Source organism: Schistocerca americana, chromosome 7, assembly GCF_021461395.2.
Source record: "Schistocerca americana isolate TAMUIC-IGC-003095 chromosome 7, iqSchAmer2.1, whole genome shotgun sequence".
Taxonomy (NCBI): domain Eukaryota; kingdom Metazoa; phylum Arthropoda; class Insecta; order Orthoptera; family Acrididae; genus Schistocerca; species Schistocerca americana.
The window spans coordinates 45,703,878-45,949,811 of NC_060125.1; the positions used below are offsets into that span (position 1 = coordinate 45,703,878).

Sequence of the window (245,934 nt, forward strand, 5' to 3'; positions counted from 1 at the left end):
GCACTGCCCCGGTGGTACCGACGCGTACATACTGAAACGTCTTTGGATCGTCAGTGAGTACTTCATATTAGAAATTTCGTGTTCGCCCTGATGTGCATTAAAGGGCAGATTCTTCAGTAAAAGTTAGTTCTGCGCTCAGTTTCAGTATATGGCCCTAGCAGCACCAGGAAAACGGGTTCAGATGTGCTCGCCTTCCACTCGGCGTTGAGCGCCTACAGCGAGATTGCCTTCGGCCTCTGGCGCCAGGAGGGAAGGCGACACATCACGGCGCAAGCAGCGCGTAGCAGAAGGCGGTGGTGGTGTGTCGGTCAGCATGATTGCTTCCCAAGTAGCTGACCCGGGTTCGAAACCCGGACACCGCACGGAAGTTGTCTTCTTTACTCAGGAGAGTGTTTCCAACGCTCGCGATCGTCGAATTTCCGAATTGTCGTGTTACGAATGGTTTTCCTTCGCCACTCGTCCCGCTCCGCGTAGGCTAGTACGGATTGCAATTCACAGCATCGTGTGTCCCCATGTGTCGACTTGTCTCGACTTTGCTCGGCTGACGCGAAAGCTGACGCTTGCAAATGGGCGTATATGTAGAGGACAGGCGCTAGAAACGACTGGGAGAGACCAACTCGACAAACGCACAACGGACCCTTTCATTTGACTGTGGCCGCAGGTTCGCGAATTTGCGTCCCGAGAGGCAAGAGAGGGGTCAGCGTGCTGGACCGTATCATTACCTCGCAGCAACACCGAAAACTAAGGGAAAAGGCAAAATTAAAGAATCCAACAGCACGCAGACTTCCTAGTTAGCCACCGAGCCGTGTACTAAGCACGTAAAAACGCTGCTTAACTTCGGTGATCGGACGAGAACCCGTGTCGTCAGCGTGGCACACAAGTCGGCGAGAACGTTTCCAGACGTGCGGACATCCTAGTCCTTGTACAGATCACTTGGGATTTGCCTGGCAGTCTCTCGCGCTGCCTTTTAGGGAAGCAATATGGAATAGCCCTTGGTGATATCTAACCCATAGCCTTCCCGTTGTTAGCATGACACACTAACTTAGTGAGCTTACTGCCCAAGCTATACGGCCGCTTCAGAACTCCAGCACCTGAGCCACCGTTTCATCTATCTTTATTAAGGCCTTTCGATTCATTTAAACACGTATGCGTTGCTGTTGAGGTTTTCTCGCTGTCGCTTGGAACCCAGGGCCACAGCACAACAACAACGGAGACGTCCGTGAGAAGAGCTACACCTCGACGCAGGAAAAGTATGTTCCGCTATTTCTTTTCGACCGCTCGGGCTGTCACTGTCGTCTCGAGTTAAATCTGCATGGCGTGTTTCTGCATAATTTACTTGTTCTGAAAGATCAAGGGAGTATGTTAGTTTCAGAATGTTTAAAATGCATTGTCAGATGTGTGGTTCGCACCCACGCTCCCTTACGGGAACCAGAGCTTAAATCTGGCGCCTTAGACCGCTCGCCCAATCTGACGTGCGAGGAAAGAGCTCCAGAGACTTCAATCTCTAGCAATATCTCAAAGAACCTCGCTGCGAAACCTGTTTCTTTTTTCGGTAGGATGGAATTATGTCAGTTTTAGAAAATTTAAGACGCAATGTCAGACGTGGCGTAGGAAATGCACCCTCCCTTTCGGGAACCAATGTGGCGCGTTGGACCGCATTCTTCCGTCGTTTCCAGTTTGAACTGTAACTAGCAAAACTGTATTTAGTAATAGGAACATTTTCACAATGATGCAAAGAAAACTAGATATTAGCCAACGGCAAATAAGGCCGTTTCCTAGCAACAGCCACGCTGTGCATTACGCACTCGTGGGAAGCCAATGAAATACTTCCCGTGAGGCTCAAACTGTCGTCCTTCACTTTACAATACTTAGGCACTGCCCCGGTGGTACCGACGCGTACATACTGAAACGTCTTTGGATCGTCAGTGAGTACTTCATATTAGAAATTTCGTGTTCGCCCTGATGTGCATTAAAGGGCAGATTCTTCAGTAAAAGTTAGTTCTGCGCTCAGTTTCAGTATATGGCCCTAGCAGCACCAGGAAAACGGGTTCAGATGTGCTCGCCTTCCACTCGGCGTTGAGCGCCTACAGCGAGATTGGCTTCGGCCTCTGGCGCCAGGAGGGAAGGCGACACATCACGGCGCAAGCAGCGCGTAGCAGAAGGCGGTGGTGGTGTGTCGGTCAGCATGATTGCTTCCCAAGTAGCTGACCCGGGTTCGAAACCCGGACACCGCACGGAAGTTGTCTTCTTTACTCAGGAGAGTGTTTCCAACGCTCGCGATCGTCGAATTTCCGAATTGTCGTGTTACGAATGGTTTTCCTTCGCCACTCGTCCCGCTCCGCGTAGGCTAGTACGGATTGCAATTCACAGCATCGTGTGTCCCCATGTGTCGACTTGTCTCGACTTTGCTCGGCTGACGCGAAAGCTGACGCTTGCAAATGGGCGTATATGTAGAGGACAGGCGCTAGAAACGACTGGGAGAGACCAACTCGACAAACGCACAACGGACCCTTTCATTTGACTGTGGCCGCAGGTTCGCGAATTTGCGTCCCGAGAGGCAAGAGAGGGGTCAGCGTGCTGGACCGTATCATTACCTCGCAGCAACACCGAAAACTACGGGAAAAGGCAAAATTAAAGAATCCAACAGCACGCAGACTTCCTAGTTAGCCACCGAGCCGTGTACTAAGCACGTAAAAACGCTGCTTAACTTCGGTGATCGGACGAGAACCCGTGTCGTCAGCGTGGCACACAAGTCGGCGAGAACGTTTCCAGACGTGCGGACATCCTAGTCCTTGTACAGATCACTTGGGATTTGCCTGGCAGTCTCTCGCGCTGCCTTTTAGGGAAGCAATATGGAATAGCCCTTGGTGGGATCTAACCCATAGCCTTCCCGTTGTTAGCATGACACACTAACTTAGTGAGCTTACTGCCCACGCAATACGGCCGCTTCAGAACTCCAGCACCTGAGCCACCGTTTCATCTATCTTTATTAAGGCCTTTCGATTCATTTAAACACGTATGCGTTGCTGTTGAGGTTTTCTCGCTGTCGCTTGGAACCCAGGGCCACAGCACAACAACAACGGAGACGTCCGTGAGAAGAGCTACACCTCGACGCAGGAAAAGTATGTTCCGCTATTTCTTTTCGACCGCTCGGGCTGTCACTGTCGTCTCTAGTTAAATCTGCATGGCGTGTTTCTGCATAATTTACTTGTTCTGAAAGATCAAGGGAGTATGTTAGTTTCAGAATGTTTAAAATGCATTGTCAGATGTGTGGTTCGCACCCACGCTCCCTTACGGGAACCAGAGCTTAAATCTGGCGCCTTAGACCGCTCGGCCAATCTGACGTGCGAGGAAAGAGCTCCAGAGACTTCAATCTCTAGCAATATCTCAAAGAACCTCGCTGCGAAACCTGTTTCTTTTTTCGGTAGGATGGAATTATGTCAGTTTTAGAAAATTTAAGACGCAATGTCAGACGTGGCGTAGGAAATGCACCCTCCCTTTCGGGAACCAATGTGGCGCGTTGGACCGCATTCTTCCGTCGTTTCCAGTTTGAACTGTAACTAGCAAAACTGTATTTAGTAATAGGAACATTTTCACAATGATGCAAAGAAAACTAGATATTAGCCAACGGCAAATAAGGCCGTTTCCTAGCAACAGCCACGCTGTGCATTACGCACTCGTGGGAAGCCAATGAAATACTTCCCGTGAGGCTCAAACTGTCGTCCTTCACTTTACAATACTTAGGCACTGCCCCGGTGGTACCGACGCGTACATACTGAAACGTCTTTGGATCGTCAGTGAGTACTTCATATTAGAAATTTCGTGTTCGCCCTGATGTGCATTAAAGGGCAGATTCTTCAGTAAAAGTTAGTTCTGCGCTCAGTTTCAGTATATGGCCCTAGCAGCACCAGGAAAACGGGTTCAGATGTGCTCGCCTTCCACTCGGCGTTGAGCGCCTACAGCGAGATTGCCTTCGGCCTCTGGCGCCAGGAGGGAAGGCGACACATCACGGCGCAAGCAGCGCGTAGCAGAAGGCGGTGGTGGTGTGTCGGTCAGCATGATTGCTTCCCAAGTAGCTGACCCGGGTTCGAAACCCGGACACCGCACGGAAGTTGTCTTCTTTACTCAGGAGAGTGTTTCCAACGCTCGCGATCGTCGAATTTCCGAATTGTCGTGTTACGAATGGTTTTCCTTCGCCACTCGTCCCGCTCCGCGTAGGCTAGTACGGATTGCAATTCACAGCATCGTGTGTCCCCATGTGTCGACTTGTCTCGACTTTGCTCGGCTGACGCGAAAGCTGACGCTTGCAAATGGGCGTATATGTCGAGGACAGGCGCTAGAAACGACTGGGAGAGACCAACTCGACAAACGCACAACGGACCCTTTCATTTGACTGTGGCCGCAGGTTCGCGAATTTGCGTCCCGAGAGGCAAGAGAGGGGTCAGCGTGCTGGACCGTATCATTACCTCGCAGCAACACCGAAAACTAAGGGAAAAGGCAAAATTAAAGAATCCAACAGCACGCAGACTTCCTAGTTAGCCACCGAGCCGTGTACTAAGCACGTAAAAACGCTGCTTAACTTCGGTGATCGGACGAGAACCCGTGTCGTCAGCGTGGCACACAAGTCGGCGAGAACGTTTCCAGACGTGCGGACATCCTAGTCCTTGTACAGATCACTTGGGATTTGCCTGGCAGTCTCTCGCGCTGCCTTTTAGGGAAGCAATATGGAATAGCCCTTGGTGGGATCTAACCCATAGCCTTCCCGTTGTTAGCATGACACACTAACTTAGTGAGCTTACTGCCCAAGCTATACGGCCGCTTCAGAACTCCAGCACCTGAGCCACCGTTTCATCTATCTTTATTAAGGCCTTTCGATTCATTTAAACACGTATGCGTTGCTGTTGAGGTTTTCTCGCTGTCGCTTGGAACCCAGGGCCACAGCACAACAACAACGGAGACGTCCGTGAGAAGAGCTACACCTCGACGCAGGAAAAGTATGTTCCGCTATTTCTTTTCGACCGCTCGGGCTGTCACTGTCGTCTCTAGTTAAATCTGCATGGCGTGTTTCTGCATAATTTACTTGTTCTGAAAGATCAAGGGAGTATGTTAGTTTCAGAATGTTTAAAATGCATTGTCAGATGTGTGGTTCGCACCCACGCTCCCTTACGGGAACCAGAGCTTAAATCTGGCGCCTTAGACCGCTCGCCCAATCTGACGTGCGAGGAAAGAGCTCCAGAGACTTCAATCTCTAGCAATATCTCAAAGAACCTCGCTGCGAAACCTGTTTCTTTTTTCGGTAGGATGGAATTATGTCAGTTTTAGAAAATTTAAGACGCAATGTCAGACGTGGCGTAGGAAATGCACCCTCCCTTTCGGGAACCAATGTGGCGCGTTGGACCGCATTCTTCCGTCGTTTCCAGTTTGAACTGTAACTAGCAAAACTGTATTTAGTAATAGGAACATTTTCACAATGATGCAAAGAAAACTAGATATTAGCCAACGGCAAATAAGGCCGTTTCCTAGCAACAGCCACGCTGTGCATTACGCACTCGTGGGAAGCCAATGAAATACTTCCCGTGAGGCTCAAACTGTCGTCCTTCACTTTACAATACTTAGGCACTGCCCCGGTGGTACCGACGCGTACATACTGAAACGTCTTTGGATCGTCAGTGAGTACTTCATATTAGAAATTTCGTGTTCGCCCTGATGTGCATTAAAGGGCAGATTCTTCAGTAAAAGTTAGTTCTGCGCTCAGTTTCAGTATATGGCCCTAGCAGCACCAGGAAAACGGGTTCAGATGTGCTCGCCTTCCACTCGGCGTTGAGCGCCTACAGCGAGATTGGCTTCGGCCTCTGGCGCCAGGAGGGAAGGCGACACATCACGGCGCAAGCAGCGCGTAGCAGAAGGCGGTGGTGGTGTGTCGGTCAGCATGATTGCTTCCCAAGTAGCTGACCCGGGTTCGAAACCCGGACACCGCACGGAAGTTGTCTTCTTTACTCAGGAGAGTGTTTCCAACGCTCGCGATCGTCGAATTTCCGAATTGTCGTGTTACGAATGGTTTTCCTTCGCCACTCGTCCCGCTCCGCGTAGGCTAGTACGGATTGCAATTCACAGCATCGTGTGTCCCCATGTGTCGACTTGTCTCGACTTTGCTCGGCTGACGCGAAAGCTGACGCTTGCAAATGGGCGTATATGTCGAGGACAGGCGCTAGAAACGACTGGGAGAGACCAACTCGACAAACGCACAACGGACCCTTTCATTTGACTGTGGCCGCAGGTTCGCGAATTTGCGTCCCGAGAGGCAAGAGAGGGGTCAGCGTGCTGGACCGTATCATTACCTCGCAGCAACACCGAAAACTAAGGGAAAAGGCAAAATTAAAGAATCCAACAGCACGCAGACTTCCTAGTTAGCCACCGAGCCGTGTACTAAGCACGTAAAAACGCTGCTTAACTTCGGTGATCGGACGAGAACCCGTGTCGTCAGCGTGGCACACAAGTCGGCGAGAACGTTTCCAGACGTGCGGACATCCTAGTCCTTGTACAGATCACTTGGGATTTGCCTGGCAGTCTCTCGCGCTGCCTTTTAGGGAAGCAATATGGAATAGCCCTTGGTGGGATCTAACCCATAGCCTTCCCGTTGTTAGCATGACACACTAACTTAGTGAGCTTACTGCCCAAGCTATACGGCCGCTTCAGAACTCCAGCACCTGAGCCACCGTTTCATCTATCTTTATTAAGGCCTTTCGATTCATTTAAACACGTATGCGTTGCTGTTGAGGTTTTCTCGCTGTCGCTTGGAACCCAGGGCCACAGCACAACAACAACGGAGACGTCCGTGAGAAGAGCTACACCTCGACGCAGGAAAAGTATGTTCCGCTATTTCTTTTCGACCGCTCGGGCTGTCACTGTCGTCTCTAGTTAAATCTGCATGGCGTGTTTCTGCATAATTTACTTGTTCTGAAAGATCAAGGGAGTATGTTAGTTTCAGAATGTTTAAAATGCATTGTCAGATGTGTGGTTCGCACCCACGCTCCCTTACGGGAACCAGAGCTTAAATCTGGCGCCTTAGACCGCTCGCCCAATCTGACGTGCGAGGAAAGAGCTCCAGAGACTTCAATCTCTAGCAATATCTCAAAGAACCTCGCTGCGAAACCTGTTTCTTTTTTCGGTAGGATGGAATTATGTCAGTTTTAGAAAATTTAAGACGCAATGTCAGACGTGGCGTAGGAAATGCACCCTCCCTTTCGGGAACCAATGTGGCGCGTTGGACCGCATTCTTCCGTCGTTTCCAGTTTGAACTGTAACTAGCAAAACTGTATTTAGTAATAGGAACATTTTCACAATGATGCAAAGAAAACTAGATATTAGCCAACGGCAAATAAGGCCGTTTCCTAGCAACAGCCACGCTGTGCATTACGCACTCGTGGGAAGCCAATGAAATACTTCCCGTGAGGCTCAAACTGTCGTCCTTCACTTTACAATACTTAGGCACTGCCCCGGTGGTACCGACGCGTACATACTGAAACGTCTTTGGATCGTCAGTGAGTACTTCATATTAGAAATTTCGTGTTCGCCCTGATGTGCATTAAAGGGCAGATTCTTCAGTAAAAGTTAGTTCTGCGCTCAGTTTCAGTATATGGCCCTAGCAGCACCAGGAAAACGGGTTCAGATGTGCTCGCCTTCCACTCGGCGTTGAGCGCCTACAGCGAGATTGGCTTCGGCCTCTGGCGCCAGGAGGGAAGGCGACACATCACGGCGCAAGCAGCGCGTAGCAGAAGGCGGTGGTGGTGTGTCGGTCAGCATGATTGCTTCCCAAGTAGCTGACCCGGGTTCGAAACCCGGACACCGCACGGAAGTTGTCTTCTTTACTCAGGAGAGTGTTTCCAACGCTCGCGATCGTCGAATTTCCGAATTGTCGTGTTACGAATGGTTTTCCTTCGCCACTCGTCCCGCTCCGCGTAGGCTAGTACGGATTGCAATTCACAGCATCGTGTGTCCCCATGTGTCGACTTGTCTCGACTTTGCTCGGCTGACGCGAAAGCTGACGCTTGCAAATGGGCGTATATGTCGAGGACAGGCGCTAGAAACGACTGGGAGAGACCAACTCGACAAACGCACAACGGACCCTTTCATTTGACTGTGGCCGCAGGTTCGCGAATTTGCGTCCCGAGAGGCAAGAGAGGGGTCAGCGTGCTGGACCGTATCATTACCTCGCAGCAACACCGAAAACTAAGGGAAAAGGCAAAATTAAAGAATCCAACAGCACGCAGACTTCCTAGTTAGCCACCGAGCCGTGTACTAAGCACGTAAAAACGCTGCTTAACTTCGGTGATCGGACGAGAACCCGTGTCGTCAGCGTGGCACACAAGTCGGCGAGAACGTTTCCAGACGTGCGGACATCCTAGTCCTTGTACAGATCACTTGGGATTTGCCTGGCAGTCTCTCGCGCTGCCTTTTAGGGAAGCAATATGGAATAGCCCTTGGTGGGATCTAACCCATAGCCTTCCCGTTGTTAGCATGACACACTAACTTAGTGAGCTTACTGCCCAAGCTATACGGCCGCTTCAGAACTCCAGCACCTGAGCCACCGTTTCATCTATCTTTATTAAGGCCTTTCGATTCATTTAAACACGTATGCGTTGCTGTTGAGGTTTTCTCGCTGTCGCTTGGAACCCAGGGCCACAGCACAACAACAACGGAGACGTCCGTGAGAAGAGCTACACCTCGACGCAGGAAAAGTATGTTCCGCTATTTCTTTTCGACCGCTCGGGCTGTCACTGTCGTCTCTAGTTAAATCTGCATGGCGTGTTTCTGCATAATTTACTTGTTCTGAAAGATCAAGGGAGTATGTTAGTTTCAGAATGTTTAAAATGCATTGTCAGATGTGTGGTTCGCACCCACGCTCCCTTACGGGAACCAGAGCTTAAATCTGGCGCCTTAGACCGCTCGCCCAATCTGACGTGCGAGGAAAGAGCTCCAGAGACTTCAATCTCTAGCAATATCTCAAAGAACCTCGCTGCGAAACCTGTTTCTTTTTTCGGTAGGATGGAATTATGTCAGTTTTAGAAAATTTAAGACGCAATGTCAGACGTGGCGTAGGAAATGCACCCTCCCTTTCGGGAACCAATGTGGCGCGTTGGACCGCATTCTTCCGTCGTTTCCAGTTTGAACTGTAACTAGCAAAACTGTATTTAGTAATAGGAACATTTTCACAATGATGCAAAGAAAACTAGATATTAGCCAACGGCAAATAAGGCCGTTTCCTAGCAACAGCCACGCTGTGCATTACGCACTCGTGGGAAGCCAATGAAATACTTCCCGTGAGGCTCAAACTGTCGTCCTTCACTTTACAATACTTAGGCACTGCCCCGGTGGTACCGACGCGTACATACTGAAACGTCTTTGGATCGTCAGTGAGTACTTCATATTAGAAATTTCGTGTTCGCCCTGATGTGCATTAAAGGGCAGATTCTTCAGTAAAAGTTAGTTCTGCGCTCAGTTTCAGTATATGGCCCTAGCAGCACCAGGAAAACGGGTTCAGATGTGCTCGCCTTCCACTCGGCGTTGAGCGCCTACAGCGAGATTGGCTTCGGCCTCTGGCGCCAGGAGGGAAGGCGACACATCACGGCGCAAGCAGCGCGTAGCAGAAGGCGGTGGTGGTGTGTCGGTCAGCATGATTGCTTCCCAAGTAGCTGACCCGGGTTCGAAACCCGGACACCGCACGGAAGTTGTCTTCTTTACTCAGGAGAGTGTTTCCAACGCTCGCGATCGTCGAATTTCCGAATTGTCGTGTTACGAATGGTTTTCCTTCGCCACTCGTCCCGCTCCGCGTAGGCTAGTACGGATTGCAATTCACAGCATCGTGTGTCCCCATGTGTCGACTTGTCTCGACTTTGCTCGGCTGACGCGAAAGCTGACGCTTGCAAATGGGCGTATATGTCGAGGACAGGCGCTAGAAACGACTGGGAGAGACCAACTCGACAAACGCACAACGGACCCTTTCATTTGACTGTGGCCGCAGGTTCGCGAATTTGCGTCCCGAGAGGCAAGAGAGGGGTCAGCGTGCTGGACCGTATCATTACCTCGCAGCAACACCGAAAACTAAGGGAAAAGGCAAAATTAAAGAATCCAACAGCACGCAGACTTCCTAGTTAGCCACCGAGCCGTGTACTAAGCACGTAAAAACGCTGCTTAACTTCGGTGATCGGACGAGAACCCGTGTCGTCAGCGTGGCACACAAGTCGGCGAGAACGTTTCCAGACGTGCGGACATCCTAGTCCTTGTACAGATCACTTGGGATTTGCCTGGCAGTCTCTCGCGCTGCCTTTTAGGGAAGCAATATGGAATAGCCCTTGGTGGGATCTAACCCATAGCCTTCCCGTTGTTAGCATGACACACTAACGTAGTGAGCTTACTGCCCAAGCTATACGGCCGCTTCAGAACTCCAGCACCTGAGCCACCGTTTCATCTATCTTTATTAAGGCCTTTCGATTCATTTAAACACGTATGCGTTGCTGTTGAGGTTTTCTCGCTGTCGCTTGGAACCCAGGGCCACAGCACAACAACAACGGAGACGTCCGTGAGAAGAGCTACACCTCGACGCAGGAAAAGTATGTTCCGCTATTTCTTTTCGACCGCTCGGGCTGTCACTGTCGTCTCTAGTTAAATCTGCATGGCGTGTTTCTGCATAATTTACTTGTTCTGAAAGATCAAGGGAGTATGTTAGTTTCAGAATGTTTAAAATGCATTGTCAGATGTGTGGTTCGCACCCACGCTCCCTTACGGGAACCAGAGCTTAAATCTGGCGCCTTAGACCGCTCGGCCAATCTGACGTGCGAGGAAAGAGCTCCAGAGACTTCAATCTCTAGCAATATCTCAAAGAACCTCGCTGCGAAACCTGTTTCTTTTTTCGGTAGGATGGAATTATGTCAGTTTTAGAAAATTTAAGACGCAATGTCAGACGTGGCGTAGGAAATGCACCCTCCCTTTCGGGAACCAATGTGGCGCGTTGGACCGCATTCTTCCGTCGTTTCCAGTTTGAACTGTAACTAGCAAAACTGTATTTAGTAATAGGAACATTTTCACAATGATGCAAAGAAAACTAGATATTAGCCAACGGCAAATAAGGCCGTTTCCTAGCAACAGCCACGCTGTGCATTACGCACTCGTGGGAAGCCAATGAAATACTTCCCGTGAGGCTCAAACTGTCGTCCTTCACTTTACAATACTTAGGCACTGCCCCGGTGGTACCGACGCGTACATACTGAAACGTCTTTGGATCGTCAGTGAGTACTTCATATTAGAAATTTCGTGTTCGCCCTGATGTGCATTAAAGGGCAGATTCTTCAGTAAAAGTTAGTTCTGCGCTCAGTTTCAGTATATGGCCCTAGCAGCACCAGGAAAACGGGTTCAGATGTGCTCGCCTTCCACTCGGCGTTGAGCGCCTACAGCGAGATTGGCTTCGGCCTCTGGCGCCAGGAGGGAAGGCGACACATCACGGCGCAAGCAGCGCGTAGCAGAAGGCGGTGGTGGTGTGTCGGTCAGCATGATTGCTTCCCAAGTAGCTGACCCGGGTTCGAAACCCGGACACCGCACGGAAGTTGTCTTCTTTACTCAGGAGAGTGTTTCCAACGCTCGCGATCGTCGAATTTCCGAATTGTCGTGTTACGAATGGTTTTCCTTCGCCACTCGTCCCGCTCCGCGTAGGCTAGTACGGATTGCAATTCACAGCATCGTGTGTCCCCATGTGTCGACTTGTCTCGACTTTGCTCGGCTGACGCGAAAGCTGACGCTTGCAAATGGGCGTGTATGTCGAGGACAGGCGCTAGAAACGACTGGGAGAGACCAACTCGACAAACGCACAACGGACCCTTTCATTTGACTGTGGCCGCAGGTTCGCGAATTTGCGTCCCGAGAGGCAAGAGAGGGGTCAGCGTGCTGGACCGTATCATTACCTCGCAGCAACACCGAAAACTAAGGGAAAAGGCAAAATTAAAGAATCCAACAGCACGCAGACTTCCCAGTTAGCCACCGAGCCGTGTACTAAGCACGTAAAAACGCTGCTTAACTTCGGTGATCGGACGAGAACCCGTGTCGTCAGCGTGGCACACAAGTCGGCGAGAACGTTTCCAGACGTGCGGACATCCTAGTCCTTGTACAGATCACTTGGGATTTGCCTGGCAGTCTCTCGCGCTGCCTTTTAGGGAAGCAATATGGAATAGCCCTTGGTGGGATCTAACCCATAGCCTTCCCGTTGTTAGCATGACACACTAACTTAGTGAGCTTACTGCCCAAGCTATACGGCCGCTTCAGAACTCCAGCACCTGAGCCACCGTTTCATTTATCTTTATTAAGGCCTTTCGATTCATTTAAACACGTATGCGTTGCTGTTGAGGTTTTCTCGCTGTCGCTTGGAACCCAGGGCCACAGCACAACAACAACGGAGACGTCCGTGAGAAGAGCTACACCTCGACGCAGGAAAAGTATGTTCCGCTATTTCTTTTCGACCGCTCGGGCTGTCACTGTCGTCTCTAGTTAAATCTGCATGGCGTGTTTCTGCATAATTTACTTGTTCTGAAAGATCAAGGGAGTATGTTAGTTTCAGAATGTTTAAAATGCATTGTCAGATGTGTGGTTCGCACCCACGCTCCCTTACGGGAACCAGAGCTTAAATCTGGCGCCTTAGACCGCTCGGCCAATCTGACGTGCGAGGAAAGAGCTCCAGAGACTTCAATCTCTAGCAATATCTCAAAGAACCTCGCTGCGAAACCTGTTTCTTTTTTCGGTAGGATGGAATTATGTCAGTTTTAGAAAATTTAAGACGCAATGTCAGACGTGGCGTAGGAAATGCACCCTCCCTTTCGGGAAGCAATGTGGCGCGTTGGACCGCATTCTTCCGTCGTTTCCAGTTTGAACTGTAACTAGCAAAACTGTATTTAGTAATAGGAACATTTTCACAATGATGCAAAGAAAACTAGATATTAGGCAACGGCAAATAAGGCCGTTTCCTAGCAACAGCCACGCTGTGCATTACGCACTCGTGGGAAGCCAATGATATACTTCCCGTGAGGCTCAAACTGTCGTCCTTCACTTTACAATACTTAGGCACTGCCCCGGTGGTACCGACGCGTACATACTGAAACGTCTTTGGATCGTCAGTGAGTACTTCATATTAGAAATTTCGTGTTCGCCCTGATGTGCATTAAAGGGCAGATTCTTCAGTAAAAGTTAGTTCTGCGCTCAGTTTCAGTATATGGCCCTAGCAGCACCAGGAAAACGGGTTCAGATGTGCTCGCCTTCCACTCGGCGTTGAGCGCCTACAGCGAGATTGGCTTCGGCCTCTGGCGCCAGGAGGGAAGGCGACACATCACGGCGCAAGCAGCGCGTAGCAGAAGGCGGTGGTGGTGTGTCGGTCAGCATGATTGCTTCCCAAGTAGCTGACCCGGGTTCGAAACCCGGACACCGCACGGAAGTTGTCTTCTTTACTCAGGAGAGTGTTTCCAACGCTCGCGATCGTCGAATTTCCGAATTGTCGTGTTACGAATGGTTTTCCTTCGCCACTCGTCCCGCTCCGCGTAGGCTAGTACGGATTGCAATTCACAGCATCGTGTGTCCCCATGTGTCGACTTGTCTCGACTTTGCTCGGCTGACGCGAAAGCTGACGCTTGCAAATGGGCGTATATGTAGAGGACAGGCGCTAGAAACGACTGGGAGAGACCAACTCGACAAACGCACAACGGACCCTTTCATTTGACTGTGGCCGCAGGTTCGCGAATTTGCGTCCCGAGAGGCAAGAGAGGGGTCAGCGTGCTGGACCGTATCATTACCTCGCAGCAACACCGAAAACTAAGGGAAAAGGCAAAATTAAAGAATCCAACAGCACGCAGACTTCCTAGTTAGCCACCGAGCCGTGTACTAAGCACGTAAAAACGCTGCTTAACTTCGGTGATCGGACGAGAACCCGTGTCGTCAGCGTGGCACACAAGTCGGCGAGAACGTTTCCAGACGTGCGGACATCCTAGTCCTTGTACAGATCACTTGGGATTTGCCTGGCAGTCTCTCGCGCTGCCTTTTAGGGAAGCAATATGGAATAGCCCTTGGTGGGATCTAACCCATAGCCTTCCCGTTGTTAGCATGACACACTAACTTAGTGAGCTTACTGCCCAAGCTATACGGCCGCTTCAGAACTCCATCACCTGAGCCACCGTTTCATCTATCTTTATTAAGGCCTTTCGATTCATTTAAACACGTATGCGTTGCTGTTGAGGTTTTCTCGCTGTCGCTTGGAACCCAGGGCCACAGCACAACAACAACGGAGACGTCCGTGAGAAGAGCTACACCTCGACGCAGGAAAAGTATGTTCCGCTATTTCTTTTCGACCGCTCGGGCTGTCACTGTCGTCTCTAGTTAAATCTGCATGGCGTGTTTCTGCATAATTTACTTGTTCTGAAAGATCAAGGGAGTATGTTAGTTTCAGAATGTTTAAAATGCATTGTCAAATGTGTGGTTCGAACCCACGCTCCCTTACGGGAACCAGAGCTTAAATCTGGCGCCTTAGACCGCTCGGCCAATCTGACGTGCGAGGAAAGAGCTCCAGAGACTTCAATCTCTAGCAATATCTCAAAGAACCTCGCTGCGAAACCTGTTTCTTTTTTCGGTAGGATGGAATTATGTCAGTTTTAGAAAATTTAAGACGCAATGTCAGACGTGGCGTAGGAAATGCACCCTCCCTTTCGGGAACCAATGTGGCGCGTTGGACCGCATTCTTCCGTCGTTTCCAGTTTGAACTGTAACTAGCAAAACTGTATTTAGTAATAGGAACATTTTCACAATGATGCAAAGAAAACTAGATATTAGCCAACGGCAAATAAGGCCGTTTCCTAGCAACAGCCACGCTGTGCATTACGCACTCGTGGGAAGCCAATGAAATACTTCCCGTGAGGCTCAAGCTGTCGTCCTTCACTTTACAATACTTAGGCACTGCCCCGGTGGTACCGACGCGTACATACTGAAACGTCTTTGGATCGTCAGTGAGTACTTCATATTAGAAATTTCGTGTTCGCCCTGATGTGCATTAAAGGGCAGATTCTTCAGTAAAAGTTAGTTCTGCGCTCAGTTTCAGTATATGGCCCTAGCAGCACCAGGAAAACGGGTTCCGATGTGCTCGCCTTCCACTCGGCGTTGAGCGCCTACAGCGAGATTGCCTTCGGCCTCTGGCGCCAGGAGGGAAGGCGACACATCACGGCGCAAGCAGCGCGTAGCAGAAGGCGGTGGTGGTGTGTCGGTCAGCATGATTGCTTCCCAAGTAGCTGACCCGGGTTCGAAACCCGGACACCGCACGGAAGTTGTCTTCTTTACTCAGGAGAGTGTTTCCAACGCTCGCGATCGTCGAATTTCCGAACTGTCGTGTTAAGTATGGTTTTCCTTCGCCACTCGTCCCGCTCCGCCTAGGCTAGTACGGATTGCAATTCACAGCATCGTGTGTCCCCATGTGTCGACTTGTCTCGACTTTGCTCGGCTGACGCGAAAGCTGACGCTTGCAAATGGGCGTATATGTAGAGGATAGGCGCTAGAAACGACTGGGAGAGACCAACTCGACAAACGCACAACGGACCCTTTCATTTGACTGTGGCCGCAGGTTCGCGAATTTGCGTCCCGAGAGGCAAGAGAGGGGTAGGCGTGCTGGACCGTATCATTACCTCGCAGCAACACCGAAAACTAAGGGAAAAGGCAAAATTAAAGAATCCAACAGCACGCAGACTTCTTAGTTAGCCACCGAGCCGTGTACTAAGCACGTAAAAACGCTGCTTAACTTCGGTGATCGGACGAGAACCCGTGTCGCCAGCGTGGCACACAAGTCGGCGAGAACGTTTCCAGACGTGCGGACATCCTAGTCCTTGTACAGATCACTTGGGATTTGCCTGGCAGTCTCTCGCGCTGCCTTTTAGGGAAGCAATATGGAATAGCCCTTGGTGGGATCTAACCCATAGCCTTCCCGTTGTTAGCATGACACACTAACTTAGTGAGCTTACTGCCCACGCAATACGGCCGCTTCAGAACTCCAGCACCTGAGCCACCGTTTCATCTATCTTTATTAAGGCCTTTCGATTCATTTAAACACGTATGCGTTGCTGTTGAGGTTTTCTCGCTGTCGCTTGGAACCCAGGGCCACAGCACAACAACAACGGAGACGTCCGTGAGAAGAGCTACACCTCGACGCAGGAAAAGTATGTTCCGCTATTTCTTTTCGACCGCTCGGGCTGTCACTGTCGTCTCTAGTTAAATCTGCATGGCGTGTTTCTGCATAATTTACTTGTTCTGAAAGATCAAGGGAGTATGTTAGTTTCAGAATGTTTAAAATGCATTGTCAAATGTGTGGTTCGCACCCACGCTCCCTTACGGGAACCAGAGCTTAAATCTGGCGCCTTAGACCGCTCGGCCAATCTGACGTGCGAGGAAAGAGCTCCAGAGACTTCAATCTCTAGCAATATCTCAAAGAACCTCGCTGCGAAACCTGTTTCTTTTTTCGGTAGGATGGAATTATGTCAGTTTTAGAAAATTTAAGACGCAATGTCAGACGTGGCGTAGGAAATGCACCCTCCCATTCGGGAACCAATGTGGCGCGTTGGACCGCATTCTTCCGTCGTTTCCAGTTTGAACTGTAACTAGCAAAACTGTATTTAGTAATAGGAACATTTTCACAATGATGCAAAGAAAACTAGATATTAGCCAACGGCAAATAAGGCCGTTTCCTAGCAACAGCCACGCTGTGCATTACGCACTCGTGGGAAGCCAATGAAATACTTCCCGTGAGGCTCAAACTGTCGTCCTTCACTTTACAATACTTAGGCACTGCCCCGGTGGTACCGACGCGTACATACTGAAACGTCTTTGGATCGTCAGTGAGTACTTCATATTAGAAATTTCGTGTTCGCCCTGATGTGCATTAAAGGGCAGATTCTTCAGTAAAAGTTAGTTCTGCGCTCAGTTTCAGTATATGGCCCTAGCAGCACCAGGAAAACGGGTTCAGATGTGCTCGCCTTCCACTCGGCGTTGAGCGCCTACAGCGAGATTGCCTTCGGCCTCTGGCGCCAGGAGGGAAGGCGACACATCACGGCGCAAGCAGCGCGTAGCAGAAGGCGGTGGTGGTGTGTCGGTCAGCATGATTGCTTCCCAAGTAGCTGACCCGGGTTCGAAACCCGGACACCGCACGGAAGTTGTCTTCTTTACTCAGGAGAGTGTTTCCAACGCTCGCGATCGTCGAATTTCCGAACTGTCGTGTTACGAATGGTTTTCCTTCGCCACTCGTCCCGCTCCGCCTAGGCTAGTACGGATTGCAATTCACAGCATCGTGTGTCCCCATGTGTCGACTTGTCTCGACTTTGCTCGGCTGACGCGAAAGCTGACGCTTGCAAATGGGCGTATATGTAGAGGACAGGCGCTAGAAACGACTGGGAGAGACCAACTCGACAAACGCACAACGGACCCTTTCATTTGACTGTGGCCGCAGGTTCGCGAATTTGCGTCCCGAGAGGCAAGAGAGGGGTCAGCGTGCTGGACCGTATCATTACCTCGCAGCAACACCGAAAACTAAGGGAAAAGGCAAAATTAAAGAATCCAACAGCACGCAGACTTCCTAGTTAGCCACCGAGCCGTGTACTAAGCACGTAAAAACGCTGCTTAACTTCGGTGATCGGACGAGAACCCGTGTCGTCAGCGTGGCACACAAGTCGGCGAGAACGTTTCCAGACGTGCGGACATCCTAGTCCTTGTACAGATCACTTGGGATTTGCCTGGCAGTCTCTCGCGCTGCCTTTTAGGGAAGCAATATGGAATAGCCCTTGGTGGGATCTAACCCATAGCCTTCCCGTTGTTAGCATGACACACTAACTTAGTGAGCTTACTGCCCAAGCTATACGGCCGCTTCAGAACTCCAGCACCTGAGCCACCGTTTCATTTATCTTTATTAAGGCCTTTCGATTCATTTAAACACGTATGCGTTGCTGTTGAGGTTTTCTCGCTGTCGCTTGGAACCCAGGGCCACAGCACAACAACAACGGAGACGTCCGTGAGAAGAGCTACACCTCGACGCAGGAAAAGTATGTTCCGCTATTTCTTTTCGACCGCTCGGGCTGTCACTGTCGTCTCTAGTTAAATCTGCATGGCGTGTTTCTGCATAATTTACTTGTTCTGAAAGATCAAGGGAGTATGTTAGTTTCAGAATGTTTAAAATGCATTGTCAGATGTGTGGTTCGCACCCACGCTCCCTTACGGGAACCAGAGCTTAAATCTGGCGCCTTAGACCGCTCGGCCAATCTGACGTGCGAGGAAAGAGCTCCAGAGACTTCAATCTCTAGCAATATCTCAAAGAACCTCGCTGCGAAACCTGTTTCTTTTTTCGGTAGGATGGAATTATGTCAGTTTTAGAAAATTTAAGACGCAATGTCAGACGTGGCGTAGGAAATGCACCCTCCCTTTCGGGAAGCAATGTGGCGCGTTGGACCGCATTCTTCCGTCGTTTCCAGTTTGAACTGTAACTAGCAAAACTGTATTTAGTAATAGGAACATTTTCACAATGATGCAAAGAAAACTAGATATTAGCCAACGGCAAATAAGGCCGTTTCCTAGCAACAGCCACGCTGTGCATTACGCACTCGTGGGAAGCCAATGATATACTTCCCGTGAGGCTCAAACTGTCGTCCTTCACTTTACAATACTTAGGCACTGCCCCGGTGGTACCGACGCGTACATACTGAAACGTCTTTGGATCGTCAGTGAGTACTTCATATTAGAAATTTCGTGTTCGCCCTGATGTGCATTAAAGGGCAGATTCTTCAGTAAAAGTTAGTTCTGCGCTCAGTTTCAGTATATGGCCCTAGCAGCACCAGGAAAACGGGTTCAGATGTGCTCGCCTTCCACTCGGCGTTGAGCGCCTACAGCGAGATTGGCTTCGGCCTCTGGCGCCAGGAGGGAAGGCGACACATCACGGCGCAAGCAGCGCGTAGCAGAAGGCGGTGGTGGTGTGTCGGTCAGCATGATTGCTTCCCAAGTAGCTGACCCGGGTTCGAAACCCGGACACCGCACGGAAGTTGTCTTCTTTACTCAGGAGAGTGTTTCCAACGCTCGCGATCGTCGAATTTCCGAATTGTCGTGTTACGAATGGTTTTCCTTCGCCACTCGTCCCGCTCCGCGTAGGCTAGTACGGATTGCAATTCACAGCATCGTGTGTCCCCATGTGTCGACTTGTCTCGACTTTGCTCGGCTGACGCGAAAGCTGACGCTTGCAAATGGGCGTATATGTAGAGGACAGGCGCTAGAAACGACTGGGAGAGACCAACTCGACAAACGCACAACGGACCCTTTCATTTGACTGTGGCCGCAGGTTCGCGAATTTGCGTCCCGAGAGGCAAGAGAGGGGTCAGCGTGCTGGACCGTATCATTACCTCGCAGCAACACCGAAAACTAAGGGAAAAGGCAAAATTAAAGAATCCAACAGCACGCAGACTTCCTAGTTAGCCACCGAGCCGTGTACTAAGCACGTAAAAACGCTGCTTAACTTCGGTGATCGGACGAGAACCCGTGTCGTCAGCGTGGCACACAAGTCGGCGAGAACGTTTCCAGACGTGCGGACATCCTAGTCCTTGTACAGATCACTTGGGATTTGCCTGGCAGTCTCTCGCGCTGCCTTTTAGGGAAGCAATATGGAATAGCCCTTGGTGGGATCTAACCCATAGCCTTCCCGTTGTTAGCATGACACACTAACTTAGTGAGCTTACTGCCCAAGCTATACGGCCGCTTCAGAACTCCATCACCTGAGCCACCGTTTCATCTATCTTTATTAAGGCCTTTCGATTCATTTAAACACGTATGCGTTGCTGTTGAGGTTTTCTCGCTGTCGCTTGGAACCCAGGGCCACAGCACAACAACAACGGAGACGTCCGTGAGAAGAGCTACACCTCGACGCAGGAAAAGTATGTTCCGCTATTTCTTTTCGACCGCTCGGGCTGTCACTGTCGTCTCTAGTTAAATCTGCATGGCGTGTTTCTGCATAATTTACTTGTTCTGAAAGATCAAGGGAGTATGTTAGTTTCAGAATGTTTAAAATGCATTGTCAAATGTGTGGTTCGAACCCACGCTCCCTTACGGGAACCAGAGCTTAAATCTGGCGCCTTAGACCGCTCGGCCAATCTGACGTGCGAGGAAAGAGCTCCAGAGACTTCAATCTCTAGCAATATCTCAAAGAACCTCGCTGCGAAACCTGTTTCTTTTTTCGGTAGGATGGAATTATGTCAGTTTTAGAAAATTTAAGACGCAATGTCAGACGTGGCGTAGGAAATGCACCCTCCCTTTCGGGAACCAATGTGGCGCGTTGGACCGCATTCTTCCGTCGTTTCCAGTTTGAACTGTAACTAGCAAAACTGTATTTAGTAATAGGAACATTTTCACAATGATGCAAAGAAAACTAGATATTAGCCAACGGCAAATAAGGCCGTTTCCTAGCAACAGCCACGCTGTGCATTACGCACTCGTGGGAAGCCAATGAAATACTTCCCGTGAGGCTCAAGCTGTCGTCCTTCACTTTACAATACTTAGGCACTGCCCCGGTGGTACCGACGCGTACATACTGAAACGTCTTTGGATCGTCAGTGAGTACTTCATATTAGAAATTTCGTGTTCGCCCTGATGTGCATTAAAGGGCAGATTCTTCAGTAAAAGTTAGTTCTGCGCTCAGTTTCAGTATATGGCCCTAGCAGCACCAGGAAAACGGGTTCCGATGTGCTCGCCTTCCACTCGGCGTTGAGCGCCTACAGCGAGATTGCCTTCGGCCTCTGGCGCCAGGAGGGAAGGCGACACATCACGGCGCAAGCAGCGCGTAGCAGAAGGCGGTGGTGGTGTGTCGGTCAGCATGATTGCTTCCCAAGTAGCTGACCCGGGTTCGAAACCCGGACACCGCACGGAAGTTGTCTTCTTTACTCAGGAGAGTGTTTCCAACGCTCGCGATCGTCGAATTTCCGAACTGTCGTGTTAAGAATGGTTTTCCTTCGCCACTCGTCCCGCTCCGCCTAGGCTAGTACGGATTGCAATTCACAGCATCGTGTGTCCCCATGTGTCGACTTGTCTCGACTTTGCTCGGCTGACGCGAAAGCTGACGCTTGCAAATGGGCGTATATGTAGAGGATAGGCGCTAGAAACGACTGGGAGAGACCAACTCGACAAACGCACAACGGACCCTTTCATTTGACTGTGGCCGCAGGTTCGCGAATTTGCGTCCCGAGAGGCAAGAGAGGGGTAGGCGTGCTGGACCGTATCATTACCTCGCAGCAACACCGAAAACTAAGGGAAAAGGCAAAATTAAAGAATCCAACAGCACGCAGACTTCTTAGTTAGCCACCGAGCCGTGTACTAAGCACGTAAAAACGCTGCTTAACTTCGGTGATCGGACGAGAACCCGTGTCGCCAGCGTGGCACACAAGTCGGCGAGAACGTTTCCAGACGTGCGGACATCCTAGTCCTTGTACAGATCACTTGGGATTTGCCTGGCAGTCTCTCGCGCTGCCTTTTAGGGAAGCAATATGGAATAGCCCTTGGTGGGATCTAACCCATAGCCTTCCCGTTGTTAGCATGACACACTAACTTAGTGAGCTTACTGCCCACGCAATACGGCCGCTTCAGAACTCCAGCACCTGAGCCACCGTTTCATCTATCTTTATTAAGGCCTTTCGATTCATTTAAACACGTATGCGTTGCTGTTGAGGTTTTCTCGCTGTCGCTTGGAACCCAGGGCCACAGCACAACAACAACGGAGACGTCCGTGAGAAGAGCTACACCTCGACGCAGGAAAAGTATGTTCCGCTATTTCTTTTCGACCGCTCGGGCTGTCACTGTCGTCTCTAGTTAAATCTGCATGGCGTGTTTCTGCATAATTTACTTGTTCTGAAAGATCAAGGGAGTATGTTAGTTTCAGAATGTTTAAAATGCATTGTCAAATGTGTGGTTCGAACCCACGCTCCCTTACGGGAACCAGAGCTTAAATCTGGCGCCTTAGACCGCTCGGCCAATCTGACGTGCGAGGAAAGAGCTCCAGAGACTTCAATCTCTAGCAATATCTCAAAGAACCTCGCTGCGAAACCTGTTTCTTTTTTCGGTAGGATGGAATTATGTCAGTTTTAGAAAATTTAAGACGCAATGTCAGACGTGGCGTAGGAAATGCACCCTCCCTTTCGGGAACCAATGTGGCGCGTTGGACCGCATTCTTCCGTCGTTTCCAGTTTGAACTGTAACTAGCAAAACTGTATTTAGTAATAGGAACATTTTCACAATGATGCAAAGAAAACTAGATATTAGCCAACGGCAAATAAGGCCGTTTCCTAGCAACAGCCACGCTGTGCATTACGCACTCGTGGGAAGCCAATGAAATACTTCCCGTGAGGCTCAAGCTGTCGTCCTTCACTTTACAATACTTAGGCACTGCCCCGGTGGTACCGACGCGTACATACTGAAACGTCTTTGGATCGTCAGTGAGTACTTCATATTAGAAATTTCGTGTTCGCCCTGATGTGCATTAAAGGGCAGATTCTTCAGTAAAAGTTAGTTCTGCGCTCAGTTTCAGTATATGGCCCTAGCAGCACCAGGAAAACGGGTTCCGATGTGCTCGCCTTCCACTCGGCGTTGAGCGCCTACAGCGAGATTGCCTTCGGCCTCTGGCGCCAGGAGGGAAGGCGACACATCACGGCGCAAGCAGCGCGTAGCAGAAGGCGGTGGTGGTGTGTCGGTCAGCATGATTGCTTCCCAAGTAGCTGACCCGGGTTCGAAACCCGGACACCGCACGGAAGTTGTCTTCTTTACTCAGGAGAGTGTTTCCAACGCTCGCGATCGTCGAATTTCCGAACTGTCGTGTTAAGAATGGTTTTCCTTCGCCACTCGTCCCGCTCCGCCTAGGCTAGTACGGATTGCAATTCACAGCATCGTGTGTCCCCATGTGTCGACTTGTCTCGACTTTGCTCGGCTGACGCGAAAGCTGACGCTTGCAAATGGGCGTATATGTAGAGGATAGGCGCTAGAAACGACTGGGAGAGACCAACTCGACAAACGCACAACGGACCCTTTCATTTGACTGTGGCCGCAGGTTCGCGAATTTGCGTCCCGAGAGGCAAGAGAGGGGTAGGCGTGCTGGACCGTATCATTACCTCGCAGCAACACCGAAAACTAAGGGAAAAGGCAAAATTAAAGAATCCAACAGCACGCAGACTTCTTAGTTAGCCACCGAGCCGTGTACTAAGCACGTAAAAACGCTGCTTAACTTCGGTGATCGGACGAGAACCCGTGTCGCCAGCGTGGCACACAAGTCGGCGAGAACGTTTCCAGACGTGCGGACATCCTAGTCCTTGTACAGATCACTTGGGATTTGCCTGGCAGTCTCTCGCGCTGCCTTTTAGGGAAGCAATATGGAATAGCCCTTGGTGGGATCTAACCCATAGCCTTCCCGTTGTTAGCATGACACACTAACTTAGTGAGCTTACTGCCCACGCAATACGGCCGCTTCAGAACTCCAGCACCTGAGCCACCGTTTCATCTATCTTTATTAAGGCCTTTCGATTCATTTAAACACGTATGCGTTGCTGTTGAGGTTTTCTCGCTGTCGCTTGGAACCCAGGGCCACAGCACAACAACAACGGAGACGTCCGTGAGAAGAGCTACACCTCGACGCAGGAAAAGTATGTTCCGCTATTTCTTTTCGACCGCTCGGGCTGTCACTGTCGTCTCTAGTTAAATCTGCATGGCGTGTTTCTGCATAATTTACTTGTTCTGAAAGATCAAGGGAGTATGTTAGTTTCAGAATGTTTAAAATGCATTGTCAAATGTGTGGTTCGCACCCACGCTCCCTTACGGGAACCAGAGCTTAAATCTGGCGCCTTAGACCGCTCGGCCAATCTGACGTGCGAGGAAAGAGCTCCAGAGACTTCAATCTCTAGCAATATCTCAAAGAACCTCGCTGCGAAACCTGTTTCTTTTTTCGGTAGGATGGAATTATGTCAGTTTTAGAAAATTTAAGACGCAATGTCAGACGTGGCGTAGGAAATGCACCCTCCCATTCGGGAACCAATGTGGCGCGTTGGACCGCATTCTTCCGTCGTTTCCAGTTTGAACTGTAACTAGCAAAACTGTATTTAGTAATAGGAACATTTTCACAATGATGCAAAGAAAACTAGATATTAGCCAACGGCAAATAAGGCCGTTTCCTAGCAACAGCCACGCTGTGCATTACGCACTCGTGGGAAGCCAATGAAATACTTCCCGTGAGGCTCAAACTGTCGTCCTTCACTTTACAATACTTAGGCACTGCCCCGGTGGTACCGACGCGTACATACTGAAACGTCTTTGGATCGTCAGTGAGTACTTCATATTAGAAATTTCGTGTTCGCCCTGATGTGCATTAAAGGGCAGATTCTTCAGTAAAAGTTAGTTCTGCGCTCAGTTTCAGTATATGGCCCTAGCAGCACCAGGAAAACGGGTTCAGATGTGCTCGCCTTCCACTCGGCGTTGAGCGCCTACAGCGAGATTGCCTTCGGCCTCTGGCGCCAGGAGGGAAGGCGACACATCACGGCGCAAGCAGCGCGTAGCAGAAGGCGGTGGTGGTGTGTCGGTCAGCATGATTGCTTCCCAAGTAGCTGACCCGGGTTCGAAACCCGGACACCGCACGGAAGTTGTCTTCTTTACTCAGGAGAGTGTTTCCAACGCTCGCGATCGTCGAATTTCCGAACTGTCGTGTTACGAATGGTTTTCCTTCGCCACTCGTCCCGCTCCGCCTAGGCTAGTACGGATTGCAATTCACAGCATCGTGTGTCCCCATGTGTCGACTTGTCTCGACTTTGCTCGGCTGACGCGAAAGCTGACGCTTGCAAATGGGCGTATATGTAGAGGACAGGCGCTAGAAACGACTGGGAGAGACCAACTCGACAAACGCACAACGGACCCTTTCATTTGACTGTGGCCGCAGGTTCGCGAATTTGCGTCCCGAGAGGCAAGAGAGGGGTCAGCGTGCTGGACCGTATCATTACCTCGCAGCAACACCGAAAACTAAGGGAAAAGGCAAAATTAAAGAATCCAACAGCACGCAGACTTCTTAGTTAGCCACCGAGCCGTGTACTAAGCACGTAAAAACGCTGCTTAACTTCGGTGATCGGACGAGAACCCGTGTCGTCAGCGTGGCACACAAGTCGGCGAGAACGTTTCCAGACGTGCGGACATCCTAGTCCTTGTACAGATCACTTGGGATTTGCCTGGCAGTCTCTCGCGCTGCCTTTTAGGGAAGCAATATGGAATAGCCCTTGGTGGGATCTAACCCATAGCCTTCCCGTTGTTAGCATGACACACTAACTTAGTGAGCTTACTGCCCACGCAATACGGCCGCTTCAGAACTCCAGCACCTGAGCCACCGTTTCATCTATCTTTATTAAGGCCTTTCGATTCATTTAAACACGTATGCGTTGCTGTTGAGGTTTTCTCGCTGTCGCTTGGAACCCAGGGCCACAGCACAACAACAACGGAGACGTCCGTGAGAAGAGCTACACCTCGACGCAGGAAAAGTATGTTCCGCTATTTCTTTTCGACCGCTCGGGCTGTCACTGTCGTCTCTAGTTAAATCTGCATGGCGTGTTTCTGCATAATTTACTTGTTCTGAAAGATCAAGGGAGTATGTTAGTTTCAGAATGTTTAAAATGCATTGTCAAATGTGTGGTTCGCACCCACGCTCCCTTACGTGAACCAGAGGTTAAATCTGGCGCCTTAGACCGCTCGGCCAATCTGACGTGCGAGGAAAGAGCTCCAGAGACTTCAATCTCTAGCAATATCTCAAAGAACCTCGCTGCGAAACCTGTTTCTTTTTTCGGTAGGATGGAATTATGTCAGTTTTAGAAAATTTAAGACGCAATGTCAGACGTGGCGTAGGAAATGCACCCTCCCATTCGGGAACCAATGTGGCGCGTTGGACCGCATTCTTCCGTCGTTTCCAGTTTGAACTGTAACTAGCAAAACTGTATTTAGTAATAGGAACATTTTCACAATGATGCAAAGAAAACTAGATATTAGCCAACGGCAAATAAGGCCGTTTCCTAGCAACAGCCACGCTGTGCATTACGCACTCGTGGGAAGCCAATGAAATACTTCCCGTGAGGCTCAAACTGTCGTCCTTCACTTTACAATACTTAGGCACTGCCCCGGTGGTACCGACGCGTACATACTGTAACGTCTTTGGATCGTCAGTGAGTACTTCATATTAGAAATTTCGTGTTCGCCCTGATGTGCATTAAAGGGCAGATTCTTCAGTAAAAGTTAGTTCTGCGCTCAGTTTCAGTATATGGCCCTAGCAGCACCAGGAAAACGGGTTCAGATGTGCTCGCCTTCCACTCGGCGTTGAGCGCCTACAGCGAGATTGCCTTCGGCCTCTGGCGCCAGGAGGGAAGGCGACACATCACGGCGCAAGCAGCGCGTAGCAGAAGGCGGTGGTGGTGTGTCGGTCAGCATGATTGCTTCCCAAGTAGCTGACCCGGGTTCGAAACCCGGACACCGCACGGAAGTTGTCTTCTTTACTCAGGAGAGTGTTTCCAACGCTCGCGATCGTCGAATTTCCGAACTGTCGTGTTACGAATGGTTTTCCTTCGCCACTCGTCCCGCTCCGCCTAGGCTAGTACGGATTGCAATTCACAGCATCGTGTGTCCCCATGTGTCGACTTGTCTCGACTTTGCTCGGCTGACGCGAAAGCTGACGCTTGCAAATGGGCGTATATGTAGAGGACAGGCGCTAGAAACGACTGGGAGAGACCAACTCGACAAACGCACAACGGACCCTTTCATTTGACTGTGGCCGCAGGTTCGCGAATTTGCGTCCCGAGAGGCAAGAGAGGGGTCAGCGTGCTGGACCGTATCATTACCTCGCAGCAACACCGAAAACTAAGGGAAAAGGCAAAATTAAAGAATCCAACAGCACGCAGACTTCTTAGTTAGCCACCGAGCCGTGTACTAAGCACGTAAAAACGCTGCTTAACTTCGGTGATCGGACGAGAACCCGTGTCGTCAGCGTGGCACACAAGTCGGCGAGAACGTTTCCAGACGTGCGGACATCCTAGTCCTTGTACAGATCACTTGGGATTTGCCTGGCAGTCTCTCGCGCTGCCTTTTAGGGAAGCAATATGGAATAGCCCTTGGTGGGATCTAACCCATAGCCTTCCCGTTGTTAGCATGACACACTAACTTAGTGAGCTTACTGCCCACGCAATACGGCCGCTTCAGAACTCCAGCACCTGAGCCACCGTTTCATCTATCTTTATTAAGGCCTTTCGATTCATTTAAACACGTATGCGTTGCTGTTGAGGTTTTCTCGCTGTCGCTTGGAACCCAGGGCCACAGCACAACAACAACGGAGACGTCCGTGAGAAGAGCTACACCTCGACGCAGGAAAAGTATGTTCCGCTATTTCTTTTCGACCGCTCGGGCTGTCACTGTCGTCTCTAGTTAAATCTGCATGGCGTGTTTCTGCATAATTTACTTGTTCTGAAAGATCAAGGGAGTATGTTAGTTTCAGAATGTTTAAAATGCATTGTCAAATGTGTGGTTCGCACCCACGCTCCCTTACGTGAACCAGAGGTTAAATCTGGCGCCTTAGACCGCTCGGCCAATCTGACGTGCGAGGAAAGAGCTCCAGAGACTTCAATCTCTAGCAATATCTCAAAGAACCTCGCTGCGAAACCTGTTTCTTTTTTCGGTAGGATGGAATTATGTCAGTTTTAGAAAATTTAAGACGCAATGTCAGACGTGGCGTAGGAAATGCACCCTCCCATTCGGGAACCAATGTGGCGCGTTGGACCGCATTCTTCCGTCGTTTCCAGTTTGAACTGTAACTAGCAAAACTGTATTTAGTAATAGGAACATTTTCACAATGATGCAAAGAAAACTAGATATTAGCCAACGGCAAATAAGGCCGTTTCCTAGCAACAGCCACGCTGTGCATTACGCACTCGTGGGAAGCCAATGAAATACTTCCCGTGAGGCTCAAACTGTCGTCCTTCACTTTACAATACTTAGGCACTGCCCCGGTGGTACCGACGCGTACATACTGTAACGTCTTTGGATCGTCAGTGAGTACTTCATATTAGAAATTTCGTGTTCGCCCTGATGTGCATTAAAGGGCAGATTCTTCAGTAAAAGTTAGTTCTGCGCTCAGTTTCAGTATATGGCCCTAGCAGCACCAGGAAAACGGGTTCAGATGTGCTCGCCTTCCACTCGGCGTTGAGCGCCTACAGCGAGATTGCCTTCGGCCTCTGGCGCCAGGAGGGAAGGCGACACATCACGGCGCAAGCAGCGCGTAGCAGAAGGCGGTGGTGGTGTGTCGGTCAGCATGATTGCTTCCCAAGTAGCTGACCCGGGTTCGAAACCCGGACACCGCACGGAAGTTGTCTTCTTTACTCAGGAGAGTGTTTCCAACGCTCGCGATCGTCGAATTTCCGAACTGTCGTGTTACGAATGGTTTTCCTTCGCCACTCGTCCCGCTCCGCCTAGGCTAGTACGGATTGCAATTCACAGCATCGTGTGTCCCCATGTGTCGACTTGTCTCGACTTTGCTCGGCTGACGCGAAAGCTGACGCTTGCAAATGGGCGTATATGTAGAGGACAGGCGCTAGAAACGACTGGGAGAGACCAACTCGACAAACGCACAACGGACCCTTTCATTTGACTGTGGCCGCAGGTTCGCGAATTTGCGTCCCGAGAGGCAAGAGAGGGGTCAGCGTGCTGGACCGTATCATTACCTCGCAGCAACACCGAAAACTAAGGGAACAGGCAAAATTAAAGAATCCAACAGCACGCAGACTTCTTAGTTAGCCACCGAGCCGTGTACTAAGCACGTAAAAACGCTGCTTAACTTCGGTGATCGGACGAGAACCCGTGTCGTCAGCGTGGCACACAAGTCGGCGAGAACGTTTCCAGACGTGCGGACATCCTAGTCCTTGTACAGATCACTTGGGATTTGCCTGGCAGTCTCTCGCGCTGCCTTTTAGGGAAGCAATATGGAATAGCCCTTGGTGGGATCTAACCCATAGCCTTCCCGTTGTTAGCATGACACACTAACTTAGTGAGCTTACTGCCCACGCAATACGGCCGCTTCAGAACTCCAGCACCTGAGCCACCGTTTCATCTATCTTTATTAAGGCCTTTCGATTCATTTAAACACGTATGCGTTGCTGTTGAGGTTTTCTCGCTGTCGCTTGGAACCCAGGGCCACAGCACAACAACAACGGAGACGTCCCCGAGAAGAGCTACACCTCGACGCAGGAAAAGTATGTTCCGCTATTTCTTTTCGACCGCTCGGGCTGTCACTGTCGTCTCTAGTTAAATCTGCATGGCGTGTTTCTGCATAATTTACTTGTTCTGAAAGATCAAGGGAGTATGTTAGTTTCAGAATGTTTAAAATGCATTGTCAAATGTGTGGTTCGCACCCACGCTCCCTTACGTGAACCAGAGGTTAAATCTGGCGCCTTAGACCGCTCGGCCAATCTGACGTGCGAGGAAAGAGCTCCAGAGACTTCAATCTCTAGCAATATCTCAAAGAACCTCGCTGCGAAACCTGTTTCTTTTTTCGGTAGGATGGAATTATGTCAGTTTTAGAAAATTTAAGACGCAATGTCAGACGTGGCGTAGGAAATGCACCCTCCCATTCGGGAACCAATGTGGCGCGTTGGACCGCATTCTTCCGTCGTTTCCAGTTTGAACTGTAACTAGCAAAACTGTATTTAGTAATAGGAACATTTTCACAATGATGCAAAGAAAACTAGATATTAGCCAACGGCAAATAAGGCCGTTTCCTAGCAACAGCCACGCTGTGCATTACGCACTCGTGGGAAGCCAATGAAATACTTCCCGTGAGGCTCAAACTGTCGTCCTTCACTTTACAATACTTAGGCACTGCCCCGGTGGTACCGACGCGTACATACTGTAACGTCTTTGGATCGTCAGTGAGTACTTCATATTAGAAATTTCGTGTTCGCCCTGATGTGCATTAAAGGGCAGATTCTTCAGTAAAAGTTAGTTCTGCGCTCAGTTTCAGTATATGGCCCTAGCAGCACCAGGAAAACGGGTTCAGATGTGCTCGCCTTCCACTCGGCGTTGAGCGCCTACAGCGAGATTGCCTTCGGCCTCTGGCGCCAGGAGGGAAGGCGACACATCACGGCGCAAGCAGCGCGTAGCAGAAGGCGGTGGTGGTGTGTCGGTCAGCATGATTGCTTCCCAAGTAGCTGACCCGGGTTCGAAACCCGGACACCGCACGGAAGTTGTCTTCTTTACTCAGGAGAGTGTTTCCAACGCTCGCGATCGTCGAATTTCCGAACTGTCGTGTTACGAATGGTTTTCCTTCGCCACTCGTCCCGCTCCGCCTAGGCTAGTACGGATTGCAATTCACAGCATCGTGTGTCCCCATGTGTCGACTTGTCTCGACTTTGCTCGGCTGACGCGAAAGCTGACGCTTGCAAATGGGCGTATATGTAGAGGACAGGCGCTAGAAACGACTGGGAGAGACCAACTCGACAAACGCACAACGGACCCTTTCATTTGACTGTGGCCGCAGGTTCGCGAATTTGCGTCCCGAGAGGCAAGAGAGGGGTCAGCGTGCTGGACCGTATCATTACCTCGCAGCAACACCGAAAACTAAGGGAAAAGGCAAAATTAAAGAATCCAACAGCACGCAGACTTCTTAGTTAGCCACCGAGCCGTGTACTAAGCACGTAAAAACGCTGCTTAACTTCGGTGATCGGACGAGAACCCGTGTCGTCAGCGTGGCACACAAGTCGGCGAGAACGTTTCCAGACGTGCGGACATCCTAGTCCTTGTACAGATCACTTGGGATTTGCCTGGCAGTCTCTCGCGCTGCCTTTTAGGGAAGCAATATGGAATAGCCCTTGGTGGGATCTAACCCATAGCCTTCCCGTTGTTAGCATGACACACTAACTTAGTGAGCTTACTGCCCACGCAATACGGCCGCTTCAGAACTCCAGCACCTGAGCCACCGTTTCATCTATCTTTATTAAGGCCTTTCGATTCATTTAAACACGTATGCGTTGCTGTTGAGGTTTTCTCGCTGTCGCTTGGAACCCAGGGCCACAGCACAACAACAACGGAGACGTCCGTGAGAAGAGCTACACCTCGACGCAGGAAAAGTATGTTCCGCTATTTCTTTTCGACCGCTCGGGCTGTCACTGTCGTCTCTAGTTAAATCTGCATGGCGTGTTTCTGCATAATTTACTTGTTCTGAAAGATCAAGGGAGTATGTTAGTTTCAGAATGTTTAAAATGCATTGTCAAATGTGTGGTTCGCACCCACGCTCCCTTACGGGAACCAGAGCTTAAATCTGGCGCCTTAGACCGCTCGGCCAATCTGACGTGCGAGGAAAGAGCTCCAGAGACTTCAATCTCTAGCAATATCTCAAAGAACCTCGCTGCGAAACCTGTTTCTTTTTTCGGTAGGATGGAATTATGTCAGTTTTAGAAAATTTAAGACGCAATGTCAGACGTGGCGTAGGAAATGCACCCTCCCATTCGGGAACCAATGTGGCGCGTTGGACCGCATTCTTCCGTCGTTTCCAGTTTGAACTGTAACTAGCAAAACTGTATTTAGTAATAGGAACATTTTCACAATGATGCAAAGAAAACTAGATATTAGCCAACGGCAAATAAGGCCGTTTCCTAGCAACAGCCACGCTGTGCATTACGCACTCGTGGGAAGCCAATGAAATACTTCCCGTGAGGCTCAAACTGTCGTCCTTCACTTTACAATACTTAGGCACTGCCCCGGTGTTACCGACGCGTACATACTGTAACGTCTTTGGATCGTCAGTGAGTACTTCATATTAGAAATTTCGTGTTCGCCCTGATGTGCATTAAAGGGCAGATTCTTCAGTAAAAGTTAGTTCTGCGCTCAGTTTCAGTATATGGCCCTAGCAGCACCAGGAAAACGGGTTCAGATGTGCTCGCCTTCCACTCGGCGTTGAGCGCCTACAGCGAGATTGCCTTCGGCCTCTGGCGCCAGGAGGGAAGGCGACACATCACGGCGCAAGCAGCGCGTAGCAGAAGGCGGTGGTGGTGTGTCGGTCAGCATGATTGCTTCCCAAGTAGCTGACCCGGGTTCGAAACCCGGACACCGCACGGAAGTTGTCTTCTTTACTCAGGAGAGTGTTTCCAACGCTCGCGATCGTCGAATTTCCGAACTGTCGTGTTACGAATGGTTTTCCTTCGCCACTCGTCCCGCTCCGCCTAGGCTAGTACAGATTGCAATTCACAGCATCGTGTGTCCCCATGTGTCGACTTGTCTCGACTTTGCTCGGCTGACGCGAAAGCTGACGCTTGCAAATGGGCGTATATGTAGAGGACAGGCGCTAGAAACGACTGGGAGAGACCAACTCGACAAACGCACAACGGACCCTTTCATTTGACTGTGGCCGCAGGTTCGCGAATTTGCGTCCCGAGAGGCAAGAGAGGGGTCAGCGTGCTGGACCGTATCATTACCTCGCAGCAACACCGAAAACTAAGGGAAAAGGCAAAATTAAAGAATCCAACAGCACGCAGACTTCTTAGTTAGCCACCGAGCCGTGTACTTAGCACGTAAAAACGCTGCTTAACTTCGGTGATCGGACGAGAACCCGTGTCGTCAGCGTGGCACACAAGTCGGCGAGAACGTTTCCAGACGTGCGGACATCCTAGTCCTTGTACAGATCACTTGGGATTTGCCTGGCAGTCTCTCGCGCTGCCTTTTAGGGAAGCAATATGGAATAGCCCTTGGTGGGATCTAACCCATAGCCTTCCCGTTGTTAGCATGACACACTAACTTAGTGAGCTTACTGCCCACGCAATACGGCCGCTTCAGAACTCCAGCACCTGAGCCACCGTTTCATCTATCTTTATTAAGGCCTTTCGATTCATTTAAACACGTATGCGTTGCTGTTGAGGTTTTCTCGCTGTCGCTTGGAACCCAGGGCCACAGCACAACAACAACGGAGACGTCCGTGAGAAGAGCTACACCTCGACGCAGGAAAAGTATGTTCCGCTATTTCTTTTCGACCGCTCGGGCTGTCACTGTCGTCTCTAGTTAAATCTGCATGGCGTGTTTCTGCATAATTTACTTGTTCTGAAAGATCAAGGGAGTATGTTAGTTTCAGAATGTTTAAAATGCATTGTCAAATGTGTGGTTCGCACCCACGCTCCCTTACGGGAACCAGAGCTTAAATCTGGCGCCTTAGACCGCTCGGCCAATCTGACGTGCGAGGAAAGAGCTCCAGAGACTTCAATCTCTAGCAATATCTCAAAGAACCTCGCTGCGAAACCTGTTTCTTTTTTCGGTAGGATGGAATTATGTCAGTTTTAGAAAATTTAAGACGCAATGTCAGACGTGGCGTAGGAAATGCACCCTCCCATTCGGGAACCAATGTGGCGCGTTGGACCGCATTCTTCCGTCGTTTCCAGTTTGAACTGTAACTAGCAAAACTGTATTTAGTAATAGGAACATTTTCACAATGATGCAAAGAAAACTAGATATTAGCCAACGGCAAATAAGGCCGTTTCCTAGCAACAGCCACGCTGTGCATTACGCACTCGTGGGAAGCCAATGAAATACTTCCCGTGAGGCTCAAACTGTCGTCCTTCACTTTACAATACTTAGGCACTGCCCCGGTGGTACCGACGCGTACATACTGTAACGTCTTTGGATCGTCAGTGAGTACTTCATATTAGAAATTTCGTGTTCGCCCTGATGTGCATTAAAGGGCAGATTCTTCAGTAAAAGTTAGTTCTGCGCTCAGTTTCAGTATATGGCCCTAGCAGCACCAGGAAAACGGGTTCAGATGTGCTCGCCTTCCACTCGGCGTTGAGCGCCTACAGCGAGATTGCCTTCGGCCTCTGGCGCCAGGAGGGAAGGCGACACATCACGGCGCAAGCAGCGCGTAGCAGAAGGCGGTGGTGGTGTGTCGGTCAGCATGATTGCTTCCCAAGTAGCTGACCCGGGTTCGAAACCCGGACACCGCACGGAAGTTGTCTTCTTTACTCAGGAGAGTGTTTCCAACGCTCGCGATCGTCGAATTTCCGAACTGTCGTGTTACGAATGGTTTTCCTTCGCCACTCGTCCCGCTCCGCCTAGGCTAGTACGGATTGCAATTCACAGCATCGTGTGTCCCCATGTGTCGACTTGTCTCGACTTTGCTCGGCTGACGCGAAAGCTGACGCTTGCAAATGGGCGTATATGTAGAGGACAGGCGCTAGAAACGACTGGGAGAGACCAACTCGACAAACGCACAACGGACCCTTTCATTTGACTGTGGCCGCAGGTTCGCGAATTTGCGTCCCGAGAGGCAAGAGAGGGGTCAGCGTGCTGGACCGTATCATTACCTCGCAGCAACACCGAAAACTAAGGGAAAAGGCAAAATTAAAGAATCCAACAGCACGCAGACTTCTTAGTTAGCCACCGAGCCGTGTACTAAGCACGTAAAAACGCTGCTTAACTTCGGTGATCGGACGAGAACCCGTGTCGTCAGCGTGGCACACAAGTCGGCGAGAACGTTTCCAGACGTGCGGACATCCTAGTCCTTGTACAGATCACTTGGGATTTGCCTGGCAGTCTCTCGCGCTGCCTTTTAGGGAAGCAATATGGAATAGCCCTTGGTGGGATCTAACCCATAGCCTTCCCGTTGTTAGCATGACACACTAACTTAGTGAGCTTACTGCCCACGCAATACGGCCGCTTCAGAACTCCAGCACCTGAGCCACCGTTTCATCTATCTTTATTAAGGCCTTTCGATTCATTTAAACACGTATGCGTTGCTGTTGAGGTTTTCTCGCTGTCGCTTGGAACCCAGGGCCACAGCACAACAACAACGGAGACGTCCGTGAGAAGAGCTACACCTCGACGCAGGAAAAGTATGTTCCGCTATTTCTTTTCGACCGCTCGGGCTGTCACTGTCGTCTCTAGTTAAATCTGCATGGCGTGTTTCTGCATAATTTACTTGTTCTGAAAGATCAAGGGAGTATGTTAGTTTCAGAATGTTTAAAATGCATTGTCAAATGTGTGGTTCGCACCCACGCTCCCTTACGGGAACCAGAGCTTAAATCTGGCGCCTTAGACCGCTCGGCCAATCTGACGTGCGAGGAAAGAGCTCCAGAGACTTCAATCTCTAGCAATATCTCAAAGAACCTCGCTGCGAAACCTGTTTCTTTTTTCGGTAGGATGGAATTATGTCAGTTTTAGAAAATTTAAGACGCAATGTCAGACGTGGCGTAGGAAATGCACCCTCCCATTCGGGAACCAATGTGGCGCGTTGGACCGCATTCTTCCGTCGTTTCCAGTTTGAACTGTAACTAGCAAAACTGTATTTAGTAATAGGAACATTTTCACAATGATGCAAAGAAAACTAGATATTAGCCAACGGCAAATAAGGCCGTTTCCTAGCAACAGCCACGCTGTGCATTACGCACTCGTGGGAAGCCAATGAAATACTTCCCGTGAGGCTCAAACTGTCGTCCTTCACTTTACAATACTTAGGCACTGCCCCGGTGGTACCGACGCGTACATACTGTAACGTCTTTGGATCGTCAGTGAGTACTTCATATTAGAAATTTCGTGTTCGCCCTGATGTGCATTAAAGGGCAGATTCTTCAGTAAAAGTTAGTTCTGCGCTCAGTTTCAGTATATGGCCCTAGCAGCACCAGGAAAACGGGTTCAGATGTGCTCGCCTTCCACTCGGCGTTGAGCGCCTACAGCGAGATTGCCTTCGGCCTCTGGCGCCAGGAGGGAAGGCGACACATCACGGCGCAAGCAGCGCGTAGCAGAAGGCGGTGGTGGTGTGTCGGTCAGCATGATTGCTTCCCAAGTAGCTGACCCGGGTTCGAAACCCGGACACCGCACGGAAGTTGTCTTCTTTACTCAGGAGAGTGTTTCCAACGCTCGCGATCGTCGAATTTCCGAACTGTCGTGTTACGAATGGTTTTCCTTCGCCACTCGTCCCGCTCCGCCTAGGCTAGTACGGATTGCAATTCACAGCATCGTGTGTCCCCATGTGTCGACTTGTCTCGACTTTGCTCGGCTGACGCGAAAGCTGACGCTTGCAAATGGGCGTATATGTAGAGGACAGGCGCTAGAAACGACTGGGAGAGACCAACTCGACAAACGCACAACGGACCCTTTCATTTGACTGTGGCCGCAGGTTCGCGAATTTGCGTCCCGAGAGGCAAGAGAGGGGTCAGCGTGCTGGACCGTATCATTACCTCGCAGCAACACCGAAAACTAAGGGAAAAGGCAAAATTAAAGAATCCAACAGCACGCAGACTTCTTAGTTAGCCACCGAGCCGTGTACTAAGCACGTAAAAACGCTGCTTAACTTCGGTGATCGGACGAGAACCCGTGTCGTCAGCGTGGCACACAAGTCGGCGAGAACGTTTCCAGACGTGCGGACATCCTAGTCCTTGTACAGATCACTTGGGATTTGCCTGGCAGTCTCTCGCGCTGCCTTTTAGGGAAGCAATATGGAATAGCCCTTGGTGGGATCTAACCCATAGCCTTCCCGTTGTTAGCATGACACACTAACTTAGTGAGCTTACTGCCCACGCAATACGGCCGCTTCAGAACTCCAGCACCTGAGCCACCGTTTCATCTATCTTTATTAAGGCCTTTCGATTCATTTAAACACGTATGCGTTGCTGTTGAGGTTTTCTCGCTGTCGCTTGGAACCCAGGGCCACAGCACAACAACAACGGAGACGTCCGTGAGAAGAGCTACACCTCGACGCAGGAAAAGTATGTTCCGCTATTTCTTTTCGACCGCTCGGGCTGTCACTGTCGTCTCTAGTTAAATCTGCATGGCGTGTTTCTGCATAATTTACTTGTTCTGAAAGATCAAGGGAGTATGTTAGTTTCAGAATGTTTAAAATGCATTGTCAAATGTGTGGTTCGCACCCACGCTCCCTTACGGGAACCAGAGCTTAAATCTGGCGCCTTAGACCGCTCGGCCAATCTGACGTGCGAGGAAAGAGCTCCAGAGACTTCAATCTCTAGCAATATCTCAAAGAACCTCGCTGCGAAACCTGTTTCTTTTTTCGGTAGGATGGAATTATGTCAGTTTTAGAAAATTTAAGACGCAATGTCAGACGTGGCGTAGGAAATGCACCCTCCCATTCGGGAACCAATGTGGCGCGTTGGACCGCATTCTTCCGTCGTTTCCAGTTTGAACTGTAACTAGCAAAACTGTATTTAGTAATAGGAACATTTTCACAATGATGCAAAGAAAACTAGATATTAGCCAACGGCAAATAAGGCCGTTTCCTAGCAACAGCCACGCTGTGCATTACGCACTCGTGGGAAGCCAATGAAATACTTCCCGTGAGGCTCAAACTGTCGTCCTTCACTTTACAATACTTAGGCACTGCCCCGGTGGTACCGACGCGTACATACTGTAACGTCTTTGGATCGTCAGTGAGTACTTCATATTAGAAATTTCGTGTTCGCCCTGATGTGCATTAAAGGGCAGATTCTTCAGTAAAAGTTAGTTCTGCGCTCAGTTTCAGTATATGGCCCTAGCAGCACCAGGAAAACGGGTTCAGATGTGCTCGCCTTCCACTCGGCGTTGAGCGCCTACAGCGAGATTGCCTTCGGCCTCTGGCGCCAGGAGGGAAGGCGACACATCACGGCGCAAGCAGCGCGTAGCAGAAGGCGGTGGTGGTGTGTCGGTCAGCATGATTGCTTCCCAAGTAGCTGACCCGGGTTCGAAACCCGGACACCGCACGGAAGTTGTCTTCTTTACTCAGGAGAGTGTTTCCAACGCTCGCGATCGTCGAATTTCCGAACTGTCGTGTTACGAATGGTTTTCCTTCGCCACTCGTCCCGCTCCGCCTAGGCTAGTACGGATTGCAATTCACAGCATCGTGTGTCCCCATGTGTCGACTTGTCTCGACTTTGCTCGGCTGACGCGAAAGCTGACGCTTGCAAATGGGCGTATATGTAGAGGACAGGCGCTAGAAACGACTGGGAGAGACCAACTCGACAAACGCACAACGGACCCTTTCATTTGACTGTGGCCGCAGGTTCGCGAATTTGCGTCCCGAGAGGCAAGAGAGGGGTCAGCGTGCTGGACCGTATCATTACCTCGCAGCAACACCGAAAACTAAGGGAAAAGGCAAAATTAAAGAATCCAACAGCACGCAGACTTCTTAGTTAGCCACCGAGCCGTGTACTAAGCACGTAAAAACGCTGCTTAACTTCGGTGATCGGACGAGAACCCGTGTCGTCAGCGTGGCACACAAGTCGGCGAGAACGTTTCCAGACGTGCGGACATCCTAGTCCTTGTACAGATCACTTGGGATTTGCCTGGCAGTCTCTCGCGCTGCCTTTTAGGGAAGCAATATGGAATAGCCCTTGGTGGGATCTAACCCATAGCCTTCCCGTTGTTAGCATGACACACTAACTTAGTGAGCTTACTGCCCACGCAATACGGCCGCTTCAGAACTCCAGCACCTGAGCCACCGTTTCATCTATCTTTATTAAGGCCTTTCGATTCATTTAAACACGTATGCGTTGCTGTTGAGGTTTTCTCGCTGTCGCTTGGAACCCAGGGCCACAGCACAACAACAACGGAGACGTCCGTGAGAAGAGCTACACCTCGACGCAGGAAAAGTATGTTCCGCTATTTCTTTTCGACCGCTCGGGCTGTCACTGTCGTCTCTAGTTAAATCTGCATGGCGTGTTTCTGCATAATTTACTTGTTCTGAAAGATCAAGGGAGTATGTTAGTTTCAGAATGTTTAAAATGCATTGTCAAATGTGTGGTTCGCACCCACGCTCCCTTACGGGAACCAGAGCTTAAATCTGGCGCCTTAGACCGCTCGGCCAATCTGACGTGCGAGGAAAGAGCTCCAGAGACTTCAATCTCTAGCAATATCTCAAAGAACCTCGCTGCGAAACCTGTTTCTTTTTTCGGTAGGATGGAATTATGTCAGTTTTAGAAAATTTAAGACGCAATGTCAGACGTGGCGTAGGAAATGCACCCTCCCATTCGGGAACCAATGTGGCGCGTTGGACCGCATTCTTCCGTCGTTTCCAGTTTGAACTGTAACTAGCAAAACTGTATTTAGTAATAGGAACATTTTCACAATGATGCAAAGAAAACTAGATATTAGCCAACGGCAAATAAGGCCGTTTCCTAGCAACAGCCACGCTGTGCATTACGCACTCGTGGGAAGCCAATGAAATACTTCCCGTGAGGCTCAAACTGTCGTCCTTCACTTTACAATACTTAGGCACTGCCCCGGTGGTACCGACGCGTACATACTGTAACGTCTTTGGATCGTCAGTGAGTACTTCATATTAGAAATTTCGTGTTCGCCCTGATGTGCATTAAAGGGCAGATTCTTCAGTAAAAGTTAGTTCTGCGCTCAGTTTCAGTATATGGCCCTAGCAGCACCAGGAAAACGGGTTCAGATGTGCTCGCCTTCCACTCGGCGTTGAGCGCCTACAGCGAGATTGCCTTCGGCCTCTGGCGCCAGGAGGGAAGGCGACACATCACGGCGCAAGCAGCGCGTAGCAGAAGGCGGTGGTGGTGTGTCGGTCAGCATGATTGCTTCCCAAGTAGCTGACCCGGGTTCGAAACCCGGACACCGCACGGAAGTTGTCTTCTTTACTCAGGAGAGTGTTTCCAACGCTCGCGATCGTCGAATTTCCGAACTGTCGTGTTACGAATGGTTTTCCTTCGCCACTCGTCCCGCTCCGCCTAGGCTAGTACGGATTGCAATTCACAGCATCGTGTGTCCCCATGTGTCGACTTGTCTCGACTTTGCTCGGCTGACGCGAAAGCTGACGCTTGCAAATGGGCGTATATGTAGAGGACAGGCGCTAGAAACGACTGGGAGAGACCAACTCGACAAACGCACAACGGACCCTTTCATTTGACTGTGGCCGCAGGTTCGCGAATTTGCGTCCCGAGAGGCAAGAGAGGGGTCAGCGTGCTGGACCGTATCATTACCTCGCAGCAACACCGAAAACTAAGGGAAAAGGCAAAATTAAAGAATCCAACAGCACGCAGACTTCTTAGTTAGCCACCGAGCCGTGTACTAAGCACGTAAAAACGCTGCTTAACTTCGGTGATCGGACGAGAACCCGTGTCGTCAGCGTGGCACACAAGTCGGCGAGAACGTTTCCAGACGTGCGGACATCCTAGTCCTTGTACAGATCACTTGGGATTTGCCTGGCAGTCTCTCGCGCTGCCTTTTAGGGAAGCAATATGGAATAGCCCTTGGTGGGATCTAACCCATAGCCTTCCCGTTGTTAGCATGACACACTAACTTAGTGAGCTTACTGCCCACGCAATACGGCCGCTTCAGAACTCCAGCACCTGAGCCACCGTTTCATCTATCTTTATTAAGGCCTTTCGATTCATTTAAACACGTATGCGTTGCTGTTGAGGTTTTCTCGCTGTCGCTTGGAACCCAGGGCCACAGCACAACAACAACGGAGACGTCCGTGAGAAGAGCTACACCTCGACGCAGGAAAAGTATGTTCCGCTATTTCTTTTCGACCGCTCGGGCTGTCACTGTCGTCTCTAGTTTTATCTGCATGGCGTGTTTCTGCATAATTTACTTGTTCTGAAAGATCAAGGGAGTATGTTAGTTTCAGAATGTTTAAAATGCATTGTCAAATGTGTGGTTCGCACCCACGCTCCCTTACGGGAACCAGAGCTTAAATCTGGCGCCTTAGACCGCTCGGCCAATCTGACGTGCGAGGAAAGAGCTCCAGAGACTTCAATCTCTAGCAATATCTCAAAGAACCTCGCTGCGAAACCTGTTTCTTTTTTCGGTAGGATGGAATTATGTCAGTTTTAGAAAATTTAAGACGCAATGTCAGACGTGGCGTAGGAAATGCACCCTCCCATTCGGGAACCAATGTGGCGCGTTGGACCGCATTCTTCCGTCGTTTCCAGTTTGAACTGTAACTAGCAAAACTGTATTTAGTAATAGGAACATTTTCACAATGATGCAAAGAAAACTAGATATTAGCCAACGGCAAATAAGGCCGTTTCCTAGCAACAGCCACGCTGTGCATTACGCACTCGTGGGAAGCCAATGAAATACTTCCCGTGAGGCTCAAACTGTCGTCCTTCACTTTACAATACTTAGGCACTGCCCCGGTGGTACCGACGCGTACATACTGTAACGTCTTTGGATCGTCAGTGAGTACTTCATATTAGAAATTTCGTGTTCGCCCTGATGTGCATTAAAGGGCAGATTCTTCAGTAAAAGTTAGTTCTGCGCTCAGTTTCAGTATATGGCCCTAGCAGCACCAGGAAAACGGGTTCAGATGTGCTCGCCTTCCACTCGGCGTTGAGCGCCTACAGCGAGATTGCCTTCGGCCTCTGGCGCCAGGAGGGAAGGCGACACATCACGGCGCAAGCAGCGCGTAGCAGAAGGCGGTGGTGGTGTGTCGGTCAGCATGATTGCTTCCCAAGTAGCTGACCCGGGTTCGAAACCCGGACACCGCACGGAAGTTGTCTTCTTTACTCAGGAGAGTGTTTCCAACGCTCGCGATCGTCGAATTTCCGAACTGTCGTGTTACGAATGGTTTTCCTTCGCCACTCGTCCCGCTCCGCCTAGGCTAGTACGGATTGCAATTCACAGCATCGTGTGTCCCCATGTGTCGACTTGTCTCGACTTTGCTCGGCTGACGCGAAAGCTGACGCTTGCAAATGGGCGTATATGTAGAGGACAGGCGCTAGAAACGACTGGGAGAGACCAACTCGACAAACGCACAACGGACCCTTTCATTTGACTGTGGCCGCAGGTTCGCGAATTTGCGTCCCGAGAGGCAAGAGAGGGGTCAGCGTGCTGGACCGTATCATTACCTCGCAGCAACACCGAAAACTAAGGGAAAAGGCAAAATTAAAGAATCCAACAGCACGCAGACTTCTTAGTTAGCCACCGAGCCGTGTACTAAGCACGTAAAAACGCTGCTTAACTTCGGTGATCGGACGAGAACCCGTGTCGTCAGCGTGGCACACAAGTCGGCGAGAACGTTTCCAGACGTGCGGACATCCTAGTCCTTGTACAGATCACTTGGGATTTGCCTGGCAGTCTCTCGCGCTGCCTTTTAGGGAAGCAATATGGAATAGCCCTTGGTGGGATCTAACCCATAGCCTTCCCGTTGTTAGCATGACACACTAACTTAGTGAGCTTACTGCCCACGCAATACGGCCGCTTCAGAACTCCAGCACCTGAGCCACCGTTTCATCTATCTTTATTAAGGCCTTTCGATTCATTTAAACACGTATGCGTTGGTGTTGAGGTTTTCTCGCTGTCGCTTGGAACCCAGGGCCACAGCACAACAACAACGGAGACGTCCGTGAGAAGAGCTACACCTCGACGCAGGAAAAGTATGTTCCGCTATTTCTTTTCGACCGCTCGGGCTGTCACTGTCGTCTCTAGTTAAATCTGCATGGCGTGTTTCTGCATAATTTACTTGTTCTGAAAGATCAAGGGAGTATGTTAGTTTCAGAATGTTTAAAATGCATTGTCAAATGTGTGGTTCGAACCCACGCTCCCTTACGGGAACCAGAGCTTAAATCTGGCGCCTTAGACCGCTCGGCCAATCTGACGTGCGAGGAAAGAGCTCCAGAGACTTCAATCTCTAGCAATATCTCAAAGAACCTCGCTGCGAAACCTGTTTCTTTTTTCGGTAGGATGGAATTATGTCAGTTTTAGAAAATTTAAGACGCAATGTCAGACGTGGCGTAGGAAATGCACCCTCCCTTTCGGGAAGCAATGTGGCGCGTTGGACCGCATTCTTCCGTCGTTTCCAGTTTGAACTGTAACTAGCAAAACTGTATTTAGTAATAGGAACATTTTCACAATGATGCAAAGAAAACTAGATATTAGCCAACGGCAAATAAGGCCGTTTCCTAGCAACAGCCACGCTGTGCATTACGCACTCGTGGGAAGCCAATGAAATACTTCCCGTGAGGCTCAAACTGTCGTCCATCACTTTACAATACTTAGGCACTGCCCCGGTGGTACCGACGCGTACATACTGAAACGTCTTTGGATCGTCAGTGAGTACTTCATATTAGAAATTTCGTGTTCGCCCTGATGTGCATTAAAGGGCAGATTCTTCAGTAAAAGTTAGTTCTGCGCTCAGTTTCAGTATATGGCCCTAGCAGCACCAGGAAAACGGGTTCAGATGTGCTCGCCTTCCACTCGGCGTTGAGCGCCTACAGCGAGATTGCCTTCGGCCTCTGGCGCCAGGAGGGAAGGCGACACATCACGGCGCAAGCAGCGCGTAGCAGAAGGCGGTGGTGGTGTGTCGGTCAGCATGATTGCTTCCCAAGTAGCTGACCCGGGTTCGAAACCCGGACACCGCACGGAAGTTGTCTTCTTTACTCAGGAGAGTGTTTCCAACGCTCGCGATCGTCGAATTTCCGAACTGTCGTGTTAAGAATGGTTTTCCTTCGCCACTCGTCCCGCTCCGCCTAGGCTAGTACGGATTGCAATTCACAGCATCGTGTGTCCCCATGTGTCGACTTGTCTCGACTTTGCTCGGCTGACGCGAAAGCTGACGCTTGCAAATGGGCGTATATGTAGAGGATAGGCGCTAGAAACGACTGGGAGAGACCAACTCGACAAACGCACAACGGACCCTTTCATTTGACTGTGGCCGCAGGTTCGCGAATTTGCGTCCCGAGAGGCAAGAGAGGGGTAGGCGTGCTGGACCGTATCATTACCTCGCAGCAACACCGAAAACTAAGGGAAAAGGCAAAATTAAAGAATCCAACAGCACGCAGACTTCTTAGTTAGCCACCGAGCCGTGTACTAAGCACGTAAAAACGCTGCTTAACTTCGGTGATCGGACGAGAACCCGTGTCGCCAGCGTGGCACACAAGTCGGCGAGAACGTTTCCAGACGTGCGGACATCCTAGTCCTTGTACAGATCACTTGGGATTTGCCTGGCAGTCTCTCGCGCTGCCTTTTAGGGAAGCAATATGGAATAGCCCTTGGTGGGATCTAACCCATAGCCTTCCCGTTGTTAGCATGACACACTAACTTAGTGAGCTTACTGCCCACGCAATACGGCCGCTTCAGAACTCCAGCACCTGAGCCACCGTTTCATCTATCTTTATTAAGGCCTTTCGATTCATTTAAACACGTATGCGTTGCTGTTGAGGTTTTCTCGCTGTCGCTTGGAACCCAGGGCCACAGCACAACAACAACGGAGACGTCCGTGAGAAGAGCTACACCTCGACGCAGGAAAAGTATGTTCCGCTATTTCTTTTCGACCGCTCGGGCTGTCACTGTCGTCTCTAGTTAAATCTGCATGGCGTGTTTCTGCATAATTTACTTGTTCTGAAAGATCAAGGGAGTATGTTAGTTTCAGAATGTTTAAAATGCATTGTCAAATGTGTGGTTCGCACCCACGCTCCCTTACGGGAACCAGAGCTTAAATCTGGCGCCTTAGACCGCTCGGCCAATCTGACGTGCGAGGAAAGAGCTCCAGAGACTTCAATCTCTAGCAATATCTCAAAGAACCTCGCTGCGAAACCTGTTTCTTTTTTCGGTAGGATGGAATTATGTCAGTTTTAGAAAATTTAAGACGCAATGTCAGACGTGGCGTAGGAAATGCACCCTCCCATTCGGGAACCAATGTGGCGCGTTGGACCGCATTCTTCCGTCGTTTCCAGTTTGAACTGTAACTAGCAAAACTGTATTTAGTAATAGGAACATTTTCACAATGATGCAAAGAAAACTAGATATTAGCCAACGGCAAATAAGGCCGTTTCCTAGCAACAGCCACGCTGTGCATTACGCACTCGTGGGAAGCCAATGAAATACTTCCCGTGAGGCTCAAACTGTCGTCCTTCACTTTACAATACTTAGGCACTGCCCCGGTGGTACCGACGCGTACATACTGAAACGTCTTTGGATCGTCAGTGAGTACTTCATATTAGAAATTTCGTGTTCGCCCTGATGTGCATTAAAGGGCAGATTCTTCAGTAAAAGTTAGTTCTGCGCTCAGTTTCAGTATATGGCCCTAGCAGCACCAGGAAAACGGGTTCAGATGTGCTCGCCTTCCACTCGGCGTTGAGCGCCTACAGCGAGATTGCCTTCGGCCTCTGGCGCCAGGAGGGAAGGCGACACATCACGGCGCAAGCAGCGCGTAGCAGAAGGCGGTGGTGGTGTGTCGGTCAGCATGATTGCTTCCCAAGTAGCTGACCCGGGTTCGAAACCCGGACACCGCACGGAAGTTTTCTTCTTTACTCAGGAGAGTGTTTCCAACGCTCGCGATCGTCGAATTTCCGAACTGTCGTGTTACGAATGGTTTTCCTTCGCCACTCGTCCCGCTCCGCCTAGGCTAGTACGGATTGCAATTCACAGCATCGTGTGTCCCCATGTGTCGACTTGTCTCGACTTTGCTCGGCTGACGCGAAAGCTGACGCTTGCAAATGGGCGTATATGTAGAGGATAGGCGCTAGAAACGACTGGGAGAGACCAACTCGACAAACGCACAACGGACCCTTTCATTTGACTGTGGCCGCAGGTTCGCGAATTTGCGTCCCGAGAGGCAAGAGAGGGGTAGGCGTGCTGGACCGTATCATTACCTCGCAGCAACACCGAAAACTAAGGGAAAAGGCAAAATTAAAGAATCCAACAGCACGCAGACTTCTTAGTTAGCCACCGAGCCGTGTACTAAGCACGTAAAAACGCTGCTTAACTTCGGTGATCGGACGAGAACCCGTGTCGCCAGCGTGGCACACAAGTCGGCGAGAACGTTTCCAGACGTGCGGACATCCTAGTCCTTGTACAGATCACTTGGGATTTGCCTGGCAGTCTCTCGCGCTGCCTTTTAGGGAAGCAATATGGAATAGCCCTTGGTGGGATCTAACCCATAGCCTTCCCGTTGTTAGCATGACACACTAACTTAGTGAGCTTACTGCCCACGCAATACGGCCGCTTCAGAACTCCAGCACCTGAGCCACCGTTTCATCTATCTTTATTAAGGCCTTTCGATTCATTTAAACACGTATGCGTTGCTGTTGAGGTTTTCTCGCTGTCGCTTGGAACCCAGGGCCACAGCACAACAACAACGGAGACGTCCGTGAGAAGAGCTACACCTCGACGCAGGAAAAGTATGTTCCGCTATTTCTTTTCGACCGCTCGGGCTGTCACTGTCGTCTCTAGTTAAATCTGCATGGCGTGTTTCTGCATAATTTACTTGTTCTGAAAGATCAAGGGAGTATGTTAGTTTCAGAATGTTTAAAATGCATTGTCAAATGTGTGGTTCGCACCCACGCTCCCTTACGGGAACCAGAGCTTAAATCTGGCGCCTTAGACCGCTCGGCCAATCTGACGTGCGAGGAAAGAGCTCCAGAGACTTCAATCTCTAGCAATATCTCAAAGAACCTCGCTGCGAAACCTGTTTCTTTTTTCGGTAGGATGGAATTATGTCAGTTTTAGAAAATTTAAGACGCAATGTCAGACGTGGCGTAGGAAATGCACCCTCCCATTCGGGAACCAATGTGGCGCGTTGGACCGCATTCTTCCGTCGTTTCCAGTTTGAACTGTAACTAGCAAAACTGTATTTAGTAATAGGAACATTTTCACAATGATGCAAAGAAAACTAGATATTAGCCAACGGCAAATAAGGCCGTTTCCTAGCAACAGCCACGCTGTGCATTACGCACTCGTGGGAAGCCAATGAAATACTTCCCGTGAGGCTCAAACTGTCGTCCTTCACTTTACAATACTTAGGCACTGCCTCGGTGGTACCGACGCGTACATACTGAAACGTCTTTGGATCGTCAGTGAGTACTTCATATTAGAAATTTCGTGTTCGCCCTGATGTGCATTAAAGGGCAGATTCTTCAGTAAAAGTTAGTTCTGCGCTCAGTTTCAGTATATGGCCCTAGCAGCACCAGGAAAACGGGTTCAGATGTGCTCGCCTTCCACTCGGCGTTGAGCGCCTACAGCGAGATTGCCTTCGGCCTCTGGCGCCAGGAGGGAAGGCGACACATCACGGCGCAAGCAGCGCGTAGCAGAAGGCGGTGGTGGTGTGTCGGTCAGCATGATTGCTTCCCAAGTAGCTGACCCGGGTTCGAAACCCGGACACCGCACGGAAGTTGTCTTCTTTACTCAGGAGAGTGTTTCCAACGCTCGCGATCGTCGAATTTCCGAACTGTCGTGTTAAGAATGGTTTTCCTTCGCCACTCGTCCCGCTCCGCCTAGGCTAGTACGGATTGCAATTCACAGCATCGTGTGTCCCCATGTGTCGACTTGTCTCGACTTTGCTCGGCTGACGCGAAAGCTGACGCTTGCAAATGGGCGTATATGTAGAGGATAGGCGCTAGAAACGACTGGGAGAGACCAACTCGACAAACGCACAACGGACCCTTTCATTTGACTGTGGCCGCAGGTTCGCGAATTTGCGTCCCGAGAGGCAAGAGAGGGGTAGGCGTGCTGGACCGTATCATTACCTCGCAGCAACACCGAAAACTAAGGGAAAAGGCAAAATTAAAGAATCCAACAGCACGCAGACTTCTTAGTTAGCCACCGAGCCGTGTACTAAGCACGTAAAAACGCTGCTTAACTTCGGTGATCGGACGAGAACCCGTGTCGCCAGCGTGGCACACAAGTCGGCGAGAACGTTTCCAGACGTGCGGACATCCTAGTCCTTGTACAGATCACTTGGGATTTGCCTGGCAGTCTCTCGCGCTGCCTTTTAGGGAAGCAATATGGAATAGCCCTTGGTGGGATCTAACCCATAGCCTTCCCGTTGTTAGCATGACACACTAACTTAGTGAGCTTACTGCCCACGCAATACGGCCGCTTCAGAACTCCAGCACCTGAGCCACCGTTTCATCTATCTTTATTAAGGCCTTTCGATTCATTTAAACACGTATGCGTTGGTGTTGAGGTTTTCTCGCTGTCGCTTGGAACCCAGGGCCACAGCACAACAACAACGGAGACGTCCGTGAGAAGAGCTACACCTCGACGCAGGAAAAGTATGTTCCGCTATTTCTTTTCGACCGCTCGGGCTGTCACTGTCGTCTCTAGTTAAATCTGCATGGCGTGTTTCTGCATAATTTACTTGTTCTGAAAGATCAAGGGAGTATGTTAGTTTCAGAATGTTTAAAATGCATTGTCAAATGTGTGGTTCGCACCCACGCTCCCTTACGGGAACCAGAGCTTAAATCTGGCGCCTTAGACCGCTCGGCCAATCTGACGTGCGAGGAAAGAGCTCCAGAGACTTCAATCTCTAGCAATATCTCAAAGAACCTCGCTGCGAAACCTGTTTCTTTTTTCGGTAGGATGGAATTATGTCAGTTTTAGAAAATTTAAGACGCAATGTCAGACGTGGCGTAGGAAAAGCACCCTCCCTTTCGGGAAGCAATGTGGCGCGTTGGACCGCATTCTTCCGTCGTTTCCAGTTTGAACTGTAACTAGCAAAACTGTATTTAGTAATAGGAACATTTTCACAATGATGCAAAGAAAACTAGATATTAGCCAACGGCAAATAAGGCCGTTTCCTAGCAACAGCCACGCTGTGCATTACGCACTCGTGGGAAGCCAATGAAATACTTCCCGTGAGGCTCAAACTGTCGTCCATCACTTTACAATACTTAGGCACTGCCCCGGTGGTACCGACGCGTACATACTGAAACGTCTTTGGATCGTCAGTGAGTACTTCATATTAGAAATTTCGTGTTCGCCCTGATGTGCATTAAAGGGCAGATTCTTCAGTAAAAGTTAGTTCTGCGCTCAGTTTCAGTATATGGCCCTAGCAGCACCAGGAAAACGGGTTCAGATGTGCTCGCCTTCCACTCGGCGATGAGCGCCTACAGCGAGATTGCCTTCGGCCTCTGGCGCCAGGAGGGAAGACGACACATCACGGCGCAAGCAGCGCGTAGCAGAAGGCGGTGGTGGTGTGTCGGTCAGCATGATTGCTTCCCAAGTAGCTGACCCGGGTTCGAAACCCGGACACCGCACGGAAGTTGTCTTCTTTACTCAGGAGAGTGTTTCCAACGCTCGCGATCGTCGAATTTCCGAACTGTCGTGTTAAGAATGGTTTTCCTTCGCCACTCGTCCCGCTCCGCCTAGGCTAGTACGGATTGCAATTCACAGCATCGTGTGTCCCCATGTGTCGACTTGTCTCGACTTTGCTCGGCTGACGCGAAAGCTGACGCTTGCAAATGGGCGTATATGTAGAGGATAGGCGCTAGAAACGACTGGGAGAGACCAACTCGACAAACGCACAACGGACCCTTTCATTTGACTGTGGCCGCAGGTTCGCGAATTTGCGTCCCGAGAGGCAAGAGAGGGGTAGGCGTGCTGGACCGTATCATTACCTCGCAGCAACACCGAAAACTAAGGGAAAAGGCAAAATTAAAGAATCCAACAGCACGCAGACTTCTTAGTTAGCCACCGAGCCGTGTACTAAGCACGTAAAAACGCTGCTTAACTTCGGTGATCGGACGAGAACCCGTGTCGCCAGCGTGGCACACAAGTCGGCGAGAACGTTTCCAGACGTGCGGACATCCTAGTCCTTGTACAGATCACTTGGGATTTGCCTGGCAGTCTCTCGCGCTGCCTTTTAGGGAAGCAATATGGAATAGCCCTTGGTGGGATCTAACCCATAGCCTTCCCGTTGTTAGCATGACACACTAACTTAGTGAGCTTACTGCCCACGCAATACGGCCGCTTCAGAACTCCAGCACCTGAGCCACCGTTTCATCTATCTTTATTAAGGCCTTTCGATTCATTTAAACACGTATGCGTTGCTGTTGAGGTTTTCTCGCTGTCGCTTGGAACCCAGGGCCACAGCACAACAACAACGGAGACGTCCGTGAGAAGAGCTACACCTCGACGCAGGAAAAGTATGTTCCGCTATTTCTTTTCGACCGCTCGGGCTGTCACTGTCGTCTCTAGTTAAATCTGCATGGCGTGTTTCTGCATAATTTACTTGTTCTGAAAGATCAAGGGAGTATGTTAGTTTCAGAATGTTTAAAATGCATTGTCAAATGTGTGGTTCGCACCCACGCTCCCTTACGGGAACCAGAGCTTAAATCTGGCGCCTTAGACCGCTCGGCCAATCTGACGTGCGAGGAAAGAGCTCCAGAGACTTCAATCTCTAGCAATATCTCAAAGAACCTCGCTGCGAAACCTGTTTCTTTTTTCGGTAGGATGGAATTATGTCAGTTTTAGAAAATTTAAGACGCAATGTCAGACGTGGCGTAGGAAATGCACCCTCCCATTCGGGAACCAATGTGGCGCGTTGGACCGCATTCTTCCGTCGTTTCCAGTTTGAACTGTAACTAGCAAAACTGTATTTAGTAATAGGAACATTTTCACAATGATGCAAAGAAAACTAGATATTAGCCAACGGCAAAGAAGGCCGTTTCCTAGCAACAGCCACGCTGTGCATTACGCACTCGTGGGAAGCCAATGAAATACTTCCCGTGAGGCTCAAACTGTCGTCCTTCACTTTACAATACTTAGGCACTGCCCCGGTGGTACCGACGCGTACATACTGAAACGTCTTTGGATCGTCAGTGAGTACTTCATATTAGAAATTTCGTGTTCGCCCTGATGTGCATTAAAGGGCAGATTCTTCAGTAAAAGTTAGTTCTGCGCTCAGTTTCAGTATATGGCCCTAGCAGCACCAGGAAAACGGGTTCAGATGTGCTCGCCTTCCACTCGGCGTTGAGCGCCTACAGCGAGATTGCCTTCGGCCTCTGGCGCCAGGAGGGAAGGCGACACATCACGGCGCAAGCAGCGCGTAGCAGAAGGCGGTGGTGGTGTGTCGGTCAGCATGATTGCTTCCCAAGTAGCTGACCCGGGTTCGAAACCCGGACACCGCACGGAAGTTGTCTTCTTTACTCAGGAGAGTGTTTCCAACGCTCGCGATCGTCGAATTTCCGAACTGTCGTGTTACGAATGGTTTTCCTTCGCCACTCGTCCCGCTCCGCGTAGGCTAGTACGGATTGCAATTCACAGCATCGTGTGTCCCCATGTGTCGACTTGTCTCGACTTTGCTCGGCTGACGCGAAAGCTGACGCTTGCAAATGGGCGTATATGTAGAGGACAGGCGCTAGAAACGACTGGGAGAGACCAACTCGACAAACGCACAACGGACCCTTTCATTTGACTGTGGCCGCAGGTTCGCGAATTTGCGTCCCGAGAGGCAAGAGAGGGGTCAGCGTGCTGGACCGTATCATTACCTCGCAGCAACACCGAAAACTAAGGGAAAAGGCAAAATTAAAGAATCCAACAGCACGCAGACTTCTTAGTTAGCCACCGAGCCGTGTACTAAGCACGTAAAAACGCTGCTTAACTTCGGTGATCGGACGAGAACCCGTGTCGCCAGCGTGGCACACAAGTCGGCGAGAACGTTTCCAGACGTGCGGACATCCTAGTCCTTGTACAGATCACTTGGGATTTGCCTGGCAGTCTCTCGCGCTGCCTTTTAGGGAAGCAATATGGAATAGCCCTTGGTGGGATCTAACCCATAGCCTTCCCGTTGTTAGCATGACACACTAACTTAGTGAGCTTACTGCCCACGCAATACGGCCGCTTCAGAACTCCAGCACCTGAGCCACCGTTTCATCTATCTTTATTAAGGCCTTTCGATTCATTTAAACACGTATGCGTTGCTGTTGAGGTTTTCTCGCTGTCGCTTGGAACCCAGGGCCACAGCACAACAACAACGGAGACGTCCGTGAGAAGAGCTACACCTCGACGCAGGAAAAGTATGTTCCGCTATTTCTTTTCGACCGCTCGGGCTGTCACTGTCGTCTCTAGTTAAATCTGCATGGCGTGTTTCTGCATAATTTACTTGTTCTGAAAGATCAAGGGAGTATGTTAGTTTCAGAATGTTTAAAATGCATTGTCAAATGTGTGGTTCGCACCCACGCTCCCTTACGGGAACCAGAGCTTAAATCTGGCGCCTTAGACCGCTCGGCCAATCTGACGTGCGAGGAAAGAGCTCCAGAGACTTCAATCTCTAGCAATATCTCAAAGAACCTCGCTGCGAAACCTGTTTCTTTTTTCGGTAGGATGGAATTATGTCAGTTTTAGAAAATTTAAGACGCAATGTCAGACGTGGCGTAGGAAATGCACCCTCCCTTTCGGGAACCAATGTGGCGCGTTGGACCGCATTCTTCCGTCGTTTCCAGTTTGAACTGTAACTAGCAAAACTGTATTTAGTAATAGGAACATTTTCACAATGATGCAAAGAAAACTAGATATTAGCCAACGGCAAATAAGGCCGTTTCCTAGCAACAGCCACGCTGTGCATTACGCACTCGTGGGAAGCCAATGAAATACTTCCCGTGAGGCTCAAACTGTCGTCCTTCACTTTACAATACTTAGGCACTGCCCCGGTGGTACCGACGCGTACATACTGAAACGTCTTTGGATCGTCAGTGAGTACTTCATATTAGAAATTTCGTGTTCGCCCTGATGTGCATTAAAGGGCAGATTCTTCAGTAAAAGTTAGTTCTGCGCTCAGTTTCAGTATATGGCCCTAGCAGCACCAGGAAAACGGGTTCAGATGTGCTCGCCTTCCACTCGGCGTTGAGCGCCTACAGCGAGATTGCCTTCGGCCTCTGGCGCCAGGAGGGAAGGCGACACATCACGGCGCAAGCAGCGCGTAGCAGAAGGCGGTGGTGGTGTGTCGGTCAGCATGATTGCTTCCCAAGTAGCTGACCCGGGTTCGAAACCCGGACACCGCACGGAAGTTGTCTTCTTTACTCAGGAGAGTGTTTCCAACGCTCGCGATCGTCGAATTTCCGAACTGTCGTGTTAAGAATGGTTTTCCTTCGCCACTCGTCCCGCTCCGCCTAGGCTAGTACGGATTGCAATTCACAGCATCGTGTGTCCCCATGTGTCGACTTGTCTCGACTTTGCTCGGCTGACGCGAAAGCTGACGCTTGCAAATGGGCGTATATGTAGAGGACAGGCGCTAGAAACGACTGGGAGAGACCAACTCGACAAACGCACAACGGACCCTTTCATTTGACTGTGGCCGCAGGTTCGCGAATTTGCGTCCCGAGAGGCAAGAGAGGGGTCAGCGTGCTGGACCGTATCATTACCTCGCAGCAACACCGAAAACTAAGGGAAAAGGCAAAATTAAAGAATCCAACAGCACGCAGACTTCTTAGTTAGCCACCGAGCCGTGTACTAAGCACGTAAAAACGCTGCTTAACTTCGGTGATCGGACGAGAACCCGTGTCGTCAGCGTGGCACACAAGTCGGCGAGAACGTTTCCAGACGTGCGGACATCCTAGTCCTTGTACAGATCACTTGGGATTTGCCTGGCAGTCTCTCGCGCTGCCTTTTAGGGAAGCAATATGGAATAGCCCTTGGTGGGATCTAACCCATAGCCTTCCCGTTGTTAGCATGACACACTAACTTAGTGAGCTTACTGCCCACGCAATACGGCCGCTTCAGAACTCCAGCACCTGAGCCACCGTTTCATCTATCTTTATTAAGGCCTTTCGATTCATTTAAACACGTATGCGTTGCTGTTGAGGTTTTCTCGCTGTCGCTTGGAACCCAGGGCCACAGCACAACAACAACGGAGACGTCCGTGAGAAGAGCTACACCTCGACGCAGGAAAAGTATGTTCCGCTATTTCTTTTCGACCGCTCGGGCTGTCACTGTCGTCTCTAGTTAAATCTGCATGGCGTGTTTCTGCATAATTTACTTGTTCTGAAAGATCAAGGGAGTATGTTAGTTTCAGAATGTTTAAAATGCATTGTCAAATGTGTGGTTCGAACCCACGCTCCCTTACGGGAACCAGAGCTTAAATCTGGCGCCTTAGACCGCTCGGCCAATCTGACGTGCGAGGAAAGAGCTCCAGAGACTTCAATCTCTAGCAATATCTCAAAGAACCTCGCTGCGAAACCTGTTTCTTTTTTCGGTAGGATGGAATTATGTCAGTTTTAGAAAATTTAAGACGCAATGTCAGACGTGGCGTAGGAAATGCACCCTCCCTTTCGGGAACCAATGTGGCGCGTTGGACCGCATTCTTCCGTCGTTTCCAGTTTGAACTGTAACTAGCAAAACTGTATTTAGTAATAGGAACATTTTCACAATGATGCAAAGAAAACTAGATATTAGCCAACGGCAAATAAGGCCGTTTCCTAGCAACAGCCACGCTGTGCATTACGCACTCGTGGGAAGCCAATGAAATACTTCCCGTGAGGCTCAAACTGTCGTCCTTCACTTTACAATACTTAGGCACTGCCCCGGTGGTACCGACGCGTACATACTGAAACGTCTTTGGATCGTCAGTGAGTACTTCATATTAGAAATTTCGTGTTCGCCCTGATGTGCATTAAAGGGCAGATTCTTCAGTAAAAGTTAGTTCTGCGCTCAGTTTCAGTATATGGCCCTAGCAGCACCAGGAAAACGGGTTCAGATGTGCTCGCCTTCCACTCGGCGTTGAGCGCCTACAGCGAGATTGCCTTCGGCCTCTGGCGCCAGGAGGGAAGGCGACACATCACGGCGCAAGCAGCGCGTAGCAGAAGGCGGTGGTGGTGTGTCGGTCAGCATGATTGCTTCCCAAGTAGCTGACCCGGGTTCGAAACCCGGACACCGCACGGAAGTTGTCTTCTTTACTCAGGAGAGTGTTTCCAACGCTCGCGATCGTCGAATTTCCGAACTGTCGTGTTACGAATGGTTTTCCTTCGCCACTCGTCCCGCTCCGCCTAGGCTAGTACGGATTGCAATTCACAGCATCGTGTGTCCCCATGTGTCGACTTGTCTCGACTTTGCTCGGCTGACGCGAAAGCTGACGCTTGCAAATGGGCGTATATGTAGAGGATAGGCGCTAGAAACGACTGGGAGAGACCAACTCGACAAACGCACAACGGACCCTTTCATTTGACTGTGGCCGCAGGTTCGCGAATTTGCGTCCCGAGAGGCAAGAGAGGGGTAGGCGTGCTGGACCGTATCATTACCTCGCAGCAACACCGAAAACTAAGGGAAAAGGCAAAATTAAAGAATCCAACAGCACGCAGACTTCTTAGTTAGCCACCGAGCCGTGTACTAAGCACGTAAAAACGCTGCTTAACTTCGGTGATCGGACGAGAACCCGTGTCGTCAGCGTGGCACACAAGTCGGCGAGAACGTTTCCAGACGTGCGGACATCCTAGTCCTTGTACAGATCACTTGGGATTTGCCTGGCAGTCTCTCGCGCTGCCTTTTAGGGAAGCAATATGGAATAGCCCTTGGTGGGATCTAACCCATAGCCTTCCCGTTGTTAGCATGACACACTAACTTAGTGAGCTTACTGCCCACGCAATACGGCCGCTTCAGAACTCCAGCACCTGAGCCACCGTTTCATCTATCTTTATTAAGGCCTTTCGATTCATTTAAACACGTATGCGTTGCTGTTGAGGTTTTCTCGCTGTCGCTTGGAACCCAGGGCCACAGCACAACAACAACGGAGACGTCCGTGAGAAGAGCTACACCTCGACGCAGGAAAAGTATGTTCCGCTATTTCTTTTCGACCGCTCGGGCTGTCACTGTCGTCTCTAGTTAAATCTGCATGGCGTGTTTCTGCATAATTTACTTGTTCTGAAAGATCAAGGGAGTATGTTAGTTTCAGAATGTTTAAAATGCATTGTCAAATGTGTGGTTCGAACCCACGCTCCCTTACGGGAACCAGAGCTTAAATCTGGCGCCTTAGACCGCTCGGCCAATCTGACGTGCGAGGAAAGAGCTCCAGAGACTTCAATCTCTAGCAATATCTCAAAGAACCTCGCTGCGAAACCTGTTTCTTTTTTCGGTAGGATGGAATTATGTCAGTTTTAGAAAATTTAAGACGCAATGTCAGACGTGGCGTAGGAAATGCACCCTCCCTTTCGGGAACCAATGTGGCGCGTTGGACCGCATTCTTCCGTCGTTTCCAGTTTGAACTGTAACTAGCAAAACTGTATTTAGTAATAGGAACATTTTCACAATGATGCAAAGAAAACTAGATATTAGCCAACGGCAAATAAGGCCGTTTCCTAGCAACAGCCACGCTGTGCATTACGCACTCGTGGGAAGCCAATGAAATACTTCCCGTGAGGCTCAAACTGTCGTCCATCACTTTACAATACTTAGGCACTGCCCCGGTGGTACCGACGCGTACATACTGAAACGTCTTTGGATCGTCAGTGAGTACTTCATATTAGAAATTTCGTGTTCGCCCTGATGTGCATTAAAGGGCAGATTCTTCAGTAAAAGTTAGTTCTGCGCTCAGTTTCAGTATATGGCCCTAGCAGCACCAGGAAAACGGGTTCAGATGTGCTCGCCTTCCACTCGGCGTTGAGCGCCTACAGCGAGATTGCCTTCGGCCTCTGGCGCCAGGAGGGAAGGCGACACATCACGGCGCAAGCAGCGCGTAGCAGAAGGCGGTGGTGGTGTGTCGGTCAGCATGATTGCTTCCCAAGTAGCTGACCCGGGTTCGAAACCCGGACACCGCACGGAAGTTGTCTTCTTTACTCAGGAGAGTGTTTCCAACGCTCGCGATCGTCGAATTTCCGAACTGTCGTGTTACGAATGGTTTTCCTTCGCCACTCGTCCCGCTCCGCCTAGGCTAGTACGGATTGCAATTCACAGCATCGTGTGTCCCCATGTGTCGACTTGTCTCGACTTTGCTCGGCTGACGCGAAAGCTGACGCTTGCAAATGGGCGTATATGTAGAGGATAGGCGCTAGAAACGACTGGGAGAGACCAACTCGACAAACGCACAACGGACCCTTTCATTTGACTGTGGCCGCAGGTTCGCGAATTTGCGTCCCGAGAGGCAAGAGAGGGGTAGGCGTGCTGGACCGTATCATTACCTCGCAGCAACACCGAAAACTAAGGGAAAAGGCAAAATTAAAGAATCCAACAGCACGCAGACTTCTTAGTTAGCCACCGAGCCGTGTACTAAGCACGTAAAAACGCTGCTTAACTTCGGTGATCGGACGAGAACCCGTGTCGCCAGCGTGGCACACAAGTCGGCGAGAACGTTTCCAGACGTGCGGACATCCTAGTCCTTGTACAGATCACTTGGGATTTGCCTGGCAGTCTCTCGCGCTGCCTTTTAGGGAAGCAATATGGAATAGCCCTTGGTGGGATCTAACCCATAGCCTTCCCGTTGTTAGCATGACACACTAACTTAGTGAGCTTACTGCCCACGCAATACGGCCGCTTCAGAACTCCAGCACCTGAGCCACCGTTTCATCTATCTTTATTAAGGCCTTTCGATTCATTTAAACACGTATGCGTTGCTGTTGAGGTTTTCTCGCTGTCGCTTGGAACCCAGGGCCACAGCACAACAACAACGGAGACGTCCGTGAGAAGAGCTACACCTCGACGCAGGAAAAGTATGTTCCGCTATTTCTTTTCGACCGCTCGGGCTGTCACTGTCGTCTCTAGTTAAATCTGCATGGCGTGTTTCTGCATAATTTACTTGTTCTGAAAGATCAAGGGAGTATGTTAGTTTCAGAATGTTTAAAATGCATTGTCAAATGTGGGGTTCGCACCCACGCTCCCTTACGGGAACCAGAGCTTAAATCTGGCGCCTTAGACCGCTCGGCCAATCTGACGTGCGAGGAAAGAGCTCCAGAGACTTCAATCTCTAGCAATATCTCAAAGAACCTCGCTGCGAAACCTGTTTCTTTTTTCGGTAGGATGGAATTATGTCAGTTTTAGAAAATTTAAGACGCAATGTCAGACGTGGCGTAGGAAATGCACCCTCCCTTTCGGGAACCAATGTGGCGCGTTGGACCGCATTCTTCCGTCGTTTCCAGTTTGAACTGTAACTAGCAAAACTGTATTTAGTAATAGGAACATTTTCACAATGATGCAAAGAAAACTAGATATTAGCCAACGGCAAATAAGGCCGTTTCCTAGCAACAGCCACGCTGTGCATTACGCACTCGTGGGAAGCCAATGAAATACTTCCCGTGAGGCTCAAACTGTCGTCCTTCACTTTACAATACTTAGGCACTGCCCCGGTGGTACCGACGCGTACATACTGAAACGTCTTTGGATCGTCAGTGAGTACTTCATATTAGAAATTTCGTGTTCGCCCTGATGTGCATTAAAGGGCAGATTCTTCAGTAAAAGTTAGTTCTGCGCTCAGTTTCAGTATATGGCCCTAGCAGCACCAGGAAAACGGGTTCAGATGTGCTCGCCTTCCACTCGGCGTTGAGCGCCTACAGCGAGATTGCCTTCGGCCTCTGGCGCCAGGAGGGAAGGCGACACATCACGGCGCAAGCAGCGCGTAGCAGAAGGCGGTGGTGGTGTGTCGGTCAGCATGATTGCTTCCCAAGTAGCTGACCCGGGTTCGAAACCCGGACACCGCACGGAAGTTGTCTTCTTTACTCAGGAGAGTGTTTCCAACGCTCGCGATCGTCGAATTTCCGAACTGTCGTGTTACGAATGGTTTTCCTTCGCCACTCGTCCCGCTCCGCCTAGGCTAGTACGGATTGCAATTCACAGCATCGTGTGTCCCCATGTGTCGACTTGTCTCGACTTTGCTCGGCTGACGCGAAAGCTGACGCTTGCAAATGGGCGTATATGTAGAGGACAGGCGCTAGAAACGACTGGGAGAGACCAACTCGACAAACGCACAACGGACCCTTTCATTTGACTGTGGCCGCAGGTTCGCGAATTTGCGTCCCGAGAGGCAAGAGAGGGGTCAGCGTGCTGGACCGTATCATTACCTCGCAGCAACACCGAAAACTAAGGGAAAAGGCAAAATTAAAGAATCCAACAGCACGCAGACTTCTTAGTTAGCCACCGAGCCGTGTACTAAGCACGTAAAAACGCTGCTTAACTTCGGTGATCGGACGAGAACCCGTGTCGTCAGCGTGGCACACAAGTCGGCGAGAACGTTTCCAGACGTGCGGACATCCTAGTCCTTGTACAGATCACTTGGGATTTGCCTGGCAGTCTCTCGCGCTGCCTTTTAGGGAAGCAATATGGAATAGCCCTTGGTGGGATCTAACCCATAGCCTTCCCGTTGTTAGCATGACACACTAACTTAGTGAGCTTACTGCCCACGCAATACGGCCGCTTCAGAACTCCAGCACCTGAGCCACCGTTTCATCTATCTTTATTAAGGCCTTTCGATTCATTTAAACACGTATGCGTTGCTGTTGAGGTTTTCTCGCTGTCGCTTGGAACCCAGGGCCACAGCACAACAACAACGGAGACGTCCGTGAGAAGAGCTACACCTCGACGCAGGAAAAGTATGTTCCGCTATTTCTTTTCGACCGCTCGGGCTGTCACTGTCGTCTCTAGTTAAATCTGCATGGCGTGTTTCTGCATAATTTACTTGTTCTGAAAGATCAAGGGAGTATGTTAGTTTCAGAATGTTGAAAATGCATTGTCAAATGTGGGGTTCGCACCCACGCTCCCTTACGGGAACCAGAGCTTAAATCTGGCGCCTTAGACCGCTCGGCCAATCTGACGTGCGAGGAAAGAGCTCCAGAGACTTCAATCTCTAGCAATATCTCAAAGAACCTCGCTGCGAAACCTGTTTCTTTTTTCGGTAGGATGGAATTATGTCAGTTTTAGAAAATTTAAGACGCAATGTCAGACGTGGCGTAGGAAATGCACCCTCCCTTTCGGGAACCAATGTGGCGCGTTGGACCGCATTCTTCCGTCGTTTCCAGTTTGAACTGTAACTAGCAAAACTGTATTTAGTAATAGGAACATTTTCACAATGATGCAAAGAAAACTAGATATTAGCCAACGGCAAATAAGGCCGTTTCCTAGCAACAGCCACGCTGTGCATTACGCACTCGTGGGAAGCCAATGAAATACTTCCCGTGAGGCTCAAACTGTCGTCCTTCACTTTACAATACTTAGGCACTGCCCCGGTGGTACCGACGCGTACATACTGAAACGTCTTTGGATCGTCAGTGAGTACTTCATATTAGAAATTTCGTGTTCGCCCTGATGTGCATTAAAGGGCAGATTCTTCAGTAAAAGTTAGTTCTGCGCTCAGTTTCAGTATATGGCCCTAGCAGCACCAGGAAAACGGGTTCAGATGTGCTCGCCTTCCACTCGGCGTTGAGCGCCTACAGCGAGATTGCCTTCGGCCTCTGGCGCCAGGAGGGAAGGCGACACATCACGGCGCAAGCAGCGCGTAGCAGAAGGCGGTGGTGGTGTGTCGGTCAGCATGATTGCTTCCCAAGTAGCTGACCCGGGTTCGAAACCCGGACACCGCACGGAAGTTGTCTTCTTTACTCAGGAGAGTGTTTCCAACGCTCGCGATCGTCGAATTTCCGAACTGTCGTGTTACGAATGGTTTTCCTTCGCCACTCGTCCCGCTCCGCCTAGGCTAGTACGGATTGCAATTCACAGCATCGTGTGTCCCCATGTGTCGACTTGTCTCGACTTTGCTCGGCTGACGCGAAAGCTGACGCTTGCAAATGGGCGTATATGTAGAGGATAGGCGCTAGAAACGACTGGGAGAGACCAACTCGACAAACGCACAACGGACCCTTTCATTTGACTGTGGCCGCAGGTTCGCGAATTTGCGTCCCGAGAGGCAAGAGAGGGGTAGGCGTGCTGGACCGTATCATTACCTCGCAGCAACACCGAAAACTAAGGGAAAAGGCAAAATTAAAGAATCCAACAGCACGCAGACTTCTTAGTTAGCCACCGAGCCGTGTACTAAGCACGTAAAAACGCTGCTTAACTTCGGTGATCGGACGAGAACCCGTGTCGCCAGCGTGGCACACAAGTCGGCGAGAACGTTTCCAGACGTGCGGACATCCTAGTCCTTGTACAGATCACTTGGGATTTGCCTGGCAGTCTCTCGCGCTGCCTTTTAGGGAAGCAATATGGAATAGCCCTTGGTGGGATCTAACCCATAGCCTTCCCGTTGTTAGCATGACACACTAACTTAGTGAGCTTACTGCCCACGCAATACGGCCGCTTCAGAACTCCAGCACCTGAGCCACCGTTTCATCTATCTTTATTAAGGCCTTTCGATTCATTTAAACACGTATGCGTTGCTGTTGAGGTTTTCTCGCTGTCGCTTGGAACCCAGGGCCACAGCACAACAACAACGGAGACGTCCGTGAGAAGAGCTACACCTCGACGCAGGAAAAGTATGTTCCGCTATTTCTTTTCGACCGCTCGGGCTGTCACTGTCGTCTCTAGTTAAATCTGCATGGCGTGTTTCTGCATAATTTACTTGTTCTGAAAGATCAAGGGAGTATGTTAGTTTCAGAATGTTTAAAATGCATTGTCAAATGTGGGGTTCGCACCCACGCTCCCTTACGGGAACCAGAGCTTAAATCTGGCGCCTTAGACCGCTCGGCCAATCTGACGTGCGAGGAAAGAGCTCCAGAGACTTCAATCTCTAGCAATATCTCAAAGAACCTCGCTGCGAAACCTGTTTCTTTTTTCGGTAGGATGGAATTATGTCAGTTTTAGAAAATTTAAGACGCAATGTCAGACGTGGCGTAGGAAATGCACCCTCCCTTTCGGGAACCAATGTGGCGCGTTGGACCGCATTCTTCCGTCGTTTCCAGTTTGAACTGTAACTAGCAAAACTGTATTTAGTAATAGGAACATTTTCACAATGATGCAAAGAAAACTAGATATTAGCCAACGGCAAATAAGGCCGTTTCCTAGCAACAGCCACGCTGTGCATTACGCACTCGTGGGAAGCCAATGAAATACTTCCCGTGAGGCTCAAACTGTCGTCCTTCACTTTACAATACTTAGGCACTGCCCCGGTGGTACCGACGCGTACATACTGAAACGTCTTTGGATCGTCAGTGAGTACTTCATATTAGAAATTTCGTGTTCGCCCTGATGTGCATTAAAGGGCAGATTCTTCAGTAAAAGTTAGTTCTGCGCTCAGTTTCAGTATATGGCCCTAGCAGCACCAGGAAAACGGGTTCAGATGTGCTCGCCTTCCACTCGGCGTTGAGCGCCTACAGCGAGATTGCCTTCGGCCTCTGGCGCCAGGAGGGAAGGCGACACATCACGGCGCAAGCAGCGCGTAGCAGAAGGCGGTGGTGGTGTGTCGGTCAGCATGATTGCTTCCCAAGTAGCTGACCCGGGTTCGAAACCCGGACACCGCACGGAAGTTGTCTTCTTTACTCAGGAGAGTGTTTCCAACGCTCGCGATCGTCGAATTTCCGAACTGTCGTGTTACGAATGGTTTTCCTTCGCCACTCGTCCCGCTCCGCCTAGGCTAGTACGGATTGCAATTCACAGCATCGTGTGTCCCCATGTGTCGACTTGTCTCGACTTTGCTCGGCTGACGCGAAAGCTGACGCTTGCAAATGGGCGTATATGTAGAGGACAGGCGCTAGAAACGACTGGGAGAGACCAACTCGACAAACGCACAACGGACCCTTTCATTTGACTGTGGCCGCAGGTTCGCGAATTTGCGTCCCGAGAGGCAAGAGAGGGGTCAGCGTGCTGGACCGTATCATTACCTCGCAGCAACACCGAAAACTAAGGGAAAAGGCAAAATTAAAGAATCCAACAGCACGCAGACTTCTTAGTTAGCCACCGAGCCGTGTACTAAGCACGTAAAAACGCTGCTTAACTTCGGTGATCGGACGAGAACCCGTGTCGTCAGCGTGGCACACAAGTCGGCGAGAACGTTTCCAGACGTGCGGACATCCTAGTCCTTGTACAGATCACTTGGGATTTGCCTGGCAGTCTCTCGCGCTGCCTTTTAGGGAAGCAATATGGAATAGCCCTTGGTGGGATCTAACCCATAGCCTTCCCGTTGTTAGCATGACACACTAACTTAGTGAGCTTACTGCCCACGCAATACGGCCGCTTCAGAACTCCAGCACCTGAGCCACCGTTTCATCTATCTTTATTAAGGCCTTTCGATTCATTTAAACACGTATGCGTTGCTGTTGAGGTTTTCTCGCTGTCGCTTGGAACCCAGGGCCACAGCACAACAACAACGGAGACGTCCGTGAGAAGAGCTACACCTCGACGCAGGAAAAGTATGTTCCGCTATTTCTTTTCGACCGCTCGGGCTGTCACTGTCGTCTCTAGTTAAATCTGCATGGCGTGTTTCTGCATAATTTACTTGTTCTGAAAGATCAAGGGAGTATGTTAGTTTCAGAATGTTGAAAATGCATTGTCAAATGTGGGGTTCGCACCCACGCTCCCTTACGGGAACCAGAGCTTAAATCTGGCGCCTTAGACCGCTCGGCCAATCTGACGTGCGAGGAAAGAGCTCCAGAGACTTCAATCTCTAGCAATATCTCAAAGAACCTCGCTGCGAAACCTGTTTCTTTTTTCGGTAGGATGGAATTATGTCAGTTTTAGAAAATTTAAGACGCAATGTCAGACGTGGCGTAGGAAATGCACCCTCCCTTTCGGGAACCAATGTGGCGCGTTGGACCGCATTCTTCCGTCGTTTCCAGTTTGAACTGTAACTAGCAAAACTGTATTTAGTAATAGGAACATTTTCACAATGATGCAAAGAAAACTAGATATTAGCCAACGGCAAATAAGGCCGTTTCCTAGCAACAGCCACGCTGTGCATTACGCACTCGTGGGAAGCCAATGAAATACTTCCCGTGAGGCTCAAACTGTCGTCCTTCACTTTACAATACTTAGGCACTGCCCCGGTGGTACCGACGCGTACATACTGAAACGTCTTTGGATCGTCAGTGAGTACTTCATATTAGAAATTTCGTGTTCGCCCTGATGTGCATTAAAGGGCAGATTCTTCAGTAAAAGTTAGTTCTGCGCTCAGTTTCAGTATATGGCCCTAGCAGCACCAGGAAAACGGGTTCAGATGTGCTCGCCTTCCACTCGGCGTTGAGCGCCTACAGCGAGATTGCCTTCGGCCTCTGGCGCCAGGAGGGAAGGCGACACATCACGGCGCAAGCAGCGCGTAGCAGAAGGCGGTGGTGGTGTGTCGGTCAGCATGATTGCTTCCCAAGTAGCTGACCCGGGTTCGAAACCCGGACACCGCACGGAAGTTGTCTTCTTTACTCAGGAGAGTGTTTCCAACGCTCGCGATCGTCGAATTTCCGAACTGTCGTGTTACGAATGGTTTTCCTTCGCCACTCGTCCCGCTCCGCCTAGGCTAGTACGGATTGCAATTCACAGCATCGTGTGTCCCCATGTGTCGACTTGTCTCGACTTTGCTCGGCTGACGCGAAAGCTGACGCTTGCAAATGGGCGTATATGTAGAGGATAGGCGCTAGAAACGACTGGGAGAGACCAACTCGACAAACGCACAACGGACCCTTTCATTTGACTGTGGCCGCAGGTTCGCGAATTTGCGTCCCGAGAGGCAAGAGAGGGGTAGGCGTGCTGGACCGTATCATTACCTCGCAGCAACACCGAAAACTAAGGGAAAAGGCAAAATTAAAGAATCCAACAGCACGCAGACTTCTTAGTTAGCCACCGAGCCGTGTACTAAGCACGTAAAAACGCTGCTTAACTTCGGTGATCGGACGAGAACCCGTGTCGCCAGCGTGGCACACAAGTCGGCGAGAACGTTTCCAGACGTGCGGACATCCTAGTCCTTGTACAGATCACTTGGGATTTGCCTGGCAGTCTCTCGCGCTGCCTTTTAGGGAAGCAATATGGAATAGCCCTTGGTGGGATCTAACCCATAGCCTTCCCGTTGTTAGCATGACACACGAACTTAGTGAGCTTACTGCCCACGCAATACGGCCGCTTCAGAACTCCAGCACCTGAGCCACCGTTTCATCTATCTTTATTAAGGCCTTTCGATTCATTTAAACACGTATGCGTTGCTGTTGAGGTTTTCTCGCTGTCGCTTGGAACCCAGGGCCACAGCACAACAACAACGGAGACGTCCGTGAGAAGAGCTACACCTCGACGCAGGAAAAGTATGTTCCGCTATTTCTTTTCGACCGCTCGGGCTGTCACTGTCGTCTCTAGTTAAATCTGCATGGCGTGTTTCTGCATAATTTACTTGTTCTGAAAGATCAAGGGAGTATGTTAGTTTCAGAATGTTGAAAATGCATTGTCAAATGTGGGGTTCGCACCCACGCTCCCTTACGGGAACCAGAGCTTAAATCTGGCGCCTTAGACCGCTCGGCCAATCTGACGTGCGAGGAAAGAGCTCCAGAGACTTCAATCTCTAGCAATATCTCAAAGAACCTCGCTGCGAAACCTGTTTCTTTTTTCGGTAGGATGGAATTATGTCAGTTTTAGAAAATTTAAGACGCAATGTCAGACGTGGCGTAGGAAATGCACCCTCCCTTTCGGGAACCAATGTGGCGCGTTGGACCGCATTCTTCCGTCGTTTCCAGTTTGAACTGTAACTAGCAAAACTGTATTTAGTAATAGGAACATTTTCACAATGATGCAAAGAAAACTAGATATTAGCCAACGGCAAATAAGGCCGTTTCCTAGCAACAGCCACGCTGTGCATTACGCACTCGTGGGAAGCCAATGAAATACTTCCCGTGAGGCTCAAACTGTCGTCCTTCACTTTACAATACTTAGGCACTGCCCCGGTGGTACCGACGCGTACATACTGAAACGTCTTTGGATCGTCAGTGAGTACTTCATATTAGAAATTTCGTGTTCGCCCTGATGTGCATTAAAGGGCAGATTCTTCAGTAAAAGTTAGTTCTGCGCTCAGTTTCAGTATATGGCCCTAGCAGCACCAGGAAAACGGGTTCAGATGTGCTCGCCTTCCACTCGGCGTTGAGCGCCTACAGCGAGATTGCCTTCGGCCTCTGGCGCCAGGAGGGAAGGCGACACATCACGGCGCAAGCAGCGCGTAGCAGAAGGCGGTGGTGGTGTGTCGGTCAGCATGATTGCTTCCCAAGTAGCTGACCCGGGTTCGAAACCCGGACACCGCACGGAAGTTGTCTTCTTTACTCAGGAGAGTGTTTCCAACGCTCGCGATCGTCGAATTTCCGAACTGTCGTGTTACGAATGGTTTTCCTTCGCCACTCGTCCCGCTCCGCCTAGGCTAGTACGGATTGCAATTCACAGCATCGTGTGTCCCCATGTGTCGACTTGTCTCGACTTTGCTCGGCTGACGCGAAAGCTGACGCTTGCAAATGGGCGTATATGTAGAGGATAGGCGCTAGAAACGACTGGGAGAGACCAACTCGACAAACGCACAACGGACCCTTTCATTTGACTGTGGCCGCAGGTTCGCGAATTTGCGTCCCGAGAGGCAAGAGAGGGGTCAGCGTGCTGGACCGTATCATTACCTCGCAGCAACACCGAAAACTAAGGGAAAAGGCAAAATTAAAGAATCCAACAGCACGCAGACTTCTTAGTTAGCCACCGAGCCGTGTACGAAGCACGTAAAAACGCTGCTTAACTTCGGTGATCGGACGAGAACCCGTGTCGTCAGCGTGGCACACAAGTCGGCGAGAACGTTTCCAGACGTGCGGACATCCTAGTCCTTGTACAGATCACTTGGGATTTGCCTGGCAGTCTCTCGCGCTGCCTTTTAGGGAAGCAATATGGAATAGCCCTTGGTGGGATCTAACCCATAGCCTTCCCGTTGTTAGCATGACACACTAACTTAGTGAGCTTACTGCCCACGCAATACGGCCGCTTCAGAACTCCAGCACCTGAGCCACCGTTTCATCTATCTTTATTAAGGCCTTTCGATTCATTTAAACACGTATGCGTTGCTGTTGAGGTTTTCTCGCTGTCGCTTGGAACCCAGGGCCACAGCACAACAACAACGGAGACGTCCGTGAGAAGAGCTACACCTCGACGCAGGAAAAGTATGTTCCGCTATTTCTTTTCGACCGCTCGGGCTGTCACTGTCGTCTCTAGTTAAATCTGCATGGCGTGTTTCTGCATAATTTACTTGTTCTGAAAGATCAAGGGAGTATGTTAGTTTCAGAATGTTTAAAATGCATTGTCAAATGTGTGGTTCGAACCCACGCTCCCTTACGGGAACCAGAGCTTAAATCTGGCGCCTTAGACCGCTCGGCCAATCTGACGTGCGAGGAAAGAGCTCCAGAGACTTCAATCTCTAGCAATATCTCAAAGAACCTCGCTGCGAAACCTGTTTCTTTTTTCGGTAGGATGGAATTATGTCAGTTTTAGAAAATTTAAGACGCAATGTCAGACGTGGCGTAGGAAATGCACCCTCCCTTTCGGGAACCAATGTGGCGCGTTGGACCGCATTCTTCCGTCGTTTCCAGTTTGAACTGTAACTAGCAAAACTGTATTTAGTAATAGGAACATTTTCACAATGATGCAAAGAAAACTAGATATTAGCCAACGGCAAATAAGGCCGTTTCCTAGCAACAGCCACGCTGTGCATTACGCACTCGTGGGAAGCCAATGAAATACTTCCCGTGAGGCTCAAACTGTCGTCCATCACTTTACAATACTTAGGCACTGCCCCGGTGGTACCGACGCGTACATACTGAAACGTCTTTGGATCGTCAGTGAGTACTTCATATTAGAAATTTCGTGTTCGCCCTGATGTGCATTAAAGGGCAGATTCTTCAGTAAAAGTTAGTTCTGCGCTCAGTTTCAGTATATGGCCCTAGCAGCACCAGGAAAACGGGTTCAGATGTGCTCGCCTTCCACTCGGCGTTGAGCGCCTACAGCGAGATTGCCTTCGGCCTCTGGCGCCAGGAGGGAAGGCGACACATCACGGCGCAAGCAGCGCGTAGCAGAAGGCGGTGGTGGTGTGTCGGTCAGCATGATTGCTTCCCAAGTAGCTGACCCGGGTTCGAAACCCGGACACCGCACGGAAGTTGTCTTCTTTACTCAGGAGAGTGTTTCCAACGCTCGCGATCGTCGAATTTCCGAACTGTCGTGTTACGAATGGTTTTTCTTCGCCACTCGTCCCGCTCCGCCTAGGCTAGTACGGATTGCAATTCACAGCATCGTGTGTCCCCATGTGTCGACTTGTCTCGACTTTGCTCGGCTGACGCGAAAGCTGACGCTTGCAAATGGGCGTATATGTAGAGGATAGGCGCTAGAAACGACTGGGAGAGACCAACTCGACAAACGCACAACGGACCCTTTCATTTGACTGTGGCCGCAGGTTCGCGAATTTGCGTCCCGAGAGGCAAGAGAGGGGTAGGCGTGCTGGACCGTATCATTACCTCGCAGCAACACCGAAAACTAAGGGAAAAGGCAAAATTAAAGAATCCAACAGCACGCAGACTTCTTAGTTAGCCACCGAGCCGTGTACTAAGCACGTAAAAACGCTGCTTAACTTCGGTGATCGGACGAGAACCCGTGTCGCCAGCGTGGCACACAAGTCGGCGAGAACGTTTCCAGACGTGCGGACATCCTAGTCCTTGTACAGATCACTTGGGATTTGCCTGGCAGTCTCTCGCGCTGCCTTTTAGGGAAGCAATATGGAATAGCCCTTGGTGGGATCTAACCCATAGCCTTCCCGTTGTTAGCATGACACACTAACTTAGTGAGCTTACTGCCCACGCAATACGGCCGCTTCAGAACTCCAGCACCTGAGCCACCGTTTCATCTATCTTTATTAAGGCCTTTCGATTCATTTAAACACGTATGCGTTGCTGTTGAGGTTTTCTCGCTGTCGCTTGGAACCCAGGGCCACAGCACAACAACAACGGAGACGTCCGTGAGAAGAGCTACACCTCGACGCAGGAAAAGTATGTTCCGCTATTTCTTTTCGACCGCTCGGGCTGTCACTGTCGTCTCTAGTTAAATCTGCATGGCGTGTTTCTGCATAATTTACTTGTTCTGAAAGATCAAGGGAGTATGTTAGTTTCAGAATGTTTAAAATGCATTGTCAAATGTGGGGTTCGCACCCACGCTCCCTTACGGGAACCAGAGCTTAAATCTGGCGCCTTAGACCGCTCGGCCAATCTGACGTGCGAGGAAAGAGCTCCAGAGACTTCAATCTCTAGCAATATCTCAAAGAACCTCGCTGCGAAACCTGTTTCTTTTTTCGGTAGGATGGAATTATGTCAGTTTTAGAAAATTTAAGACGCAATGTCAGACGTGGCGTAGGAAATGCACCCTCCCTTTCGGGAACCAATGTGGCGCGTTGGACCGCATTCTTCCGTCGTTTCCAGTTTGAACTGTAACTAGCAAAACTGTATTTAGTAATAGGAACATTTTCACAATGATGCAAAGAAAACTAGATATTAGCCAACGGCAAATAAGGCCGTTTCCTAGCAACAGCCACGCTGTGCATTACGCACTCGTGGGAAGCCAATGAAATACTTCCCGTGAGGCTCAAACTGTCGTCCTTCACTTTACAATACTTAGGCACTGCCCCGGTGGTACCGACGCGTACATACTGAAACGTCTTTGGATCGTCAGTGAGTACTTCATATTAGAAATTTCGTGTTCGCCCTGATGTGCATTAAAGGGCAGATTCTTCAGTAAAAGTTAGTTCTGCGCTCAGTTTCAGTATATGGCCCTAGCAGCACCAGGAAAACGGGTTCAGATGTGCTCGCCTTCCACTCGGCGTTGAGCGCCTACAGCGAGATTGCCTTCGGCCTCTGGCGCCAGGAGGGAAGGCGACACATCACGGCGCAAGCAGCGCGTAGCAGAAGGCGGTGGTGGTGTGTCGGTCAGCATGATTGCTTCCCAAGTAGCTGACCCGGGTTCGAAACCCGGACACCGCACGGAAGTTGTCTTCTTTACTCAGGAGAGTGTTTCCAACGCTCGCGATCGTCGAATTTCCGAACTGTCGTGTTACGAATGGTTTTCCTTCGCCACTCGTCCCGCTCCGCCTAGGCTAGTACGGATTGCAATTCACAGCATCGTGTGTCCCCATGTGTCGACTTGTCTCGACTTTGCTCGGCTGACGCGAAAGCTGACGCTTGCAAATGGGCGTATATGTAGAGGACAGGCGCTAGAAACGACTGGGAGAGACCAACTCGACAAACGCACAACGGACCCTTTCATTTGACTGTGGCCGCAGGTTCGCGAATTTGCGTCCCGAGAGGCAAGAGAGGGGTCAGCGTGCTGGACCGTATCATTACCTCGCAGCAACACCGAAAACTAAGGGAAAAGGCAAAATTAAAGAATCCAACAGCACGCAGACTTCTTAGTTAGCCACCGAGCCGTGTACTAAGCACGTAAAAACGCTGCTTAACTTCGGTGATCGGACGAGAACCCGTGTCGTCAGCGTGGCACACAAGTCGGCGAGAACGTTTCCAGACGTGCGGACATCCTAGTCCTTGTACAGATCACTTGGGATTTGCCTGGCAGTCTCTCGCGCTGCCTTTTAGGGAAGCAATATGGAATAGCCCTTGGTGGGATCTAACCCATAGCCTTCCCGTTGTTAGCATGACACACTAACTTAGTGAGCTTACTGCCCACGCAATACGGCCGCTTCAGAACTCCAGCACCTGAGCCACCGTTTCATCTATCTTTATTAAGGCCTTTCGATTCATTTAAACACGTATGCGTTGCTGTTGAGGTTTTCTCGCTGTCGCTTGGAACCCAGGGCCACAGCACAACAACAACGGAGACGTCCGTGAGAAGAGCTACACCTCGACGCAGGAAAAGTATGTTCCGCTATTTCTTTTCGACCGCTCGGGCTGTCACTGTCGTCTCTAGTTAAATCTGCATGGCGTGTTTCTGCATAATTTACTTGTTCTGAAAGATCAAGGGAGTATGTTAGTTTCAGAATGTTTAAAATGCATTGTCAAATGTGTGGTTCGAACCCACGCTCCCTTACGGGAACCAGAGCTTAAATCTGGCGCCTTAGACCGCTCGGCCAATCTGACGTGCGAGGAAAGAGCTCCAGAGACTTCAATCTCTAGCAATATCTCAAAGAACCTCGCTGCGAAACCTGTTTCTTTTTTCGGTAGGATGGAATTATGTCAGTTTTAGAAAATTTAAGACGCAATGTCAGACGTGGCGTAGGAAATGCACCCTCCCTTTCGGGAACCAATGTGGCGCGTTGGACCGCATTCTTCCGTCGTTTCCAGTTTGAACTGTAACTAGCAAAACTGTATTTAGTAATAGGAACATTTTCACAATGATGCAAAGAAAACTAGATATTAGCCAACGGCAAATAAGGCCGTTTCCTAGCAACAGCCACGCTGTGCATTACGCACTCGTGGGAAGCCAATGAAATACTTCCCGTGAGGCTCAAACTGTCGTCCTTCACTTTACAATACTTAGGCACTGCCCCGGTGGTACCGACGCGTACATACTGAAACGTCTTTGGATCGTCAGTGAGTACTTCATATTAGAAATTTCGTGTTCGCCCTGATGTGCATTAAAGGGCAGATTCTTCAGTAAAAGTTAGTTCTGCGCTCAGTTTCAGTATATGGCCCTAGCAGCACCAGGAAAACGGGTTCAGATGTGCTCGCCTTCCACTCGGCGTTGAGCGCCTACAGCGAGATTGCCTTCGGCCTCTGGCGCCAGGAGGGAAGGCGACACATCACGGCGCAAGCAGCGCGTAGCAGAAGGCGGTGGTGGTGTGTCGGTCAGCATGATTGCTTCCCAAGTAGCTGACCCGGGTTCGAAACCCGGACACCGCACGGAAGTTGTCTTCTTTACTCAGGAGAGTGTTTCCAACGCTCGCGATCGTCGAATTTCCGAACTGTCGTGTTATGAATGGTTTTTCTTCGCCACTCGTCCCGCTCCGCCTAGGCTAGTACGGATTGCAATTCACAGCATCGTGTGTCCCCATGTGTCGACTTGTCTCGACTTTGCTCGGCTGACGCGAAAGCTGACGCTTGCAAATGGGCGTATATGTAGAGGATAGGCGCTAGAAACGACTGGGAGAGACCAACTCGACAAACGCACAACGGACCCTTTCATTTGACTGTGGCCGCAGGTTCGCGAATTTGCGTCCCGAGAGGCAAGAGAGGGGTAGGCGTGCTGGACCGTATCATTACCTCGCAGCAACACCGAAAACTAAGGGAAAAGGCAAAATTAAAGAATCCAACAGCACGCAGACTTCTTAGTTAGCCACCGAGCCGTGTACTAAGCACGTAAAAACGCTGCTTAACTTCGGTGATCGGACGAGAACCCGTGTCGCCAGCGTGGCACACAAGTCGGCGAGAACGTTTCCAGACGTGCGGACATCCTAGTCCTTGTACAGATCACTTGGGATTTGCCTGGCAGTCTCTCGCGCTGCCTTTTAGGGAAGCAATATGGAATAGCCCTTGGTGGGATCTAACCCATAGCCTTCCCGTTGTTAGCATGACACACTAACTTAGTGAGCTTACTGCCCACGCAATACGGCCGCTTCAGAACTCCAGCACCTGAGCCACCGTTTCATCTATCTTTATTAAGGCCTTTCGATTCATTTAAACACGTATGCGTTGCTGTTGAGGTTTTCTCGCTGTCGCTTGGAACCCAGGGCCACAGCACAACAACAACGGAGACGTCCGTGAGAAGAGCTACACCTCGACGCAGGAAAAGTATGTTCCGCTATTTCTTTTCGACCGCTCGGGCTGTCACTGTCGTCTCTAGTTAAATCTGCATGGCGTGTTTCTGCATAATTTACTTGTTCTGAAAGATCAAGGGAGTATGTTAGTTTCAGAATGTTTAAAATGCATTGTCAAATGTGTGGTTCGCACCCACGCTCCCTTACGGGAACCAGAGCTTAAATCTGGCGCCTTAGACCGCTCGGCCAATCTGACGTGCGAGGAAAGAGCTCCAGAGACTTCAATCTCTAGCAATATCTCAAAGAACCTCGCTGCGAAACCTGTTTCTTTTTTCGGTAGGATGGAATTACGTCAGTTTTAGAAAATTTAAGACGCAATGTCAGACGTGGCGTAGGAAATGCACCCTCCCTTTCGGGAACCAATGTGGCGCGTTGGACCGCATTCTTCCGTCGTTTCCAGTTTGAACTGTAACTAGCAAAACTGTATTTAGTAATAGGAACATTTTCACAATGATGCAAAGAAAACTAGATATTAGCCAACGGCAAATAAGGCCGTTTCCTAGCAACAGCCACGCTGTGCATTACGCACTCGTGGGAAGCCAATGAAATACTTCCCGTGAGGCTCAAACTGTCGTCCTTCACTTTACAATACTTAGGCACTGCCCCGGTGGTACCGACGCGTACATACTGAAACGTCTTTGGATCGTCAGTGAGTACTTCATATTAGAAATTTCGTGTTCGCCCTGATGTGCATTAAAGGGCAGATTCTTCAGTAAAAGTTAGTTCTGCGCTCAGTTTCAGTATATGGCCCTAGCAGCACCAGGAAAACGGGTTCAGATGTGCTCGCCTTCCACTCGGCGTTGAGCGCCTACAGCGAGATTGCCTTCGGCCTCTGGCGCCAGGAGGGAAGGCGACACATCACGGCGCAAGCAGCGCGTAGCAGAAGGCGGTGGTGGTGTGTCGGTCAGCATGATTGCTTCCCAAGTAGCTGACCCGGGTTCGAAACCCGGACACCGCACGGAAGTTGTCTTCTTTACTCAGGAGAGTGTTTCCAACGCTCGCGATCGTCGAATTTCCGAACTGTCGTGTTACGAATGGTTTTCCTTCGCCACTCGTCCCGCTCCGCCTAGGCTAGTACGGATTGCAATTCACAGCATCGTGTGTCCCCATGTGTCGACTTGTCTCGACTTTGCTCGGCTGACGCGAAAGCTGACGCTTGCAAATGGGCGTATATGTAGAGGATAGGCGCTAGAAACGACTGGGAGAGACCAACTCGACAAACGCACAACGGACCCTTTCATTTGACTGTGGCCGCAGGTTCGCGAATTTGCGTCCCGAGAGGCAAGAGAGGGGTAGGCGTGCTGGACCGTATCATTACCTCGCAGCAACACCGAAAACTAAGGGAAAAGGCAAAATTAAAGAATCCAACAGCACGCAGACTTCTTAGTTAGCCACCGAGCCGTGTACTAAGCACGTAAAAACGCTGCTTAACTTCGGTGATCGGACGAGAACCCGTGTCGCCAGCGTGGCACACAAGTCGGCGAGAACGTTTCCAGACGTGCGGACATCCTAGTCCTTGTACAGATCACTTGGGATTTGCCTGGCAGTCTCTCGCGCTGCCTTTTAGGGAAGCAATATGGAATAGCCCTTGGTGGGATCTAACCCATAGCCTTCCCGTTGTTAGCATGACACACTAACTTAGTGAGCTTACTGCCCACGCAATACGGCCGCTTCAGAACTCCAGCACCTGAGCCACCGTTTCATCTATCTTTATTAAGGCCTTTCGATTCATTTAAACACGTATGCGTTGCTGTTGAGGTTTTCTCGCTGTCGCTTGGAACCCAGGGCCACAGCACAACAACAACGGAGACGTCCGTGAGAAGAGCTACACCTCGACGCAGGAAAAGTATGTTCCGCTATTTCTTTTCGACCGCTCGGGCTGTCACTGTCGTCTCTAGTTAAATCTGCATGGCGTGTTTCTGCATAATTTACTTGTTCTGAAAGATCAAGGGAGTATGTTAGTTTCAGAATGTTTAAAATGCATTGTCAAATGTGTGGTTCGCACCCACGCTCCCTTACGGGAACCAGAGCTTAAATCTGGCGCCTTAGACCGCTCGGCCAATCTGACGTGCGAGGAAAGAGCTCCAGAGACTTCAATCTCTAGCAATATCTCAAAGAACCTCGCTGCGAAACCTGTTTCTTTTTTCGGTAGGATGGAATTATGTCAGTTTTAGAAAATTTAAGACGCAATGTCAGACGTGGCGTAGGAAATGCACCCTCCCTTTCGGGAACCAATGTGGCGCGTTGGACCGCATTCTTCCGTCGTTTCCAGTTTGAACTGTAACTAGCAAAACTGTATTTAGTAATAGGAACATTTTCACAATGATGCAAAGAAAACTAGATATTAGCCAACGGCAAATAAGGCCGTTTCCTAGCAACAGCCACGCTGTGCATTACGCACTCGTGGGAAGCCAATGAAATACTTCCCGTGAGGCTCAAACTGTCGTCCTTCACTTTACAATACTTAGGCACTGCCCCGGTGGTACCGACGCGTACATACTGAAACGTCTTTGGATCGTCAGTGAGTACTTCATATTAGAAATTTCGTGTTCGCCCTGATGTGCATTAAAGGGCAGATTCTTCAGTAAAAGTTAGTTCTGCGCTCAGTTTCAGTATATGGCCCTAGCAGCACCAGGAAAACGGGTTCAGATGTGCTCGCCTTCCACTCGGCGTTGAGCGCCTACAGCGAGATTGCCTTCGGCCTCTGGCGCCAGGAGGGAAGGCGACACATCACGGCGCAAGCAGCGCGTAGCAGAAGGCGGTGGTGGTGTGTCGGTCAGCATGATTGCTTCCCAAGTAGCTGACCCGGGTTCGAAACCCGGACACCGCACGGAAGTTGTCTTCTTTACTCAGGAGAGTGTTTCCAACGCTCGCGATCGTCGAATTTCCGAACTGTCGTGTTACGAATGGTTTTCCTTCGCCACTCGTCCCGCTCCGCCTAGGCTAGTACGGATTGCAATTCACAGCATCGTGTGTCCCCATGTGTCGACTTGTCTCGACTTTGCTCGGCTGACGCGAAAGCTGACGCTTGCAAATGGGCGTATATGTAGAGGATAGGCGCTAGAAACGACTGGGAGAGACCAACTCGACAAACGCACAACGGACCCTTTCATTTGACTGTGGCCGCAGGTTCGCGAATTTGCGTCCCGAGAGGCAAGAGAGGGGTAGGCGTGCTGGACCGTATCATTACCTCGCAGCAACACCGAAAACTAAGGGAAAAGGCAAAATTAAAGAATCCAACAGCACGCAGACTTCTTAGTTAGCCACCGAGCCGTGTACTAAGCACGTAAAAACGCTGCTTAACTTCGGTGATCGGACGAGAACCCGTGTCGCCAGCGTGGCACACAAGTCGGCGAGAACGTTTCCAGACGTGCGGACATCCTAGTCCTTGTACAGATCACTTGGGATTTGCCTGGCAGTCTCTCGCGCTGCCTTTTAGGGAAGCAATATGGAATAGCCCTTGGTGGGATCTAACCCATAGCCTTCCCGTTGTTAGCATGACACACTAACTTAGTGAGCTTACTGCCCACGCAATACGGCCGCTTCAGAACTCCAGCACCTGAGCCACCGTTTCATCTATCTTTATTAAGGCCTTTCGATTCATTTAAACACGTATGCGTTGCTGTTGAGGTTTTCTCGCTGTCGCTTGGAACCCAGGGCCACAGCACAACAACAACGGAGACGTCCGTGAGAAGAGCTACACCTCGACGCAGGAAAAGTATGTTCCGCTATTTCTTTTCGACCGCTCGGGCTGTCACTGTCGTCTCTAGTTAAATCTGCATGGCGTGTTTCTGCATAATTTACTTGTTCTGAAAGATCAAGGGAGTATGTTAGTTTCAGAATGTTTAAAATGCATTGTCAAATGTGTGGTTCGAACCCACGCTCCCTTACGGGAACCAGAGCTTAAATCTGGCGCCTTAGACCGCTCGGCCAATCTGACGTGCGAGGAAAGAGCTCCAGAGACTTCAATCTCTAGCAATATCTCAAAGAACCTCGCTGCGAAACCTGTTTCTTTTTTCGGTAGGATGGAATTATGTCAGTTTTAGAAAATTTAAGACGCAATGTCAGACGTGGCGTAGGAAATGCACCCTCCCTTTCGGGAACCAATGTGGCGCGTTGGACCGCATTCTTCCGTCGTTTCCAGTTTGAACTGTAACTAGCAAAACTGTATTTAGTAATAGGAACATTTTCACAATGATGCAAAGAAAACTAGATATTAGCCAACGGCAAATAAGGCCGTTTCCTAGCAACAGCCACGCTGTGCATTACGCACTCGTGGGAAGCCAATGAAATACTTCCCGTGAGGCTCAAACTGTCGTCCATCACTTTACAATACTTAGGCACTGCCCCGGTGGTACCGACGCGTACATACTGAAACGTCTTTGGATCGTCAGTGAGTACTTCATATTAGAAATTTCGTGTTCGCCCTGATGTGCATTAAAGGGCAGATTCTTCAGTAAAAGTTAGTTCTGCGCTCAGTTTCAGTATATGGCCCTAGCAGCACCAGGAAAACGGGTTCAGATGTGCTCGCCTTCCACTCGGCGTTGAGCGCCTACAGCGAGATTGCCTTCGGCCTCTGGCGCCAGGAGGGAAGGCGACACATCACGGCGCAAGCAGCGCGTAGCAGAAGGCGGTGGTGGTGTGTCGGTCAGCATGATTGCTTCCCAAGTAGCTGACCCGGGTTCGAAACCCGGACACCGCACGGAAGTTGTCTTCTTTACTCAGGAGAGTGTTTCCAACGCTCGCGATCGTCGAATTTCCGAACTGTCGTGTTACGAATGGTTTTCCTTCGCCACTCGTCCCGCTCCGCCTAGGCTAGTACGGATTGCAATTCACAGCATCGTGTGTCCCCATGTGTCGACTTGTCTCGACTTTGCTCGGCTGACGCGAAAGCTGACGCTTGCAAATGGGCGTATATGTAGAGGACAGGCGCTAGAAACGACTGGGAGAGACCAACTCGACAAACGCACAACGGACCCTTTCATTTGACTGTGGCCGCAGGTTCGCGAATTTGCGTCCCGAGAGGCAAGAGAGGGGTCAGCGTGCTGGACCGTATCATTACCTCGCAGCAACACCGAAAACTAAGGGAAAAGGCAAAATTAAAGAATCCAACAGCACGCAGACTTCTTAGTTAGCCACCGAGCCGTGTACTAAGCACGTAAAAACGCTGCTTAACTTCGGTGATCGGACGAGAACCCGTGTCGTCAGCGTGGCACACAAGTCGGCGAGAACGTTTCCAGACGTGCGGACATCCTAGTCCTTGTACAGATCACTTGGGATTTGCCTGGCAGTCTCTCGCGCTGCCTTTTAGGGAAGCAATATGGAATAGCCCTTGGTGGGATCTAACCCATAGCCTTCCCGTTGTTAGCATGACACACTAACTTAGTGAGCTTACTGCCCACGCAATACGGCCGCTTCAGAACTCCAGCACCTGAGCCACCGTTTCATCTATCTTTATTAAGGCCTTTCGATTCATTTAAACACGTATGCGTTGCTGTTGAGGTTTTCTCGCTGTCGCTTGGAACCCAGGGCCACAGCACAACAACAACGGAGACGTCCGTGAGAAGAGCTACACCTCGACGCAGGAAAAGTATGTTCCGCTATTTCTTTTCGACCGCTCGGGCTGTCACTGTCGTCTCTAGTTAAATCTGCATGGCGTGTTTCTGCATAATTTACTTGTTCTGAAAGATCAAGGGAGTATGTTAGTTTCAGAATGTTTAAAATGCATTGTCAAATGTGTGGTTCGAACCCACGCTCCCTTACGGGAACCAGAGCTTAAATCTGGCGCCTTAGACCGCTCGGCCAATCTGACGTGCGAGGAAAGAGCTCCAGAGACTTCAATCTCTAGCAATATCTCAAAGAACCTCGCTGCGAAACCTGTTTCTTTTTTCGGTAGGATGGAATTATGTCAGTTTTAGAAAATTTAAGACGCAATGTCAGACGTGGCGTAGGAAATGCACCCTCCCTTTCGGGAACCAATGTGGCGCGTTGGACCGCATTCTTCCGTCGTTTCCAGTTTGAACTGTAACTAGCAAAACTGTATTTAGTAATAGGAACATTTTCACAATGATGCAAAGAAAACTAGATATTAGCCAACGGCAAATAAGGCCGTTTCCTAGCAACAGCCACGCTGTGCATTACGCACTCGTGGGAAGCCAATGAAATACTTCCCGTGAGGCTCAAACTGTCGTCCATCACTTTACAATACTTAGGCACTGCCCCGGTGGTACCGACGCGTACATACTGAAACGTCTTTGGATCGTCAGTGAGTACTTCATATTAGAAATTTCGTGTTCGCCCTGATGTGCATTAAAGGGCAGATTCTTCAGTAAAAGTTAGTTCTGCGCTCAGTTTCAGTATATGGCCCTAGCAGCACCAGGAAAACGGGTTCAGATGTGCTCGCCTTCCACTCGGCGTTGAGCGCCTACAGCGAGATTGCCTTCGGCCTCTGGCGCCAGGAGGGAAGGCGACACATCACGGCGCAAGCAGCGCGTAGCAGAAGGCGGTGGTGGTGTGTCGGTCAGCATGATTGCTTCCCAAGTAGCTGACCCGGGTTCGAAACCCGGACACCGCACGGAAGTTGTCTTCTTTACTCAGGAGAGTGTTTCCAACGCTCGCGATCGTCGAATTTCCGAACTGTCGTGTTACGAATGGTTTTCCTTCGCCACTCGTCCCGCTCCGCCTAGGCTAGTACGGATTGCAATTCACAGCATCGTGTGTCCCCATGTGTCGACTTGTCTCGACTTTGCTCGGCTGACGCGAAAGCTGACGCTTGCAAATGGGCGTATATGTAGAGGACAGGCGCTAGAAACGACTGGGAGAGACCAACTCGACAAACGCACAACGGACCCTTTCATTTGACTGTGGCCGCAGGTTCGCGAATTTGCGTCCCGAGAGGCAAGAGAGGGGTCAGCGTGCTGGACCGTATCATTACCTCGCAGCAACACCGAAAACTAAGGGAAAAGGCAAAATTAAAGAATCCAACAGCACGCAGACTTCTTAGTTAGCCACCGAGCCGTGTACTAAGCACGTAAAAACGCTGCTTAACTTCGGTGATCGGACGAGAACCCGTGTCGTCAGCGTGGCACACAAGTCGGCGAGAACGTTTCCAGACGTGCGGACATCCTAGTCCTTGTACAGATCACTTGGGATTTGCCTGGCAGTCTCTCGCGCTGCCTTTTAGGGAAGCAATATGGAATAGCCCTTGGTGGGATCTAACCCATAGCCTTCCCGTTGTTAGCATGACACACTAACTTAGTGAGCTTACTGCCCACGCAATACGGCCGCTTCAGAACTCCAGCACCTGAGCCACCGTTTCATCTATCTTTATTAAGGCCTTTCGATTCATTTAAACACGTATGCGTTGCTGTTGAGGTTTTCTCGCTGTCGCTTGGAACCCAGGGCCACAGCACAACAACAACGGAGACGTCCGTGAGAAGAGCTACACCTCGACGCAGGAAAAGTATGTTCCGCTATTTCTTTTCGACCGCTCGGGCTGTCACTGTCGTCTCTAGTTAAATCTGCATGGCGTGTTTCTGCATAATTTACTTGTTCTGAAAGATCAAGGGAGTATGTTAGTTTCAGAATGTTTAAAATGCATTGTCAAATGTGTGGTTCGAACCCACGCTCCCTTACGGGAACCAGAGCTTAAATCTGGCGCCTTAGACCGCTCGGCCAATCTGACGTGCGAGGAAAGAGCTCCAGAGACTTCAATCTCTAGCAATATCTCAAAGAACCTCGCTGCGAAACCTGATTCTTTTTTCGGTAGGATGGAATTATGTCAGTTTTAGAAAATTTAAGACGCAATGTCAGACGTGGCGTAGGAAATGCACCCTCCCTTTCGGGAACCAATGTGGCGCGTTGGACCGCATTCTTCCGTCGTTTCCAGTTTGAACTGTAACTAGCAAAACTGTATTTAGTAATAGGAACATTTTCACAATGATGCAAAGAAAACTAGATATTAGCCAACGGCAAATAAGGCCGTTTCCTAGCAACAGCCACGCTGTGCATTACGCACTCGTGGGAAGCCAATGAAATACTTCCCGTGAGGCTCAAACTGTCGTCCTTCACTTTACAATACTTAGGCACTGCCCCGGTGGTACCGACGCGTACATACTGAAACGTCTTTGGATCGTCAGTGAGTACTTCATATTAGAAATTTCGTGTTCGCCCTGATGTGCATTAAAGGGCAGATTCTTCAGTAAAAGTTAGTTCTGCGCTCAGTTTCAGTATATGGCCCTAGCAGCACCAGGAAAACGGGTTCAGATGTGCTCGCCTTCCACTCGGCGTTGAGCGCCTACAGCGAGATTGCCTTCGGCCTCTGGCGCCAGGAGGGAAGGCGACACATCACGGCGCAAGCAGCGCGTAGCAGAAGGCGGTGGTGGTGTGTCGGTCAGCATGATTGCTTCCCAAGTAGCTGACCCGGGTTCGAAACCCGGACACCGCACGGAAGTTGTCTTCTTTACTCAGGAGAGTGTTTCCAACGCTCGCGATCGTCGAATTTCCGAACTGTCGTGTTACGAATGGTTTTCCTTCGCCACTCGTCCCGCTCCGCCTAGGCTAGTACGGATTGCAATTCACAGCATCGTGTGTCCCCATGTGTCGACTTGTCTCGACTTTGCTCGGCTGACGCGAAAGCTGACGCTTGCAAATGGGCGTATATGTAGAGGACAGGCGCTAGAAACGACTGGGAGAGACCAACTCGACAAACGCACAACGGACCCTTTCATTTGACTGTGGCCGCAGGTTCGCGAATTTGCGTCCCGAGAGGCAAGAGAGGGGTCAGCGTGCTGGACCGTATCATTACCTCGCAGCAACACCGAAAACTAAGGGAAAAGGCAAAATTAAAGAATCCAACAGCACGCAGACTTCTTAGTTAGCCACCGAGCCGTGTACTAAGCACGTAAAAACGCTGCTTAACTTCGGTGATCGGACGAGAACCCGTGTCGTCAGCGTGGCACACAAGTCGGCGAGAACGTTTCCAGACGTGCGGACATCCTAGTCCTTGTACAGATCACTTGGGATTTGCCTGGCAGTCTCTCGCGCTGCCTTTTAGGGAAGCAATATGGAATAGCCCTTGGTGGGATCTAACCCATAGCCTTCCCGTTGTTAGCATGACACACTAACTTAGTGAGCTTACTGCCCACGCAATACGGCCGCTTCAGAACTCCAGCACCTGAGCCACCGTTTCATCTATCTTTATTAAGGCCTTTCGATTCATTTAAACACGTATGCGTTGCTGTTGAGGTTTTCTCGCTGTCGCTTGGAACCCAGGGCCACAGCACAACAACAACGGAGACGTCCGTGAGAAGAGCTACACCTCGACGCAGGAAAAGTATGTTCCGCTATTTCTTTTCGACCGCTCGGGCTGTCACTGTCGTCTCTAGTTAAATCTGCATGGCGTGTTTCTGCATAATTTACTTGTTCTGAAAGATCAAGGGAGTATGTTAGTTTCAGAATGTTTAAAATGCATTGTCAAATGTGTGGTTCGAACCCACGCTCCCTTACGGGAACCAGAGCTTAAATCTGGCGCCTTAGACCGCTCGGCCAATCTGACGTGCGAGGAAAGAGCTCCAGAGACTTCAATCTCTAGCAATATCTCAAAGAACCTCGCTGCGAAACCTGTTTCTTTTTTCGGTAGGATGGAATTATGTCAGTTTTAGAAAATTTAAGACGCAATGTCAGACGTGGCGTAGGAAATGCACCCTCCCTTTCGGGAACCAATGTGGCGCGTTGGACCGCATTCTTCCGTCGTTTCCAGTTTGAACTGTAACTAGCAAAACTGTATTTAGTAATAGGAACATTTTCACAATGATGCAAAGAAAACTAGATATTAGCCAACGGCAAATAAGGCCGTTTCCTAGCAACAGCCACGCTGTGCATTACGCACTCGTGGGAAGCCAATGAAATACTTCCCGTGAGGCTCAAACTGTCGTCCATCACTTTACAATACTTAGGCACTGCCCCGGTGGTACCGACGCGTACATACTGAAACGTCTTTGGATCGTCAGTGAGTACTTCATATTAGAAATTTCGTGTTCGCCCTGATGTGCATTAAAGGGCAGATTCTTCAGTAAAAGTTAGTTCTGCGCTCAGTTTCAGTATATGGCCCTAGCAGCACCAGGAAAACGGGTTCAGATGTGCTCGCCTTCCACTCGGCGTTGAGCGCCTACAGCGAGATTGCCTTCGGCCTCTGGCGCCAGGAGGGAAGGCGACACATCACGGCGCAAGCAGCGCGTAGCAGAAGGCGGTGGTGGTGTGTCGGTCAGCATGATTGCTTCCCAAGTAGCTGACCCGGGTTCGAAACCCGGACACCGCACGGAAGTTGTCTTCTTTACTCAGGAGAGTGTTTCCAACGCTCGCGATCGTCGAATTTCCGAACTGTCGTGTTACGAATGGTTTTCCTTCGCCACTCGTCCCGCTCCGCCTAGGCTAGTACGGATTGCAATTCACAGCATCGTGTGTCCCCATGTGTCGACTTGTCTCGACTTTGCTCGGCTGACGCGAAAGCTGACGCTTGCAAATGGGCGTATATGTAGAGGACAGGCGCTAGAAACGACTGGGAGAGACCAACTCGACAAACGCACAACGGACCCTTTCATTTGACTGTGGCCGCAGGTTCGCGAATTTGCGTCCCGAGAGGCAAGAGAGGGGTCAGCGTGCTGGACCGTATCATTACCTCGCAGCAACACCGAAAACTAAGGGAAAAGGCAAAATTAAAGAATCCAACAGCACGCAGACTTCTTAGTTAGCCACCGAGCCGTGTACTAAGCACGTAAAAACGCTGCTTAACTTCGGTGATCGGACGAGAACCCGTGTCGTCAGCGTGGCACACAAGTCGGCGAGAACGTTTCCAGACGTGCGGACATCCTAGTCCTTGTACAGATCACTTGGGATTTGCCTGGCAGTCTCTCGCGCTGCCTTTTAGGGAAGCAATATGGAATAGCCCTTGGTGGGATCTAACCCATAGCCTTCCCGTTGTTAGCATGACACACTAACTTAGTGAGCTTACTGCCCACGCAATACGGCCGCTTCAGAACTCCAGCACCTGAGCCACCGTTTCATCTATCTTTATTAAGGCCTTTCGATTCATTTAAACACGTATGCGTTGCTGTTGAGGTTTTCTCGCTGTCGCTTGGAACCCAGGGCCACAGCACAACAACAACGGAGACGTCCGTGAGAAGAGCTACACCTCGACGCAGGAAAAGTATGTTCCGCTATTTCTTTTCGACCGCTCGGGCTGTCACTGTCGTCTCTAGTTAAATCTGCATGGCGTGTTTCTGCATAATTTACTTGTTCTGAAAGATCAAGGGAGTATGTTAGTTTCAGAATGTTTAAAATGCATTGTCAAATGTGTGGTTCGCACCCACGCTCCCTTACGGGAACCAGAGCTTAAATCTGGCGCCTTAGACCGCTCGGCCAATCTGACGTGCGAGGAAAGAGCTCCAGAGACTTCAATCTCTAGCAATATCTCAAAGAACCTCGCTGCGAAACCTGTTTCTTTTTTCGGTAGGATGGAATTATGTCAGTTTTAGAAAATTTAAGACGCAATGTCAGACGTGGCGTAGGAAATGCACCCTCCCTTTCGGGAACCAATGTGGCGCGTTGGACCGCATTCTTCCGTCGTTTCCAGTTTGAACTGTAACTAGCAAAACTGTATTTAGTAATAGGAACATTTTCACAATGATGCAAAGAAAACTAGATATTAGCCAACGGCAAATAAGGCCGTTTCCTAGCAACAGCCACGCTGTGCATTACGCACTCGTGGGAAGCCAATGAAATACTTCCCGTGAGGCTCAAACTGTCGTCCTTCACTTTACAATACTTAGGCACTGCCCCGGTGGTACCGACGCGTACATACTGAAACGTCTTTGGATCGTCAGTGAGTACTTCATACTAGAAATTTCGTGTTCGCCTTGATGTGCATTAAAGGGCAGATTCTTCAGTAAAAGTTAGTTCTGCGCTCAGTTTCAGTATATGGCCCTAGCAGCACCAGGAAAACGGGTTCAGATGTGCTCGCCTTCCACTCGGCGTTGAGCGCCTACAGCGAGATTGCCTTCGGCCTCTGGCGCCAGGAGGGAAGGCGACACATCACGGCGCAAGCAGCGCGTAGCAGAAGGCGGTGGTGGTGTGTCGGTCAGCATGATCGCTTCCCAAGTAGCTGACCCGGGTTCGAAACCCGGACACCGCACGGAAGTTGTCTTCTTTACTCAGGAGAGTGTTTCCAACGCTCGCGATCGTCGAATTTCCGAACTGTCGTGTTACGAATGGTTTTCCTTCGCCACTCGTCCCGCTCCGCCTAGGCTAGTACGGATTGCAATTCACAGCATCGTGTGTCCCCATGTGTCGACTTGTCTCGACTTTGCTCGGCTGACGCGAAAGCTGACGCTTGCAAATGGGCGTATATGTAGAGGACAGGCGCTAGAAACGACTGGGAGAGACCAACTCGACAAACGCACAACGGACCCTTTCATTTGACTGTGGCCGCAGGTTCGCGAATTTGCGTCCCGAGAGGCAAGAGAGGGGTCAGCGTGCTGGACCGTATCATTACCTCGCAGCAACACCGAAAACTAAGGGAAAAGGCAAAATTAAAGAATCCAACAGCACGCAGACTTCTTAGTTAGCCACCGAGCCGTGTACTAAGCACGTAAAAACGCTGCTTAACTTCGGTGATCGGACGAGAACCCGTGTCGTCAGCGTGGCACACAAGTCGGCGAGAACGTTTCCAGACGTGCGGACATCCTAGTCCTTGTACAGATCACTTGGGATTTGCCTGGCAGTCTCTCGCGCTGCCTTTTAGGGAAGCAATATGGAATAGCCCTTGGTGGGATCTAACCCATAGCCTTCCCGTTGTTAGCATGACACACTAACTTAGTGAGCTTACTGCCCACGCAATACGGCCGCTTCAGAACTCCAGCACCTGAGCCACCGTTTCATCTATCTTTATTAAGGCCTTTCGATTCATTTAAACACGTATGCGTTGCTGTTGAGGTTTTCTCGCTGTCGCTTGGAACCCAGGGCCACAGCACAACAACAACGGAGACGTCCGTGAGAAGAGCTACACCTCGACGCAGGAAAAGTATGTTCCGCTATTTCTTTTCGACCGCTCGGGCTGTCACTGTCGTCTCTAGTTAAATCTGCATGGCGTGTTTCTGCATAATTTACTTGTTCTGAAAGATCAAGGGAGTATGTTAGTTTCAGAATGTTTAAAATGCATTGTCAAATGTGTGGTTCGCACCCACGCTCCCTTACGGGAACCAGAGCTTAAATCTGGCGCCTTAGACCGCTCGGCCAATCTGACGTGCGAGGAAAGAGCTCCAGAGACTTCAATCTCTAGCAATATCTCAAAGAACCTCGCTGCGAAACCTGTTTCTTTTTTCGGTAGGATGGAATTATGTCAGTTTTAGAAAATTTAAGACGCAATGTCAGACGTGGCGTAGGAAATGCACCCTCCCTTTCGGGAACCAATGTGGCGCGTTGGACCGCATTCTTCCGTCGTTTCCAGTTTGAACTGTAACTAGCAAAACTGTATTTAGTAATAGGAACATTTTCACAATGATGCAAAGAAAACTAGATATTAGCCAACGGCAAATAAGGCCGTTTCCTAGCAACAGCCACGCTGTGCATTACGCACTCGTGGGAAGCCAATGAAATACTTCCCGTGAGGCTCAAACTGTCGTCCTTCACTTTACAATACTTAGGCACTGCCCCGGTGGTACCGACGCGTACATACTGAAACGTCTTTGGATCGTCAGTGAGTACTTCATACTAGAAATTTCGTGTTCGCCCTGATGTGCATTAAAGGGCAGATTCTTCAGTAAAAGTTAGTTCTGCGCTCAGTTTCAGTATATGGCCCTAGCAGCACCAGGAAAACGGGTTCAGATGTGCTCGCCTTCCACTCGGCGTTGAGCGCCTACAGCGAGATTGCCTTCGGCCTCTGGCGCCAGGAGGGAAGGCGACACATCACGGCGCAAGCAGCGCGTAGCAGAAGGCGGTGGTGGTGTGTCGGTCAGCATGATCGCTTCCCAAGTAGCTGACCCGGGTTCGAAACCCGGACACCGCACGGAAGTTGTCTTCTTTACTCAGGAGAGTGTTTCCAACGCTCGCGATCGTCGAATTTCCGAACTGTCGTGTTACGAATGGTTTTCCTTCGCCACTCGTCCCGCTCCGCGTAGGCTAGTACGGATTGCAATTCACAGCATCGTGTGTCCCCATGTGTCGACTTGTCTCGACTTTGCTCGGCTGACGCGAAAGCTGACGCTTGCAAATGGGCGTATATGTAGAGGATAGGCGCTAGAAACGACTGGGAGAGACCAACTCGACAAACGCACAACGGACCCTTTCATTTGACTGTGGCCGCAGGTTCGCGAATTTGCGTCCCGAGAGGCAAGAGAGGGGTAGGCGTGCTGGACCGTATCATTACCTCGCAGCAACACCGAAAACTAAGGGAAAAGGCAAAATTAAAGAATCCAACAGCACGCAGACTTCTTAGTTAGCCACCGAGCCGTGTACTAAGCACGTAAAAACGCTGCTTAACTTCGGTGATCGGACGAGAACCCGTGTCGCCAGCGTGGCACACAAGTCGGCGAGAACGTTTCCAGACGTGCGGACATCCTAGTCCTTGTACAGATCACTTGGGATTTGCCTGGCAGTCTCTCGCGCTGCCTTTTAGGGAAGCAATATGGAATAGCCCTTGGTGGGATCTAACCCATAGCCTTCCCGTTGTTAGCATGACACACTAACTTAGTGAGCTTACTGCCCACGCAATACGGCCGCTTCAGAACTCCAGCACCTGAGCCACCGTTTCATCTATCTTTATTAAGGCCTTTCGATTCATTTAAACACGTATGCGTTGCTGTTGAGGTTTTCTCGCTGTCGCTTGGAACCCAGGGCCACAGCACAACAACAACGGAGACGTCCGTGAGAAGAGCTACACCTCGACGCAGGAAAAGTATGTTCCGCTATTTCTTTTCGACCGCTCGGGCTGTCACTGTCGTCTCTAGTTAAATCTGCATGGCGTGTTTCTGCATAATTTACTTGTTCTGAAAGATCAAGGGAGTATGTTAGTTTCAGAATGTTTAAAATGCATTGTCAAATGTGTGGTTCGCACCCACGCTCCCTTACGGGAACCAGAGCTTAAATCTGGCGCCTTAGACCGCTCGGCCAATCTGACGTGCGAGGAAAGAGCTCCAGAGACTTCAATCTCTAGCAATATCTCAAAGAACCTCGCTGCGAAACCTGTTTCTTTTTTCGGTAGGATGGAATTATGTCAGTTTTAGAAAATTTAAGACGCAATGTCAGACGTGGCGTAGGAAATGCACCCTCCCTTTCGGGAACCAATGTGGCGCGTTGGACCGCATTCTTCCGTCGTTTCCAGTTTGAACTGTAACTAGCAAAACTGTATTTAGTAATAGGAACATTTTCACAATGATGCAAAGAAAACTAGATATTAGCCAACGGCAAATAAGGCCGTTTCCTAGCAACAGCCACGCTGTGCATTACGCACTCGTGGGAAGCCAATGAAATACTTCCCGTGAGGCTCAAACTGTCGTCCTTCACTTTACAATACTTAGGCACTGCCCCGGTGGTACCGACGCGTACATACTGAAACGTCTTTGGATCGTCAGTGAGTACTTCATACTAGAAATTTCGTGTTCGCCCTGATGTGCATTAAAGGGCAGATTCTTCAGTAAAAGTTAGTTCTGCGCTCAGTTTCAGTATATGGCCCTAGCAGCACCAGGAAAACGGGTTCAGATGTGCTCGCCTTCCACTCGGCGTTGAGCGCCTACAGCGAGATTGCCTTCGGCCTCTGGCGCCAGGAGGGAAGGCGACACATCACGGCGCAAGCAGCGCGTAGCAGAAGGCGGTGGTGGTGTGTCGGTCAGCATGATTGCTTCCCAAGTAGCTGACCCGGGTTCGAAACCCGGACACCGCACGGAAGTTGTCTTCTTTACTCAGGAGAGTGTTTCCAACGCTCGCGATCGTCGAATTTCCGAACTGTCGTGTTACGAATGGTTTTCCTTCGCCACTCGTCCCGCTCCGCCTAGGCTAGTACGGATTGCAATTCACAGCATCGTGTGTCCCCATGTGTCGACTTGTCTCGACTTTGCTCGGCTGACGCGAAAGCTGACGCTTGCAAATGGGCGTATATGTAGAGGATAGGCGCTAGAAACGACTGGGAGAGACCAACTCGACAAACGCACAACGGACCCTTTCATTTGACTGTGGCCGCAGGTTCGCGAATTTGCGTCCCGAGAGGCAAGAGAGGGGTAGGCGTGCTGGACCGTATCATTACCTCGCAGCAACACCGAAAACTAAGGGAAAAGGCAAAATTAAAGAATCCAACAGCACGCAGACTTCTTAGTTAGCCACCGAGCCGTGTACTAAGCACGTAAAAACGCTGCTTAACTTCGGTGATCGGACGAGAACCCGTGTCGCCAGCGTGGCACACAAGTCGGCGAGAACGTTTCCAGACGTGCGGACATCCTAGTCCTTGTACAGATCACTTGGGATTTGCCTGGCAGTCTCTCGCGCTGCCTTTTAGGGAAGCAATATGGAATAGCCCTTGGTGGGATCTAACCCATAGCCTTCCCGTTGTTAGCATGACACACTAACTTAGTGAGCTTACTGCCCACGCAATACGGCCGCTTCAGAACTCCAGCACCTGAGCCACCGTTTCATCTATCTTTATTAAGGCCTTTCGATTCATTTAAACACGTATGCGTTGCTGTTGAGGTTTTCTCGCTGTCGCTTGGAACCCAGGGCCACAGCACAACAACAACGGAGACGTCCGTGAGAAGAGCTACACCTCGACGCAGGAAAAGTATGTTCCGCTATTTCTTTTCGACCGCTCGGGCTGTCACTGTCGTCTCTAGTTAAATCTGCATGGCGTGTTTCTGCATAATTTACTTGTTCTGAAAGATCAAGGGAGTATGTTAGTTTCAGAATGTTTAAAATGCATTGTCAAATGTGTGGTTCGCACCCACGCTCCCTTACGGGAACCAGAGCTTAAATCTGGCGCCTTAGACCGCTCGGCCAATTTGACGTGCGAGGAAAGAGCTCCAGAGACTTCAATCTCTAGCAATATCTCAAAGAACCTCGCTACGAAACCTGTTTCTTTTTTCGGTAGGATGGAATTATGTCAGTTTTAGAAAATTTAAGACGCAATGTCAGACGTGGCGTAGGAAATGCACCCTCCCTTTCGGGAACCAATGTGGCGCGTTGGACCGCATTCTTCCGTCGTTTCCAGTTTGAACTGTAACTAGCAAAACTGTATTTAGTAATAGGAACATTTTCACAATGATGCAAAGAAAACTAGATATTAGCCAACGGCAAATAAGGCCGTTTCCTAGCAACAGCCACGCTGTGCATTACGCACTCGTGGGAAGCCAATGAAATACTTCCCGTGAGGCTCAAACTGTCGTCCTTCACTTTACAATACTTAGGCACTGCCCCGGTGGTACCGACGCGTACATACTGAAACGTCTTTGGATCGTCAGTGAGTACTTCATACTAGAAATTTCGTGTTCGCCCTGATGTGCATTAAAGGGCAGATTCTTCAGTAAAAGTTAGTTCTGCGCTCAGTTTCAGTATATGGCCCTAGCAGCACCAGGAAAACGGGTTCAGATGTGCTCGCCTTCCACTCGGCGTTGAGCGCCTACAGCGAGATTGCCTTCGGCCTCTGGCGCCAGGAGGGAAGGCGACACATCACGGCGCAAGCAGCGCGTAGCAGAAGGCGGTGGTGGTGTGTCGGTCAGCATGATTGCTTCCCAAGTAGCTGACCCGGGTTCGAAACCCGGACACCGCACGGAAGTTGTCTTCTTTACTCAGGAGAGTGTTTCCAACGCTCGCGATCGTCGAATTTCCGAACTGTCGTGTTACGAATGGTTTTCCTTCGCCACTCGTCCCGCTCCGCCTAGGCTAGTACGGATTGCAATTCACAGCATCGTGTGTCCCCATGTGTCGACTTGTCTCGACTTTGCTCGGCTGACGCGAAAGCTGACGCTTGCAAATGGGCGTATATGTAGAGGATAGGCGCTAGAAACGACTGGGAGAGACCAACTCGACAAACGCACAACGGACCCTTTCATTTGACTGTGGCCGCAGGTTCGCGAATTTGCGTCCCGAGAGGCAAGAGAGGGGTAGGCGTGCTGGACCGTATCATTACCTCGCAGCAACACCGAAAACTAAGGGAAAAGGCAAAATTAAAGAATCCAACAGCACGCAGACTTCTTAGTTAGCCACCGAGCCGTGTACTAAGCACGTAAAAACGCTGCTTAACTTCGGTGATCGGACGAGAACCCGTGTCGCCAGCGTGGCACACAAGTCGGCGAGAACGTTTCCAGACGTGCGGACATCCTAGTCCTTGTACAGATCACTTGGGATTTGCCTGGCAGTCTCTCGCGCTGCCTTTTAGGGAAGCAATATGGAATAGCCCTTGGTGGGATCTAACCCATAGCCTTCCCGTTGTTAGCATGACACACTAACTTAGTGAGCTTACTGCCCACGCAATACGGCCGCTTCAGAACTCCAGCACCTGAGCCACCGTTTCATCTATCTTTATTAAGGCCTTTCGATTCATTTAAACACGTATGCGTTGCTGTTGAGGTTTTCTCGCTGTCGCTTGGAACCCAGGGCCACAGCACAACAACAACGGAGACGTCCGTGAGAAGAGCTACACCTCGACGCAGGAAAAGTATGTTCCGCTATTTCTTTTCGACCGCTCGGGCTGTCACTGTCGTCTCTAGTTAAATCTGCATGGCGTGTTTCTGCATAATTTACTTGTTCTGAAAGATCAAGGGAGTATGTTAGTTTCAGAATGTTTAAAATGCATTGTCAAATGTGTGGTTCGCACCCACGCTCCCTTACGGGAACCAGAGCTTAAATCTGGCGCCTTAGACCGCTCGGCCAATTTGACGTGCGAGGAAAGAGCTCCAGAGACTTCAATCTCTAGCAATATCTCAAAGAACCTCGCTACGAAACCTGTTTCTTTTTTCGGTAGGATGGAATTATGTCAGTTTTAGAAAATTTAAGACGCAATGTCAGACGTGGCGTAGGAAATGCACCCTCCCTTTCGGGAACCAATGTGGCGCGTTGGACCGCATTCTTCCGTCGTTTCCAGTTTGAACTGTAACTAGCAAAACTGTATTTAGTAATAGGAACATTTTCACAATGATGCAAAGAAAACTAGATATTAGCCAACGGCAAATAAGGCCGTTTCCTAGCAACAGCCACGCTGTGCATTACGCACTCGTGGGAAGCCAATGAAATACTTCCCGTGAGGCTCAAACTGTCGTCCTTCACTTTACAATACTTAGGCACTGCCCCGGTGGTACCGACGCGTACATACTGAAACGTCTTTGGATCGTCAGTGAGTACTTCATACTAGAAATTTCGTGTTCGCCCTGATGTGCATTAAAGGGCAGATTCTTCAGTAAAAGTTAGTTCTGCGCTCAGTTTCAGTATATGGCCCTAGCAGCACCAGGAAAACGGGTTCAGATGTGCTCGCCTTCCACTCGGCGTTGAGCGCCTACAGCGAGATTGCCTTCGGCCTCTGGCGCCAGGAGGGAAGGCGACACATCACGGCGCAAGCAGCGCGTAGCAGAAGGCGGTGGTGGTGTGTCGGTCAGCATGATTGCTTCCCAAGTAGCTGACCCGGGTTCGAAACCCGGACACCGCACGGAAGTTGTCTTCTTTACTCAGGAGAGTGTTTCCAACGCTCGCGATCGTCGAATTTCCGAACTGTCGTGTTACGAATGGTTTTCCTTCGCCACTCGTCCCGCTCCGCCTAGGCTAGTACGGATTGCAATTCACAGCATCGTGTGTCCCCATGTGTCGACTTGTCTCGACTTTGCTCGGCTGACGCGAAAGCTGACGCTTGCAAATGGGCGTATATGTAGAGGATAGGCGCTAGAAACGACTGGGAGAGACCAACTCGACAAACGCACAACGGACCCTTTCATTTGACTGTGGCCGCAGGTTCGCGAATTTGCGTCCCGAGAGGCAAGAGAGGGGTAGGCGTGCTGGACCGTATCATTACCTCGCAGCAACACCGAAAACTAAGGGAAAAGGCAAAATTAAAGAATCCAACAGCACGCAGACTTCTTAGTTAGCCACCGAGCCGTGTACTAAGCACGTAAAAACGCTGCTTAACTTCGGTGATCGGACGAGAACCCGTGTCGCCAGCGTGGCACACAAGTCGGCGAGAACGTTTCCAGACGTGCGGACATCCTAGTCCTTGTACAGATCACTTGGGATTTGCCTGGCAGTCTCTCGCGCTGCCTTTTAGGGAAGCAATATGGAATAGCCCTTGGTGGGATCTAACCCATAGCCTTCCCGTTGTTAGCATGACACACTAACTTAGTGAGCTTACTGCCCACGCAATACGGCCGCTTCAGAACTCCAGCACCTGAGCCACCGTTTCATCTATCTTTATTAAGGCCTTTCGATTCATTTAAACACGTATGCGTTGCTGTTGAGGTTTTCTCGCTGTCGCTTGGAACCCAGGGCCACAGCACAACAACAACGGAGACGTCCGTGAGAAGAGCTACACCTCGACGCAGGAAAAGTATGTTCCGCTATTTCTTTTCGACCGCTCGGGCTGTCACTGTCGTCTCTAGTTAAATCTGCATGGCGTGTTTCTGCATAATTTACTTGTTCTGAAAGATCAAGGGAGTATGTTAGTTTCAGAATGTTTAAAATGCATTGTCAAATGTGTGGTTCGCACCCACGCTCCCTTACGGGAACCAGAGCTTAAATCTGGCGCCTTAGACCGCTCGGCCAATCTGACGTGCGAGGAAAGAGCTCCAGAGACTTCAATCTCTAGCAATATCTCAAAGAACCTCGCTACGAAACCTGTTTCTTTTTTCGGTAGGATGGAATTATGTCAGTTTTAGAAAATTTAAGACGCAATGTCAGACGTGGCGTAGGAAATGCACCCTCCCTTTCGGGAACCAATGTGGCGCGTTGGACCGCATTCTTCCGTCGTTTCCAGTTTGAACTGTAACTAGCAAAACTGTATTTAGTAATAGGAACATTTTCACAATGATGCAAAGAAAACTAGATATTAGCCAACGGCAAATAAGGCCGTTTCCTAGCAACAGCCACGCTGTGCATTACGCACTCGTGGGAAGCCAATGAAATACTTCCCGTGAGGCTCAAACTGTCGTCCTTCACTTTACAATACTTAGGCACTGCCCCGGTGGTACCGACGCGTACATACTGAAACGTCTTTGGATCGTCAGTGAGTACTTCATACTAGAAATTTCGTGTTCGCCCTGATGTGCATTAAAGGGCAGATTCTTCAGTAAAAGTTAGTTCTGCGCTCAGTTTCAGTATATGGCCCTAGCAGCACCAGGAAAACGGGTTCAGATGTGCTCGCCTTCCACTCGGCGTTGAGCGCCTACAGCGAGATTGCCTTCGGCCTCTGGCGCCAGGAGGGAAGGCGACACATCACGGCGCAAGCAGCGCGTAGCAGAAGGCGGTGGTGGTGTGTCGGTCAGCATGATTGCTTCCCAAGTAGCTGACCCGGGTTCGAAACCCGGACACCGCACGGAAGTTGTCTTCTTTACTCAGGAGAGTGTTTCCAACGCTCGCGATCGTCGAATTTCCGAACTGTCGTGTTACGAATGGTTTTCCTTCGCCACTCGTCCCGCTCCGCCTAGGCTAGTACGGATTGCAATTCACAGCATCGTGTGTCCCCATGTGTCGACTTGTCTCGACTTTGCTCGGCTGACGCGAAAGCTGACGCTTGCAAATGGGCGTATATGTAGAGGATAGGCGCTAGAAACGACTGGGAGAGACCAACTCGACAAACGCACAACGGACCCTTTCATTTGACTGTGGCCGCAGGTTCGCGAATTTGCGTCCCGAGAGGCAAGAGAGGGGTCAGCGTGCTGGACCGTATCATTACCTCGCAGCAACACCGAAAACTAAGGGAAAAGGCAAAATTAAAGAATCCAACAGCACGCAGACTTCTTAGTTAGCCACCGAGCCGTGTACTAAGCACGTAAAAACGCTGCTTAACTTCGGTGATCGGACGAGAACCCGTGTCGCCAGCGTGGCACACAAGTCGGCGAGAACGTTTCCAGACGTGCGGACATCCTAGTCCTTGTACAGATCACTTGGGATTTGCCTGGCAGTCTCTCGCGCTGCCTTTTAGGGAAGCAATATGGAATAGCCCTTGGTGGGATCTAACCCATAGCCTTCCCGTTGTTAGCATGACACACTAACTTAGTGAGCTTACTGCCCACGCAATACGGCCGCTTCAGAACTCCAGCACCTGAGCCACCGTTTCATCTATCTTTATTAAGGCCTTTCGATTCATTTAAACACGTATGCGTTGCTGTTGAGGTTTTCTCGCTGTCGCTTGGAACCCAGGGCCACAGCACAACAACAACGGAGACGTCCGTGAGAAGAGCTACACCTCGACGCAGGAAAAGTATGTTCCGCTATTTCTTTTCGACCGCTCGGGCTGTCACTGTCGTCTCTAGTTAAATCTGCATGGCGTGTTTCTGCATAATTTACTTGTTCTGAAAGATCAAGGGAGTATGTTAGTTTCAGAATGTTTAAAATGCATTGTCAAATGTGTGGTTCGCACCCACGCTCCCTTACGGGAACCAGAGCTTAAATCTGGCGCCTTAGACCGCTCGGCCAATCTGACGTGCGAGGAAAGAGCTCCAGAGACTTCAATCTCTAGCAATATCTCAAAGAACCTCGCTACGAAACCTGTTTCTTTTTTCGGTAGGATGGAATTATGTCAGTTTTAGAAAATTTAAGACGCAATGTCAGACGTGGCGTAGGAAATGCACCCTCCCTTTCGGGAACCAATGTGGCGCGTTGGACCGCATTCTTCCGTCGTTTCCAGTTTGAACTGTAACTAGCAAAACTGTATTTAGTAATAGGAACATTTTCACAATGATGCAAAGAAAACTAGATATTAGCCAACGGCAAATAAGGCCGTTTCCTAGCAACAGCCACGCTGTGCATTACGCACTCGTGGGAAGCCAATGAAATACTTCCCGTGAGGCTCAAACTGTCGTCCTTCACTTTACAATACTTAGGCACTGCCCCGGTGGTACCGACGCGTACATACTGAAACGTCTTTGGATCGTCAGTGAGTACTTCATACTAGAAATTTCGTGTTCGCCCTGATGTGCATTAAAGGGCAGATTCTTCAGTAAAAGTTAGTTCTGCGCTCAGTTTCAGTATATGGCCCTAGCAGCACCAGGAAAACGGGTTCAGATGTGCTCGCCTTCCACTCGGCGTTGAGCGCCTACAGCGAGATTGCCTTCGGCCTCTGGCGCCAGGAGGGAAGGCGACACATCACGGCGCAAGCAGCGCGTAGCAGAAGGCGGTGGTGGTGTGTCGGTCAGCATGATTGCTTCCCAAGTAGCTGACCCGGGTTCGAAACCCGGACACCGCACGGAAGTTGTCTTCTTTACTCAGGAGAGTGTTTCCAACGCTCGCGATCGTCGAATTTCCGAACTGTCGTGTTACGAATGGTTTTCCTTCGCCACTCGTCCCGCTCCGCCTAGGCTAGTACGGATTGCAATTCACAGCATCGTGTGTCCCCATGTGTCGACTTGTCTCGACTTTGCTCGGCTGACGCGAAAGCTGACGCTTGCAAATGGGCGTATATGTAGAGGATAGGCGCTAGAAACGACTGGGAGAGACCAACTCGACAAACGCACAACGGACCCTTTCATTTGACTGTGGCCGCAGGTTCGCGAATTTGCGTCCCGAGAGGCAAGAGAGGGGTCAGCGTGCTGGACCGTATCATTACCTCGCAGCAACACCGAAAACTAAGGGAAAAGGCAAAATTAAAGAATCCAACAGCACGCAGACTTCTTAGTTAGCCACCGAGCCGTGTACTAAGCACGTAAAAACGCTGCTTAACTTCGGTGATCGGACGAGAACCCGTGTCGCCAGCGTGGCACACAAGTCGGCGAGAACGTTTCCAGACGTGCGGACATCCTAGTCCTTGTACAGATCACTTGGGATTTGCCTGGCAGTCTCTCGCGCTGCCTTTTAGGGAAGCAATATGGAATAGCCCTTGGTGGGATCTAACCCATAGCCTTCCCGTTGTTAGCATGACACACTAACTTAGTGAGCTTACTGCCCACGCAATACGGCCGCTTCAGAACTCCAGCACCTGAGCCACCGTTTCATCTATCTTTATTAAGGCCTTTCGATTCATTTAAACACGTATGCGTTGCTGTTGAGGTTTTCTCGCTGTCGCTTGGAACCCAGGGCCACAGCACAACAACAACGGAGACGTCCGTGAGAAGAGCTACACCTCGACGCAGGAAAAGTATGTTCCGCTATTTCTTTTCGACCGCTCGGGCTGTCACTGTCGTCTCTAGTTAAATCTGCATGGCGTGTTTCTGCATAATTTACTTGTTCTGAAAGATCAAGGGAGTATGTTAGTTTCAGAATGTTTAAAATGCATTGTCAAATGTGTGGTTCGCACCCACGCTCCCTTACGGGAACCAGAGCTTAAATCTGGCGCCTTAGACCGCTCGGCCAATCTGACGTGCGAGGAAAGAGCTCCAGAGACTTCAATCTCTAGCAATATCTCAAAGAACCTCGCTACGAAACCTGTTTCTTTTTTCGGTAGGATGGAATTATGTCAGTTTTAGAAAATTTAAGACGCAATGTCAGACGTGGCGTAGGAAATGCACCCTCCCTTTCGGGAACCAATGTGGCGCGTTGGACCGCATTCTTCCGTCGTTTCCAGTTTGAACTGTAACTAGCAAAACTGTATTTAGTAATAGGAACATTTTCACAATGATGCAAAGAAAACTAGATATTAGCCAACGGCAAATAAGGCCGTTTCCTAGCAACAGCCACGCTGTGCATTACGCACTCGTGGGAAGCCAATGAAATACTTCCCGTGAGGCTCAAACTGTCGTCCTTCACTTTACAATACTTAGGCACTGCCCCGGTGGTACCGACGCGTACATACTGAAACGTCTTTGGATCGTCAGTGAGTACTTCATACTAGAAATTTCGTGTTCGCCCTGATGTGCATTAAAGGGCAGATTCTTCAGTAAAAGTTAGTTCTGCGCTCAGTTTCAGTATATGGCCCTAGCAGCACCAGGAAAACGGGTTCAGATGTGCTCGCCTTCCACTCGGCGTTGAGCGCCTACAGCGAGATTGCCTTCGGCCTCTGGCGCCAGGAGGGAAGGCGACACATCACGGCGCAAGCAGCGCGTAGCAGAAGGCGGTGGTGGTGTGTCGGTCAGCATGATTGCTTCCCAAGTAGCTGACCCGGGTTCGAAACCCGGACACCGCACGGAAGTTGTCTTCTTTACTCAGGAGAGTGTTTCCAACGCTCGCGATCGTCGAATTTCCGAACTGTCGTGTTACGAATGGTTTTCCTTCGCCACTCGTCCCGCTCCGCCTAGGCTAGTACGGATTGCAATTCACAGCATCGTGTGTCCCCATGTGTCGACTTGTCTCGACTTTGCTCGGCTGACGCGAAAGCTGACGCTTGCAAATGGGCGTATATGTAGAGGATAGGCGCTAGAAACGACTGGGAGAGACCAACTCGACAAACGCACAACGGACCCTTTCATTTGACTGTGGCCGCAGGTTCGCGAATTTGCGTCCCGAGAGGCAAGAGAGGGGTCAGCGTGCTGGACCGTATCATTACCTCGCAGCAACACCGAAAACTAAGGGAAAAGGCAAAATTAAAGAATCCAACAGCACGCAGACTTCTTAGTTAGCCACCGAGCCGTGTACTAAGCACGTAAAAACGCTGCTTAACTTCGGTGATCGGACGAGAACCCGTGTCGCCAGCGTGGCACACAAGTCGGCGAGAACGTTTCCAGACGTGCGGACATCCTAGTCCTTGTACAGATCACTTGGGATTTGCCTGGCAGTCTCTCGCGCTGCCTTTTAGGGAAGCAATATGGAATAGCCCTTGGTGGGATCTAACCCATAGCCTTCCCGTTGTTAGCATGACACACTAACTTAGTGAGCTTACTGCCCACGCAATACGGCCGCTTCAGAACTCCAGCACCTGAGCCACCGTTTCATCTATCTTTATTAAGGCCTTTCGATTCATTTAAACACGTATGCGTTGCTGTTGAGGTTTTCTCGCTGTCGCTTGGAACCCAGGGCCACAGCACAACAACAACGGAGACGTCCGTGAGAAGAGCTACACCTCGACGCAGGAAAAGTATGTTCCGCTATTTCTTTTCGACCGCTCGGGCTGTCACTGTCGTCTCTAGTTAAATCTGCATGGCGTGTTTCTGCATAATTTACTTGTTCTGAAAGATCAAGGGAGTATGTTAGTTTCAGAATGTTTAAAATGCATTGTCAAATGTGTGGTTCGCACCCACGCTCCCTTACGGGAACCAGAGCTTAAATCTGGCGCCTTAGACCGCTCGGCCAATCTGACGTGCGAGGAAAGAGCTCCAGAGACTTCAATCTCTAGCAATATCTCAAAGAACCTCGCTGCGAAACCTGTTTCTTTTTTCGGTAGGATGGAATTATGTCAGTTTTAGAAAATTTAAGACGCAATGTCAGACGTGGCGTAGGAAATGAACCCTCCCTTTCGGGAACCAATGTGGCGCGTTGGACCGCATTCTTCCGTCGTTTCCAGTTTGAACTGTAACTAGCAAAACTGTATTTAGTAATAGGAACATTTTCACAATGATGCAAAGAAAACTAGATATTAGCCAACGGCAAATAAGGCCGTTTCCTAGCAACAGCCACGCTGTGCATTACGCACTCGTGGGAAGCCAATGAAATACTTCCCGTGAGGCTCAAACTGTCGTCCTTCACTTTACAATACTTAGGCACTGCCCCGGTGGTACCGACGCGTACATACTGAAACGTCTTTGGATCGTCAGTGAGTACTTCATATTAGAAATTTCGTGTTCGCCCTGATGTGCATTAAAGGGCAGATTCTTCAGTAAAAGTTAGTTCTGCGCTCAGTTTCAGTATATGGCCCTAGCAGCACCAGGAAAACGGGTTCAGATGTGCTCGCCTTCCACTCGGCGTTGAGCGCCTACAGCGAGATTGCCTTCGGCCTCTGGCGCCAGGAGGGAAGGCGACACATCACGGCGCAAGCAGCGCGTAGCAGAAGGCGGTGGTGGTGTGTCGGTCAGCATGATTGCTTCCCAAGTAGCTGACCCGGGTTCGAAACCCGGACACCGCACGGAAGTTGTCTTCTTTACTCAGGAGAGTGTTTCCAACGCTCGCGATCGTCGAATTTCCGAACTGTCGTGTTACGAATGGTTTTCCTTCGCCACTCGTCCCGCTCCGCCTAGGCTAGTACGGATTGCAATTCACAGCATCGTGTGTCCCCATGTGTCGACTTGTCTCGACTTTGCTCGGCTGACGCGAAAGCTGACGCTTGCAAATGGGCGTATATGTAGAGGATAGGCGCTAGAAACGACTGGGAGAGACCAACTCGACAAACGCACAACGGACCCTTTCATTTGACTGTGGCCGCAGGTTCGCGAATTTGCGTCCCGAGAGGCAAGAGAGGGGTAGGCGTGCTGGACCGTATCATTACCTCGCAGCAACACCGAAAACTAAGGGAAAAGGCAAAATTAAAGAATCCAACAGCACGCAGACTTCTTAGTTAGCCACCGAGCCGTGTACTAAGCACGTAAAAACGCTGCTTAACTTCGGTGATCGGACGAGAACCCGTGTCGCCAGCGTGGCACACAAGTCGGCGAGAACGTTTCCAGACGTGCGGACATCCTAGTCCTTGTACAGATCACTTGGGATTTGCCTGGCAGTCTCTCGCGCTGCCTTTTAGGGAAGCAATATGGAATAGCCCTTGGTGGGATCTAACCCATAGCCTTCCCGTTGTTAGCATGACACACTAACTTAGTGAGCTTACTGCCCACGCAATACGGCCGCTTCAGAACTCCAGCACCTGAGCCACCGTTTCATCTATCTTTATTAAGGCCTTTCGATTCATTTAAACACGTATGCGTTGCTGTTGAGGTTTTCTCGCTGTCGCTTGGAACCCAGGGCCACAGCACAACAACAACGGAGACGTCCGTGAGAAGAGCTACACCTCGACGCAGGAAAAGTATGTTCCGCTATTTCTTTTCGACCGCTCGGGCTGTCACTGTCGTCTCTAGTTAAATCTGCATGGCGTGTTTCTGCATAATTTACTTGTTCTGAAAGATCAAGGGAGTATGTTAGTTTCAGAATGTTTAAAATGCATTGTCAAATGTGTGGTTCGCACCCACGCTCCCTTACGGGAACCAGAGCTTAAATCTGGCGCCTTAGACCGCTCGGCCAATCTGACGTGCGAGGAAAGAGCTCCAGAGACTTCAATCTCTAGCAATATCTCAAAGAACCTCGCTGCGAAACCTGTTTCTTTTTTCGGTAGGATGGAATTATGTCAGTTTTAGAAAATTTAAGACGCAATGTCAGACGTGGCGTAGGAAATGAACCCTCCCTTTCGGGAACCAATGTGGCGCGTTGGACCGCATTCTTCCGTCGTTTCCAGTTTGAACTGTAACTAGCAAAACTGTATTTAGTAATAGGAACATTTTCACAATGATGCAAAGAAAACTAGATATTAGCCAACGGCAAATAAGGCCGTTTCCTAGCAACAGCCACGCTGTGCATTACGCACTCGTGGGAAGCCAATGAAATACTTCCCGTGAGGCTCAAACTGTCGTCCTTCACTTTACAATACTTAGGCACTGCCCCGGTGGTACCGACGCGTACATACTGAAACGTCTTTGGATCGTCAGTGAGTACTTCATATTAGAAATTTCGTGTTCGCCCTGATGTGCATTAAAGGGCAGATTCTTCAGTAAAAGTTAGTTCTGCGCTCAGTTTCAGTATATGGCCCTAGCAGCACCAGGAAAACGGGTTCAGATGTGCTCGCCTTCCACTCGGCGTTGAGCGCCTACAGCGAGATTGCCTTCGGCCTCTGGCGCCAGGAGGGAAGGCGACACATCACGGCGCAAGCAGCGCGTAGCAGAAGGCGGTGGTGGTGTGTCGGTCAGCATGATTGCTTCCCAAGTAGCTGACCCGGGTTCGAAACCCGGACACCGCACGGAAGTTGTCTTCTTTACTCAGGAGAGTGTTTCCAACGCTCGCGATCGTCGAATTTCCGAACTGTCGTGTTACGAATGGTTTTCCTTCGCCACTCGTCCCGCTCCGCCTAGGCTAGTACGGATTGCAATTCACAGCATCGTGTGTCCCCATGTGTCGACTTGTCTCGACTTTGCTCGGCTGACGCGAAAGCTGACGCTTGCAAATGGGCGTATATGTAGAGGATAGGCGCTAGAAACGACTGGGAGAGACCAACTCGACAAACGCACAACGGACCCTTTCATTTGACTGTGGCCGCAGGTTCGCGAATTTGCGTCCCGAGAGGCAAGAGAGGGGTAGGCGTGCTGGACCGTATCATTACCTCGCAGCAACACCGAAAACTAAGGGAAAAGGCAAAATTAAAGAATCCAACAGCACGCAGACTTCTTAGTTAGCCACCGAGCCGTGTACTAAGCACGTAAAAACGCTGCTTAACTTCGGTGATCGGACGAGAACCCGTGTCGCCAGCGTGGCACACAAGTCGGCGAGAACGTTTCCAGACGTGCGGACATCCTAGTCCTTGTACAGATCACTTGGGATTTGCCTGGCAGTCTCTCGCGCTGCCTTTTAGGGAAGCAATATGGAATAGCCCTTGGTGGGATCTAACCCATAGCCTTCCCGTTGTTAGCATGACACACTAACTTAGTGAGCTTACTGCCCACGCAATACGGCCGCTTCAGAACTCCAGCACCTGAGCCACCGTTTCATCTATCTTTATTAAGGCCTTTCGATTCATTTAAACACGTATGCGTTGCTGTTGAGGTTTTCTCGCTGTCGCTTGGAACCCAGGGCCACAGCACAACAACAACGGAGACGTCCGTGAGAAGAGCTACACCTCGACGCAGGAAAAGTATGTTCCGCTATTTCTTTTCGACCGCTCGGGCTGTCACTGTCGTCTCTAGTTAAATCTGCATGGCGTGTTTCTGCATAATTTACTTGTTCTGAAAGATCAAGGGAGTATGTTAGTTTCAGAATGTTTAAAATGCATTGTCAAATGTGTGGTTCGCACCCACGCTCCCTTACGGGAACCAGAGCTTAAATCTGGCGCCTTAGACCGCTCGGCCAATCTGACGTGCGAGGAAAGAGCTCCAGAGACTTCAATCTCTAGCAATATCTCAAAGAACCTCGCTGCGAAACCTGTTTCTTTTTTCGGTAGGATGGAATTATGTCAGTTTTAGAAAATTTAAGACGCAATGTCAGACGTGGCGTAGGAAATGCACCCTCCCTTTCGGGAACCAATGTGGCGCGTTGGACCGCATTCTTCCGTCGTTTCCAGTTTGAACTGTAACTAGCAAAACTGTATTTAGTAATAGGAACATTTTCACAATGATGCAAAGAAAACTAGATATTAGCCAACGGCAAATAAGGCCGTTTCCTAGCAACAGCCACGCTGTGCATTACGCACTCGTGGGAAGCCAATGAAATACTTCCCGTGAGGCTCAAACTGTCGTCCTTCACTTTACAATACTTAGGCACTGCCCCGGTGGTACCGACGCGTACATACTGAAACGTCTTTGGATCGTCAGTGAGTACTTCATATTAGAAATTTCGTGTTCGCCCTGATGTGCATTAAAGGGCAGATTCTTCAGTAAAAGTTAGTTCTGCGCTCAGTTTCAGTATATGGCCCTAGCAGCACCAGGAAAACGGGTTCAGATGTGCTCGCCTTCCACTCGGCGTTGAGCGCCTACAGCGAGATTGCCTTCGGCCTCTGGCGCCAGGAGGGAAGGCGACACATCACGGCGCAAGCAGCGCGTAGCAGAAGGCGGTGGTGGTGTGTCGGTCAGCATGATTGCTTCCCAAGTAGCTGACCCGGGTTCGAAACCCGGACACCGCACGGAAGTTGTCTTCTTTACTCAGGAGAGTGTTTCCAACGCTCGCGATCGTCGAATTTCCGAACTGTCGTGTTACGAATGGTTTTCCTTCGCCCCTCGTCCCGCTCCGCGTAGGCTACTACGGATTGCAATTCACAGCATCGTGTGTCCCCATGTGTCGACTTGTCTCGACTTTGCTCGGCTGACGCGAAAGCTGACGCTTGCAAATGGGCGTATATGTAGAGGACAGGCGCTAGAAACGACTGGGAGAGACCAACTCGACAAACGCACAACGGACCCTTTCATTTGACTGTGGCCGCAGGTTCGCGAATTTGCGTCCCGAGAGGCAAGAGAGGGGTCAGCGTGCTGGACCGTATCATTACCTCGCAGCAACACCGAAAACTAAGGGAAAAGGCAAAATTAAAGAATCCAACAGCACGCAGACTTCCTAGTTAGCCACCGAGCCGTGTACTAAGCACGTAAAAACGCTGCTTAACTTCGGTGATCGGACGAGAACCCGTGTCGTCAGCGTGGCACACAAGTCGGCGAGAACGTTTCCAGACGTGCGGACATCCAAGTCCTTGTACAGATCACTTGGGATTTGCCTGGCAGTCTCTCGCGCTGCCTTTTAGGGAAGCAATATGGAATAGCCCTTGGTGGGATCTAACCCATAGCCTTCCCGTTGTTAGCATGACACACTAACTTAGTGAGCTTACTGCCCACGCAATACGGCCGCTTCAGAACTCCAGCACCTGAGCCACCGTTTCATCTATCTTTATTAAGGCCTTTCGATTCATTTAAACACGTATGCGTTGCTGTTGAGGTTTTCTCGCTGTCGCTTGGAACCCAGGGCCACAGCACAACAACAACGGAGACGTCCGTGAGAAGAGCTACACCTCGACGCAGGAAAAGTATGTTCCGCTATTTCTTTTCGACCGCTCGGGCTGTCACTGTCGTCTCTAGTTAAATCTGCATGGCGTGTTTCTGCATAATTTACTTGTTCTGAAAGATCAAGGGAGTATGTTAGTTTCAGAATGTTTAAAATGCATTGTCAAATGTGTGGTTCGCACCCACGCTCCCTTACGGGAACCAGAGCTTAAATCTGGCGCCTTAGACCGCTCGGCCAATCTGACGTGCGAGGAAAGAGCTCCAGAGACTTCAATCTCTAGCAATATCTCAAAGAACCTCGCTGCGAAACCTGTTTCTTTTTTCGGTAGGATGGAATTATGTCAGTTTTAGAAAATTTAAGACGCAATGTCAGACGTGGCGTAGGAAATGCACCCTCCCTTTCGGGAACCAATGTGGCGCGTTGGACCGCATTCTTCCGTCGTTTCCAGTTTGAACTGTAACTAGCAAAACTGTATTTAGTAATAGGAACATTTTCACAATGATGCAAAGAAAACTAGATATTAGCCAACGGCAAATAAGGCCGTTTCCTAGCAACAGCCACGCTGTGCATTACGCACTCGTGGGAAGCCAATGAAATACTTCCCGTGAGGCTCAAACTGTCGTCCTTCACTTTACAATACTTAGGCACTGCCCCGGTGGTACCGACGCGTACATACTGAAACGTCTTTGGATCGTCAGTGAGTACTTCATATTAGAAATTTCGTGTTCGCCCTGATGTGCATTAAAGGGCAGATTCTTCAGTAAAAGTTAGTTCTGCGCTCAGTTTCAGTATATGGCCCTAGCAGCACCAGGAAAACGGGTTAAGATGTGCTCGCCTTCCACTCGGCGTTGAGCGCCTACAGCGAGATTGCCTTCGGCCTCTGGCGCCAGGAGGGAAGGCGACACATCACGGCGCAAGCAGCGCGTAGCAGAAGGCGGTGGTGGTGTGTCGGTCAGCATGATTGCTTCCCAAGTAGCTGACCCGGGTTCGAAACCCGGACACCGCACGGAAGTTGTCTTCTTTACTCAGGAGAGTGTTTCCAACGCTCGCGATCGTCGAATTTCCGAACTGTCGTGTTACGAATGGTTTTCCTTCGCCACTCGTCCCGCTCCGCCTAGGCTAGTACGGATTGCAATTCACAGCATCGTGTGTCCCCATGTGTCGACTTGTCTCGACTTTGCTCGGCTGACGCGAAAGCTGACGCTTGCAAATGGGCGTATATGTAGAGGATAGGCGCTAGAAACGACTGGGAGAGACCAACTCGACAAACGCACAACGGACCCTTCCATTTGACTGTGGCCGCAGGTTCGCGAATTTGCGTCCCGAGAGGCAAGAGAGGGGTAGGCGTGCTGGACCGTATCATTACCTCGCAGCAACACCGAAAACTAAGGGAAAAGGCAAAATTAAAGAATCCAACAGCACGCAGACTTCCTAGTTAGCCACCGAGCCGTGTACTAAGCACGTAAAAACGCTGCTTAACTTCGGTGATCGGACGAGAACCCGTATCGTCAGCGTGGCACACAAGTCGGCGAGAACGTTTCCAGACGTGCGGACATCCAAGTCCTTGTACAGATCACTTGGGATTTGCCTGGCAGTCTCTCGCGCTGCCTTTTAGGGAAGCAATATGGAATAGCCCTTGGTGGGATCTAACCCATAGCCTTCCCGTTGTTAGCATGACACACTAACTTAGTGAGCTTACTGCCCACGCAATACGGCCGCTTCAGAACTCCAGCACCTGAGCCACCGTTTCATCTATCTTTATTAAGGCCTTTCGATTCATTTAAACACGTATGCGTTGCTGTTGAGGTTTTCTCGCTGTCGCTTGGAACCCAGGGCCACAGCACAACAACAACGGAGACGTCCGTGAGAAGAGCTACACCTCGACGCAGGAAAAGTATGTTCCGCTATTTCTTTTCGACCGCTCGGGCTGTCACTGTCGTCTCTAGTTAAATCTGCATGGCGTGTTTCTGCATAATTTACTTGTTCTGAAAGATCAAGGGAGTATGTTAGTTTCAGAATGTTTAAAATGCATTGTCAAATGTGTGGTTCGCACCCACGCTCCCTTACGGGAACCAGAGCTTAAATCTGGCGCCTTAGACCGCTCGGCCAATCTGACGTGCGAGGAAAGAGCTCCAGAGACTTCAATCTCTAGCAATATCTCAAAGAACCTCGCTGCGAAACCTGTTTCTTTTTTCGGTAGGATGGAATTATGTCAGTTTTAGAAAATTTAAGACGCAATGTCAGACGTGGCGTAGGAAATGCACCCTCCCTTTCGGGAACCAATGTGGCGCGTTGGACCGCATTCTTCCGTCGTTTCCAGTTTGAACTGTAACTAGCAAAACTGTATTTAGTAATAGGAACATTTTCACAATGATGCAAAGAAAACTAGATATTAGCCAACGGCAAATAAGGCCGTTTCCTAGCAACAGCCACGCTGTGCATTACGCACTCGTGGGAAGCCAATGAAATACTTCCCGTGAGGCTCAAACTGTCGTCCTTCACTTTACAATACTTAGGCACTGCCCCGGTGGTACCGACGCGTACATACTGAAACGTCTTTGGATCGTCAGTGAGTACTTCATATTAGAAATTTCGTGTTCGCCCTGATGTGCATTAAAGGGCAGATTCTTCAGTAAAAGTTAGTTCTGCGCTCAGTTTCAGTATATGGCCCTAGCAGCACCAGGAAAACGGGTTAAGATGTGCTCGCCTTCCACTCGGCGTTGAGCGCCTACAGCGAGATTGCCTTCGGCCTCTGGCGCCAGGAGGGAAGGCGACACATCACGGCGCAAGCAGCGCGTAGCAGAAGGCGGTGGTGGTGTGTCGGTCAGCATGATTGCTTCCCAAGTAGCTGACCCGGGTTCGAAACCCGGACACCGCACGGAAGTTGTCTTCTTTACTCAGGAGAGTGTTTCCAACGCTCGCGATCGTCGAATTTCCGAACTGTCGTGTTACGAATGGTTTTCCTTCGCCACTCGTCCCGCTCCGCCTAGGCTAGTACGGATTGCAATTCACAGCATCGTGTGTCCCCATGTGTCGACTTGTCTCGACTTTGCTCGGCTGACGCGAAAGCTGACGCTTGCAAATGGGCGTATATGTAGAGGATAGGCGCTAGAAACGACTGGGAGAGACCAACTCGACAAACGCACAACGGACCCTTCCATTTGACTGTGGCCGCAGGTTCGCGAATTTGCGTCCCGAGAGGCAAGAGAGGGGTAGGCGTGCTGGACCGTATCATTACCTCGCAGCAACACCGAAAACTAAGGGAAAAGGCAAAATTAAAGAATCCAACAGCACGCAGACTTCCTAGTTAGCCACCGAGCCGTGTACTAAGCACGTAAAAACGCTGCTTAACTTCGGTGATCGGACGAGAACCCGTATCGTCAGCGTGGCACACAAGTCGGCGAGAACGTTTCCAGACGTGCGGACATCCAAGTCCTTGTACAGATCACTTGGGATTTGCCTGGCAGTCTCTCGCGCTGCCTTTTAGGGAAGCAATATGGAATAGCCCTTGGTGGGATCTAACCCATAGCCTTCCCGTTGTTAGCATGACACACTAACTTAGTGAGCTTACTGCCCACGCAATACGGCCGCTTCAGAACTCCAGCACCTGAGCCACCGTTTCATCTATCTTTATTAAGGCCTTTCGATTCATTTAAACACGTATGCGTTGCTGTTGAGGTTTTCTCGCTGTCGCTTGGAACCCAGGGCCACAGCACAACAACAACGGAGACGTCCGTGAGAAGAGCTACACCTCGACGCAGGAAAAGTATGTTCCGCTATTTCTTTTCGACCGCTCGGGCTGTCACTGTCGTCTCTAGTTAAATCTGCATGGCGTGTTTCTGCATAATTTACTTGTTCTGAAAGATCAAGGGAGTATGTTAGTTTCAGAATGTTTAAAATGCATTGTCAAATGTGTGGTTCGCACCCACGCTCCCTTACGGGAACCAGAGCTTAAATCTGGCGCCTTAGACCGCTCGGCCAATCTGACGTGCGAGGAAAGAGCTCCAGAGACTTCAATCTCTAGCAATATCTCAAAGAACCTCGCTGCGAAACCTGTTTCTTTTTTCGGTAGGATGGAATTATGTCAGTTTTAGAAAATTTAAGACGCAATGTCAGACGTGGCGTAGGAAATGCACCCTCCCTTTCGGGAACCAATGTGGCGCGTTGGACCGCATTCTTCCGTCGTTTCCAGTTTGAACTGTAACTAGCAAAACTGTATTTAGTAATAGGAACATTTTCACAATGATGCAAAGAAAACTAGATATTAGCCAACGGCAAATAAGGCCGTTTCCTAGCAACAGCCACGCTGTGCATTACGCACTCGTGGGAAGCCAATGAAATACTTCCCGTGAGGCTCAAACTGTCGTCCTTCACTTTACAATACTTAGGCACTGCCCCGGTGGTACCGACGCGTACATACTGAAACGTCTTTGGATCGTCAGTGAGTACTTCATATTAGAAATTTCGTGTTCGCCCTGATGTGCATTAAAGGGCAGATTCTTCAGTAAAAGTTAGTTCTGCGCTCAGTTTCAGTATATGGCCCTAGCAGCACCAGGAAAACGGGTTCAGATGTGCTCGCCTTCCACTCGGCGTTGAGCGCCTACAGCGAGATTGCCTTCGGCCTCTGGCGCCAGGAGGGAAGGCGACACATCACGGCGCAAGCAGCGCGTAGCAGAAGGCGGTGGTGGTGTGTCGGTCAGCATGATTGCTTCCCAAGTAGCTGACCCGGGTTCGAAACCCGGACACCGCACGGAAGTTGTCTTCTTTACTCAGGAGAGTGTTTCCAACGCTCGCGATCGTCGAATTTCCGAACTGTCGTGTTACGAATGGTTTTCCTTCGCCACTCGTCCCGCTCCGCCTAGGCTAGTACGGATTGCAATTCACAGCATCGTGTGTCCCCATGTGTCGACTTGTCTCGACTTTGCTCGGCTGACGCGAAAGCTGACGCTTGCAAATGGGCGTATATGTAGAGGATAGGCGCTAGAAACGACTGGGAGAGACCAACTCGACAAACGCACAACGGACCCTTTCATTTGACTGTGGCCGCAGGTTCGCGAATTTGCGTCCCGAGAGGCAAGAGAGGGGTAGGCGTGCTGGACCGTATCATTACCTCGCAGCAACACCGAAAACTAAGGGAAAAGGCAAAATTAAAGAATCCAACAGCACGCAGACTTCTTAGTTAGCCACCGAGCCGTGTACTAAGCACGTAAAAACGCTGCTTAACTTCGGTGATCGGACGAGAACCCGTGTCGCCAGCGTGGCACACAAGTCGGCGAGAACGTTTCCAGACGTGCGGACATCCTAGTCCTTGTACAGATCACTTGGGATTTGCCTGGCAGTCTCTCGCGCTGCCTTTTAGGGAAGCAATATGGAATAGCCCTTGGTGGGATCTAACCCATAGCCTTCCCGTTGTTAGCATGACACACTAACTTAGTGAGCTTACTGCCCACGCAATACGGCCGCTTCAGAACTCCAGCACCTGAGCCACCGTTTCATCTATCTTTATTAAGGCCTTTCGATTCATTTAAACACGTATGCGTTGCTGTTGAGGTTTTCTCGCTGTCGCTTGGAACCCAGGGCCACAGCACAACAACAACGGAGACGTCCGTGAGAAGAGCTACACCTCGACGCAGGAAAAGTATGTTCCGCTATTTCTTTTCGACCGCTCGGGCTGTCACTGTCGTCTCTAGTTAAATCTGCATGGCGTGTTTCTGCATAATTTACTTGTTCTGAAAGATCAAGGGAGTATGTTAGTTTCAGAATGTTTAAAATGCATTGTCAAATGTGTGGTTCGCACCCACGCTCCCTTACGGGAACCAGAGCTTAAATCTGGCGCCTTAGACCGCTCGGCCAATTTGACGTGCGAGGAAAGAGCTCCAGAGACTTCAATCTCTAGCAATATCTCAAAGAACCTCGCTGCGAAACCTGTTTCTTTTTTCGGTAGGATGGAATTATGTCAGTTTTAGAAAATTTAAGACGCAATGTCAGACGTGGCGTAGGAAATGCACCCTCCCTTTCGGGAACCAATGTGGCGCGTTGGACCGCATTCTTCCGTCGTTTCCAGTTTGAACTGTAACTAGCAAAACTGTATTTAGTAATAGGAACATTTTCACAATGATGCAAAGAAAACTAGATATTAGCCAACGGCAAATAAGGCCGTTTCCTAGCAACAGCCACGCTGTGCATTACGCACTCGTGGGAAGCCAATGAAATACTTCCCGTGAGGCTCAAACTGTCGTCCTTCACTTTACAATACTTAGGCACTGCCCCGGTGGTACCGACGCGTACATACTGAAACGTCTTTGGATCGTCAGTGAGTACTTCATATTAGAAATTTCGTGTTCGCCCTGATGTGCATTAAAGGGCAGATTCTTCAGTAAAAGTTAGTTCTGCGCTCAGTTTCAGTATATGGCCCTAGCAGCACCAGGAAAACGGGTTCAGATGTGCTCGCCTTCCACTCGGCGTTGAGCGCCTACAGCGAGATTGCCTTCGGCCTCTGGCGCCAGGAGGGAAGGCGACACATCACGGCGCAAGCAGCGCGTAGCAGAAGGCGGTGGTGGTGTGTCGGTCAGCATGATTGCTTCCCAAGTAGCTGACCCGGGTTCGAAACCCGGACACCGCACGGAAGTTGTCTTCTTTACTCAGGAGAGTGTTTCCAACGCTCGCGATCGTCGAATTTCCGAACTGTCGTGTTACGAATGGTTTTCCTTCGCCACTCGTCCCGCTCCGCCTAGGCTAGTACGGATTGCAATTCACAGCATCGTGTGTCCCCATGTGTCGACTTGTCTCGACTTTGCTCGGCTGACGCGAAAGCTGACGCTTGCAAATGGGCGTATATGTAGAGGATAGGCGCTAGAAACGACTGGGAGAGACCAACTCGACAAACGCACAACGGACCCTTTCATTTGACTGTGGCCGCAGGTTCGCGAATTTGCGTCCCGAGAGGCAAGAGAGGGGTAGGCGTGCTGGACCGTATCATTACCTCGCAGCAACACCGAAAACTAAGGGAAAAGGCAAAATTAAAGAATCCAACAGCACGCAGACTTCTTAGTTAGCCACCGAGCCGTGTACTAAGCACGTAAAAACGCTGCTTAACTTCGGTGATCGGACGAGAACCCGTGTCGCCAGCGTGGCACACAAGTCGGCGAGAACGTTTCCAGACGTGCGGACATCCTAGTCCTTGTACAGATCACTTGGGATTTGCCTGGCAGTCTCTCGCGCTGCCTTTTAGGGAAGCAATATGGAATAGCCCTTGGTGGGATCTAACCCATAGCCTTCCCGTTGTTAGCATGACACACTAACTTAGTGAGCTTACTGCCCACGCAATACGGCCGCTTCAGAACTCCAGCACCTGAGCCACCGTTTCATCTATCTTTATTAAGGCCTTTCGATTCATTTAAACACGTATGCGTTGCTGTTGAGGTTTTCTCGCTGTCGCTTGGAACCCAGGGCCACAGCACAACAACAACGGAGACGTCCGTGAGAAGAGCTACACCTCGACGCAGGAAAAGTATGTTCCGCTATTTCTTTTCGACCGCTCGGGCTGTCACTGTCGTCTCTAGTTAAATCTGCATGGCGTGTTTCTGCATAATTTACTTGTTCTGAAAGATCAAGGGAGTATGTTAGTTTCAGAATGTTTAAAATGCATTGTCAAATGTGTGGTTCGCACCCACGCTCCCTTACGGGAACCAGAGCTTAAATCTGGCGCCTTAGACCGCTCGGCCAATTTGACGTGCGAGGAAAGAGCTCCAGAGACTTCAATCTCTAGCAATATCTCAAAGAACCTCGCTGCGAAACCTGTTTCTTTTTTCGGTAGGATGGAATTATGTCAGTTTTAGAAAATTTAAGACGCAATGTCAGACGTGGCGTAGGAAATGCACCCTCCCTTTCGGGAACCAATGTGGCGCGTTGGACCGCATTCTTCCGTCGTTTCCAGTTTGAACTGTAACTAGCAAAACTGTATTTAGTAATAGGAACATTTTCACAATGATGCAAAGAAAACTAGATATTAGCCAACGGCAAATAAGGCCGTTTCCTAGCAACAGCCACGCTGTGCATTACGCACTCGTGGGAAGCCAATGAAATACTTCCCGTGAGGCTCAAACTGTCGTCCTTCACTTTACAATACTTAGGCACTGCCCCGGTGGTACCGACGCGTACATACTGAAACGTCTTTGGATCGTCAGTGAGTACTTCATATTAGAAATTTCGTGTTCGCCCTGATGTGCATTAAAGGGCAGATTCTTCAGTAAAAGTTAGTTCTGCGCTCAGTTTCAGTATATGGCCCTAGCAGCACCAGGAAAACGGGTTCAGATGTGCTCGCCTTCCACTCGGCGTTGAGCGCCTACAGCGAGATTGCCTTCGGCCTCTGGCGCCAGGAGGGAAGGCGACACATCACGGCGCAAGCAGCGCGTAGCAGAAGGCGGTGGTGGTGTGTCGGTCAGCATGATTGCTTCCCAAGTAGCTGACCCGGGTTCGAAACCCGGACACCGCACGGAAGTTGTCTTCTTTACTCAGGAGAGTGTTTCCAACGCTCGCGATCGTCGAATTTCCGAACTGTCGTGTTACGAATGGTTTTCCTTCGCCACTCGTCCCGCTCCGCCTAGGCTAGTACGGATTGCAATTCACAGCATCGTGTGTCCCCATGTGTCGACTTGTCTCGACTTTGCTCGGCTGACGCGAAAGCTGACGCTTGCAAATGGGCGTATATGTAGAGGATAGGCGCTAGAAACGACTGGGAGAGACCAACTCGACAAACGCACAACGGACCCTTTCATTTGACTGTGGCCGCAGGTTCGCGAATTTGCGTCCCGAGAGGCAAGAGAGGGGTAGGCGTGCTGGACCGTATCATTACCTCGCAGCAACACCGAAAACTAAGGGAAAAGGCAAAATTAAAGAATCCAACAGCACGCAGACTTCTTAGTTAGCCACCGAGCCGTGTACTAAGCACGTAAAAACGCTGCTTAACTTCGGTGATCGGACGAGAACCCGTGTCGCCAGCGTGGCACACAAGTCGGCGAGAACGTTTCCAGACGTGCGGACATCCTAGTCCTTGTACAGATCACTTGGGATTTGCCTGGCAGTCTCTCGCGCTGCCTTTTAGGGAAGCAATATGGAATAGCCCTTGGTGGGATCTAACCCATAGCCTTCCCGTTGTTAGCATGACACACTAACTTAGTGAGCTTACTGCCCACGCAATACGGCCGCTTCAGAACTCCAGCACCTGAGCCACCGTTTCATCTATCTTTATTAAGGCCTTTCGATTCATTTAAACACGTATGCGTTGCTGTTGAGGTTTTCTCGCTGTCGCTTGGAACCCAGGGCCACAGCACAACAACAACGGAGACGTCCGTGAGAAGAGCTACACCTCGACGCAGGAAAAGTATGTTCCGCTATTTCTTTTCGACCGCTCGGGCTGTCACTGTCGTCTCTAGTTAAATCTGCATGGCGTGTTTCTGCATAATTTACTTGTTCTGAAAGATCAAGGGAGTATGTTAGTTTCAGAATGTTTAAAATGCATTGTCAAATGTGTGGTTCGCACCCACGCTCCCTTACGGGAACCAGAGCTTAAATCTGGCGCCTTAGACCGCTCGGCCAATCTGACGTGCGAGGAAAGAGCTCCAGAGACTTCAATCTCTAGCAATATCTCAAAGAACCTCGCTGCGAAACCTGTTTCTTTTTTCGGTAGGATGGAATTATGTCAGTTTTAGAAAATTTAAGACGCAATGTCAGACGTGGCGTAGGAAATGCACCCTCCCTTTCGGGAACCAATGTGGCGCGTTGGACCGCATTCTTCCGTCGTTTCCAGTTTGAACTGTAACTAGCAAAACTGTATTTAGTAATAGGAACATTTTCACAATGATGCAAAGAAAACTAGATATTAGCCAACGGCAAATAAGGCCGTTTCCTAGCAACAGCCACGCTGTGCATTACGCACTCGTGGGAAGCCAATGAAATACTTCCCGTGAGGCTCAAACTGTCGTCCTTCACTTTACAATACTTAGGCACTGCCCCGGTGGTACCGACGCGTACATACTGAAACGTCTTTGGATCGTCAGTGAGTACTTCATATTAGAAATTTCGTGTTCGCCCTGATGTGCATTAAAGGGCAGATTCTTCAGTAAAAGTTAGTTCTGCGCTCAGTTTCAGTATATGGCCCTAGCAGCACCAGGAAAACGGGTTCAGATGTGCTCGCCTTCCACTCGGCGTTGAGCGCCTACAGCGAGATTGCCTTCGGCCTCTGGCGCCAGGAGGGAAGGCGACACATCACGGCGCAAGCAGCGCGTAGCAGAAGGCGGTGGTGGTGTGTCGGTCAGCATGATTGCTTCCCAAGTAGCTGACCCGGGTTCGAAACCCGGACACCGCACGGAAGTTGTCTTCTTTACTCAGGAGAGTGTTTCCAACGCTCGCGATCGTCGAATTTCCGAACTGTCGTGTTACGAATGGTTTTCCTTCGCCACTCGTCCCGCTCCGCCTAGGCTAGTACGGATTGCAATTCACAGCATCGTGTGTCCCCATGTGTCGACTTGTCTCGACTTTGCTCGGCTGACGCGAAAGCTGACGCTTGCAAATGGGCGTATATGTAGAGGATAGGCGCTAGAAACGACTGGGAGAGACCAACTCGACAAACGCACAACGGACCCTTTCATTTGACTGTGGCCGCAGGTTCGCGAATTTGCGTCCCGAGAGGCAAGAGAGGGGTAGGCGTGCTGGACCGTATCATTACCTCGCAGCAACACCGAAAACTAAGGGAAAAGGCAAAATTAAAGAATCCAACAGCACGCAGACTTCTTAGTTAGCCACCGAGCCGTGTACTAAGCACGTAAAAACGCTGCTTAACTTCGGTGATCGGACGAGAACCCGTGTCGCCAGCGTGGCACACAAGTCGGCGAGAACGTTTCCAGACGTGCGGACATCCTAGTCCTTGTACAGATCACTTGGGATTTGCCTGGCAGTCTCTCGCGCTGCCTTTTAGGGAAGCAATATGGAATAGCCCTTGGTGGGATCTAACCCATAGCCTTCCCGTTGTTAGCATGACACACTAACTTAGTGAGCTTACTGCCCACGCAATACGGCCGCTTCAGAACTCCAGCACCTGAGCCACCGTTTCATCTATCTTTATTAAGGCCTTTCGATTCATTTAAACACGTATGCGTTGCTGTTGAGGTTTTCTCGCTGTCGCTTGGAACCCAGGGCCACAGCACAACAACAACGGAGACGTCCGTGAGAAGAGCTACACCTCGACGCAGGAAAAGTATGTTCCGCTATTTCTTTTCGACCGCTCGGGCTGTCACTGTCGTCTCTAGTTAAATCTGCATGGCGTGTTTCTGCATAATTTACTTGTTCTGAAAGATCAAGGGAGTATGTTAGTTTCAGAATGTTTAAAATGCATTGTCAAATGTGTGGTTCGCACCCACGCTCCCTTACGGGAACCAGAGCTTAAATCTGGCGCCTTAGACCGCTCGGCCAATCTGACGTGCGAGGAAAGAGCTCCAGAGACTTCAATCTCTAGCAATATCTCAAAGAACCTCGCTGCGAAACCTGTTTCTTTTTTCGGTAGGATGGAATTATGTCAGTTTTAGAAAATTTAAGACGCAATGTCAGACGTGGCGTAGGAAATGCACCCTCCCTTTCGGGAACCAATGTGGCGCGTTGGACCGCATTCTTCCGTCGTTTCCAGTTTGAACTGTAACTAGCAAAACTGTATTTAGTAATAGGAACATTTTCACAATGATGCAAAGAAAACTAGATATTAGCCAACGGCAAATAAGGCCGTTTCCTAGCAACAGCCACGCTGTGCATTACGCACTCGTGGGAAGCCAATGAAATACTTCCCGTGAGGCTCAAACTGTCGTCCTTCACTTTACAATACTTAGGCACTGCCCCGGTGGTACCGACGCGTACATACTGAAACGTCTTTGGATCGTCAGTGAGTACTTCATATTAGAAATTTCGTGTTCGCCCTGATGTGCATTAAAGGGCAGATTCTTCAGTAAAAGTTAGTTCTGCGCTCAGTTTCAGTATATGGCCCTAGCAGCACCAGGAAAACGGGTTCAGATGTGCTCGCCTTCCACTCGGCGTTGAGCGCCTACAGCGAGATTGCCTTCGGCCTCTGGCGCCAGGAGGGAAGGCGACACATCACGGCGCAAGCAGCGCGTAGCAGAAGGCGGTGGTGGTGTGTCGGTCAGCATGATTGCTTCCCAAGTAGCTGACCCGGGTTCGAAACCCGGACACCGCACGGAAGTTGTCTTCTTTACTCAGGAGAGTGTTTCCAACGCTCGCGATCGTCGAATTTCCGAACTGTCGTGTTACGAATGGTTTTCCTTCGCCACTCGTCCCGCTCCGCCTAGGCTAGTACGGATTGCAATTCACAGCATCGTGTGTCCCCATGTGTCGACTTGTCTCGACTTTGCTCGGCTGACGCGAAAGCTGACGCTTGCAAATGGGCGTATATGTAGAGGATAGGCGCTAGAAACGACTGGGAGAGACCAACTCGACAAACGCACAACGGACCCTTTCATTTGACTGTGGCCGCAGGTTCGCGAATTTGCGTCCCGAGAGGCAAGAGAGGGGTAGGCGTGCTGGACCGTATCATTACCTCGCAGCAACACCGAAAACTAAGGGAAAAGGCAAAATTAAAGAATCCAACAGCACGCAGACTTCTTAGTTAGCCACCGAGCCGTGTACTAAGCACGTAAAAACGCTGCTTAACTTCGGTGATCGGACGAGAACCCGTGTCGCCAGCGTGGCACACAAGTCGGCGAGAACGTTTCCAGACGTGCGGACATCCTAGTCCTTGTACAGATCACTTGGGATTTGCCTGGCAGTCTCTCGCGCTGCCTTTTAGGGAAGCAATATGGAATAGCCCTTGGTGGGATCTAACCCATAGCCTTCCCGTTGTTAGCATGACACACTAACTTAGTGAGCTTACTGCCCACGCAATACGGCCGCTTCAGAACTCCAGCACCTGAGCCACCGTTTCATCTATCTTTATTAAGGCCTTTCGATTCATTTAAACACGTATGCGTTGCTGTTGAGGTTTTCTCGCTGTCGCTTGGAACCCAGGGCCACAGCACAACAACAACGGAGACGTCCGTGAGAAGAGCTACACCTCGACGCAGGAAAAGTATGTTCCGCTATTTCTTTTCGACCGCTCGGGCTGTCACTGTCGTCTCTAGTTAAATCTGCATGGCGTGTTTCTGCATAATTTACTTGTTCTGAAAGATCAAGGGAGTATGTTAGTTTCAGAATGTTTAAAATGCATTGTCAAATGTGTGGTTCGCACCCACGCTCCCTTACGGGAACCAGAGCTTAAATCTGGCGCCTTAGACCGCTCGGCCAATCTGACGTGCGAGGAAAGAGCTCCAGAGACTTCAATCTCTAGCAATATCTCAAAGAACCTCGCTGCGAAACCTGTTTCTTTTTTCGGTAGGATGGAATTATGTCAGTTTTAGAAAATTTAAGACGCAATGTCAGACGTGGCGTAGGAAATGCACCCTCCCTTTCGGGAACCAATGTGGCGCGTTGGACCGCATTCTTCCGTCGTTTCCAGTTTGAACTGTAACTAGCAAAACTGTATTTAGTAATAGGAACATTTTCACAATGATGCAAAGAAAACTAGATATTAGCCAACGGCAAATAAGGCCGTTTCCTAGCAACAGCCACGCTGTGCATTACGCACTCGTGGGAAGCCAATGAAATACTTCCCGTGAGGCTCAAACTGTCGTCCTTCACTTTACAATACTTAGGCACTGCCCCGGTGGTACCGACGCGTACATACTGAAACGTCTTTGGATCGTCAGTGAGTACTTCATATTAGAAATTTCGTGTTCGCCCTGATGTGCATTAAAGGGCAGATTCTTCAGTAAAAGTTAGTTCTGCGCTCAGTTTCAGTATATGGCCCTAGCAGCACCAGGAAAACGGGTTCAGATGTGCTCGCCTTCCACTCGGCGTTGAGCGCCTACAGCGAGATTGCCTTCGGCCTCTGGCGCCAGGAGGGAAGGCGACACATCACGGCGCAAGCAGCGCGTAGCAGAAGGCGGTGGTGGTGTGTCGGTCAGCATGATTGCTTCCCAAGTAGCTGACCCGGGTTCGAAACCCGGACACCGCACGGAAGTTGTCTTCTTTACTCAGGAGAGTGTTTCCAACGCTCGCGATCGTCGAATTTCCGAACTGTCGTGTTACGAATGGTTTTCCTTCGCCACTCGTCCCGCTCCGCCTAGGCTAGTACGGATTGCAATTCACAGCATCGTGTGTCCCCATGTGTCGACTTGTCTCGACTTTGCTCGGCTGACGCGAAAGCTGACGCTTGCAAATGGGCGTATATGTAGAGGATAGGCGCTAGAAACGACTGGGAGAGACCAACTCGACAAACGCACAACGGACCCTTTCATTTGACTGTGGCCGCAGGTTCGCGAATTTGCGTCCCGAGAGGCAAGAGAGGGGTCAGCGTGCTGGACCGTATCATTACCTCGCAGCAACACCGAAAACTAAGGGAAAAGGCAAAATTAAAGAATCCAACAGCACGCAGACTTCCTAGTTAGCCACCGAGCCGTGTACTAAGCACGTAAAAACGCTGCTTAACTTCGGTGATCGGACGAGAACCCGTGTCGTCAGCGTGGCACACAAGTCGGCGAGAACGTTTCCAGACGTGCGGACATCCTAGTCCTTGTACAGATCACTTGGGATTTGCCTGGCAGTCTCTCGCGCTGCCTTTTAGGGAAGCAATATGGAATAGCCCTTGGTGGGATCTAACCCATAGCCTTCCCGTTGTTAGCATGACACACTAACTTAGTGAGCTTACTGCCCACGCAATACGGCCGCTTCAGAACTCCAGCACCTGAGCCACCGTTTCATCTATCTTTATTAAGGCCTTTCGATTCATTTAAACACGTATGCGTTGCTGTTGAGGTTTTCTCGCTGTCGCTTGGAACCCAGGGCCACAGCACAACAACAACGGAGACGTCCGTGAGAAGAGCTACACCTCGACGCAGGAAAAGTATGTTCCGCTATTTCTTTTCGACCGCTCGGGCTGTCACTGTCGTCTCTAGTTAAATCTGCATGGCGTGTTTCTGCATAATTTACTTGTTCTGAAAGATCAAGGGAGTATGTTAGTTTCAGAATGTTTAAAATGCATTGTCAAATGTGTGGTTCGCACCCACGCTCCCTTACGGGAACCAGAGCTTAAATCTGGCGCCTTAGACCGCTCGGCCAATCTGACGTGCGAGGAAAGAGCTCCAGAGACTTCAATCTCTAGCAATATCTCAAAGAACCTCGCTGCGAAACCTGTTTCTTTTTTCGGTAGGATGGAATTATGTCAGTTTTAGAAAATTTAAGACGCAATGTCAGACGTGGCGTAGGAAATGCACCCTCCCTTTCGGGAACCAATGTGGCGCGTTGGACCGCATTCTTCCGTCGTTTCCAGTTTGAACTGTAACTAGCAAAACTGTATTTAGTAATAGGAACATTTTCACAATGATGCAAAGAAAACTAGATATTAGCCAACGGCAAATAAGGCCGTTTCCTAGCAACAGCCACGCTGTGCATTACGCACTCGTGGGAAGCCAATGAAATACTTCCCGTGAGGCTCAAACTGTCGTCCTTCACTTTACAATACTTAGGCACTGCCCCGGTGGTACCGACGCGTACATACTGAAACGTCTTTGGATCGTCAGTGAGTACTTCATATTAGAAATTTCGTGTTCGCCCTGATGTGCATTAAAGGGCAGATTCTTCAGTAAAAGTTAGTTCTGCGCTCAGTTTCAGTATATGGCCCTAGCAGCACCAGGAAAACGGGTTCAGATGTGCTCGCCTTCCACTCGGCGTTGAGCGCCTACAGCGAGATTGCCTTCGGCCTCTGGCGCCAGGAGGGAAGGCGACACATCACGGCGCAAGCAGCGCGTAGCAGAAGGCGGTGGTGGTGTGTCGGTCAGCATGATTGCTTCCCAAGTAGCTGACCCGGGTTCGAAACCCGGACACCGCACGGAAGTTGTCTTCTTTACTCAGGAGAGTGTTTCCAACGCTCGCGATCGTCGAATTTCCGAACTGTCGTGTTACGAATGGTTTTCCTTCGCCACTCGTCCCGCTCCGCCTAGGCTAGTACGGATTGCAATTCACAGCATCGTGTGTCCCCATGTGTCGACTTGTCTCGACTTTGCTCGGCTGACGCGAAAGCTGACGCTTGCAAATGGGCGTATATGTAGAGGATAGGCGCTAGAAACGACTGGGAGAGACCAACTCGACAAACGCACAACGGACCCTTTCATTTGACTGTGGCCGCAGGTTCGCGAATTTGCGTCCCGAGAGGCAAGAGAGGGGTCAGCGTGCTGGACCGTATCATTACCTCGCAGCAACACCGAAAACTAAGGGAAAAGGCAAAATTAAAGAATCCAACAGCACGCAGACTTCCTAGTTAGCCACCGAGCCGTGTACTAAGCACGTAAAAACGCTGCTTAACTTCGGTGATCGGACGAGAACCCGTGTCGTCAGCGTGGCACACAAGTCGGCGAGAACGTTTCCAGACGTGCGGACATCCTAGTCCTTGTACAGATCACTTGGGATTTGCCTGGCAGTCTCTCGCGCTGCCTTTTAGGGAAGCAATATGGAATAGCCCTTGGTGGGATCTAACCCATAGCCTTCCCGTTGTTAGCATGACACACTAACTTAGTGAGCTTACTGCCCACGCAATACGGCCGCTTCAGAACTCCAGCACCTGAGCCACCGTTTCATCTATCTTTATTAAGGCCTTTCGATTCATTTAAACACGTATGCGTTGCTGTTGAGGTTTTCTCGCTGTCGCTTGGAACCCAGGGCCACAGCACAACAACAACGGAGACGTCCGTGAGAAGAGCTACACCTCGACGCAGGAAAAGTATGTTCCGCTATTTCTTTTCGACCGCTCGGGCTGTCACTGTCGTCTCTAGTTAAATCTGCATGGCGTGTTTCTGCATAATTTACTTGTTCTGAAAGATCAAGGGAGTATGTTAGTTTCAGAATGTTTAAAATGCATTGTCAAATGTGTGGTTCGCACCCACGCTCCCTTACGGGAACCAGAGCTTAAATCTGGCGCCTTAGACCGCTCGGCCAATCTGACGTGCGAGGAAAGAGCTCCAGAGACTTCAATCTCTAGCAATATCTCAAAGAACCTCGCTGCGAAACCTGTTTCTTTTTTCGGTAGGATGGAATTATGTCAGTTTTAGAAAATTTAAGACGCAATGTCAGACGTGGCGTAGGAAATGCACCCTCCCTTTCGGGAACCAATGTGGCGCGTTGGACCGCATTCTTCCGTCGTTTCCAGTTTGAACTGTAACTAGCAAAACTGTATTTAGTAATAGGAACATTTTCACAATGATGCAAAGAAAACTAGATATTAGCCAACGGCAAATAAGGCCGTTTCCTAGCAACAGCCACGCTGTGCATTACGCACTCGTGGGAAGCCAATGAAATACTTCCCGTGAGGCTCAAACTGTCGTCCTTCACTTTACAATACTTAGGCACTGCCCCGGTGGTACCGACGCGTACATACTGAAACGTCTTTGGATCGTCAGTGAGTACTTCATATTAGAAATTTCGTGTTCGCCCTGATGTGCATTAAAGGGCAGATTCTTCAGTAAAAGTTAGTTCTGCGCTCAGTTTCAGTATATGGCCCTAGCAGCACCAGGAAAACGGGTTCAGATGTGCTCGCCTTCCACTCGGCGTTGAGCGCCTACAGCGAGATTGCCTTCGGCCTCTGGCGCCAGGAGGGAAGGCGACACATCACGGCGCAAGCAGCGCGTAGCAGAAGGCGGTGGTGGTGTGTCGGTCAGCATGATTGCTTCCCAAGTAGCTGACCCGGGTTCGAAACCCGGACACCGCACGGAAGTTGTCTTCTTTACTCAGGAGAGTGTTTCCAACGCTCGCGATCGTCGAATTTCCGAACTGTCGTGTTACGAATGGTTTTCCTTCGCCACTCGTCCCGCTCCGCCTAGGCTAGTACGGATTGCAATTCACAGCATCGTGTGTCCCCATGTGTCGACTTGTCTCGACTTTGCTCGGCTGACGCGAAAGCTGACGCTTGCAAATGGGCGTATATGTAGAGGATAGGCGCTAGAAACGACTGGGAGAGACCAACTCGACAAACGCACAACGGACCCTTTCATTTGACTGTGGCCGCAGGTTCGCGAATTTGCGTCCCGAGAGGCAAGAGAGGGGTCAGCGTGCTGGACCGTATCATTACCTCGCAGCAACACCGAAAACTAAGGGAAAAGGCAAAATTAAAGAATCCAACAGCACGCAGACTTCCTAGTTAGCCACCGAGCCGTGTACTAAGCACGTAAAAACGCTGCTTAACTTCGGTGATCGGACGAGAACCCGTGTCGTCAGCGTGGCACACAAGTCGGCGAGAACGTTTCCAGACGTGCGGACATCCTAGTCCTTGTACAGATCACTTGGGATTTGCCTGGCAGTCTCTCGCGCTGCCTTTTAGGGAAGCAATATGGAATAGCCCTTGGTGGGATCTAACCCATAGCCTTCCCGTTGTTAGCATGACACACTAACTTAGTGAGCTTACTGCCCACGCAATACGGCCGCTTCAGAACTCCAGCACCTGAGCCACCGTTTCATCTATCTTTATTAAGGCCTTTCGATTCATTTAAACACGTATGCGTTGCTGTTGAGGTTTTCTCGCTGTCGCTTGGAACCCAGGGCCACAGCACAACAACAACGGAGACGTCCGTGAGAAGAGCTACACCTCGACGCAGGAAAAGTATGTTCCGCTATTTCTTTTCGACCGCTCGGGCTGTCACTGTCGTCTCTAGTTAAATCTGCATGGCGTGTTTCTGCATAATTTACTTGTTCTGAAAGATCAAGGGAGTATGTTAGTTTCAGAATGTTTAAAATGCATTGTCAAATGTGTGGTTCGCACCCACGCTCCCTTACGGGAACCAGAGCTTAAATCTGGCGCCTTAGACCGCTCGGCCAATCTGACGTGCGAGGAAAGAGCTCCAGAGACTTCAATCTCTAGCAATATCTCAAAGAACCTCGCTGCGAAACCTGTTTCTTTTTTCGGTAGGATGGAATTATGTCAGTTTTAGAAAATTTAAGACGCAATGTCAGACGTGGCGTAGGAAATGCACCCTCCCTTTCGGGAACCAATGTGGCGCGTTGGACCGCATTCTTCCGTCGTTTCCAGTTTGAACTGTAACTAGCAAAACTGTATTTAGTAATAGGAACATTTTCACAATGATGCAAAGAAAACTAGATATTAGCCAACGGCAAATAAGGCCGTTTCCTAGCAACAGCCACGCTGTGCATTACGCACTCGTGGGAAGCCAATGAAATACTTCCCGTGAGGCTCAAACTGTCGTCCTTCACTTTACAATACTTAGGCACTGCCCCGGTGGTACCGACGCGTACATACTGAAACGTCTTTGGATCGTCAGCGAGTACTTCATATTAGAAATTTCGTGTTCGCCCTGATGTGCATTAAAGGGCAGATTCTTCAGTAAAAGTTAGTTCTGCGCTCAGTTTCAGTATATGGCCCTAGCAGCACCAGGAAAACGGGTTCAGATGTGCTCGCCTTCCACCCGGCGTTGAGCGCCTACAGCGAGATTGCCTTCGGCCTCTGGCGCCAGGAGGGAAGGCGACACATCACGGCGCAAGCAGCGCGTAGCAGAAGGCGGTGGTGGTGTGTCGGTCAGCATGATTGCTTCCCAAGTAGCTGACCCGGGTTCGAAACCCGGACACCGCACGGAAGTTGTCTTCTTTACTCAGGAGAGTGTTTCCAACGCTCGCGATCGTCGAATTTCCGAACTGTCGTGTTACGAATGGTTTTCCTTCGCCACTCGTCCCGCTCCGCCTAGGCTAGTACGGATTGCAATTCACAGCATCGTGTGTCCCCATGTGTCGACTTGTCTCGACTTTGCTCGGCTGACGCGAAAGCTGACGCTTGCAAATGGGCGTATATGTAGAGGATAGGCGCTAGAAACGACTGGGAGAGACCAACTCGACAAACGCACAACGGACCCTTTCATTTGACTGTGGCCGCAGGTTCGCGAATTTGCGTCCCGAGAGGCAAGAGAGGGGTCAGCGTGCTGGACCGTATCATTACCTCGCAGCAACACCGAAAACTAAGGGAAAAGGCAAAATTAAAGAATCCAACAGCACGCAGACTTCCTAGTTAGCCACCGAGCCGTGTACTAAGCACGTAAAAACGCTGCTTAACTTCGGTGATCGGACGAGAACCCGTGTCGTCAGCGTGGCACACAAGTCGGCGAGAACGTTTCCAGACGTGCGGACATCCTAGTCCTTGTACAGATCACTTGGGATTTGCCTGGCAGTCTCTCGCGCTGCCTTTTAGGGAAGCAATATGGAATAGCCCTTGGTGGGATCTAACCCATAGCCTTCCCGTTGTTAGCATGACACACTAACTTAGTGAGCTTACTGCCCACGCAATACGGCCGCTTCAGAACTCCAGCACCTGAGCCACCGTTTCATCTATCTTTATTAAGGCCTTTCGATTCATTTAAACACGTATGCGTTGCTGTTGAGGTTTTCTCGCTGTCGCTTGGAACCCAGGGCCACAGCACAACAACAACGGAGACGTCCGTGAGAAGAGCTACACCTCGACGCAGGAAAAGTATGTTCCGCTATTTCTTTTCGACCGCTCGGGCTGTCACTGTCGTCTCTAGTTAAATCTGCATGGCGTGTTTCTGCATAATTTACTTGTTCTGAAAGATCAAGGGAGTATGTTAGTTTCAGAATGTTTAAAATGCATTGTCAAATGTGTGGTTCGCACCCACGCTCCCTTACGGGAACCAGAGCTTAAATCTGGCGCCTTAGACCGCTCGGCCAATCTGACGTGCGAGGAAAGAGCTCCAGAGACTTCAATCTCTAGCAATATCTCAAAGAACCTCGCTGCGAAACCTGTTTCTTTTTTCGGTAGGATGGAATTATGTCAGTTTTAGAAAATTTAAGACGCAATGTCAGACGTGGCGTAGGAAATGCACCCTCCCTTTCGGGAACCAATGTGGCGCGTTGGACCGCATTCTTCCGTCGTTTCCAGTTTGAACTGTAACTAGCAAAACTGTATTTAGTAATAGGAACATTTTCACAATGATGCAAAGAAAACTAGATATTAGCCAACGGCAAATAAGGCCGTTTCCTAGCAACAGCCACGCTGTGCATTACGCACTCGTGGGAAGCCAATGAAATACTTCCCGTGAGGCTCAAACTGTCGTCCTTCACTTTACAATACTTAGGCACTGCCCCGGTGGTACCGACGCGTACATACTGAAACGTCTTTGGATCGTCAGCGAGTACTTCATATTAGAAATTTCGTGTTCGCCCTGATGTGCATTAAAGGGCAGATTCTTCAGTAAAAGTTAGTTCTGCGCTCAGTTTCAGTATATGGCCCTAGCAGCACCAGGAAAACGGGTTCAGATGTGCTCGCCTTCCACCCGGCGTTGAGCGCCTACAGCGAGATTGCCTTCGGCCTCTGGCGCCAGGAGGGAAGGCGACACATCACGGCGCAAGCAGCGCGTAGCAGAAGGCGGTGGTGGTGTGTCGGTCAGCATGATTGCTTCCCAAGTAGCTGACCCGGGTTCGAAACCCGGACACCGCACGGAAGTTGTCTTCTTTACTCAGGAGAGTGTTTCCAACGCTCGCGATCGTCGAATTTCCGAACTGTCGTGTTACGAATGGTTTTCCTTCGCCACTCGTCCCGCTCCGCCTAGGCTAGTACGGATTGCAATTCACAGCATCGTGTGTCCCCATGTGTCGACTTGTCTCGACTTTGCTCGGCTGACGCGAAAGCTGACGCTTGCAAATGGGCGTATATGTAGAGGATAGGCGCTAGAAACGACTGGGAGAGACCAACTCGACAAACGCACAACGGACCCTTTCATTTGACTGTGGCCGCAGGTTCGCGAATTTGCGTCCCGAGAGGCAAGAGAGGGGTCAGCGTGCTGGACCGTATCATTACCTCGCAGCAACACCGAAAACTAAGGGAAAAGGCAAAATTAAAGAATCCAACAGCACGCAGACTTCCTAGTTAGCCACCGAGCCGTGTACTAAGCACGTAAAAACGCTGCTTAACTTCGGTGATCGGACGAGAACCCGTGTCGTCAGCGTGGCACACAAGTCGGCGAGAACGTTTCCAGACGTGCGGACATCCTAGTCCTTGTACAGATCACTTGGGATTTGCCTGGCAGTCTCTCGCGCTGCCTTTTAGGGAAGCAATATGGAATAGCCCTTGGTGGGATCTAACCCATAGCCTTCCCGTTGTTAGCATGACACACTAACTTAGTGAGCTTACTGCCCACGCAATACGGCCGCTTCAGAACTCCAGCACCTGAGCCACCGTTTCATCTATCTTTATTAAGGCCTTTCGATTCATTTAAACACGTATGCGTTGCTGTTGAGGTTTTCTCGCTGTCGCTTGGAACCCAGGGCCACAGCACAACAACAACGGAGACGTCCGTGAGAAGAGCTACACCTCGACGCAGGAAAAGTATGTTCCGCTATTTCTTTTCGACCGCTCGGGCTGTCACTGTCGTCTCTAGTTAAATCTGCATGGCGTGTTTCTGCATAATTTACTTGTTCTGAAAGATCAAGGGAGTATGTTAGTTTCAGAATGTTTAAAATGCATTGTCAAATGTGTGGTTCGCACCCACGCTCCCTTACGGGAACCAGAGCTTAAATCTGGCGCCTTAGACCGCTCGGCCAATCTGACGTGCGAGGAAAGAGCTCCAGAGACTTCAATCTCTAGCAATATCTCAAAGAACCTCGCTGCGAAACCTGTTTCTTTTTTCGGTAGGATGGAATTATGTCAGTTTTAGAAAATTTAAGACGCAATGTCAGACGTGGCGTAGGAAATGCACCCTCCCTTTCGGGAACCAATGTGGCGCGTTGGACCGCATTCTTCCGTCGTTTCCAGTTTGAACTGTAACTAGCAAAACTGTATTTAGTAATAGGAACATTTTCACAATGATGCAAAGAAAACTAGATATTAGCCAACGGCAAATAAGGCCGTTTCCTAGCAACAGCCACGCTGTGCATTACGCACTCGTGGGAAGCCAATGAAATACTTCCCGTGAGGCTCAAACTGTCGTCCTTCACTTTACAATACTTAGGCACTGCCCCGGTGGTACCGACGCGTACATACTGAAACGTCTTTGGATCGTCAGCGAGTACTTCATATTAGAAATTTCGTGTTCGCCCTGATGTGCATTAAAGGGCAGATTCTTCAGTAAAAGTTAGTTCTGCGCTCAGTTTCAGTATATGGCCCTAGCAGCACCAGGAAAACGGGTTCAGATGTGCTCGCCTTCCACCCGGCGTTGAGCGCCTACAGCGAGATTGCCTTCGGCCTCTGGCGCCAGGAGGGAAGGCGACACATCACGGCGCAAGCAGCGCGTAGCAGAAGGCGGTGGTGGTGTGTCGGTCAGCATGATTGCTTCCCAAGTAGCTGACCCGGGTTCGAAACCCGGACACCGCACGGAAGTTGTCTTCTTTACTCAGGAGAGTGTTTCCAACGCTCGCGATCGTCGAATTTCCGAACTGTCGTGTTACGAATGGTTTTCCTTCGCCACTCGTCCCGCTCCGCCTAGGCTAGTACGGATTGCAATTCACAGCATCGTGTGTCCCCATGTGTCGACTTGTCTCGACTTTGCTCGGCTGACGCGAAAGCTGACGCTTGCAAATGGGCGTATATGTAGAGGATAGGCGCTAGAAACGACTGGGAGAGACCAACTCGACAAACGCACAACGGACCCTTTCATTTGACTGTGGCCGCAGGTTCGCGAATTTGCGTCCCGAGAGGCAAGAGAGGGGTAGGCGTGCTGGACCGTATCATTACCTCGCAGCAACACCGAAAACTAAGGGAAAAGGCAAAATTAAAGAATCCAACAGCACGCAGACTTCTTAGTTAGCCACCGAGCCGTGTACTAAGCACGTAAAAACGCTGCTTAACTTCGGTGATCGGACGAGAACCCGTGTCGCCAGCGTGGCACACAAGTCGGCGAGAACGTTTCCAGACGTGCGGACATCCTAGTCCTTGTACAGATCACTTGGGATTTGCCTGGCAGTCTCTCGCGCTGCCTTTTAGGGAAGCAATATGGAATAGCCCTTGGTGGGATCTAACCCATAGCCTTCCCGTTGTTAGCATGACACACTAACTTAGTGAGCTTACTGCCCACGCAATACGGCCGCTTCAGAACTCCAGCACCTGAGCCACCGTTTCATCTATCTTTATTAAGGCCTTTCGATTCATTTAAACACGTATGCGTTGCTGTTGAGGTTTTCTCGCTGTCGCTTGGAACCCAGGGCCACAGCACAACAACAACGGAGACGTCCGTGAGAAGAGCTACACCTCGACGCAGGAAAAGTATGTTCCGCTATTTCTTTTCGACCGCTCGGGCTGTCACTGTCGTCTCTAGTTAAATCTGCATGGCGTGTTTCTGCATAATTTACTTGTTCTGAAAGATCAAGGGAGTATGTTAGTTTCAGAATGTTTAAAATGCATTGTCAAATGTGTGGTTCGCACCCACGCTCCCTTACGGGAACCAGAGCTTAAATCTGGCGCCTTAGACCGCTCGGCCAATCTGACGTGCGAGGAAAGAGCTCCAGAGACTTCAATCTCTAGCAATATCTCAAAGAACCTCGCTGCGAAACCTGTTTCTTTTTTCGGTAGGATGGAATTATGTCAGTTTTAGAAAATTTAAGACGCAATGTCAGACGTGGCGTAGGAAATGCACCCTCCCTTTCGGGAACCAATGTGGCGCGTTGGACCGCATTCTTCCGTCGTTTCCAGTTTGAACTGTAACTAGCAAAACTGTATTTAGTAATAGGAACATTTTCACAATGATGCAAAGAAAACTAGATATTAGCCAACGGCAAATAAGGCCGTTTCCTAGCAACAGCCACGCTGTGCATTACGCACTCGTGGGAAGCCAATGAAATACTTCCCGTGAGGCTCAAACTGTCGTCCTTCACTTTACAATACTTAGGCACTGCCCCGGTGGTACCGACGCGTACATACTGAAACGTCTTTGGATCGTCAGTGAGTACTTCATATTAGAAATTTCGTGTTCGCCCTGATGTGCATTAAAGGGCAGATTCTTCAGTAAAAGTTAGTTCTGCGCTCAGTTTCAGTATATGGCCCTAGCAGCACCAGGAAAACGGGTTCAGATGTGCTCGCCTTCCACTCGGCGTTGAGCGCCTACAGCGAGATTGCCTTCGGCCTCTGGCGCCAGGAGGGAAGGCGACACATCACGGCGCAAGCAGCGCGTAGCAGAAGGCGGTGGTGGTGTGTCGGTCAGCATGATTGCTTCCCAAGTAGCTGACCCGGGTTCGAAACCCGGACACCGCACGGAAGTTGTCTTCTTTACTCAGGAGAGTGTTTCCAACGCTCGCGATCGTCGAATTTCCGAACTGTCGTGTTACGAATGGTTTTCCTTCGCCACTCGTCCCGCTCCGCCTAGGCTAGTACGGATTGCAATTCACAGCATCGTGTGTCCCCATGTGTCGACTTGTCTCGACTTTGCTCGGCTGACGCGAAAGCTGACGCTTGCAAATGGGCGTATATGTAGAGGATAGGCGCTAGAAACGACTGGGAGAGACCAACTCGACAAACGCACAACGGACCCTTTCATTTGACTGTGGCCGCAGGTTCGCGAATTTGCGTCCCGAGAGGCAAGAGAGGGGTAGGCGTGCTGGACCGTATCATTACCTCGCAGCAACACCGAAAACTAAGGGAAAAGGCAAAATTAAAGAATCCAACAGCACGCAGACTTCTTAGTTAGCCACCGAGCCGTGTACTAAGCACGTAAAAACGCTGCTTAACTTCGGTGATCGGACGAGAACCCGTGTCGCCAGCGTGGCACACAAGTCGGCGAGAACGTTTCCAGACGTGCGGACATCCTAGTCCTTGTACAGATCACTTGGGATTTGCCTGGCAGTCTCTCGCGCTGCCTTTTAGGGAAGCAATATGGAATAGCCCTTGGTGGGATCTAACCCATAGCCTTCCCGTTGTTAGCATGACACACTAACTTAGTGAGCTTACTGCCCACGCAATACGGCCGCTTCAGAACTCCAGCACCTGAGCCACCGTTTCATCTATCTTTATTAAGGCCTTTCGATTCATTTAAACACGTATGCGTTGCTGTTGAGGTTTTCTCGCTGTCGCTTGGAACCCAGGGCCACAGCACAACAACAACGGAGACGTCCGTGAGAAGAGCTACACCTCGACGCAGGAAAAGTATGTTCCGCTATTTCTTTTCGACCGCTCGGGCTGTCACTGTCGTCTCTAGTTAAATCTGCATGGCGTGTTTCTGCATAATTTACTTGTTCTGAAAGATCAAGGGAGTATGTTAGTTTCAGAATGTTTAAAATGCATTGTCAAATGTGTGGTTCGCACCCACGCTCCCTTACGGGAACCAGAGCTTAAATCTGGCGCCTTAGACCGCTCGGCCAATCTGACGTGCGAGGAAAGAGCTCCAGAGACTTCAATCTCTAGCAATATCTCAAAGAACCTCGCTGCGAAACCTGTTTCTTTTTTCGGTAGGATGGAATTATGTCAGTTTTAGAAAATTTAAGACGCAATGTCAGACGTGGCGTAGGAAATGCACCCTCCCTTTCGGGAACCAATGTGGCGCGTTGGACCGCATTCTTCCGTCGTTTCCAGTTTGAACTGTAACTAGCAAAACTGTATTTAGTAATAGGAACATTTTCACAATGATGCAAAGAAAACTAGATATTAGCCAACGGCAAATAAGGCCGTTTCCTAGCAACAGCCACGCTGTGCATTACGCACTCGTGGGAAGCCAATGAAATACTTCCCGTGAGGCTCAAACTGTCGTCCTTCACTTTACAATACTTAGGCACTGCCCCGGTGGTACCGACGCGTACATACTGAAACGTCTTTGGATCGTCAGTGAGTACTTCATATTAGAAATTTCGTGTTGGCCCTGATGTGCATTAAAGGGCAGATTCTTCAGTAAAAGTTAGTTCTGCGCTCAGTTTCAGTATATGGCCCTAGCAGCACCAGGAAAACGGGTTCAGATGTGCTCGCCTTCCACTCGGCGTTGAGCGCCTACAGCGAGATTGCCTTCGGCCTCTGGCGCCAGGAGGGAAGGCGACACATCACGGCGCAAGCAGCGCGTAGCAGAAGGCGGTGGTGGTGTGTCGGTCAGCATGATTGCTTCCCAAGTAGCTGACCCGGGTTCGAAACCCGGACACCGCACGGAAGTTGTCTTCTTTACTCAGGAGAGTGTTTCCAACGCTCGCGATCGTCGAATTTCCGAACTGTCGTGTTACGAATGGTTTTCCTTCGCCACTCGTCCCGCTCCGCCTAGGCTAGTACGGATTGCAATTCACAGCATCGTGTGTCCCCATGTGTCGACTTGTCTCGACTTTGCTCGGCTGACGCGTAAGCTGACGCTTGCAAATGGGCGTATATGTAGAGGATAGGCGCTAGAAACGACTGGGAGAGACCAACTCGACAAACGCACAACGGACCCTTTCATTTGACTGTGGCCGCAGGTTCGCGAATTTGCGTCCCGAGAGGCAAGAGAGGGGTAGGCGTGCTGGACCGTATCATTACCTCGCAGCAACACCGAAAACTAAGGGAAAAGGCAAAATTAAAGAATCCAACAGCACGCAGACTTCTTAGTTAGCCACCGAGCCGTGTACTAAGCACGTAAAAACGCTGCTTAACTTCGGTGATCGGACGAGAACCCGTGTCGCCAGCGTGGCACACAAGTCGGCGAGAACGTTTCCAGACGTGCGGACATCCTAGTCCTTGTACAGATCACTTGGGATTTGCCTGGCAGTCTCTCGCGCTGCCTTTTAGGGAAGCAATATGGAATAGCCCTTGGTGGGATCTAACCCATAGCCTTCCCGTTGTTAGCATGACACACTAACTTAGTGAGCTTACTGCCCACGCAATACGGCCGCTTCAGAACTCCAGCACCTGAGCCACCGTTTCATCTATCTTTATTAAGGCCTTTCGATTCATTTAAACACGTATGCGTTGCTGTTGAGGTTTTCTCGCTGTCGCTTGGAACCCAGGGCCACAGCACAACAACAACGGAGACGTCCGTGAGAAGAGCTACACCTCGACGCAGGAAAAGTATGTTCCGCTATTTCTTTTCGACCGCTCGGGCTGTCACTGTCGTCTCTAGTTAAATCTGCATGGCGTGTTTCTGCATAATTTACTTGTTCTGAAAGATCAAGGGAGTATGTTAGTTTCAGAATGTTTAAAATGCATTGTCAAATGTGTGGTTCGCACCCACGCTCCCTTACGGGAACCAGAGCTTAAATCTGCCGCCTTAGACCGCTCGGCCAATCTGACGTGCGAGGAAAGAGCTCCAGAGACTTCAATCTCTAGCAATATCTCAAAGAACCTCGCTGCGAAACCTGTTTCTTTTTTCGGTAGGATGGAATTATGTCAGTTTTAGAAAATTTAAGACGCAATGTCAGACGTGGCGTAGGAAATGCACCCTCCCTTTCGGGAACCAATGTGGCGCGTTGGACCGCATTCTTCCGTCGTTTCCAGTTTGAACTGTAACTAGCAAAACTGTATTTAGTAATAGGAACATTTTCACAATGATGCAAAGAAAACTAGATATTAGCCAACGGCAAATAAGGCCGTTTCCTAGCAACAGCCACGCTGTGCATTACGCACTCGTGGGAAGCCAATGAAATACTTCCCGTGAGGCTCAAACTGTCGTCCTTCACTTTACAATACTTAGGCACTGCCCCGGTGGTACCGACGCGTACATACTGAAACGTCTTTGGATCGTCAGTGAGTACTTCATATTAGAAATTTCGTGTTGGCCCTGATGTGCATTAAAGGGCAGATTCTTCAGTAAAAGTTAGTTCTGCGCTCAGTTTCAGTATATGGCCCTAGCAGCACCAGGAAAACGGGTTCAGATGTGCTCGCCTTCCACTCGGCGTTGAGCGCCTACAGCGAGATTGCCTTCGGCCTCTGGCGCCAGGAGGGAAGGCGACACATCACGGCGCAAGCAGCGCGTAGCAGAAGGCGGTGGTGGTGTGTCGGTCAGCATGATTGCTTCCCAAGTAGCTGACCCGGGTTCGAAACCCGGACACCGCACGGAAGTTGTCTTCTTTACTCAGGAGAGTGTTTCCAACGCTCGCGATCGTCGAATTTCCGAACTGTCGTGTTACGAATGGTTTTCCTTCGCCACTCGTCCCGCTCCGCCTAGGCTAGTACGGATTGCAATTCACAGCATCGTGTGTCCCCATGTGTCGACTTGTCTCGACTTTGCTCGGCTGACGCGTAAGCTGACGCTTGCAAATGGGCGTATATGTAGAGGATAGGCGCTAGAAACGACTGGGAGAGACCAACTCGACAAACGCACAACGGACCCTTTCATTTGACTGTGGCCGCAGGTTCGCGAATTTGCGTCCCGAGAGGCAAGAGAGGGGTAGGCGTGCTGGACCGTATCATTACCTCGCAGCAACACCGAAAACTAAGGGAAAAGGCAAAATTAAAGAATCCAACAGCACGCAGACTTCTTAGTTAGCCACCGAGCCGTGTACTAAGCACGTAAAAACGCTGCTTAACTTCGGTGATCGGACGAGAACCCGTGTCGCCAGCGTGGCACACAAGTCGGCGAGAACGTTTCCAGACGTGCGGACATCCTAGTCCTTGTACAGATCACTTGGGATTTGCCTGGCAGTCTCTCGCGCTGCCTTTTAGGGAAGCAATATGGAATAGCCCTTGGTGGGATCTAACCCATAGCCTTCCCGTTGTTAGCATGACACACTAACTTAGTGAGCTTACTGCCCACGCAATACGGCCGCTTCAGAACTCCAGCACCTGAGCCACCGTTTCATCTATCTTTATTAAGGCCTTTCGATTCATTTAAACACGTATGCGTTGCTGTTGAGGTTTTCTCGCTGTCGCTTGGAACCCAGGGCCACAGCACAACAACAACGGAGACGTCCGTGAGAAGAGCTACACCTCGACGCAGGAAAAGTATGTTCCGCTATTTCTTTTCGACCGCTCGGGCTGTCACTGTCGTCTCTAGTTAAATCTGCATGGCGTGTTTCTGCATAATTTACTTGTTCTGAAAGATCAAGGGAGTATGTTAGTTTCAGAATGTTTAAAATGCATTGTCAAATGTGTGGTTCGCACCCACGCTCCCTTACGGGAACCAGAGCTTAAATCTGCCGCCTTAGACCGCTCGGCCAATCTGACGTGCGAGGAAAGAGCTCCAGAGACTTCAATCTCTAGCAATATCTCAAAGAACCTCGCTGCGAAACCTGTTTCTTTTTTCGGTAGGATGGAATTATGTCAGTTTTAGAAAATTTAAGACGCAATGTCAGACGTGGCGTAGGAAATGCACCCTCCCTTTCGGGAACCAATGTGGCGCGTTGGACCGCATTCTTCCGTCGTTTCCAGTTTGAACTGTAACTAGCAAAACTGTATTTAGTAATAGGAACATTTTCACAATGATGCAAAGAAAACTAGATATTAGCCAACGGCAAATAAGGCCGTTTCCTAGCAACAGCCACGCTGTGCATTACGCACTCGTGGGAAGCCAATGAAATACTTCCCGTGAGGCTCAAACTGTCGTCCTTCACTTTACAATACTTAGGCACTGCCCCGGTGGTACCGACGCGTACATACTGAAACGTCTTTGGATCGTCAGTGAGTACTTCATATTAGAAATTTCGTGTTCGCCCTGATGTGCATTAAAGGGCAGATTCTTCAGTAAAAGTTAGTTCTGCGCTCAGTTTCAGTATATGGCCCTAGCAGCACCAGGAAAACGGGTTCAGATGTGCTCGCCTTCCACTCGGCGTTGAGCGCCTACAGCGAGATTGCCTTCGGCCTCTGGCGCCAGGAGGGAAGGCGACACATCACGGCGCAAGCAGCGCGTAGCAGAAGGCGGTGGTGGTGTGTCGGTCAGCATGATTGCTTCCCAAGTAGCTGACCCGGGTTCGAAACCCGGACACCGCACGGAAGTTGTCTTCTTTACTCAGGAGAGTGTTTCCAACGCTCGCGATCGTCGAATTTCCGAACTGTCGTGTTACGAATGGTTTTCCTTCGCCACTCGTCCCGCTCCGCCTAGGCTAGTACGGATTGCAATTCACAGCATCGTGTGTCCCCATGTGTCGACTTGTCTCGACTTTGCTCGGCTGACGCGAAAGCTGACGCTTGCAAATGGGCGTATATGTAGAGGATAGGCGCTAGAAACGACTGGGAGAGACCAACTCGACAAACGCACAACGGACCCTTTCATTTGACTGTGGCCGCAGGTTCGCGAATTTGCGTCCCGAGAGGCAAGAGAGGGGTAGGCGTGCTGGACCGTATCATTACCTCGCAGCAACACCGAAAACTAAGGGAAAAGGCAAAATTAAAGAATCCAACAGCACGCAGACTTCTTAGTTAGCCACCGAGCCGTGTACTAAGCACGTAAAAACGCTGCTTAACTTCGGTGATCGGACGAGAACCCGTGTCGCCAGCGTGGCACACAAGTCGGCGAGAACGTTTCCAGACGTGCGGACATCCTAGTCCTTGTACAGATCACTTGGGATTTGCCTGGCAGTCTCTCGCGCTGCCTTTTAGGGAAGCAATATGGAATAGCCCTTGGTGGGATCTAACCCATAGCCTTCCCGTTGTTAGCATGACACACTAACTTAGTGAGCTTACTGCCCACGCAATACGGCCGCTTCAGAACTCCAGCACCTGAGCCACCGTTTCATCTATCTTTATTAAGGCCTTTCGATTCATTTAAACACGTATGCGTTGCTGTTGAGGTTTTCTCGCTGTCGCTTGGAACCCAGGGCCACAGCACAACAACAACGGAGGCGTCCGTGAGAAGAGCTACACCTCGACGCAGGAAAAGTATGTTCCGCTATTTCTTTTCGACCGCTCGGGCTGTCACTGTCGTCTCTAGTTAAATCTGCATGGCGTGTTTCTGCATAATTTACTTGTTCTGAAAGATCAAGGGAGTATGTTAGTTTCAGAATGTTTAAAATGCATTGTCAAATGTGTGGTTCGCACCCACGCTCCCTTACGGGAACCAGAGCTTAAATCTGGCGCCTTAGACCGCTCGGCCAATCTGACGTGCGAGGAAAGAGCTCCAGAGACTTCAATCTCTAGCAATATCTCAAAGAACCTCGCTGCGAAACCTGTTTCTTTTTTCGGTAGGATGGAATTATGTCAGTTTTAGAAAATTTAAGACGCAATGTCAGACGTGGCGTAGGAAATGCACCCTCCCTTTCGGGAACCAATGTGGCGCGTTGGACCGCATTCTTCCGTCGTTTCCAGTTTGAACTGTAACTAGCAAAACTGTATTTAGTAATAGGAACATTTTCACAATGATGCAAAGAAAACTAGATATTAGCCAACGGCAAATAAGGCCGTTTCCTAGCAACAGCCACGCTGTGCATTACGCACTCGTGGGAAGCCAATGAAATACTTCCCGTGAGGCTCAAACTGTCGTCCTTCACTTTACAATACTTAGGCACTGCCCCGGTGGTACCGACGCGTACATACTGAAACGTCTTTGGATCGTCAGTGAGTACTTCATATTAGAAATTTCGTGTTCGCCCTGATGTGCATTAAAGGGCAGATTCTTCAGTAAAAGTTAGTTCTGCGCTCAGTTTCAGTATATGGCCCTAGCAGCACCAGGAAAACGGGTTCAGATGTGCTCGCCTTCCACTCGGCGTTGAGCGCCTACAGCGAGATTGCCTTCGGCCTCTGGCGCCAGGAGGGAAGGCGACACATCACGGCGCAAGCAGCGCGTAGCAGAAGGCGGTGGTGGTGTGTCGGTCAGCATGATTGCTTCCCAAGTAGCTGACCCGGGTTCGAAACCCGGACACCGCACGGAAGTTGTCTTCTTTACTCAGGAGAGTGTTTCCAACGCTCGCGATCGTCGAATTTCCGAACTGTCGTGTTACGAATGGTTTTCCTTCGCCACTCGTCCCGCTCCGCCTAGGCTAGTACGGATTGCAATTCACAGCATCGTGTGTCCCCATGTGTCGACTTGTCTCGACTTTGCTCGGCTGACGCGAAAGCTGACGCTTGCAAATGGGCGTATATGTAGAGGATAGGCGCTAGAAACGACTGGGAGAGACCAACTCGACAAACGCACAACGGACCCTTTCATTTGACTGTGGCCGCAGGTTCGCGAATTTGCGTCCCGAGAGGCAAGAGAGGGGTAGGCGTGCTGGACCGTATCATTACCTCGCAGCAACACCGAAAACTAAGGGAAAAGGCAAAATTAAAGAATCCAACAGCACGCAGACTTCTTAGTTAGCCACCGAGCCGTGTACTAAGCACGTAAAAACGCTGCTTAACTTCGGTGATCGGACGAGAACCCGTGTCGCCAGCGTGGCACACAAGTCGGCGAGAACGTTTCCAGACGTGCGGACATCCTAGTCCTTGTACAGATCACTTGGGATTTGCCTGGCAGTCTCTCGCGCTGCCTTTTAGGGAAGCAATATGGAATAGCCCTTGGTGGGATCTAACCCATAGCCTTCCCGTTGTTAGCATGACACACTAACTTAGTGAGCTTACTGCCCACGCAATACGGCCGCTTCAGAACTCCAGCACCTGAGCCACCGTTTCATCTATCTTTATTAAGGCCTTTCGATTCATTTAAACACGTATGCGTTGCTGTTGAGGTTTTCTCGCTGTCGCTTGGAACCCAGGGCCACAGCACAACAACAACGGAGACGTCCGTGAGAAGAGCTACACCTCGACGCAGGAAAAGTATGTTCCGCTATTTCTTTTCGACCGCTCGGGCTGTCACTGTCGTCTCTAGTTAAATCTGCATGGCGTGTTTCTGCATAATTTACTTGTTCTGAAAGATCAAGGGAGTATGTTAGTTTCAGAATGTTTAAAATGCATTGTCAAATGTGTGGTTCGCACCCACGCTCCCTTACGGGAACCAGAGCTTAAATCTGGCGCCTTAGACCGCTCGGCCAATCTGACGTGCGAGGAAAGAGCTCCAGAGACTTCAATCTCTAGCAATATCTCAAAGAACCTCGCTGCGAAACCTGTTTCTTTTTTCGGTAGGATGGAATTATGTCAGTTTTAGAAAATTTAAGACGCAATGTCAGACGTGGCGTAGGAAATGCACCCTCCCTTTCGGGAACCAATGTGGCGCGTTGGACCGCATTCTTCCATCGTTTCCAGTTTGAACTGTAACTAGCAAAACTGTATTTAGTAATAGGAACATTTTCACAATGATGCAAAGAAAACTAGATATTAGCCAACGGCAAATAAGGCCGTTTCCTAGCAACAGCCACGCTGTGCATTACGCACTCGTGGGAAGCCAATGAAATACTTCCCGTGAGGCTCAAACTGTCGTCCTTCACTTTACAATACTTAGGCACTGCCCCGGTGGTACCGACGCGTACATACTGAAACGTCTTTGGATCGTCAGTGAGTACTTCATATTAGAAATTTCGTGTTCGCCCTGATGTGCATTAAAGGGCAGATTCTTCAGTAAAAGTTAGTTCTGCGCTCAGTTTCAGTATATGGCCCTAGCAGCACCAGGAAAACGGGTTCAGATGTGCTCGCCTTCCACTCGGCGTTGAGCGCCTACAGCGAGATTGCCTTCGGCCTCTGGCGCCAGGAGGGAAGGCGACACATCACGGCGCAAGCAGCGCGTAGCAGAAGGCGGTGGTGGTGTGTCGGTCAGCATGATTGCTTCCCAAGTAGCTGACCCGGGTTCGAAACCCGGACACCGCACGGAAGTTGTCTTCTTTACTCAGGAGAGTGTTTCCAACGCTCGCGATCGTCGAATTTCCGAACTGTCGTGTTACGAATGGTTTTCCTTCGCCACTCGTCCCGCTCCGCCTAGGCTAGTACGGATTGCAATTCACAGCATCGTGTGTCCCCATGTGTCGACTTGTCTCGACTTTGCTCGGCTGACGCGAAAGCTGACGCTTGCAAATGGGCGTATATGTAGAGGATAGGCGCTAGAAACGACTGGGAGAGACCAACTCGACAAACGCACAACGGACCCTTTCATTTGACTGTGGCCGCAGGTTCGCGAATTTGCGTCCCGAGAGGCATGAGAGGGGTAGGCGTGCTGGACCGTATCATTACCTCGCAGCAACACCGAAAACTAAGGGAAAAGGCAAAATTAAAGAATCCAACAGCACGCAGACTTCTTAGTTAGCCACCGAGCCGTGTACTAAGCACGTAAAAACGCTGCTTAACTTCGGTGATCGGACGAGAACCCGTGTCGCCAGCGTGGCACACAAGTCGGCGAGAACGTTTCCAGACGTGCGGACATCCTAGTCCTTGTACAGATCACTTGGGATTTGCCTGGCAGTCTCTCGCGCTGCCTTTTAGGGAAGCAATATGGAATAGCCCTTGGTGGGATCTAACCCATAGCCTTCCCGTTGTTAGCATGACACACTAACTTAGTGAGCTTACTGCCCACGCAATACGGCCGCTTCAGAACTCCAGCACCTGAGCCACCGTTTCATCTATCTTTATTAAGGCCTTTCGATTCATTTAAACACGTATGCGTTGCTGTTGAGGTTTTCTCGCTGTCGCTTGGAACCCAGGGCCACAGCACAACAACAACGGAGGCGTCCGTGAGAAGAGCTACACCTCGACGCAGGAAAAGTATGTTCCGCTATTTCTTTTCGACCGCTCGGGCTGTCACTGTCGTCTCTAGTTAAATCTGCATGGCGTGTTTCTGCATAATTTACTTGTTCTGAAAGATCAAGGGAGTATGTTAGTTTCAGAATGTTTAAAATGCATTGTCAAATGTGTGGTTCGCACCCACGCTCCCTTACGGGAACCAGAGCTTAAATCTGGCGCCTTAGACCGCTCGGCCAATCTGACGTGCGAGGAAAGAGCTCCAGAGACTTCAATCTCTAGCAATATCTCAAAGAACCTCGCTGCGAAACCTGTTTCTTTTTTCGGTAGGATGGAATTATGTCAGTTTTAGAAAATTTAAGACGCAATGTCAGACGTGGCGTAGGAAATGCACCCTCCCTTTCGGGAACCAATGTGGCGCGTTGGACCGCATTCTTCCGTCGTTTCCAGTTTGAACTGTAACTAGCAAAACTGTATTTAGTAATAGGAACATTTTCACAATGATGCAAAGAAAACTAGATATTAGCCAACGGCAAATAAGGCCGTTTCCTAGCAACAGCCACGCTGTGCATTACGCACTCGTGGGAAGCCAATGAAATACTTCCCGTGAGGCTCAAACTGTCGTCCTTCACTTTACAATACTTAGGCACTGCCCCGGTGGTACCGACGCGTACATACTGAAACGTCTTTGGATCGTCAGTGAGTACTTCATATTAGAAATTTCGTGTTCGCCCTGATGTGCATTAAAGGGCAGATTCTTCAGTAAAAGTTAGTTCTGCGCTCAGTTTCAGTATATGGCCCTAGCAGCACCAGGAAAACGGGTTCAGATGTGCTCGCCTTCCACTCGGCGTTGAGCGCCTACAGCGAGATTGCCTTCGGCCTCTGGCGCCAGGAGGGAAGGCGACACATCACGGCGCAAGCAGCGCGTAGCAGAAGGCGGTGGTGGTGTGTCGGTCAGCATGATTGCTTCCCAAGTAGCTGACCCGGGTTCGAAACCCGGACACCGCACGGAAGTTGTCTTCTTTACTCAGGAGAGTGTTTCCAACGCTCGCGATCGTCGAATTTCCGAACTGTCGTGTTACGAATGGTTTTCCTTCGCCACTCGTCCCGCTCCGCCTAGGCTAGTACGGATTGCAATTCACAGCATCGTGTGTCCCCATGTGTCGACTTGTCTCGACTTTGCTCGGCTGACGCGAAAGCTGACGCTTGCAAATGGGCGTATATGTAGAGGATAGGCGCTAGAAACGACTGGGAGAGACCAACTCGACAAACGCACAACGGACCCTTTCATTTGACTGTGGCCGCAGGTTCGCGAATTTGCGTCCCGAGAGGCAAGAGAGGGGTAGGCGTGCTGGACCGTATCATTACCTCGCAGCAACACCGAAAACTAAGGGAAAAGGCAATATTAAAGAATCCAACAGCACGCAGACTTCTTAGTTAGCCACCGAGCCGTGTACTAAGCACGTAAAAACGCTGCTTAACTTCGGTGATCGGACGAGAACCCGTGTCGCCAGCGTGGCACACAAGTCGGCGAGAACGTTTCCAGACGTGCGGACATCCTAGTCCTTGTACAGATCACTTGGGATTTGCCTGGCAGTCTCTCGCGCTGCCTTTTAGGGAAGCAATATGGAATAGCCCTTGGTGGGATCTAACCCATAGCCTTCCCGTTGTTAGCATGACACACTAACTTAGTGAGCTTACTGCCCACGCAATACGGCCGCTTCAGAACTCCAGCACCTGAGCCACCGTTTCATCTATCTTTATTAAGGCCTTTCGATTCATTTAAACACGTATGCGTTGCTGTTGAGGTTTTCTCGCTGTCGCTTGGAACCCAGGGCCACAGCACAACAACAACGGAGGCGTCCGTGAGAAGAGCTACACCTCGACGCAGGAAAAGTATGTTCCGCTATTTCTTTTCGACCGCTCGGGCTGTCACTGTCGTCTCTAGTTAAATCTGCATGGCGTGTTTCTGCATAATTTACTTGTTCTGAAAGATCAAGGGAGTATGTTAGTTTCAGAATGTTTAAAATGCATTGTCAAATGTGTGGTTCGCACCCACGCTCCCTTACGGGAACCAGAGCTTAAATCTGGCGCCTTAGACCGCTCGGCCAATCTGACGTGCGAGGAAAGAGCTCCAGAGACTTCAATCTCTAGCAATATCTCAAAGAACCTCGCTGCGAAACCTGTTTCTTTTTTCGGTAGGATGGAATTATGTCAGTTTTAGAAAATTTAAGACGCAATGTCAGACGTGGCGTAGGAAATGCACCCTCCCTTTCGGGAACCAATGTGGCGCGTTGGACCGCATTCTTCCGTCGTTTCCAGTTTGAACTGTAACTAGCAAAACTGTATTTAGTAATAGGAACATTTTCACAATGATGCAAAGAAAACTAGATATTAGCCAACGGCAAATAAGGCCGTTTCCTAGCAACAGCCACGCTGTGCATTACGCACTCGTGGGAAGCCAATGAAATACTTCCCGTGAGGCTCAAACTGTCGTCCTTCACTTTACAATACTTAGGCACTGCCCCGGTGGTACCGACGCGTACATACTGAAACGTCTTTGGATCGTCAGTGAGTACTTCATATTAGAAATTTCGTGTTCGCCCTGATGTGCATTAAAGGGCAGATTCTTCAGTAAAAGTTAGTTCTGCGCTCAGTTTCAGTATATGGCCCTAGCAGCACCAGGAAAACGGGTTCAGATGTGCTCGCCTTCCACTCGGCGTTGAGCGCCTACAGCGAGATTGCCTTCGGCCTCTGGCGCCAGGAGGGAAGGCGACACATCACGGCGCAAGCAGCGCGTAGCAGAAGGCGGTGGTGGTGTGTCGGTCAGCATGATTGCTTCCCAAGTAGCTGACCCGGGTTCGAAACCCGGACACCGCACGGAAGTTGTCTTCTTTACTCAGGAGAGTGTTTCCAACGCTCGCGATCGTCGAATTTCCGAACTGTCGTGTTACGAATTGTTTTCCTTCGCCACTCGTCCCGCTCCGCCTAGGCTAGTACGGATTGCAATTCACAGCATCGTGTGTCCCCATGTGTCGACTTGTCTCGACTTTGCTCGGCTGACGCGAAAGCTGACGCTTGCAAATGGGCGTATATGTAGAGGACAGGCGCTAGAAACGACTGGGAGAGACCAACTCGACAAACGCACAACGGACCCTTTCATTTGACTGTGGCCGCAGGTTCCCGAATTTGCGTCCCGAGAGGCAAGAGAGGGGTCAGCGTGCTGTACCGTATCATTACCTCGCAGCAACACCGAAAACTAAGGGAAAAGGCAAAATTAAAGAATCCAACAGCACGCAGACTTCTTAGTTAGCCACCGAGCCGTGTACTAAGCACGTAAAAACGCTGCTTAACTTCGGTGATCGGACGAGAACCCGTGTCGTCAGCGTGGCACACAAGTCGGCGAGAACGTTTCCAGACGTGCGGACATCCTAGTCCTTGTACAGATCACTTGGGATTTGCCTGGCAGTCTCTCGCGCTGCCTTTTAGGGAAGCAATATGGAATAGCCCTTGGTGGGATCTAACCCATAGCCTTCCCGTTGTTAGCATGACACACTAACTTAGTGAGCTTACTGCCCACGCAATACGGCCGCTTCAGAACTCCAGCACCTGAGCCACCGTTTCATCTATCTTTATTAAGGCCTTTCGATTCATTTAAACACGTATGCGTTGCTGTTGAGGTTTTCTCGCTGTCGCTTGGAACCCAGGGCCACAGCACAACAACAACGGAGACGTCCGTGAGAAGAGCTACACCTCGACGCAGGAAAAGTATGTTCCGCTATTTCTTTTCGACCGCTCGGGCTGTCACTGTCGTCTCTAGTTAAATCTGCATGGCGTGTTTCTGCATAATTTACTTGTTCTGAAAGATCAAGGGAGTATGTTAGTTTCAGAATGTTTAAAATGCATTGTCAGATGTGTGGTTCGCACCCACGCTCCCTTACGGGAACCAGAGCTTAAATCTGGCGCCTTAGACCGCTCGGCCAATCTGACGTGCGAGGAAAGAGCTCCAGAGACTTCAATCTCTAGCAATATCTCAAAGAACCTCGCTGCGAAACCTGTTTCTTTTTTCGGTAGGATGGAATTATGTCAGTTTTAGAAAATTTAAGACGCAATGTCAGACGTGGCGTAGGAAATGCACCCTCCCTTTCGGGAACCAATGTGGCGCGTTGGACCGCATTCTTCCGTCGTTTCCAGTTTGAACTGTAACTAGCAAAACTGTATTTAGTAATAGGAACATTTTCACAATGATGCAAAGAAAACTAGATATTAGCCAACGGCAAATAAGGCCGTTTCCTAGCAACAGCCACGCTGTGCATTACGCACTCGTGGGAAGCCAATGAAATACTTCCCGTGAGGCTCAAACTGTCGTCCTTCACTTTACAATACTTAGGCACTGCCCCGGTGGTACCGACGCGTACATACTGAAACGTCTTTGGATCGTCAGTGAGTACTTCATATTAGAAATTTCGTGTTCGCCCTGATGTGCATTAAAGGGCAGATTCTTCAGTAAAAGTTAGTTCTGCGCTCAGTTTCAGTATATGGCCCTAGCAGCACCAGGAAAACGGGTTCAGATGTGCTCGCCTTCCACTCGGCGTTGAGCGCCTACAGCGAGATTGCCTTCGGCCTCTGGCGCCAGGAGGGAAGGCGACACATCACGGCGCAAGCAGCGCGTAGCAGAAGGCGGTGGTGGTGTGTCGGTCAGCATGATTGCTTCCCAAGTAGCTGACCCGGGTTCGAAACCCGGACACCGCACGGAAGTTGTCTTCTTTACTCAGGAGAGTGTTTCCAACGCTCGCGATCGTCGAATTTCCGAACTGTCGTGTTACGAATGGTTTTCCTTCGCCACTCGTCCCGCTCCGCCTAGGCTAGTACGGATTGCAATTCACAGCATCGTGTGTCCCCATGTGTCGACTTGTCTCGACTTTGCTCGGCTGACGCGAAAGCTGACGCTTGCAAATGGGCGTATATGTAGAGGATAGGCGCTAGAAACGACTGGGAGAGACCAACTCGACAAACGCACAACGGACCCTTTCATTTGACTGTGGCCGCAGGTTCGCGAATTTGCGTCCCGAGAGGCAAGAGAGGGGTAGGCGTGCTGGACCGTATCATTACCTCGCAGCAACACCGAAAACTAAGGGAAAAGGCAAAATTAAAGAATCCAACAGCACGCAGACTTCTTAGTTAGCCACCGAGCCGTGTACTAAGCACGTAAAAACGCTGCTTAACTTCGGTGATCGGACGAGAACCCGTGTCGCCAGCGTGGCACACAAGTCGGCGAGAACGTTTCCAGACGTGCGGACATCCTAGTCCTTGTACAGATCACTTGGGATTTGCCTGGCAGTCTCTCGCGCTGCCTTTTAGGGAAGCAATATGGAATAGCCCTTGGTGGGATCTAACCCATAGCCTTCCCGTTGTTAGCATGACACACTAACTTAGTGAGCTTACTGCCCACGCAATACGGCCGCTTCAGAACTCCAGCACCTGAGCCACCGTTTCATCTATCTTTATTAAGGCCTTTCGATTCATTTAAACACGTATGCGTTGCTGTTGAGGTTTTCTCGCTGTCGCTTGGAACCCAGGGCCACAGCACAACAACAACGGAGACGTCCGTGAGAAGAGCTACACCTCGACGCAGGAAAAGTATGTTCCGCTATTTCTTTTCGACCGCTCGGGCTGTCACTGTCGTCTCTAGTTAAATCTGCATGGCGTGTTTCTGCATAATTTACTTGTTCTGAAAGATCAAGGGAGTATGTTAGTTTCAGAATGTTTAAAATGCATTGTCAAATGTGTGGTTCGCACCCACGCTCCCTTACGGGAACCAGAGCTTAAATCTGGCGCCTTAGACCGCTCGGCCAATCTGACGTGCGAGGAAAGAGCTCCAGAGACTTCAATCTCTAGCAATATCTCAAAGAACCTCGCTGCGAAACCTGTTTCTTTTTTCGGTAGGATGGAATTATGTCAGTTTTAGAAAATTTAAGACGCAATGTCAGACGTGGCGTAGGAAATGCACCCTCCCTTTCGGGAACCAATGTGGCGCGTTGGACCGCATTCTTCCGTCGTTTCCAGTTTGAACTGTAACTAGCAAAACTGTATTTAGTAATAGGAACATTTTCACAATGATGCAAAGAAAACTAGATATTAGCCAACGGCAAATAAGGCCGTTTCCTAGCAACAGCCACGCTGTGCATTACGCACTCGTGGGAAGCCAATGAAATACTTCCCGTGAGGCTCAAACTGTCGTCCTTCACTTTACAATACTTAGGCACTGCCCCGGTGGTACCGACGCGTACATACTGAAACGTCTTTGGATCGTCAGTGAGTACTTCATATTAGAAATTTCGTGTTCGCCCTGATGTGCATTAAAGGGCAGATTCTTCAGTAAAAGTTAGTTCTGCGCTCAGTTTCAGTATATGGCCCTAGCAGCACCAGGAAAACGGGTTCAGATGTGCTCGCCTTCCACTCGGCGTTGAGCGCCTACAGCGAGATTGCCTTCGGCCTCTGGCGCCAGGAGGGAAGGCGACACATCACGGCGCAAGCAGCGCGTAGCAGAAGGCGGTGGTGGTGTGTCGGTCAGCATGATTGCTTCCCAAGTAGCTGACCCGGGTTCGAAACCCGGACACCGCACGGAAGTTGTCTTCTTTACTCAGGAGAGTGTTTCCAACGCTCGCGATCGTCGAATTTCCGATCTGTCGTGTTACGAATGGTTTTCCTTCGCCACTCGTCCCGCTCCGCCTAGGCTAGTACGGATTGCAATTCACAGCATCGTGTGTCCCCATGTGTCGACTTGTCTCGACTTTGCTCGGCTGACGCGAAAGCTGACGCTTGCAAATGGGCGTATATGTAGAGGATAGGCGCTAGAAACGACTGGGAGAGACCAACTCGACAAACGCACAACGGACCCTTTCATTTGACTGTGGCCGCAGGTTCGCGAATTTGCGTCCCGAGAGGCAAGAGAGGGGTAGGCGTGCTGGACCGTATCATTACCTCGCAGCAACACCGAAAACTAAGGGAAAAGGCAAAATTAAAGAATCCAACAGCACGCAGACTTCTTAGTTAGCCACCGAGCCGTGTACTAAGCACGTAAAAACGCTGCTTAACTTCGGTGATCGGACGAGAACCCGTGTCGCCAGCGTGGCACACAAGTCGGCGAGAACGTTTCCAGACGTGCGGACATCCTAGTCCTTGTACAGATCACTTGGGATTTGCCTGGCAGTCTCTCGCGCTGCCTTTTAGGGAAGCAATATGGAATAGCCCTTGGTGGGATCTAACCCATAGCCTTCCCGTTGTTAGCATGACACACTAACTTAGTGAGCTTACTGCCCACGCAATACGGCCGCTTCAGAACTCCAGCACCTGAGCCACCGTTTCATCTATCTTTATTAAGGCCTTTCGATTCATTTAAACACGTATGCGTTGCTGTTGAGGTTTTCTCGCTGTCGCTTGGAACCCAGGGCCACAGCACAACAACAACGGAGACGTCCGTGAGAAGAGCTACACCTCGACGCAGGAAAAGTATGTTCCGCTATTTCTTTTCGACCGCTCGGGCTGTCACTGTCGTCTCTAGTTAAATCTGCATGGCGTGTTTCTGCATAATTTACTTGTTCTGAAAGATCAAGGGAGTATGTTAGTTTCAGAATGTTTAAAATGCATTGTCAAATGTGTGGTTCGCACCCACGCTCCCTTACGGGAACCAGAGCTTAAATCTGGCGCCTTAGACCGCTCGGCCAATCTGACGTGCGAGGAAAGAGCTCCAGAGACTTCAATCTCTAGCAATATCTCAAAGAACCTCGCTGCGAAACCTGTTTCTTTTTTCGGTAGGATGGAATTATGTCAGTTTTAGAAAATTTAAGACGCAATGTCAGACGTGGCGTAGGAAATGCACCCTCCCTTTCGGGAACCAATGTGGCGCGTTGGACCGCATTCTTCCGTCGTTTCCAGTTTGAACTGTAACTAGCAAAACTGTATTTAGTAATAGGAACATTTTCACAATGATGCAAAGAAAACTAGATATTAGCCAACGGCAAATAAGGCCGTTTCCTAGCAACAGCCACGCTGTGCATTACGCACTCGTGGGAAGCCAATGAAATACTTCCCGTGAGGCTCAAACTGTCGTCCTTCACTTTACAATACTTAGGCACTGCCCCGGTGGTACCGACGCGTACATACTGAAACGTCTTTGGATCGTCAGTGAGTACTTCATATTAGAAATTTCGTGTTCGCCCTGATGTGCATTAAAGGGCAGATTCTTCAGTAAAAGTTAGTTCTGCGCTCAGTTTCAGTATATGGCCCTAGCAGCACCAGGAAAACGGGTTCAGATGTGCTCGCCTTCCACTCGGCGTTGAGCGCCTACAGCGAGATTGCCTTCGGCCTCTGGCGCCAGGAGGGAAGGCGACACATCACGGCGCAAGCAGCGCGTAGCAGAAGGCGGTGGTGGTGTGTCGGTCAGCATGATTGCTTCCCAAGTAGCTGACCCGGGTTCGAAACCCGGACACCGCACGGAAGTTGTCTTCTTTACTCAGGAGAGTGTTTCCAACGCTCGCGATCGTCGAATTTCCGATCTGTCGTGTTACGAATGGTTTTCCTTCGCCACTCGTCCCGCTCCGCCTAGGCTAGTACGGATTGCAATTCACAGCATCGTGTGTCCCCATGTGTCGACTTGTCTCGACTTTGCTCGGCTGACGCGAAAGCTGACGCTTGCAAATGGGCGTATATGTAGAGGATAGGCGCTAGAAACGACTGGGAGAGACCAACTCGACAAACGCACAACGGACCCTTTCATTTGACTGTGGCCGCAGGTTCGCGAATTTGCGTCCCGAGAGGCAAGAGAGGGGTAGGCGTGCTGGACCGTATCATTACCTCGCAGCAACACCGAAAACTAAGGGAAAAGGCAAAATTAAAGAATCCAACAGCACGCAGACTTCTTAGTTAGCCACCGAGCCGTGTACTAAGCACGTAAAAACGCTGCTTAACTTCGGTGATCGGACGAGAACCCGTGTCGCCAGCGTGGCACACAAGTCGGCGAGAACGTTTCCAGACGTGCGGACATCCTAGTCCTTGTACAGATCACTTGGGATTTGCCTGGCAGTCTCTCGCGCTGCCTTTTAGGGAAGCAATATGGAATAGCCCTTGGTGGGATCTAACCCATAGCCTTCCCGTTGTTAGCATGACACACTAACTTAGTGAGCTTACTGCCCACGCAATACGGCCGCTTCAGAACTCCAGCACCTGAGCCACCGTTTCATCTATCTTTATTAAGGCCTTTCGATTCATTTAAACACGTATGCGTTGCTGTTGAGGTTTTCTCGCTGTCGCTTGGAACCCAGGGCCACAGCACAACAACAACGGAGACGTCCGTGAGAAGAGCTACACCTCGACGCAGGAAAAGTATGTTCCGCTATTTCTTTTCGACCGCTCGGGCTGTCACTGTCGTCTCTAGTTAAATCTGCATGGCGTGTTTCTGCATAATTTACTTGTTCTGAAAGATCAAGGGAGTATGTTAGTTTCAGAATGTTTAAAATGCATTGTCAAATGTGTGGTTCGCACCCACGCTCCCTTACGGGAACCAGAGCTTAAATCTGGCGCCTTAGACCGCTCGGCCAATCTGACGTGCGAGGAAAGAGCTCCAGAGACTTCAATCTCTAGCAATATCTCAAAGAACCTCGCTGCGAAACCTGTTTCTTTTTTCGGTAGGATGGAATTATGTCAGTTTTAGAAAATTTAAGACGCAATGTCAGACGTGGCGTAGGAAATGCACCCTCCCTTTCGGGAACCAATGTGGCGCGTTGGACCGCATTCTTCCGTCGTTTCCAGTTTGAACTGTAACTAGCAAAACTGTATTTAGTAATAGGAACATTTTCACAATGATGCAAAGAAAACTAGATATTAGCCAACGGCAAATAAGGCCGTTTCCTAGCAACAGCCACGCTGTGCATTACGCACTCGTGGGAAGCCAATGAAATACTTCCCGTGAGGCTCAAACTGTCGTCCTTCACTTTACAATACTTAGGCACTGCCCCGGTGGTACCGACGCGTACATACTGAAACGTCTTTGGATCGTCAGTGAGTACTTCATATTAGAAATTTCGTGTTCGCCCTGATGTGCATTAAAGGGCAGATTCTTCAGTAAAAGTTAGTTCTGCGCTCAGTTTCAGTATATGGCCCTAGCAGCACCAGGAAAACGGGTTCAGATGTGCTCGCCTTCCACTCGGCGTTGAGCGCCTACAGCGAGATTGCCTTCGGCCTCTGGCGCCAGGAGGGAAGGCGACACATCACGGCGCAAGCAGCGCGTAGCAGAAGGCGGTGGTGGTGTGTCGGTCAGCATGATTGCTTCCCAAGTAGCTGACCCGGGTTCGAAACCCGGACACCGCACGGAAGTTGTCTTCTTTACTCAGGAGAGTGTTTCCAACGCTCGCGATCGTCGAATTTCCGAACTGTCGTGTTACGAATGGTTTTCCTTCGCCACTCGTCCCGCTCCGCCTAGGCTAGTACGGATTGCAATTCACAGCATCGTGTGTCCCCATGTGTCGACTTGTCTCGACTTTGCTCGGCTGACGCGAAAGCTGACGCTTGCAAATGGGCGTATATGTAGAGGATAGGCGCTAGAAACGACTGGGAGAGACCAACTCGACAAACGCACAACGGACCCTTTCATTTGACTGTGGCCGCAGGTTCGCGAATTTGCGTCCCGAGAGGCAAGAGAGGGGTAGGCGTGCTGGACCGTATCATTACCTCGCAGCAACACCGAAAACTAAGGGAAAAGGCAAAATTAAAGAATCCAACAGCACGCAGACTTCTTAGTTAGCCACCGAGCCGTGTACTAAGCACGTAAAAACGCTGCTTAACTTCGGTGATCGGACGAGAACCCGTGTCGCCAGCGTGGCACACAAGTCGGCGAGAACGTTTCCAGACGTGCGGACATCCTAGTCCTTGTACAGATCACTTGGGATTTGCCTGGCAGTCTCTCGCGCTGCCTTTTAGGGAAGCAATATGGAATAGCCCTTGGTGGGATCTAACCCATAGCCTTCCCGTTGTTAGCATGACACACTAACTTAGTGAGCTTACTGCCCACGCAATACGGCCGCTTCAGAACTCCAGCACCTGAGCCACCGTTTCATCTATCTTTATTAAGGCCTTTCGATTCATTTAAACACGTATGCGTTGCTGTTGAGGTTTTCTCGCTGTCGCTTGGAACCCAGGGCCACAGCACAACAACAACGGAGACGTCCGTGAGAAGAGCTACACCTCGACGCAGGAAAAGTATGTTCCGCTATTTCTTTTCGACCGCTCGGGCTGTCACTGTCGTCTCTAGTTAAATCTGCATGGCGTGTTTCTGCATAATTTACTTGTTCTGAAAGATCAAGGGAGTATGTTAGTTTCAGAATGTTTAAAATGCATTGTCAAATGTGTGGTTCGCACCCACGCTCCCTTACGGGAACCAGAGCTTAAATCTGGCGCCTTAGACCGCTCGGCCAATCTGACGTGCGAGGAAAGAGCTCCAGAGACTTCAATCTCTAGCAATATCTCAAAGAACCTCGCTGCGAAACCTGTTTCTTTTTTCGGTAGGATGGAATTATGTCAGTTTTAGAAAATTTAAGACGCAATGTCAGACGTGGCGTAGGAAATGCACCCTCCCTTTCGGGAACCAATGTGGCGCGTTGGACCGCATTCTTCCGTCGTTTCCAGTTTGAACTGTAACTAGCAAAACTGTATTTAGTAATAGGAACATTTTCACAATGATGCAAAGAAAACTAGATATTAGCCAACGGCAAATAAGGCCGTTTCCTAGCAACAGCCACGCTGTGCATTACGCACTCGTGGGAAGCCAATGAAATACTTCCCGTGAGGCTCAAACTGTCGTCCTTCACTTTACAATACTTAGGCACTGCCCCGGTGGTACCGACGCGTACATACTGAAACGTCTTTGGATCGTCAGTGAGTACTTCATATTAGAAATTTCGTGTTCGCCCTGATGTGCATTAAAGGGCAGATTCTTCAGTAAAAGTTAGTTCTGCGCTCAGTTTCAGTATATGGCCCTAGCAGCACCAGGAAAACGGGTTCAGATGTGCTCGCCTTCCACTCGGCGTTGAGCGCCTACAGCGAGATTGCCTTCGGCCTCTGGCGCCAGGAGGGAAGGCGACACATCACGGCGCAAGCAGCGCGTAGCAGAAGGCGGTGGTGGTGTGTCGGTCAGCATGATTGCTTCCCAAGTAGCTGACCCGGGTTCGAAACCCGGACACCGCACGGAAGTTGTCTTCTTTACTCAGGAGAGTGTTTCCAACGCTCGCGATCGTCGAATTTCCGAACTGTCGTGTTACGAATGGTTTTCCTTCGCCACTCGTCCCGCTCCGCCTAGGCTAGTACGGATTGCAATTCACAGCATCGTGTGTCCCCATGTGTCGACTTGTCTCGACTTTGCTCGGCTGACGCGAAAGCTGACGCTTGCAAATGGGCGTATATGTAGAGGATAGGCGCTAGAAACGACTGGGAGAGACCAACTCGACAAACGCACAACGGACCCTTTCATTTGACTGTGGCCGCAGGTTCGCGAATTTGCGTCCCGAGAGGCAAGAGAGGGGTAGGCGTGCTGGACCGTATCATTACCTCGCAGCAACACCGAAAACTAAGGGAAAAGGCAAAATTAAAGAATCCAACAGCACGCAGACTTCTTAGTTAGCCACCGAGCCGTGTACTAAGCACGTAAAAACGCTGCTTAACTTCGGTGATCGGACGAGAACCCGTGTCGCCAGCGTGGCACACAAGTCGGCGAGAACGTTTCCAGACGTGCGGACATCCTAGTCCTTGTACAGATCACTTGGGATTTGCCTGGCAGTCTCTCGCGCTGCCTTTTAGGGAAGCAATATGGAATAGCCCTTGGTGGGATCTAACCCATAGCCTTCCCGTTGTTAGCATGACACACTAACTTAGTGAGCTTACTGCCCACGCAATACGGCCGCTTCAGAACTCCAGCACCTGAGCCACCGTTTCATCTATCTTTATTAAGGCCTTTCGATTCATTTAAACACGTATGCGTTGCTGTTGAGGTTTTCTCGCTGTCGCTTGGAACCCAGGGCCACAGCACAACAACAACGGAGACGTCCGTGAGAAGAGCTACACCTCGACGCAGGAAAAGTATGTTCCGCTATTTCTTTTCGACCGCTCGGGCTGTCACTGTCGTCTCTAGTTAAATCTGCATGGCGTGTTTCTGCATAATTTACTTGTTCTGAAAGATCAAGGGAGTATGTTAGTTTCAGAATGTTTAAAATGCATTGTCAAATGTGTGGTTCGCACCCACGCTCCCTTACGGGAACCAGAGCTTAAATCTGGCGCCTTAGACCGCTCGGCCAATCTGACGTGCGAGGAAAGAGCTCCAGAGACTTCAATCTCTAGCAATATCTCAAAGAACCTCGCTGCGAAACCTGTTTCTTTTTTCGGTAGGATGGAATTATGTCAGTTTTAGAAAATTTAAGACGCAATGTCAGACGTGGCGTAGGAAATGCACCCTCCCTTTCGGGAACCAATGTGGCGCGTTGGACCGCATTCTTCCGTCGTTTCCAGTTTGAACTGTAACTAGCAAAACTGTATTTAGTAATAGGAACATTTTCACAATGATGCAAAGAAAACTAGATATTAGCCAACGGCAAATAAGGCCGTTTCCTAGCAACAGCCACGCTGTGCATTACGCACTCGTGGGAAGCCAATGAAATACTTCCCGTGAGGCTCAAACTGTCGTCCTTCACTTTACAATACTTAGGCACTGCCCCGGTGGTACCGACGCGTACATACTGAAACGTCTTTGGATCGTCAGTGAGTACTTCATATTAGAAATTTCGTGTTCGCCCTGATGTGCATTAAAGGGCAGATTCTTCAGTAAAAGTTAGTTCTGCGCTCAGTTTCAGTATATGGCCCTAGCAGCACCAGGAAAACGGGTTCAGATGTGCTCGCCTTCCACTCGGCGTTGAGCGCCTACAGCGAGATTGCCTTCGGCCTCTGGCGCCAGGAGGGAAGGCGACACATCACGGCGCAAGCAGCGCGTAGCAGAAGGCGGTGGTGGTGTGTCGGTCAGCATGATTGCTTCCCAAGTAGCTGACCCGGGTTCGAAACCCGGACACCGCACGGAAGTTGTCTTCTTTACTCAGGAGAGTGTTTCCAACGCTCGCGATCGTCGAATTTCCGAACTGTCGTGTTACGAATGGTTTTCCTTCGCCACTCGTCCCGCTCCGCCTAGGCTAGTACGGATTGCAATTCACAGCATCGTGTGTCCCCATGTGTCGACTTGTCTCGACTTTGCTCGGCTGACGCGAAAGCTGACGCTTGCAAATGGGCGTATATGTAGAGGATAGGCGCTAGAAACGACTGGGAGAGACCAACTCGACAAACGCACAACGGACCCTTTCATTTGACTGTGGCCGCAGGTTCGCGAATTTGCGTCCCGAGAGGCAAGAGAGGGGTAGGCGTGCTGGACCGTATCATTACCTCGCAGCAACACCGAAAACTAAGGGAAAAGGCAAAATTAAAGAATCCAACAGCACGCAGACTTCTTAGTTAGCCACCGAGCCGTGTACTAAGCACGTAAAAACGCTGCTTAACTTCGGTGATCGGACGAGAACCCGTGTCGCCAGCGTGGCACACAAGTCGGCGAGAACGTTTCCAGACGTGCGGACATCCTAGTCCTTGTACAGATCACTTGGGATTTGCCTGGCAGTCTCTCGCGCTGCCTTTTAGGGAAGCAATATGGAATAGCCCTTGGTGGGATCTAACCCATAGCCTTCCCGTTGTTAGCATGACACACTAACTTAGTGAGCTTACTGCCCACGCAATACGGCCGCTTCAGAACTCCAGCACCTGAGCCACCGTTTCATCTATCTTTATTAAGGCCTTTCGATTCATTTAAACACGTATGCGTTGCTGTTGAGGTTTTCTCGCTGTCGCTTGGAACCCAGGGCCACAGCACAACAACAACGGAGACGTCCGTGAGAAGAGCTACACCTCGACGCAGGAAAAGTATGTTCCGCTATTTCTTTTCGACCGCTCGGGCTGTCACTGTCGTCTCTAGTTAAATCTGCATGGCGTGTTTCTGCATAATTTACTTGTTCTGAAAGATCAAGGGAGTATGTTAGTTTCAGAATGTTTAAAATGCATTGTCAGATGTGTGGTTCGCACCCACGCTCCCTTACGGGAACCAGAGCTTAAATCTGGCGCCTTAGACCGCTCGGCCAATCTGACGTGCGAGGAAAGAGCTCCAGAGACTTCAATCTCTAGCAATATCTCAAAGAACCTCGCTGCGAAACCTGTTTCTTTTTTCGGTAGGATGGAATTATGTCAGTTTTAGAAAATTTAAGACGCAATGTCAGACGTGGCGTAGGAAATGCACCCTCCCTTTCGGGAACCAATGTGGCGCGTTGGACCGCATTCTTCCGTCGTTTCCAGTTTGAACTGTAACTAGCAAAACTGTATTTAGTAATAGGAACATTTTCACAATGATGCAAAGAAAACTAGATATTAGCCAACGGCAAAGAAGGCCGTTTCCTAGCAACAGCCACGCTGTGCATTACGCACTCGTGGGAAGCCAATGAAATACTTCCCGTGAGGCTCAAACTGTCGTCCTTCACTTTACAATACTTAGGCACTGCCCCGGTGGTACCGACGCGTACATACTGAAACGTCTTTGGATCGTCAGTGAGTACTTCATATTAGAAATTTCGTGTTCGCCCTGATGTGCATTAAAGGGCAGATTCTTCAGTAAAAGTTAGTTCTGCGCTCAGTTTCAGTATATGGCCCTAGCAGCACCAGGAAAACGGGTTCAGATGTGCTCGCCTTCCACTCGGCGTTGAGCGCCTACAGCGAGATTGCCTTCGGCCTCTGGCGCCAGGAGGGAAGGCGACACATCACGGCGCAAGCAGCGCGTAGCAGAAGGCGGTGGTGGTGTGTCGGTCAGCATGATTGCTTCCCAAGTAGCTGACCCGGGTTCGAAACCCGGACACCGCACGGAAGTTGTCTTCTTTACTCAGGAGAGTGTTTCCAACGCTCGCGATCGTCGAATTTCCGAACTGTCGTGTTACGAATGGTTTTCCTTCGCCACTCGTCCCGCTCCGCCTAGGCTAGTACGGATTGCAATTCACAGCATCGTGTGTCCCCATGTGTCGACTTGTCTCGACTTTGCTCGGCTGACGCGAAAGCTGACGCTTGCAAATGGGCGTATATGTAGAGGATAGGCGCTAGAAACGACTGGGAGAGACCAACTCGACAAACGCACAACGGACCCTTTCATTTGACTGTGGCCGCAGGTTCGCGAATTTGCGTCCCGAGAGGCAAGAGAGGGGTAGGCGTGCTGGACCGTATCATTACCTCGCAGCAACACCGAAAACTAAGGGAAAAGGCAAAATTAAAGAATCCAACAGCACGCAGACTTCTTAGTTAGCCACCGAGCCGTGTACTAAGCACGTAAAAACGCTGCTTAACTTCGGTGATCGGACGAGAACCCGTGTCGCCAGCGTGGCACACAAGTCGGCGAGAACGTTTCCAGACGTGCGGACATCCTAGTCCTTGTACAGATCACTTGGGATTTGCCTGGCAGTCTCTCGCGCTGCCTTTTAGGGAAGCAATATGGAATAGCCCTTGGTGGGATCTAACCCATAGCCTTCCCGTTGTTAGCATGACACACTAACTTAGTGAGCTTACTGCCCACGCAATACGGCCGCTTCAGAACTCCAGCACCTGAGCCACCGTTTCATCTATCTTTATTAAGGCCTTTCGATTCATTTAAACACGTATGCGTTGCTGTTGAGGTTTTCTCGCTGTCGCTTGGAACCCAGGGCCACAGCACAACAACAACGGAGACGTCCGTGAGAAGAGCTACACCTCGACGCAGGAAAAGTATGTTCCGCTATTTCTTTTCGACCGCTCGGGCTGTCACTGTCGTCTCTAGTTAAATCTGCATGGCGTGTTTCTGCATAATTTACTTGTTCTGAAAGATCAAGGGAGTATGTTAGTTTCAGAATGTTTAAAATGCATTGTCAAATGTGTGGTTCGCACCCACGCTCCCTTACGGGAACCAGAGCTTAAATCTGGCGCCTTAGACCGCTCGGCCAATCTGACGTGCGAGGAAAGAGCTCCAGAGACTTCAATCTCTAGCAATATCTCAAAGAACCTCGCTGCGAAACCTGTTTCTTTTTTCGGTAGGATGGAATTATGTCAGTTTTAGAAAATTTAAGACGCAATGTCAGACGTGGCGTAGGAAATGCACCCTCCCTTTCGGGAACCAATGTGGCGCGTTGGACCGCATTCTTCCGTCGTTTCCAGTTTGAACTGTGACTAGCAAAACTGTATTTAGTAATAGGAACATTTTCACAATGATGCAAAGAAAACTAGATATTAGCCAACGGCAAATAAGGCCGTTTCCTAGCAACAGCCACGCTGTGCATTACGCACTCGTGGGAAGCCAATGAAATACTTCCCGTGAGGCTCAAACTGTCGTCCTTCACTTTACAATACTTAGGCACTGCCCCGGTGGTACCGACGCGTACATACTGAAACGTCTTTGGATCGTCAGTGAGTACTTCATATTAGAAATTTCGTGTTCGCCCTGATGTGCATTAAAGGGCAGATTCTTCAGTAAAAGTTAGTTCTGCGCTCAGTTTCAGTATATGGCCCTAGCAGCACCAGGAAAACGGGTTCAGATGTGCTCGCCTTCCACTCGGCGTTGAGCGCCTACAGCGAGATTGCCTTCGGCCTCTGGCGCCAGGAGGGAAGGCGACACATCACGGCGCAAGCAGCGCGTAGCAGAAGGCGGTGGTGGTGTGTCGGTCAGCATGATTGCTTCCCAAGTAGCTGACCCGGGTTCGAAACCCGGACACCGCACGGAAGTTGTCTTCTTTACTCAGGAGAGTGTTTCCAACGCTCGCGATCGTCGAATTTCCGAACTGTCGTGTTACGAATGGTTTTCCTTCGCCACTCGTCCCGCTCCGCCTAGGCTAGTACGGATTGCAATTCACAGCATCGTGTGTCCCCATGTGTCGACTTGTCTCGACTTTGCTCGGCTGACGCGAAAGCTGACGCTTGCAAATGGGCGTATATGTAGAGGATAGGCGCTAGAAACGACTGGGAGAGACCAACTCGACAAACGCACAACGGACCCTTTCATTTGACTGTGGCCGCAGGTTCGCGAATTTGCGTCCCGAGAGGCAAGAGAGGGGTAGGCGTGCTGGACCGTATCATTACCTCGCAGCAACACCGAAAACTAAGGGAAAAGGCAAAATTAAAGAATCCAACAGCACGCAGACTTCTTAGTTAGCCACCGAGCCGTGTACTAAGCACGTAAAAACGCTGCTTAACTTCGGTGATCGGACGAGAACCCGTGTCGCCAGCGTGGCACACAAGTCGGCGAGAACGTTTCCAGACGTGCGGACATCCTAGTCCTTGTACAGATCACTTGGGATTTGCCTGGCAGTCTCTCGCGCTGCCTTTTAGGGAAGCAATATGGAATAGCCCTTGGTGGGATCTAACCCATAGCCTTCCCGTTGTTAGCATGACACACTAACTTAGTGAGCTTACTGCCCACGCAATACGGCCGCTTCAGAACTCCAGCACCTGAGCCACCGTTTCATCTATCTTTACTAAGGCCTTTCGATTCATTTAAACACGTATGCGTTGCTGTTGAGGTTTTCTCGCTGTCGCTTGGAACCCAGGGCCACAGCACAACAACAACGGAGACGTCCGTGAGAAGAGCTACACCTCGACGCAGGAAAAGTATGTTCCGCTATTTCTTTTCGACCGCTCGGGCTGTCACTGTCGTCTCTAGTTAAATCTGCATGGCGTGTTTCTGCATAATTTACTTGTTCTGAAAGATCAAGGGAGTATGTTAGTTTCAGAATGTTTAAAATGCATTGTCAGATGTGTGGTTCGCACCCACGCTCCCTTACGGGAACCAGAGCTTAAATCTGGCGCCTTAGACCGCTCGGCCAATCTGACGTGCGAGGAAAGAGCTCCAGAGACTTCAATCTCTAGCAATATCTCAAAGAACCTCGCTGCGAAACCTGTTTCTTTTTTCGGTAGGATGGAATTATGTCAGTTTTAGAAAATTTAAGACGCAATGTCAGACGTGGCGTAGGAAATGCACCCTCCCTTTCGGGAACCAATGTGGCGCGTTGGACCGCATTCTTCCGTCGTTTCCAGTTTGAACTGTAACTAGCAAAACTGTATTTAGTAATAGGAACATTTTCACAATGATGCAAAGAAAACTAGATATTAGCCAACGGCAAAGAAGGCCGTTTCCTAGCAACAGCCACGCTGTGCATTACGCACTCGTGGGAAGCCAATGAAATACTTCCCGTGAGGCTCAAACTGTCGTCCTTCACTTTACAATACTTAGGCACTGCCCCGGTGGTACCGACGCGTACATACTGAAACGTCTTTGGATCGTCAGTGAGTACTTCATATTAGAAATTTCGTGTTCGCCCTGATGTGCATTAAAGGGCAGATTCTTTAGTAAAAGTTAGTTCTGCGCTCAGTTTCAGTATATGGCCCTAGCAGCACCAGGAAAACGGGTTCAGATGTGCTCGCCTTCCACTCGGCGTTGAGCGCCTACAGCGAGATTGCCTTCGGCCTCTGGCGCCAGGAGGGAAGGCGACACATCACGGCGCAAGCAGCGCGTAGCAGAAGGCGGTGGTGGTGTGTCGGTCAGCATGATTGCTTCCCAAGTAGCTGACCCGGGTTCGAAACCCGGACACCGCACGGAAGTTGTCTTCTTTACTCAGGAGAGTGTTTCCAACGCTCGCGATCGTCGAATTTCCGAACTGTCGTGTTACGAATGGTTTTCCTTCGCCACTCGTCCCGCTCCGCCTAGGCTAGTACGGATTGCAATTCACAGCATCGTGTGTCCCCATGTGTCGACTTGTCTCGACTTTGCTCGGCTGACGCGAAAGCTGACGCTTGCAAATGGGCGTATATGTAGAGGATAGGCGCTAGAAACGACTGGGAGAGACCAACTCGACAAACGCACAACGGACCCTTTCATTTGACTGTGGCCGCAGGTTCGCGAATTTGCGTCCCGAGAGGCAAGAGAGGGGTAGGCGTGCTGGACCGTATCATTACCTCGCAGCAACACCGAAAACTAAGGGAAAAGGCAAAATTAAAGAATCCAACAGCACGCAGACTTCTTAGTTAGCCACCGAGCCGTGTACTAAGCACGTAAAAACGCTGCTTAACTTCGGTGATCGGACGAGAACCCGTGTCGCCAGCGTGGCACACAAGTCGGCGAGAACGTTTCCAGACGTGCGGACATCCTAGTCCTTGTACAGATCACTTGGGATTTGCCTGGCAGTCTCTCGCGCTGCCTTTTAGGGAAGCAATATGGAATAGCCCTTGGTGGGATCTAACCCATAGCCTTCCCGTTGTTAGCATGACACACTAACTTAGTGAGCTTACTGCCCACGCAATACGGCCGCTTCAGAACTCCAGCACCTGAGCCACCGTTTCATCTATCTTTATTAAGGCCTTTCGATTCATTTAAACACGTATGCGTTGCTGTTGAGGTTTTCTCGCTGTCGCTTGGAACCCAGGGCCACAGCACAACAACAACGGAGACGTCCGTGAGAAGAGCTACACCTCGACGCAGGAAAAGTATGTTCCGCTATTTCTTTTCGACCGCTCGGGCTGTCACTGTCGTCTCTAGTTAAATCTGCATGGCGTGTTTCTGCATAATTTACTTGTTCTGAAAGATCAAGGGAGTATGTTAGTTTCAGAATGTTTAAAATGCATTGTCAGATGTGTGGTTCGCACCCACGCTCCCTTACGGGAACCAGAGCTTAAATCTGGCGCCTTAGACCGCTCGGCCAATCTGACGTGCGAGGAAAGAGCTCCAGAGACTTCAATCTCTAGCAATATCTCAAAGAACCTCGCTGCGAAACCTGTTTCTTTTTTCGGTAGGATGGAATTATGTCAGTTTTAGAAAATTTAAGACGCAATGTCAGACGTGGCGTAGGAAATGCACCCTCCCTTTCGGGAACCAATGTGGCGCGTTGGACCGCATTCTTCCGTCGTTTCCAGTTTGAACTGTAACTAGCAAAACTGTATTTAGTAATAGGAACATTTTCACAATGATGCAAAGAAAACTAGATATTAGCCAACGGCAAAGAAGGCCGTTTCCTAGCAACAGCCACGCTGTGCATTACGCACTCGTGGGAAGCCAATGAAATACTTCCCGTGAGGCTCAAACTGTCGTCCTTCACTTTACAATACTTAGGCACTGCCCCGGTGGTACCGACGCGTACATACTGAAACGTCTTTGGATCGTCAGTGAGTACTTCATATTAGAAATTTCGTGTTCGCCCTGATGTGCATTAAAGGGCAGATTCTTTAGTAAAAGTTAGTTCTGCGCTCAGTTTCAGTATATGGCCCTAGCAGCACCAGGAAAACGGGTTCAGATGTGCTCGCCTTCCACTCGGCGTTGAGCGCCTACAGCGAGATTGCCTTCGGCCTCTGGCGCCAGGAGGGAAGGCGACACATCACGGCGCAAGCAGCGCGTAGCAGAAGGCGGTGGTGGTGTGTCGGTCAGCATGATTGCTTCCCAAGTAGCTGACCCGGGTTCGAAACCCGGACACCGCACGGAAGTTGTCTTCTTTACTCAGGAGAGTGTTTCCAACGCTCGCGATCGTCGAATTTCCGAACTGTCGTGTTACGAATGGTTTTCCTTCGCCACTCGTCCCGCTCCGCCTAGGCTAGTACGGATTGCAATTCACAGCATCGTGTGTCCCCATGTGTCGACTTGTCTCGACTTTGCTCGGCTGACGCGAAAGCTGACGCTTGCAAATGGGCGTATATGTAGAGGATAGGCGCTAGAAACGACTGGGAGAGACCAACTCGACAAACGCACAACGGACCCTTTCATTTGACTGTGGCCGCAGGTTCGCGAATTTGCGTCCCGAGAGGCAAGAGAGGGGTAGGCGTGCTGGACCGTATCATTACCTCGCAGCAACACCGAAAACTAAGGGAAAAGGCAAAATTAAAGAATCCAACAGCACGCAGACTTCTTAGTTAGCCACCGAGCCGTGTACTAAGCACGTAAAAACGCTGCTTAACTTCGGTGATCGGACGAGAACCCGTGTCGCCAGCGTGGCACACAAGTCGGCGAGAACGTTTCCAGACGTGCGGACATCCTAGTCCTTGTACAGATCACTTGGGATTTGCCTGGCAGTCTCTCGCGCTGCCTTTTAGGGAAGCAATATGGAATAGCCCTTGGTGGGATCTAACCCATAGCCTTCCCGTTGTTAGCATGACACACTAACTTAGTGAGCTTACTGCCCACGCAATACGGCCGCTTCAGAACTCCAGCACCTGAGCCACCGTTTCATCTATCTTTATTAAGGCCTTTCGATTCATTTAAACACGTATGCGTTGCTGTTGAGGTTTTCTCGCTGTCGCTTGGAACCCAGGGCCACAGCACAACAACAACGGAGACGTCCGTGAGAAGAGCTACACCTCGACGCAGGAAAAGTATGTTCCGCTATTTCTTTTCGACCGCTCGGGCTGTCACTGTCGTCTCTAGTTAAATCTGCATGGCGTGTTTCTGCATAATTTACTTGTTCTGAAAGATCAAGGGAGTATGTTAGTTTCAGAATGTTTAAAATGCATTGTCAGATGTGTGGTTCGCACCCACGCTCCCTTACGGGAACCAGAGCTTAAATCTGGCGCCTTAGACCGCTCGGCCAATCTGACGTGCGAGGAAAGAGCTCCAGAGACTTCAATCTCTAGCAATATCTCAAAGAACCTCGCTGCGAAACCTGTTTCTTTTTTCGGTAGGATGGAATTATGTCAGTTTTAGAAAATTTAAGACGCAATGTCAGACGTGGCGTAGGAAATGCACCCTCCCTTTCGGGAACCAATGTGGCGCGTTGGACCGCATTCTTCCGTCGTTTCCAGTTTGAACTGTAACTAGCAAAACTGTATTTAGTAATAGGAACATTTTCACAATGATGCAAAGAAAACTAGATATTAGCCAACGGCAAAGAAGGCCGTTTCCTAGCAACAGCCACGCTGTGCATTACGCACTCGTGGGAAGCCAATGAAATACTTCCCGTGAGGCTCAAACTGTCGTCCTTCACTTTACAATACTTAGGCACTGCCCCGGTGGTACCGACGCGTACATACTGAAACGTCTTTGGATCGTCAGTGAGTACTTCATATTAGAAATTTCGTGTTCGCCCTGATGTGCATTAAAGGGCAGATTCTTCAGTAAAAGTTAGTTCTGCGCTCAGTTTCAGTATATGGCCCTAGCAGCACCAGGAAAACGGGTTCAGATGTGCTCGCCTTCCACTCGGCGTTGAGCGCCTACAGCGAGATTGCCTTCGGCCTCTGGCGCCAGGAGGGAAGGCGACACATCACGGCGCAAGCAGCGCGTAGCAGAAGGCGGTGGTGGTGTGTCGGTCAGCATGATTGCTTCCCAAGTAGCTGACCCGGGTTCGAAACCCGGACACCGCACGGAAGTTGTCTTCTTTACTCAGGAGAGTGTTTCCAACGCTCGCGATCGTCGAATTTCCGAACTGTCGTGTTACGAATGGTTTTCCTTCGCCACTCGTCCCGCTCCGCCTAGGCTAGTACGGATTGCAATTCACAGCATCGTGTGTCCCCATGTGTCGACTTGTCTCGACTTTGCTCGGCTGACGCGAAAGCTGACGCTTGCAAATGGGCGTATATGTAGAGGATAGGCGCTAGAAACGACTGGGAGAGACCAACTCGACAAACGCACAACGGACCCTTTCATTTGACTGTGGCCGCAGGTTCGCGAATTTGCGTCCCGAGAGGCAAGAGAGGGGTAGGCGTGCTGGACCGTATCATTACCTCGCAGCAACACCGAAAACTAAGGGAAAAGGCAAAATTAAAGAATCCAACAGCACGCAGACTTCTTAGTTAGCCACCGAGCCGTGTACTAAGCACGTAAAAACGCTGCTTAACTTCGGTGATCGGACGAGAACCCGTGTCGCCAGCGTGGCACACAAGTCGGCGAGAACGTTTCCAGACGTGCGGACATCCTAGTCCTTGTACAGATCACTTGGGATTTGCCTGGCAGTCTCTCGCGCTGCCTTTTAGGGAAGCAATATGGAATAGCCCTTGGTGGGATCTAACCCATAGCCTTCCCGTTGTTAGCATGACACACTAACTTAGTGAGCTTACTGCCCACGCAATACGGCCGCTTCAGAACTCCAGCACCTGAGCCACCGTTTCATCTATCTTTATTAAGGCCTTTCGATTCATTTAAACACGTATGCGTTGCTGTTGAGGTTTTCTCGCTGTCGCTTGGAACCCAGGGCCACAGCACAACAACAACGGAGACGTCCGTGAGAAGAGCTACACCTCGACGCAGGAAAAGTATGTTCCGCTATTTCTTTTCGACCGCTCGGGCTGTCACTGTCGTCTCTAGTTAAATCTGCATGGCGTGTTTCTGCATAATTTACTTGTTCTGAAAGATCAAGGGAGTATGTTAGTTTCAGAATGTTTAAAATGCATTGTCAGATGTGTGGTTCGCACCCACGCTCCCTTACGGGAACCAGAGCTTAAATCTGGCGCCTTAGACCGCTCGGCCAATCTGACGTGCGAGGAAAGAGCTCCAGAGACTTCAATCTCTAGCAATATCTCAAAGAACCTCGCTGCGAAACCTGTTTCTTTTTTCGGTAGGATGGAATTATGTCAGTTTTAGAAAATTTAAGACGCAATGTCAGACGTGGCGTAGGAAATGCACCCTCCCTTTCGGGAACCAATGTGGCGCGTTGGACCGCATTCTTCCGTCGTTTCCAGTTTGAACTGTAACTAGCAAAACTGTATTTAGTAATAGGAACATTTTCACAATGATGCAAAGAAAACTAGATATTAGCCAACGGCAAAGAAGGCCGTTTCCTAGCAACAGCCACGCTGTGCATTACGCACTCGTGGGAAGCCAATGAAATACTTCCCGTGAGGCTCAAACTGTCGTCCTTCACTTTACAATACTTAGGCACTGCCCCGGTGGTACCGACGCGTACATACTGAAACGTCTTTGGATCGTCAGTGAGTACTTCATATTAGAAATTTCGTGTTGGCCCTGATGTGCATTAAAGGGCAGATTCTTCAGTAAAAGTTAGTTCTGCGCTCAGTTTCAGTATATGGCCCTAGCAGCACCAGGAAAACGGGTTCAGATGTGCTCGCCTTCCACTCGGCGTTGAGCGCCTACAGCGAGATTGCCTTCGGCCTCTGGCGCCAGGAGGGAAGGCGACACATCACGGCGCAAGCAGCGCGTAGCAGAAGGCGGTGGTGGTGTGTCGGTCAGCATGATTGCTTCCCAAGTAGCTGACCCGGGTTCGAAACCCGGACACCGCACGGAAGTTGTCTTCTTTACTCAGGAGAGTGTTTCCAACGCTCGCGATCGTCGAATTTCCGAACTGTCGTGTTACGAATGGTTTTCCTTCGCCACTCGTCCCGCTCCGCCTAGGCTAGTACGGATTGCAATTCACAGCATCGTGTGTCCCCATGTGTCGACTTGTCTCGACTTTGCTCGGCTGACGCGAAAGCTGACGCTTGCAAATGGGCGTATATGTAGAGGATAGGCGCTAGAAACGACTGGGAGAGACCAACTCGACAAACGCACAACGGACCCTTTCATTTGACTGTGGCCGCAGGTTCGCGAATTTGCGTCCCGAGAGGCAAGAGAGGGGTAGGCGTGCTGGACCGTATCATTACCTCGCAGCAACACCGAAAACTAAGGGAAAAGGCAAAATTAAAGAATCCAACAGCACGCAGACTTCTTAGTTAGCCACCGAGCCGTGTACTAAGCACGTAAAAACGCTGCTTAACTTCGGTGATCGGACGAGAACCCGTGTCGCCAGCGTGGCACACAAGTCGGCGAGAACGTTTCCAGACGTGCGGACATCCTAGTCCTTGTACAGATCACTTGGGATTTGCCTGGCAGTCTCTCGCGCTGCCTTTTAGGGAAGCAATATGGAATAGCCCTTGGTGGGATCTAACCCATAGCCTTCCCGTTGTTAGCATGACACACTAACTTAGTGAGCTTACTGCCCACGCAATACGGCCGCTTCAGAACTCCAGCACCTGAGCCACCGTTTCATCTATCTTTATTAAGGCCTTTCGATTCATTTAAACACGTATGCGTTGCTGTTGAGGTTTTCTCGCTGTCGCTTGGAACCCAGGGCCACAGCACAACAACAACGGAGACGTCCGTGAGAAGAGCTACACCTCGACGCAGGAAAAGTATGTTCCGCTATTTCTTTTCGACCGCTCGGGCTGTCACTGTCGTCTCTAGTTAAATCTGCATGGCGTGTTTCTGCATAATTTACTTGTTCTGAAAGATCAAGGGAGTATGTTAGTTTCAGAATGTTTAAAATGCATTGTCAAATGTGTGGTTCGCACCCACGCTCCCTTACGGGAACCAGAGCTTAAATCTGGCGCCTTAGACCGCTCGGCCAATCTGACGTGCGAGGAAAGAGCTCCAGAGACTTCAATCTCTAGCAATATCTCAAAGAACCTCGCTGCGAAACCTGTTTCTTTTTTCGGTAGGATGGAATTATGTCAGTTTTAGAAAATTTAAGACGCAATGTCAGACGTGGCGTAGGAAATGCACCCTCCCTTTCGGGAACCAATGTGGCGCGTTGGACCGCATTCTTCCGTCGTTTCCAGTTTGAACTGTAACTAGCAAAACTGTATTTAGTAATAGGAACATTTTCACAATGATGCAAAGAAAACTAGATATTAGCCAACGGCAAAGAAGGCCGTTTCCTAGCAACAGCCACGCTGTGCATTACGCACTCGTGGGAAGCCAATGAAATACTTCCCGTGAGGCTCAAACTGTCGTCCTTCACTTTACAATACTTAGGCACTGCCCCGGTGGTACCGACGCGTACATACTGAAACGTCTTTGGATCGTCAGTGAGTACTTCATATTAGAAATTTCGTGTTGGCCCTGATGTGCATTAAAGGGCAGATTCTTCAGTAAAAGTTAGTTCTGCGCTCAGTTTCAGTATATGGCCCTAGCAGCACCAGGAAAACGGGTTCAGATGTGCTCGCCTTCCACTCGGCGTTGAGCGCCTACAGCGAGATTGCCTTCGGCCTCTGGCGCCAGGAGGGAAGGCGACACATCACGGCGCAAGCAGCGCGTAGCAGAAGGCGGTGGTGGTGTGTCGGTCAGCATGATTGCTTCCCAAGTAGCTGACCCGGGTTCGAAACCCGGACACCGCACGGAAGTTGTCTTCTTTACTCAGGAGAGTGTTTCCAACGCTCGCGATCGTCGAATTTCCGAACTGTCGTGTTACGAATGGTTTTCCTTCGCCACTCGTCCCGCTCCGCCTAGGCTAGTACGGATTGCAATTCACAGCATCGTGTGTCCCCATGTGTCGACTTGTCTCGACTTTGCTCGGCTGACGCGAAAGCTGACGCTTGCAAATGGGCGTATATGTAGAGGATAGGCGCTAGAAACGACTGGGAGAGACCAACTCGACAAACGCACAACGGACCCTTTCATTTGACTGTGGCCGCAGGTTCGCGAATTTGCGTCCCGAGAGGCAAGAGAGGGGTAGGCGTGCTGGACCGTATCATTACCTCGCAGCAACACCGAAAACTAAGGGAAAAGGCAAAATTAAAGAATCCAACAGCACGCAGACTTCTTAGTTAGCCACCGAGCCGTGTACTAAGCACGTAAAAACGCTGCTTAACTTCGGTGATCGGACGAGAACCCGTGTCGCCAGCGTGGCACACAAGTCGGCGAGAACGTTTCCAGACGTGCGGACATCCTAGTCCTTGTACAGATCACTTGGGATTTGCCTGGCAGTCTCTCGCGCTGCCTTTTAGGGAAGCAATATGGAATAGCCCTTGGTGGGATCTAACCCATAGCCTTCCCGTTGTTAGCATGACACACTAACTTAGTGAGCTTACTGCCCACGCAATACGGCCGCTTCAGAACTCCAGCACCTGAGCCACCGTTTCATCTATCTTTATTAAGGCCTTTCGATTCATTTAAACACGTATGCGTTGCTGTTGAGGTTTTCTCGCTGTCGCTTGGAACCCAGGGCCACAGCACAACAACAACGGAGACGTCCGTGAGAAGAGCTACACCTCGACGCAGGAAAAGTATGTTCCGCTATTTCTTTTCGACCGCTCGGGCTGTCACTGTCGTCTCTAGTTAAATCTGCATGGCGTGTTTCTGCATAATTTACTTGTTCTGAAAGATCAAGGGAGTATGTTAGTTTCAGAATGTTTAAAATGCATTGTCAAATGTGTGGTTCGCACCCACGCTCCCTTACGGGAACCAGAGCTTAAATCTGGCGCCTTAGACCGCTCGGCCAATCTGACGTGCGAGGAAAGAGCTCCAGAGACTTCAATCTCTAGCAATATCTCAAAGAACCTCGCTGCGAAACCTGTTTCTTTTTTCGGTAGGATGGAATTATGTCAGTTTTAGAAAATTTAAGACGCAATGTCAGACGTGGCGTAGGAAATGCACCCTCCCTTTCGGGAACCAATGTGGCGCGTTGGACCGCATTCTTCCGTCGTTTCCAGTTTGAACTGTAACTAGCAAAACTGTATTTAGTAATAGGAACATTTTCACAATGATGCAAAGAAAACTAGATATTAGCCAACGGCAAAGAAGGCCGTTTCCTAGCAACAGCCACGCTGTGCATTACGCACTCGTGGGAAGCCAATGAAATACTTCCCGTGAGGCTCAAACTGTCGTCCTTCACTTTACAATACTTAGGCACTGCCCCGGTGGTACCGACGCGTACATACTGAAACGTCTTTGGATCGTCAGTGAGTACTTCATATTAGAAATTTCGTGTTGGCCCTGATGTGCATTAAAGGGCAGATTCTTCAGTAAAAGTTAGTTCTGCGCTCAGTTTCAGTATATGGCCCTAGCAGCACCAGGAAAACGGGTTCAGATGTGCTCGCCTTCCACTCGGCGTTGAGCGCCTACAGCGAGATTGCCTTCGGCCTCTGGCGCCAGGAGGGAAGGCGACACATCACGGCGCAAGCAGCGCGTAGCAGAAGGCGGTGGTGGTGTGTCGGTCAGCATGATTGCTTCCCAAGTAGCTGACCCGGGTTCGAAACCCGGACACCGCACGGAAGTTGTCTTCTTTACTCAGGAGAGTGTTTCCAACGCTCGCGATCGTCGAATTTCCGAACTGTCGTGTTACGAATGGTTTTCCTTCGCCACTCGTCCCGCTCCGCCTAGGCTAGTACGGATTGCAATTCACAGCATCGTGTGTCCCCATGTGTCGACTTGTCTCGACTTTGCTCGGCTGACGCGAAAGCTGACGCTTGCAAATGGGCGTATATGTAGAGGATAGGCGCTAGAAACGACTGGGAGAGACCAACTCGACAAACGCACAACGGACCCTTTCATTTGACTGTGGCCGCAGGTTCGCGAATTTGCGTCCCGAGAGGCAAGAGAGGGGTAGGCGTGCTGGACCGTATCATTACCTCGCAGCAACACCGAAAACTAAGGGAAAAGGCAAAATTAAAGAATCCAACAGCACGCAGACTTCTTAGTTAGCCACCGAGCCGTGTACTAAGCACGTAAAAACGCTGCTTAACTTCGGTGATCGGACGAGAACCCGTGTCGCCAGCGTGGCACACAAGTCGGCGAGAACGTTTCCAGACGTGCGGACATCCTAGTCCTTGTACAGATCACTTGGGATTTGCCTGGCAGTCTCTCGCGCTGCCTTTTAGGGAAGCAATATGGAATAGCCCTTGGTGGGATCTAACCCATAGCCTTCCCGTTGTTAGCATGACACACTAACTTAGTGAGCTTACTGCCCACGCAATACGGCCGCTTCAGAACTCCAGCACCTGAGCCACCGTTTCATCTATCTTTATTAAGGCCTTTCGATTCATTTAAACACGTATGCGTTGCTGTTGAGGTTTTCTCGCTGTCGCTTGGAACCCAGGGCCACAGCACAACAACAACGGAGACGTCCGTGAGAAGAGCTACACCTCGACGCAGGAAAAGTATGTTCCGCTATTTCTTTTCGACCGCTCGGGCTGTCACTGTCGTCTCTAGTTAAATCTGCATGGCGTGTTTCTGCATAATTTACTTGTTCTGAAAGATCAAGGGAGTATGTTAGTTTCAGAATGTTTAAAATGCATTGTCAGATGTGTGGTTCGCACCCACGCTCCCTTACGGGAACCAGAGCTTAAATCTGGCGCCTTAGACCGCTCGGCCAATCTGACGTGCGAGGAAAGAGCTCCAGAGACTTCAATCTCTAGCAATATCTCAAAGAACCTCGCTGCGAAACCTGTTTCTTTTTTCGGTAGGATGGAATTATGTCAGTTTTAGAAAATTTAAGACGCAATGTCAGACGTGGCGTAGGAAATGCACCCTCCCTTTCGGGAACCAATGTGGCGCGTTGGACCGCATTCTTCCGTCGTTTCCAGTTTGAACTGTAACTAGCAAAACTGTATTTAGTAATAGGAACATTTTCACAATGATGCAAAGAAAACTAGATATTAGCCAACGGCAAAGAAGGCCGTTTCCTAGCAACAGCCACGCTGTGCATTACGCACTCGTGGGAAGCCAATGAAATACTTCCCGTGAGGCTCAAACTGTCGTCCTTCACTTTACAATACTTAGGCACTGCCCCGGTGGTACCGACGCGTACATACTGAAACGTCTTTGGATCGTCAGTGAGTACTTCATATTAGAAATTTCGTGTTCGCCCTGATGTGCATTAAAGGGCAGATTCTTCAGTAAAAGTTAGTTCTGCGCTCAGTTTCAGTATATGGCCCTAGCAGCACCAGGAAAACGGGTTCAGATGTGCTCGCCTTCCACTCGGCGTTGAGCGCCTACAGCGAGATTGCCTTCGGCCTCTGGCGCCAGGAGGGAAGGCGACACATCACGGCGCAAGCAGCGCGTAGCAGAAGGCGGTGGTGGTGTGTCGGTCAGCATGATTGCTTCCCAAGTAGCTGGTCCGGGTTCGAAACCCGGACACCGCACGGAAGTTGTCTTCTTTACTCAGGAGAGTGTTTCCAACGCTCGCGATCGTCGAATTTCCGAACTGTCGTGTTACGAATGGTTTTCCTTCGCCACTCGTCCCGCTCCGCCTAGGCTAGTACGGATTGCAATTCACAGCATCGTGTGTCCCCATGTGTCGACTTGTCTCGACTTTGCTCGGCTGACGCGAAAGCTGACGCTTGCAAATGGGCGTATATGTAGAGGACAGGCGCTAGAAACGACTGGGAGAGACCAACTCGACAAACGCACAACGGACCCTTTCATTTGACTGTGGCCGCAGGTTCGCGAATTTGCGTCCCGAGAGGCAAGAGAGGGGTCAGCGTGCTGGACCGTATCATTACCTCGCAGCAACACCGAAAACTAAGGGAAAAGGCAAAATTAAAGAATCCAACAGCACGCAGACTTCTTAGTTAGCCACCGAGCCGTGTACTAAGCACGTAAAAACGCTGCTTAACTTCGGTGATCGGACGAGAACCCGTGTCGTCAGCGTGGCACACAAGTCGGCGAGAACGTTTCCAGACGTGCGGACATCCTAGTCCTTGTACAGATCACTTGGGATTTGCCTGGCAGTCTCTCGCGCTGCCTTTTAGGGAAGCAATATGGAATAACCCTTGGTGGGATCTAACCCATAGCCTTCCCGTTGTTAGCATGACACACTAACTTAGTGAGCTTACTGCCCACGCAATACGGCCGCTTCAGAACTCCAGCACCTGAGCCACCGTTTCATCTATCTTTATTAAGGCCTTTCGATTCATTTAAACACGTATGCGTTGCTGTTGAGGTTTTCTCGCTGTCGCTTGGAACCCAGGGCCACAGCACAACAACAACGGAGACGTCCGTGAGAAGAGCTACACCTCGACGCAGGAAAAGTATGTTCCGCTATTTCTTTTCGACCGCTCGGGCTGTCACTGTCGTCTCTAGTTAAATCTGCATGGCGTGTTTCTGCATAATTTACTTGTTCTGAAAGATCAAGGGAGTATGTTAGTTTCAGAATGTTTAAAATGCATTGTCAGATGTGTGGTTCGCACCCACGCTCCCTTACGGGAACCAGAGCTTAAATCTGGCGCCTTAGACCGCTCGGCCAATCTGACGTGCGAGGAAAGAGCTCCAGAGACTTCAATCTCTAGCAATATCTGAAAGAACCTCGCTGCGAAACCTGTTTCTTTTTTCGGTAGGATGGAATTATGTCAGTTTTAGAAAATTTAAGACGCAATGTCAGACGTGGCGTAGGAAATGCACCCTCCCTTTCGGGAACCAATGTGGCGCGTTGGACCGCATTCTTCCGTCGTTTCCAGTTTGAACTGTAACTAGCAAAACTGTATTTAGTAATAGGAACATTTTCACAATGATGCAAAGAAAACTAGATATTAGCCAACGGCAAATAAGGCCGTTTCCTAGCAACAGCCACGCTGTGCATTACGCACTCGTGGGAAGCCAATGAAATACTTCCCGTGAGGCTCAAACTGTCGTCCTTCACTTTACAATACTTAGGCACTGCCCCGGTGGTACCGACGCGTACATACTGAAACGTCTTTGGATCGTCAGTGAGTACTTCATATTAGAGCCACCGTTTCATCTATCTTTAGTAAGGAATTTCGATTCATTTAAACACGTATGCGTTGCTGTTGAGGTTTTCTCGCTGTCGCTTGGAACTCAGGGCCACAGCACAACAACAACAGAGACGTCCGTGAGAAGAGCTACACCTCGACGCAGGAAAAGTATGTTCCGCTAAATCTTTTCGACCGCTCGGGCTGTCACTGTCGTCTCTAGTTAAATCTGCATGGCGTGTTTCTGCATAATTTACATGTTCTGAAAGATCAAGGGAGTATGTTAGTTTCAGAATGTTTAAAATGCATTGTCAGATGTGTGGTTCGAACCCACGCTCCCTTACGGGAACCAGAGCTTACGTCTGGCGCCTTAGACCGCTCGGCCAATCTGACGTGCGAGGAAAGAGCTCCAGAGACTTCAATCTCTAGCAATATCTCAAAGAACCTCGCTGCGAAACCTGTTTCTTTTTTCGGTAGGATGGAATTATGTCAGTTTTAGAAAATTTGAGACGCAATGTCAGACGTGGCGCAGGAAATGCACCCTCCCTTTCGGGAACCATTGTGGCGCGTTGGACCGCATTCTTCCGTCGTTTCCAGTTTGAACTGTAACTAGCAAAACTGTATTTAGTAATAGGAGCATTTTCACAATGATGCAAAGAAAACTAGATATTAGCCAACGGCAAATAAGGCCGTTTCCTAGCAACAGCCACGCTGTTCATTACGCACTCGTGGGAAGCCAATGAATTACTTCCCGTGAGGCTCAAACTGTCGTCCTTCAATTTACAATACTTAGGCACTGCCCCGGTGGTACCGACGCGTACATACTGAAACGTCTTTAGATCGTCAGTGAGTACTTCATATTAGAAATTTCGTGTTCGCCCTGATGTGCATTAAAGGGCAGATTCTTCAGTAAAAGTTAGTTCTGCGCTCAGTTTCAGTATATGGCCCTAGCAGCACCAGGAAAACGGGTTCAGATGTGCTCGCCTTCCACTCGGCGTTGAGCGTCTACAGCGAGATTGCCTTCGGCCTCTGGCGCCAGGAGGGAAGGCGACACATCACGGCGCAAGCAGCGCGTAGCAGAAGGCGGTGGTGGTGTGTCGGTCAGCATGGTTGCTTCCCAAGTAGCTGGTCCGGGTTCGAAACCCGGACACCGCACGGAAGTTGTCTTCTTTACTCCGGAGAGTGTTTCCAACGCTCGCGATCGTCGAATTTCCCAACTGTCGTGTTACGAACGGTTTTCCTTCGCCACTCGTCCCGCTCCGCATAGGCTAGTGCAGATTGCAATTCACAGCATTGTGTGTCCCCATGTGTCGACTTGTCTCGACTTTGCTAGGCTGACGCGAAAGCTGACGCTTGCAAATGGGCGTATATGTAGAGGACAGGCGCTAGAAACGACTGGGAGAGACCAACTCGACAAACGCACAACGGACCCTTTCATTTGACTGTGGCCGCAGGTTCGCGAATTTGCGTCCCGAGAGGCAAGAGAGGGGTCAGCGTGCTGGACCGTATCATTACCTCGCAGCAACACCGAAAACTAAGGGAAAAGGAAAATTAAAGAATCCAACAGCACGCAGACTTCCTAGTTAGCCACCGAGCCGTGTACTAAGCACGTAAGATCGCTCCTTAACTTCGGTGATCGGACGAGAACCCGTGTCGTCAGCGTGGCACACAAGTCGGCGAGAACGTTTCCAGACGTGTGGACATCTTAGTCCTTGTACAGATCACTTGGGATTTGCCTGGCAGTCTCTCGCGCTGCCTTTTTGGGAAGCAATATGGAATAGCCCTTGGTGGGATCTAACCCATAGCCTTCCCGTTGTTAGCATGACACACTAACTTAGTGAGCTTACTGCCCACGCAATACGGCCGCTTCAGAACTCCAGCACCTGAGCCACCGTTTCATCTATCTTTAGTAAGGAATTTCGATTCATTTAAACACGTATGCGTTGCTGTTGAGGTTTTCTCGCTGTCGCTTGGAACTCAGGGCCACAGCACAACAACAACAGAGACGTCCGTGAGAAGAGCTACACCTCGACGCAGGAAAAGTATGTTCCGCTAAATCTTTTCGACCGCTCGGGCTGTCACTGTCGTCTCTAGTTAAATCTGCATGGCGTGTTTCTGCATAATTTACATGTTCTGAAAGATCAAGGGAGTATATTAGTTTCAGAATGTTTAAAATGCATTGTCAGATGTGTGGTTCGAACCCACGCTCCCTTACGGGAACCAGAGCTTACGTCTGGCGCCTTAGACCGCTCGGCCAATCTGACGTGCGAGTAAAGAGCTCCAGAGACTTCAATCTCTAGCAATATCTCAAAGAACCTCGCTGCGAAACCTGTTTCTTTTTTCGGTAGGATGGAATTATGTCAGTTTTAGAAAATTTAAGACGCAATGTCAGACGTGGCGCAGGAAATGCACCCTCCCTTTCGGGAACCATTGTGGCGCGTTGGACCGCATTCTTCCGTCGTTTCCAGTTTGAACTGTAACTAGCAAAACTGTATTTAGTAATAGGAGCATTTTCACAATGATGCAAAGAAAACTAGATATTAGCCAACGGCAAATAAGGCCGTTTCCTAGCAACAGCCACGCTGTTCATTACGCACTCGTGGGAAGCCAATGAAATACTTCCCGTGAGGCTCAAACTGTCGTCCTTCAATTTACAATACTTAGGCACTGCCCCGGTGGTACCGACGCGTACATACTGAAACGTCTTTGGATCGTCAGTGAGTACTTCATATTAGAAATTTCGTGTTCGCCCTGATGTGCATTAAAGGGCAGATTCTTCAGTAAAAGTTAGTTCTGCGCTCAGTTTCAGTATATGGCCCTAGCAGCACCAGGAAAACGGGTTCAGATGTGCTCGCCTTCCACTCGGCGTTGAGCGTCTACAGCGAGATTGCCTTCGGCCTCTGGCGCCAGGAGGGAAGGCGACACATCACGGCGCAAGCAGCGCGTAGCAGAAGGCGGTGGTGGTGTGTCGGTCAGCATGGTTGCTTCCCAAGTAGCTGGTCCGGGTTCGAAACCCGGACACCGCACGGAAGTTGTCTTCTTTACTCCGGAGAGTGTTTCCAACGCTCGCGATCGTCGAATTTCCCAACTGTCGTGTTACGAACGGTTTTCCTTCGCCACTCGTCCCGCTCCGCATAGGCTAGTGCAGATTGCAATTCACAGCATTGTGTGTCCCCATGTGTCGACTTGTCTCGACTTTGCTAGGCTGACGCGAAAGCTGACGCTTGCAAATGGGCGTATATGTAGAGGACAGGCGCTAGAAACGACTGGGAGAGACCAACTCGACAAACGCACAACGGACCCTTTCATTTGACTGTGGCCGCAGGTTCGCGAATTTGCGTCCCGAGAGGCAAGAGAGGGGTCAGCGTGCTGGACCGTATCATTACCTCGCAGCAACACCGAAAACTAAGGGAAAAGGAAAATTAAAGAATCCAACAGCACGCAGACTTCCTAGTTAGCCACCGAGCCGTGTACTAAGCACGTAAGATCGCTCCTTAACTTCGGTGATCGGACGAGAACCCGTGTCGTCAGCGTGGCACACAAGTCGGCGAGAACGTTTCCAGACGTGTGGACATCTTAGTCCTTGTACAGATCACTTGGGATTTGCCTGGCAGTCTCTCGCGCTGCCTTTTTGGGAAGCAATATGGAATAGCCCTTGGTGGGATCTAACCCATAGCCTTCCCGTTGTTAGCATGACACACTAACTTAGTGAGCTTACTGCCCACGCAATACGGCCGCTTCAGAACTCCAGCACCTGAGCCACCGTTTCATCTATCTTTAGTAAGGAATTTCGATTCATTTAAACACGTATGCGTTGCTGTTGAGGTTTTCTCGCTGTCGCTTGGAACTCAGGGCCACAGCACAACAACAACAGAGACGTCCGTGAGAAGAGCTACACCTCGACGCAGGAAAAGTATGTTCCGCTAAATCTTTTCGACCGCTCGGGCTGTCACTGTCGTCTCTAGTTAAATCTGCATGGCGTGTTTCTGCATAATTTACATGTTCTGAAAGATCAAGGGAGTATGTTAGTTTCAGAATGTTTAAAATGCATTGTCAGATGTGTGGTTCGAACCCACGCTCCCTTACGGGAACCAGAGCTTACGTCTGGCGCCTTAGACCGCTCGGCCAATCTGACGTGCGAGGAAAGAGCTCCAGAGACTTCAATCTCTAGCAATATCTCAAAGAACCTCGCTGCGAAACCTGTTTCTTTTTTCGGTAGGATGGAATTATGTCAGTTTTAGAAAATTTGAGACGCAATGTCAGACGTGGCGCAGGAAATGCACCCTCCCTTTCGGGAACCATTGTGGCGCGTTGGACCGCATTCTTCCGTCGTTTCCAGTTTGAACTGTAACTAGCAAAACTGTATTTAGTAATAGGAGCATTTTCACAATGATGCAAAGAAAACTAGATATTAGCCAACGGCAAATAAGGCCGTTTCCTAGCAACAGCCACGCTGTTCATTACGCACTCGTGGGAAGCCAATGAATTACTTCCCGTGAGGCTCAAACTGTCGTCCTTCAATTTACAATACTTAGGCACTGCCCCGGTGGTACCGACGCGTACATACTGAAACGTCTTTAGATCGTCAGTGAGTACTTCATATTAGAAATTTCGTGTTCGCCCTGATGTGCATTAAAGGGCAGATTCTTCAGTAAAAGTTAGTTCTGCGCTCAGTTTCAGTATATGGCCCTAGCAGCACCAGGAAAACGGGTTCAGATGTGCTCGCCTTCCACTCGGCGTTGAGCGTCTACAGCGAGATTGCCTTCGGCCTCTGGCGCCAGGAGGGAAGGCGACACATCACGGCGCAAGCAGCGCGTAGCAGAAGGCGGTGGTGGTGTGTCGGTCAGCATGGTTGCTTCCCAAGTAGCTGGTCCGGGTTCGAAACCCGGACACCGCACGGAAGTTGTCTTCTTTACTCCGGAGAGTGTTTCCAACGCTCGCGATCGTCGAATTTCCCAACTGTCGTGTTACGAACGGTTTTCCTTCGCCACTCGTCCCGCTCCGCATAGGCTAGTGCAGATTGCAATTCACAGCATTGTGTGTCCCCATGTGTCGACTTGTCTCGACTTTGCTAGGCTGACGCGAAAGCTGACGCTTGCAAATGGGCGTATATGTAGAGGACAGGCGCTAGAAACGACTGGGAGAGACCAACTCGACAAACGCACAACGGACCCTTTCATTTGACTGTGGCCGCAGGTTCGCGAATTTGCGTCCCGAGAGGCAAGAGAGGGGTCAGCGTGCTGGACCGTATCATTACCTCGCAGCAACACCGAAAACTAAGGGAAAAGGAAAATTAAAGAATCCAACAGCACGCAGACTTCCTAGTTAGCCACCGAGCCGTGTACTAAGCACGTAAGATCGCTCCTTAACTTCGGTGATCGGACGAGAACCCGTGTCGTCAGCGTGGCACACAAGTCGGCGAGAACGTTTCCAGACGTGTGGACATCTTAGTCCTTGTACAGATCACTTGGGATTTGCCTGGCAGTCTCTCGCGCTGCCTTTTTGGGAAGCAATATGGAATAGCCCTTGGTGGGATCTAACCCATAGCCTTCCCGTTGTTAGCATGACACACTAACTTAGTGAGCTTACTGCCCACGCAATACGGCCGCTTCAGAACTCCAGCACCTGAGCCACCGTTTCATCTATCTTTAGTAAGGAATTTCGATTCATTTAAACACGTATGCGTTGCTGTTGAGGTTTTCTCGCTGTCGCTTGGAACTCAGGGCCACAGCACAACAACAACAGAGACGTCCGTGAGAAGAGCTACACCTCGACGCAGGAAAAGTATGTTCCGCTAAATCTTTTCGACCGCTCGGGCTGTCACTGTCGTCTCTAGTTAAATCTGCATGGCGTGTTTCTGCATAATTTACATGTTCTGAAAGATCAAGGGAGTATATTAGTTTCAGAATGTTTAAAATGCATTGTCAGATGTGTGGTTCGAACCCACGCTCCCTTACGGGAACCAGAGCTTACGTCTGGCGCCTTAGACCGCTCGGCCAATCTGACGTGCGAGTAAAGAGCTCCAGAGACTTCAATCTCTAGCAATATCTCAAAGAACCTCGCTGCGAAACCTGTTTCTTTTTTCGGTAGGATGGAATTATGTCAGTTTTAGAAAATTTAAGACGCAATGTCAGACGTGGCGCAGGAAATGCACCCTCCCTTTCGGGAACCATTGTGGCGCGTTGGACCGCATTCTTCCGTCGTTTCCAGTTTGAACTGTAACTAGCAAAACTGTATTTAGTAATAGGAGCATTTTCACAATGATGCAAAGAAAACTAGATATTAGCCAACGGCAAATAAGGCCGTTTCCTAGCAACAGCCACGCTGTTCATTACGCACTCGTGGGAAGCCAATGAAATACTTCCCGTGAGGCTCAAACTGTCGTCCTTCAATTTACAATACTTAGGCACTGCCCCGGTGGTACCGACGCGTACATACTGAAACGTCTTTGGATCGTCAGTGAGTACTTCATATTAGAAATTTCGTGTTCGCCCTGATGTGCATTAAAGGGCAGATTCTTCAGTAAAAGTTAGTTCTGCGCTCAGTTTCAGTATATGGCCCTAGCAGCACCAGGAAAACGGGTTCAGATGTGCTCGCCTTCCACTCGGCGTTGAGCGTCTACAGCGAGATTGCCTTCGGCCTCTGGCGCCAGGAGGGAAGGCGACACATCACGGCGCAAGCAGCGCGTAGCAGAAGGCGGTGGTGGTGTGTCGGTCAGCATGGTTGCTTCCCAAGTAGCTGGTCCGGGTTCGAAACCCGGACACCGCACGGAAGTTGTCTTCTTTACTCCGGAGAGTGTTTCCAACGCTCGCGATCGTCGAATTTCCCAACTGTCGTGTTACGAACGGTTTTCCTTCGCCACTCGTCCCGCTCCGCATAGGCTAGTGCAGATTGCAATTCACAGCATCGTGTGTCCCCATGTGTCGACTTGTCTCGACTTTGCTCGGCTGACGCGAAAGCTGACGCTTGCAAATGGGCGTATATGTAGAGGACAGGCGCTAGAAACGACTGGGAGAGACCAACTCGACAAACGCACCGCACAACGGACCCTTTCATTTGACTGTGGCCGCAGGTTCGCGAATTTGCGTCCCGAGAGGCAAGAGAGGGGACAGCGTGCTGGACCGTATCATTACCTCGCAGCAACACCGAAAACTAAGGGAAAAGGCAAAATTAAAGAATCCAACAGCACGCAGACTTCCTAGTTAGCCACCGAGCCGTGTACTAAGCACGTAAAAACGCTGCTTAACTTCGGTGATCGGACGAGAACCCGTGTCGTCAGCGTGGCACCCAAGTCGGCGAGAACGTTTCCAGACGTGCGGACATCTTAGTCCTTGTACAGATCACTTGGGATTTGCCTGGAAGTCTCTCGCGCTGCCTTTTAGGGAAGCAATATGGAATAGCCCTTGGTGGGATCTAACCCATAGCCTTCCCGTTGTTAGCATGACACACTAACTTAGTGAGCTTACTGCCCACGCAATACGGCCGCTTCAGAACTCCAGCACCTGAGCCACCGTTTCATCTATCTTTATTAAGGCCTTTCGATTCATTTAAACACGTATGCGTTGCTGTTGAGGTTTTCTCGCTGTCGCTTGGAACCCAGGGCCACAGCACAACAACAACGGAGACGTCCGTGAGAAGAGCTACACCTCGACGCAGGAAAAGTATGTTCCGCTAAATCTTTTCGACCGCTCGGGCTGTCACTGTCGTCTCTAGTTAAATCTGCATGGCGTGTTTCTGCATAATTTACTTGTTCTGAAAGATCAAGGGAGTATGTTAGTTTCAGAATGTTTAAAATGCATTGTCAGATGTGTGGTTCGAACCCACGCTCCCTTACGGGAACCAGAGCTTAAATCTGGCGCCTTAGACCGCTCGGCCAATCTGACGTGCGAGGAAAGAGCTCCAGAGACTTCAATCTCTAGCAATATCTCAAAGAACCTCGCTGCGAAACCTGTTTCTTTTTTCGGTAGGATGGAATTATGTCAGTTTTAGAAAATTTAAGACGCAATGTCAGACGTGGCGCAGGAAATGCACCCTCCCTTTCGGGAACCATTGTGGCGCCTTGGACCGCATTCTTCCGTCGTTTCCAGTTTGAACTGTAACTAGCAAAACTGTATTTAGTAATAGGAACATTTTCACAATGATGCAAAGAAAACTAGATATTAGCCAACGGCAAATAAGGCCGTTTCCTAGCAACAGCCACGCTGTTCATTACGCACTCGTGGGAAGCCAATGAAATACTTCCCGTGAGGCTCAAACTGTCGTCCTTCAATTTACAATACTTAGGCACTGCCCCGGTGGTACCGACGCGCACATACTGAAACGTCTTTGGATCGTCAGTGAGTACTTCATATTAGAAATTTCGTGTTCGCCCTGATGTGCATTAAAGGGCAGATTCTTCAGTAAAAGTTAGTTCTGCGCTCAGTTTCAGTATATGGCCCTAGCAGCACCAGGAAAACGGGTTCAGATGTGTTCGCCTTCCACTCGGCGTTGAGCGCCTACAGCGAGATTGCCTTCGGCCTCTGGCGCCAGGAGGGAAGGCGACACATCACGGCGCAAGCAGCGCGTAGCAGAAGGCGGTGGTGGTGTGTCGGTCAGCATGATTGCTTCCCAAGTAGCTGGTCCGGGTTCGAAACCCGGATACCGCACGGAAGTTGTCTTCTTTACTCAGGAGAGTGTTTCCAACGCTCGCGATCTTCGAATTTTCGAACTGTCGTGTTACGAATCGTTTTCCTTCGCCCCTCGTCCCGCTCCGCGTAGGCTAGTGCGGATTGCAATTCACAGCATCGTGTGTCCCCATGTGTCGACTTGTCTCGACTTTGCTCGGCTGACGCGAAAGCTGACGCTTGCAAATGGGCGTATATGTAGAGGACAGGCGCTAGAAACGACTGGGAGAGACCAACTCGACAAACGCACAACGGACCCTTTCATTTGACTGTGGCCGCAGGTTCGCGAATTTGCGTCCCGAGAGGCAAGAGAGGGGACAGCGTGCTGGACCGTATCATTACCTCGCAGCAACACCGAAAACTAAGGGAAAAGGCAAAATTAAAGAATCCAACAGCACGCAGACTTCCTAGTTAGCCACCGAGCCGTGTACTAAGCACGTAAAAACGCTGCTTAACTTCGGTGATCGGACGAGAACCCGTGTCGTCAGCGTGGCACCCAAGTCGGCGAGAACGTTTCCAGACGTGCGGACATCTTAGTCCTTGTACAGATCACTTGGGATTTGCCTGGAAGTCTCTCGCGCTGCCTTTTAGGGAAGCAATATGGAATAGCCCTTGGTGGGATCTAACCCATAGCCTTCCCGTTGTTAGCATGACACACTAACTTAGTGAGCTTACTGCCCACGCAATACGGCCGCTTCAGAACTCCAGCACCTGAGCCACCGTTTCATCTATCTTTATTAAGGCCTTTCGATTCATTTAAACACGTATGCGTTGCTGTTGAGGTTTTCTCGCTGTCGCTTGGAACCCAGGGCCACAGCACAACAACAACGGAGACGTCCGTGAGAAGAGCTACACCTCGACGCAGGAAAAGTATGTTCCGCTAAATCTTTTCGACCGCTCGGGCTGTCACTGTCGTCTCTAGTTAAATCTGCATGGCGTGTTTCTGCATAATTTACTTGTTCTGAAAGATCAAGGGAGTATGTTACTTTCAGAATGTTTAAAATGCATTGTCAGATGTGTGGTTCGCACCCACGCTCCCTTACGGGAACCAGAGCTTAAATCTGGCGCCTTAGACCGCTCGGCCAATCTGACGTGCGAGGAAAGAGCTCCAGAGACTTCAATCTCTAGCAATATCTCAAAGAACCTCGCTGCGAAACCTGTTTCTTTTTTCGGTAGGATGGAATTATGTCAGTTTTAGAAAATTTAAGACGCAATGTCAGACGTGGCGTAGGAAATGCACCCTCCCTTTCGGGAACCAATGTGGCGCGTTGGACCGCATTCTTCCGTCGTTTCCAGTTTGAACTGTAACTAGCAAAACTGTATTTAGTAATAGGAACATTTTCACAATGATGCAAAGAAAACTAGATATTAGCCAACGGCAAATAAGGCCGTTTCCTAGCAACAGCCACGCTGTGCATTACGCACTCGTGGGAAGCCAATGAAATACTTCCCGTGAGGCTCAAACTGTCGTCCTTCACTTTACAATACTTAGGCACTGCCCCGGTGGTACCGACGCGTACATACTGAAACGTCTTTGGATCGTCAGTGAGTACTTCATATTAGAAATTTCGTGTTCGCCCTGATGTGCATTAAAGGGCAGATTCTTCAGTAAAAGTTAGTTCTGCGCTCAGTTTCAGTATATGGCCCTAGCAGCACCAGGAAAACGGGTTCAGATGTGCTCGCCTTCCACTCGGCGTTGAGCGCCTACAGCGAGATTGCCTTCGGCCTCTGGCGCCAGGAGGGAAGGCGACACATCACGGCGCAAGCAGCGCGTAGCAGAAGGCGGTGGTGGTGTGTCGGTCAGCATGATTGCTTCCCAAGTAGCTGACCCGGGTTCGAAACCCGGACACCGCACGGAAGTTGTCTTCTTTACTCAGGAGAGTGTTTCCAACGCTCGCGATCGTCGAATTTCCGAACTGTCGTGTTACGAATGGTTTTCCTTCGCCACTCGTCCCGCTCCGCCTAGGCTAGTACGGATTGCAATTCACAGCATCGTGTGTCCCCATGTGTCGACTTGTCTCGACTTTGCTCGGCTGACGCGAAAGCTGACGCTTGCAAATGGGCGTATATGTAGAGGATAGGCGCTAGAAACGACTGGGAGAGACCAACTCGACAAACGCACAACGGACCCTTTCATTTGACTGTGGCCGCAGGTTCGCGAATTTGCGTCCCGAGAGGCAAGAGAGGGGTAGGCGTGCTGGACCGTATCATTACCTCGCAGCAACACCGAAAACTAAGGGAAAAGGCAAAATTAAAGAATCCAACAGCACGCAGACTTCTTAGTTAGCCACCGAGCCGTGTACTAAGCACGTAAAAACGCTGCTTAACTTCGGTGATCGGACGAGAACCCGTGTCGCCAGCGTGGCACACAAGTCGGCGAGAACGTTTCCAGACGTGCGGACATCCTAGTCCTTGTACAGATCACTTGGGATTTGCCTGGCAGTCTCTCGCGCTGCCTTTTAGGGAAGCAATATGGAATAGCCCTTGGTGGGATCTAACCCATAGCCTTCCCGTTGTTAGCATGACACACTAACTTAGTGAGCTTACTGCCCACGCAATACGGCCGCTTCAGAACTCCAGCACCTGAGCCACCGTTTCATCTATCTTTATTAAGGCCTTTCGATTCATTTAAACACGTATGCGTTGCTGTTGAGGTTTTCTCGCTGTCGCTTGGAACCCAGGGCCACAGCACAACAACAACGGAGACGTCCGTGAGAAGAGCTACACCTCGACGCAGGAAAAGTATGTTCCGCTATTTCTTTTCGACCGCTCGGGCTGTCACTGTCGTCTCTAGTTAAATCTGCATGGCGTGTTTCTGCATAATTTACTTGTTCTGAAAGATCAAGGGAGTATGTTAGTTTCAGAATGTTTAAAATGCATTGTCAAATGTGTGGTTCGCACCCACGCTCCCTTACGGGAACCAGAGCTTAAATCTGGCGCCTTAGACCGCTCGGCCAATCTGACGTGCGAGGAAAGAGCTCCAGAGACTTCAATCTCTAGCAATATCTCAAAGAACCTCGCTGCGAAACCTGTTTCTTCTTTCGGTAGGATGGAATTATGTCAGTTTTAGAAAATTTAAGACGCAATGTCAGACGCGGCGTAGGAAATGCACCCTCCCTTTCGGGAACCAATGTGGCGCGTTGGACCGCATTCTTCCGTCGTTTCCAGTTTGAACTGTAACTAGCAAAACTGTATTTAGTAATAGGAACATTTTCACAATGATGCAAAGAAAACTAGATATTAGCCAACGGCAAATAAGGCCGTTTCCTAGCAACAGCCACGCTGTGCATTACGCACTCGTGGGAAGCCAATGAAATACTTCCCGTGAGGCTCAAACTGTCGTCCTTCACTTTACAATACTTAGGCACTGCCCCGGTGGTACCGACGCGTACATACTGAAACGTCTTTGGATCGTCAGTGAGTACTTCATATTAGAAATTTCGTGTTCGCCCTGATGTGCATTAAAGGGCAGATTCGTCAGTAAAAGTTAGTTCTGCGCTCAGTTTCAGTATATGGCCCTAGCAAGACCAGGAAAACGGGTTCAGATGTGCTCGCCTTCCACTCGGCGTTGAGCGCCTACAGCGAGATTGCCTTCGGCCTCTGGCGCCAGGAGGGAAGGCGACACATCACGGCGCAAGCAGCGCGTAGCAGGAGGCGGTGGTGGTGTGTCGCTCAGCATGATTGCTTCCCAAGTAGCTGACCCGGGTTCGAAGCCCGGACACCGCACGGAAGTTGTCTTCTTTACTCAGGAGAGTGTTTCCAACGCTCGCGATCGTCGAATTTCCGAACTGTCGTGTTACGAATGGTTTTCCTTCGCCCCTCGTCCCGCTCCGCGTAGGCTAGTACGGATTGCAATTCACAGCATCGCGTGTTCCCATGTGTCGACTTGTCTCGACTTTGCTCGGCTGACGCTTGCAAATGGGCGTATATGTAGAGGACAGGTGCTAGAAACGACTGGGAGAGACCAACTCGACAAACGCACAACGGACCCTTTCATTTGACTGTGGCCGCAGGTTCGCGAATTTGCGTCCCGAGAGGCAAGAGAGGGGTCAGCGTGCTGGACCGTATCATTACCTCGCAGCAACACCGAAAACTAAGGGAAAAGGCAAAATTAAAGAATCCAACAGCACGCAGACTTCCTAGTTAGCCACCGAGCCGTGTACTAAGCACGTAAAAACGCTGCTTAACTTCGGTGATCGGACGAGAACCCGTGTCGTCAGCGTGGCACACAAGTCGGCGAGAACGTTTCCAGACGTGCGGACATCCAAGTCCTTGTACAGATCACTTGGGATTTGCCTGGCAGTCTCTCGCGCTGCCTTTTAGGGAAGCAATATGGAATATCCCTTGGTGGGATCTAACCCATAGCCTTCCCGTTGTTAGCATGACACACTAACTTAGTGAGCTTACTGCCCACGCAATACGGCCGCTTCAGAACTCCAGCACCTGAGCCACCGTTTCATCTATCTTTATTAAGGCCTTTCGATTCATTTAAACACGTATGCGTTGCTGTTGAGGTTCTCTCGCTGTCGCTTGGAACCCAGGGCCACAGCACAACAACAACGGAGACGTCCGTGAGAAGAGCTACACCTCGACGCAGGAAAAGTATGTTCCGCTATTTCTTTTCGACCGCTCGGGCTGTCACTGTCGTCTCTAGTTAAATCTGCATGGCGTGTTTCTGCATAATTTACTTGTTCTGAAAGATCAAGGGAGTATGTTAGTTTCAGAATGTTTAAAATGCATTGTCAGATGTGCGGTTCGAACCCACGCTCCCTTACGCGAACCAGAGCTTAAATCTGGCGCCTTAGACCGCTCGGCCAATCTGACGTGCGTGGAAAGAGCTCCAGAGACTTCAATCTCTAGCAATATCTCAAAGAACCTCGCTGCGAAACCTGTTTGTTTTTTCGGTAGGATGGAATTATGTCAGTTTTAGAAAATTTAAGACGCAATGTCAGACGTGGCGTAGGAAATGCACCCTCCCTTTCGGGAATCAATGTGGCGCGTTGGACCGCATTCTTCCGTCGTTTCCAGTTTGAACTGTAACTAGGAAAACTGTATTTAGTAATAGGAACATTTTCACAATGATGCAAAGAAAACTAGATATTAGCCAACGGCAAATAAGGCCGTTTCCTAGCAACAGCCACGCTGTGCATTACGCACTCGTGGGAAGCCAATGAAATACTTCCCGTGAGGCTCAAACTGTCGTCCTTCACTTTACAATACTTAGGCACTGCCCCGGTGGTACCGACGCGTACATACTGAAACGTCTTTGGATCGTCAGTGAGTACTTCATATTAGAAATTTAGTGTTCGCCCGGATGTGCATTAAAGGGCAGATTCTTCAGTAAAAGTTAGTTCTGCGCTCAGTTTCAGTATGTGGCCCTAGCAGCACCAGGAAAACGGGTTCAGATGTGCTCGCCTTCCACTCGGCGTTGAGCGCCTACAGCGAGATTGCCTTCGGCCTCTGGCGCAAGGAGGGAAGGCGACACATCACGGCGCAAGCAGCGCGTAGCAGAAGGCGGTGGTGGTGTGTCGGTCAGCATGATTGCTTCCCAAGTAGCTGACCCGGGTTCGAAACCCGGACACCGCACGGAAGTTGTCTTCTTTACTCAGGAGAGTGTTTCCAACGCTCGCGATCGTCGAATTTCCGAACTGTCGTGTTACGAATGGTTTTCCTTCGCCCCTCGTCCCGCTCCGCGTAGGCTAGTACGGATTGCAATTCACAGCATCGCGTGTCCCCATGTGTCGACTTGTCTCGACTTTGCTCGGCTGACGCTTGCAAATGGGCGTATATGTAGAGGACAGGTGCTAGAAACGACTGGGAGAGACCAACTCGACAAACGCACAACGGACCCTTTCATTTGACTGTGGCCGCAGGTTCGCGAATTTGCCTCCCGAGAGGCAAGAGAGGGGTCAGCGTGCTGGACCGTATCATTACCTCGCAGCAACACCGAAAACTAAGGGAAAAGGCAAAATTAAAGAATCCAACAGCACGCAGACTTCCTAGTTAGCCACCGAGCCGTGTACTAAGCACGTAAAAACGCTGCTTAACTTCGGTGATCGGACGAGAACCCGTGTCGTCAGCGTGGCACACAAGTCGGCGAGAACGTTTCCAGACGTGCGGACATCCAAGTCCTTGTACAGATCACTTGGGATTTGCCTGGCAGTCTCTCGCGCTGCCTTTTAGGGAAGCAATATGGAATATCCCTTGGTGGGATCTAACCCATAGCCTTCCCGTTGTTAGCATGACACACTAACTTAGTGAGCTTACTGCCCACGCAATACGGCCGCTTCAGAACTCCAGCACCTGAGCCACCGTTTCATCTATCTTTATTAAGGCCTTTCGATTCATTTAAACACGTATGCGTTGCTGTTGAGGTTCTCTCGCTGTCGCTTGGAACCCAGGGCCACAGCACAACAACAACGGAGACGTCCGTGAGAAGAGCTACACCTCGACGCAGGAAAAGTATGTTCCGCTATTTCTTTTCGACCGCTCGGGCTGTCACTGTCGTCTCTAGTTAAATCTGCATGGCGTGTTTCTGCATAATTTACTTGTTCTGAAAGATCAAGGGAGTATGTTAGTTTCAGAATGTTTAAAATGCATTGTCATGTGCGGTTCGAACCCACGCTCCCTTACGCGAACCAGAGCTTAAATCTGGCGCCTTAGACCGCTCGGCCAATCTGACGTGCGAGGAAAGAGCTCCAGAGACTTCAATCTCTAGCAATATCTCAAAGAACCTCGCTGCGAAACCTGTTTGTTTTTTCGGTAGGATGGAATTATGTCAGTTTTAGAAAATTTAAGACGCAATGTCAGACGTGGCGTAGGAAATGCACCCTCCCTTTCGGGAATCAATGTGGCGCGTTGGACCGCATTCTTCCGTCGTTTCCAGTTTGAACTGTAACTAGGAAAACTGTATTTAGTAATAGGAACATTTTCACAATGATGCAAAGAAAACTAGATATTAGCCAACGGCAAATAAGGCCGTTTCCTAGCAACAGCCACGCTGTGCATTACGCACTCGTGGGAAGCCAATGAAATACTTCCCGTGAGGCTCAAACTGTCGTCCTTCACTTTACAATACTTAGGCACTGCCCCGGTGGTACCGACGCGTACATACTGAAACGTCTTTGGATCGTCAGTGAGTACTTCATATTAGAAATTTAGTGTTCGCCCGGATGTGCATTAAAGGGCAGATTCTTCAGTAAAAGTTAGTTCTGCGCTCAGTTTCAGTATGTGGCCCTAGCAGCACCAGGAAAACGGGTTCAGATGTGCTCGCCTTCCACTCGGCGTTGAGCGCCTACAGCGAGATTGCCTTCGGCCTCTGGCGCAAGAAGGGAAGGCGACACATCACGGCGCAAGCAGCGCGTAGCAGAAGGCGGTGGTGGTGTGTCGGTCAGCATGATTGCTTCCCAAGTAGCTGACCCGGGTTCGAAACCCGGACACCGCACGGAAGTTGTCTTCTTTACTCAGGAGAGTGTTTCCAACGCTCGCGATCGTCGAATTTCCGAACTGTCGTGTTACGAATGGTTTTCCTTCGCCCCTCGTCCCGCTCCGCGTAGGCTAGTACGGATTGCAATTCACAGCATCGTGTGTCCCCATGTGTCGACTTGTCTCGACTTTGCTCGGCTGACGCGAAAGCTGACGCTTGCAAATGGGCGTATATGTAGAGGACAGGCGCTAGAAACGACTGGGAGAGCACAACTCGACAAACGCACAACAGACCTTTTCATTTGACTGTGGCCGCAGGTTCGCGAATTTGCTTCCCGAGAGGCAAGAGAGGGGTCAGCGTGCTGGACCGTATCATTACCTCGCAGCAACACCGAAAACTAAGGAAAAGGCAAAATTAAAGAATCCAACAGCACGCAGACTTCCTAGTTAGCCACCGAGCCGTGTACTAAGCACGTAAAAACGCTGCTTAACTTCGGTGATCGGACGAGAACCCGTGTCGTCAGCGTGGCACACAAGTCGGCGAGAACGTTTCCAGACGTGCGGACATCCTAGTCCTTGTACAGATCACTTGGGATTTGCCTGGCAGTCTCTCGCGCTGCCTTTTAGGGAAGCAATATGGAATAGCCCTTGGTGGGATCTAACCCATAGCCTTCCCGTTGTTAGCATGACACACTAACTTAGTGAGCTTACTGCCCACGCAATACGGCCGCTTCAGAACTCCAGCACCTGAGCCACCGTTTCATCTATCTTTATTAAGGCCTTTCGATTCATTTAAACACGTATGCGTTGCTGTTGAGGTTCTCTCGCTGTCGCTTGGAACCCAGGGCCACAGCACAACAACAACGGAGACGTCCGTGAGAAGAGCTACACCTCGACGCAGGAAAGGTATGTTCCGCTATTTCTTTTCGACCGCTCGGGCTGTCACTGTCGTCTCTAGTTAAATCTGCATGGCGTGTTTCTGCATAATTTACTTGTTCTGAAAGATCAAGGGAGTATGTTAAATTCAGAATGTTTAAAATGCATTGTCAGATGTGTGGTTCGAACCCACGCTCCCTTACGGGAACCAGAGCTTACGTCTGGCGCCTTAGACCGCTCGGCCAATCTGACGTGCGAGGAAAGAGCTCCAGAGACTTCAATCTCTAGCAATATCTCAAAGAACCTCGCTGCGAAACCTGTTTCTTTTTTCGGTAGGATGGAATTATGTCAGTTTTAGAAAATTTAAGACGCAATGTCAGACGTGGCGTAGGAAATACACCCTCCCTTTCGGGAACCAATGTGGCGCGTTGGACCGCATTCTTCCGTCGTTTCCAGTTTGAACTGTAACTAGCAAAACTGTATTTAGTAATAGGAGCATTTTCACAATGATGCAAAGAAAACTAGACATTAGCCAACGGCAAATAATGCCTTTTCCTAGCAACAGCCACGCTGTGCATTACGCACTCGTGGGAAGCCAATGAAATACTTCCCGTGAGGCTCAAACTGTCGTCCTTCAATTTACAATACTTAGGCACTGCCCCGGTGGTACCGACGCGTACATACTGAAACGTCTTTGGATCGTCAGTGAGTACTTCATATTAGAAATTTCGTGTTCGCCCTGATGTGCATTAAAGGGCAGATTCTTCAGTAAAAGTTAGTTCTGCGCACAGTTTCAGTATATGGCCCTAGCAGCACCAGGAAAACGGGTTCAGATGTGCTCGCCTTCCACTCGGCGTTGAGCGCCTACACCGAGATTGCCTTCGGCCTCTGGCGCCAGGAGGGAAGGCGACACATCACGGCGCAAGCAGCGCGTAGCAGAAGGCGGTGGTGGTGTGTCGGTCAGCATGATTGCTTCCCAAGTAGCTGACCCGGGTTCGAAACCCGGACACCGCACGGAAGTTGTCTTCTTTACTCTGGAGAGTGTTTCCAACGCTCGCGATCGTCGAATTTCCGAACTGTCGTGTTACGAATGGTTTTCCTTCGCCCCTCGTCCCGCTCCGCGTAGGCTAGTACGGATTGCAATTCACAGCATCGTGTGTCCCCATGTGTCGACTTGTCTCGACTTTGCTCGGCTGACGCTTGCAAATGGGCGTATATGTAGAGGACAGGTGCTAGAAACGACTGGGAGAGACCAACTCGACAAACGCACAACGGACCCTTTCATTTGACTGTGGCCGCAGGTTCGCGAATTTGCGTCCCGAGAGGCAAGAGAGGGGTCAGCGTGCTGGACCGTATCATTACCTCGCAGCAACACCGAAAAATAAGGGAAAAGGCAAAATTAAAGAATCCAACAGCACGCAGACTTCCTAGTTAGCCACCGAGCCGTGTACTAAGCACGTAAAAACGCTGCTTAACTTCGGTGATCGGACGAGAACCCGTGTCGTCAGCGTGGCACACAAGTCGGCGAGAACGTTTCCAGACGTGCGGACATCTTAGTCCTTGTACAGATCACTTGGGATTTGCCTGGCAGTCTCTCGCGCTGCCTTTTAGGGAAGCAATATGGAATAGCCCTTGGTGGGATCTAACCCATAGCCTTCCCGTTGTTAGCATGACACACTAACTTAGTGAGCTTACTGCCCACGAAATACGGCCGCTTCAGAACTCCAGCACCTGAGCCACCGTTTCATCTATCTTTATTAAGGCCTTTCGATTCATTTAAACACGTATGCGTTGCTGTTGAGGTTTTCTCGTTGTCGCTTGGAACCCAGGGCCACAGCACAACAACAACGGAGACGTCCGTGAGAAGAGCTACACCTCGACGCTGGAAAAGTATGTTCCGCTATTTCTTTTCGACCGCTCGGGCTGTCACTGTCGGCTCTAGTTAAATCTGCATGGCGTGTTTCTGCTTAATTTACTTGTTCTGAAAGATCAAGGGAGTATGTTAGTTTCAGAATGTTTAAAATGCATTGTCAGATGTGTGGTTCGAACCCACGCTCCCTTACGGGAACCAGAGCTTAAATCTGGCGCCTTAGACCGCTCGGCCAATCTGACGTGCGAGGGAAGAGCTCCAGAGACTTCAATCTCTAGCAATATCTCAAAGAACCTCGCTGCGAAACCTGTTTCTTTTTTCGGTAGGATGGAATTATGTCAGTTTTAGAAAATTTCTGACGCAATGTCAGACGTGGCGTAGGAAATACACCCTCCCTTTCGGGAACCAATGTGGCGCGTTGGACCGCATTCTTCCGTCGTTTCCAGTTTGAACTGTAACTAGCAAAACTGTATTTAGTAATAGGAACATTTTCACAATGATGCAAAGAAAACTAGATATTAGCCAACGGCAAATAAGGCCGTTTCCTAGCAACAGCCACGCTGTGCATTACGCACTCGTGGGAAGCCAATGAAATACTTCCCGTGAGGCTCAAACTGTCGTCCTTCACTTTACAATACTTAGGCACTGCCCCGGTGGTACCGACGCGTACATACTGAAACGTCTTTGGATCGTCAGTGAGTACTTCATATTAGAAATTTCGTGTTCGCCCTGATGTGCATTAAAGGGCAGATTCTTCAGTAAAAGTTAGTTCTGCGCTCAGTTTCAGTATATGGCCCTAGCAGCACCAGGCAAACGGGTTCAGATGTGCTCGCCTTCCACTCGGCGTTGAGCGCCTACAGCGAGATTGCCTTCGGCCTCTGGCGCCAGGAGGGAAGGCGACACATCACGGCGCAAGCAGCGCGTAGCAGAAGGCGGTGGTGGTGTGTCGGTCAGCATGATCGCTTCCCAAGTAGCTGACCCGGGTTCGAAACCCGGACACCGCACGGAAGTTGTCTTCTTTACTCAGGAGAGTGTTTCCAACGCTCGCGATCGTCGAATTTCCGAACTGTCGTGTTACGAATGGTTTTCCTTCGCCCCTCGTCCCGCTCCGCGTAGGCTAGTACGGATTGCAATTCACAGCATCGTGTGTCCCCATGTGTCGACTTGTCTCGACTTTGCTCGGCTGACGCGAAAGCTGACGCTTGCAAATGGGCGTATATGTAGAGGACAGGCGCTAGAAACGACTGGGAGAGCCCAACTCGACAAACGCACAACGGACCCTTTCATTTGACTGTGGCCGCAGGTTCGCGAATTTGCGTCCCGAGAGGCAAGAGAGGGGTCAGCGTGCTGGACCGTATCATTACCTCGCAGCAACACCGAAAACTAAGGGAAAAGGCAAAATAAAAGAATCCAACAGCACGCAGACTTCCTAGTTAGCCACCGAGCCGTGTACTAAGCACGTAAAAACGCTGCTTAACTTCGGTGTTCGGACGAGAACCCGTGTCGTCAGCGTGGCACACAAGTCGGCGAGAACGTTTCCAGACGTGCGGACATCTTAGTCCTTGTACAGATCACTTGGGATTTGCCTGGCAGTCTCTCGCGCTGCCTTTTAGGGAAGCAATATGGCATAGCTCTTGGTGGGATCTAACCCATAGCCTTCCCGTTGTTAGCATGACACAGTAACTTAGTGAGCTTACTGCCCACGCAATACGGCCGCTTCAGAACTCCAGCACCTGATCCACCGTTTCATCTATCTTTATTAAGGCCTTTCGATTCATTTCAACATTTATGCGTTGCTGTTGAGGTTTTTTCGCTGTCGCCTGGAACCCAGGGCCACAGCACAACAACAACGGAGACGTCCGTGCGAAGAGCTACACCTCGACGCAGGAAAAGTATGTTCCGCTATTTCTTTTCGACCGCTCGGGCTGTCACTGTCGTCTCTAGTTAAATCTGCATGGCGTGTTTCTCCGTAATTTACTTGTTCTGAAAGATCAAGGGAGTATGTTAGTTTCAGAATGTTTAAAATGCATTGTCAGATGTGTGGTTCGAACCCACGCTCCCTTACGGGAACCAGAGCTTAAATCTGGCGCCTTAGACCGCTCGGCCAATCTGACGTGCGAGGAAAGAGCTCCAGAGACTTCAATCTCTAGCAATATCTCAAAGAACCTCGCTGCGAGACCTGTTTCTTTTTTCGGTAGGAGGGAATTATGTCAGTTTTAGAAAATTTAAGACGCAATGTCAGACGTGGCGTAGGAAATGCACCCTCCCTTTCAGGAACCAATGTGGCGCGTTGGGCCGCATTCTTCCGTCGTTTCCAGTTTGAACTGTAACTAGCAAAACTGTATTTAGTAATAGGAACATTTTCACAATGATGCAAAGAAAACTAGATATTAGCCAACGGCAAATAATGCCGTTTCCTAGCAACAGCCACGCTGTGCATTACGAACTCGTGGGAAGCCAATGAAATACTTCCCGTGAGGCTCAAACTGTCGTCCTTCAATTTACAATACTTAGGCACTGCCCCGGTGGTACCGACGCGTACATACTGAAACGTCTTTGGATCGTCAGTGAGTACTTCATATTAGAAATTTCGTGTTCGCCCTGATGTGCATTAAAGGGCAGATTCTTCAGTAAAAGTTAGTTCTGCGCTCAGTTTAAGTATATGGCCCTAGCAGGACCAGGAAAACGGTTTCAGATGTGCTCGCCTTCCACTCGGCGTTGAGCGCCTACAGCGAGATTGCCTTCGGCCTCTGGCGCCAGGAGGGAAGGCGACACATCACGGCGCAAGCAGCGCGTAGCAGAAGGCGGTGGTGGTGTGTCGGTCAGCATGATTGCTTCCCAAGTAGCTGACCCGGGTTCGAAACACGGACACCGCACGGAAGTTGTCTTCTTTACTCAGGAGAGTGTTTCCAACGCTCGCGATCGTCGAATTTCCGAACTGTCGTGTTACGAATGGTTCTCCTTCGCCCCTCGTCCCGCTCCGCGTAGGCTAGTACGGATTGCAATTCACAGCATCGTGTGTCCCCATGTGTCGACTTGTCTCGATTTTGCTCGGCTGACGCTTGCAAAAGGGCGTATATGTATAGGACAGGTGCTAGAAACGACTGGGAGAGACCAACTCGACAAACGCACAACGGACCCTTTCATTTGACTGTGGCCGCAGGTTCGCGAATTTGCGTCCCGAGAGGCAAGAGAGGGGTCAGCGTGCTGGACCGTATCATTACCTCGCAGCAACACCGAAAACTAAGGGAAAAGGCAAAATTAAAGAATCCAACAGCACGCAGACTTCCTAGTTAGCCACCGAGCCGTGTACTAAGCACGTATAAACGCTGCTTAACTTCGGTGATCGGACGAGAACCCGTGTCGTCAGCGTGGCACACAAGTCGGCGAGAACGTTTCCAGAAGTGCGGACATCTTAGTCCTTGTACAGATCACTTGGGATTTGCCTGGCAGTCTCTCGCGCTGCCTTTTAGGGAAGCAATATGGAATAGCCCTTGGTGGGATCTAACCCATAGCCTTCCCGTTGTTAGCATGACACACTAACTTAGTGAGCTTACTGCCCACGAAATACGGCCGCTTCAGAACTCCAGCACCTGAGCCACCGTTTCATCTATCTTTATTAAGGCCTTTCGATTCATTTAAACACGTATGCGTTGCTGTTGAGGTTTTCTCGCTGTCGCTTGGAACCCAGGGCCACAACACAACAACAACGGAGACGTCCGTGAGAAGAGCTACACCTCGACGCAGGAAAAGTATGTTCCGCTATTTCTTTTCGACCGCTCGGGCTGTCACTGTCGTCTCTAGTTAAATCTGCATGGCGTGTTTCTGCTTAATTTACTTGTTCTGAAAGATCAAGGGAGTATGTTAGTTTCAGAATGTTTAAAATGCATTGTCAGATGTGTGGTTCGTACCCACGCTCCCTTACGGGAACCAGAGCTTAAATCTGGCGCCTTAGACCGCTCGGCCAATCTGACGTGCGAGGAAAGAGCTCCAGAGACTTCAATCTCTAGCAATATCTCAAAGAACCTCGCTGCGAAACCTGTTTCTTTTTTCGGTAGGATGGAATTATGTCAGTTTTAGAAAATTTAAGACGCAATGTCAGACGTGGCGTAGGAAATACACCCTCCCTCTCGGGAACCAATGTGGCGCGTTGGACTGCATTCTTCCGTCGTTTCCAGTTTGAACTGTAACTAGCAAAACTGTATTTAGTAATAGGAACATTTTCACAATGATGCAAGGAAAACTAGATATTAGCCAACGGCAAATAAGGCCGTTTCCTAGCAACAGCCACGCTGTGCATTACGCACTCGTGGGAAGCCAATGAAATACTTCCCGTGAGGCTCAAACTGTCGTCCTTCACTTTACAATACTTAGGCACTGCCCCGGTGGTACCGACGCGTACATACTGAAACGTCTTTGGATCGTCAGTGAGTACTTCATATTAGAAATTTCGTGTTCGCCCTGATGTGCATTAAAGGGCAGATTGTTCAGTAAAAGTTAGTTCTGCGCTCAGTTTCAGTATATGGCCCTAGCAGCACCAGGAAAACGGGTTCAGATGTGCTCGCCTTCCACTCGGCGTTGAGCGCCTACACCGAGATTGCCTTCGGCCTCTGGCGCCAGGAGGGAAGGCGACACATCACGGCGCAAGCAGCGCGTAGCAGAAGGCGGTGGTGGTGTGTCGGTCAGCATGATTGCTTCCCAAGTAGCTGACCCGGGTTCGAAACACGGACACCGCACGGAAGTTGTCTTCTTTACTCAGGAGAGTGTTTCCAACGCTCGCGATCGTCGAATTTCCGAACTGTCGTGTTACGAATGGTTTTCCTTCGCCCCTCGTCCCGCTCCGCGTAGGCTAGTACGGATTGCAATTCACAGCATCGTGTTTGCCCATGTGTCGACTTGTCTCGACTTTGCTCGGCTGACGCGAAAGCTGACGCTTGCAAATGGGCGTATATGTAGAGGACAGGCGCTAGAAACGACTGGGAGAGCCCAACTCGACAAACGCACAACGGACCCTTTCATTTGACTGTGGCCGCAGGTTCGCGAATTTGCGTCCCGAGAGGCAAGAGAGGGGTCAGCGTGCTGGACCGTATCATTACCTCGCAGCAACACCGAAAACTAAGGGAAAAGGCAAAATTAAAGAATCCAACAGCACGCAGACTTCCTAGTTAGCCACCGAGCCGTGTACTAAGCACGTAAAAACGCTGCTTAACTTCGGTGATCGGACGAGAACCCGTGTCGTCAGCGTGGCACACAAGTCGGCGAGAACGTTTCCAGACGTGCGGACATCTTAGTCCTTGTACAGATCACTTGGGATTTGCCTGGCAGTCTCTCGCGCTGCCTTTTAGGGAAGCAATATGGAATAGCCCTTGGTGGGATCTAACCCATAGCCTTCCCGTTGTTAGCATGACACACTAACTTAGTGAGCTTACTGCCCACGCAATACGGCCGCTTCAGAACTCCAGCACCTGAGCCACCGTTTCATCTATCTTTATTAAGGCCTTTCGATTCATTTCAACATTTATGCGTTGCTGTTGAGGTTTTTTCGCTGTCGCTTGGAACCCAGGGCCACAGCACAACAACAACGGAGACGTCCGTGAGAAGAGCTACATCTCGACGCAGGAAAAGTATGTTCCGCTATTTCTTTTCGACCGCTCGGGCTGTCACTGTCGTCTCTAGTTAAATCTGCATGGCGTGTTTCTGCATAATTTACTTGTTCTGAAAGATCAAGGGAGTATGTTAGTTTCAGAATGTTTAAAATGCATTGTCAGATGTGTGGTTCGAACCCACGCTCCCTTACGGGAACCAGAGCTTAAATCTGGCGCCTTAGACCGCTCGGCCAATCTGACGTGCGAGGAAAGAGCTCCAAAGACTTCAATCTCTAGCAATATCTCAAAGAACCTCGCTGCGAAACCTGTTTCTTTTTTCGGTACGATGGAATTATGTCGGTTTTAGAAAATTTAAGACGCAATGTCAGACGTGGCGTAGGAAATGCACCCTCCCTTTCGGGAAACAATGTGGCGCGTTGGACCGCATTCTTCCGTCGTTTCCAGTTTGAACTGTAACTAGCAAAACTGTATTTAGTAATAGGAACATTTTCACAATGATGCAAAGAAAACTAGATATTAGCCAACGGCAAATAATGCCGTTTCCTAGCAACAGCCACGCTGTGCATTGCGCACTCGTGGGAAGCCAATGAAATACTTCCCGTGAGGCTCAAACTGTCGTCCTTCAATTTACAATACTTAGGCACTGCCCCGGTGGTACCGACGCGTACATACTGAAACGTCTTTGGATCGTCAGTGAGTACTTCATATTAGAAATTTCGTGTTCGCCCTGATGTGCATTAAAGGGCAGATTCTTCAGTAAAAGTTAGTTCTGCGCTCAGTTTCAGTATATGGCCCTAGCAGCACCAGGAAAACGGGTTCAGATGTGCTCGCCTTCCACTCGGCGTTGAGCGCCTACAGCGAGATTGCCTTCGGCCTCTGGCGCCAGGAGGGAAGGCGACACATCACGGCGCAAGCAGCGCGTAGCAGAAGGTGGTAGTGGTGTGTCGGTCAGCATGATTGCTTCCCAAGTAGCTGACCCGGGTTCGAAACCCGGACACCGCACGGAAGTTGTCTTCTTTACTCAGGAGAGTGTTTCCAATGCTCGCGATCGTCGAATTTCCGAACTGTCGTGTTACGAATGGTTTTCCATCGCCCCTCATCCCGCTCCGCGTAGGCTAGTACGGATTGTAATTCACAGTCTCGACTTTGCTCGGGTGACGCGAAAGCTGACGCTTGCAAATGGGCGTATATGTATAGGACAGGCGCTAGAAACGACTGGGAGAGACCAACTCGACAAACGCACAACGGACCCTTTCATTTGACTGTGGCCGCAGGTTCGCGAATTTGCGTCCCGAGAGGCAAGAGAGGGGTCAGCGTGCTGGACCGTATCATTACCTCGCAGCAACACCGAAAACTAAGGGAAAAGGCAAAATTAAAGAATCCAACAGCACGCAGACTTCCTAGTTAGCCACCGAGCCGTGTACTAAGCACGTAAAAACGCTGCTTAACTTCGGTGATCGGACGAGAACCCGTGTCGTCAGCGTGGCACACAAGTCGGCGAGAACGTTTCCAGACGTGCGGACATCTCAGTCCTTGTACAGATCACTTGGGATTTGCCTGGCAGTCTCTCGCGCTGCCTTTTAGGGAAGCAATATGGAATAGCCCTTGGTGGGATCTAACCCATAGCCTTCCCGTTGTTAGCATGACACACTAACTTAGTGAGCTTACTGCCCACGCAATACGGCCGCTTCAGAACTCCAGCACCTGAGCCACCGTTTCATCTATCTTTATTAAGGCCTTTCGATTCATTTCAACATTTATGCGTTGCTGTTGAGGTTTTTTCGCTGTCGCTTGGAACCCAGGGCCACAGCACAACAACAACGGAGACGTCCGTGAGAAGAGCTACACCTCGACGCAGGAAAAGTATGTTCCGCTATTTCTTGTCGACCGCTCGGGCTGTCACTGTCGTCTCTAGTTAAATCTGCATGGCGTGTTTCTGCATAATTTACTTGTTCTGAAAGATCAAGGGAGTATGTTAGTTTCAGAATGTTTAAAATGCATTGTCAGATGTGTGGTTCGAACCCACGCTCCCTTACGGGAACCAGAGCTTAAATCTGGCGCCTTAGACCGCTCGGCCAATCTGACGTGCGAGGAAAGAGCTCCAGAGACTTCAATCTCTAGCAATATCTCAAAGAACCTCGCTGCGAAACCTGTTTCTTTTTTCGGTAGGATGGAATTATGTCGGTTTTAGAAAATTTAAGACGCAATGTCAGACGTGGCGTAGGAAATGCACCCTCCCTTTCGGGAAACAATGTGGCGCGTTGGACCGCATTCTTCCGTCGTTTCCAGTTTGAACTGTAACTATCAAAACTGTATTTAGTAATAGGAACATTTTCACAATGATGCAAAGAAAACTAGATATTAGCCAACGGCAAATAATGCCGTTTCCTAGCAACAGCCACGCTGTGCATTACGCACTCGTGGGAAGCCAATGAAATACTTCCCGTGAGGCTCAAACTGTCGTCCTTCAATTTACAATACTTAGGCACTGCCCCGGTGGTACCGACGCGTACATACTGAAACGTCTTTGGATCGTCAGTGAGTACTTCATATTAGAAATTTCGTGTTCGCCCTGATGTGCATTAAAGGGCAGATTCTTCAGTAAAAGTTAGTTCTGCGCTCAGTTTCAGTATATGGCCCTAGCAGCACCAGGAAAACGGGTTCAGATGTGCTCGCCTTCCACTCGGCGTTGAGCGCCTACAGCGAGATTGCCTTCGGCCTCTGGCGCCAGGAGGGAAGGCGACACATCACGGCGCAAGCAGCGCGTAGCAGAAGGCGGTGGTGGTGTGTCGGTCAGCATGATTGCTTCCCAAGTAGCTGACCCGGGTTCGAAATCCGGACACCGCACGGAAGTTGTCTTCTTTACCCAGGAGAGTGTTTCCAACGCTCGCGATCGTCGAATTTCCGAACTGTCGTGTTACGAATGGTTTTCCTTCGCCCCTCGTCCCGCTCCGCGTGGGCTAGTACGGATTGTTATTCACAGTCTCGACTTTGCTCGGCTGACGCGAAAGCTGACGCTTGCAAATGGGCGTATATGTATAGGACAGGCGCTAGAAACGACTGGGAGCGACCAACTCGACAAACGCACAACGGAACCTTTCATTTGACTGTGGCCTCAGGTTTGCGAATTTGCGTCCCGAGAGGCAAGAGAGCGGTCAGCGTGTTGGACCGTATCATTACCTCGCAGCAACACCGAAAACTAAGGGAAAAGGCAAAATTAAAGAATCCAACAGCACGCAGACTTCCTAGTTAGCCACCGAGCCGTGTACTAAGCACGTAAAAACTATGCTTAACTTCGGTGATCGGACGAGAACCCGTGTCGTCAGCGTGGCACACAAGTCGGCGAGAACGTTTCCAGACGTGCGGACATCCTAGTCCTTGTACAGATCACTTGGGATTTGCCTGGAAGTCTCTCGCGCTGCCTTTTAGTGAAGCAATATGGAATAGCCCTTGGTGGGATCTAACCCATAGCCTTCCCGTTGTTAGCATGACACACTAACTTAGTGAGCTTACTGCCCACGCAATACGGCCGCTTCAGAACTCCAGCACCTGAGCCACCGTTTCATCTATCTTTATTAAGGCCTTTCGATTCATTTAAACACGTATGCGTTGCTGTTGAGGTTTTCTCGCTGTCGCTTGGAACCCAGGGCCACAGCACAACAACAACGGAGACGTCCGTGAGAAGAGCTACACCTCGACGCAGGAAACGTATGTTCCGCTATTACTTTTCGACCGCTCGGGCTGTCACTGTCGTCTCTAGTTAAATCTGCATGGCGTGTTTCTGCATAATTTACTTGTTCTGAAAGATCAAGGGAGTATGTTAGTTTCAGAATGTTTAAAATGCATTGTCAGATGTGTGGTTCGAACCCACGCTCCCTTACGGGAACCAGAGCTTAAATCTGGCGCCTTAGACCGCTCGGCCAATCTGACGTGCGAGGAAAGAGCTCCAGAGACTTCAATCTCTAGCAATATCTCAAAGAACCTCGCTGCGAAACCTGTTTCTTTTTTCGGTAGGATGGAATTATGTCAGTTTTAGAAAATTTAAGACGCAATGTCAGACGTGGCGTAGGAAATGCACCCTCCCTTTCGGGAACCAATGTGGCGCGTTGGACCGCTTTCTTCCGTCGTTTCCAGTTTGAACTGTAACTAGCAAAACTGTATTTAGTAATAGGAACATTTTCACAATGATGCAAAGAAAACCAGATATTAGCCAACGGCAAATGAGGCCGTTTCCTAGCAACAGCCACGCTGTGCATTACGCACTCGTGGGAAGCCAATGAAATACTTCCCGTGAGGCTCAAACTGTCGTCCTTCAATTTACAATACTTAGGCACTGCCCCGGTGGTACCGCCGCGTACATACTGAAACGTCAGTGAGTACTTCGTATTAGAAATTTCGTGTTCGCCCTGATGTGCATTAAAGGGCAGATTCTTCAGTAAAAGTTAGTTCTGCGCTCAGTTTCAGTATATGGCCCTAGCAGCACCAGGAAATCGGGTTCAGATGTGCTCGCCTTCCACTCGGCGTTGAGCGCCTACACCGAGATTGCCTTCGGCCTCTGGCGCCAGGAGGGAAGGCGACACATCACGGCGCAAGCAGCGTGTAGCAGAAGGCGGTGGTGGTGTGTCTGTCAGCATGATTGCTTCCCAAGTAGCTGACCCGGGTTCGAAACCCGGACACCGCACGGAAGTTGTCTTCTTTACTCAGGAGAGTGTTTCCAACGCTCGCGATCGTCGAATTTCCGAACTGTCGTGTTACGAATCGTTTTCCTTCGCCCCTCGTCCCGCTCCGCGTAGGCTAGTACGGATTGTAATTCACAGTCTCGACTTTGCTCGGCTGACGCGAAAGCTGACGCATGCAAATGGGCGTATATGTAGAGGACAGGCGCTAGAAACGACTGGGAGAGACCAACTCGTCAAACGCACAACGGACCCTTTCATTTGACTGTGGCCGCAGGTTCTCGAATTTGCGTGCCGAGAGGCAAGAGAGGGGTCAGCGTGCTGGACCGTATCATTACCTTGCAGCAAAACCGAAAACTAAGGGAAAAGGCAAAATTAAAGAATCCAACAGCACGCAGACTTCCTAGTTAGCCACCGAGCCGTGTACTAAGCACGTAAAGACGCTGCTTAACTTCGGTGATCGGACGAGAACCCGTGTCGTCAGCGTGGCACACAAGTCGGCGAGAACGTTTCCAGACGTGCGGACATCCTAGTCCTTGTACAGATCACTTGGGATTTGCCTGGCAGTCTCTCGCGCTGCCTTTTAGGGAAGCAATATGGAATAGCCCTTGCTGGGATCTAACCCATAGCCTTCCCGTTGTTAGCATGACACACTAACTTAGTGAGCTTACTGCCGACGCATTACGGCCGCTTCAGAACTCCAGCACCTGAGCCACCGTTTCATCTATCTTTATTAAGGCCTTTCGATTCATTTAAACACGTATGCTTTGCTGTTGAGGTTTTCTCGCTGTCGCTTGGAACCCAGAACCACAGCACAACAACAACGGAGACGTCCGTGAGAAGAGCTACACCTCGACGCAGGAAAAGTATGTTCCGCTATTTCTTGTCGACCGCTCGGGCTGTCACTGTCGTCTCTAGTAAAATCTGCATGTCGTGTTTCTGCATAATTTACTTGTTCTGAAAGATCAAGGGAGTGTGTTAGTTTCAGAATGTTTAAAATGCATTGTCAGATGTGGGGTTCGAACCCACGCTCCCTTACGGGAACCAGAGCTTAAATCTGGCGCCTTAGACCGCTCGGCCAATCTGACGTGCGAGGAAAGAGCTCCAGAGACTTCAATATCTAGCAATATCTCACAGAACCTCACTGCGAAACCTGTTTCTTTTTTCGGTAGGATGGAGTTATGTCAGTTTTAGAAATTTTAAGACGCAATGTCAGACGTGGCGTAGGAAATGCACCCTCCCTTTCGGGAACCAATGTGGCGCGTTGGACCGCTTTCTTCCGTCGTTTCCAGTTTGAACTGTAACTAGCAAAACTGTATTTAGTAATAGGAACATTTTCACATTGATGCAAAGAAAACTAGATATTAGCCAACGGTAAATAAGGCCGTTTCCTAGCAACAGCCACGCTGTGCATTACGCACTCGTGGGAAGCCAATGAAATACTTCCCGTGAGGCTCAAACTGTCGTCCTTCACTTTACAATACTTAGGCACTGCCCCGGTGGTACCGACGCGTACATACTGAAACGTCTTTGGATCGTCAGTGAGTACTTCATATTAGAAATTTCGTGTTCGCCCTGATGTGCATTAAAGGGCAGATTCTTCAGTAAAAGTTAGTTCTGCGCTCAGTTTCAGTATATGGCCCTAGCAGCACCAGGAAAACGGGTTCAGATGTGCTCGCCTTCCACTCGGCGTTGAGCGCCTACAGCGAGATTGCCTTCGGCCTCTGGCGCCAGGAAGGAAGGCGACACATCACGGCGCAAGCAGCGCGTAGCAGAAGGCGGTGGTGGTGTGTCGGTCAGCATGGTTGCTTCCCAAGTAGCTGATCCGGGTTCGAAACCCGGACACCGCACGGAAGTTGTCTTCTTTACTCAGGAGAGTGTTTCCTACGCTCGCGATCGTCGAATTTCCGAACTGTCGTGTTACGAATGGTTTTCCTTCGCCCCTCGTCCCGCTCCGCGTAGGCTAGTGCGGATTGCAATTCACAGCATCGTGTGTCCCCATGTGCCGACTTGTCTCGACTTTGCTCGGCCGACGCGAAAGCTGACGCTTGCAAATGGGCGTATATGTTGAGGACAGGCGCTAGAAACGACTGGGAGAGACCAACTCGACAAACGCACAACGGACCTTTTCATTTGACTGTGGCCGCAGGTTCGCGAATTTGCGTCCCGAGAGGCAAGAGAGGGGTCAGCGTGCTGGACCGTATCATTACCTCGCAGCAACACCGAAAACTAAGGGAAAAGGAAAAATTAAAGAATCCAACAGCACGCAGACTTCCTAGTTAGCCACCGAGCCGTGTACTAAGCACGTAAAAACGCTGCTTAACTTCGGTGATCGGACGAGAACCCGTGTCGTCAGCGTGGCACACAAGTCGGCGAGAACGTTGCCAGACGTGCGGACGTCTTAGTCCATGTACAGATCACTTGGGATTTGCCTGACAGTCTCTCGCATTGCCTTTTAGTGAAGGAAAATGGAATAGCCCTGAGCCACAACACAACGACCACGGAAACTTCCGTGGGGAGAGCTAAAACTCGGCACGAGAAAAATATGGTCCGCTATTTCTTTTCGACCGCTCGGGCTATCATACGTGCGACGCCTGCACTGCTGTCACTGTCGTCTCTAGTAAAATCTCCACGGCGTGTTTCTGCGTAATTTACTTGTTCTATAGGATCAAGGGAGTACGTTAGTTTCTGAATGTTTAAAGAGCATTGTCAGTCGTGGGCTTAAATCTGGCACCTTTATTTTTGTTGTTTGTGTTTTCTTTTTCTTTTTTTTTTTTTTAGACGCCTTAACCACTTTTTTTCTATGAGAAACTACCCTTAACCTTCTAAGAAAATAAATAGGAATGGTAAAAATGACAACGAAATGACTTCGCCCTTGGGCAAAGTAGATTTGCTTCTCGAAGAATAAACGTAACATAAACACAGCTTCTTATCTACCTCAATGAAAGTTCCTGTGGCCAGCGTGCAGCGAGTCAGTGAAGGCCTCAGTGTAAGGGGAGGTCAGGACGCGACACAGAAGCAGTGAGGCCTCTTCGCGGCACTACTGGTGTCCCGCGTCCCGGCCTCTCCCCCGTACACTCAGTGGACCTATCCGATACCCATGCGATGAAACGCTATTTTAAGCATATTGCCGAAGAGTTTCTCATGATTTGGGTACGCGCATGTTTTGGCGAATTTGATATCCATAAACGTCTTGAATTCCAAATAATTTTCAGCGCCAAATTTATTAAAGTCGTAGCTGGAATAGGTACCCAGCAACCACATAACTGAATTATTTTTCGTCTGCGGATAAAATTGCACATCGGGACGAGACAGTAGTGTTGACGAAACATTGGCGGTTGTAGTCCTGGTAATAAGAGCAATTTTTTCTCGAAGCCAAACCCAGTGCTGGAGACGTTCCCCGCAGGTGTAACGGTGCATAACTGTATCCGTCAGTTTGCAGCGATGACAGAGAGGGGCGTCACTGAGCCCGATTTTATGTAACCTCTCGTTCGTGCTAATCACATCATTGATGGCTTTGTACCAGGCAGCGCGAGCATCGGAACTGAGGGCACTGGAACTAACATTGCGCCATACGATATCCCAGTTCTTGTCACCGAGCTTCGTTGCCAATGGATTCTTTCCTTCGTGTTGTCTCCAGTCGGCTATTATGGCTTGTGCAGTTAAATGTTGAGAATTTGTGACCTCTTTACTGATGTAGCTCCGTGAAAGGTAATAATCTCTGATATGTTTTAATCGATAGCTGATGGGCTGAATATTCAGCGATGGATCAAGACTTTGCGGCCTGACGGCAGTGAATAATTGCGCTGTAATGCCGTAAGGATCATTGTTAATTGTAGCGGCCGTCCTTCTAACATAGAGAGCCACCGCTTTCACCCTGATATCTACTAATCCCATCCCTCCATTCTGGGGGGTGGAGTGTCGCAGTTTTGGCAGACACGCGAAAAATTTCCCCTCTCCAAATAAAATTTGTTACCTTCGACATAATTTGCTTAGCAATTACTGCAGGCAGTGGCAGGAGCTGCGCCGTGTAGAAGGCTTTTGCTAAAATACAGGAGTTGACCAGATGGATCCGTTCAAATTGATTGAGGCTTCTGTGGGAATTGTCAATGAGAGCACCGTTAAGTTTACGCACTATTTCCCTCGAGTTAGCCGCCGCCATCTTTAAAGAGGACGCCGTCAATATGATGCCGAGAGCCTTGTGGACGCTGACTTCCTGAGCGTAGCCAACTCGCAAATGCTGGAGGCCACAGAGGTTAATAAATTTACTTTTCTTGTCATTCAATTTAGCCCCCGACGCCAAACAGTATTGCTGGAGGTGAGCCGCTAAAGTGGTGACATCATTCTCATTGCGGACAGCCACACCCACATCGTCGGCATAGGCGCCTACGACAGTTTTTTCTCCTGAAAGTGTTAGCCCTGTGAGTTTCGCCTGCAGTTGGAGTAACAGAGGTTCGAGTGAAAGAACAAAAAGTAACATGGACAAAGGGCTTCCTTGTGGAATTCCTCTGTTGATTTGAATCGGTTGGGTTAGTTGCGAGTTGACAGAAAGTCTTGCGTTGATCCCCAGTGCCATGTTTTTGATCATGTCAATCGCGATCTGCAAGAAACCGAATCTTTTCATGGTTTCAAGGAGGTACTCGTGAGTGAGGAGGTCAAAGGCATTAAAAAAGTCCAGAAAGATCAGCCCACACTTCACGTTACTGGCGTTCGTTAAAGCAATGATATCCCGGTAAAAAGCTGCCGTTTGCAATACAGTTCTCCCGAAGGCACATGTCTGCTAACGTCCAACGAATTTTGCAGTTAGTGGCATTATTCGTGTGTTGATTGCACGGGCGACTATTTTATAATCGGAGTTTAACAATGAAATGGGGCGGAAGTTGGCGATATGTTTTGTACCTCTGCTTTTAGGGAGAAGCACAATTTTGCATTCCTTAAAGGCAAGTGGTATAGGCTTCCCTTGAAAAACTTCGTTCACTAATTGGGTGATTTTGTCCCCGATGACGTGCCAATACCTCCTGTAAAATTCAACGGGTAATCCGTCAGGACCAGGGGACTTCCTGATCGGCGAGTGGCAGACAATCTCCAAAACATCTTTATTACTAAATTCCAAAGAAATGGATTCATTGTCTTCTCTAGTTATGGTAGAGGAAATGGCACTAAACAGTTCGTCATAGCAGTCGTCGTGAGTAGCCGCTGACGTGTAGGTGTCAACAAAATTGTCGTGTAGTGCCCTGATAATCTTTCGTGCCATCACCTAGTTTCAGGGCCTCAATAAAAGTCCTCCTTCTGTTCTTAGCATGTTTGACAAGGTGGTATAGAGCGGCTGTTTCATCGTCCCTGACCGACTTCACTTTAGATTTGATCTTAAGACCGTCCAACTGCATTCTCTTAAGATTGATTAATTTCGCCTTTAGTTTTCGAATGTAATCTATTCCGGTGTTCGCGGCGTCGGCTGTATCACAGAGGTCGCGGACGATAGTGTAGTAGAACTCCATCGTCTTCTTTATCGCGGCTGCTCTGTCGATACCGAAGAATATAATAACTTTTCGCAGTTTGGGTTTTGCATGCTGAGTCCACCACTCTATGGTGCTACGAAAGTTTGTGGTAGTGCGCAAGCACTGCTCCCAAGCGCGTCGCACCGCCTCCTCTTGGTCAGCATCCGTTAATAAGGAGACGTTCAAGTTCCATTGATTTTTATACCAACGCGTTGGTTGTGGCAGCAAATTCAAGCACGCAACGACACCACTGTGATCGGAGAAGCTGGAGGGTTTTGTTTCAATTTGTAAAAAGACTTTCTCTAAAACGTCGGAAACATAAATCCTGTCAATTCTGCTGCAGGAATTCGCGACGATGTGTGTGAATCGTACCAAGGTCGGGTACCTAATTTCCCACTCGTCTTTCAGTTTGAGGTCGGTCACGAGACGCTTTAATTCAGGCGATTAATTAAAATTCGGGGACTGATCTTTCTGGGATAAAACACAATTAAAATCACCTCCAATGATAACACGTTCAGGATTTTTCCTTAACAAATAGATGATTTGTTCCTTAAAAAAATTTGCTCGTTCCACTCTATAGGTACTACCAGAAGGGCGTACAAGTTGATGATGGTGATGCCAAAAACGGTGACATCCACACCTCTACCCGAATCTAATTTGTCAACCTGAGTGGCGGGAATGCCTTCTCTAAGTAAGATGGCAGTCCCCACGTTCGAGTCGGGGGAAAAATTTGTAATAGCAACAAAACCAGGAAGAGTTAAGTGTGGCATGGCCACCTCCTGCAAAAGAGCGATATCTGTTCCCGACTCATAGAGATATTGTTTTAAGGCACTCAGTTTCACCTCCGACCGGATTTTATTAATATTTAATGTCGTGATCGTATAGGCCTGCGACATAGTGGCGGAAGGAGCAAATGTCTTTAAAGGGCCACATCTTCATGCCATTCCGTATTTGTGGCCGGGAAATTCGTGTCTGGGACGTCACTGAGTTGAATTCTTGAGTCTTTGTTCTTACTCTTCTTACGCACAGCATTTACATTAGGTGGCACTCGGATCCTGGGGCGGACACTGTGGAGCACCTCCGCAGCCGGCGGCGTGGGAGGGTCGTGGGTGATGTCAAGCTGCTCTCCCGGCACATCCCTCGAAGGGATCGCACGCGGCGACACCGCCGGCGAGCGAGCAGCTGAACTATCACCCGCACTATCAGCCTGTTTGGCAACATTCTCTGCCCGCAGCTGTTTGTTGTCACCGACAGACCCGGACAGCTGTGTTTGTATTATTTCCTGGAGTTGTTGACATTACCCTTGTTGTGAGTCCTGAATCGAAGCGGCTGCCACGGGATGTGTACCGACGGCACACAGAGATGTTTGTATACCATCACAGGCCTCTGTGTGTGTACTTCCTGCAGGAATGTTAGCCACACATACTGGTTGGTCGGCCTGAGTTGGCTGTCGCGGAAGTTCCAAGGCACTAGCCTAGCGGTTACAGCTGAACTGCCACGGAAGTATCGGCACTTGAAATTGTGGGAGGAGAAGCGTCCACAATAGCCTCACCGATTGGAGCTTTCGCTTCCGAGCCGGATTCCCGATCGTCATTTTTCGCGGTCTCATGCGCACTAGAGGTGTCGTTATCAGAACCACGGCTGTCACAAGTTCTGCGCCTCTTATTGGTCGCGGCATCGAGTTTTGCAGGGGGCAGCGCACCTTTTTCTCTCCGAACCAGAACCGGAAACTCATCAGAGCGAATTTCTTGTTGCTGTTCCGAGGGCATTTCAGAACTAGGGAGCTCAATCTCTGTCATCGGTTTGGCCGCCACTACTTCCGCCAAAGTAAGCCTTTTACGCTGCTGGAGGGAAGTCTTTAACACAAACATGCCCCTGGGGCAGTCTTGACGCAAGTGACCACTCTCATTACAGATATGACAGGTCGGTGTTTGGCCAATGTAAGTCACGTGAGCCTTATAGTCACAAACAAGTATATGGGATGGAATATTCTGCTTGATATGCATTTCTACAGATCGAACGCCACTGTAACATTGCAACCTATGTTGACTTCACCACCGTTCATTTCGAACCTGCTTAACGTCACCGAATTTGGACAGTACATCCTTCAGATAACAATTTTCTACTTCGGGAGGTAAGTTAAAAAATACGTACGTTTGTGTAGTCTACATCGCCATTGGAAATGAGCACTGTACTTACAGAGTCGTCCCGGTGTCGGAAAATAGCACTTCCTCCGTGGTCAGTCATGATCTTCTCTAGTAATACAGGATTCAGCAATTTAACAAAGAAACAATACTACTCGGTATCATAAGAGGCGGTGTGCACTTGGTCAGATGTAATGCCAATAACATCCACGATCCACTCATGTATCTCCAGTGAACTTGGTTGCACAGATCGGATGGACTTGTCGAAATCAAATGGAAGTGTACACTTTCGCGGAAATAACCTGGACATTGCACCAGATAGCGAGCGGTTAACCCGCTACAATAAGACAGCAACAAAAATACAAATGGAAAAACGATATAGCCCTTCAGCTGGAAATGCATCGCATTAGCGATCATTATTTGCATTTAGTTAGCACAACTGCTGCTTTCCTACACATCTCACACGATATCGATGTACACCTAAAATTCCAAAACAACACATTTATTTCATTTTAGAGTTACTTTCAGCTTCTAATACACTTCCTCTGATATTCTTACGAAGCTAGGCATCGTCGTAACCCGTGACGTTCATTACGCAAGGCTCACGAGAGGGGCACAGGTTGCATCCGCGTAGACACAAAATTTTGCGCCGCCCGGCGTGGGGCTCTAACCCACAACCCTGAGATTAAGAGTCTCATGCTCTACCGACTGAGCTAGCCAGGCTCCACACTACGCGTTACGAGCCATACAGTACTGACGGGACCTTCGACCATTTATGGAAGATCCTTTTGACTACAGCTTATTTCCTGCTGCCACAAATGAGCTACAATCCTATTCAATGGAAAATTGTCTCCGAAGGGCATCAAATCTACTTGAAATGATACGTGGCTTTCAGCACCATTATTCAACACACATGCTCGACTGTGCGCAGACGCCTGTGGCGTCGCACTTGGGTCCTGAATCAGACGCAGTAGTTCCAACACAAACTCTCCTGATCGGCACTGTGCCGAAAATTTCGCAACAGATCACCCTTGTCTTGCTTGTGCTTCAGGTAGACGCCGGTTTGCAGCCAGGAAGCAGACAGCAGCAACTTTCAACTAGTTTTGCAGTACTCAAACCACACAGTAAAACAACATGCATCTTTTGCAGAACTGGAAAAACTTGACCGTGACAGGATTCGAACCTGCAATCTTCGGATCCGATGTCCGAAGCCTTATCCATTTTTTTAATATTTTTTTTTTTTTTTTTTTTTTTTTTTTTTTTTTTACGCGAATGCACACGCGACAGTTCCTTTGACAGCGTGGAACCCATCACAGCCGAGGGCTCAAGAAGTCTTCGGGGTGCTCAAGAGCGTGTCTCCCGTAGCACCCCTAACGAGATAGCGGCGTTTCGCGCAGTCGTTATTGCAAGTCATATCAGCAAAAGCAATCACTTTCTTAGCAGCAGGCAGTGTGAGCCAAATCGTAACAAAGAAATTCAATGAATGCGATACTTGCATAACAAAGGTACGCGCAACAGATCCACACATGACGTGGCTCACTGGAGTACAATACGACATAGTCAGGAAAATACTGTTCCCGCCCGGGATCGAATGGGGACCTTCTGCTTGTGAAGCAGACGTGATAACCGCTACACAACTTTTTTTTTATTTTGTATTTTTATACCTGCCGAAACCCGGGAGCGAACCAGGGGCCTTTAGATCTTCAGTCTAACGCTCTCACAATTGAGCTTTTTTTTTAAGTCAGACGCCTTAACCCCTTTTTTTTTTAATTTTTTTGCGGCCACAACGCAATGTCCTACTCACTTTTTCTTTTTTTGGCTACTTTTCTTAAATTTTTTTGTTATTTTGTTTTCCGTTTTTTTTTTTTTTTTTTTGCACATGAGCGCTAGGCAGTCGGCGGCAAGGCGGGCAGGGGTCGCAATCCTGAGGCCTGGCCACGATGACACCGCCATACCCCGCACCCATTTGCATGGTTTTGTGATTTGATTTTATTGTTATGTATTTATTATTATATTTTTTTAAAATTGTAATGTGGCGTCATGTGTGTTCCATTGTTTTTATAGATACAAACAGAATGTTAAAAAGAAATCCATGTCTGGTCTTATTATTACGCAGCACACTATGAAATCCAGCACAGCAGATACTTAAAGTTGGTCTTCGCGTAGAAATAATTTTCCCTGTTTCCATGTCGTTGATAAGTATTGTGCATTCTGGTTCCCGATGGGTGAGTGTGGATTGCTGCTTCTCAAAACCCTGTGCATGCCATGCGTTGGAAGATGCGCGCTGGTGGTGACACCATAGAGCAGGGACATGCCAAACAAACATTTCCCGTATTGTAAAGCCTCTTGATAGGAGGAATAGAAGCTGCTGGAAACTCCTGGTTCGTACTAAACCTTCGTGCAGCTTTGATGAAAGATAATGCGAAATGAAAGTAAACAAATGAGGAGCCTCTTCTGGGTGTCGCCCTGCATAACCAAAAGTAAAGTGCTGTCATTTGAAAATGAAAAGGAACTCCAAAAAACAATTAAAACGTTCGAGGCCGAGTGCACAGTGCACTCAGTACCGTCGTTTGACCCATGATGCAAATCACCCACAGCCGATGGTGCGGAGCAGACCATATCCATGGAAACAATAACAATATAACAAAGTAGTGGAAAAAAAATCCGTCCAATGGATCCGTAAACTTAAATTCTTCCATCACATAAAGCAATAGTGAGAAAATTTTGAAACTGGTCTTGATACTGTCGCAATTTCTTAATCGCATAGTACTCTTCGATGAGGTACATCTGATAATCGTGCAGCGTTGGCGTTGTATGGACGAGCATGTAATAGACGAACTGGCCCATGAGCCAGACATGACTATTATTCTTAGACTGAGGATAAAGCTGCCAGTCTGGTTGGAGCGCGTCATGAAGTTGAATGGAAGAATCCGACGTCCTATTAATGACAGCGAGTTTCTTTCATGTCCACTGCCATATTTGTGTTTGATCCCTACAGTGGAAGAGATGCGGCAGCGTTTCCACTAGGTTACACTTCTCACGAAACGGGGTGGCCCGCAGCTTGATTTTGTGCAATTTCTTTCCAGTGGGAATCACCTCATTGAGAGCGTCATACCAAACAGATCGAACTCTGGAGCGAAGGAGCGGATAACTAATGTTCTTCCATACATTTCTCCAGTTTTTGCCTAAATATTTCGTCTCAATTGGGTTATCCAGCTATAAAGGCACATTTGCATGCCGAGCGTGAGTTTCCGTGGAAACGCGAAATATTAATTAAATAAATAATCAGTGACAAATAAATAAAGCCTATGGCACACAACTGCAGCGCTGTGTCGCTGATAAAACAAAAGCACAATTACGTTACTCTTATGTTTGATTAAGAAAGGGAGAGCTCAGGTTGAAGTGGTGCGAGAAGCACGTATTTTTTTTATTGTCTGGCACACCGCCATATTTCATGTTATAGAAGAATACTGCGAGTTGCAACCACACTAGGCACTCGATTCTGTAAAGAATTATATTTATAAAAGTAAGTAGGATTATGAACTGTAGGCTTATTCATTGAATATATCTGATTTAACTAACTGTGTAACTTTTTTATGTTTAGTAGACAATCACCTCTGTACGACGTATTGGCATGGCTGGCAAATTATTGTAATATTGAGATTTAGATTATGAGTCCGCACCTACCGCAGCAGTCTTTGGAAACGATTTAATTACGAAGTCCGATTATTCAGTTTTATTTCACGATCAACTACGAGTAACATTGCCTTTACGAAAAAGCCATTGTCAAGCGTCTGATACCGAATAATTAAACGTCCACGTTCCAGATAAGCAAATACAATTGCAATCACAATCACCATCATACAGATAGAATAATTAACATATTTAAAATAACAATATATATTTTATTTTATTTATTGATTTATTTTATTTATTTTATATTGGCGACTGCGTGTAGGACTTGTTATTTTGTCATTTGTTACATTGTTCTCTTTGTTTCATGTAAAAAATCAACTTTCTGGACCTGGACGTCAATGTATGAGAGATAACAAAATCTGAAGATATTTTCCAATTCTGAAATTTTGCGGGAAGACGCAATGAAACTTCCAGCAAAATAAGGTAAGACGCAGCATCTTTGCATTAGCAGGCTTGACCAGACGTATAATTAAGTGTATTAGCTTTTCCGTAAATTCTGTAGTGTTTCTTTTCCGCATAACAGTTTCAGTGATAAATTTCATTCTCAGTACTTTTCCCTAAACAATAACGTATGCAACAATACCAATACACGAGTGTACAATATGGCCGACTTCTGTACGGTATCATGTAACATGGCCAGCAGCCATTACCAATAATCTCAAATTCAGTTTATATTTTTAAATTAACAGGCAGCCATTGTTGCTACGAGCGATTCATGCTCAACTACATTTTATTTTAAAATCAGTGTCAAAAATTTTCTTGAAACATATATCACGTGTGGCATGGTAATAACTAGAAAACAATACGCAAAAATGGAACAGCAAGGACGTACTATTCAGACGCAATCCGACTCGGACGTGAGACAAGTGTTAGAAAATGACTTTACGACAGCAACCGGTAGTGACGATTCATCAAACATTGACGCAAGTGTTGACGAAAATTTTGACGATAGGCCGTCCACTACAAAAATTTCAAAATCTCAATCAGAGCCCATGTTAATGCATGACGTCACGTCTAATGACGCGGCGGGGGCAGAGACCTTGCAAACGGTAAACATTGCCGACATGTTACAAATGCTAATGAAACAAAACGCAGAAAATATGGCAACCATAAGGAAACAGAACGCCGAAAACATGGCAACCTTAAAGGCACAATTAGAGACACAAAATGAACAGTTAAAAACACAAAATGACGAAATCAAATCTGATCTCATAGCAATCAAGATAGGTAATGACACTTTGTGTAAACGTGTGGAACTTATAGACGCCACACTGACCAAACAGATGACCGAACTCAGTACTAAATTTTCCCAGCTTAATACGAGACAAGAAAAGACTACAACTGACGTAGCACTTTTACAGACACAAGTAAAAAACCTTAATGTCACGTGTGAAGTTCTTACTGAACAAATTCAAACATATCCTTCAGTACATGACAACCTTGAAAAACGAATTACTGACGTACAGAATAAATTTGACAATGTTGAACAACACCTGACTGACATCTTACAATCAGATGCCACAGCTCATTTTCAAAATATTAATAAAGAATTTCATGATTGGGTTGAGAACAAAGACAAACATTTTGATAGATGCTTACGTGAAAATTTACCAACAATTGTGCACGACTCCGTAGCGCAATACATTACTAATAACAAACAGCTGATCAGTGACGCAGTACAATCCGTCACTGCACCCATGAGACAATTCACCGATCAACTACAGTCTGAATGTAACGAAAATATCAGTCAAAATGTACAGTTCAGAAACCAATATACATTCGAGTATGATACACATATTCCGCACACGACAAATACACAAGAACAAAACACACCACGACTACAACACATACCACGATGTGGAAACACAAACACAAGCTATTATCATGGTAAACCACAGCAACATTATCGTAATTACTCACCAGCTGAACATACCAGTAATTACAGTGGAATAAATCCATATCACAATGCGAAGGAAGATGAAAGCTTAATGAAACACAGGCAATTTCAGATTTTTATCCCAGAAAAACGAACCATTCATCCGGTGATTTTTCTTAAATCTTTTAGTAACGCATTTCCACGCACATGGAGTGACCGGAAAAAGATTTCATATATTGTCGGTTACATCCAAGGCGATGCAGCTGTCTGGCCATACAGTCAAGCTGACGTATGTACCACGTACAGTGAGTTTGAGCGTGCTTTTCTGAACAAATTCTGGTCGCAATCCGTCCAGGAGCGACTCAGAAGACAAATTTTAGAACCTGAAACTTTTAACAGTAAAAATGGTAACTTACGCAGATATTTTGAAAAATACTTGAACATGGGACATTTTTTAGACGAACCAGTCGCAACGCGTGATATACTCCGTGCGTTGAAGGCCAAATTGCCTTTCAACATTAAAGAAAAACTCCTACATATCCCGGATGACGATTCAGACTATTTTTTAACAGCTTTAGATTCGGTTGACATGTTATTTGAAGATCAGCGCTTCGCGCGGCAAAACAGCAGCCACAATGTTTACACTAGTGGTATGCAAAACATGCAGGCTTGCCAACACAATTCTGGAGCGCCCACAGTTGGATACGCGGTACAACAAAAACAGCAAACTCACATGCCGTCTCAGTACGGAAATCAAAATCAACACGCGTATTCCAATACAAACAATAGTTACAACAGTAATAACATTTCATGCGGCAATCCATACAAAAGGCACCGCGGTAATAACTACAACGGTAACAACGGATACAAAGGTAATAACAAAAACACAAACAGAAATAGAAATAATAATAACTACGAGCCAAGACAGCATCAAGGTTGGACTCGTAACGATCAGTACTTTCATTCAAACTCTGCTTTACCACAGCAGCCACCAGGACAAAATTGGAGCATACCTTACGACCGACAGGTAAGTTATAATGCGCAACAGCAACAACAACCGCAAAAGTTTGGAGATCATAATAGGCAATATCCGAATGTGAATATAATAGAAATGGCACCTGATGCACAACCTCAATCTGTGTCAGTACCTAGTACAAATGATAATCCAACAAACTAGAAACAGTCACTACTTTGCCCCAGGTCGTGGCTGAAGAATTCTTGGGGGGCGACTTCAATGTTAATCAGTTATTTGACACCACACTTGAACAACAGAATAATGATATGCCGAGTAATTCTAAACAAAAACTACCTGTTTTATTTATAAGATACAACCACAATAACAATATATCAGATGAACTTTTCCAAGACAGTACAAAATGTCGTTTAAACACAAATGAAATTGTTTTAGCATCTACTACTGGTGTAGTAGGTGGGATTCCAACTACTATTATCCTAGATACAGGTGCAGCTGTGAGCGTTTTGTCTTTTAATTTCTATAAAAAGATGTGTGAATTGGAACCTGTGCCTGAGTTTCCTGCCCAAAACTGTAAAATAACTACTGCACTAGGTAATAAGTCATGTAGGGTTACGAAGCAAGTTTTTGTAAACGTTAAAATAGGTAATGGAACCGTACAATGGCCATTCCTGGTTGTACAAAACCTTGTGACAAATTGCATATTAGGAATAGATATTATGAGCGAGAAGGACTGCATTATAGACTTCTCCAAAGGTAAATGTATTTTAAATGATAAAGGCAGTGGAATTATTATTGATTTGGACAGGAGAACTCTAAAGCATGACAAACACTGTACAGGGTACAAGGTTCAGTTAGTACTTGACAATGACATTCAAGACATGCAAACACACTCATCTAACACAGAGCTAATGGACTTGAAAACATTGCTTGATCATAAGATAAGTGAAGCTACAGCTCTCAGTGTACATGAACGTATAAAACTACAGGAAGTGTTATCCAAATATTTACAAGTTTTTACCAAACGATTAGGTGTTATCAACACGTATGTGTACAAGATTGAAGTTAAGCCTCACAAGATCTTCTACCATAAGACATATAACGTACCGTTATCTCAACGACCTGCTGTGTGGCAAGAATTAAAACAAATGTTAGACTGGAAGGTCATTGAACCATCCACCTCACCTTATTGTAGTCCTCTACTTGTTGTCAAAAAATCAAATGGAAGCATTAGGTTAGTGTTAGACACACGAGCTATTAATGAAATAATTTTACCGGTTCACACAAAACCTGAAAATTTAGAAGAGCAATTACAGAAATTTCTAGATGCAAAATATTTTTCCACAATAGATCTCGCTAATTCGTTTTGGCAGGTGGGTATCACTCCTGATTCTCGGAAATATACTGCATTTATGTTCGGGGGGCGAACCTATCAGTTTTGTGTTCTACCCTTCGGACTGAATGTCAGCTCTGGGGTATTCATTACAGCCCTGGATACCGTGCTTGGCGACGATTTAGTTGAGACAGTCACACACTATGTAGATGATATACTGATAGCTACACAATCTTGGAATGAACACGTTGACACTCTTCAAAGAATTTTAGAAAAATTTGCACAAGCTGGAGTCACAGCCAACCTAAGAAAATCAAAATTTGGTTGCAGTGAGATAAAGTATTTAGGACATATCATTAATTCACAGGGCATACGTCCGGATCCCAGTAAATTAGATGCTATCAGAAACTTTCCTAGCCCTCGAACTAAAAAGCATCTATCAGTAGTCAAGGCCACACAGACACTCTACACACACGCACATAACGCGAGGAATCGAACATTTTCTCTCTCTTACTATTTTGAATATTTATTGAGTAGTGAAAACGCCTGGTCTTGCCTACTGATGTAATGAATGTTGTGTCTAACCTATCTTAATTTCAGATGACATCACAAAATAAAAAAAAACACATCGATAATATCCCAGCAAAACCGCTAAAGAGGATGTAAATATCTGCAATTCATGAAATCAAATGTGACACAATGTAATAACCTATAGCGATGTAATGATGATGTAAACATGTTTATGTGCAACTATATTATGTTTATGCTAAGAAAATATGTGACGTGTGTATGTATAATTACTTATTTTTTTTAACTGATGTATAGTGTAACTGTTACTATGTAAAAATTTGAACAAAACGAGTGCCAAAAAGACATTGCATAGTGAACCACTGTTCACGGACATTAACGAACATTACTAACTCTGCAACTACGCGGAAACCTATGTGAAAGAAACTGTTAATGCCATTCATTATGCAGCGTATCAATGTAAACGCGATGAACGATTTCCTTGATTAATAACTACGAACATTTAGGTGAGCTATATTCAGCAAAAAACTGAAAATGTGAAGTGCATAATTCGTGCATCGTCTAGTGACATTACTACAGTACCCAACTTCAAGATGTTAACTGGATTAAATGGACACAAAGTGCCTGTCCGGAAAACAACACGACGGGTGGAAGAATTTTGGTTGGAACTTTAGGGAATGAAATGTTCTCGAAATGTGACGGACACTCTTACCTGGACTGTCCAAGGATCGACGCCAGCTATGTGCCGTCCGAGGTTCTGCAACCAAGCTTCCACGGAATGTAAAAAACGAACTGCACGTGGAACAATTACTCGACAGGTCACGTCTGATCTGTAATAAGCAATGCTTTTAGTCACAACAAACTGCATCACTACGACTTAAATGGAAATGAGAAATGGACACGCTTATGTATTAATCACGTTGTTATACAACGATGTTACTGTGATCAAAAACACTTTACCACGACGATACTAGCCTGTAAAAAATTATTGTGCAGCGGATGAATATGAACTGTAATAACGACACTATGTGTATAGGTCAACGCACCTGAAAAATACGGACATTTTTCTTTGAAGTATTTCAAAACAATACTATGTAACTAAGAACATTCAACAATCTAAGTTGTATTGTGTTATAACAAATATTGTAAATTTAAAACTAAGTTACCTGTCATAGAATGTAGTCTTCATATGTAATCTTGGTTGAATATTTTCTTTGTGCAACGACTGAGAAACGCGCGCACACGAACAATATGAACTGCAATACTGTGCCGCGTGATCTAACTGTACGAAATAACGGCAGTGCCGCAGTTACACAGACGCTTCTGCGCATGCACGCACTCTATCTGCCAACATTAGAACTTTTACGGCGCACCCGCGTCAATCAAATTTCGTATATAATGTGTATAATGTGTAATGTAAGTCATGTAAATAGTTGTAGATAACTTAGATTTTCTTGTGCCTTTAGGTGAATTGCTCGCCTGCAGGTGTGTCCTTTCGCCTCGCAATTCAGGGGGCAATATATAGGCACATTTGCATGCCGAGCGTGAGTTTCCGCGGAAACGCGAAATATTAATTAAATAAATAATCAGTGACAAATAAATAAAGCCTATGGCACACAACTGCAGCGCTGTGTCGCTGATAAAACAAAAGCACAATTACGTTACTCTTATGTTTGATTAAGAAAGGGAGAGCTCAGGTTGAAGTGGTGCGAGAAGCACGTATTTTTTTTATTGTCTGGCACACCGCCATATTTCATGTTATAGAAGAATACTGCGAGTTGCAACCACACTAGGCACTCGATTCTGTAAAGAATTATATTTATAAAAGTAAGTAGGATTATGAACTGTAGGCTTATTCATTGAATATATCTGATTTAACTAACTGTGTAACTTTTTTATGTTTAGTAGACAATCACCTCTGTACGACGTATTGGCATGGCTGGCAAATTATTGTAATATTGAGATTTAGATTATGAGTCCGCACCTACCGCAGCAGTCTTTGGAAACGATTTAATTACGAAGTCCGATTATTCAGTTTTATTTCACGATCAACTACGAGTAACATTGCCTTTACGAAAAAGCCATTGTCAAGCGTCTGATACCGAATAATTAAACGTCCACGTTCCAGATAAGCAAATACAATTGCAATCACAATCACCATCATACAGATACAATAATCAATATCTAAATAACAATATATTTTTATTTATTTATTTATTTTATTTATTTTATACAGCTGCCGTTTAGTAAGAGCACGATAGGTCGCCGCCGTGTTGAACGGATGCGGGTTGTCCTGAACATAGCTTAGCTCCACATAATACCGCCGGATATAGCCAAGCTCAGGATGAATGTGTCCCACAGACGTTGGCGCAGACAAATCCTTTGGACGTAAGGTGTTGAAAAGCCGTGCAGTGAGACTATTTGGGTTGCCGTGTAGTATGCGGGAAGTACGAGTTAAAAAAGTCGCCACACATTGGGATTCAACGTCTTTGACGCCTAAGCCACCTCGGGAACGAAGTAACGAGGTAGCTTTAAAGGAAACTTTAAAGATGTTCCCTCTCCAGACATACCAGCAAGCAAGTGCAAAATTTTTTTTTTCAATGGCTGTCGGGATTGGGAAAACAGCGGCAGTGTGATAGAGCTTACTGAAAACGTAACTATTAATAAACTGTGCCCTCTGCATCCGGTCTAAAGACCGCATGTTATGTTCTTTGATCACCACGCGTAAGATGGTAAGCTTGCGTTCCCAATTCACGTGGAGCATGGCCTGGGGGTTCGGTGATATAACCAGGCCTAGATGCCACAAGTCTTCGGTCTTGTCCAACCAAGAAATATCGATGGAGTTGGGGTTGCGACCCAACGGCATGATTTTGGACTTTCGCTCATTAAGTCTAGCGCCACAAGCGACAGAGTACTGATGGACAATCCGACGAACTGACCCCAGCTCTTCGGTGTTAGTAATAAGCACACTGATATCGTCGGCGTAGGCGTGGCAGACCGTTCTTGTGTTTAACGTTTGCAACCCGGGTAAAGTTACGTAAAACTTTTTAAGAAGTGGCTCTATAGCGATCGAGAATAAGGTCATAGAAAGGGGGCACCCTTGTCGCACTGCTTGTCGTAAGGGCACGGGGGCGGTTCACTGGCCGTTAACCTTCACGCGTGAAGACGTTCCACAGATACATTTCTGAATAAGCTGTCGTAAACGCTAGTTGAATCCCATTTGACTCATTGTGCGCAATAAAAAGCCGTGATTAATTCTGTTAAACGCCTTATCGAAGTCGAGAAACAATAACGCCAAATCAGTGTTGGTAATCCAAGTTAAATAAGTCAGGTCGCGATATTCACACAGGGCATTTAACATCGATCGACCACTGACTGCACTCGTCTGATAAGGGCCAAGTACTTTGCCAAGAAGTACTTTAAGCCTGGTGTTTATAATCCTAGTCAAGATCTTGAAATCGGAGTTAAGCAACGTAATTGGCCGAAAGTCATGTAACACAGTCGGATTGGAAGTTTTAGGAACCAGGACAACCATTCCTTCCGTGAACTGCGGGGGTAAGGCAGCATGCGATAACAGTTCGTTATACATGGCGGTCAATTCGTCGCCGATCACATCCCAGAACCGTGAATAAAATTCGACCGGCAAGCCGTCTAAGCCGGCAGCTTTGTTCTTGGCAGCGCACGCACGGATGGACTTAACTTCAGAGTTGGTGACATTGGCCAAGAGAGCAGCGTTATCATCCTGATCCACTGTGGAGGCGACGTCGTTTAACAAATCATCCCCCGCCGATAGATCGGTATCTGACTCGGAATAATGTTGTCGAAAATAATTGAAGACATGCGTCTTGATAGCACACTGTTCATTGTACAGATTCCCGCCAGCATCCTTCAGATGAGCAATAATTTTTTGTTTACCACGTTTGGTTTCCCGTATGAGATGGAATAACGATGCGGACTCGTGGGAGACGCCATCAGAAGAGCGCGATCGTACCCGATTGCCAACAAGTGCTTCACGAACTAAAGCAGCAATATTTGCTTTAATACGCTTGAAGCGGATCAGGTTGTCGGACAAAGCAGAGGGATCGCTGTACAGCTGGCGTAAACCGAGGAAATAAAATTCTGGAGACCGATTCCTCCAATAAGCCCTGGGCCTGGCAAACAGGCAAATACATTTCTTAATCCGCGGCTTAACAAACTCCGTCCACCAAAGAACGCGCTCCCTATACTGAGCTTGCCTCTGGAGGCACTGCTGCCAGGTGCCAACGAGGTAACGCCGTAAGTCCGCTTCATCTAGCAGCAAGACATTCAGCTGCCATGTGCCGCGTCCCAAAAAGGTCTTCTGTCGCACATGCCGAATCGTTATATGGTATGCGGAGTGGTCACTAAAACGGAGCGGCCATAGTTCACAATCACGAGTGGTATGTAAAAGATCTTGAGAAACATAAAACCTATCCAGACGGCTAGAAGAAGCAACGCTCACATAGGTATATCCCAGCGTGTGTGGTCGAAGGTGACACCAACTATCTTGTAAATGCAGTACATCTGTTAACGTTAGTAGCTCGGGACAAAAATTAAATTTCGGACTTTGATCTTCTTTGCGTAAAACGCAGTTGAAATCCCCACCCAGGATGATCTTCAGACGAACGTTTGTCAATAAGGTCACAACTTCAGCCCTAAAAAAATCACTTCTGTCCCTTCTGCCAGCGGACCCTGTCGGGGCGTACACGTTCAGGAGAAGCAAATCCTGTAATTGGGCGGCAATGCCGCGTCCCGTTTCTAAAATCGCTGTAGGTTGGTAAGCGATGCCAGCTTTGAATAAAATCGCAGTGCCCGCCTCAGTGCCAAGATTTAATATGGCATCATAACCAGGTATTTCTCCAACCATGGGTGACACAACTTCTTGGAAGAAAACTATATCTATATCGGCGGCGTATAGATAGTCAGTCAAGCATTTAAGTCTGACATCGGATGCGATCCTATTTAAATTAACTGTGGCAAGTTTATAATCTTGTATGGTGGGGATAGAAAGGGTCCGTTTTATGCACTTTCGTCTGCCCAAGACTTCTCGGCTGGCGTATGCTGATGGCCAGTATCCATCAGCTCAGGACTCGGACGGTCGACATGCATCTCCATATCGGCCTCCCCCACGTGGCGCGCGCGACGGAACCCATTTCATCTGTGCCGCCGTATTCACTGCCGTCTTTTCGGACGCCTTATACATTACGCCACATGGTCACTGGCGCAATATACTTCGCCACACACACCTCATTTTCGCCATTTGTACGCTTGCCGGAATGAATTTCCCACCTTTGACGCAATTCTCCATCTCCAGTTTCAGTGCTAAAAATGCGACGCTACTTCTTGCTGTGTCCCATGGCAAGTTACATTCAAGCCCTTATGACGCTGGTGAAACAAGAGGTTGCAAATCAGCTTCAATCGCTTACTGCCATCTCAGTCGGTTGCAGAAGGTACCTCACCCTATGTCATACAATGGCGAGTTGCCGCTATTACCAAAGCGGCGGCGGAACCGACGACGACGACGACAACCGCGAGGGTCTCTGTATGGAGTAGAAAATACATCACAAGAACTAAGTATTTCACGTCGGCATTCTCCGGAGACTGCCAAAAGCAGCAGTTTCTGGTGCCTAATAGCACCAATCGCACTATTCATTTGCGAGAGCATTTCTTAAATACCGCACCCATTCACAATTTTTTTTATCCTTGACCGCTTTTTTCGAAAGGGCTACGGTAGGAGGGGCTGTTACAAAATTCATTTGCCTCCTGTGCGGATCGAACTCACAACCGCTGATTTACTAGACCAGCGCTCTGCCACTGAGCTAAGGTGGCGCCGCCCAGCGCGCTTTTCGGGTACTTTATTCTTATGGACTAGTGAATCGGAGCCCTTCAGCTGGAGACGCACCGCATTAGCGACCATTATTTGTATTTAGTTAGCACAGCTGCTACCTTCCTACACATCTCACACGATATCGATGTACACCTAAAGTTCCAAAACAACACATTTATTTCATTTCAGAGTTACTTTCAGCTTCAAAAACCAATCCTCTGATATTCATACGATGCTAGGCATCATCGTAACCCGTTACGTTCATTACGCAAGGCTCACGAGAGGGGCGCAGATTGCATCCGCGCAGACACAAAATTTTGCGCCGCCCAGCCTGGGGCTCGAACCCACGACCCTGAGATGAAGAATCTCATGCTCTACCGACTGAGCTAGCCGTGCTCCACACAACACGTTACGAGCCATACAATACTTATGGGACCTGCGACCATCTATGGAAGATCCTTTTGACTACAGCTTATTGCCTTCTGCCACAATTGAGCTACAATCCTATTCAATGAAAAATTGTCTCCGAAAGGCATCAAATCTACTGGAAATGATAAGTGGCTATCAGCACCATTATTCAACAAACATGCTCGACTGTGCGCAGACGACTGTGGCGTAGCACTTGGGTCCTGAATCAGACGCAGTAGTTCCAACAAAAACTCTCCTGTCGGCACTGTGCCGAAAATTTCGCTACAGAACCCCCTTGTCTTGCTTGTGCTTCAGGTAGACGCCGGTTTGCAGCCAGGAAGCGGACAGCAGCAACTTTCAACTAGTTTTGTAGTACTCAAACAAAACAGTAAAACAGCATGCATCTTTTGCAGACCTGGAAAAACTCGACCGTGACAGGATACGAACCTCCAATCTTCGGATCCGAAGTCCGACGCCTTATCCATTAGGCCACATTTTTTTTTATTTTGTCTCTTTTACAGTACGCCGGCATGAGTTCTGCACCCGTTACACGTTCGCCAGGCGCAGCCGCATAAATATAGCGCAGAATGTACCACCAAAACTTCCTTCAACCCCGTCTCTCCGTCTCCACGGCTCCTTACACTCTACACCGCACCGATAACCCGTACCCTCTCGCGCGTGGCGGAGTTGCTATTGGCCACCTCAAGCACCTCCCTGTCCGGCCCCAACCTCTCCTTAACAATCCTGCCGAGCATCTCACCCTCAGCCTCTTCTTCCCCACCCTTACCATCTCCTGTGCCACCATTTATGTCCGCCCTCGCACCCCCATCCCGTACGATTTCCTGGCCCACATTGACCGCACCTTCTCCACCTACGTGATTGCCGCTGACCTCAATATCCACAGCCGTGATCCTGCCGACCTCCGGCGGTGGCATCAGTTTCTCACCACTCTCCAGGGAGACCTGGTTCCCCTGCCTCAGCACACCCGGCCCGAATCCAACACCACTCCTGATGTGGTCCTTGCCTCTCCGAACCTCCTTGGGCGCATCACCGCGGATGTCCTTGACCTCATTGGCAGTGACCATGCTCCTGTCCTCCTCACTATCTCTAACGGTCGCCATCCCCGCCACGCTCCTCGCCCTGACGTCCCTCCTAAACTTGTCCATGATTACTCCCGTGCCAACTGGGATGCCTCCCGGTATTCCATTCACACCCAGGTTGACGGCCACGACCTTACCCTCCAGTCTCCTGATGACATCGCTCGCGCTGCTGCCTTCCTGCACCAGACATTGTCTGACGCCGTCGCCACCCATATCCCCACCAAAGCCATCCACCCTCACCGCCCCACCCTGCCTCCACAGGCCGTCCTTCTCCTTCGAGAGTCCCGCCGCCTCTACCGCTCTTTTCTCCGCACTCGTGACCGGGATACACTTACCCGCCACCGGCAATTACAGCGACACATCCGCAATCTGCTTGTTGCGAAGAAACGCCGAGCCTGGCGCCAGACATGTACACGACTCAACACCACACTCCCCATCAACTCTTCCAAGTATTGGTCTGCCTTCCACCGCCTTACTGGGAACCGCCCCACCCCCCAGTACCCTCTCCTCCTTAATGACCGTCCCTTTCCTGACAACCTCAGTAAGGCCAACCACTTTGCCTCCCACCTCTCTGATGTTTTTTCCATCCCAGATGATCCCCACTTTGATTATTCCCTCTTCCCTGATGTCATGGACCATACGAATACCTCTGTTCCTCCCCTTGCTCCTAGCTTCCAGTACTTGGGCCACACCCCACCTTCTGCACTTAACACTCCCATCACTACACAGGACATCAGCCTCACACTCCGCACTAAACACAACACTGCTCCTGGCCACGACTGCGTTACCTACCGCCACCTCAAACACTGCCCTCCCTCCTTCCTTTCCCTCCTTGCCACCCTCTACAATGTCATCCTTGCCACTGGCTTCTATCCCGACCTGTGGAAAACCTCCCGTATCCTGATGTTCTCCAAACCCAATAAGCCTCCATCTGATGCCTCTTCCTATCGTCCTATCTGTCTCACATCGGTGTTCAGCAAGCTCTTGGAATCCATCCTTTCCCGGCGCATCCATCTCCACCTCCACCAAAACCACCTCCTCCCAAACACCCAATGTGGCTTTCGACCTTCCTTCTCTGCTGATGACCAACTCCTCCGCCACACTCATCTCCTCTCCCTCCAGCTTAACTCCCGTCGCTCCGCCATTTTTGTCTCACTTGACCTCGAAAAGAACTACGACTGTGTCTGGCATCCCGGTCTCCTGTTTAAACTCCAAACCTACGCCCTTCCTATCAACTACATCCGTCTGGTGGCCTCCTTCCTCTCCCACCGCCCTTCCTATGTTACCATCCATCATGCCACTTCCCACACCTTCTACCCCTCTGCCGGTGTGCCCCAGGGCTCTGTCCTCTCCCCTCTCCTCTACCTCCTGTACACGGCAGATATGCCCCAACCCCCCCCTCCAGTACACCTCTTGCAATATGCTGATGACACCGCATTCCTCGCCCTCGCTCCTACCCTCCAACGGTCCCAACGCCTTCTCCAGAATCACCTTGACCTATTTGCTGCATGGTGTAACCAATGGCTCCTGAAACTCAATCCTTCCAAGACCCAGGCAATCATCGTAGGTCGTACCACTCGCTCCTTCCGGCCCCTGGATTTCTCCCTTACTGTCTGTGCCCGTCCTGTCCGCCTCACCCCCACCCTGACCTACCTTGGCCTCACCATTGACCGTCACCTCACCTGGATACCTCATCTCCGCTCCATCCAATCCAAAGCCCACAACCGCCTCCGACTCCTCAAACTCCTCTCTGGCCGGACATGGGGGTTGCACCCCTCTACCATCCTCCACACCTACCAATCCTTCATCTGTCCCATCCTCTGTTATGCCAGTCCTGCCTGGATATCTGCCCCCCTCCAAATTCTATCAGTCCCTCCAGATCCTTGAGCGTCATGCACTCCGCCTCGCCTTCCGTATCCGCCTCCCGTCCCCCACGCGGATCCTCTATGATCTCATTCCTTTCCCCCATCTGCTCCTATTCCTCGAACATATCCGCATCCTCTACACCTCCCGCCGTCTCGAACCCCCTCACTCCCTGGTTGCTCCTCTCCTCTCCCATCCCCGCCCCCTGCCACGTCTTCACTGTTGTGTCCCCCCTACCCTCCATCTCTCCACCCTCCATCTCCTTTCCCAAGCTGGCTTCCGTCAACTCCCCCTCCCGGATGATGCCCTCTCTCCCTCCATTTATCCTTCCTATCAACTCTGATCCTCAATCCCCCTCCTTTCCTCTGTCCTTTCCCTGGGCTCCCTCTTCCCCCCTCCCTACCGTCCTGTTTTCTCCCCACTCAACCTCTCCCTACCTCCCTTCTCCCCCCCCAGTCCTTTTGTATTCCCCTCCTCAGCCTACCCCACTCCCTGTCGCGTCCGCCCCCCACCCCTCTTATGGGTCGTCATCCTCCTTCAGCTCCTTTCCCGGCTCCCCCCTTCGCTTTTCCTCTCCTTTCCCCCCTTTTTTGTTTTCCCTTCTTCTGTCCAGTTTCCCCCCACCTGCTCTCGACTGTGGTGTCATATTTGCCCACTTTTTAGTGTAGTGTTCCAGTGGCTATTCAGTGTTGTTTGTCTTTCTCGTGTTGCGAACAGAAACCATGCTGTCGCTAGGTGTGAATTTTATGTCCTTTGCGAACAGAATCCAGACTGTCGCCGTGTTTTTTTTTAATTGTCTATTGTTTTCCCCGTCTGCTTCGTATGTATTTTTCTTAGCATCATCATCCCTCTGTTGTTGTTTTAAGTTCCACGATTTCTTTTCGCCTTGTTACTCTCTAAGTCTCCGATTTTATCGCCTGTTTTTTTATTATTTGTTCTCTTGATCTACGTCACAAAATCTGTCGGCTGAAGAGCGGCATACTAAGCTGCTGCCAGCCCGCCCCCTTCGGGGGGAGTTGAAATTCAATAAATGAAAAAAAAAAAGAAAAAAACCACCAAAAGTGTTTCTCAAATCCGTATAATCACAGTACTCAATACATTTTGTTCGAAACTAAGTCGTCTGTTACAGACATCAGAGGTTAGACAGAATGCAGAGGTCTATCTGTCGAGTAATATCTCAAGTTTTCGTCACGTTGTAATCTCCATAAAGTGATATTTTGAGTATATGAATTTATTTCGAGGTCTCTGTATTTCATCAGCGACTGTTATTGTTTAGAGGATGTACTGGTCAGCCTGCACCGTTTCCTCACACTGTCGTTAGCACTCTGTATCTCCAGACAAGAGTCGTTTTCATACCACAAGGGTCCCTTTTGACGTGTTTGCGGCTGTGGCGTGGAAGTAACCTCACGAGGGGAACGTCGTATTTACAACCTACACTCTCTGTTTGTAGCTCACACTACCGAAGAAACAGTTTGGTTGCCGTAGGTGTGCTTGTGTTTGATACAAATTTTTGATTTCACTTAGGAGAACACGGCCAGTATCGTGCTGTTGCACTTTACAAAGGATCTCAATGATACACAGGGTGCTCCAGAGAAGCGACAAAATCTGTGTCAGGAGTGGGATACGAACCCACGCCCTCATTCGAGGACCAGAAGGCTCTAGCTGCTACTGCAGCCAAGGTTTTTCCTTGAGTCTGGCGCCTTAGACCGCTTTTTTTTTTAACTTTTTCCCGGGACCTCCTGCACCTAAAGCAGGAATCATACCCCTAGACCAACTTTTTTTTTTAACCACTTTTTTTGTGTCATTTCGGAAGCATATCAGTAGGCGCATGACGGGGACAAAGAGGGCAGGGGTCAAAGAACTTGAGGCCTGGCCACGATGCCCCCGCCATTACTCCCACCGAATGGCTCCTTCAGTACATTTTACATGTTATAGAAAAGCGGTTGTAGTCGTTTGTGGTATTTGCCTGCTCTTTTCATTATGGTGCTGAGCACTGGTTGTACGACGTCTGGGTGGAGATCTCATTGGAAGGCTGTCATTCGAGTTATCATTCAACAGTCATTCGAGTAGGAAACATGTTATTTTACTGTAATATACCTCGAGCATTTATGAGACACATCTTGGGGGGACCGACATAACAGAAATGGATAAAAGAAGAGGCATTTCCTTCATCTTGAACGTAGATCTCATACTTCATCCCTTCAGTAACCCTAAAATAGTAACTTTAGTGTTAGACTGTGCTTTTTAACCAACACCTATTCTTTCGAATAAAATGATCAACATGTTTCCATATATTTTCCTGTGGTCTGCATAGTGCTTAACTTTACTGTACTCCATTTTCATAAAAAGTTTGAATTCCGTTTCATCGTCACCACCTATTTTATTGATAATGTAATGGATAAACTGTCCCATCAACCAGTGTATTGCATTATTTTTGGTTTTGGGGTAATACTTAATTTCAGGTCTGAAAAGCATAATAGGAGTAATAGAATTGGGTGACGTTCGTTGCAGTAGTGCAAGACTTCTCCTGAACCAAATCCAATAGTTGAAATTTCCACCACACGTGAATCTATGAATCATGGTGTCAACCAGTTTACATGTCTGACATAAGGGGGTTTCAGCTTTCGCAATTTTATAAAGCCGTTCGTTGGTGCTGACAATATCATTGACGGCTTTGTACCATGCCGTTACCACATGTGAATTGAGCCCGTTAAAACTAATATTCTCCCAAATTGCATCCCAGTTGTAATTCATATATTTCGTGGCAATTTTATTTTGGCCTTCGTATTGTTGTCTTTCTCTCATGATATCTCGGGGTGTAATGTGCAGTGAAGTTCTGAGTTTCTCGTTAACATTGCTCAATTCTGTGTACAAGATCCTAACGTATCGCAGTCGGGGGTTAAACTTTTCTACGTCTGCCGGTGGCTGAAGACTTTGTGGTTGGACACATTGAAACAATTGCGTAGTAATACTGCCTGGGTTGGCGTGAAATATGTTTAAAAACCGTTTTATGAAAAGCGCAGAAGCTTTATTGCGTATGTCCACCAGTCCGAGGCCTCCATTTCTAGGATGTAAGGTCGCAGTTTTTAGGTTAACCCTGTAGATTTCCCCTTCCATAAGAAATTTGCAACTCTCGACATTATTTTCTGAGCTATCAACTTCGGCAAGGGAAAAACTTGTGCCATATAGAATGTCTTTGAGAGAATGCATAAGTTAATGAACTTGACCCTCTGAACTTGGTTCATAAGTCGTTGTGAGTTCTCAATGAGTCCCCCTTGAATCTTCGTTGAAACCTCTTTCCAGTTGAGGGCTGTCATCCTCATGGAACATGCCGTCAGGATTGTCCCCAGGGTTTTATGGGTGGTAACTGACTTCGCCCAATCGATGTGTATCCGTTCAAGACCCCGCATTCCCAAGATTGTACTTTTATTTTCGTTCTTTGTCGCACCCGATGCGCGGCAGTAGTTTTGAAGAATGGCCCCTAGTCGAATTACATCATCTTGCCCTCTTATGACGACACCAACATCGTCAGCATAGGCTCTCACTACAGTTTTCCTGCCAGTTATAGTTATGCCCTGTAACCTTTCATGAACACCTCGTAAAAAGGGCTCTAACGACACAACAAACAAAAACATAGATAAGGGACTTCCCTGTGGGATGCCGCGGTTTATTGGAATTTGCCGCGTCTGCTGACAGTTGACGGCTAATTTAGCGTGCAGACCAGTAGCAATGTTTTTTATAACATTAACAGTTTTGTGGACGAATCCCATTTTTGTCAGTACCTCAAACAGGAAACGGTGATTCACCGAGTCGAAAGCCTTATTAAAATCTATAAAGAGTAGAGCACATTTGATATTGGAAACTGATGCTAAGGCGATGATGTCTCTATATTCAGAAATTGTATTATAAATACCTCTATTTGCTGCACATGACTGATGTTGACTAATTAATTTGTCGGTCAGAGGGGAAAGTCTCTTCTTTAAAATCCGGCATACTATTTTGTAGTCAGAGTTTAAAAGTGAAATAGGGCGGTAATTGTTTAAACTTTTCGTCCCTTTGTTTTTCGGTATAAATACAATTTTGCTATCTTTAAAATCTTCAGGTACTGTCTGCTCGTTAAAAATCTCATTGACAATGCATGTAAAAGTGTCACCAATTAAAAACCAGAATTTTAAGTAAAATTCTACAGGCAGTTCGTCGGGTCCAGCAGATTTATTTAACGGAGACTTGGTTATTATTTCACGAACCTCTTCGTTACTGACTTCAGAAAGGATTTCGTCGTTTTCAGAACTCGTCAATTGTGGGGATAAATCACTGAGAACCTCTCGCAGAGACCCCTCGTGAGGTGGGCTGGAAGAATATAATGCATGGTAGTATTGGTATACTGCATTGAGAATCTCCTTCTGAGACTTTAGTGTTGTCTCATTGGATGTTTTAATTTCACTAATGACAGTTCGTCGACTATTCTTTGCATGCCGAAGCAGATGATATAAGGATGTTGTTTCATCCTCTACCACCGACTTCGCCTTGGACTTCAGTTTTAAGCCTTCCATCTGTTGTCTTTTAAAGGCGAGTAATTTCGCTTTGGTGTGTTTGATGTCGTGTAATCTAATGGTTGACACGTTTGCCTGTTCATAGAGGTCCCGCAACAATCTGTAATAAAATTCCATACTGTTTTCTAACTCCCGCGCTCTTTCTCTGCTGTATCTGATACACACCTGACTCAGTCTCGGTTTTGCAACCTTAATCCAACAATCTAATACTGTGGGGTGCCTGTCGATCGATCGCAGACAAAAGGTCCACGCTTCTGATACTGCGTCTGCCAAATCTTGCTCTTTTAAGAGAGAGACATTTAGATGCCACTGGTTCCTAAAAATCTGAATCGGCTGTGGAGCTAAATTAATGCACGCCTTCATACTGCAGTGGTCACTAAAATATACAGGTACGGTTTCTGAATTAAGTAGACATCGTTCTAAGTTTTGGGAAACATAAATTCTGTCTATTCTACTGCGCGAAGTGTGTGTTATATACGTATACGTATATTAAAATGTGGTTGTTGATCTTTACGATTTAACACACAGTTAAAATCACCGCCCATTATAAAACTGTTTGGGTTTCGACGTAATAAATATATAATTTCCTCTTTATAAAATGCTGCCCTGTCCCGTCTATTACTATTTCCTGAGGGCGCATATAAGTTAATCAATGTGGTACCTAAAACGTTTATACTAATGGCCCTTCCAGATTCCAAACGCTCTACTTGAGACACGGGAATTCCTTCCCTGGGCAGAAACGCTGTTCCTGTATGTGTTTCACAAGATACGTTAACAATGGTGGTGTATTCTGCTATTGCAAGAGACGTCGTTACAACCTCCTGTAGCAACGCGATATCGGTTCCAGAGTCATACAAAAATTCCTTGAGAGCAGCTAGCTTTAATGAGGTTCGAATTTTATTTACATTTATCGTTGTGATAGTGTATGCTTGCATCTGTAACTGGCTATTGGCCACCTACAACCTTGGTCAAAAGCTGTTATACTTTTGGTATGCTGAAATCCGTTTTAGAACTACAGTCGTTTAGAATTCTGCATTATTCCTCGTAACACGGTTGCTAAACGTTAGCGTGTCTTCCATTGTCATCCCGTACCTTAGTACTGAGGGGCTGTTCAACATTGAGTGTAGCAGGAGGCTCATCTGGAGCACCTTCTCGGACAATGTCACATCGTATATTTTTCTGCGATTTCACATCTGACTTTTCGGCTTTTTGTTTGGCGTGGATGCGAGAAACAGTAAGATTCGGTTGTGGTTTTAGCGGACGGCGGTAGACGCCCTGAGAGCCCTGACCTGATTTTGTTGTGGCAAAACTCGGCGTGGCCGCTTCAGCAACAGTGTCGCGAGAGATCTGGTTTGTAAACACTGCCTGCTGTTTACATGCTACCTTCGTTTGTTGTGATGCTTGCGACGATGTTTGCTTATTTTCCGGTTCAGGAGTAAACACTTCCTCTTGTTTACACTCTGGTGCCGGTTGTTGTGCTGTTGCGGTGTCGCGGTGTTGTTGTTCTACCGCTTCCGCGAACTTCCCGTCTGTAAACAGCTGATTATCGCTGTTTACAGCTGGGCAAGTTGTCACTGCCTCGGGGACTTCTACTTTCTCACTGTCGGCAGCGGCCGTTTCATTTTCTGGCAATGGACGAGATGTATCAGAAACTGTGATTAAATCCACTTGCATTTCGTCTTGGGGCACAGGCAGAGTTTCATCACTAGCTTTCTGTTTACGTACAGCAGGAGATTGTCGGGAGGTTTCATCATCGGAATGATCATCTGTATGTTCAAGTGGTCGTTTCTTGTTTAGTACGTCCAACTCTCGGCCTGAAGAATCACAATTCAAGCGTGTTACCAGGGGTGGAAAATCACAACCATCAACAGCAATATTTCCAGAACTAGGTACAGGATCCGAACCCTCACCCTGTTTGGCTGTATTATCAGTTGGCAAAACTTCGCTCAAGGTCATCTTGCGGCGTTGGACTAAATTCGTTTTTAGTACAAAAACACGACGAGGGCAGTCCTGCCTTAAATGACACGATTCAATTGCATATATGGCACGTAGGGGTTTGACCAGTATAAATCACGTGGGCTTTATGCCCGTCAACAGTTATATGAGATGGGATATTCGACTTTACTTCCATCTCTACCGAACGAATACCATTGAAGCCCTGAATTTTAAATTGCTTCGACCACCGTTCGTTAACTATATCCTTAACCTCACCATATTGAGACAGGCCAACCTTGATATTCTCATTATCTATCTCGATAGGTAAATTTAACAGCCCCACAGATCTATAAAGAGCATCAGCTCTCCTGATAGCTACTTTACTTGTAGTGCCGTCTCTATGCAAAAATTCTACATGATACCCGAATTTTCCAATAATCTTATCTACCGAAACGGGGCTCAAAAATTTTACTAAAACACAGTAGTTGTCAGTATCTAGCTGAGTGGTATGCACCATATCAGAATTAATGCCAAGTACCTGATCAAGCCAATCATGAATTTCCAGAGCAGTCGGCTGAACACGTCGTGTTTCCTTGGCGAACGCAAAAACCAGCGTATTCTTCCTCACAGTTGTAGCCATGGTATGCAGAAATCAAGGGGAGATTCCGGTAATTACCGAAAACTTCACAAACGATAGATGAACTTCGGTAGAAAACACACAACAGAACACAGTAGGCAGAATAAACACAAGTTACACACGAAGAAAAATCACAAAAAACAAGGACACCGAAACGCAGATGTAAACACTGGCGAAGCACTGACAACACGCAGCAAACGGCGGCACGTCCGTACGCGTTGGCACCTAGAGCCAGAATGTATCCATTAGGCCACACGGTCACTGGCGGAATATGATTGCCCACACACACCTCATTTTCGCCATTTGTAGGCTTGCCGGAATGAATATCCCATATTTGACGCAATTCTCCGTCCCCAATTTCAGTACTTAAAATACGACGCTACTTCTTGCTGTGTCCCATCGCAAGTTACATTCAAACCCTTATGACGCTGTTCAAACAAGAGGTTGCAAATAAGCGTCAATCGCTTGCTGCCATCTCAGTCGGTTGCAGAAGGTACCTCACCCTATGACATACAATGGCGAGTTGCCGCTATTACCAAAGCGCCGACGACGACAACGACGACGACAACCGCGAGGGTCTCTGTCAGGAGTAGAAAATACATCACAAGAACTAAGTATTTCACGTCGGCATTCTGCGGAGACTGCCAAAAGCAGCAGTTTTTTTTTTTTCTTTATTGTGATTTCATGCCCCTGCCCCATATGGGCAGGGGAGGGCTGTCAGCAGCACAATCCGCCGCTCTTCAGCCGAGTGACATGACAACTAAAACAAGAATAAAATAATACATACATAAGGAGGTAAAAAAAGGGGAACATAAAACAGAGTAAGGGGAGAAAATGGAGGTAAAAATCACTGACATATAGAAGTTCATTGGGGACAGTTAAAATAGACACCAGAAAGTTAAAAAACACAGTTGGCGATTCTTAAAACACAGAGAAGACACTGGATGCACATGCACAGTTTAAAAGTTGGCCACAGCATTAAAAACACTCCGAAGACAACACACTTAAAACCCACTTGGAGCACACACGACGAAGAGTAAAACTACCAGGCGGGACCTGCCGAGGGAAAGGGCAGAGAGGATGGAAAAGGAGGGGAGAGCATGGGGCAGCTGGGGAAGCGGCGGGAGGAAGAGAGGAGGGGCAACTGTGGGTTCACGAAGAGGCAGGAGACACATGGGGCGGGAGAGGAAAAGGGAAGACAGGGCAGGAGGGAGCGCAGAGACACCGAAAGAAGGCACAAGAGATGGACGGGGAGTAGGAGGGGAAATTCGCTGAGAAGGAGGCAGGGGGAGGAGAGGGAGCCCTGAGGAGGAGGCAGGAAGAGGGGGTTAGAGTTGGTAGGAAGGGTAGATGTCAGGGCGAAGCTCATCATCCGGGAGTGGTAGACGGTGGAAGTTGTGTTGGGAAAGGAGATGGAGGGTGTGGAGATGGAGAGAGGGAGGGACACAACGGTAAAGGCGCGGCAACTGGTTGGGAGTGGAGAGGAAGGGAGACACCAGGGGGTGAAGGGGATCAAGGCGGCGGACAATATATAGTGTGCGGATGTGTTCAAGGAAAAGGAGAAGGTGGGGGAAGGGGATGAGGTGATAGAGGATGCGCGTGGGGGATGGAAGGCGGATGCGGAAGGCGAGGCGGAGTGCATGGCGTTCGAGGATTTGGAGGGCTTTATAGAACCGGGGAGGGGCGGAAATCCAAGCGATGCTGGCATAACAAAGGATGGGGCGGATCATGGATTTGTAGGTGTGAAGGATGGTGGAAGGATGCAGACCCCACATCTGGCCGGACAGGAGTTTCAGGAGGCGGAGGCGGTTGTGAGCTTTGTTTTGGATGGTAAGGAGATGGGGAGTCCAGGTGAGGTGGCGGTCGAGTGTGAGGCCAAGGTATTTGAGGGTAGGAGTGAGGTGGATAGGACGGCCATAAATGGTGAGGTAGAAATCATGGAGGCGGAAGGAGCAGGTGGTGCGGCCTATGATGATCGCCTGGGTCTTGGAGGGATTAACACGGAGGAACCACTGGTTGCACCAAGCGGTGAATTGGTCAAGGTGGGTTTGGAGGGTACATTGGGACCGTTGAAGGGTAGGATAAAGGGCTAGGAAGGCGGTGTCATCAGCGAACTGGAGAAGATGAACAGGTGGGGGAGGTTTGGGCATATCAGCAGTGTACAGGAGATAGAGGAGAGGGGAAAGGACAGAACCTTGGGGCACGCCGGCAGAGGTGTAGAAAGTACAGGAGTTGGAATTGTGGATAGTCACATAGGAGGGACGATGGGAGAGTAAGGAAGCAACGAGACGGACGAAGTTGATGGGGAGAGCATAGGTCTGGAGTTTGAAAAGGAGCCCGGGATGCCAGACACGGTCATAGGCGTTCTGGAGATCAAGGGAAACAAAGATGGCAGAGCGATGGGAGTTAAGTTGGAGGGAAAGAAGATGGGTAAGGTTAAGGAGCTGGTCGTCAGCAGAGAAGGAAGGCCAGAAGCCACATTGGGTAAGAGGAAGGAGGCGGTGCTGGTTAAGGTGGCGGTGGATACGGCGAGAGAGGATAGCCTCAAAGACCTTACTGAACACGGAGGTGAGGCAGATGGGACGATAGGAAGAGGTAGCAGAGGGGGGTTTGTTAGGCTTAGAGAACAGCAGGACACGGAAAGTCTTCCACAGGTCAGGGTAAAATCCAGTGGAGAGGAGGACATTGTACAGGGTAGCAAGGACAGACAAGAAGTATGGAGGGGATTCCTTGAGGTGACGGTAGGTGACGCCATCATGACCAGGGGCGGTGTTTCGTTTGGAGCGGAGGACGATTGTGATGTCTTGCATGGTGATGGGAGTGTTGATGTCGGAGGGGGGTAGCCGATCCAAGTACTGGAAGCTAGGGGCGAGCGGGGGGACAGAGGTGTCAGTGTGGCCAAGGACAGTGGGGAAGAGGGAGTAATCAAAATGGGGATCGTCAGGAATGGAGAAGACCTCAGACAGGTGGGAAGCAAAATGGTTAGCCTTACTGAGGTTGTCAGGAAAGGGTCGATCGTCATGGAGGATGGGGTAATGCGGGGTGGGATGGCTACCAGTAAGGCGGTGGAAGGCTGACCAGTACTTGGAGGAGTTGACAGGGAGGGTGGAGTTGAGGCACGTGCATGTCTGACGCCAGTCCCGGCGTTTCTTTGCTGTAAGGAGGTTCCGGATATGTCGCTGTAATTGCCGGTGGCGGGTGAGAGTATCCCGGTCACGAGTGCGGAGGAAGGAGCGGTAGAGCCTGCGAAATTCACGCAGAAGAAGGACGGCCTGTGGAGGAAGCGTAGGGCGGTGAGGGTGGATGAGTTTGGTAGGGACATGAGCCTCCACAGCGTCAGTGATGGTCTTATGAAGGAAGGAAGAAGCAAGGGTGATGTCATCAGGTTGGTGGAAAGTGAGGGGGTGGCTTTCGACCTGTAAGGCAATGGATTCCCGGTAGGCATCCCAATTGGCACGGTGGTAGTCATGGACAGATTTTGGAGGGGCAGGTGGGCGGGTGGCTGCAGTGGCAGGACAGGTAGAGGAGATGGTGAGAAGGACAGGGAGATGGTCACTACCGACGGGATCGAGGACATCAATGGCAAGGTGACCAAGGAGTTTGGGGGAAGCGAGGATAACATCGGGGGTGGAGTTACTTTCAGGACGGGTGTGCTGTGGGAGAGGAACAAGGTCACCATGGAGGGTGGCAAGGAACTGATGCCACCACCGAAGGGTGGCAGGGTCACGGCTGTGGATGTTGAGGTCAGCGGCGATCACATAGGTGGAGAAGGTACGGTCAACATGGGAAATGAAGTCAAAGGGGAGAGGAGCTGCGGGGCGAATATAGATAGTGGCACAGGTGACTGTGAGGGAGAGAAAAAAGTGGCTGAGGTGAAGGTGTTCGGTTGGGTCATTGAGGAGGGGTTGTGGCCGGTCAGGGAGATGCCTGAGGTGGCCGATAGCGACCCCGCCTCGAGCTAGGGGAAGGGGATTGTCAGTGCGGTGAAGGAGATAAGGGGCGATGCGGACCACATGGTGGGGTTGGAGGAAAGTTTCATTAAGGATGAAGGAGTCAACCTGGTGCTGGGAGAGGGTATGCATGAAGAGGTATTTGTTTGCAGGGAGGGAGCGAATGTTGAGGTAGAGGAGACGGTACTGTTGACAAGCCATGGGGTTGTGTGTGGGAAGGGTGTGGGAAGGGTGTGGGAAGGGGGGAGAGGGGCTTAAACGAGGGTGTCTAGGCGGGTGAAGGTAAGGTGGGCCTGATTGTGGGAGTACGTGGCGTAGGTGTTTAAGTGGAAAATAGAGCGGGCAACGAGGGAAATCTGCTGGAGTGTGTGGGGGCGCTGGAAGGGGTGGATGTTCTGCAGGACGACGGTGAGGAACCGGATGATGTCTTCTGCTGTAGGGGGAGGGCGGAGGGAATTGTTAGGGTGGATAGGTGGGTCAATGGGGCGAACAGGGACAGTGAGTTCACGGTTGGTGGGAGGGGGCTTGGCTTTGCATTTGGAGGAATAGGTGGGGTGAGGTTCATTGCAGGTGTTGCAGGATGGGGGGGAGGTGAGGTTGGGACACTGTATGAGGAAGTGGGAGGCTTTACAATGGGGGCAGGTGGGTGGGTTCTTGTAGTTTTGGGTGAGGTGGTCATTGTACAGAAGACAACGCTCGCAGCGGTAGGATTGAGGAGGGGAACCGGACGGGTCAACAGGGTGGCGGCGGTTGAAAATCAGGGATCCCTACGTGAGGAGGTGGTCGATGGAGGAGGCGGACTCTGTAAAGATATGCATGAGGAAAGTAGGGCCAGAGGAGTTGTAAATACGGCGGGCAGAGAGGACTTCCAGGGAGGGGTGGGCATTCAGTTCCGCCAACACCTCAGCCACCGTGACCACAGGGCTGAGTTTTGTGATGACGACAGTGAAGGTCGGCGGACGACGAGGTGGTTGGGGATGACGAGGAGAGGAGGATGTAAGGAATGGGGTGAGGGATGCGTGGGGCCCAAAGGTGATGCGGGGAAGGCGCCGGAGGAGATCAGTATGGAAGGACGGAGAGGGAGACTTGATGAAGACAGAGTCTCTGCGAGGGATAAGTTGGGTGATGGGTGCACAGGGGATGTACTTCCGGATTTCAAGGGTGAGGGTGCGGGCATCCTGGAATTTCGGATCAGGGTTGGCTAGGACAAAGGCATACAGGGAGGGGGCTGGAGAGGAGGGAGGTGGTTTGGTATCCATAGCGGGGCAGTGGCTTTTTGGAGGAAGGAGTAGAGGAGAGGTCGCCACTGGGCCGTTTGGAAGATTTTTTGGCGGGTGTTGCCTGGGAGGAGGGATGAGGGACTGGATGGATGGGGAGGTGGTGGGAGGCAGGGCCCTCCTGTGAGGCAGTAGCACTGGATGAGAGGGTAGGGCGCTCTGTGGCGGCGACTGTGGCGCGGCGGGCGGAGACTCTGGCAGGGGAAGCAGCAGTAGTCGCAGGGGGGAGAGGGGGAAAGTCGTCTCGGTGGGCGACAGGAGGGGGAGGGGGGTTGGGAGCAGGGACAAAGGCAGGAGCGGGAGAAGCAGCAGGGGCAGTAGCAGGGGTAGGAGCAGGAGGGACGTACAGGTGGGGATACAGCGATGGAGAGGAGATAGATGGGGAGAAGACTGTGAGTAGGGGAGGTGCAGGAGACGGGTGAATCCCAGAGGAAGCACTCCATGACGTTACAGTGGGGGCAGGGGAAGGAGAGGTGTAGATGATGATGGTAGTTGGGGCGTCCATGATCGCAGGCGGCAGCGAACACCGAGAGACGGCGGCAGAAGATGCGGCGAGCACCAAGAGACGGCGACAGCTGCGGCTACGGCGGCGGCGGCGGCGGCTGAAGAAGCTGCGACCAGGTGGCGGCGGCAGAAGCGGATGCGGCGAGCACCGACAGACGGCGACCAAGCGGCGGCGGCAGCGGCGGCGGTGGCGGCGGCGGCGGCAAGCACCGGGCGGCGGCGAACAGACGACGACGGCGGCGGCGGCGGCGGCGGCGGCGGCGGCGGCGGGCAGCAGTGACGGCGTGCAAACGGGCAACAACGCGACGAGCACGGTTGGGGCTCTTCCACATCGAAGATACACCCTGAGAGTAGCCCAGGCAGTGCGAGTCCTCGATGAGGAAGTGAGGGAATCCAACCCTCGAATCCTCAAGCAGCAGTTTCTGGTGCCTACTTTAATAGCACCTATCGCACTATTCATTTGCGAGAGCATTTCTTAAATACCGCACCCATTCATAATTTTTTTTATCCTTGACGCTTTTTTCGAAAGGGCTGCGGTGGGAGGGGCTGTTACAATATTCATTTGCCTCCTGTGAGGATCGAACTCAAGACCTCTGGTTTACTAGACCTGCGTTCTGCCACTGTGCTAAGGAGGCGCCGCGAACGCTTTTTTCGGGTACCTTATTCTTATGGACTAGTGAATCGGAGCCCTTCAGCTGGTAACGCACCGCATTAGCGACCATTATTTGCATTTAGTTAGCACAGCTGCTGCTTTCCTACACAACTCGCACGATATCGAAGTACACCGAAAATTCCAAAACAACACATTTATTTCATTTCAGAGTTACTTTCAGCATCAAATACCATCCCTCTGATATTCATACGAAGCTAGGCATCGTAGTAACCCGTTACGTTCATTACTCAAGATTCACGAGAGGGGCGCAGGTTGCATCCGCGTAGACACAAAATTTTGCGCCGCCCAGATTGGGGCTCGAACCCACGACACTGAGATTAAGAGTCTCGTGCTTTACTGACTGAGCTAGCCGCGATCCACACAACACGATACAAGCCACACAATACTTATGGCACCTGCGACCATCTATGGAAGATCCTTTTGACTACAGCTTATCTCCTGCTGCCACAAATGAGCTACAGTCCTATTCAATGAAAAATTGTCTCCGAAAGGCATCAAATCTACTTGAAATGATACGTGGCTATCAGCACCATTATTCAACACACATGCTCGACTGTGCGCAGACGTCTGTGGCGTAGCTCTTGGGTCCTGAGTCAGACGCAGTAGTTCCAAAAAAACTCTCCTGATCGGCACTGTGCCGAAACTTTCGCTACAGAACCCCCCTGTCTTGCTTGTGCTTCAGGTGGACGCCGATTTGAAGCCAGGAAGCGGACAGCATCAACTTTCAAATAGTTTTGCAGCTCTCAAACAACACAGTAAAACAGCATGCATCTTTTGCAGAACTGGAAAAACTCGACCGTGGCAGGATTCGGACCTGCAATCTTCGCATCCGAAATCCGACGCCTTATCCATTAGGCCTCACGGTCACTGGCGCAATATGATTCCCCACACACACCTCATTTTCTTCATTTGTACGCTTGCCGGAATGAATTTCCCATCTTTGACGCAATTCTCCATCTCCAATTTCAGTACTAAAAAGGCGACGCTACTTCTTGCTGTGTCCCATCGCAAGTTACATTCAAGCCCTTATGACGCTGATCAAACAAGAGGTTGCAAATCAGCTTCAATCGCTAACTGCCATCTCAGTCGGTTGCAGAAGGTACCTCACTCTATGTCATACAATGGCGAGTTGCCGCTATTACCAAAAAGGCGGCGGCGCCGACGACAACCGCGAGGGTCTCTGTCAGAGGTAGAAAATACATCACAAGAACGAAGTATTTCACGTCGGCATTCTCCGGAGACTGCCAAAAGCAGCTGTTTCTGGTGCCTACTTTAATAGCACCAATTGCACTATTCATTTGCGAGAGCATTTCTTAAATATCGCACCCATTCATAATATTTTTAATCCTTGACCGCTTTTTTCGAAAGGGCTACGGTAGGAGGGGCTGTTACAAAATTCATTTGCCTCCTGTGAGGATCGAACTCACGACCTCTGGTTTACTAGACCAGCGCTCTGCCACTTTTTTTTTTTTTTTTTTTTTTTTTTTGCTGGTGTAGATCTCAGGATCACTACGTCTCAAGCTCGTCTTCACTTAATAATAGCATAAATGTTTCCGTGTCGTTGTACATTCGTCGATGATTCAGTTTCCTGAAGGCATGATTCAAAGTTGTCATCTCTTAGCGTTGTGAGTAAGTTCGCCGAGATTACCGCCGTGCTGTTTTCTTGTAGTTATTAACGAAAGTAACTGGGTACTAGTGTGTGTTCCTTGAGTTAGTGGAGACAAAAACAACAAGATCAGAGGTTTCTCTTGCAGCATCGTAAATAATAATAGAAAATAAAGTTCCATATAGAGGAAAGATGGGTATCTAGAAGGAAATACTGCCCCGTCTGTTAAACTTCGTCAAATTAAAACTATACTTGTCTTCTCAGTAACGTAAAGCAACAGAAATAAATACTGTCTCCACAAATTTGGCATCCTGTTGCATGCTGCTTCTCGTTGACCTTAGGTGCACACATTGTACAACCCATGAAGCAATGGAGTCCTGAAAACTGACAATTAGATACCCTGATAATAGAAGAAATAAATAAAAAAAGCAATGATCGTACCCATTGGTTCGCACACTTAAAGCTTGCCATCATTCAAAGCAACGGTGAGAAAATTCTGAAACTTTTATTTATACTTTCGTAATCGTTTGATTGCGTAATATTCGGCAACAAGATACATATTAAATTCAGAAAGTGTAGGCGTTTTAGTCGTCAGCATATAATATAGTTACTGTCCAATTAACCAGGTATAGCTATTATTTTTAGATATCGGAAATAATTTCCAGTCCGGGTGGAATATATCTTGCAGTTGTATTGCGGATGGCGTCGTTCTATTAATAAGAGCCAGTTTCATTCTCGTCCAATTCCAGATTTGCTTCTGATCTCTGCAGTATAATATGTGTTGCAATGTTTTCCACATGGCCACATGTGTCGCAAGTCGGTGTAGGCCGTAGTTGGATCTTACACAATTTCTCCCCCGTGGGCATCACCTCGTTCACAACATCATACCACACGGAACGAACTCGGGAATGAAGAAGAGAAGTGCTGATATTCACCCAAATTTGTCGCCAGTTCTTGCCAGGATACTTCATTTCTATAGAGTTATTCTGTTGCCGATTCGTAAATACACTGTAGACAGCCGCAGCAGTCAGTGGTTGCAGGTGTTGATGCACATAACTGGACTCCACGTAATATCGGCGAATATGAACGAGCTCGGGATGGATATGTCCAACATTTACCGGTGGCGTCATATCCGGTGGTCGTAACTGCTGTAATAGACGCGCTGTAAGACCTGTCTGACTATATCGTAAGATCCTTGATGTTCGAGCTAGAAAAATCGCTAAGCACTGTAATTCAACATTTTTAAGGGCTAAACCACCTTTATACCGAGGTAAAGCGCTAGCCTTGAAAGCGACTTTAAAAATATTACCTCGCCAAATGTACCAGCCTGCAAGGGCTAAGATTCTGTTTGCAATATCAGGAGGATTAGGGAGAACAGCGGCAACATGGTAAATCTTGCTGAGAACATAATAATTGACGAAATGTGCTCTCTGAATCCTGTCGAAACACCGCATATTGTGCTCTCGAATCAAAGCTCGAAGGACGTTGAGCTTCTGTTCCCAATTCACTCTTACCATTTCCCGTGGATTCGGAGTGAGAATCAAACCAAGGTGCTTGAGCTGGTTGGTTGCCTCTAACCAAACGGTGTCCGCGAAGCGAGCCTGCGGACCTAAATGCAAGACTTTGGATTTCCGTTCGTTAAGGCGTGCACCGCAGGCGCTAGCATACCGGTGGACCAGCCGTCGCACGGTATCGAACTCTTCGTCGTTGTTGATATGGACGCTGATATCGTCCGCATAGGCATGACAGACGGTCTTGGTATTCAGCGTGTGAAGACCCGGTAAGGTGACGCAAAACGTTTTCAGTAGTGGCTCTATAGCAATGGCGAAAAGAGTCGTGGAAAGCGGGCACCCTTGTCGCAAACCTTGTTGAATGGGCACAAGGGCTGTTAACTGGCCGTTGAATTTCACGCGGGAAGATGTATTGCAGATACAGTTCCTGATTATCTGTACGAAATGCTGGTTGAAACGCAGTTTGTCCAGCGTTCTGAATAGAAATCCATGGTTAGTCCGATCAAATGCCTTGTCGAAGTCAAAAAAGACTATTGCCAACGTGGTCTTGCAAATCCAAGTCAAATATGCAATATCTCGGTATTCGCACAGGGCGTCTATCATCGATCGACCAGTAACCACGTTCATGTGGTATGAACCAAGCACTTTACTAAGGACTGGCTTAGTCTGGCATTCAGAATCCGAGTAAAGATTTTGAAATCTGCATTGAGTAGGGCGATTGGTCGTAAGTTATTGAGTGAAGTCCCATGTGACGGTTTGGAGACTAAGACTATCAGGCCCTCAGTGAACTGCGATGGAAAAGCAGTATGCGTTAACAGTTCGTTATACATGATAGTCAGTTCGTCGCCGAAAACATCCCAACACCGAAGATAAAATTCAACCGGTAAACCGTCTGATCCTGCAGCTTTTTCTTTCGCCGCAGACGTAATGATTGACTTCACTTCGAAGTTAGTTATGTCTGCCAGGAGCTGTGCGTGGTCGTCCGGATCCACCGATGCCGTAATGTTAGACAAAAATTCCTCTCCCGTGTCAGGCAGTGAGTAAAGTTGCCGGATATGATTCCGAAAAAAAGCCTTAAGCTCGCCTTGCTCATCATAAACACGACCATCGTCATCTGTCAGTTGAGTAATGATTTTTTGTCTGCCTCATTCAGCTTCCCGTATGACGTGGTACAAGGACGCAGACTCGTTAAAGGTGTCATCGAAAGCGCGTGCCCTGACTTGGGCTCCTGCCAGAGACTCACGAACCAATGCGGTGATTTTGGCTTTGGTACGTTTAATGCGAAGGAGGTTGCCAGGCAGTGCAGAGGAATCGTTGTACAACTGGCGGAGAGCGGTAAAATAAAACTCCAACGTCTGTTTCTTGCAGTACGCCTTGGCCCTGGCAAACTGACAAATACATTTCCTTATGTGCGGTTTGACTAGCTCCGTCCACCAATGAACACGCTCCCTATACCTTTGTCGTCGCTGGAGGCACCATTGCCACGTTGCAATGAGATCCTTCTTCAGGTCGCCGTCGTCCAACAGTGCGACGTTCAGGTGCCATACGCCTCGACCCAAAAAGGTTTTCTGCGAGACGTGCCTAAGCGTTATGTGATACGCACAGTGGTCGCTAAAATTAACAGGCCATATTTCACAATCCCTGACAGTGCTTAAAATGTCTTTATACATAAAACCTATCCAGACGACTAGCGGAGGCAGCGGTAACATAAGTATATCCCGTCACCTGCGGGCGAAGTAAGCACCAGTTATCTTGTAAGTCCAGCCCATCAATTAAATCTCGCAACTCCAAACGAAAATTAAAATTCGGACACTGGTCTTCTATGCGTACAACACAATTAAAATCGCCGCCCAATAAAATCTTCGAACAACCACAGGATAATAATGGCACAATTTCATCGCGATAAAAAACACTCCTATCCCTTCGGCCTGCAGATCCAGTCGGGGCATAGACGTTGACCAAAAGCAAATCTTCGAATTGTACGACAATCCCTCGACCCGTTTCTAAAATCGCTCGAGGTCTACAAGTGATGCCCGCTTTGTACAAAATTGCAGTCCCTGCCTCATCGCCAATATTTATGAGGGCCTCACAGCCTGTGACATTCCCGACCTTGGGTGTGACGACTTCTTGTAGGAATACGATATCTATATCGGCGGCATACGGATAGTCAGTCAAACATTTTAATTTTACATCAGATGTTATTCGATTTATATTAGCAGTTGCAATTTTGTAATCCCGCATATGAAGGGTGATGCCATGTTAATGCGTATCGTCAGCCCAGGAAGGCTGTCTGCTTGACCCCGGCGAGGGAGCGGTATCCAGAAATGCGTCGGGTCCAGAACTGTCGACATGCATCCCCATATCGGGTTCCTCTGAATGCTGCACGACCGGTACGCCATCGTCTGTGACGATTCTCTCACATTCATCCGTCCGGAACTGCTTGATAATACGCTGCAGTTTATGTTCAAGAGTACGAGTTTCATCGTCACTCTGCTTACGGACCGATTTCTTTTGTCGTCCTTTCCTCTGAGGACGGGTGTCCTCGACTTGTTCGTTGTTGTCAGATTTCGCAGCGGTAGGGGTAGCTCCCGTGGGAGACTGTTCTTTGCCGGAAACTACGCTGACTGG

At 49.5% G+C, this 245,934-nt stretch overlaps 102 non-coding genes across 102 annotated transcripts; all 102 read right to left on the minus strand.

Annotated features, from left to right (window-relative positions):
- Window positions 1-3,260: 3,260 nt before the first annotated feature.
- Trnal-uaa lies at window positions 3,261-3,344 on the minus strand. Its single transcript has one exon. It is a non-coding gene; the product is annotated as a tRNA-Leu (tRNA).
- A 7,404-nt stretch (window positions 3,345-10,748) lies between these two features.
- Trnal-uaa lies at window positions 10,749-10,832 on the minus strand. Its single transcript has one exon. It is a non-coding gene; the product is annotated as a tRNA-Leu (tRNA).
- A 1,788-nt stretch (window positions 10,833-12,620) lies between these two features.
- Window positions 12,621-12,704, minus strand: Trnal-uaa. The gene has a single exon. It is a non-coding gene; the product is annotated as a tRNA-Leu (tRNA).
- Window positions 12,705-14,492: 1,788 nt separating this feature from the next.
- On the minus strand, window positions 14,493-14,576 carry Trnal-uaa. The gene has a single exon. It is a non-coding gene; the product is annotated as a tRNA-Leu (tRNA).
- A 1,788-nt stretch (window positions 14,577-16,364) lies between these two features.
- On the minus strand, window positions 16,365-16,448 carry Trnal-uaa. Its single transcript has one exon. It is a non-coding gene; the product is annotated as a tRNA-Leu (tRNA).
- A 1,788-nt stretch (window positions 16,449-18,236) lies between these two features.
- Window positions 18,237-18,320, minus strand: Trnal-uaa. The gene has a single exon. It is a non-coding gene; the product is annotated as a tRNA-Leu (tRNA).
- Window positions 18,321-20,108: 1,788 nt separating this feature from the next.
- Trnal-uaa lies at window positions 20,109-20,192 on the minus strand. The gene has a single exon. It is a non-coding gene; the product is annotated as a tRNA-Leu (tRNA).
- A 1,788-nt stretch (window positions 20,193-21,980) lies between these two features.
- On the minus strand, window positions 21,981-22,064 carry Trnal-uaa. The gene has a single exon. It is a non-coding gene; the product is annotated as a tRNA-Leu (tRNA).
- A 1,788-nt stretch (window positions 22,065-23,852) lies between these two features.
- On the minus strand, window positions 23,853-23,936 carry Trnal-uaa. The gene has a single exon. It is a non-coding gene; the product is annotated as a tRNA-Leu (tRNA).
- Window positions 23,937-31,340: 7,404 nt separating this feature from the next.
- On the minus strand, window positions 31,341-31,424 carry Trnal-uaa. The gene has a single exon. It is a non-coding gene; the product is annotated as a tRNA-Leu (tRNA).
- A 1,788-nt stretch (window positions 31,425-33,212) lies between these two features.
- Trnal-uaa lies at window positions 33,213-33,296 on the minus strand. Its single transcript has one exon. It is a non-coding gene; the product is annotated as a tRNA-Leu (tRNA).
- Window positions 33,297-35,084: 1,788 nt separating this feature from the next.
- On the minus strand, window positions 35,085-35,168 carry Trnal-uaa. Its single transcript has one exon. It is a non-coding gene; the product is annotated as a tRNA-Leu (tRNA).
- Window positions 35,169-36,956: 1,788 nt separating this feature from the next.
- On the minus strand, window positions 36,957-37,040 carry Trnal-uaa. Its single transcript has one exon. It is a non-coding gene; the product is annotated as a tRNA-Leu (tRNA).
- Window positions 37,041-38,828: 1,788 nt separating this feature from the next.
- On the minus strand, window positions 38,829-38,912 carry Trnal-uaa. Its single transcript has one exon. It is a non-coding gene; the product is annotated as a tRNA-Leu (tRNA).
- A 1,788-nt stretch (window positions 38,913-40,700) lies between these two features.
- Trnal-uaa lies at window positions 40,701-40,784 on the minus strand. Its single transcript has one exon. It is a non-coding gene; the product is annotated as a tRNA-Leu (tRNA).
- A 1,788-nt stretch (window positions 40,785-42,572) lies between these two features.
- Window positions 42,573-42,656, minus strand: Trnal-uaa. Its single transcript has one exon. It is a non-coding gene; the product is annotated as a tRNA-Leu (tRNA).
- Window positions 42,657-44,444: 1,788 nt separating this feature from the next.
- Window positions 44,445-44,528, minus strand: Trnal-uaa. Its single transcript has one exon. It is a non-coding gene; the product is annotated as a tRNA-Leu (tRNA).
- A 1,788-nt stretch (window positions 44,529-46,316) lies between these two features.
- Trnal-uaa lies at window positions 46,317-46,400 on the minus strand. The gene has a single exon. It is a non-coding gene; the product is annotated as a tRNA-Leu (tRNA).
- A 1,788-nt stretch (window positions 46,401-48,188) lies between these two features.
- Window positions 48,189-48,272, minus strand: Trnal-uaa. The gene has a single exon. It is a non-coding gene; the product is annotated as a tRNA-Leu (tRNA).
- Window positions 48,273-50,060: 1,788 nt separating this feature from the next.
- Window positions 50,061-50,144, minus strand: Trnal-uaa. The gene has a single exon. It is a non-coding gene; the product is annotated as a tRNA-Leu (tRNA).
- A 1,788-nt stretch (window positions 50,145-51,932) lies between these two features.
- Window positions 51,933-52,016, minus strand: Trnal-uaa. The gene has a single exon. It is a non-coding gene; the product is annotated as a tRNA-Leu (tRNA).
- A 1,788-nt stretch (window positions 52,017-53,804) lies between these two features.
- Window positions 53,805-53,888, minus strand: Trnal-uaa. The gene has a single exon. It is a non-coding gene; the product is annotated as a tRNA-Leu (tRNA).
- Window positions 53,889-55,676: 1,788 nt separating this feature from the next.
- On the minus strand, window positions 55,677-55,760 carry Trnal-uaa. The gene has a single exon. It is a non-coding gene; the product is annotated as a tRNA-Leu (tRNA).
- Window positions 55,761-57,548: 1,788 nt separating this feature from the next.
- Trnal-uaa lies at window positions 57,549-57,632 on the minus strand. Its single transcript has one exon. It is a non-coding gene; the product is annotated as a tRNA-Leu (tRNA).
- A 1,788-nt stretch (window positions 57,633-59,420) lies between these two features.
- On the minus strand, window positions 59,421-59,504 carry Trnal-uaa. Its single transcript has one exon. It is a non-coding gene; the product is annotated as a tRNA-Leu (tRNA).
- A 1,788-nt stretch (window positions 59,505-61,292) lies between these two features.
- Window positions 61,293-61,376, minus strand: Trnal-uaa. Its single transcript has one exon. It is a non-coding gene; the product is annotated as a tRNA-Leu (tRNA).
- Window positions 61,377-63,164: 1,788 nt separating this feature from the next.
- Trnal-uaa lies at window positions 63,165-63,248 on the minus strand. Its single transcript has one exon. It is a non-coding gene; the product is annotated as a tRNA-Leu (tRNA).
- Window positions 63,249-65,036: 1,788 nt separating this feature from the next.
- Window positions 65,037-65,120, minus strand: Trnal-uaa. The gene has a single exon. It is a non-coding gene; the product is annotated as a tRNA-Leu (tRNA).
- A 1,788-nt stretch (window positions 65,121-66,908) lies between these two features.
- Window positions 66,909-66,992, minus strand: Trnal-uaa. The gene has a single exon. It is a non-coding gene; the product is annotated as a tRNA-Leu (tRNA).
- Window positions 66,993-68,780: 1,788 nt separating this feature from the next.
- Trnal-uaa lies at window positions 68,781-68,864 on the minus strand. The gene has a single exon. It is a non-coding gene; the product is annotated as a tRNA-Leu (tRNA).
- Window positions 68,865-70,652: 1,788 nt separating this feature from the next.
- Trnal-uaa lies at window positions 70,653-70,736 on the minus strand. Its single transcript has one exon. It is a non-coding gene; the product is annotated as a tRNA-Leu (tRNA).
- A 1,788-nt stretch (window positions 70,737-72,524) lies between these two features.
- On the minus strand, window positions 72,525-72,608 carry Trnal-uaa. The gene has a single exon. It is a non-coding gene; the product is annotated as a tRNA-Leu (tRNA).
- Window positions 72,609-74,396: 1,788 nt separating this feature from the next.
- On the minus strand, window positions 74,397-74,480 carry Trnal-uaa. The gene has a single exon. It is a non-coding gene; the product is annotated as a tRNA-Leu (tRNA).
- Window positions 74,481-76,268: 1,788 nt separating this feature from the next.
- On the minus strand, window positions 76,269-76,352 carry Trnal-uaa. Its single transcript has one exon. It is a non-coding gene; the product is annotated as a tRNA-Leu (tRNA).
- Window positions 76,353-78,140: 1,788 nt separating this feature from the next.
- On the minus strand, window positions 78,141-78,224 carry Trnal-uaa. The gene has a single exon. It is a non-coding gene; the product is annotated as a tRNA-Leu (tRNA).
- A 1,788-nt stretch (window positions 78,225-80,012) lies between these two features.
- On the minus strand, window positions 80,013-80,096 carry Trnal-uaa. The gene has a single exon. It is a non-coding gene; the product is annotated as a tRNA-Leu (tRNA).
- A 1,788-nt stretch (window positions 80,097-81,884) lies between these two features.
- Window positions 81,885-81,968, minus strand: Trnal-uaa. Its single transcript has one exon. It is a non-coding gene; the product is annotated as a tRNA-Leu (tRNA).
- A 1,788-nt stretch (window positions 81,969-83,756) lies between these two features.
- On the minus strand, window positions 83,757-83,840 carry Trnal-uaa. The gene has a single exon. It is a non-coding gene; the product is annotated as a tRNA-Leu (tRNA).
- A 1,788-nt stretch (window positions 83,841-85,628) lies between these two features.
- Trnal-uaa lies at window positions 85,629-85,712 on the minus strand. The gene has a single exon. It is a non-coding gene; the product is annotated as a tRNA-Leu (tRNA).
- Window positions 85,713-87,500: 1,788 nt separating this feature from the next.
- Window positions 87,501-87,584, minus strand: Trnal-uaa. The gene has a single exon. It is a non-coding gene; the product is annotated as a tRNA-Leu (tRNA).
- A 1,788-nt stretch (window positions 87,585-89,372) lies between these two features.
- Window positions 89,373-89,456, minus strand: Trnal-uaa. Its single transcript has one exon. It is a non-coding gene; the product is annotated as a tRNA-Leu (tRNA).
- A 1,788-nt stretch (window positions 89,457-91,244) lies between these two features.
- Trnal-uaa lies at window positions 91,245-91,328 on the minus strand. The gene has a single exon. It is a non-coding gene; the product is annotated as a tRNA-Leu (tRNA).
- A 1,788-nt stretch (window positions 91,329-93,116) lies between these two features.
- Window positions 93,117-93,200, minus strand: Trnal-uaa. The gene has a single exon. It is a non-coding gene; the product is annotated as a tRNA-Leu (tRNA).
- Window positions 93,201-94,988: 1,788 nt separating this feature from the next.
- Trnal-uaa lies at window positions 94,989-95,072 on the minus strand. The gene has a single exon. It is a non-coding gene; the product is annotated as a tRNA-Leu (tRNA).
- Window positions 95,073-96,860: 1,788 nt separating this feature from the next.
- Window positions 96,861-96,944, minus strand: Trnal-uaa. Its single transcript has one exon. It is a non-coding gene; the product is annotated as a tRNA-Leu (tRNA).
- Window positions 96,945-98,732: 1,788 nt separating this feature from the next.
- On the minus strand, window positions 98,733-98,816 carry Trnal-uaa. The gene has a single exon. It is a non-coding gene; the product is annotated as a tRNA-Leu (tRNA).
- A 1,788-nt stretch (window positions 98,817-100,604) lies between these two features.
- Trnal-uaa lies at window positions 100,605-100,688 on the minus strand. Its single transcript has one exon. It is a non-coding gene; the product is annotated as a tRNA-Leu (tRNA).
- A 1,788-nt stretch (window positions 100,689-102,476) lies between these two features.
- Trnal-uaa lies at window positions 102,477-102,560 on the minus strand. The gene has a single exon. It is a non-coding gene; the product is annotated as a tRNA-Leu (tRNA).
- Window positions 102,561-104,348: 1,788 nt separating this feature from the next.
- On the minus strand, window positions 104,349-104,432 carry Trnal-uaa. The gene has a single exon. It is a non-coding gene; the product is annotated as a tRNA-Leu (tRNA).
- A 1,788-nt stretch (window positions 104,433-106,220) lies between these two features.
- On the minus strand, window positions 106,221-106,304 carry Trnal-uaa. Its single transcript has one exon. It is a non-coding gene; the product is annotated as a tRNA-Leu (tRNA).
- Window positions 106,305-108,092: 1,788 nt separating this feature from the next.
- Trnal-uaa lies at window positions 108,093-108,176 on the minus strand. Its single transcript has one exon. It is a non-coding gene; the product is annotated as a tRNA-Leu (tRNA).
- A 1,788-nt stretch (window positions 108,177-109,964) lies between these two features.
- On the minus strand, window positions 109,965-110,048 carry Trnal-uaa. The gene has a single exon. It is a non-coding gene; the product is annotated as a tRNA-Leu (tRNA).
- A 1,788-nt stretch (window positions 110,049-111,836) lies between these two features.
- Trnal-uaa lies at window positions 111,837-111,920 on the minus strand. The gene has a single exon. It is a non-coding gene; the product is annotated as a tRNA-Leu (tRNA).
- Window positions 111,921-113,708: 1,788 nt separating this feature from the next.
- On the minus strand, window positions 113,709-113,792 carry Trnal-uaa. The gene has a single exon. It is a non-coding gene; the product is annotated as a tRNA-Leu (tRNA).
- Window positions 113,793-115,580: 1,788 nt separating this feature from the next.
- Window positions 115,581-115,664, minus strand: Trnal-uaa. Its single transcript has one exon. It is a non-coding gene; the product is annotated as a tRNA-Leu (tRNA).
- A 1,788-nt stretch (window positions 115,665-117,452) lies between these two features.
- Window positions 117,453-117,536, minus strand: Trnal-uaa. The gene has a single exon. It is a non-coding gene; the product is annotated as a tRNA-Leu (tRNA).
- A 1,788-nt stretch (window positions 117,537-119,324) lies between these two features.
- Trnal-uaa lies at window positions 119,325-119,408 on the minus strand. Its single transcript has one exon. It is a non-coding gene; the product is annotated as a tRNA-Leu (tRNA).
- Window positions 119,409-121,196: 1,788 nt separating this feature from the next.
- Trnal-uaa lies at window positions 121,197-121,280 on the minus strand. The gene has a single exon. It is a non-coding gene; the product is annotated as a tRNA-Leu (tRNA).
- A 1,788-nt stretch (window positions 121,281-123,068) lies between these two features.
- On the minus strand, window positions 123,069-123,152 carry Trnal-uaa. The gene has a single exon. It is a non-coding gene; the product is annotated as a tRNA-Leu (tRNA).
- Window positions 123,153-124,940: 1,788 nt separating this feature from the next.
- On the minus strand, window positions 124,941-125,024 carry Trnal-uaa. The gene has a single exon. It is a non-coding gene; the product is annotated as a tRNA-Leu (tRNA).
- Window positions 125,025-126,812: 1,788 nt separating this feature from the next.
- Trnal-uaa lies at window positions 126,813-126,896 on the minus strand. The gene has a single exon. It is a non-coding gene; the product is annotated as a tRNA-Leu (tRNA).
- Window positions 126,897-128,684: 1,788 nt separating this feature from the next.
- Trnal-uaa lies at window positions 128,685-128,768 on the minus strand. The gene has a single exon. It is a non-coding gene; the product is annotated as a tRNA-Leu (tRNA).
- A 1,788-nt stretch (window positions 128,769-130,556) lies between these two features.
- Trnal-uaa lies at window positions 130,557-130,640 on the minus strand. The gene has a single exon. It is a non-coding gene; the product is annotated as a tRNA-Leu (tRNA).
- Window positions 130,641-136,172: 5,532 nt separating this feature from the next.
- Window positions 136,173-136,256, minus strand: Trnal-uaa. Its single transcript has one exon. It is a non-coding gene; the product is annotated as a tRNA-Leu (tRNA).
- A 1,788-nt stretch (window positions 136,257-138,044) lies between these two features.
- On the minus strand, window positions 138,045-138,128 carry Trnal-uaa. Its single transcript has one exon. It is a non-coding gene; the product is annotated as a tRNA-Leu (tRNA).
- A 1,788-nt stretch (window positions 138,129-139,916) lies between these two features.
- On the minus strand, window positions 139,917-140,000 carry Trnal-uaa. Its single transcript has one exon. It is a non-coding gene; the product is annotated as a tRNA-Leu (tRNA).
- Window positions 140,001-141,788: 1,788 nt separating this feature from the next.
- On the minus strand, window positions 141,789-141,872 carry Trnal-uaa. Its single transcript has one exon. It is a non-coding gene; the product is annotated as a tRNA-Leu (tRNA).
- Window positions 141,873-143,660: 1,788 nt separating this feature from the next.
- Window positions 143,661-143,744, minus strand: Trnal-uaa. The gene has a single exon. It is a non-coding gene; the product is annotated as a tRNA-Leu (tRNA).
- A 1,788-nt stretch (window positions 143,745-145,532) lies between these two features.
- On the minus strand, window positions 145,533-145,616 carry Trnal-uaa. Its single transcript has one exon. It is a non-coding gene; the product is annotated as a tRNA-Leu (tRNA).
- Window positions 145,617-147,404: 1,788 nt separating this feature from the next.
- Window positions 147,405-147,488, minus strand: Trnal-uaa. The gene has a single exon. It is a non-coding gene; the product is annotated as a tRNA-Leu (tRNA).
- Window positions 147,489-149,276: 1,788 nt separating this feature from the next.
- Window positions 149,277-149,360, minus strand: Trnal-uaa. The gene has a single exon. It is a non-coding gene; the product is annotated as a tRNA-Leu (tRNA).
- A 1,788-nt stretch (window positions 149,361-151,148) lies between these two features.
- Trnal-uaa lies at window positions 151,149-151,232 on the minus strand. The gene has a single exon. It is a non-coding gene; the product is annotated as a tRNA-Leu (tRNA).
- A 1,788-nt stretch (window positions 151,233-153,020) lies between these two features.
- Window positions 153,021-153,104, minus strand: Trnal-uaa. The gene has a single exon. It is a non-coding gene; the product is annotated as a tRNA-Leu (tRNA).
- A 1,788-nt stretch (window positions 153,105-154,892) lies between these two features.
- On the minus strand, window positions 154,893-154,976 carry Trnal-uaa. The gene has a single exon. It is a non-coding gene; the product is annotated as a tRNA-Leu (tRNA).
- A 1,788-nt stretch (window positions 154,977-156,764) lies between these two features.
- On the minus strand, window positions 156,765-156,848 carry Trnal-uaa. Its single transcript has one exon. It is a non-coding gene; the product is annotated as a tRNA-Leu (tRNA).
- Window positions 156,849-158,636: 1,788 nt separating this feature from the next.
- Window positions 158,637-158,720, minus strand: Trnal-uaa. The gene has a single exon. It is a non-coding gene; the product is annotated as a tRNA-Leu (tRNA).
- A 1,788-nt stretch (window positions 158,721-160,508) lies between these two features.
- Trnal-uaa lies at window positions 160,509-160,592 on the minus strand. Its single transcript has one exon. It is a non-coding gene; the product is annotated as a tRNA-Leu (tRNA).
- A 1,788-nt stretch (window positions 160,593-162,380) lies between these two features.
- On the minus strand, window positions 162,381-162,464 carry Trnal-uaa. Its single transcript has one exon. It is a non-coding gene; the product is annotated as a tRNA-Leu (tRNA).
- A 1,788-nt stretch (window positions 162,465-164,252) lies between these two features.
- On the minus strand, window positions 164,253-164,336 carry Trnal-uaa. The gene has a single exon. It is a non-coding gene; the product is annotated as a tRNA-Leu (tRNA).
- A 1,788-nt stretch (window positions 164,337-166,124) lies between these two features.
- On the minus strand, window positions 166,125-166,208 carry Trnal-uaa. The gene has a single exon. It is a non-coding gene; the product is annotated as a tRNA-Leu (tRNA).
- Window positions 166,209-167,996: 1,788 nt separating this feature from the next.
- On the minus strand, window positions 167,997-168,080 carry Trnal-uaa. Its single transcript has one exon. It is a non-coding gene; the product is annotated as a tRNA-Leu (tRNA).
- Window positions 168,081-169,868: 1,788 nt separating this feature from the next.
- Window positions 169,869-169,952, minus strand: Trnal-uaa. The gene has a single exon. It is a non-coding gene; the product is annotated as a tRNA-Leu (tRNA).
- A 1,788-nt stretch (window positions 169,953-171,740) lies between these two features.
- On the minus strand, window positions 171,741-171,824 carry Trnal-uaa. The gene has a single exon. It is a non-coding gene; the product is annotated as a tRNA-Leu (tRNA).
- A 765-nt stretch (window positions 171,825-172,589) lies between these two features.
- Window positions 172,590-172,673, minus strand: Trnal-uaa. Its single transcript has one exon. It is a non-coding gene; the product is annotated as a tRNA-Leu (tRNA).
- A 1,787-nt stretch (window positions 172,674-174,460) lies between these two features.
- On the minus strand, window positions 174,461-174,544 carry Trnal-uaa. Its single transcript has one exon. It is a non-coding gene; the product is annotated as a tRNA-Leu (tRNA).
- Window positions 174,545-176,331: 1,787 nt separating this feature from the next.
- Window positions 176,332-176,415, minus strand: Trnal-uaa. Its single transcript has one exon. It is a non-coding gene; the product is annotated as a tRNA-Leu (tRNA).
- A 1,787-nt stretch (window positions 176,416-178,202) lies between these two features.
- Window positions 178,203-178,286, minus strand: Trnal-uaa. Its single transcript has one exon. It is a non-coding gene; the product is annotated as a tRNA-Leu (tRNA).
- A 1,793-nt stretch (window positions 178,287-180,079) lies between these two features.
- On the minus strand, window positions 180,080-180,163 carry Trnal-uaa. The gene has a single exon. It is a non-coding gene; the product is annotated as a tRNA-Leu (tRNA).
- A 1,788-nt stretch (window positions 180,164-181,951) lies between these two features.
- Window positions 181,952-182,035, minus strand: Trnal-uaa. The gene has a single exon. It is a non-coding gene; the product is annotated as a tRNA-Leu (tRNA).
- A 1,788-nt stretch (window positions 182,036-183,823) lies between these two features.
- On the minus strand, window positions 183,824-183,907 carry Trnal-uaa. Its single transcript has one exon. It is a non-coding gene; the product is annotated as a tRNA-Leu (tRNA).
- A 1,776-nt stretch (window positions 183,908-185,683) lies between these two features.
- On the minus strand, window positions 185,684-185,767 carry Trnal-uaa. The gene has a single exon. It is a non-coding gene; the product is annotated as a tRNA-Leu (tRNA).
- A 3,645-nt stretch (window positions 185,768-189,412) lies between these two features.
- Window positions 189,413-189,496, minus strand: Trnal-uaa. Its single transcript has one exon. It is a non-coding gene; the product is annotated as a tRNA-Leu (tRNA).
- A 1,776-nt stretch (window positions 189,497-191,272) lies between these two features.
- Trnal-uaa lies at window positions 191,273-191,356 on the minus strand. The gene has a single exon. It is a non-coding gene; the product is annotated as a tRNA-Leu (tRNA).
- A 1,788-nt stretch (window positions 191,357-193,144) lies between these two features.
- Trnal-uaa lies at window positions 193,145-193,228 on the minus strand. The gene has a single exon. It is a non-coding gene; the product is annotated as a tRNA-Leu (tRNA).
- A 1,776-nt stretch (window positions 193,229-195,004) lies between these two features.
- Window positions 195,005-195,088, minus strand: Trnal-uaa. The gene has a single exon. It is a non-coding gene; the product is annotated as a tRNA-Leu (tRNA).
- Window positions 195,089-196,876: 1,788 nt separating this feature from the next.
- Trnal-uaa lies at window positions 196,877-196,960 on the minus strand. The gene has a single exon. It is a non-coding gene; the product is annotated as a tRNA-Leu (tRNA).
- A 1,761-nt stretch (window positions 196,961-198,721) lies between these two features.
- Window positions 198,722-198,805, minus strand: Trnal-uaa. Its single transcript has one exon. It is a non-coding gene; the product is annotated as a tRNA-Leu (tRNA).
- A 1,761-nt stretch (window positions 198,806-200,566) lies between these two features.
- Window positions 200,567-200,650, minus strand: Trnal-uaa. Its single transcript has one exon. It is a non-coding gene; the product is annotated as a tRNA-Leu (tRNA).
- A 1,750-nt stretch (window positions 200,651-202,400) lies between these two features.
- Window positions 202,401-202,484, minus strand: Trnal-uaa. Its single transcript has one exon. It is a non-coding gene; the product is annotated as a tRNA-Leu (tRNA).
- Window positions 202,485-209,688: 7,204 nt separating this feature from the next.
- Trnak-cuu lies at window positions 209,689-209,761 on the minus strand. Its single transcript has one exon. It is a non-coding gene; the product is annotated as a tRNA-Lys (tRNA).
- Window positions 209,762-223,219: 13,458 nt separating this feature from the next.
- Trnat-agu lies at window positions 223,220-223,291 on the minus strand. Its single transcript has one exon. It is a non-coding gene; the product is annotated as a tRNA-Thr (tRNA).
- A 321-nt stretch (window positions 223,292-223,612) lies between these two features.
- Window positions 223,613-223,685, minus strand: Trnak-cuu. The gene has a single exon. It is a non-coding gene; the product is annotated as a tRNA-Lys (tRNA).
- Between the last annotated feature and the right edge of the window lie 22,249 nt (window positions 223,686-245,934).